At 42.0% G+C, this 243,099-nt stretch overlaps 3 protein-coding genes, 103 non-coding genes, 2 pseudogenes and 2 gene segments (V, D, J or C); 26 read left to right on the top strand and 84 right to left on the bottom strand.

The window, feature by feature from the left end:
• Positions 1–9,266: 9,266 nt before the first annotated feature.
• LOC133145645 (uncharacterized) lies at positions 9,267–22,014 on the top strand. Its single transcript, XM_061269290.1, has 12 exons — positions 9,267–9,429; positions 9,495–9,975; positions 10,599–10,654; positions 12,819–12,884; positions 13,317–13,367; positions 15,688–15,888; positions 15,966–16,007; positions 16,073–16,213; positions 18,324–18,542; positions 21,334–21,534; positions 21,612–21,653; positions 21,719–22,014. The coding sequence occupies exons 1-12, from the start codon at positions 9,312–9,314 to the stop codon at positions 21,832–21,834; spliced, it is 1,734 nt and encodes a 577-aa protein (XP_061125274.1). The 5' UTR covers positions 9,267–9,311; the 3' UTR covers positions 21,835–22,014.
• Positions 22,015–24,696: 2,682 nt separating this feature from the next.
• LOC133145572 (T cell receptor alpha variable 13-2-like) lies at positions 24,697–25,685 on the bottom strand. The segment is given in 2 exon segments: positions 24,697–25,498; positions 25,559–25,685. Coding segments are annotated over 2 exon segments (555 nt in total).
• Positions 25,686–28,832: 3,147 nt separating this feature from the next.
• LOC133145644 (T cell receptor alpha variable 13-1-like) lies at positions 28,833–29,317 on the bottom strand. The segment is given in 2 exon segments: positions 28,833–29,197; positions 29,264–29,317. Coding segments are annotated over 2 exon segments (411 nt in total).
• Positions 29,318–42,806: 13,489 nt separating this feature from the next.
• Positions 42,807–50,288, bottom strand: LOC133145642 (probable RNA-binding protein 46). Its single transcript, XM_061269289.1, has 9 exons — positions 50,276–50,288; positions 49,947–50,129; positions 49,693–49,873; positions 49,448–49,604; positions 48,872–49,001; positions 48,637–48,731; positions 45,934–46,285; positions 45,649–45,848; positions 42,807–45,574 (listed from the first exon to the last, which is right to left on the bottom strand). Exons 1-9 carry the CDS (start codon positions 50,286–50,288, stop codon positions 45,428–45,430), a joined length of 1,458 nt encoding a protein of 485 aa, XP_061125273.1. The 3' UTR covers positions 42,807–45,427.
• Positions 50,289–52,465: 2,177 nt separating this feature from the next.
• LOC133145739 (U2 spliceosomal RNA) lies at positions 52,466–52,657 on the bottom strand. Its single transcript, XR_009710989.1, has one exon. It is a non-coding gene; the product is annotated as a U2 spliceosomal RNA (small nuclear RNA).
• A 1,986-nt stretch (positions 52,658–54,643) lies between these two features.
• Positions 54,644–54,807, bottom strand: LOC133146045 (U1 spliceosomal RNA). Its single transcript, XR_009711276.1, has one exon. It is a non-coding gene; the product is annotated as a U1 spliceosomal RNA (small nuclear RNA).
• A 921-nt stretch (positions 54,808–55,728) lies between these two features.
• On the bottom strand, positions 55,729–55,919 carry LOC133145850 (U2 spliceosomal RNA). Its single transcript, XR_009711099.1, has one exon. It is a non-coding gene; the product is annotated as a U2 spliceosomal RNA (small nuclear RNA).
• Positions 55,920–57,025: 1,106 nt separating this feature from the next.
• LOC133145780 (U2 spliceosomal RNA) lies at positions 57,026–57,217 on the bottom strand. The gene has a single exon (XR_009711029.1). It is a non-coding gene; the product is annotated as a U2 spliceosomal RNA (small nuclear RNA).
• Positions 57,218–59,218: 2,001 nt separating this feature from the next.
• On the bottom strand, positions 59,219–59,382 carry LOC133145768 (U1 spliceosomal RNA). Its single transcript, XR_009711017.1, has one exon. It is a non-coding gene; the product is annotated as a U1 spliceosomal RNA (small nuclear RNA).
• Positions 59,383–60,303: 921 nt separating this feature from the next.
• LOC133145848 (U2 spliceosomal RNA) lies at positions 60,304–60,494 on the bottom strand. The gene has a single exon (XR_009711097.1). It is a non-coding gene; the product is annotated as a U2 spliceosomal RNA (small nuclear RNA).
• Positions 60,495–61,324: 830 nt separating this feature from the next.
• On the top strand, positions 61,325–61,438 carry LOC133146006 (U5 spliceosomal RNA). Its single transcript, XR_009711247.1, has one exon. It is a non-coding gene; the product is annotated as a U5 spliceosomal RNA (small nuclear RNA).
• A 698-nt stretch (positions 61,439–62,136) lies between these two features.
• LOC133145808 (U2 spliceosomal RNA) lies at positions 62,137–62,328 on the bottom strand. The gene has a single exon (XR_009711058.1). It is a non-coding gene; the product is annotated as a U2 spliceosomal RNA (small nuclear RNA).
• Positions 62,329–62,994: 666 nt separating this feature from the next.
• On the top strand, positions 62,995–70,696 carry LOC133145574 (uncharacterized). 2 transcript variants are annotated; one of them, XR_009710937.1, is made up of 2 exons: positions 62,995–70,543; positions 70,632–70,696. XR_009710937.1 is itself a non-coding variant. In XM_061269191.1 (2 exons), the coding sequence occupies exon 2, from the start codon at positions 64,026–64,028 to the stop codon at positions 70,191–70,193; it is 6,168 nt and encodes a 2,055-aa protein (XP_061125175.1). In that variant the 5' UTR covers positions 62,995–63,254; positions 63,343–64,025; the 3' UTR covers positions 70,194–70,696. The 2 variants fall into 2 exon arrangements, 1 of the variants encoding a protein (XP_061125175.1); XM_061269191.1 differs by having other exon boundaries at positions 62,995–63,254; positions 63,343–70,696.
• Positions 70,697–72,070: 1,374 nt separating this feature from the next.
• LOC133145895 (U1 spliceosomal RNA) lies at positions 72,071–72,234 on the bottom strand. The gene has a single exon (XR_009711141.1). It is a non-coding gene; the product is annotated as a U1 spliceosomal RNA (small nuclear RNA).
• A 921-nt stretch (positions 72,235–73,155) lies between these two features.
• Positions 73,156–73,346, bottom strand: LOC133145847 (U2 spliceosomal RNA). Its single transcript, XR_009711096.1, has one exon. It is a non-coding gene; the product is annotated as a U2 spliceosomal RNA (small nuclear RNA).
• Positions 73,347–74,176: 830 nt separating this feature from the next.
• LOC133145960 (U5 spliceosomal RNA) lies at positions 74,177–74,290 on the top strand. The gene has a single exon (XR_009711202.1). It is a non-coding gene; the product is annotated as a U5 spliceosomal RNA (small nuclear RNA).
• Positions 74,291–74,988: 698 nt separating this feature from the next.
• On the bottom strand, positions 74,989–75,180 carry LOC133145787 (U2 spliceosomal RNA). Its single transcript, XR_009711036.1, has one exon. It is a non-coding gene; the product is annotated as a U2 spliceosomal RNA (small nuclear RNA).
• Positions 75,181–77,181: 2,001 nt separating this feature from the next.
• LOC133145884 (U1 spliceosomal RNA) lies at positions 77,182–77,345 on the bottom strand. The gene has a single exon (XR_009711131.1). It is a non-coding gene; the product is annotated as a U1 spliceosomal RNA (small nuclear RNA).
• Positions 77,346–78,266: 921 nt separating this feature from the next.
• On the bottom strand, positions 78,267–78,457 carry LOC133145846 (U2 spliceosomal RNA). The gene has a single exon (XR_009711095.1). It is a non-coding gene; the product is annotated as a U2 spliceosomal RNA (small nuclear RNA).
• Positions 78,458–79,287: 830 nt separating this feature from the next.
• LOC133145959 (U5 spliceosomal RNA) lies at positions 79,288–79,401 on the top strand. Its single transcript, XR_009711201.1, has one exon. It is a non-coding gene; the product is annotated as a U5 spliceosomal RNA (small nuclear RNA).
• A 698-nt stretch (positions 79,402–80,099) lies between these two features.
• LOC133145786 (U2 spliceosomal RNA) lies at positions 80,100–80,291 on the bottom strand. The gene has a single exon (XR_009711035.1). It is a non-coding gene; the product is annotated as a U2 spliceosomal RNA (small nuclear RNA).
• A 2,001-nt stretch (positions 80,292–82,292) lies between these two features.
• On the bottom strand, positions 82,293–82,456 carry LOC133145978 (U1 spliceosomal RNA). The gene has a single exon (XR_009711219.1). It is a non-coding gene; the product is annotated as a U1 spliceosomal RNA (small nuclear RNA).
• Positions 82,457–83,377: 921 nt separating this feature from the next.
• On the bottom strand, positions 83,378–83,568 carry LOC133145845 (U2 spliceosomal RNA). Its single transcript, XR_009711094.1, has one exon. It is a non-coding gene; the product is annotated as a U2 spliceosomal RNA (small nuclear RNA).
• Positions 83,569–84,398: 830 nt separating this feature from the next.
• LOC133145958 (U5 spliceosomal RNA) lies at positions 84,399–84,512 on the top strand. Its single transcript, XR_009711200.1, has one exon. It is a non-coding gene; the product is annotated as a U5 spliceosomal RNA (small nuclear RNA).
• Positions 84,513–85,210: 698 nt separating this feature from the next.
• Positions 85,211–85,402, bottom strand: LOC133145794 (U2 spliceosomal RNA). The gene has a single exon (XR_009711043.1). It is a non-coding gene; the product is annotated as a U2 spliceosomal RNA (small nuclear RNA).
• Positions 85,403–87,400: 1,998 nt separating this feature from the next.
• On the bottom strand, positions 87,401–87,564 carry LOC133145728 (U1 spliceosomal RNA). The gene has a single exon (XR_009710979.1). It is a non-coding gene; the product is annotated as a U1 spliceosomal RNA (small nuclear RNA).
• A 921-nt stretch (positions 87,565–88,485) lies between these two features.
• On the bottom strand, positions 88,486–88,676 carry LOC133145843 (U2 spliceosomal RNA). The gene has a single exon (XR_009711093.1). It is a non-coding gene; the product is annotated as a U2 spliceosomal RNA (small nuclear RNA).
• A 6,882-nt stretch (positions 88,677–95,558) lies between these two features.
• On the top strand, positions 95,559–95,672 carry LOC133145957 (U5 spliceosomal RNA). The gene has a single exon (XR_009711199.1). It is a non-coding gene; the product is annotated as a U5 spliceosomal RNA (small nuclear RNA).
• Positions 95,673–96,370: 698 nt separating this feature from the next.
• On the bottom strand, positions 96,371–96,562 carry LOC133145776 (U2 spliceosomal RNA). Its single transcript, XR_009711025.1, has one exon. It is a non-coding gene; the product is annotated as a U2 spliceosomal RNA (small nuclear RNA).
• A 1,998-nt stretch (positions 96,563–98,560) lies between these two features.
• On the bottom strand, positions 98,561–98,724 carry LOC133146029 (U1 spliceosomal RNA). The gene has a single exon (XR_009711264.1). It is a non-coding gene; the product is annotated as a U1 spliceosomal RNA (small nuclear RNA).
• A 921-nt stretch (positions 98,725–99,645) lies between these two features.
• On the bottom strand, positions 99,646–99,836 carry LOC133145842 (U2 spliceosomal RNA). Its single transcript, XR_009711092.1, has one exon. It is a non-coding gene; the product is annotated as a U2 spliceosomal RNA (small nuclear RNA).
• Positions 99,837–100,666: 830 nt separating this feature from the next.
• On the top strand, positions 100,667–100,780 carry LOC133145987 (U5 spliceosomal RNA). The gene has a single exon (XR_009711228.1). It is a non-coding gene; the product is annotated as a U5 spliceosomal RNA (small nuclear RNA).
• Positions 100,781–102,096: 1,316 nt separating this feature from the next.
• LOC133145775 (U2 spliceosomal RNA) lies at positions 102,097–102,288 on the bottom strand. The gene has a single exon (XR_009711024.1). It is a non-coding gene; the product is annotated as a U2 spliceosomal RNA (small nuclear RNA).
• A 1,998-nt stretch (positions 102,289–104,286) lies between these two features.
• On the bottom strand, positions 104,287–104,450 carry LOC133145717 (U1 spliceosomal RNA). The gene has a single exon (XR_009710969.1). It is a non-coding gene; the product is annotated as a U1 spliceosomal RNA (small nuclear RNA).
• Positions 104,451–105,371: 921 nt separating this feature from the next.
• Positions 105,372–105,562, bottom strand: LOC133145841 (U2 spliceosomal RNA). Its single transcript, XR_009711091.1, has one exon. It is a non-coding gene; the product is annotated as a U2 spliceosomal RNA (small nuclear RNA).
• Positions 105,563–106,392: 830 nt separating this feature from the next.
• On the top strand, positions 106,393–106,506 carry LOC133145956 (U5 spliceosomal RNA). The gene has a single exon (XR_009711198.1). It is a non-coding gene; the product is annotated as a U5 spliceosomal RNA (small nuclear RNA).
• A 1,316-nt stretch (positions 106,507–107,822) lies between these two features.
• On the bottom strand, positions 107,823–108,014 carry LOC133145774 (U2 spliceosomal RNA). Its single transcript, XR_009711023.1, has one exon. It is a non-coding gene; the product is annotated as a U2 spliceosomal RNA (small nuclear RNA).
• A 1,998-nt stretch (positions 108,015–110,012) lies between these two features.
• Positions 110,013–110,176, bottom strand: LOC133145716 (U1 spliceosomal RNA). The gene has a single exon (XR_009710968.1). It is a non-coding gene; the product is annotated as a U1 spliceosomal RNA (small nuclear RNA).
• Positions 110,177–111,097: 921 nt separating this feature from the next.
• Positions 111,098–111,288, bottom strand: LOC133145840 (U2 spliceosomal RNA). Its single transcript, XR_009711090.1, has one exon. It is a non-coding gene; the product is annotated as a U2 spliceosomal RNA (small nuclear RNA).
• An 830-nt stretch (positions 111,289–112,118) lies between these two features.
• Positions 112,119–112,232, top strand: LOC133145986 (U5 spliceosomal RNA). The gene has a single exon (XR_009711227.1). It is a non-coding gene; the product is annotated as a U5 spliceosomal RNA (small nuclear RNA).
• A 698-nt stretch (positions 112,233–112,930) lies between these two features.
• LOC133145770 (U2 spliceosomal RNA) lies at positions 112,931–113,122 on the bottom strand. Its single transcript, XR_009711019.1, has one exon. It is a non-coding gene; the product is annotated as a U2 spliceosomal RNA (small nuclear RNA).
• Positions 113,123–115,120: 1,998 nt separating this feature from the next.
• Positions 115,121–115,284, bottom strand: LOC133146028 (U1 spliceosomal RNA). The gene has a single exon (XR_009711263.1). It is a non-coding gene; the product is annotated as a U1 spliceosomal RNA (small nuclear RNA).
• Positions 115,285–116,205: 921 nt separating this feature from the next.
• On the bottom strand, positions 116,206–116,396 carry LOC133145839 (U2 spliceosomal RNA). Its single transcript, XR_009711089.1, has one exon. It is a non-coding gene; the product is annotated as a U2 spliceosomal RNA (small nuclear RNA).
• An 830-nt stretch (positions 116,397–117,226) lies between these two features.
• On the top strand, positions 117,227–117,340 carry LOC133145985 (U5 spliceosomal RNA). Its single transcript, XR_009711226.1, has one exon. It is a non-coding gene; the product is annotated as a U5 spliceosomal RNA (small nuclear RNA).
• Positions 117,341–118,038: 698 nt separating this feature from the next.
• Positions 118,039–118,230, bottom strand: LOC133145769 (U2 spliceosomal RNA). The gene has a single exon (XR_009711018.1). It is a non-coding gene; the product is annotated as a U2 spliceosomal RNA (small nuclear RNA).
• Positions 118,231–120,228: 1,998 nt separating this feature from the next.
• On the bottom strand, positions 120,229–120,392 carry LOC133145727 (U1 spliceosomal RNA). The gene has a single exon (XR_009710978.1). It is a non-coding gene; the product is annotated as a U1 spliceosomal RNA (small nuclear RNA).
• Positions 120,393–121,313: 921 nt separating this feature from the next.
• Positions 121,314–121,504, bottom strand: LOC133145838 (U2 spliceosomal RNA). The gene has a single exon (XR_009711088.1). It is a non-coding gene; the product is annotated as a U2 spliceosomal RNA (small nuclear RNA).
• A 6,882-nt stretch (positions 121,505–128,386) lies between these two features.
• Positions 128,387–128,500, top strand: LOC133145954 (U5 spliceosomal RNA). The gene has a single exon (XR_009711196.1). It is a non-coding gene; the product is annotated as a U5 spliceosomal RNA (small nuclear RNA).
• Positions 128,501–129,816: 1,316 nt separating this feature from the next.
• On the bottom strand, positions 129,817–130,008 carry LOC133145773 (U2 spliceosomal RNA). The gene has a single exon (XR_009711022.1). It is a non-coding gene; the product is annotated as a U2 spliceosomal RNA (small nuclear RNA).
• Positions 130,009–132,006: 1,998 nt separating this feature from the next.
• LOC133146055 (U1 spliceosomal RNA) lies at positions 132,007–132,170 on the bottom strand. The gene has a single exon (XR_009711286.1). It is a non-coding gene; the product is annotated as a U1 spliceosomal RNA (small nuclear RNA).
• A 921-nt stretch (positions 132,171–133,091) lies between these two features.
• Positions 133,092–133,282, bottom strand: LOC133145836 (U2 spliceosomal RNA). The gene has a single exon (XR_009711086.1). It is a non-coding gene; the product is annotated as a U2 spliceosomal RNA (small nuclear RNA).
• Positions 133,283–134,112: 830 nt separating this feature from the next.
• On the top strand, positions 134,113–134,226 carry LOC133145984 (U5 spliceosomal RNA). The gene has a single exon (XR_009711225.1). It is a non-coding gene; the product is annotated as a U5 spliceosomal RNA (small nuclear RNA).
• A 698-nt stretch (positions 134,227–134,924) lies between these two features.
• On the bottom strand, positions 134,925–135,116 carry LOC133145767 (U2 spliceosomal RNA). Its single transcript, XR_009711016.1, has one exon. It is a non-coding gene; the product is annotated as a U2 spliceosomal RNA (small nuclear RNA).
• Positions 135,117–137,114: 1,998 nt separating this feature from the next.
• Positions 137,115–137,278, bottom strand: LOC133146027 (U1 spliceosomal RNA). The gene has a single exon (XR_009711262.1). It is a non-coding gene; the product is annotated as a U1 spliceosomal RNA (small nuclear RNA).
• Positions 137,279–138,199: 921 nt separating this feature from the next.
• LOC133145835 (U2 spliceosomal RNA) lies at positions 138,200–138,390 on the bottom strand. The gene has a single exon (XR_009711085.1). It is a non-coding gene; the product is annotated as a U2 spliceosomal RNA (small nuclear RNA).
• Positions 138,391–139,220: 830 nt separating this feature from the next.
• LOC133145983 (U5 spliceosomal RNA) lies at positions 139,221–139,334 on the top strand. The gene has a single exon (XR_009711224.1). It is a non-coding gene; the product is annotated as a U5 spliceosomal RNA (small nuclear RNA).
• A 698-nt stretch (positions 139,335–140,032) lies between these two features.
• On the bottom strand, positions 140,033–140,217 carry LOC133145810 (U2 spliceosomal RNA). Its single transcript, XR_009711060.1, has one exon. It is a non-coding gene; the product is annotated as a U2 spliceosomal RNA (small nuclear RNA).
• A 1,998-nt stretch (positions 140,218–142,215) lies between these two features.
• Positions 142,216–142,379, bottom strand: LOC133146022 (U1 spliceosomal RNA). The gene has a single exon (XR_009711258.1). It is a non-coding gene; the product is annotated as a U1 spliceosomal RNA (small nuclear RNA).
• Positions 142,380–143,300: 921 nt separating this feature from the next.
• On the bottom strand, positions 143,301–143,491 carry LOC133145834 (U2 spliceosomal RNA). The gene has a single exon (XR_009711084.1). It is a non-coding gene; the product is annotated as a U2 spliceosomal RNA (small nuclear RNA).
• Positions 143,492–144,321: 830 nt separating this feature from the next.
• Positions 144,322–144,435, top strand: LOC133145982 (U5 spliceosomal RNA). Its single transcript, XR_009711223.1, has one exon. It is a non-coding gene; the product is annotated as a U5 spliceosomal RNA (small nuclear RNA).
• A 698-nt stretch (positions 144,436–145,133) lies between these two features.
• Positions 145,134–145,325, bottom strand: LOC133145766 (U2 spliceosomal RNA). Its single transcript, XR_009711015.1, has one exon. It is a non-coding gene; the product is annotated as a U2 spliceosomal RNA (small nuclear RNA).
• Positions 145,326–147,323: 1,998 nt separating this feature from the next.
• On the bottom strand, positions 147,324–147,487 carry LOC133145726 (U1 spliceosomal RNA). The gene has a single exon (XR_009710977.1). It is a non-coding gene; the product is annotated as a U1 spliceosomal RNA (small nuclear RNA).
• A 921-nt stretch (positions 147,488–148,408) lies between these two features.
• On the bottom strand, positions 148,409–148,599 carry LOC133145833 (U2 spliceosomal RNA). Its single transcript, XR_009711083.1, has one exon. It is a non-coding gene; the product is annotated as a U2 spliceosomal RNA (small nuclear RNA).
• A 6,882-nt stretch (positions 148,600–155,481) lies between these two features.
• LOC133145953 (U5 spliceosomal RNA) lies at positions 155,482–155,595 on the top strand. The gene has a single exon (XR_009711195.1). It is a non-coding gene; the product is annotated as a U5 spliceosomal RNA (small nuclear RNA).
• Positions 155,596–156,293: 698 nt separating this feature from the next.
• Positions 156,294–156,485, bottom strand: LOC133145765 (U2 spliceosomal RNA). The gene has a single exon (XR_009711014.1). It is a non-coding gene; the product is annotated as a U2 spliceosomal RNA (small nuclear RNA).
• A 1,998-nt stretch (positions 156,486–158,483) lies between these two features.
• Positions 158,484–158,647, bottom strand: LOC133146032 (U1 spliceosomal RNA). Its single transcript, XR_009711267.1, has one exon. It is a non-coding gene; the product is annotated as a U1 spliceosomal RNA (small nuclear RNA).
• Positions 158,648–159,568: 921 nt separating this feature from the next.
• On the bottom strand, positions 159,569–159,759 carry LOC133145832 (U2 spliceosomal RNA). Its single transcript, XR_009711082.1, has one exon. It is a non-coding gene; the product is annotated as a U2 spliceosomal RNA (small nuclear RNA).
• An 830-nt stretch (positions 159,760–160,589) lies between these two features.
• LOC133145952 (U5 spliceosomal RNA) lies at positions 160,590–160,703 on the top strand. Its single transcript, XR_009711194.1, has one exon. It is a non-coding gene; the product is annotated as a U5 spliceosomal RNA (small nuclear RNA).
• A 1,316-nt stretch (positions 160,704–162,019) lies between these two features.
• On the bottom strand, positions 162,020–162,211 carry LOC133145772 (U2 spliceosomal RNA). Its single transcript, XR_009711021.1, has one exon. It is a non-coding gene; the product is annotated as a U2 spliceosomal RNA (small nuclear RNA).
• A 1,998-nt stretch (positions 162,212–164,209) lies between these two features.
• LOC133146054 (U1 spliceosomal RNA) lies at positions 164,210–164,373 on the bottom strand. Its single transcript, XR_009711285.1, has one exon. It is a non-coding gene; the product is annotated as a U1 spliceosomal RNA (small nuclear RNA).
• A 921-nt stretch (positions 164,374–165,294) lies between these two features.
• On the bottom strand, positions 165,295–165,485 carry LOC133145830 (U2 spliceosomal RNA). Its single transcript, XR_009711080.1, has one exon. It is a non-coding gene; the product is annotated as a U2 spliceosomal RNA (small nuclear RNA).
• Positions 165,486–166,315: 830 nt separating this feature from the next.
• On the top strand, positions 166,316–166,429 carry LOC133145981 (U5 spliceosomal RNA). The gene has a single exon (XR_009711222.1). It is a non-coding gene; the product is annotated as a U5 spliceosomal RNA (small nuclear RNA).
• Positions 166,430–167,127: 698 nt separating this feature from the next.
• Positions 167,128–167,319, bottom strand: LOC133145764 (U2 spliceosomal RNA). Its single transcript, XR_009711013.1, has one exon. It is a non-coding gene; the product is annotated as a U2 spliceosomal RNA (small nuclear RNA).
• A 1,998-nt stretch (positions 167,320–169,317) lies between these two features.
• Positions 169,318–169,481, bottom strand: LOC133145725 (U1 spliceosomal RNA). Its single transcript, XR_009710976.1, has one exon. It is a non-coding gene; the product is annotated as a U1 spliceosomal RNA (small nuclear RNA).
• A 921-nt stretch (positions 169,482–170,402) lies between these two features.
• Positions 170,403–170,593, bottom strand: LOC133145829 (U2 spliceosomal RNA). Its single transcript, XR_009711079.1, has one exon. It is a non-coding gene; the product is annotated as a U2 spliceosomal RNA (small nuclear RNA).
• An 830-nt stretch (positions 170,594–171,423) lies between these two features.
• On the top strand, positions 171,424–171,537 carry LOC133145980 (U5 spliceosomal RNA). The gene has a single exon (XR_009711221.1). It is a non-coding gene; the product is annotated as a U5 spliceosomal RNA (small nuclear RNA).
• A 698-nt stretch (positions 171,538–172,235) lies between these two features.
• On the bottom strand, positions 172,236–172,427 carry LOC133145763 (U2 spliceosomal RNA). Its single transcript, XR_009711012.1, has one exon. It is a non-coding gene; the product is annotated as a U2 spliceosomal RNA (small nuclear RNA).
• Positions 172,428–174,425: 1,998 nt separating this feature from the next.
• On the bottom strand, positions 174,426–174,589 carry LOC133145734 (U1 spliceosomal RNA). The gene has a single exon (XR_009710985.1). It is a non-coding gene; the product is annotated as a U1 spliceosomal RNA (small nuclear RNA).
• A 921-nt stretch (positions 174,590–175,510) lies between these two features.
• Positions 175,511–175,701, bottom strand: LOC133145828 (U2 spliceosomal RNA). The gene has a single exon (XR_009711078.1). It is a non-coding gene; the product is annotated as a U2 spliceosomal RNA (small nuclear RNA).
• Positions 175,702–182,583: 6,882 nt separating this feature from the next.
• LOC133145951 (U5 spliceosomal RNA) lies at positions 182,584–182,697 on the top strand. Its single transcript, XR_009711193.1, has one exon. It is a non-coding gene; the product is annotated as a U5 spliceosomal RNA (small nuclear RNA).
• Positions 182,698–183,395: 698 nt separating this feature from the next.
• LOC133145762 (U2 spliceosomal RNA) lies at positions 183,396–183,587 on the bottom strand. Its single transcript, XR_009711011.1, has one exon. It is a non-coding gene; the product is annotated as a U2 spliceosomal RNA (small nuclear RNA).
• Positions 183,588–185,588: 2,001 nt separating this feature from the next.
• LOC133146039 (U1 spliceosomal RNA) lies at positions 185,589–185,752 on the bottom strand. Its single transcript, XR_009711273.1, has one exon. It is a non-coding gene; the product is annotated as a U1 spliceosomal RNA (small nuclear RNA).
• A 921-nt stretch (positions 185,753–186,673) lies between these two features.
• Positions 186,674–186,864, bottom strand: LOC133145827 (U2 spliceosomal RNA). The gene has a single exon (XR_009711077.1). It is a non-coding gene; the product is annotated as a U2 spliceosomal RNA (small nuclear RNA).
• Positions 186,865–187,694: 830 nt separating this feature from the next.
• LOC133146007 (U5 spliceosomal RNA) lies at positions 187,695–187,808 on the top strand. The gene has a single exon (XR_009711248.1). It is a non-coding gene; the product is annotated as a U5 spliceosomal RNA (small nuclear RNA).
• Positions 187,809–188,505: 697 nt separating this feature from the next.
• On the bottom strand, positions 188,506–188,697 carry LOC133145785 (U2 spliceosomal RNA). The gene has a single exon (XR_009711034.1). It is a non-coding gene; the product is annotated as a U2 spliceosomal RNA (small nuclear RNA).
• A 2,001-nt stretch (positions 188,698–190,698) lies between these two features.
• LOC133145756 (U1 spliceosomal RNA) lies at positions 190,699–190,862 on the bottom strand. Its single transcript, XR_009711006.1, has one exon. It is a non-coding gene; the product is annotated as a U1 spliceosomal RNA (small nuclear RNA).
• Positions 190,863–191,783: 921 nt separating this feature from the next.
• Positions 191,784–191,974, bottom strand: LOC133145826 (U2 spliceosomal RNA). Its single transcript, XR_009711076.1, has one exon. It is a non-coding gene; the product is annotated as a U2 spliceosomal RNA (small nuclear RNA).
• Positions 191,975–192,804: 830 nt separating this feature from the next.
• Positions 192,805–192,918, top strand: LOC133145970 (U5 spliceosomal RNA). Its single transcript, XR_009711211.1, has one exon. It is a non-coding gene; the product is annotated as a U5 spliceosomal RNA (small nuclear RNA).
• Positions 192,919–193,289: 371 nt separating this feature from the next.
• Positions 193,290–193,507, bottom strand: LOC133145903 (small nucleolar RNA U3). The gene has a single exon (XR_009711148.1). It is a non-coding gene; the product is annotated as a small nucleolar RNA U3 (small nucleolar RNA).
• A 2,011-nt stretch (positions 193,508–195,518) lies between these two features.
• Positions 195,519–195,710, bottom strand: LOC133145750 (U2 spliceosomal RNA). Its single transcript, XR_009711000.1, has one exon. It is a non-coding gene; the product is annotated as a U2 spliceosomal RNA (small nuclear RNA).
• A 1,995-nt stretch (positions 195,711–197,705) lies between these two features.
• Positions 197,706–197,869, bottom strand: LOC133146051 (U1 spliceosomal RNA). Its single transcript, XR_009711282.1, has one exon. It is a non-coding gene; the product is annotated as a U1 spliceosomal RNA (small nuclear RNA).
• A 915-nt stretch (positions 197,870–198,784) lies between these two features.
• LOC133145824 (U2 spliceosomal RNA) lies at positions 198,785–198,975 on the bottom strand. The gene has a single exon (XR_009711074.1). It is a non-coding gene; the product is annotated as a U2 spliceosomal RNA (small nuclear RNA).
• An 830-nt stretch (positions 198,976–199,805) lies between these two features.
• Positions 199,806–199,919, top strand: LOC133145969 (U5 spliceosomal RNA). The gene has a single exon (XR_009711210.1). It is a non-coding gene; the product is annotated as a U5 spliceosomal RNA (small nuclear RNA).
• Positions 199,920–200,290: 371 nt separating this feature from the next.
• Positions 200,291–200,508, bottom strand: LOC133145901 (small nucleolar RNA U3). The gene has a single exon (XR_009711147.1). It is a non-coding gene; the product is annotated as a small nucleolar RNA U3 (small nucleolar RNA).
• Positions 200,509–202,487: 1,979 nt separating this feature from the next.
• On the bottom strand, positions 202,488–202,679 carry LOC133145789 (U2 spliceosomal RNA). Its single transcript, XR_009711038.1, has one exon. It is a non-coding gene; the product is annotated as a U2 spliceosomal RNA (small nuclear RNA).
• Positions 202,680–204,681: 2,002 nt separating this feature from the next.
• On the bottom strand, positions 204,682–204,850 carry LOC133145736 (U1 spliceosomal RNA). Its single transcript, XR_009710986.1, has one exon. It is a non-coding gene; the product is annotated as a U1 spliceosomal RNA (small nuclear RNA).
• A 915-nt stretch (positions 204,851–205,765) lies between these two features.
• Positions 205,766–205,956, bottom strand: LOC133145823 (U2 spliceosomal RNA). Its single transcript, XR_009711073.1, has one exon. It is a non-coding gene; the product is annotated as a U2 spliceosomal RNA (small nuclear RNA).
• An 839-nt stretch (positions 205,957–206,795) lies between these two features.
• Positions 206,796–206,888, top strand: LOC133146016 (U5 spliceosomal RNA; annotated as a pseudogene).
• A 371-nt stretch (positions 206,889–207,259) lies between these two features.
• Positions 207,260–207,477, bottom strand: LOC133145900 (small nucleolar RNA U3). The gene has a single exon (XR_009711146.1). It is a non-coding gene; the product is annotated as a small nucleolar RNA U3 (small nucleolar RNA).
• Positions 207,478–209,475: 1,998 nt separating this feature from the next.
• On the bottom strand, positions 209,476–209,667 carry LOC133145788 (U2 spliceosomal RNA). The gene has a single exon (XR_009711037.1). It is a non-coding gene; the product is annotated as a U2 spliceosomal RNA (small nuclear RNA).
• Positions 209,668–211,667: 2,000 nt separating this feature from the next.
• LOC133145967 (U1 spliceosomal RNA) lies at positions 211,668–211,831 on the bottom strand. The gene has a single exon (XR_009711208.1). It is a non-coding gene; the product is annotated as a U1 spliceosomal RNA (small nuclear RNA).
• Positions 211,832–217,525: 5,694 nt separating this feature from the next.
• LOC133145822 (U2 spliceosomal RNA) lies at positions 217,526–217,716 on the bottom strand. The gene has a single exon (XR_009711072.1). It is a non-coding gene; the product is annotated as a U2 spliceosomal RNA (small nuclear RNA).
• An 830-nt stretch (positions 217,717–218,546) lies between these two features.
• On the top strand, positions 218,547–218,649 carry LOC133146023 (U5 spliceosomal RNA; annotated as a pseudogene).
• A 354-nt stretch (positions 218,650–219,003) lies between these two features.
• On the bottom strand, positions 219,004–219,219 carry LOC133145940 (small nucleolar RNA U3). Its single transcript, XR_009711184.1, has one exon. It is a non-coding gene; the product is annotated as a small nucleolar RNA U3 (small nucleolar RNA).
• Positions 219,220–221,207: 1,988 nt separating this feature from the next.
• Positions 221,208–221,399, bottom strand: LOC133145749 (U2 spliceosomal RNA). The gene has a single exon (XR_009710999.1). It is a non-coding gene; the product is annotated as a U2 spliceosomal RNA (small nuclear RNA).
• Positions 221,400–232,513: 11,114 nt separating this feature from the next.
• LOC133145745 (U1 spliceosomal RNA) lies at positions 232,514–232,677 on the bottom strand. Its single transcript, XR_009710995.1, has one exon. It is a non-coding gene; the product is annotated as a U1 spliceosomal RNA (small nuclear RNA).
• Positions 232,678–233,592: 915 nt separating this feature from the next.
• On the bottom strand, positions 233,593–233,783 carry LOC133145821 (U2 spliceosomal RNA). The gene has a single exon (XR_009711071.1). It is a non-coding gene; the product is annotated as a U2 spliceosomal RNA (small nuclear RNA).
• Positions 233,784–234,613: 830 nt separating this feature from the next.
• Positions 234,614–234,727, top strand: LOC133146004 (U5 spliceosomal RNA). The gene has a single exon (XR_009711245.1). It is a non-coding gene; the product is annotated as a U5 spliceosomal RNA (small nuclear RNA).
• Positions 234,728–235,115: 388 nt separating this feature from the next.
• LOC133145923 (small nucleolar RNA U3) lies at positions 235,116–235,333 on the bottom strand. Its single transcript, XR_009711168.1, has one exon. It is a non-coding gene; the product is annotated as a small nucleolar RNA U3 (small nucleolar RNA).
• A 1,972-nt stretch (positions 235,334–237,305) lies between these two features.
• On the bottom strand, positions 237,306–237,497 carry LOC133145760 (U2 spliceosomal RNA). Its single transcript, XR_009711010.1, has one exon. It is a non-coding gene; the product is annotated as a U2 spliceosomal RNA (small nuclear RNA).
• Positions 237,498–243,099: the final 5,602 nt, after the last annotated feature.

Genomic DNA, 243,099 nt, shown 5'->3' with positions numbered 1-243,099 from the left:
CAATGTTTCCACTCTTCTTCTTCGAATGGAGGATGTGGTTCTTTGAAGGTGCAGCTGTTATATTTGGTGGCAAGTGTCAGACAGCCAGCTGACCAGAGCGTCATCTATGGAGGTCAGACCATTTGCCCCGCCAGGATGGCGGTAGATGGGGCAAGATGGTCTGCAGTCTGTTCCTCTGTGCCACACTCGCATGGCGCAGTAGGCGCAAAACCCCATTTGTGCATGGTTGAGCAGAAACGTTTTCCTGTTGGTGTTGTGCTTAATGGCCTGGCTATTAAACAAGTGTGAGAACTACAACACCAAGCAGGTATGCAGTACTCGGCGGCAGAATGGACCAAGGCTAGAGTGGCTGTTGGAGTGTCTTACCGTCAGCTCCCCAGGTTGAACCAGCCAATCTTTGCAGGTGTCTGACGCGTGTGGTGAGCTTTTTGCACAGTGACTCTAGGTGACGGCGGTACTTAATGAAATGTAAATGAAATGTCCTTCCTTAGTTTTAGCTTTACTTACCCTGACAGAATGTACATTAATAGAAATAAAGTGGCTTCCAAAATACAGTCATATAAAATTGTGATTCCGTACTGTATTATTAATTCAAAATCAGATATACAAATATTTTAACAAATAACTAGGCTTAACATCTCTGAGCAGTATTGAACACACATTACTCTTGTGTCAATAACAAACATAACGGTGGCGAGAACTTGTCAGTGTTTCATCACTCTATGTAACCTTTGCTATATTTCAGTGATAAGTCTTTGAAGAGGTCGTCTGTTTACCCTCACAGGGCGTCGCCTCCTGGCTTCAGGGTTAACGTCACCGGCTTGTCCATTAACACTGTCGTCATCACAGTTATCATGGTCTCCAGTTGTGAATGGGACTTCCGGTTTGTGTTTCAGGAGTTTGAAGCGTGATCTATGTCTTGTGAGTTTGTGTTCATGTCTCTGTGCAGTGACCATTGTTCCTTTCACTGTGATGACTTTGTAGGGGTTTGGGTTGAACGGTGTCACAAGTTTCCCTGTTTTCCTCTGTTGTATTAGGACAACATCACCCTCCTTGAGTACAGAGTGTGATGCGTTCCTCCTTTCGTCTGCATAATTCTTCATTTTGTCTTTCTTCAATCCATCTGTCCGACGGAGATCATCACTGGGAGGATGAGAGATGGATGGTAGTTTTATATTTATGGGGCGACCATCGAACACCTCAGCCGGAGGCTGGTTGGTGGTATGATGAGGTGTTGCACTGTAGTTCCTGAGGAACTTGTATAGCTCTTGTTTCCACGGCTTGCCTTCCAGCGTAGCCGTGTTTATCGCTTTGGTTAGAGTCCTGTTGAATCTTTCAACTGCAGCGTTGTCCTGTGGCCAGTAGGGGGTGATCTTTCTGTGGTGGAACTCAAGGTACTTTGCAAAGTCTGAAAAGTCCTTGCTTGAGAATGGGGGCCCATTATCTTTTTTCACCACTTTTGGAATTCCCACAGTTGAAAAGATTTTGTCCATGACAGGGATGAGTTTGCATGCCGATGTGGAAGGCATAATCTCCACAAAGGGAAATCTTGAATATTCATCTATGAGTCACCTGAAGGAAAGGGGCCACAGAAGTCCACTGCAACATCTTCTCAAGGCCCCTGTGGGAGTTCAGACATTTGCAGTGGTTGAAGCTCAGTCTGGTGTGAAAAGCATCAACAGTTTCACCTGGGTTTTGTTTCGATTGTCTAAATGTTATTCGAAAATGTTAAAATATTCTTTGAGTAGTTGTACTGCCTTATCGAAATCACAAACAGTCTCAAAGATATCCTGCACTTGTTCCCCAGTGTAGTACAGAAGCAGAGCCCTTTTTCTTGTTTTATCCGTTATGGCAGCCGCCGTGAGAAATGTCTCAAATCTCCTCATCCATTTCGTGCATTTACATCAAAGAGGGCTTGATGAGGGTCATCCATCCACCCCTGCCAATAGTTTTAGTTTGGCAGTGTTGTTGTTTTTTTTCTTCACAGGAATACTACCGTCCAGTTACGTCCATGTGTGTCTAGCCCAGACATGGGCAAACTACGGCCCGCGGGCCACATCCGGCCCAACAAACCCGAATAAATTGTATTAATTTTTTTGGGGTCATTTTCCCTGCAATTACTATGTTTCCCCAGTAGATGGGGAAGCGCCCGCCCGCGCATTTAGTCCCGGGAGCCGTGTCAAAAAGCTCGCTGCACACTCACAAGTGCGTTTGCGTACTCAGTAGTACGTAGTAATTTCATCTATCAGTGCCGAATTTCGAGTTTAGGCTGTGACTAGAGATGCACCGATCCGACTTTTTCAGTTTCGATACCAATACCGATGCCGTGACTTTGCGTATCGGTCGATACCCGATACCGATCCGATATTATGGTTGACTTAACAAGCTACATAACTCTACATGTGGAACAGAAAAGACCAAAGGCAATGGCATCAGGTAGACTACACAGTTCTTTGCTCTAAATTAGGGGTGTCCAAACTAACTGTCCAGTTTTTATTGGCCCGCAGCAAATTCTGAAAACATAATTGAATATGGCCCGCACAAGAAGCTTGAGCTCAGTTTCCACACTAGATGGAGCCCGGCACACAAAGCGTTTAACGTCCCATTAACACCCCCCCGGAAGAGAAGCGAACACGCAGCGTTTGACATCCGATTAGCCCCCCCCCCCCCCATTCGGAAGAGAAGCGAACGCGCAGGGTTTGACGTCCGCTTAGCAACCCGGGGAAGAGAAGCGAACGTTCGCTCCATGTTTGCGTTTGTTTAGAAAACTCTCGTGGCGTGCGGCACACGTGCTGCTGACGTATGACGTAGCCCGCGTCCTAATAGATTAAGGAAAATATCGGCTCGCAGATCGGCTGCATTTTCCGATACCCGATCCATCTATTTTGTTGATATCGGGGCCGATATCCGATCCAGATATCGGATCGGTGCATCTCTAGCTGTGACGTCAATATTCTCGTAATTCGCGCGCTGAGTTTTCAGATACAGTTTTAAGCCAATGCAACCCACAAACATTCCCCTGGAATCCTTCTATTAAAATGAGTGGCCCAATTCGCGCGCTGAGTTTTCAGATAGTTTTACACTAATGCCACCCACAAACCTTCCCCTGGAATCCTTCCATTAAAATGAGTGGCCCGAAGAAAAGAAAGGTGGACACTGAGAGCCGAATGTTAAGAAACAGTGGACAATTTGGCTCGACCTACGTGTGTGAGAAGACGTTCAGCCACATGAACGTCAACAAAGCCCGTCACAGATCTAGGTTAACGGACCGACACCTCGGCTCTATCCTAAGAATTACTGCAACAAATTTGACTCCAGACTATGATGCACTAGCAAAAAAGGGAAACCAACAATACTATTGATTTCTTTATTACTTTATTTAGATGTATTCTTTCACTGATTCTTCAAGATGATGTATTTGGTCAGAATGTTTGCCGTTGGATGTGATTTTGCCTCATTAGATAAACATATTTCATAAATCTGACCTGCAGGCGCTGAAGTGATGGAAAATGTTATTCATCATAACGGTTTCGTATTTAATAAGAATCACTGAAATATTTTTTTAATGCTGTTAATAAATGCATTTGTTTTCAAAAAGCTTTTTTTAACATCCATGCTTTAGTATCTACTAAAAGTAAAAACCTTTTATGCAATGACCTTTACATGTCATTTATATTACTTCACACAAACACTGCATCCATCTGCTCCTGGTTCGACCCCCCGGTCAAAATTTAGAACCCAATTCGGCCCGCAAGTCAAAAAGTTTGCCCACCCCTGGTATAGCCCCTTGTGAGAGCTTGATGTCATTGAAATACTCTAGTTGGTAAAGTATTTCCACTCAAACAACACAAATCAACAACAACAATCTTAAACAACAATAAAACCATAAGAACCAGACCTCCATATCCTCCCCACAACAAACATCCTGTCCCAGTACGCTTTTGAGACAGAAACCATAACTGCTGTCACAGATGCCATGGCAACCGCTTCCTGTGGAACAACATGCACGCAGCCCCCCCCCCCCAACTCACATTGAAAGTTTGTTAGTTTGATAGCGCAACACTATCATCAATACAACAATATAGCTGCAGTCTTTTCTACACATTCATTTGATTTATTTATTGTTGATTTTATGACACATTTTATAGCTTATGTAGAAAAGCAACACCTTCAAACGGGAGGAAGCTGGTGGCATGGCTACTCCAGCGCGCCAAAGCACAGGCGCAGTGTCATGACACCGTTGATGGCGAGCGTCTTGACGAAAACAAGGCGTAGGGCGAGGACAGCAATGGAGAGGAGATTCACCGTCTTGTCTGGAAACACAATGCACATTTTACTTGGGTCGACAGTCTACGCGTCTCGCATGTTCAATACCAACCTGGACCCAACGCATCCGGGCACCGCCCTGGTCCGCTGTCACCTGTGAGGGCAAAACGGAAAGTGACATGACGTGGTGACTCCATTACGTTTACAAGAGGCCTTATCCCAGTTCCTCACCTTCCTCGCACGTGTCGTTATGGGATAGCAGCGCCAACTGGTTATACAGCGAATCGTCTGATATTCGCACGGGATGAGACTCCTCGAACATGTGTCCTTTTCCCGCCTTTGCCATGGCGTTGTGTCGGCTGAAGCCGGTGGCAAGACATGCCCTCAGATTGCGCGCCTCCATTTTGTAGAAGGACGGCTTAAATTCCTTCCCTAAAACAAAACCGAGCACATTCTTTCATTCAGCAGTCATCAACTAAACACAACCATTGCTGCATACAAAGTGCAGTACATTGAGCAAACAAGCTAACACAATGCTCAAACAAGCTAATAGTTAGCAAACGTTCTTCTATTTCTTCTACAAATACCCGTTCTACCCGTTTTTGTAATTTCTGGGAGTCTAGATGTCTCGTCTCCTTGAACATGTCTCCTTTTCCCACCTTGTCGGTTGAAGCCGGCGGCGAGACATGCCGTCAGATTGCCCACCTCCATTTTGTAGAAGGGTAGCTCAAACACTTCCGCTAAAGCAACATTTTGTCATTAAACTTCTAGTCACCGTGGCTGGTGAGCAAAAAAGTTAATGTCAAGCACCTTTGCAATAATGTTATTAATGATCATTTGAGCTAATGTGTTATTTAAAAAATGTGCACTCAATGCAGTACCACAGACCGAAAATCAACAAATTCGTACTCAACGTGAGGATAAAAAGAATTATGGTCCGGCTAACTTTCTGTTTCCGCTTTTAATTAAACGATACAACAAAGTGTCTTCTTTAAAAAATGTTTTCTTCACTTACGGGTCTCCACAGTTACTCTGGTCCCACTTCCGAAAAGTAACTTATTGTAATTTCCTATCGCACATTAGTTGTTTCCTTACCAAAAAACTCTTGAGATGTTTGAAGAATCTTATAAGAACCTCTCACATGAATGATATCATTTTGTTCGCATAACTTTAGTCCAGTTTGTAATACATGCTCAGCAGTTTAAAAAAATGGACAGAGAAAATCTATTTTCTGTTTTTCATCCCATGTTTTTGACTTCGTACCACGGTTTGTTTTGCGGTGTTTATATTGTAGCAGAAAAACAGAACTTACGAGCCTGCACAGTCACTCTGGTTCCTCTTCCGAAAACTAATTTCCAGTTTCCTGCTACACATCAGTTGCCTCTTCAACAAAAACCTCAAGAGGAGCTGCAACCTGAAAAAAAACAAGAACTCTTATGGGACGAGACAACTCAGGTGGTAGAGCGATAGATTTTGAGGCCTAAGGTTGTGGGCTTGATCCTGAGCCCCCGTGCCCTTGGCTGAAGCGTCCTTGAACAAGACATTGAGCCTCCAGATGCTGATGACAAGTCAAGTGTTAATTCTCTTCGAGTGCCCCGAAGGTGGAAAAGCGCTATACAAAAAAATCCCTTTAATCTTCATGCACCCACACAAAAATAATAAAGTATCATCTGATCATCATTGTAGCAATCAGTTCCAGCTTCATTTTCCCAATTACCAGTTGCAAAACTCAATCTAGTTTCACATTAACTGTAGGCGTCATCACTGTGGCACCGTTACCCGTCCCGTTGACTTTATGTTGACTGGATGTCCTTCTCCTTGTCCATGTGATGGCCTATAAAAGCTACAAGCTCCATGATATAAGAAGATGCTATTGTTTTCCACCGTCACGCTTGTCCCACCCCCTGAGAAGATCTGGTCGGCCACAGGAGCACCCTTAGCAACGCACACTGTGACACAAACCTACAACCTCATTGGCCACGCCCACCTTCTGTGGCCCCATTGTTTGCTTCAACTGACGTTGGCTCAGGAAGGAACTTCAATCACAAGTGAGTTAACATCTTGAATGCAGAAGAGGGAGAGAGAAATTCATTCAGTATGTTGCTGTCTGCTTGGACGCTGCTTGTCATCACTGTGGCAGGTGAGTGCTGCTTGGCGAACTCAAGAGTCGCCCATCTTGTAAGTGAATGCTGAAATTTATTTTGGCTCATCCTTCAGGCACTAGCGGTGATGATCTGGTGGCGGTCACGAGTGAAGTGTTTGCAACAAAAGGCAGCCAAGTCACAGTGTCATACATCTACACCAGACAGTCATCTAGTGATTATTTATTCTGGTACAAACAACTTCCTGGACAAGCGCCACACTTCCTGCTTTCCCTCTTGGGAAACGGCAGGCCATTAAGTGCCATGCCAGGAATGTCGGTGAGCGTGGAAAGCGACAAAGAGCGAGTTCATCTGCACATCGAAGATGCATCACTTGAGCACTCTGCAGTGTACTACTGTGCCGTGAGGCCCACAGTGACACATGGGCCACATTCTCGTTACAAGAACATTTCCTGCTCCTGAACCCATCACACTTCCCTCTAGTCAAGACACAACTTACCGTTTGTTCCCGTGTATAATGCGCCCCCATGTATAATACGCACCCTAAAAATGGCATGTTGATACTGGAAACAAGCCTGTACCCATGTATAATACGCACCCAATTTTTTTTATTTATTTATTTCTAAGTCCCAATGATCGTCACACACGCAGGGAAGCAATGGGTCCCATTTTTATAGTCTTTGGTATGGTCTTAACTAGGCTGGATGTAATTTTTTTTGTTGGCGTTGATTTCTCCGACTGGCCATAAAGGCACCACCGCGATCAGTGCGGACATGTGAAAAAGGCGTGCGGACGTGAAAAAGGCGGCTCTGTATGGGAGAGAAGTTGAAGAGGAATGAAAACACCCTTGGAAACCAAAACTTGCCCCTCGTCGTGACTCGGAGCCGCAACAAATGTTTCGGATTTGTGTCGGGTACATTGTGGTACATCCAAAGACTATAAAAATGGGACCCATTGCCTCCCTGCGTGTGTGACGATCATTAGGACTTTAAAAAAAAAAAAAAAAAGAAATTCATAGAAATTGGGTGCGTATTATACATGGGTACAGGCTTTTTTCCAGCATCAGCATGCCATTTTTAGGGTGCGTATTATACATGGGGGCGCACTATACACGGTAGTTAAATTTCGCGCATTATACACGGAAAAAAACGGTATTCCTTTTCTGTGTAAACAAAGTCAACCAGATAGTATACTGTTTTGTCTCAACTTATTCTTAGTTTAGTTTTAGTACGTTTATTAGTGAATTTTGCGTTGACACATATTAGCCAATAATGTGGAGTCAACTTTTGATTTCAGGTAGATTTTTGCACATTTGATGTAAAAAAAAGAGTAATACAACCAAAATGCTGCTAAACATTGGCTTTAGTTGCCCCTGAATTTCCCCACCCCCGGGATCAATAAATGTTCAATCAATCAATGCAACAAACACTACCCCAAGCAACAATCTTTGTTAGCTTGTTCATTTAAGGTTAATTAATAAATTAAAAATAAATAAATAAATAAAGAACTTGTGCAAAATTAGATTCCACAGTAATTAAATTCTAAGTTAGTTCACATATTCAAGTTAATTTTTTTTCAATCATATCTTTACATTTATATTTATCTACCCCATTTGCAGCTGCCTAAACTCTGCTCGCTCGCGATTGGCTAGTTATGGTCAGCTGATGGGTGTATGAGGAAGTGTGCCTTGAGGGCACGTTTTGTCACCCAGAGTTGCAGCTTTGCTACAATGTGACCCATTTACTGTAACTTATGACATAAGCCAGGCGCAAGTGTTTTTGTACAAGCACGTAGTAATAGTTGTGTTTTACTTGCAGAAATAAACAAATCAAATCAATTTTCGATACCGACTGGCTCTCTAAGGTTCATACAAACACGTTGTGTGACGCAGGGTCTGATCTGATCTGATTGATTGATTGATTGATTGATTGAACATTTATTGAGCCCCAGGAGTGGGGAAATTCAGGCCCCAGCAGTATTCATACCACAGAGCGGGTATATAAAAGACACACAGATGGCACAGATGGCATGAGCGCAACTCAATAGGCTCTTACGTATAAGGCTGCCACACAACGGCGCCACAAAGTTAAAAGCCATCAAAGCAAAGCAACAAGATAAAGGAAAAAAAGTAACAGCAGCCAAGCAGACCCCCCCCCCCCAACAAAGAACACCCCAAAACACACAAAATAGCCTCCACGGGGTCCATAAACAGGTGTCAAGGGCAGCCAAGTTCAACGCCGCCCAATGGACCGTGGTCGTGAATCGCTAAAACATCACAAAAGAGGCAAACGTGTGAGCAGCGTCCTGGGCTCCCATTCGGGGCACATGGAGATGGTCATCATGGGGCTGGCACAGCGAAGGACGTTGGTTCCGACGAGCACAAGGGAGCGGACTCTCCACAGGGGTCGCGGCTGCGAGGCCAAGGCGAGGGACCCGGTCAGCACCGGCCAGTTGAGCAGGAAGCCGTCGTAGAGTCACGCCGGTCACGCCGGTCCCGACCGATGTGCGCAGCCATCCCGGACCCAGGGAAAAAAAATATCCGATCAAAGGCGATCTGCACACGCCGAGGTGCGGTAGAAGGCACCAGCGTCGCCAAATGGACAAATAGAAAGAAAGAAAAAGGAGAAAAGAAGGAAAAAAAGAAAAAAGAGAGAACACTGCTAGGGGGCTGCCACTCAGAGCGGCGCCATAACAAAAACAAAAAAATGCCCAGTGCTTTTTAACTTGTACATGCTCCTTCTTGATGATGTCATCAGTAATTTTGTCTCCAGTTCAACTTAGACAAAAATGAATTTTAGTACTTCCTCCTGAGAAAGTGAGAGAAACCTTGAGCCAAACTCCAACCAAATGATTGAGTTTGACTGTTTAAATAAGACCACAGTATGCTGCTGCGACTCAGGGGGTCATTCTTCTACTCACAGCAGAGCACGATTGACAAGGTGCATGTGTGATGTCACTGCAAGAGGAAATGAAAGCCCTTTCTCCTCAGTGCTCATGCAGACTTGGAGTGCAGACATGAGTCGTGCGCTTGTATGTGTGCTGATGGCCGCTTGGAGCCTCGGTAAGGTCAACATGTGAAGTCATTGCCACTTTCAACGGAGGTCTGACTTTATTGCGTTCTGACAGGAAGCAACGGCCAGACGGTGCACCAGCCGACACGGGACGTGCAAACAGTGGAGGGTGAAACTGTGACGCTGGAATGTAGGTATGACAGTTTGGCGAGCAACGACTACATCTTCTGGTACAAACAAGAAGCAAACGCAGCGCCCGAGTTCATCCTGAGCCAATTGAAGCTCGGTCAAGGCAAGACGGAGGAAAAGTACGCAAAGAGGTTTCACTGTAGAGTGAACGCCAGTACCTCACAAGCTCCTCTGCATATCGACAATGTGAAGCCCAGCGACTCTGGAGTTTTCTACTGCGCCCTACAGCCCACGCTGACACATCCACTGACGTGCCTGTACAAAAACACCTGCACCCGCCTTTTTTCACAAGTTACAGTAAATGGGTCACAGTGTAGCAGAGCTACAATTCAGCGTGATGACATACTAAAAACTCAGTGTGAGGATGATATTTTTGTTGTGAACCAACAGGCCTTACAATTTACTTTGTAACGAAGTGGGAGAAACAACAATGTGTATATTCTGTTAGGTTAGACAAACTCATACTTTTTCATGTTCATCCATCCATCCATCCATCCATCCATCCAGTTTTCGATCCCGCTTTTCCCCACGGGGGTCGCGGGTGTGCTGGTGCCTATCCCAGCATCCCAGCAGTCTTCGAGCAGTAGGCGGGGTACACCCTGAACTGGTTGCCCGCCGATCGCACAGAAAGGAACAACCATCCGCACTCACCTAGGGACAATTTGGAGTGCTCGATTGGCCTACCATAGAATGTGGGAAGAAACCGGAGTGCCCGGAGAAAACCCACGCGGGCACGGACATGCAAACTCCACACAGGGAGTCGAACCGGTGAGGCGGACGTGCTAACCAGTGCTCCACCGAGCTGCCCATTTTCATGTTCATATATGTGTATATCCTCTTTTTATTTTATACAAACACGACTGCTCAATCAAAAACATGGACACAACATGCACGCACGCAACCCCCCCCCCCCCCCCCCCCCCCCCCCCCCCCCACACACACACACACACACACAGGGTGGTGACTCTCCAATACACATATATGGAGATATCAAATGGTCAGGTGACACTTTCCCGTCTTTTCCGGACAGTATAGAACCTTCTGACCTGAAGAATGGGAGTTGTATCATCTGCTGCCGTGCCTCGTGTACTGGCCGCCATTAAATGACCCAAGATCTTGCCAATAAAGAACCAACTGTTACTCCACATCTTTGTTTTCTTTGCACAACAATGGACATCTCAAACAACACGCAACAGAAACTAGGAAGATTTTGCATTCGTCTTTCCATTCGGCACGGTAATGAGCTTCCTATCCGCGCCTCAGTTTATTATTATCTAATAGTAGTACAGTAATGTAGATTCCTTCAGATCTAGTCCTCAATTTCCTCCCCTTCTTTCTTACTCATCACTGGAGCAAGAGGATACAATCAATACCAGAAGATTTGAGACAAGTGCTACAAACCTCAGAAGTCAATAAGTGGACCAACGACAGGTGACACTGCCCATCTTCATGACCCACAGTCATACATCTTCATGACCCATGGTGACACAAGTGTCAGGCTTCGGAGTGTGGAAAATGGAGCAGGGCGACCAAGTGCAGCTTGGACCAGGGTTTATTGAAACAAACTAAAAAAGACTCGGCAAACTGACATAACTCACTAACAAAACCTAAAAACAAGACTGACCGAAAAAGACGTGAAACAAAAAGACATCATGACATTAACACAACAATAACTAGACTGACTGACCAGGACGTGAGACAAGAAAACAACAGGACCTGACGACAACAATGATCCGACAGGGAGTGACACACAAACAGGACTTAATATACAAGACAGGTAACAAGAGGCAGGTGAGAATGATCGCACTAATCATGGGCACACAGGAGGGGCGGGGCGAGCACACAGACAGACGGACAAAACAATGACAACATGGACGTGACCGGGGACGAGTCGTGACAGAACCCCTCCCACAAGGGACCCCTGTTCTAGTAGAACCTCTGACTTTCAACGTCCCAGGTTCATACAAATCGGAGTTCAAACTAAAAATTTGAAACTTTTGAACACCTGAAACCAAACAAAACACCGGACTCCGAGCAACTTTCCAAGCCGGGTTGAGGCTCGCTGACGGCATCTCCGCGACCCCAAGCATTCCTGAAGCAACGTTCGGTTCAGCTCGACAAGCTAAACCGCATCTCGAGAGCGTGAAGCTCAAGATGTCATCAACAATATCCCAGTGCCCTCTAGTGGCCGGAACAAACCTATAATAGATGCAGCAGCTCCATTTTCGTTGTTAAGAGCCAAATCGACTGCCTTTGACTCAAAAGCGGTTATCATATACGTTTCTTTTGTCCCCCACAATGAGGGGTTGTGTATAAAAGCTTCCTTTCTCCAGAAATGTACGTCTTGATGGAATTCTGTCTCTTGTTTGTGGCAATTGTGCGCCACACGGACATGCGCGCAACACACCACTCTTCTCCCCAGAGGATATAAGTATATTAGACATCACAAACATCACTAATTATTGCACAAAGGGTCCATTGTTGCTACGTCAGATCGAATTAATCAATTTTCCATTATTTCTTATAAGAAAAATTGAATCAGACTCCCACCAAATTGGTTTCCGATCAGTTTTCTGGAACGAATTATGGTCAAAATCAAAGGTTTTACTGTACACGTTTTAATATCTTTTTTTTGTTGTTGATTAGAATTCTATAGTGTAGTGAGTCTAGCAACAATTCATTCATTAGTGTCCCCTCCACTTCCAAACAAGTACTTCAAAAGTGAAAACGCATTTGTTATTGGAGTTGGGGTTTGGTCTTTTGAAGTAAGTTGTGCCTCTACTAGAGGGAATCATGAAGGGTTCGGGAGCAGGAAATGTTCTTGTAACGTCACTGTGGGCCTCACGGCACAATAGTGAAGGATGAGCCAAAATAAATTTCAGCATTCACTTACAAGATGGGTGACTCTTGAGTTCGCAAAGCAGCACTCACCTGCCACAGTGATGACAAGCAGCGTCTAAGCTGACAGTAACATACTGAATGAATTTCTCTCAACTCTGCTCTTCTTCTGCATTCAAGATGTTAACTCACTTGTGATTGAAGTTCTTTTCTGAGCCAACATCAGTTGAAGCAAACAATGGGGCCACAGAATGTGGGCGTAGCCAATGAGGTTGTAGGTTTGTGTCACAGTGTGTGTTGCTGCAAGGGGGCCGCTGTGGCCGACCAGATCTTCTCAGGGGGTGGGACAAGCATGACGGTGGAAAACAGTAGCATCTTCTTATATCATGTAGCTTGTAGTTTCCCTTTATAGGTCATCACATGGACAAGGAGAAGGACATCCAGTCAACATCCAGTCAACATAAAGTCAATGGGACGGGTATCGGTGCCCTGATGGATGCCACAGTGAAGGGGCCTACAGCTAATGTGAAACTAGATTGAGTTTCGCAACTGGTAATTGGGAAAATGGAGCTGGAACTAATTGCTAAAATGACGATCAGATGATATTTTATTATTTTTGTGTGGGGGCATGAAGATTAAAGGGATTTTTTCGTTTAGCGCTTTCCCACCTTCAAGGCACTCAAAGAGAATTAACACTTGACTTGTCATCAGCATCTGGAGGCTCTACTGAGTCAATGTCTTGTTCAAGGACGCTTCAGCCACGGGGGCTCAGGATCAACCCCACAAACTTCGGTCTCAAAATCTATCGCTCTACCACCTGAGTTGTCTCGTCCCATAAGAGTTCTTGTTTTTTTTCCAGGTTGATGCTCCTCTTGAGGTTTTTGTTGAAGAGGCAACTGATGTGTGACAGGAAACTTGAAATTAGTTTTCGGAAGAGGAACCAGAGTGACTGTGGAGGCTCGTAAGTTCTGTTTTTCGACTACAATATAAATACCGCTCAACAAACCGTGGTACGAAGTCAAAAACATGGGATGAAAAAGAGAAAATGGATTTTCTCTGTCCATTTTTTTATACTGCTCAGCATGTATTACAACCTGGATAAAGTTATGCGAACAAAATGATATCATTCATGTGAGAGGTTCTTAGCAGATTCTTGTTCAAACATCTCATGAGGTTTTTGTTAAGGAAATAACTAATGTGCGACAGGAAGTTACAATAAGTTACTCTTCGGAAATGGGACCAGAGTAACTGTGGAGACCCGTAAGTAAAGAAAACATTTTTTTAAAGAAGACACTTTGTTGTTTCGTTTAATTAAAAGCGGAAACAGAAGGTTAGCCAGGGAATAATTTTTTTATCCTCACATTGAGTACGAACTTGTTGATTTGTAATTTTTGGTCTGTGGTACTGGATTGAGTACACATTTTTTAAATAACACATTAGCTCAAATGATCATTAATAACATTATTGCAAAACTGCTTGACAAACTTTTTTGCTCACCAGCCAGGGTGACTAGAGGTTTAATGACAAAATGTTGCTTTAGAGGAAGTGCTTGAGCTGCCCTTCTACAAAATGGAGGCGGGCAGTCTGACGGCATGTCTCGTCACCGGTTTCAGCCAACAAGGTGGGAAAAGGACACCTGTTCATGGAGACGAGACATCTACAGGACTGTCTCAGAAAATTAGAATATTGTGATAAAGTTCTTTATTTTCTGTAATGCAGTTAAAAAAAAAAAGTCATACATTATTCATTACAACCCGACTGAAATATTGCATGCCTTTTATTATTTTAATATTGCTGATTATGGCATACAGCTTAAGAAAACTCAAATATTCTATCTCAAAATATTAGAATATCATGAAAAAGTATACTAGTAGGGTATTCAACTAATCGCTTGAATCATCTAATTAACTCCTGAGCCTTGAAAAACACTAAGCTTGGTTCAGTAAACTAAATCACAAGTATGGGGAAGACTGCTGATCTGACTGCTGCACAGAGGACCATCATTGACACCCTCCATCAGAAGGGTAAGACACAAAAAGAAATTTCTCAAAGAGCAAGCTGTTCACAGAGTGCAGTTTAAAAGCACAGTCTGTTGGAAGGGGGAAGTGTGGCAGGAAACGCCGCACAACCAAGAGAGATGACTGCAGTCTTAACAGCATTGTGAAGAAGAGTCGTTTCCAGAATTTGGGGGACAAAGACAGTGAACTGAAGCTGGAGTCTAGGTATCAAAAGCCACTGTTCACAGACGTGTCCAGGAAGTGGGCTACAATAGCCGTATTACCATGGTCAAGCCACTTCTGAAGCGTCTGACTTGGGCTATGGAAAAGAAGCACTAGACAGTTGCAGAGTGGTCCAAAGTCAGACAAAAGCAAGTTTTGTATTTCATTTGGAAGTCATGGCGTCAGAGTCTGGCGAAAGGCTGGAGAGGAGAAAAATCCAAGTTGCTTGAAATCCAGTGTGAAGTTCCCACAGTCAACTGTCTGCTGAAAAGCTCTATAGAGATGATGATTTCATTTTCCAGCATGATCTGGCACCTGCCCACAGTGTCAAAACCACCAGTAAATGGTGTACTGACCATGGCATTACTGTCCTTTATTGGCCTCCCAATTCCCCTGACCTAAACCTCACAGAGAATTTGTGGGGTATTGTGAAGAAGAAGCTGAAAGACACCAGACCCAACAATGCAAATGAGGTAAAGGCCGCTATTGAAGCATCCTGGGCATCCATAACACCTCAGCAATGCCACAGGCTGATTGCCTCCATGCCACACCGCATTGATGCAGTAATCCGTGCAAAAGGATTCCCAACCAAGTACTGAGTGCATTAATGGACATTTTAAAATGTTTGAGTTTGTTTTGCTGTTACAAATCTTTTTATTTACTTGGTCTGAGGAAATATTCTAATTTTTTGCGATAGGATTTTTGAGTTTTCTTAAGCTGTGAGCCATAATCAGCAATATTAGAATAATGAAAGGCTTGCAATATTTCAGTTGGTTTGTAATGAATCCAGAATGTATGACATTTTTGTTTTTTTTAATTGCATTACAGAAAATAAAGAACTTTATCACAATATTCTAATTTTCTGAGACAGTCCTGTAGACTCCCAGAATTTACAAAAACGGGTAGAACGGATATTTGTAGAACAGAAGAACGTTTGCTAACTGTTAGCTTGTTTGAGCATTGTGTTAGCTTGTTTGCTCAATGTACTTCTTTGTATGCAGCAATGGTTGTGTTTAGTTGATGACTCTGCTGAATGAAAGAATGTGCTCGGTTTTGTTTTAGGGAAGGAATTTAAGCCATCCTTCTACAAAATGGAGGCGCGCAATCTGAGTGCATGTCTTGCCACCGGCTTCAGCCAACACAAGGCCACAGCGAAGGCGGGAAAAGGATACATGTTCAAGGGGTCTCGTCCCGTGCGAATATCGGACGATTCGCTTTATAACCAGCTGGCGCTGCTATCCCATAACGACACGTGCGAGGAAGGTGAGGACGTGGGATATGGCCTCTTGTAAACGTAATGGAGTCACCATGTCATGTCACTTTCCGTTTTGCCCCCACAGGTGACAGCGGACCAGGGCGGTGCCCGGATGCGTTGGGTCCAGGTTGGTATTGAACATGCGAGAGGCGTAGACTGTCGAGCCAAGTAAAATGTGCATTGTATTGGCAGACAAAACAGTGAATTTCCTCTCCATTGCTGTCCTCGCCCTACGCCTCGTCTTCGCCAAGACACTCGCCATCAACGGTGTCATGACACTGCGCCTGTGCTTTGGCTCACTGGAGTCGCCATGCCATCGGCTTCCTCCTGTTTGAAGGTGTTGCTTTTCTACATAAGCTATAAAATGTGTCATAAAATCAACAATAAATCAATCAAATGAATGTGTAGAAAAGACTGCAGCTATGTTGTTGTATTGATGTCAAAAAGAGGGGCGGGGGGGTGCGTGTCGTTTCACAGGAAGCGGTCGCCATGGCACCTGCATCACAGATGACAGCAGCTATGGTTTCTGTCTCAAAAGCGTACTGGGACAGGATGTTTGTTGTGGGGAGGATATGGAGGTCTGGTTCTTATGGTTTTATTCTTGTTTAAGATTGTTGTTGTTGATTTGTGTTTGTTTGACATGAAATACTTTACCAACTGGAGTATTTCAATGACATCAAGCTCTCACAAGGGGCGATAGTATAAAAGAGAAAGATCAACTTACAATAAATATCTTTGTTGAAAACATTGTTTTTTAGTCTGTAACACAGGGGTGGGCAATGTTTTTGACTTGCGGGCCGAATTGGGTTCAGATTGTTGTTGTTGATTTGTGTTGTTTGAGTGGAAATACTTTACCAACTAGAGCAGTGGTCCCCAAACTTTTTTGCGCCACGGACCGGTTACATGTCAGAAATATTTTAGCGGACCGGTATTTACATAAATAAATAATACATTTATATAAATAAATAATACATTTATAAAAAATATATGAATACGATGAAATGAAATGATACGACTGACATAAAACCAAGTACAAATGACAAAAATAAAACTCACCATTACGTTGAATTAGCGGGAGCACTGAGTTTGTTTCTCAGAAACGAGCCGGTCCCATCTAGACGTAATCGGAGACAATGACACCCGAAGTGATTAAGGTTTGTTGTTTATTGCAGGATGCTTGGTCTCCATGTGTTGAAGCAGTTTTTAATGCTTCATTGCCTGGTTAGTTAGCCTGTCGCCACATATTAGCTTTGCGGGCTCAACTGGGGAAACGTGTCACGTGACCGGGACGAGTGTCTTGACCTGAATTAATTGATCGTCGATAAAAAGAAAATTCTGTGCGGCTTGGCGGCCCGGTACCAAGTGACCCAAGGACCGGTACCGGTCCGTGGCCCGGTGGTTGGGGACCACTGAACTAGAGTATTTCAATGACATCAAGCTCTCACAAGGGGCTATACCAGGGGTGGGCAAACTTTTTGACTTGCGGGCCCCGAATTGGGTTCTAAATTTTGACCGGGGGGCCGAACCAGGAGCAGATGGATGTAGTATTTGTGTGAAGTAATAGGAATGACGTGTAAAGGTCATTGCATAAAAGGTTTTTATTTTTAGTAGATACTAAAGCATGGATATTAAAAAAAGCTTTTTGAAAACAAATGCATTTATTAACAGCATTAAAAAAAGATTTCATATATCAGTGATTCTTATTAAATACGACACTGTTATGATGAATAACATTTTCCATCACTTCAGCGCCTACAGCTCAGATTTATGAAATATGTTTATCTAACGAGGCGAAATCACATCCAACGGCAAACATTCTGACCAAATACATCATCTTGAAGAATCAGTGAAAGAATACATCTAAATAAAGTAATAAAGAAATCAATAGTATTGTTGGTTTCCCTATTTTGCTAGTACAAGCATTTATTGACTTAGCATTTCAATATTGATGCGCAATATCCCCAGAAATTGCTTCTAAGTTCAATTTCTCTTCTACTTTTACCGTGTGAATTCTGAACGATATTTATTTCAAAAATTCAAAATAAAAGACAAAAACTTTATTGTAACTATTGTTTTTTTCCCCACCTATTTACACATAATTTAATCAAACAATCCCAACTTCAACGTAATTACGCAGTACTCCACAATATTCCATAGTGTTCTTTACCATTCAACGTAATCCCATGTGATTCCATATCATACATACAGTGTAGTTCCATAATCCCAAAGCATTCCACATGCTTCCATAATATGTCTTTCAACATTTCTCTAAAAATTGCTCCATTTCAATAGCACAATGTACACTTTTTTTTTTCCTTTTGCTGTTTTGTACAATGTACACTATAGACTATATATTTTGCTCAGAAAAGAAAGCTGGGGTCAATTGACAGACAGCTGGCCAAGAAAATGCCTGACTTTTTTACTGCAACCTGGTGAATCTAAGTGGATATTGCTTTTGAGTGGAACCTCCAACAAAGTTGTATAGAGCTGCGTGCTTTTGTGTATCTTCAAGTGCTATGCCACCTAAAAAAAATAAGGTCAGAGGCAGTGGGCGTTGCCAATGAGGTTGGAGGTTTGTGTCACAGCGTGTGTTGCTGTGCGGATGCTGCCGTGGGCTTCAAGGTTGTCTTCGGTGGCGGAACCAGAGTGATTGTGGAAAGGAGTAAGATCTTGAGAGCTTGTATTTTTCACTACTACATTACCAGCATCATTACATGTTTACTTTCTTTCTGTGCTTGATTCCTCTTCTTGGGTTGTTCTATTGCTTGTTTTTGTGGCGTTGCACATCTTTCTTGAGTTATGGCAACACGTCAAGTAAATTTAGTTGGTCTAACATTGATGAGGTCACGTCCAGTCGACTTGGGTCCAAGTGGATAATGTTTATCTTTATTTTCAAATTCATCATTTAATTTGAAGAACAAATGAGAGTCGTTTAAGAGTTTGGAGGTCTTGGGTGAGTGTGAAAATTAGGCCATACAATGTCATGACCTGATGAATTTTATATTTAGTGTGTGAGCCATTCTAGCTTTATTGGTATTTTCGTTTGAGGGATCATGTGTGAGAAAACAGGAAATTATTTTTCCAAAGCAGAATCGGTGACAGTAGAGGCTTGTAATCAATGCTTTGACACCGTTTGTGTGTTTAAAATATATATTTTTCTAAATTCAAACGATAACTTAAAAGAAAATACCACAAATCGGACAAAGTGTGTATGAACGCAGTGTAATGATGCCCATGTGAGGTTCTCATCAGGTTCTTGTCCAAGCTTCTCACAAGGTTCTTGTAGAGGAAATAACTAATGTGTGACAGGAGTCAGAAAGTTAGTTTTCGGAAGTGGGACCAAAATTACAGTGGAGGCCTGTAAGTGGAGAAAATTCTTTTTAAGACATTTTATTGTTTTGTTTGAATTAAAAGCAGAAACAAGAACTTTACAGTGGAGGCCTGTAAGTGGAAAAAACAATTTTTAAGACATTTTATTGTTTTGTTTGACTTAAAAGCAGAAACAGGAACTTTTCTTGTTTTTCGTGTTTGTGTAAACGCATATTTGTTAAAATTTGAAAGTCATTGTATGATCTGAAGATATTCGAAAGTCAATAGTGCATTTTTTTTAAGTGACTTAAACGATAGACGCGTATCCAGATTTTGTGGAAACCTGTAGCTAGAATCACAGGTCAACATATCTGTGATATTGTATGTATTGTACATGAATTTTATTTGTTGTGAGGACACAATAGTTCTGATCAGGTTCTTGTCAATGAAACAATTGCTGTGTGACAGGAAATTGGAGATTTAGTTTTTGGAATTGGAACTACTGTTAGAGTGGAGGCCTGTAAGTTATGGTTTCACGCTACAAAATAAACTCAATTGTGGCTCACAATTGTAAAAATAGTATTGTATAATAGAAGAAGGTCTGTGGGAGGCCATGAGACATCTAGACTGCCAGAAAAAATAAAATCGGGTAGAACGGATATTACCGTTTTTTTCCGTGTATAGTGCGCCCCCATGTATAGTACGCACCCCTAAAAATGGCATGCTGATGCTGGAAAAAAGCTTGTACCCATGTATAATACGCACCGAATTTTTATGATTTTTTTTTAAAAAAAATTTTAATTATTTTTTTTTTTTTTTTTTTTTTAAGTCCCAATGATCGTCACACACGCAGGGAGGCAATGGGTCCCATTTTTATAGTCTTTGGTATAGTCTTAACTAGGCTGGATGTAATTTTTTTTGTTGGCGTTGATTTCTCCGACTGCCCGTAAACGCACCACCGCGCTCCGTGCGCATGGAGCGTGTTTGAAGTGAACAGCAGAGAAGAAAGGAACAAGGCAAAGTGTTGTGAAATAAAATATTACCTGTAATACGGATTTAGGTAGAGAACTGAACTCTCGCTCTTTATATAGCTGACGTGTCTTGCTCATCCGTTCTGCGCATCTGTAATGGCGGCCTCCGTATGATATCCGGTTTGCGTGTGTGCGAGAGCGAGAGAGAGTGAGAGAGAGAGCGTGCGAGAGAACGCTCAACCGTAGCGCGCCGCCGACCGCCCAACTGCACCGGGCTGGCCGATTATTGTGACAGAGCCGTCGCTGAAATTTAGAAGATATTTTTAAAGTCCTGATGTACTTTCTAAAATTTAAGTGGACCTCAGTGCGCACTGCGCAGGGAGCTTAATTTGGTGCGGTCGCGCAACCGCAGCGCGCCGGGCGCTCACTGTCGCATTGCTTAAAGAGCGCCTTTGTGTTTTAGGATGAACAGCAGAAACCAAAGGAACAAGGCAAAGTGTTGTGAAATAAAATATTACCTGTAATACGCATTTTGTTATTTGCTGATTGAAACTGCTAATTAAACTGTGAATTGAAACTAATAGGAAGAAAACAACTCTCGCTCTTTATATAGCTGACGTGTCTTGCGCATCCGTTCTGTGCATTTGATTTCACAACACTTTGCCTTTCTTCTCTGCTGTTCACTTCAAACACGCTCCATGCGACCGCAATGCTCTCGTATCAGACGCTTGCTCGATCACCTGCTCGTTTGCTGTCCCGTGCGCGCACGAAGCGCGGTGGTGCGTTTAGGGGCAGTCGGAGAAATCAACGCCAACAAAAAAAATTACATCCAGCCTAGTTAAGACCATACCAAAGACTATAAAAATGGGACCCATTGCCTCCCTGCGTGTGTGACGATCATTGGGACTTAAAAAAAAAAAAAAAAAAAAAAAATTTAAAAAAAAAAAAATTTTTTTTTTTTTTTTTGGTACCCATGTATAATGCGCACCCCGGATTTTAGGACAATAAATTAGTAAAATTTTGCGCACTATACACGGAAAAAAACGGTAGTAGAAGAAACAGAAGAACGTTTGCTAACTGTTAGCTTGGTTGCTCAATGTACTGCACTTTGTATGCAGCGATGGTTGTGTTTAGTTGATGACTGATGAAAGAATGTGCTCGGCTTTGTTTTAGGGAAGGAATTTAAGCCCTCCTTCTACAAAATGGAGTCGCGCAATCTGAGTGCCTGTCTTGCCACCGGCTTCAGCCGGCACAACGCCATGGCAAAGGCGGGAAAAGGATACATGTTCGAGCAGTCTCGTCCCGTGCGAATATCGTACGATTCGCTTTATAACCAGGTAGCGCTGCTATCCCACAACGACACATGCGAGGAAGGTGAGGAGCTGGGATGAGGCCACTTATAAACATAATGGTGTCACCACATCATGTCACTTTCTGTTTTGCCGCCACAGGTGACACCGGACCAGGGCGGTGCCAGGATGCGTGGGGTCCCGGTTGGTATTGAACATGTGAGCTGCGCAGTCTGTCGAGCTAAGTTAAATGTGCATTTTGTTGGCAGACAAGACGGTGAACCTCCTCTCCCTCATCGTCCTCGCCCTGCGCCTCGTCTTTGCCAAGATGCTCGCCATCAACGGTGTCATGACGCTGCGCCTGTGCTTTAGCGCACCCAAGTAGCAAGTGTCAAAACGCTAACCATCTTCTTATCCTCAGATGCCTTTGTTTGTATGTATTTGCTTGTGGTTGAACTTGAATGCCTTATCATCTAAGTCATAAATCGATAAAGGCGTTCATGCGACAACAACTTCATATAAACGTCCTGTTTTTTATAGCAAACTGGGACAAAGTATGGATAGATATCAGCGTGTGCCTGTATGAGCATGTGTTACATCAGCTTTGCTTTCGCGGCTCTTTCCACAGGAAGTGGTCACTATATGACACCTGCGTCACAGATCACAGAGGTTATGGTTGGTTTCTGTCTGCAAAGTCTGCTGGCACAACATGCATGCAGGCAAAGAAATGAAGTGTGGGTAAAATAGGTCACAGCAACCACTGTCTATAAAGGCCTGGATATCCAATTATATAACCTCAATTTAAAGCTCTGTAAAGTGAAAATAAAAGTTCCAGAGAAAGCAAGTGAGAACAGAATCTGTCCACATGCTGTGGTAGTCATTGCAGAAATTGGCCATGTAAATTAAGCAACTCACATGGTTACTGTTTTAGCCTAGCCCTGAAAAACTGAAAAGGTGAACAACCGTTTAATGTGATCATTCCATCAACGATTACAACACAGTACTCAGTCTTTGACATTATTTCGGCAATTACCGTTTTTTTTTCATGTATAATGCGGCCCTATGTATAATACGCACCCTAAAAATGGCATGTCAATTCTGGAAAAAAGCCTGTACCCATACGCACCCAAAATTTTTTATTTATTTTTTTAAGTCCCAATGATTGTCACACACGCATCTGGGTGTGGTGAAATTTGTCCTCTGCATTTGACCCATCCCCGTGTGATTTTGATCCATCCCCTGGGGGAGCAGTGAGCAGCAGCGGCACCGCGCTCGGGAGTCATTTGGTGATCTAACCCCCCAATTCCAACCCTTAATGCTGAGTGCCAAGCAGGGAGGCAATGGGTCCCATTTTTATAGTCTTTGGTATGCTCTTAACTAGGCTGGATGTATTTTTTTTGGCGTTGATTTCTCCGACTGCCCATAAAGGCACCACCGCAATCAGTTCGTTTAAAATGAAAAGAGGAAAGTGACGTGCGGACATGTGAAAAAGGCGGCTCTGTATGGGAGAGAAGTTGAAGAGGAATAGAAACACCCTTGGAAACCAAAACTTGCCCCTCGTCGTGACTCAGAGCCGCAACAAATGTTTCAGATTTGTGTAGGGTACATTGTGACAGCAAACGAGCAGGTGATCGAGCAAGCGTCTGATACAAGAGCATTGCCTTCGTATGGAGCGTGTTTGAAGTGAACAGCAGAGACAAAAGGAACAAGGCAAAGTGTTGTGAAATAAAATAATACCTATAATACGCATTTTGTTATTTGCTGATTGTATTAAAGTATCACATTCATTGTCAGTCAAGAAGAGGACTATTCGCATCGGATCCATAGTGCGCATGCGCAGTGATACTGCCTCCGTATGACGTCCAGTCCGCAATGGAGATTAAAAAACAAACAATATTTGACAATAAAACAGGTTTCTGTTGCTGTCTTTGGTAATGTCACCCTGTCTTTTTGTTCCACGTCTTTGTCGGTCAGTCCTGTTGTTGGTTTTGTTAGAGAGTTATGTTAGTTTACCAAGTCTGTGTTTTGAGTTCCTCCAATGAACCCTGGTCCAAGCTGCACTTGGTCGCCCTGCTCCTTTCCACACTCAATCCGTGACAAGATTTTCTTCAAAAATTGTTGTACCATGATTTTCTTACAAAAAAAAATTAATATATTTTTTAAAAATTGTACCCATGTATAATGCGCACCCCAGATTTTAGGACAATAAATTAGTTACATTTTGCGCATTATACATGGAAAAAAACGGTATCTACAAACATATACGTATGTAATGTATTAAGAAACATTACACTTTACTGAGCATTTAAAATCGATCTTAATTTGCTTTGTTTTTTTGGATCTCATTTTGTCATGACTTCAAAAAGTCAGTTCAAAGAACTGGATCTTTTGCAACTGATAGAACACTGCGTGAAAAGAAGTAGATGAGAGGGTGGAGCAGCATAGTGGTTGTTTTGCGCATCCTCATGGCAGGAAGCGCATGATCACTTTGTGGTAAAACAAGGCAAAAACCAAGACTAATACACAGGTGCTTGTTCACCGCAGCATATGAGTTGACACATGTTTTTCTAATGCAGCATCTTTATTTAACTAAGCATGAGCCACTGATTTATGCACCTGACGTCTGTGCAATTTCTGCCATTTATTCCATGATTTAGACTTCCTTTTGTTGTTAGCTTCGTTCTGCTCCAGGTCCCTATAACCCTGAACAAAATAAACACGATAGAAGATGAATAAATGGATGGATGTTTTCAATAGGGATGGTCAGCCATCCCTACCTTCTGCCCATTGACCATGTTTATTTATTATTTATTATTACTCTTGTTGTTTGTTGTTTGTGCCTTCTTGTTTTTTATATTGCGTCGTTTGCTTGTGTGTCCATCGTGTGGTATGTCTTATCACCGTGGGATAGAGAAAACGTAGTTTCGATCTCTTTGTGTGTCTCGGCATCTGAAGAAGTTGACAATAAAGCAGACTTTGACTTTGATGAGACGGATTAGAGCTAACCAAAACCCATTATATTCATTATAGTCATCATGCAACATTGGGGTCTTAAACTAGTAGATCATATAAAATCATAATAGTTTGTTGGATAGATTGAAAAGTTGGGGAGGAGGATATGGAACAGCCCTAAACTGGTTCAGATCTTACTTCGAGGAAAGAAGGTTATTTTCTTTGACAACCATTGCTGCATACAAAGTGTAAGGAATAAAAATTAGACAAACAAAAATAAAGACGACTCGACCAATAAATTAATATCATGAAAACTTTAAACATTAAAGATAAAATCCCAATGATCGTCATTACACACACATCTGGGTGTGGTGAATTTGTCCTCTGCATTTAACCCATCCCCGTGTGATTTTGATCCATCCCCTCGGGGAGAGGGAGGAGTGAGCAGCAGTGGTGCCGCGCTTAGGAATCATTTGGTGATCTAACCCCCCAATTCCAACTCTTAATGCTGAGTGCCAAGCAGGGAGGCAATGGGTCCAATTTTTATAGTCTTTGGTATGACCCGGCTAGGATTTGAACCCACAACCTTCCAGCCTCAGGGTGGACACTCTACCATTCAGTCAATTTTAAGGCCTGTTGGTTCACAGCGAAAATATCATCCTCACGCTGAGTTTTTAGTATGTCATCACGCTGAATTGTAGCTCTGCTACACTGTGACCCATTTACTGTAACTTGTGAAAAAAGGCGGCTACAGGTGTTTTTGTACAGGCACGTCAGTGGATGTGTCAGTGTGGGCTGTAGGGCGCAGTAGAAGACTCCCGAGTCGCTGGGCTTCACATTGTCGATATGCAGAGGAGCTTGCGAGGTACTGGCGTTCACTCTACAGTGAAACCTCTTTGCGTACTTTTCCTCCGTCTTGCCTTGACCGAGCTTAAATCGGCTCAGGATGAACTCGGGCGCTGCGTTTGCTTCTTGTTTGTACCAGAAGATGTAGTCGTTGCTCGCTGATCTGTCGTAGCTACATTCCAGCGTCACTGTTTCACCCTCCACTGTTTGCACGTCCGGTGTCGGCTGGTGCACCGTCTGGCCGTTGCTTCCTGTTAGAAGGCAATAAAGTCAGACCTCTGTTGAAAGCGGCAATGACCTGTTAACCTTACCGAGGCTCCAAGCGGCCATCAGCACACATACAAGCGCACGATTCATCTCTGCACTCCAAGTCTGCATGAGCACTGACTTGTAGCTGAGGAGGCAGGGCCTTCACTTCCTCTTGCAGTGACATCACACATGCACCTTGTCAATCGTGCTCTGCTGTGAGTAGAAGAAGAGTGACCCCCTGAGTCGCAGCAGTGTACTGTGGTCCTATTTAAACGGTCAAACTTAATCATTTGGTTGGAGTTTGGCTCAAGGTTTCTCACACTGTGCCTCAGGGGAAAGTACTAAAATTCATTTTTTGTCCAAGTTGCACTGGAGACAAAATTTTTGCCATCCTTGTGTCACCATGGGTCATGAAGATGTACGTCTGTGTACCATCTGCATAACTGAAAGTTAACTCCATGTCTCTTGATGACATCATCAAAAAGGAGCATGTACAAGTTAAATACCACTGGGCATAAGATCGAACCCTGCGCCACACCACGTGTTCTTATGGATCTTAGAGAAGCAGCTAGTATCGAAAATTAATTTGATTAGATTTGTTTATTTCGGCAAGTACATGTTTTTTTGTTTTACATGACTTGTCGAAAAAGGTGAGGGGCCAGACAAAGTACGGCTCAGAAGACCTCTTATGATAAATAAAATATATGGACCTAGTTTTCCCTTGCCCAAACACGGGTCACCGGGGCCCCCCTCTGTAGCCAGGCCTGGAGGTGGGGCTCGAAGGCGAGCGTCTGGTGGCCGGGCCTTCGCCCATAGGGCCCGGCCGAGAACAGCCCAAAAAGAAAACGTGGGTCCCCCTTCCCATGGGCTCACCACCTGTAGGAGGGGCCAAAGGGGTCGGGTGCAAAGTGAGTTGGAGCTGTGGCCGTTAGGTGTGTCGGTGCCTGTCGTGGCGGCAATCCCCGAACCCGCTGGTGGACACCGGCGGTTACCATTTCGTTACATCACCTTCCTTTTTAATAACACTCAATAAACGTTTTGGAAGAGAGGAGACTAATTCTTTCATGTGGAATTCTTTCCCATTCTTGCTTGATGAACCGCTTCAGTTGTTGATTGGGGAAAGATTTTATTCAACCGATGTCAGAGAGAAGTGTCTCACGCCCTAGCCAAGATGTCAAGTCCCTTTGTCTACTCCCGTCCTAAACCTTATACTCTTGCGCTTCCCTCCACGCGGGAGCGCGCACATGGGGCTGTTGGCTGACCTATGACCGCGCAGCCTGCCTCCCTACCTCTACATGGTGGTATCTTAGCAGTTGTTAATGGCAGCCAGATGTGTCTGGCGCCAATGAGTCTACCTTCCTGGACCAAGCCCCAAACAATCTCACACGAACCTGACCCGAACATGACCCGGTCACACTTAGGCATACTAGTGAGATAAACATTGCATGATACCAGAATAAAAATTGACCACATTCCCCCCTGACGGGGCACAACAAGTGCCCCGGCAACAACTCGACATGAAATGACATCGGTACATCCAAAAACCTTCCCCCAACCATTTTATGGTTTTCGTCTACAATTTGGACCTATTTGTCTCATCCTAAATCATGCTCAAGGCATGCTACTTAAGGTTATGTTAACTAGGAAAGCTCAACCTAATTTAATACCACAGTACCCACCTGTTCCCAATTAACCTGATCACATGTGAGATGTTCCAAATCGGTGTTTGATGAGCTTTGCTCAGCTTTCTCAGTATTTTTTCCCACCTTTCCCAACTTCTACTGGACGTGTTGCAGCCATGAAATTCTAAGTTAATTATTATTTGGCAAAAAACAATTAAGTTTACCAGTTTGAACAATAAATATGCTGTCTTTATAGTGTATTCAATTGAATATGGGTTGAGAAGGATTTTCAAATTGTTGTATTTTGTTTTTATTTACATTTTACACAATTTCCCAACTTCAACCGAATCCGGTGTCACGAACCGGAGTGGAAATGGAGCTGGGCGACCAAGTGCAGCTTAGACCAGGGTTTATTGGCGGAACTCAAAATACAGACTCGTAAACTGTAGGGGTGTAAATCGCGGGTTTTGTCACGATACGATATAATATCGATATAAAGAACTACGATACGATATTTGCCGATATCTTAAAGCCTGCTGCGATTCATTCACGATATATCGCGATATAGTGCTCTACGATCGATTTTTTTTTTTTAATAAAAAATATAGAACAATATCCTGATTTATAACAATTCAAACGCAAAATCAACAAGGTACTGCAAACTCTTTATTTAGGAAATTACAAGAGTATTGTAGTATACAAATCGCTTACTTTAACACTGAACTTTGATGTCGTGTTTTTTCTTTAAATGTGCGGCGAGATTTGTGCTCCCTGAATATTTGATCACCGCATGGCAGGATTTACAAACTGAACGTGTCTTGTCCGTTGAGCCATCTTTTCTTTGGAATCCAAAGTGCTTCCAAACGAATGACTTGAAGCCTAAAGGGGAGCAAATTTCCTCGTCTTTTTGGACACTAGCCATAGCACCAGCCCAGGAGCCGCGTACTAGTTGTCGACTCCCCTTTCACGTGCAGCAACGCCGCGCACTGCTCCCTGCTCCCGGAAAGAGGAAGCAAGCAACAATGAACTGGATTTCAAAATAAAGTCGCGTCTAATGTCCGAGGTCAAACACGGCGATATAAATCGATGTTTACCTTTAGCATCGATGCCAATAAATCGTAGAGCATTATATCGATTAATCGATGTGTATCGATGTATCGTTACACCCCTAGTAAACTGACATAACTCACTAACAAAACCAACAACAGGACTGACCGAAAAAGACGTGAAACAAAAAGACAGGGTGACATTACCAAAGACAGGAACCACAAAGACATCATGACATTAACAATGATCCGACAGGGAGTGACACAAGACGGGTAACAAGAGGCAGGTGAGAATGATCACACTAATCATGGGCACACAGGAGGGGCGAGCACACAGACAGAAATTATGGACATGATCGGGAACAAGTCCTGACATCCGGTTTGTAAATAAATAAATAAATAAAAACTTATGCTAAATTAGGTTCCACAGTAAATTAAATTCCAAGTTAATTCCCATGTTCAAGTTAATGTTTTAAAACATATCTTTACATTTATGTTTGAATAATTATTTCCCTACACATCTACTTCAATTGCATCTGCCTAAACTTTGCTCGCTCCCGATTGGCTAGTTTTGGTCAGGTGGTGAGGTGTATGAGAAAGTGTGCTTGAGGGCACATTTTGTCACCCTGAGTTGCAGCTTTGCTATGATGTGACCCATTTACTGTAACTTATGATATAAGGCGGGCACAGATGTTTTTGTACAAGCACGCCATTGGATGTGTCAGCGTGGGCTTCAGGGCGCAGTAGAAGACTCCTGAGTCGTTGGGCTCCACATGATCGATATGGAGAGGAGCTTGGTCAATGTTGAGGTTTAAGCTGCAGTGATACCTGTCGGCGTACTTTTCTGCCGTCATGCCCTGACCGATCTCAAAAGCATTCAGAACAAACTCGGGTCCTGCGTTCCCTTCTTGTTTATACCAGAAGATGTGTTTTCTGCTCTCCAGTCTGTCATAGGTGCAGTCCAGCATCACTGTTTCACCCTCAACGGCGGAGACTTCTCGTGTCAGCTGAAACACCGGCTGGCCGTTGCTTCCTGTCAGAAGGCAACAAAGGTGCTCAGACCGTTGAAAGTGGCAGGGACCTCACATGTTGACCTTACCAAGGCTCCAAGCGGCCAGCAGCACACATACAAGCGCACGACTCATGTCTACACTCCAAGTCTGCATGAGAACTGACTTGTAGCTGAGGAGGTGGGGCCTTCACTTCCCGTTGCAGTGACATCACAAACTCACATAGTCATCATGTTACTCCAGCTCCTCCCAACTTTGACTTTTTTGTATGACTTTGATGCTTAGAAGTTCCATGAAAATGTATAACTTTATTTTCAACAGTCTGCATTTCAGTGTGTGTCTTGGTTGTCCACCAGGCATTGGTGTTTATAGAGATGCACCGATCCGATATCTGGATCGGATATCGGCCCCGATATCAACAAAATAGATGGATCGGGTATCGGAAAATGCAGCCGATCTGTGAGCCGATACTTTCCTTACTCTATTGGGACGCGGGCTACGTCATACGTCAGCAGCACGTGTGCCGCATGCCACGAGAGTTTTCTAAACAAACGCAAACATGGAGCGAACGTTCGCTTCTCTTCCCCGGGTTGCTAAGCGGACGTCAAACCCTGCGCGTTCGCTTCTCTTCGGGTTGCTAATGGGACGTCAAAGGCTGCGCGTTCGCTTCTCTCCCGAATGGGGGGGGGGGAGGCTAATCGGATGTCAAACGCTGCGTGTTCGCTTCTCTTCCGGGGGGGGGGTTAATGGGACGTCAAACGCTTTGTGTGGCGGGCTCCATCTAGTGTGGAAACTGAGAAGCTGAGCTCAAGCTTCTTGTGCGGGCCATATTCAATTATGTTTTCAGAATTTGCTGCGGGCCAATAAAAACTGGACCGTTAGTTTGGACACCCCTAATTTAGAGCAAAGAACTGTGTAGTCTTGCCTGATGCCATTGCCTTTGGTCTTTTCTGTTCCACATGTAGAGTTATGTAGCTTGTTAAGTCAACCATAATATCGGATCGGTATCGGGTATCGACCGATACGCAAAGCCACGGCATCGGTATCGAAACTGAAAAAGTCGGATCGGTGCATCTCTAGGTGTTTATGTTGGACTTTTTTTCATAGATGTGTACCATCAAGAATACTTTGTTGTCCCCTTGGAGCTATTTGTTTGCAACAACAGTTAAAAGAAAAATACAACACATGCCGGTTTTTTCCATGTATAATGCGCCCCCATGTATAATACGCACCCTAAAAATGGCATGTCGATGCGAAAGCCTGTAAAAAGCCTGTACCCATGTATAATACGCACCCAAATTTTGACTCCTACTTAAGTCCATGAACGTAAAATTATTTCAGAAAAAAGATCATCTTTGGGAACAACCGGATGTTATTCTGCCGGTCACTATTACTGCGCATGCGCTAGCATACTCAATAGCAAAGAAATGTTTCGGATTTGTGTAGGGTACATTGTGACAGCAAACGAGCAGGTGCTCTAGCAAGCGTCTGATACGAGAGCATTGTGTTCGTATGGAGCGTGTTTGAAGTGAACAGCAGAGAAGAAAGCGCATCTGTAACGGCGGCCTCCGTATCATATCCGGATTAAAAAAAAAAAAAAATCTTTTTTTTTTTTTTTTTTGGACCCATGTATAATGCGCACCCCAGATTTAGGACAATAAATTAGTTAAATTTTGCGCATTATACATGAAAAAAACGGTATTTTAAACATGCAAATGGTGTCAAAGCATTGATTACCGTATTTCCCGGACTATAAGACGCACTGGACTATAAGGCACACCTTCAATAAATGGCCCATTTTAAAACTTTGTCCATACTATATAAGGCGCACCGGACTATAAGGCGCACCATTAATGCATTAATTTTCTGAGACAGTCCTGTATAGGGGCCGACCATTCACACCGACATTCCACGAACCATTACCATTGTGAATGAACTTGTAAATATGTAACTATATCCTTTACTATATCCTTTGCAGATAGGTTGATATTGCAAATGAAAATCTGTTGTCAATTGCACTACCAGAAAAGTTAAAGATTAAAATAAAAACAAATTAACAATTTTATGAAAGTTGAATGATTTTTATATTAGATGTATTAAGTTTGTTTTATTGTTGTTATTGTTGTATGAATAAGAAGGGTGATATTGGTGTTTGTGACTGCAGTAAACAGGCCAGGTTGCATCATGTCAGATTTTTAATCCAAATCAAATCATTCTCCATTTTATCTTTTTTATTTCAACTTTAGACGGAACAAATTACTTATAATTACTTCAATGACTACCGCCCCGTGGCACTTACGCCCATCATCATGAAGTGCTTTGAGCGGCTTGTCATGGAGCACATCCGATCCGTTCTCCCCCCCACCATTGACCCCTTCCAGTTTGCGTACCGAGCCAAACGGTCCTCTGTGGATGCCATCTGCTCTGCCCTCCACTCGGCCCTCACCCACCTGGAGAGAAGGGACTCGTATGTGAGATTGCTGTTTGTGGACTTCAGTTCTGCCTTCAACACCATTGTGCCACAACGCCTCATCAGCAAACTTGACACGCTGGGCCTCAGTACCTACCTCTGCAACTGGCTACTGGACTTCCTCTGTCAGAGGCCACAGGTAGTACGTGTTGGCGACAAAATCTCCGCCAGCATCACGCTGAGCACGGGGGCCCCCCAAGGCTGCGTGCTCAGTCCGCTGCTCTTCACCCTCCTGACGCATGACTGCACTGCAACCTACAGCGACAACCGTATAGTGAAGTTTGCTGACGACACGACTCTGGTGGGTCTCATCACCAAGGGAGACGAGACTCAATACAGGCTGGAGGTTGACCTTCTGATCACGTGGTGCAGGGACAACAACCTCCTGCTGAACGTCGACAAGACAAAGGAGATTGTTGTGGACTTCCGGAAGGGTCACACCCAACACCTGCCGCTGACCATAGACGGTGCTGTGGTGGAGAGAGTGAGCAGCGCCAAGTTCCTGGGTGTGCACATCAGTGAGGATCTCTCCTGGTCCACCAACACCGCATCACTGGCAAAGAAAGCCCAGCGCCGCCTGTACTTCCTGCGGAAACTCAGGCGAGCGAGCGCTCCTCCGGCCGTCATGACTACATTTTACCGCGGCACCATTGAGAGCGTCCTCTCCAGCTGTATTGCTGTTTGGGGTGGCGGCTGCACTGACTACAACTTGAAGGCCCTGCAGCGCATAGTGAACACGGCTGGTAAGATTATTGGTGCTTCGCTCCCCTCCTTGAAGGACATTTACACCTCCCATCTCACCCGCAAGGCGACCACGATTGTGAGTGATGTGAGTCACCCCGCTCACTCTTTGTTCGAGCTTCTGCCCTCTGGGAAGAGGTACAGAAGCCTGCGCTCCCACACCACCAGACTCTCAAACAGCTTCATACTCCAGGCTGTTAGGATCCTGAACTCGCTTCCCCGTTCTGCGTAGCGTCCTGTACTTTTACTGTCTGTATGCACACTGGCTCTTATTTGTTGTGTTATCTGTTTATTTATTATTTATTATTACTCTTATTATTTATTGTTTGTGCCTTCTTGTTTTTTATATTGCGTCGTTTACTTGTATGTCTATCGTGTACTATGTCTTGTCACCGTGGGATAGAGAAAACGTAATTTCGATCTCTTTGTGTGTCTCGGCATGTGAAGAAGTTGACAATAAAGCAGACTTTGACTTTGACTTTGATAATCACAAAATAATGATCCATAGTCTTTTTGATTCATGATTCATAGTCTTCAGCGGGCCACTTATGATTGATTTTATGACACAATGCTTCAGGCCAGTTTAAATTTACACGCAGGCTGCATTTGGCCCGTGGGCCGGAATTTGGTACATATATAAGGCACACTGGACTATAAGGCGCACTGTCGGCTTTTGAGAAAATTTGAGGTTTTGGGTACGCCTTACAGTCCGGAAAATACGGTACAAGCCTCCACTGTCACCGGTTCTGCATTGGAAAAATAATGTCCTGCTTTCTCACACATGATCCCACAAACAAAACCACCAATAAAACTAGAATGGCTCACACACTAAATATGAAATTCATCAGGTCATGACATTGTATGGCCTAATTTTCACGCTCACCCAAGACCTCCAAACTCTTAAACGACTCTCATTTGTTCTTCAAATTAAGTGATGAATTTGAAAATAGAGATAAACAAACATTATCCACTTGCACCCAAGTTGACTGGACGTGACGTCATCAATGTTTGGACCAACTCAATTTACTTGACGTGTTGCCAACGCCACAAAAACAAGCAACAGAACGACCCAAGAAGAGGAATCAAGCGCAGAAAGAAAGTGTAGTGTATTATTAGTGTATTATTATTATGATATCATGCAATGTTCATCTCACTAGTAAGCCTAAGTATGACCAGGTCATGTTCGGGTCAGGTTCGTGCGGTATTGTTTAGGGCTTGGTCCAGGAAGGTAGACTCGTTGGCGCCAGACACATCTGGCTTCCATTAACAACTGCTAAGATACACACGATGTAGAGACGGGGGAGCAACGGCGGGGTCATAGGTCAGCCAACAGCCCCATCTGCGCGCTCCCGCGTGGAGGGAAGCGCAAGAGTATAAGGTTTAGGACGAGAGGAGACAAAGGGACTCGACATCTTGGCTAGGGCGCGAGACACTTCTCTCTGACATCGGTTGAATAAAATCTTTCCCCAATCAGCCATGTGTGACTGAAGTTTTCCTTCCCCAAGCCAGCCACTTTTTCACCATCTTGTTTGGAAGACCAGCTGACCATCGAAGAGAATTCACCACAATTTTGGCGTCACGAACTGTACTTTTGTCCTTCGGGGAGCCCTCGCCCGCCCGGGTGCGAGCATCGAGCGTCCGGCCGGCAGGCTGAGTTTGAGGTGAGAAGCTTCCACTTACAGTATCGCAATGTGCTCGTGCCTGGTGTGGGGGGGGATGGAGTGGCTCCTAAGCGGGACAGTTAACGGGCCTGGTGTGCCAGTGGCTGGCAAAAAAGGGGGGGGATTGGTCTCCCCTAGCTGGATGTCGACGAGATGTGGATTTTGAAAGGGGGGAGTAGCCCCAATAGAAAAATGAAAATGTTCAATAAAAATAGAAAAAAGAAAAAAGGCAAATAAAAATGGGAAAATAGCATAAAACTTAATGGGGAATGTGCACAACAGTGTGAGTGACATGTCTGGTGTGAATGATGAATGAGAAAGAAAATGCTCCGAGAGAGGGCACGTGAAACAGGACAGGATGTCTGGGACATCGCTGATCGGCTGTCACGAGAGAAGAAGAATAGAAAGTCCCATAAAACGTGGATTTTGTTTTGGCTACAGATCCGATGGAGGATGGAAATTTTAGCTGTGTGATTGAGGCGGAAACACAGGTACGATTGAACACTGTGTGCGACAAGAGACGGGCACCACCAAGCCACCGGAGGCACAATTCCCGGGGTCGTGCTGGGACGTTGAGATCACATTCAATGTAGTTGAGATCACACTCAATGTGGTTGAGATGTTCGGTGGGGGCATTTGTCTCTATATATAGGTCGCACGAAAAAGGGAGGCGTGCTGCAGACCGCAATTGGCAAAGCGGAGGAATGGGCAGCCTTGGCATCCGTAACCGTGTGAACGAATGTGGGAAAATTACCGGCTGGGTCTGGGACCAGGGTGCCGAGAAGGATGATGCGCGCAGACCACGTTATTTGAGCACTGATCAGATTAGGAGTTTGTGCGGGTTGCAAGGTTCCCCCGGCTGACAGCTGGTGCGTTAGCCGCTTAGAGAGATACTCTTCGGGCAACTTACCGGGGCGAACCGGTGCGCTGCGGTTGTACCCAAGTCGTCACGGTCCGATTCCGATTGGCGAGGCGCACTGTAATAGCACACACTCCTGTCAAAGTCTGATAAAATTTACGGCTTGCAGCAGACCGCAATTGGCAGAGCGGAGGAGTGGGCAGCCGATAGAAATTGGAAAACGTGGAAAAAAGAGGCCTCAGGGGGGTTAATTTTGGTATACCATGTAAAAAAGTAATTTGTGTGCACACTGAAGTTAAAAATCTGCAGTATAAGGGGAAATGCAAAGCGCTCTTAGGGGAAACAAAGACAAGAAGTGCAAAGGGCATGTTTGTACGTGCACCTGCGCACGGTAAGAAGACACGGAATGACCAAACCGCATGGAAGCGGTTAGTGAGAAGCTACATGAGAGATGGATTCGAATCCCTTTGTCTGTGTTCTATGTTGTGCGTAATGTCTGTAAAGTTTCTGTCAGTTGTCGTCGTTCGTCTAAGCGGTGTGTGCGCTTGGTGTATGGGGTGTGCGTGCGCGCGGATGGGTGTGTGCATGTGCGGTTGTGTGCGCGCTCGGTGTGTGTGCGTTTATGTGCACACGCATGGGAGACGGCAGTGAGAGAAGAGAGGAGGGGGCCCTGGGTGCTCCAAGGCGCGGAATGGTGCTCTGACGGCAAAGGTGGGGGCCGGCGAGACGCGCGGGCCTGGCCAGCCCGTGGAGTCAACATTGGTACGCTGACCCCCCCTTGTCCGAGGGCGCTGTGCCGAGGAGCCCGCAAAGGCGAGGCTGGGTCCCCCCGGTAGAGGTCAATGTCGATGAGAACTGAGACATGACGAGGGGAGATCTAATGTTGATGAGCAAAGGGTGCATGATTAACAGCGAACGGGCATGATTAAAACTGGAACACCACTGGCACTAATGTTGAACAGTTTGCAAATAGGCAAGAGAGAGACATGCTTGCAATACTCACTAAAATACTGATGTTTCTGTACCTGTGTGTCTTAAGAAAAGAGTTGGGCCGTGGCAGCAGTGATCTATGGCAGGACGCTACACATTCGGCCCAAGACCGATAGGTGGGGGGAGAAAGTGAAGAAAGGGGGGTTCGCTCGTAAATTAAGAGGGAGCCTGTTGAGGGCGGTTAGCGCCCCTAGCCCATCTGACAACTAATGAGAAAGTGAGTGATTACGTTGACTTGAACAAGATTGACCAAACAAATATGAGACGGTGGACGCGCACGTCTCCTCCCAGAGGACAAAGAGACACGGACAGAACTCCCAGGTCGTCTGAGGAAAAGCTTCGCGGAGCGCTGCCCCCAAATTCTTCACTAATTTACGTCAGGACGCCACAAATGCGGCCAGAGACAGATAGAAAGAGGGAGTGAGAGAAGAAAGGGGGGCTAACTCGTAAATATTGAGGAGATATTGGGAGTAATCTATTGGTCCTTTCTTTAACACCTTTTAAATCATTTCCTGGAGTAGATAGGTTAGCAACACGGGAGATTTAGAGGTTCAACAGAAAGACAGTTAAAAGAAAATAACATTTTTGATTTGAACAATTGCAGGCTAACAGGGGCATGAGAAAGGAGAGCTGAGAAGCGGGATCCACTTTGATCGGGGAGATTGGAAATTCACAGCACCATATTCTAAGTCGCATTTTTGAGCAAGCATGACACGCGTGAGAGATCAAGACATAGATCAGGGCTAGTTGTGGGACGCAGACCTCGGAGTTAATTTTGAATAGTGATACTGAAGACACAATGTACTGTCCCATTAAATTGGAACTATAGACAAAACGTAGCTCGACAATAGGATGAGTTGCAGGACTTACAATATAAAGACGACATTGCTGTTACTAGGAGAATTCGACTTTTGGTAAACAAACGTTACTAGTGAATGGAGGGCAGCAGCTACATTTGGAGATAGTCTTACAAGTTTGATGTCCCAGTCTGTCTCTCTCAGTGCCAGGATCCCTGAAAACTCGACCCCGAGACTCCGCCTGCAGCCGCGGACGACTACAAGACGGTGCCTGGCTTTGAGGCACCTTTGACCTTTGGCAAGGACAAAGTAAGACTGTTGTTGTGCTTGGAGGGGGCAAGTACACTCCGGAGGATAGACAACATCCTCGGAGACGAGAAAAGACAGTGAGAAGTGGAGGAACTCACAATGTTGAAGAAAAAATGGACATTTGAACAATGGACTCATTCGAGAGTGATGGATGTGTTGGCTCTGAAGCAACAACAAAAGGACACCATCTTGAGAGGGTGAGGTGCGGCAGAAGATATGGACTTGAATTGTCCGACGGCCAAATCGCACTCCTGGCGGTGCTAAGACCTCGTGGGGCTTGGGTTAGAGTGGACAGGAGCTTCATTGTGCACTGGGTTTGACAGAACTGAGGAGATTTGATAAAGGATTGAATAATGCGTAGAGCTACAGAGAGAAGCATCATGGTCAGAGATTGAACAGATTTGAATAAAACAAATGGGCTAAAACGGTGAGAAACAAGAGCGAGATCTGATGTTTTGGCTCACCAGACATGAGAAGTAGAAATCGAGTTAGATAAATTTTAGAATGGGACATCTAGACTAAAGTGGATCCAGTCAAGAGGAAGCTAGGACGCTCGATGTACCTACTCAATACTATAGAAGTTTGTTGCGCCATAGTGGAGTTTGGGTAGTCAGAAAGTTGGATCCGTTAAGTTTTTGTCTTTCACACATTCATGCATAGGAGTCGCACAAGGCCACAGGTAACAAGATAATGACTGAGATAGGGCTCAAATTCAACTGCACCCACACGGCAATGTAGAAGCAGGAGAGCGAAGTAAGGGATTATATGCTAAACAGTCCGCTGTAGGGTTACCAATAGGAGATTCTGTCAAAAGAACTACTAAGAGGTGGAGGCGAAGATAATAGGAGGACATAGATATTCGAAGGGTTGATAAGGGCAAACTCCATTGTCAAAGATGGGATTAGAGCAAGTTGGAATTTGCCATTTTAACAGGAATTGACAGCAGGAGAGGTTGAGGATAGAAGATCTGGACGGCAATGACGTAAGTTACATTAAAAACTGCTCATTCGAGGGAGAAGGCTCAGCGCTCCCTGTGTGGAGCTGCAGCTTTGCAGAAGGGGGGCAGACCGCGCGAGTGAGTGGATGAAAGGAGTGGTGATAGGCGACCACAAGGAAGTAGGGAGAGGTGTTGGATGGTGTGACAGGCAGGAGGTTTAGGAAGAAGTAGAAGAAAGAAAATAAAAAGGGGGGGGAGTGAGACTCGCCAAGAAGGGCAATAAAGAGAAGCAGACTGAGAAACAGTTTTGAGCAAGACAACGGGGAAAAAGGGGGAGAGCCAAATGATGACGTAAAAAGCCAGAGAGAATAGTCTGACCCATCTTTATTGAATTTAATTAACATAAGTAATAGAGATCGAGTTTGTAGGACCAATACGAGGGTATGGAGGCTCCCTCAAAATGCGGGTCCCACAGTTAGTCCCTCATATAGACATATATGACAATTTGCGATGAATCTGATGGGCGAGTTTATGGAAAATTGAATTGGAGATTTTATAATAGGTCATGTTGACGAATATGTCCGAATGTGAAGAGTCACTATTAGGAGTCAATATTTGCCTACACACTAAGATACTAACTCTGCTTGGTTTGGGGGGAGAGCTGAGTGATAGAGACGGATGAGTGTGTCTGTGAGTGTGTGGATGGGTGAGTGCGCATGTGATCATCTACGGCTGTGTGTGCGCAGTATGATTGGCCAGAGAGGTCTGAAGTTGGGGTGATGTGTTTGCCATTGAGGATAAAATTCCTTTCACCTGAAGGGGTGGTACAGATCGGAGGGACTGGAACTGGTAAGTGATGAGTTCTGACCGGAACCATGGTTCAATGATCAATCAGGGGCACCATCAACAACAAAACGGTTCGATGGAGAAGGCCCGTTTCAGTGATATGGTCAGACAAGACAGAACTAGTATTGAACATCAAGACTTTGGACGATTTGACGTGTGACGACTTTGAGCTCACCCAACGGGGTGACGGACTAGGTGGACAGTGACCAAATGGTTGTCGCTTGAGCTTGCTTGCGACATGAGCGAGCTCTGCTTTGTTTTTCTGTGTGACTTGATTTTTTTTGCAGCAGCAGCAACGGCCACCAGCCAAGGAGCGGATTGCGCTTGTTTGCGTAACTTTTTTTCGTTCTTGCAGGTTGTCGATTGCGTTCGTGGAACGTTTGTGTTGAATTTACAAGAATATGTTAACCCTTGCTTTTTTGGTTTTTATAATGAACTTGTTGATTACATGGTTTTCAGGACAGGATCCCCGAGCGCCAGGATTCATTTTATGACTGTTTTTGTTTTGATACTTGATGTCTGTTTTTGTGTGTACAAATGTCCGCTGTCAGCAGGGCTATAAGCTCACTGACAGGAGTGCGCTGATTTTTGTGTGTGTTGCCGAGTGTGTGGTGGACAGTCAAGTTTCAGAGACTTGGGGTGACGGTCCCGGGGCCCAGATGGAAGCTAGAGGTTCCGTGGGCCTGGCTACAATGAGTGTGGTGATGAGAGGGGACGCTTTGCAGGTTCCTTTTGGTACGTAATGACACATTGGGTGAATGTGTCAAAAGGGGGGAGTGGTAAAACAGAAAGGGGTGAGTAGGTTGCAATTTGTAATTGTGATATACAAAGTTTTTTTTTTCCAAATTCACTTGTTTTTAAGCTTTAACAGGACACGCCAGAATTCAACTAGCAGTGACGGAAGGAGCGGAAGAAGCATCTTGAAAGAAAGGGAGTTAACGGGGGACAACAGCCTGGAATGGATGCGAAGCGTGGTAACAATTTAGTGACAATAAGGTTTAAGGTTTTTCAATGACAAAGTACGAAGGACAAATCATACAATGATTAGGGAGTGGACAGTGGCACAGTACACGACAAAAGTTTGGAAGGTCATTGAATGTCAGAGGACGACGGGGCCAGAGACAAGGAAGGGGGAATTTCTGGACGCGTGACTGCATTAAAGCTGCTATTACAGGGCAAATGTTTAATTATACATTTTAGGACGAGTAGTTTGCATAACGAATACGGAGAGGATTTGAGTGGCTGTACCGTTTTGGAAAGATTACGTGAGCGTTGTTTCAGAATGATGACTGGTTTGAACAGTGAGGTGGCTCGAACGTAAGGCACGGATACATAAAGGTAGGAAACTACAGTATTGTGAGGGGTACCGGTTTGAGAATGCTACACATCTTTAGACGGAAGAAGGAATTTGGGGGTGACAAATAGTATTTGGACGGGAAAAAGAGCGGCTGAAGTGACATGACTGACGGGACTTCAGAAAGATGACAGTGTGATTGAGACAGGGACATCTGCGACAGGAAAGGCTACCAGGAACAGGTAGAATTTACATTGTGACTGGGGGGAGCTAGCAACGCTGTCGGCACGACGAGAAATGAGGGGAATGAGTCCTGGAGTGTTTGCTTGTTTGTTTGCTTGTTTGTTTGCTTGTTTGTTTGTTTGTTTGTTTGTTTGTTTGTTTGTTTGTTTGTTTCAGGGACCGCGTGGGCCTCTGGAAACGAGGGGTAGGTGTCGGGAGCCCTCGGGCGTTCTGATGAGATTTCGATGAGACGATTGACACAGCTTTTTCCTCGTTGCCCCATCACCGCCAAATAATTATTTGAGGGGGCTGGAAACACTGGAGCTATCGGGTTGTGTTGCCCTGCCAGCGGTGGCCGTCGGGGCCGGAAGGACGTCCGGCCTGGGCTGCTACCTTTGACATTATGACTCCACGTGTTCGCACTGTTAAAGTCACTTGATACAGACAGTAGCTTTAGCTTGTCATAGGTCGCCTGGCTGCTGACCGGGCCTTGCACGGGATTCAACGATCATAAGCAACAGGAGGACACTGAACGGACAGCCGGCCCGGGACGGTGCCGTCTACTACTAGTGCTATTTTCCACTGACGGCTCAGTGGACTGGATTTCATATCTGCACGCACTTGTGCATGCGAGGGGGGCAGCGCAACAACGGGTTTAATGTTCTTGCATGCTTTGACGATTCGTTTTTATATACCTCACTGTGTTACATCGTTGTTTTGTTGCCATGTTAGCTACTTTATTATGTGACCGCATTGGCTTGCCCCGTGGCATGTTTACGATACGACGTTGCATGTTGAGCGATCTGTATTTGAGGGTCATGGTTCTGCTTGTTGCTGTGTTTAAGGCTCATGCTACACTTTGTGAAATGTGGTGTGTGCCGGAGCTCCCTTCACCTGACTCTCGCCAGGTGTGAGGCGCCTCCGGGGGTGTAGAATGGGCCTCCCTCTTTTTCCTCGTCATTAGATTGGCGAGGTTTTTTCGACGGCGGTCCGGCAACTTTTTGGGGCTTCTAACGGGCCACAGCAAACTTTTCCTCTCCAAATTGGTGGCGCTGGTGGTATATTACCTAAGGGGGGTGTGCGGACGGCGTCAATCAGTTAATGGGGTTGGGGGATTCGATCTTGGTCAAATGTGGTTCCTGAGAGGCCTCAGATTGCTGTCAGGGAGGAATTTGCTATTAAATTAGGTTGAGCTTTCCTAGTTAATGTAACCTTAAGTAGCATGCCTTGAGCATGGTTTAGGATGAGACAAATAGGTCCAAATTGTAGACGAAAACCATAAAATGGTTGGGGGAAGGTTTTTGGATGTACCGATGTCTTTTCGTGTTGAGTTGTTGCCGGGGCACTTGTGGTACCCCGGCAGGGGGGAATATGTAGTGTATTATTAGTGTATTATTATTATGATATCATGCAATGTTCATCTCACTAGTAAGCCTAAGTATGACCAGGTCATGTTCGGGTCAGGTTCGTGCGGTATTGTTTAGGGCTTGGTCCAGGAAGGTAGACTCGTTGGCGCCAGACACATCTGGCTTCCATTAACAACTGCTAAGATACACACGATGTAGAGACGGGGGAGCAACGGCGGGGTCATAGGTCAGCCAACAGCCCCATCTGCGCGCTCCCGCGTGGAGGGAAGCGCAAGAGTATAAGGTTTAGGACGAGAGGAGACAAAGGGACTCGACATCTTGGCTAGGGCGCGAGACACTTCTCTCTGACATCGGTTGAATAAAATCTTTCCCCAATCAGCCATGTGTGACTGAAGTTTTCCTTCCCCAAGCCAGCCACTTTTTCACCATCTTGTTTGGAAGACCAGCTGACCATCGAAGAGAATTCACCACAAAAGTAAACATGTAATGATGCTGGTAATGTAGTAGTGAAAAATACAAGCTCTCAAGATCTTACTCCTTTCCACAATTACTCTGGTTCCACCCCCGAAGACAACCTTGAAGCCCACGGCAGAATCCGCACAGCAACACACGCTGTGACACAAACCTCCAACCTCATTGGCCGCGCCCATCACCTCTGACCTTATTAGGTATAGTACTTTAAGATACACAAACGCACGCAGCTGTACACAACTTTGTTGGAGATTCCAGTCAAAATTACTTAAATTTAATAGGTAGCAGTAAAAAAGTCAGGCATTTTCTTGGCTAGCTGTCAAGTAAATTGACCCTAGCCTTCTTTTCTGAGCAAAAGTAGAGTCTATAGTGCACAGTGTATAAAAGAGCAAAAGGAAAAAAAAGTGTACATTGTGCTATTGAGATGGAGCAATTTCTGGAGAAATGCAGAATGACACATTATGGAAGCATGTGGAATGCATTGGGATTATGGAAGTACACTGTATGATATGGAATTACATAGGATTACGTTGAATGGTAAATAACACTATGGAATATTGTGGAGTACTGCGTAATTAAGTTGAAGTTGGGATTGTTTGATTAAATTATGTGTAAATAGGAGGGGAAAAAACTATAAAGTTACAATAAAGTTTTTGTCTTTTATTTTGAATTTTTGAAATAAATATCGTTCAGAATTCATACAGTAAAAGTAGAAGACAAATTGCACTTACAAGCAATTTCTGGGGAAATTGCACATCAATACTGAAATGCTAAGTCAATAAATACTTGTATTGCGGAATGATAATCATCAAAAGGATCTAGCAATTTTTATACAGCACACACAACTGATGATGTCGCTCCGTGCTGGCTAACATTGACACATACCTAGACTTGTAATTAAATTGAAAATTCATTAAATTGATATCTTTTCATATTTCATTCAACATCAAAAGACACAACAAGATATGGAACAACAAGATATGGTACAATTTAGAATCAAATTATGTAGAAAAGAACAAAATGGTAAATGTTGTGCAATATAGTGCAATTACGTGGAATGATGTGCAGTTTGAAGTTGTTCAATTGTTTGATTTGAGCTTTTGAAAACACCAAAAAAACGTTTGGCTTTTATCTTGAATTTTTTAAATTATTTCTGTTCCGCATTCACACAGTAAAGGTATAATAACAGAATATGCACTGGACGTGCGACGAGATGAGTAGTTGCGCATCAATGCTAAATTTATACAATTGCTTGTTATGCAGAATGATAGTCATTTTGATTCAAAATGATCTATAAATTTGAACATCGTCCACCAAACTGATGGCAAATCAATCCCTGGTGGCTAACATTGACACATACCTTGACTTATAACCACATTGAAAATTAATTCAATACATTTCATGTAATATTTCATTCAACATCAAAACACGCAGCAACAAGAACATAGCCATAGCATAGCAAAACAAGAACTGCCGCTGAATTCATATTGTTCTCCTGGAGTGGCTGGGGTCGGATGCAAGTACAGGCTCGGTCAACACAGGAATTGAAGGTCCTAATGCGGCAGGGCAGGATGGGTAGCATCAAACTGTACAGCTGATGGGCAAATGGTCCAATCACTCATGAAAGCTGCATCTGGTGATGAAGAGAACATAAAGTGAAAGAATGAATGAATGAATGAGCGTTTGCTTTACTTCAATATCAATCAATCAATCAATCAATCAATCAATCAATCAACGTTTATAGGCCACTTTTCATACATGGTGTGTCACTCAAAGTACTTCACAGGTGTTAAAAAGAAACACCGAGTCACCCCACCCCAACGCCGGCTGTCCCACAAAAAACAAACAAATACGCGCAGATAAACACACACACATTCAATGCTGATTGGAGGAGTTGTCTTTTAACGAACGTTATCTGGAGGGTATTCCAGATTCAGGTTCAACATACTCTGAGTCTATCCCTGAACTCTGGTTTGACTTACTCTGAGATGGGAGACTCTGAGTATTCGGTTCCAGAAAAGCTGATCTGAGTTAGTTGAATAAACTCTGAGTATCTTAACCGTGAGTTACGCGCGTGCACAACCACTATAAGAAGCCATCATCAATTGAGTCCCGATACCATGATTCACCATGACAACTGAAGAAAAACAGATCACCTTATTTTACCACGATGGAGTTGGAGTCCTTATGCAAGCCTACGGCAAGTACGGTATTTTTCGCCGCAAATCTAATACGACTGCAGCAGCAAAGGAGAGAATGTCATGGGAGGAAATTGCCGCTTGATGCGCAAGTTTGAATCTACTATTTCATTGATGTAACATCTAATCATAAGATTGTAGCATAGCCTATAGTTATGAATTTAAGTAGGAATGAAATCTGGTTTTTAGATAGGTGCAATCCAACAGGAGCAAAAATAACTTGGAAGCAGCTCAAAATGAAACATAAAAACATTCATCAAAAAGGTAAGGCATGTTTTGCTAGGCTGTGATTGCACCTCACTTAGATTTTAATTTACTTATTTTAAATGGACTCACGCTATCAAACAAAGTCAGTGTTAATTTAAACTAAAATATTATTTCAGTGGCTACTTCAAATTATTTAAACCCCAAATGATTATGTTTTCCAAATACTTGACACAAATGCATTTATGTTTTACACCTATTGTAGTCATTTAAAATGGGACACTGTACCCTACACCAACACTCATTAAAATACCATTTTTTTAAAAATGAAAAAAAAAAATGCTCTGCATCCCCGATATTATAAAGAAAATGCCATTTGCAAAAAAACATAGTGCTATCCATGAAGTTTGTTCTGATATTAGTGCTCGTTCGGGGTGTGTGGGAATCAAACTCATAGTGCCTGCACACAAGACTGACGAGTGTACCACTACACCATCAGGCATCCCACGGTCAGAGAAGGTTGTTGAGATAAATTGTACTGTTCAAAGAAATTAGTTGCGTTCGAAAAGATATTCTTCTAGAAATGATAAAACATCTAATCTGGGTCGGAAGCTTCTCTCGCAACGTAAAGCGTTTCGAATTATTACGGCTTCCATGTCCATCGGATTTTGAATTAATGGCTATTCCATGATTTACTGCTTTCTTTTTGTATAGTAAACCTGCCAGGGAGCAGGTTATGTTCACAGAATAAGCTACCACAGTAACTGACCCAGAGTTTAAGTTACTTCTCTTTCTGAAACGGATAACTCAGAGTTTCCCTCATTTCAAGGTTAATTTAAGTTTTCACATAACCCGCTTTCTGGAATACCCCCCAGGCCTTTTAGGTGTCACTGTGAGTGTGTGTGTATGTGTGTGTGTATTGGTGTGTCACCAAGGTTCCACATTGTGTGTTGTGCAGCTAGCTCTTTAGCATCATCCAGCCGCACACATAACTTGTCAGGTACGAAGGCACTTTGCGTCAGCGGCATCACCACCTACACAGTAATTCAATTCAAGTCCAACTGATGCCATTCAAAGCATAGCAAGCAGATGCTTATGTCATCATAACCTTGTAAACCAGCAGCCGGGTCCCGTCCTGACCCAGCATGGAGAAAAGCTGGTAATGTGGGGGAGGCAAGTTCTGCCTACAGCAATACAAGTCCAGCAGGCTGACGGCCGATCTGATCTGATCGGGTTGGAGCAGCAGCACGTCGGTGCGGTACAGCGGCGTGCCAGGAAAGAGCGGGAACATGCTCTTGTCGGCTTTATCTGAACACGAAAGGAACAATACTGCTGCAGCATGACACGAGCCACTGACTAGGTTCGGAAAAGACGGAACTTGCTGATAATTTACCTGGCCCTACAGCGCATTGGAAATGAGGGGGCAGGTTCAAGGATTGCAGAGACGAGCGGTCTTTCACACTCTCCTTGGCTCCTCCTCCTGTCTTGCTTCCCTGGTATCCTTTGCCGCAAGATTTCTTACCCAGCCCTTCCCCGATGGGCTTAGCGAGGGACACTTCCACAATGTTTCCATCAATGGTGGCGCCATTCATGATGCTGGTGGCAGTGACAGCATCCTTGTGGCAGCCAAAGTGAAGGAAGGCGTGGTCGCTGAACTTCTTGACTCGCACCAGCGCACCTTCTTTGATGCGCTCGAACTCGCGCTTCAGTGTTTCCTCTGTGGTGCTCGGTGAGAGGTGACGTACCTGAAAAGGGACGTCAGACTTTCAGACCAAAAAAGAAATATTGCTGTACATGGATGCTACTGATGTTTCATTTTGATAAACTAGGTCTGATTTACAGCACAGAATTTGTGATCGACTACTTTAGTGTGTCACGATACCAAAATTCTGATGTTGATACCATACGTTGATGTCGCTAATGACAAGGTACCAGATTGAAAACTTCAAACATCAGTTAAAAGCTGTAGAATAACAGCTGACCAAATAACTGAAATGATTTATATTTTTAATGATTCAAAAAATTATTACAATACAAATTAGGAACCTCATGATTAATAGAATCTAAAATACATTTTGAACATGTTTGCACATTTTTTATAACACAAAGATTTGTTGTTTTAGCAACGCCATGACTATGTAGAAGACCAAGTTGAAACAAACTAAAAACTAACATGAAAAATCCAAAACAGTGTTTTAGTCAGGAACAAGCTTCTCACAAAATTATTTACACGTTGGGCACTGTAAACATGGATTTAAATGAGGGATGACATGATTCATCAAAGTGTCATGTTAATTCTGTCACGAAAGAGAGCAAAAGATGATGGAGATTCTTTAAATTTAGAAGTAGAAGAGATGATGTACCGTATTTTCCGCACTATTAGGCGCACTTAAAAATGTACATTTTACTCAAAAAACCACAGTGCGCTTTATAATACAGAGCGCCTTATTAATGGATCAATTGATGAATTTGTTGATCCATACTGGTTGTACACAGTGCTTTGCCAAAATGTTTTAGTACGTTTTAGTACGACTAGTAAATTACAAGATCGCATCGCTTCCCAACATTACGGTAACTGTAGTCAGGGGGCGTCACCGAATAGCTGTTGTACCCGCGAGGCTATTTCATTTCAATATAGGCTGCTCCGTTAATGTTTTGAGTAAATCTACGGATCGATATGGAAGGGAAACATAGGTAAGCAGTACCAATGTATTAGATCGAACTTTAGTCAGTTCCGATCATTTTATAGGAGATTGTTTGAGAAACACGATTGTTTACACTTTGCTGAGGCTCATGGGGGTCTGCGAGCTGAGGCTCATGGGAGTTTGCGGGTGGCTAATGCTATAATAATAGCTGCTTTACGCACAAGGCTATTTCATGTCAAAATAGGTTGCTTTGTTAATGTTTTGAGTACATTTACGGATCGATATGGAAGGGAAACATAGGTAAGCAGTACCAGTGTTAGATCGAACTTTAGTCAGTTCCGATCATTTTATAGGAGATTGTTTGAGAAACGCGGTTGTTCACGGAGGGCTCATTGGTTATTGGCTAGTGGATGCATACCACAACCCTAGTCAACCTCAGTTTGTTGCAGTATAGCTTCTATTTTATGCGCCTTTTATGCACCAGCTCAGTGGGCTAGTGGTAGAGTGTCCGCCCTGAGACTGGAAGGTTGTGGGTTCAAACCCCGGCCGGGTCATACCAAAGACTATAAAAATGGGACCCATTGCCTCCCTGCTTGGCACTCAGCATTAAGGGTTGGAATTGGGGGGTTAGATCACCAACTGATTCCCGAGCGCGGCACCGCTGCTGCTCACTGCTCCCCTCTTCCCCAGGGGATGGATTAAAATCACATGGGGATGGGTTAAATGCAGAGGACAAATTTCACCACACGCAGATGTGTGTGTGACGATCATTGGGACTTTAACTTTAACTTTTAACTTTTAATCCGGTGCGCCCTATATATGAAATAATTTCTAAAATAAAGAATTCAATGAGGGTGCGCCTTATAATCCAGTGCGCCTTTTGGTGCGAAAAATACGGTAATACAAATACAACCGCACACACACTATAAATACCATTATTACTGAATTGGGTACTTGTAAGAATTGTTAAATGTAATTTGTACCCTGGTAATATTTTCCAATATGTTATTTTCGCCATCAAAGGCACATTTTCATTGTTGCATTTGGCAATTTGGAGAAAAAAATGGATGGCATTCCTAGTCATTATTTTTTGTGTCTTTTGTCTTTCTACAAAAGGTTTATATTCTTCTGGGGGTTTTGGTCCAAAATAAGGGCAAAACCAAACTATATTGTGTTTCCTTTCGTACTAAAAATCAGAATAAGGTAAGAAAAAAAAAACTATTTGCATTTGGTAGTTTTGAAAGGTCAATCAGAATGCTTCAAATTGGCTGGCACTCTTTTTTTTTTAAATGGCTGGCATTAAAAGTACAGATACTCAAAAAGGATAGTACAGAACAATTTTTGCCGGTTAGGTATTGTAGTTCAGTTTTTGTACCAATACTTGGTGCAACCCGTTTTTTCTGACTCATAAAATTGTTTGTATGTGAATCGTTTGATTCATCAAGACTTACATGAACAGCTCTGACAAACTGCACGTTGGCTCCCTTCCCGTGTTTGTCCGGCTTGGCCCAGTTCACCCAGGGGACGTGACCCCACAGATTCCTTACTGTGTTGATAAGAAAATCCTCATGAGTATATATTGGCATAAAAATTGATGGCAATGCAGTCCATGATCATATTTTATCATTCTGATTTCATATAAAATTGTTGGATGGTGTTGCAATTGAAACTTAGTCAAAAACCTACTAGCAATTAAGTCCTTGCGGGCCAATGCCGCCGCCTTGTGTGTCTCATACTCCAAAAAGGCATAGCCTCGATTTTTGCTGCTGTCTGAGGTGCTCGAATACACCGTGACATCCCGAAGGCCCTCTGTCAACTGGGTCAATGTGAGGTTATTCAGGGATAATTCATTTAAAAAATATACATATATAATTTTTTCCCCCCCTCAATTATACAATTCTGATTTAGTATGTGATGAATGGTTTTAAGGTCCCATTTCTGAGTATATTTTAGAGAGAGGGCAAGAGAGAGAGAGAGAGAGAAAGAGAGAGAGAGAAAGAGAGAGAGAGAGAGAGAGAGAGAGAGAGAGAGAGAGAGAGAGAGAGAGAGAGAGAGAGAGCGAGCGAGCGAGAGCGAGAGCGATAGGCGGGTGGGCGGACGAACGGACGGACTAATGGAGGGCAAGAGAGATCAAATCTCTATAGAAATATGAGCAAATGAAGCGCAAATGAAGCCCAAATTATTATCTTTTTCCATTTTTGGTTAGAATTTGATGAATTTTAAACCCAAATTCACAAACACAGAACATCCTTGTGTGTGTACCTTCTTGATCTCCTCCATGATCTCCTCCCTACTCTTGTCTTTGGGAATGGAGCCAATGAAGAGGCGACAATTATTCAGAGATGGGCACACGCCAATGAACTTCCCTGGACGAACTTCATATTCGTTCAGCATCCGGATTGCTAATTGGGCCTGCTCCCTGAAACACAATCATAGTCATTATAATCAATGTCAATATTCCACTTCTCTACCGGCATCATGAGATCAGGATTGATATTCAAAGATACTTTTTGGTGTACATGACAAAGGCATAGCCACGGTTGTGGCCGCTAAACTCCATCATCAGCCTCAACTCATAGATGGTCCCTGCTGTGACGAAGAGAGGGACAAGCTCATGTTCATACATGTCTCTGGGAATGTTTCCCACAAACACCTCACAGTCAATGCGAGGCGCCGGACCCTTCCAGTCTGCAAGTGAAGTATGAATAAAAATTAAACATGCAATCAAGGAGCTCAGCACATCGTTATTGTTTCCACTTACTTGGTGGCGGTCCACCATATTTCCTTTGTCCATTCTCCTGCAGGATATCATATCCTGTCTTGTCCATGAGTGCCACCAGGGCCATCTGAATGGAGAATGACTTCTTGAACTCTTCCATGCCCTTGACAGGAACGACCTTCTCTGAGGATGCCGCCATGTGTTCTACAATCTCTTCGTCATAGTCTGAAAATAGAAGATGTGTAATAGAGAAGTACACAACACTTTTATGATAGGTAAATCATTAACTAGTAGGACATCAATCTATCGCCTTGACGTCTGTATTCCTTTTTTTTGGGGGGGGGGGGGGGGGATTATAGCCACTTTATTACATATGCTAATCATCTATTAAAACAATGCCTAACCTTGGTAAAATACGAGTAAAAGTACGGTATAAGTGTAGAAAACTAATTTAAGTAACAAAAAGGCTAATAACGAAAATGTCGGCCGATGACTACACAATGTATTAACAAGACAAGCGGCAGTTAAATTACGCTAGCCATCATGCTAACGGCTTTCTTTACATTATTGGTTTCTACACGGTTTTGTGAAAAATACCTTAATACTTACCACCTCATTCCGCCATTTAATCTGTAGTATTGTAGTATGTTCTGAACGGAATTTAAACTCGAGTCGGCCACAGTTTTAGGGGGTATTCCTTACGAAAGCGCTTATGGTTTAAAAGGATCGCGAAAAGACCACTTGTTATTATCGACCAATCAACTATCCCAAATCTTGATTGACACGAATGTGAGCTCTTCGCAGCCAATCAAGAATTCTGATGATGCGGGTACTGAAGGTCTTCAAGTTTACTATCAAAATTCAAAATTATGAATATTATCTTTAACACCAATACATGAGAAGAACACTCATAGATGAAGTTGATTTAATCAAAAGTCCAGTCAAATTCGTAAATGTCGCAACAAATCTCCTGTGGTTTCCTGTTTAAATCTACCCAGTAAAAAGCAGAGCCAGAACACACTGACCAATGTAAAACTTCACATTACATTTGGGTATTAAAGAAAGCAAAATTGTGTGCATCTAATGGTAGCGTGAGAAAAAAATCCCGTGTGTGTGTCTGTTCGTGGGGGGGGGGGGGGGCACACGTGTGACACACGGGATGGGCGGATCGATACAAAAGTATCGATATATCGATCCAGGCTGCTCATTTTTGAGTATCGATTACCCTAGCTAAAATATCGATACTTACAATTATTTAATTATATTTTTCCTCATTTTTTTCTGCTCCAATTTGACGACTTGCACTCATGCTAGCACTACTTTTCCTTCCGCCTGCTGCACCGACGTGTCCTGCTCTGCTTTGCTCCCGCCCCCTTTTCTCACAAGCCAAGCCCTCCTCCTCCGCCTCCCGTTCCAATCCAAACAAACACAAACAAGCATGGCCACGGCGGCGGCCCAGTCCGAACGCAAGAGAAGTCTGGTTTGGGGATATTATATTTTACTTAATAACAACGAGGCAAAATGTGAAATATGTCACAAAACAATTAAATATTGTGGCAACACCACAAACTTGACAAAACATTTAAGCAAAATTCACCCCACGGTTCATGAAGAGCTGCAGTTGAAACGTGCCGCAGACACTAAGGCAGCGACGGAAAACCCTGCAGCCACACCGAGGCTAAGGTATCAAAGTACCTTAGAAGCAGCGTTTCAGAAAGGCAAGACATATCCAGGTATCAGGTGCTAACCAAAAATTGTAAGCATTTGTGGTTGATGTGCTATTTGAAGCAATAATTACTACGCTTTAGTCAGTCATTTATAAATAAAGTTTTCCCCTTTTCAATTTGTGGTCGAACGCCATACGTTTTATTTGTAACTCCACTTCCTATAAACAACACTAAAGTATTACAATATTAAATGTAAGTATCCAGTGGCTTTACAAATTGATAGTTTTGCTGCTCATGACGATTAAGCCCTGCATCTCTGTTGGTACCATGTCTCTTTTTAGATTATACTAAAAGACAAAACTTTTTCCCAACAACAGAGAGAGAGAGAGAAAAGTAAAGAATAGCTCCTTTTTATTAAAGTTATACTATTAATATGCATATTCCACTAATGCACTAATGTCTAAAAAGGTTAATAATTCACGTGACGTAATACTTTTTTCTACAAAATTCAATAGATGACTCTCCAAGAGCAAGAATGCCACTGCATTTAAATTGTTTTTTGGGCGGGAAATTACACTTCCGGTATCGATATCGGATCGAATATCGGGTATTTTGGGTAGGAAATACTTGGTGTCGGATCGATTCCAAAATCATTGGTATCGCCCATCCCCACTGGACATCATAAACTGGTGGCCAGCCAATCGTAGGGCCGATATGTTTTCTATTTTGTTGTAAAGGATAGAATTCTTCTGCTATTCACATTTAGATAAAGGTCATGAACTTGATTGAATCAAACCCTTTCAAGACGTTATTGACTTTCTGCTTTATCCTGTGAGAATGAAGCGAACCGATTCTAATGGCTTCCTGACTTAATGATCCTTTATTTGACCAGCAGAGGGGTGCACCGTTCCTGGAAGTACTGCAATACCAGGTCGATGCGTGGAGTGGACGGAGCAAGCCCCTAATTCCATCTCCCAGTTCCAAAAATCAATTTAATATATGGTCCCCGGATAGGGGACGTATCAGATATTAAACTGATAAGAACAGATACTACACTTGATCTTAGCCAAAAGGCCGAGAAGCGATAACCTAAAGTTAGTCTGAGAAAACTACTTAAATAAAGAGACTACCAATTCAAGTTACGGTTTAAATATATTGAGTCATACTAATGCCACGTACCGACCACCGTAACAAACCTCAACTCTTAACAGTTTGGAATGATAATGCGTCACCGGGCTGTTTTCAACCTGTGCATCGGTTGCAGATTTTCGTGTGTTCGTGGAGGTTTAGTGTCACGTGGTTCACGTTGACCCAATAGAATAACGATGAACTGAGCTCCTGATGGGAATAGCTTTTAATGACCAACAAAACGAATTGGTCATTCGCCAAAAACAATCGGATCTTTGGATACATTTCGGGACCGAAGGCAAGATAGCTGTTTGACGAACATTTTGACGGGAAAAAAAACACGCGGCCCACTTCGCCAAACTACTTCCTGTTTCCTGCTGTGGCAATTTACATTAACCCTCGAACGCCACCATCGCAGTGGAGGTGAATCGCATTCCAATCCACGCCAGCATTTCTTAACACTCATTTGAGGAAATTACGATCGTCTTTTGTTTCCCGATTTGTGTTGAATAAAAATCTGAAATTACACATTTGAAAATAACACACGGAAATCGGATCATTTCCATTTCTCTCATACCAAAAGTACACGGACCAAGACATACAACTGTTTATACGTTCAAAACTCACACTCAAAATAGTTGCCCAATCGATAGGTGACGCTGTTTGAAATATCAGGTATCCATAATCCTGTGCGCCAACAATGTTTCAAGGAAAAAACACATTGATGAACACAAAATACTCGTTTAAACTGTCTATTTAGGTTGAGTCCTTCTAAATGTAGTAAATCTATGAACGTCTATTGTTTGTATTAGAAGGAATGGTTGCTGCAATTTCACCGATCGCCTTTTACTAAAGATTTCCGTGGGGAGGAACAATGAGAGTTCATCTCAATTTTTTGATGCTCTGCGAAAGCGGAGCCACCTATACTTGTCAATGGGAAATAGTTAATAGTCCTGCCTTGTAGTTATTAATTCTGCTAAAGTTTACAGACCAAATTGGTTAAGCTTTAGGGACAGCTTTTGGTGACATCCACCCATTCAAATATAAAACTATTGATTATGCATTGAGCAATAAATTAATATATTTTCCACAAATTATACTATATGTAAGGAACAATAATAGGAGCCATTTAGCTATTAAAGTATTAATATAAAAATACCCTCGTAAATACCCATAAACTGATGCTTTGCTTCTCTTTCTACTGCCTCCACGCCTTTGTTCACCTCCTTTTTCTTAGAGTTGCCATCTAGTGGTGGTGGCAGCATAAGAAATGAAGTAAAAACATACCCATCATGCATTGCCTCTTTTCACCTGAGAACCATATGAATTTGTATTTATAGAAAATCTCCAACAGTACCGCAGAAAGATATATATTTCTTTTTCTGAGCAAGTTTAGAAAATGACATTCTCTTAAAAATTTGAGAACAAGGATTGTACTAAAAATTTCTGGCACAATTTCTGATTTAAAGAAAGACATTTTGATCATATTTTTTCGTATATCCTTGCTGCCAGCCGCCATGAACTTGAATCAATGACGTCATTGACCCTCTGCTTTATCCTGTGAGAATGAAGCTAACGGACTGTGATGTAAACTACTCTTGATTTGACCAGTAGAGTAGGGGGTGCAAAAATCAGTTGTATGTCTGGGTCCACGTACCTGTTGGCCATTAGTTTTTCTTTATAGTGTAGGTAAATGGAGAACCGGAAATGATCCGTGGGGCTATTCCAGAAAGCAGGTTATATGAAAGTTATAACATATACGTTCGTATCAATAACGGGTCGGGAACGTAGTAATTACATTTTATTTTGCAATTACTAATTTGTTGAATGAAGTTCGGCAAGTAGGTGCACAGTTGCAGAGCACAGCTTGATGCACCATCGCTCAGTATGTGGCGACCATGAAATTTGGCTTCGTGTGAGGGATTTTGTATTGTACAGGAGAATCAGGGGAGAGCGCGAACGCAGTCCCCCACTACCAGAAATTGTGCAGTCGAGATTCCCACATTTGGGGAATTCGCAGGGGTCAGCACAACCGGAGTGCAATGGCTGAGCCTCACCCTGGGTGAACCACCTTCTTGATCATGGTATCTTCCCTGCCAGGTAAGTATGAGTTGTATACGTCGCCGGGGCCGACGTTTTCACCGCGCACACCATCTACAGTCAGAGGCTAATTTGGTACAAAAGTGTGAGCACACATATTCAGTGGATGAGACAGCATTCGTAGAACTGTTAACATAGTATATCGTATTAGAGAGAAGCTGTCTATTAGTATTAGTCATTCAAAACCAAAACATTTTAAATTAAGTAAAAAATAGATTCAGAAACATGACCATCATGCCTTGCTTCTTTTTCTACTGCCTCCACGTCTTTGTTCACCTCCGTTTTCCTAGAGTCGCCATCTAGTGGTGATGCCAGCAACTATAATAAACCGATAAATGAAGTCAAAACATGCCCATCATGCAGTGCCTCTTTTCTCCTGAGAACCCTAAAACGGTATGAATTTGTATTTATTGAAAATCTCCAACATTACCGCAGAAAAATATATATACTTCTTTTTCTGAACGAGTTTTGAAAATGACATTTTCTTAACATTTGGAGAACAAGAATTGTACTAAAAGATCCTGGAACAATGATAGGAAAATCTCAAGCAAAAAAAGACATTTTGACCATATTTTAGAACAGTTACGTAAATTCTTGCTGCCGCCTAAGATGAGCCGTCATGAACTGTCATGTACTGATATTGTACTGTGGGCCTACGTGATGACGTAGTGAAGGAGTGACGTTCAGGGAAATGAATATGCAGACAGAGCGGCAAGTTGATGGCCCTCTGTTTCATGAATAAAAGTGATTAAAGACATCGGTTCGGGTCCTGATTAAATTCAGAGTGCATTACCTAATAAAGATATAAGGTGAGCACACAACATGAACTTGAATCAAATCCGATCAAGACGTCGTTGACTTTCTGCTTCATCCTGTGAGAATGAAGCTAACGGATTGTGATGTAAACTACTTTTTATTTGACCAGTAGAGGGGGGCGCACCGCTCCTGGAGGTACTGCAATACCAGGTCGATGCATAGAGTGGACGGAGCAAGCCCCTATACCATCTCCCTGTTGCGAAAATCCAATTAATACATGGTCCCCGGATAGGGAACGTATCAGATATTAATCTGATAAGAACAGATTCTACACCTGGTCTTAGCCAAAAGGCCGAGAAGCGATGTACTGAAACTGGTCTGAGGAAACCACTTAAATAAAGAGACTGTGGTGTGCAAGGACTGGAGTCGGAGGCGGAGTGATAAATGACGGTGCCAACGGCAGTTGTTTTAATGACATTTATAATTAGCTTCTCTCAACCACGGGCCGACTCTTTTCCCTTCGAGATCCTAACACACACTCCTCAAACAGGAAACTCCCACACGTGTAAAACATCCCACCGGAACTCGGCAACGTGAACTTAGGTTCCGGGTGAATTATGTCAACCCACTACAAGACTACCAATTCAAGTTACGGTTTAAATATATCGACTCATACTAATGCTTCTTTTCCTGCGCATCACGTGATTCCCGTTTCTTTTTGTGGTCAGGTGCGGAAGTCAACGCTGCTGCCATCTAGCGGTGTAACGGCATATACGCTTTAACAAATAATAATCACTCGCAGGGCACACAGAGACGAAAAACCGTCCGCACTCGCACCTACGGGCAATTTGGAGCGCTCAATGGGCCTATCATGCATGTTTGGGGGAAATGGAAGGAAACCAGAGTGGAGAACGTGCACAATGCAAACAAACAGGTCAGGGAGTTGGAACCGAACGCAGCAGAGCAAGCATGGACTCACAACGACACGTTTAGAGTGTAAACGTTTCCATAGAATTGCCAAACACCAATTATGAACCTTCAGGTTCATAATTCACGTGACGTAATACTTTTTTCTACAAAATTCAATAGATGACTCTCCAAGAGCAAGAATGCCACTGCATTTAAATCGTTTTCTGGGCGGGAAATTACACTTCCGGTATCGATATCGGATCGAATATCGGGTATTTTGGGTAGGAAATACTTGGTATCGGATCGATTCCAAAATCATTGGTATCGCCCATCCCCACTGGACATCATAAACTGGTGGCCAGCCAATCGTAGGGCCGATATGTTTTCTATTTTGTTGTAAAGGATAGAATTCTTCTGCTATTCACATTTAGATAAAGGTCATGAACTTGACTGAATCAAATCCTTTCAACACGTTATTGACTTTCTGCTTTATCCTGTGAGAATGAAGCGAACCGATTCTAATGGCTTCCTGACTTAACTATCCTTTATTTGACCAGCAGAGGGGGGTGCACCGTTCCTGGAAGTACTGCAATACCAGGTCGATGCGTGGAGTGGACGGAGCAAGCCCCTGATTCCATCTCCCAGTTCCAAAAATCAATTTAATATATGGTCCCCGGATAAGGGACGTATCAGATATTAAACTGATAAGAACAGATACTACACTTGATCTTAGCCAAAAGGCCGAGAAGCGATAACCTAAAGTTGGTCTGAGAAAACTACTTAAATAAAGACACTACCAATTCAAGTTACGGTTTAAATATATTGAGTCATACTAATGCCACGTACCGACCACCGTAACAAACCTCAACTATTAACAGTTTGGAATGATAATGCGTCACCGGGCTGTTTTCAACCTGTGCATCGGTTGCAGATTTTCGTGTGTTCGTGGAGGTTTAGTGTCACGTGGTTCACGTTGACCCAATAGAACAACGATGAACTGAGCTCCTGATGGGAATAGCTTTTAATGACCAACAAAACGAATTGGTCATTCGCCAAAAACAATCGGATCTTTGGATACATTTCGGGACCGAAGGCAAGATAGCTGTTTGACGAACATTTTGACGGGAAAAAAAACACGCAGCAAAAAAACACGCGGCCCACTTCGCCAAACTACTTCCTGTTTCCTGCTGTGGCAATTTACATTAACCCTCGAACGCCACCATCGCAGTGGAGGTGAATCGCATTCCAATCCACGCCAGCATTTCTTAACACTCATTTGAGGAAATTACGATCGTCTTTTGTTTCCCGATTTGTGTTGAATAAAAATCTGAAATTACACATTTGAAAATAACACACGGAAATCGGATCATTTCCATTTCTCTCATACCAAAAGTACACGGACCAAGACATACAACTGTTTATACGTTCAAAACTCACACTCAAAATAGTTGCCCAATCGATAGGTGACGCTGTTTGAAATATCAGGTATCCATAATCCTGTGCGCCAACAATGTTTCAAGGAAAAAACACATTGATGAACACAAAATACTCGTTTAAACTGTCTATTTAGGTTGAGTCCTTCTAAATGTAGTAAATCTATGAACGTCTATTGTTTGTATTAGAAGGAATGGTTGCTGCAATTTCACCGATCGCCTTTTACTAAAGATTTCCGTGGGGAGGAACAATGAGAGTTCATCTCAATTTTTTGATGCTCTGCGAAAGCGGAGCCACCTATACTTGTCAATGGGAAATAGTTAATAGTCCTGCCTTGTAGTTATTAATTCTGCTAAAGTTTACAGACCAAATTGGTTAAGCTTTAGGGACAGCTTTTGGTGACATCCACCCATTCAAATATAAAACTATTGATTATGCATTGAGCAATAAATTAATATATTTTCCACAAATTATACTATATGTAAGGAACAATAATAGGAGCCATTTAGCTATTAAAGTATTAATATAAAAATACCCTCGTAAATACCCATAAACTGATGCTTTGCTTCTCTTTCTACTGCCTCCACGCCTTTGTTCACCTCCTTTTTCTTAGAGTTGCCATCTAGTGGTGGTGGCAGCATAAGAAATGAAGTAAAAACATACCCATCATGCATTGCCTCTTTTCACCTGAGAACCATATGAATTTGTATTTATAGAAAATCTCCAACAGTACCGCAGAAAGATATATATTTCTTTTTCTGAGCAAGTTTAGAAAATGACATTCTCTTAAAAATTTGAGAACAAGGATTGTACTAAAAATTTCTGGCACAATTTCTGATTTAAAGAAAGACATTTTGATCATATTTTTTCGTATATCCTTGCTGCCAGCCGCCATGAACTTGAATCAATGACGTCATTGACCCTCTGCTTTATCCTGTGAGAATGAAGCTAACGGACTGTGATGTAAACTACTCTTGATTTGACCAGTAGAGTAGGGGGTGCAAAAATCAGTTGTATGTCTGGGTCCACGTACCTTTTGGCCATTAGTTTTTCTTTATAGTGTAGGTAAATGGAGAACGGGAAATGATCCGTGGGGCTATTCCAGAAAGCAGGTTATATGAAAGTTATATCATATACGTTCGTATCAATAACGGGTCGGGAACGTAGTAATTACATTTTATTTTGCAATTACTAATTTGTTGAATGAAGTTCGGCAAGTAGGTGCACAGTTGCAGAGCACAGCTTGATGCACCATCGCTCAGTATGTGGCGACCATGAAATTTGGTTTCGTGTGAGGGATTTTGTATTGTACAGGAGAATCAGGGGAGAGCGCGAACGCAGTCCCCCACTACCAGAAATTATGCAGTCGAGATTCCCACATTTGGGGAATTCGCAGGGGTCAGCACAACCGGAGTGCAATGGCTGAGCCTCACCCTGGGTGAACCACCTTCTTGATCATGGTATCTCCCCTGCCAGGTAAGTATGAGTTGTATACGTCGCCGGGGCCGACGTTTTCACCGCGCACACCATTTACAGTCAGAGGCTAATTTGGTACAAAAGTGTGAGCACACATTTTCAGTGGATGAGACAGCATTCGTAGAACTGTTAACATAGTATATCGTATTAGAGAGAAGCTGTCTATTAGTATTAGTCATTCAAAACCAAAACATTTTAAATTAAGTAAAAAATAGATTCAGAAACATGACCATCATGCCTTGCTTCTTTTTCTACTGCCTCCACGTCTTTGTTCACCTCCTTTTTCCTAGAGTCGCCATCTAGTGGTGATGCCAGCAACTATAATAAACCGATAAATGAAGTCAAAACATGCCCATCATGCAGTGCCTCTTTTCTCCTGAGAACCCTAAAACGGTATGAATTTGTATTTATTGAAAATCTCCAACATTACCGCAGAAAAATATATATACTTCTTTTTCTGAACGAGTTTTGAAAATGACATTTTCTTAACATTTGGAGAACAAGAATTGTACTAAAAGATCCTGGAACAATGATAGGAAAATCTCAAGCAAAAAAAGACATTTTGACCATATTTTAGAACAGTTACGTAAATTCTTGCTGCCGCCTAAGATGAGCCGTCATGAACTGTCATGTACTGATATTGTACTGTGGGCCTACGTGATGACGTAGTGAAGGAGTGACGTTCAGGGAAATGAATATGCAGACAGAGCGGCAAGTTGATGGCCCTCTGTTTCATGAATAAAAGTGATTAAAGACATCGGTTCGGGTCCTGATTAAATTCAGAGTGCATTACCTAATAAAGATATAAGGTGAGCACACAACATGAACTTGAATCAAATCCGATCAAGACGTCGTTGACTTTCTGCTTCATCCTGTGAGAATGAAGCTAACGGATTGTGATGTAAACTACTTTTTATTTGACCAGTAGAGGGGGGCGCACCGCTCCTGGAGGTACTGCAATACCAGGTCGATGCATAGAGTGGACGGAGCAAGCCCCTATACCATCTCCCTGTTGCGAAAATCCAATTAATACATGGTCCCCGGATAGGGAACGTATCAGATATTAATCTGATAAGAACAGATTCTACACCTGGTCTTAGCCAAAAGGCCGAGAAGCGATGTACTGAAACTGGTCTGAGGAAACCACTTAAATAAAGAGACTGTGGTGTGCAAGGACTGGAGTCGGAGGCGGAGTGATAAATGACGGTGCCAACGGCAGTTGTTTTAATGACATTTATAATTAGCTTCTCTCAACCACGGGCCGACTCTTTTCCCTTCGAGATCCTAACACACACTCCTCAAACAGGAAACTCCCACACGTGTAAAACATCCCACCGGAACTCGGCAACGTGAACTTAGGTTCCGGGTGAATTATGTCAACCCACTACAAGACTACCAATTCAAGTTACGGTTTAAATATATCGACTCATACTAATGCTTCTTTTCCTGCGCATCACGTGATTCCCGTTTCTTTTTGTGGTCAGGTGCGGAAGTCAACGCTGCTGCCATCTAGCGGTGTAACGGCATATACGCTTTAACAAATAATAATCACTCGCAGGGCACACAGAGACGAAAAACCGTCCGCACTCGCACCTACGGGCAATTTGGAGCGCTCAATGGGCCTATCATGCATGTTTGGGGGAAATGGAAGGAAACCAGAGTGGAGAACGTGCACAATGCAAACAAACAGGTCAGGGAGTTGGAACCGAACGCAGCAGAGCAAGCATGGACTCACAACGACACGTTTAGAGTGTAAACGTTTCCATAGAATTGCCAAACACCAAATACTTGTTCGAACTATACATCTTAGTTGAGTGTTAAGGCCTCCTAAATTTAGCAAATATATGAAGATCTATTTTTATTAAAAGGAAATGGTTGCTAGTGTGACACCGCCTGTTACTTTGGTGAGACCAGCAATGGGGTGGCCCGTTTGGACAAGCCGAAATCAGTTCACTCTTGTTTCTCTTCAGATCGTATAAATCTTTCGCCTTTTACTAAAGATTTCCGTGGGGAGGAACAACAAGAGTATATCTCAATGTTTTGATGCTCTGTGAAAGCGGAGCTTCCTGTACTTGTCAATGGAAAGTAATCAAAATTCCTGCTTTGTTGCCATTAATTCTGCCATAGCTTACAGGTAACATCCACCCATTCAAATATAAAACTATCTAATATGAGCAATAAATAAATATATTTTCTACTAATTATACTATATGTAAGGAACAATAAACGGAGCCATTTAGCCATTAATATATTTATTATTAAAGTTAATTCAGATTTGTGTCGAAGTTGTAAAGATTTAAGCCGTGTAAATGAATACAGCCATAAGTACTTCAGGTTCATAATTCACGTGACGTAATACTTTTTTCTACAAAATTCAATAGATGACTCTCCAAGAGCAAGAATGCCACTGCATTTAAATCGTTTTTTGGGCGGGAAATTACACTTCCGGTATCGATATCGGATCGAATATCGGGTATTTTGGGTAGGAAATACTTGGTATCGGATCGATTCCAAAATCATTGGTATCGCCCATCCCCACTGGACATCATAAACTGGTGGCCAGCCAATCGTAGGGCCGATATGTTTTCTATTTTGTTGTAAAGGATAGAATTCTTCTGCTATTCACATTTAGATAAAGGTCATGAACTTGACTGAATCAAACCCTTTCAACACGTTATTGACTTTCTGCTTTATCCTGTGAGAATGAAGCGAACCGATTCTAATGGCTTCCTGACTTAACTATCCTTTATTTGACAAGCAGAGGGGGGTGCACCGTTCCTGGAAGTACTGCAATACCAGGTCGATGCGTGGAGTGGACGGAGCAAGCCCCTGATTCCATCTCCCAGTTCCAATAATCAATTTATTATATGGTCCCCGGATAGGGGACGTATCCGATATTAAACTGATAAGAACAGATACTACACTTGATCTTAGCCAAAAGGCTGAGAAGCGATAACCGAAAGTTGGTCTGAGAAAACTACTTAAATAAAGAGACTACCAATTCAAGTTACGGTTTAAATATATTGAGTCATACTAATGCCACGTACCGACCACCGTAACAAACCTCAACTATTAACAGTTTGGAATGATAATGCGTCACCGGGCTGTTTTCAACCTGTGCATCGGTTGCAGATTTTCGTGTGTTCGTGGAGGTTTAGTGTCACGTGGTTCACGTTGACCCAATAGAATAACGATGAACTGAGCTCCTGATGGGAATAGCTTTTAATGACCAACAAAACGAATTGGTCATTCGCCAAAAACAATCGGATCTTTGGATACATTTCGGGACCGAAGGCAAGATAGCTGTTTGACGAACATTTTGACGGGAAAAAAAACACGCAGCAAAAAAACACGCGGCCCACTTCGCCAAACTACTTCCTGTTTCCTGCTGTGGCAATTTACATTAACCCTCGAACGCCACCATCGCAGTGGAGGTGAATCGCATTCCAATCCACGCCAGTATTTCTTAACACTCATTTGAGGAAATTACGATCGTCTTTTGTTTCCCGATTTGTGTTGAATAAAAATCTGAAATTACACATTTGAAAATAACACACGGAAATCGGATCATTTCCATTTCTCTCATACCAAAAGTACACGGACCAAGACATACAACTTGTTACTGCTATATTTCGTTTCTTTTCATTTTCTGTGTATTTTCATTATTATTACCGTTGAGTGCCACCAGAGGGCGCTATAGTGTAAGTGAGCTTTGTAAGAAGAAGTAGAGGTTAGTTTCGCAGAAGAAGCGATCTCTCGAGAGATCGAAAGATGCGTGACTGAAGCGTGGTCACAAAGCTAACTTGTAAAGAAAGTTAAGAAACAATAAGAAGAAGAAGACGACTGAAACTAATTCCTCTCTCGGTACTCAGCCAACGAGGTATTGTTTGTATGTTGTATTTGTCAGAATCGTTTTATGTGTTAAATGTCTTTCTTTTGAGCTAATTGTTGTTTGTTTGTGCTTTTAGTTTTCACGGTGTGTTTATGAGTCTGAACAAGCTGGATTCAATAAATTCATCAGTTGGGAAAGCCACTTGTGTCTGTTGGTACCTGGAGGAGTTACAGTGAAAACTCGACTGATCTGCGCGAGTGGAGGCGAGGCGGCATGATCGGATGAGCAGCAGTCTTGCCACAGCGTGATCGGCACGTGCACGGAGCGGGCGCGCGCACGAGACCAAAGCGGGATTTGAAGACCAACACTTTAAGATAAGGCCATAAGAAATGCGGACATTCATAAGTTAAGAGTTTGTCTGAAAAAAGGAAAACAAAACGCAAGTTTAAGGTTGATTAATCAAACTGTGATTTAAAGCAACGTTTTGCTATTCCTAATTTTGTGTATTAAGCCACATTGTAAGGTCTAAAGCACTTAAGTTTAAGCATCAGTAGGCTACATTTGTTTTACACTGGCCTATTTGTGCCAAGAATGAGAAATGTGTTTAATGTGAACAGTTTAAATGTGAATAACTGTTATTTGAATACGTTTTTGGTATATTTAAGTTGAAAGGGTTAAGTTACTTTCACATTACTGTAAAGATTCAGTATTACATTTTTATTTTATTCTGCCTTTATATTTCAAATGCCGACTGTCTAGGGGTGACTGTTAGTTTACATAAACATTTTTGCTGTTTAGTGACAAGTGACAGACGTTAAAATGACTGATCCAAATACACCATTAATTAGTACAGAACCCCAAAGTCAGTCTGAAGAAACCCAAGGTACTGATCCTAGTGAGCAGCAAGAATCAGTACAACTTAGAAGAAGTCAGAGAGTGAAAACACTCACAGAAAAGGGAAGAGAAATGCAGGATGAGAAGATTAAAGGACTCCAGCAAAGATTTAACTACAACTACGAAAAGTGGAGAACACATGCAAAGGCATCCAAAGTACCCCTCTCTCAACCAGGACCCTCAAATAAAGACATTCTTGAAGATATAACTGGTGATGTTAGAGGTCTTTGTGCAGATGTCACAAAAGTTTTTGATGAGTTACGCAAGCTCACCCCACCGGATCAAGAGACACGTCGCAGAGTAGATCTGTGTGTGGAGATCTCAGGTTTCCTTGTGAATAAAGCAACTTGCCGATTGGAAGGAAGAGAGGAACAAGATTGGCCGGAAGCAGGCTCCCTCTTTCAAACTACGAGCAGTAAGTCAAGCTCCTTCAACATAACTAAGAACTCATCTGAGCATTCACATAGATCCTCTGTAAAACATCAAGAAGCTGCCGCAGAAGCAGCAGCGAGTCAAGCTGTTCTAAAAATATTAGAAGAACAACAAATGGAACAGCAAGAGATAGAAAGACTAGAAGTTGAAGTCAGGAAAAGAGCAGTGGAACAAGAAACACTAATTAGACAAAAGTGCTTAGAAAGAGAGGCTGAAGAAATTAGAAAGCGCTTAGAAAGAGAGGCTGAAGAAGTTAGAAAGCGCTTAGAAAGAGAGGCTGAAGAAATTAGCTTAAGAATGCAGAGAGAAGCAGATGAAGCAAAGTTTAAGGCTCAACAAGAAGAAGAGTATGCAGCTCTGCAGAGAACACTTGATGAAAAGAAAAGAAAGGTACAGCACCTGGAAAAGGTCAAAGATCTCAAGGCAGCACAAGCAAGGATGCAGGTTTATGACCAAATGAGTGTAGCAGAAGTGCAAAGGGTCGATGTAACAAAGATTAATACAGAAATTAGAGACGTTGAACATGTAAGCTTTCCATCTCTGCTTGAACAAGTCTCACCCCAAGCTGCAGGCACTCCTAAAGGTGATGGTACATCAGATTTAGTTAAAGTGCTAGCAAGTGCACTAAGTACTAGTCGTATCCCTGTTCCGGAACCTACTGTGTTTTCTGGGGATCCCTTAAGTTACAGTGACTGGAAACTGTCATTCCAAACACTGATAGACCAAAAGAATATCCCTAACAAGGAGAAAATATTCTACCTTCGAAGATATGTGAGTGGACCGGCTAAGAGAGCAATTGAAGGATACTTCCTGCTTGGAACTGAATCCGCACATGCTGCTGCATGGAAGATTCTGGATGAAAGATATGGAAATCCATTCACAATAGCAAAAGCTTTTAGAGACAAACTGCATGCATGGCCCAAAATGACCTCAAGAGACAGTTTCGAACTAAGGGACTTTGCAGATTTCTTGCGCAGTTGTGAAGCTGCAACAGCTCACATTAAGTCATTAGAGATCTTGAATGACTGCAATGAGAACCGAAAGATTCTTTCCAAACTTCCAGACTGGCTTGCTGCTAGTTGGAACCGCAAGGTTGTTGAAATTGAAGAACAAACAAATCAGTTTCCCACTTTCAGCCAGTTTGTTGAGTTTTTAACGAGAGAAGCCAAGATTGCTTGTAATCCTGTTACATCTTTACAGTCACTAAAACAATGTGAGTTTAACAAATCAGACAAACTGAAATTTACCAAACAGAAAGAAATTGGAGTTAAAACACTGATGACGACTTCACAAGAAAAAACACAACTGGTATGTGTGTTCTGCAAGAAACCCAAGCACAGTTTACACAAATGCAGAAGTTTTCTTGAAAAGGCTGTGTCAGACAGAATCAGCTTCATTAAGTCGGAAAGGCTATGTTTTGGTTGTCTCAAACCAGGCCATCTTTCAAAGAGCTGTACCAACCGCAATATTTGTGAAAGGTGCAGTAAAGGGCATCCTACCTGTCTTCATGAAGATAGAGTTAAGGACAAAGAAGAACAAAAGCAACCACTAGCTAAGCCAAATCCAAGTAAGGAAAGATCAAGTCAAAGCGACCGAGCTCAAGAACAAGTTACAGCCATGGCTACAACTAACCGAGTAGCGAGTCAAGAAAATAACACACTGACTGCTGCAATCATTCCTGTGTGGCTTTCATCTTCTACAAAACACAAAGAAGTTCTTGTATATGCCTTACTGGATTCGCAAAGCGATACAACCTTTGTTCTCAGTGAAGTTGCAAAGTTGCTAGATACAAACCAAGAACCGGTTAAACTAGAACTGTCTACCATGTCTTCCCAGACTACAGTTGTTCAGTCTAACAGACTGCAAGATCTTAAAGTTCGTGGTCTTAACTCAAGCAAAGAAATCACTTTACCTCCTACATACACACGAGAATTCATTCCAGCCAACAAAGCTCACATTCCAACTAATGAGACAGCTAAAGCTTGGCCACATTTAGAACACCTTCAACCAGAAATCGCACCTTTGCAAGATTGCGAGGTAGGATTGTTGATCGGATACAACTGCTCACAAGCTCTTCTTCCAAGAGAGATTGTGTCAGGCAAGGAAGGTGAGCCATACGCTCAGCGCACTGATCTTGGTTGGAGTATAGTTGGACAAACCAATCCCTGCTTGAACTATGGAGATGCGATTGGTATTAGTCATCGTATTATTGTCAAGAAGGTCATCCCAGAGCTTAAGCCCTCTCTAAAGCTTCAGAACAAGGTCCACTATGTCAATAGGACAACAGTAAAGGACGTCACCCCTTCGGACGTTATCAAAGCACTTGAAGGAGACTTCTCTGAAAGAGCCCTTGATGGCAACCCTGTGTCACAAGAAGATTTAAAGTTTCTCACAAAACTCAAAGAAAACATCACACAGAATGAGACCGGCCACTATGAGATGCCACTACCATTTCGTGACGAAAGACCCACATTACCAGACAACAGAATATGTGCAATGCATCGCCTAAGGTGTCTGGAAAGAAGATTAAAGAAAGACAAGTCATACTACAATGATTACACAAACTTCATGGATGATATCATCTCAAGAGGAGATGCTGAAAAAGTCCCTGACGAAGAGTTGAATAACACTCCTGCATGGTTTATCCCACATCATGGGGTCTATCACCCACACAAACCCGGCAGGATCAGAGTAGTATTTGATGCCTCGGCCAAATACCAAGACACTTCTCTCAACGACCATCTTTTATCCGGTCCTGACTTGACAAACGCATTGGTTGGTGTTCTTTGTCGTTTCCGCAGAAGTTCTGTCGCATTCATGTGTGATATAGAGCGGATGTTCCACCAGTTCCATGTCGCAAAAGAGGACCAGGATTATTTAAGGTTTCTTTGGTGGGAGAAGGGAGATTTGGAAGCATCACCATCAGTTTACCGTATGAAGGTCCATCTTTTTGGAGCAGCTTCTTCTCCAGGCTGTGCCAACTTTGGCCTAAAACACCTTGCGGCCCAAGGACAAGGTCAATTCCAAGAAGACACCATACATTTCATACAGAGAAACTTTTATGTTGATGACGGCTTGGCAAGCGTTCCAACTGAAAGTGAAGCCATTCAGCTCATCAAAGACTCAAGAGAGCTGTGTTTCAAAGGAAAGTTAAGACTCCACAAATTTGTGTCAAATAGTGAGAGAGTTATGTCCACTATTCCAGAAGAAGAGTGTGCCTCAGTGAAAGACCTTGACATGTCTCTAAGTTTACCACGTATTGAAAGAGCTCTCGGAGTGGAGTGGTGTGTCACTTCAGACACATTCAAATTCAGAGTTCAAGTTAAGTTGAACCCCCTTACAAGAAGAGGTGTGCTTTCTACGGTCGCCTCTATTTACGATCCCCTTGGGTTTATAGCACCATTCGTCCTCCTGGGAAAGCAGATTCTCCAGCAAATGTGCAAGGATAAGGTTGGGTGGGACCACAAGCTTCCAGGGCACTTAAAACCCCAGTGGGAATCTTGGATTAAAGACCTTCCCAGTTTAGCCAACATGCAGATTCAAAGATGTTTCATTCCTACAGATTTCGGTCAGGTTAAAAGCTACGAGCTTCATCACTTCGCAGACGCCAGTGTCAATGGATATGGTGCTTGTACTTACCTGCGAATCATTAACCATTCTGATCAAGTCCATTGTTGCTTGGTAATGGCCAAGTCAAGAGTCACGCCTACTAGTGTCACAACTATCCCTCGACTCGAACTCTCAGCAGCAGTTGTTGCAGTTAGAGTCAGTGATCTACTCAGGGCAGAGCTTGAAATCCCAGACATTGCAGAGTTTTTCTGGACGGACTCCACCGTTGTTCTCGGCTACATAAATAATGATGCCAAAAGGTTTCAAGTGTTTGTAGCGAATCGGATACAAAGGATCAAGTCAAGCACAAGGCCAGAACAATGGGCGTATGTCGCATCAGAGCAGAACCCAGCAGACTACGTTTCTCGAGGCTTAACTGCAGAGCAACTGAAGTCTTCAGAATGGTTTCAGGGGCCAGCATTTCTCTGGGAGAAGAACATGGCTGATAGAGATATCAAGGTGGGAGAGATCAGGGAAAATGATCCAGAACTTCGCAAAGCTTCTGTGCATACCATCAAGTCAAAGGAAGAACAAACTATTCTCAGCAGATTTGAGAAGTTCTCAGGATGGTCCAGTTTGATAAGAGCACTTGCAATCTTGAGAAGAAAGGCCAGAGAATACAAGGGTGACATACAAAGGACCAAAGAAAGTACAACTTTGGAAGAGAGAAAACAAACAGAACTGTTTGTCATTAAACTTGTTCAAGAGAAAGCTTTCGCAGAAGAGATAAAGAGTCTAAAATCAAAGAAAACAGTTTCCAAGACCACAGATCATAAACTGTACAAACTAAGTCCGTTTCTGGACGAAAAGGGAATCCTCAGAGTTGGGGGACGTTTGAGTCAAGCTGTGCTTCACCCACATGTAAAACATCCTGCCATACTTCCCAAGGACAGTCACATTTCAACTTTGTTAATCAGACATTTTCACTCGAAGGTTCAACATCAAGGTCGTGGAATGACGATGAATGAGTTGCGTGCAAACGGTTGGTGGATTCTTGGGAGCAGCTGTGCAGTCTCATCATACATCTTCAAATGTGTTAAATGTCGCAAATACAGAAGGAAAACAGAGAATCAAAGTATGGGAGATTTGCCAGTAGACCGAACAGAGCCTAATCCGCCTTTCACCTATGTCGGAATGGATTGCTTTGGGCCAATATACATAAAGGATGGACGAAAGGAGCTCAAGAGATATGGGCTCGTACTAACCTGTTTATGTTCACGAGCCATACATATTGAAGTAGTAGACGACCTGAGTACAGACGCATTCCTAAATGCTCTGCGAGCATTTATTGCAATAAGAGGAAATGTACGTCAGCTGAGATGTGACAGAGGAACCAATTTCATTGGTGCCCAGAGAGAACTCGCAGATCTCATGAAAGAAATGAATCAGGAGAAAGTGAAGGCACTTGGATGTGAATTTCTCATGAATCCCCCTTCAGCAAGCCATATGGGTGGAATATGGGAAAGACAGATCAGGACCATCCGTAGTGTTCTTTCAGCCATCCTTGACCAATCAGCAAAGAGACTCGACAGTACATCCTTGAGGACCTTGTTGTACGAGGTCATGGCAATTGTCAACAGTAGGCCGCTTTCCGTCGAGCACTTAAGTGATCCAACAGGGCCTGAGCCGTTAACGCCCAACCACATTCTCACTATGAAGTCAACCATTGTTCAACCTCCTCCAGGAGAGTTTATGAAAGAAGATTTGTATCTTCAAAAAAGATGGAGAAGAGTGCAATATTTGGCCAATGAGTTTTGGATCCGTTGGAGGAAAGAATATTTGCTCAACTTGCAACCAAGACAGAAGTGGACTGCACACAGGAGGAATCTGAAGGTGAATGATGTAGTGCTTCTAGGAGAGGACATGGCACCACGTAATGAATGGAAGCTAGCCAAAGTCACTGATATCTATCCAGGAACCGACGACAGAGTGAGAAAGGTTCGACTTTTGGTTACTGAAAGGACATATGACAAACGCAGTAAACTTGTGACTAAAACAGTCTCATTAGAACGACCTATTCATAAAGTTATTGTTTTGCTAGAAGCTGACTAAGGGCTTGTGTGTATTTTCATGTTCAGTTTGGCAGCCTGAATGTAATTCATAGGAATCCCACAGCAAGAGTTGTGAGATTGGTGGGAGTGTTACTGCTATATTTCGTTTCTTTTCATTTTCTGTGTATTTTCATTATTATTACCGTTGAGTGCCACCAGAGGGCGCTATAGTGTAAGTGAGCTTTGTAAGAAGAAGTAGAGGTTAGTTTCGCAGAAGAAGCGATCTCTCGAGAGATCGAAAGATGCGTGACTGAAGCGTGGTCACAAAGCTAACTTGTAAAGAAAGTTAAGAAACAATAAGAAGAAGAAGACGACTGAAACTAATTCCTCTCTCGGTACTCAGCCAACGAGGTATTGTTTGTATGTTGTATTTGTCAGAATCGTTTTATGTGTTAAATGTCTTTCTTTTGAGCTAATTGTTGTTTGTTTGTGCTTTTAGTTTTCACGGTGTGTTTATGAGTCTGAACAAGCTGGATTCAATAAATTCATCAGTTGGGAAAGCCACTTGTGTCTGTTGGTACCTGGAGGAGTTACACAACTGTTTATACGTTCAAAACTCACACTCAAAATAGTTGCCCAATCGATAGGTGACGCTGTTTGAAATATCAGGTATCCATAATCCTGTGCGCCAACAATGTTTCAAGGAAAAAACACATTGATGAACACAAAATACTCGTTTAAACTGTCTATTTAGGTTGAGTCCTTCTAAATGTAGTAAATCTATGAACGTCTATTGTTTGTATTAGAAGGAATGGTTGCTGCAATTTCACCGATCGCCTTTTACTAAAGATTTCCGTGGGGAGGAACAATGAGAGTTCATCTCAATTTTTTGATGCTCTGCGAAAGCGGAGCCACCTATACTTGTCAATGGGAAATAGTTAATAGTCCTGCCTTGTAGTTATTAATTCTGCTAAAGTTTACAGACCAAATTGGTTAAGCTTTAGGGACAGCTTTTGGTGACGTCCACCCATTCAAATATAAAACTATTGATTATGCATTGAGCAATAAATTAATATATTTTCCACAAATTATACTATATGTAAGTAACAATAATAGGAGCCATTTAGCTATTAAAGTATTAATATAAAAATACCCTCGTAAATACCCATAAACTGATGCTTTGCTTCTCTTTCTACTGCCTCCACGCCTTTGTTCACCTCCTTTTTCTTAGAGTTGCCATCTAGTGGTGGTGGCAGCATAAGAAATGAAGTAAAAACATACCCATCATGCATTGCCTCTTTTCACCTGAGAACCATATGAATTTGTATTTATAGAAAATCTCCAACAGTACCGCAGAAAGATATATATTTCTTTTTCTGAGCAAGTTTAGAAAATGACATTCTCTTAAAAATTTGAGAACAAGGATTGTACTAAAAATTTCTGGCACAATTTCTGATTTAAAGAAAGACATTTTGATCATATTTTTTCGTATATCCTTGCTGCCAGCCGCCATGAACTTGAATCAATGACGTCATTGACCCTCTGCTTTATCCTGTGAGAATGAAGCTAACGGACTGTGATGTAAACTACTCTTGATTTGACCAGTGGAGTAGGGGGTGCAAAAATCAGTTGTATGTCTGGGTCCACGTACCTGTTGGCCATTAGTTTTTCTTTATAGTGTAGGTAAATGGAGAACCGGAAATGATCCGTGGGGCTATTCCAGAAAGCAGGTTATATGAAAGTTATAACATATACGTTCGTATCAATAACGGGTCGGGAACGTAGTAATTACATTTTATTTTGCAATTACTAATTTGTTGAATGAAGTTCGGCAAGTAGGTGCACAGTTGCAGAGCACAGCTTGATGCACCATCGCTCAGTATGTGGCGACCATGAAATTTGGCTTCGTGTGAGGGATTTTGTATTGTACAGGAGAATCAGGGGAGAGCGCGAACGCAGTCCCCCACTACCAGAAATTGTGCAGTCGAGATTCCCACATTTGGGGAATTCGCAGGGGTCAGCACAACCGGAGTGCAATGGCTGAGCCTCACCCTGGGTGAACCACCTTCTTGATCATGGTATCTCCCCTGCCAGGTAAGTATGAGTTGTATACGTCGCCGGGGCCGACGTTTTCACCGCGCACACCATCTACAGTCAGAGGCTAATTTGGTACAAAAGTGTGAGCACACATATTCAGTGGATGAGACAGCATTCGTAGAACTGTTAACATAGTATATCGTATTAGAGAGAAGCTGTCTATTAGTATTAGTCATTCAAAACCAAAACATTTTAAATTAAGTAAAAAATAGATTCAGAAACATGACCATCATGCCTTGCTTCTTTTTCTACTGCCTCCACGTCTTTGTTCACCTCCTTTTTCCTAGAGTCGCCATCTAGTGGTGATGCCAGCAACTATAATAAACCGATAAATGAAGTCAAAACATGCCCATCATGCAGTGCCTCTTTTCTCCTGAGAACCCTAAAACGGTATGAATTTGTATTTATTGAAAATCTCCAACATTACCGCAGAAAAATATATATACTTCTTTTTCTGAACGAGTTTTGAAAATGACATTTTCTTAACATTTGGAGAACAAGAATTGTACTAAAAGATCCTGGAACAATGATAGGAAAATCTCAAGCAAAAAAAGACATTTTGACCATATTTTAGAACAGTTACGTAAATTCTTGCTGCCGCCTAAGATGAGCCGTCATGAACTGTCATGTACTGATATTGTACTGTGGGCCTACGTGATGACGTAGTGAAGGAGTGACGTTCAGGGAAATGAATATGCAGACAGAGCGGCAAGTTGATGGCCCTCTGTTTCATGAATAAAAGTGATTAAAGACATCGGTTCGGGTCCTGATTAAATTCAGAGTGCATTACCTAATAAAGATATAAGGTGAGCACACAACATGAACTTGAATCAAATCCGATCAAGACGTCGTTGACTTTCTGCTTCATCCTGTGAGAATGAAGCTAACGGATTGTGATGTAAACTACTTTTTATTTGACCAGTAGAGGGGGGCGCACCGCTCCTGGAGGTACTGCAATACCAGGTCGATGCATAGAGTGGACGGAGCAAGCCCCTATACCATCTCCCTGTTGCGAAAATCCAATTAATACATGGTCCCCGGATAGGGAACGTATCAGATATTAATCTGATAAGAACAGATTCTACACCTGGTCTTAGCCAAAAGGCCGAGAAGCGATGTACTGAAACTGGTCTGAGGAAACCACTTAAATAAAGAGACTGTGGTGTGCAAGGACTGGAGTCGGAGGCGGAGTGATAAATGACGGTGCCAACGGCAGTTGTTTTAATGACATTTATAATTAGCTTCTCTCAACCACGGGCCGACTCTTTTCCCTTCGAGATCCTAACACACACTCCTCAAACAGGAAACTCCCACACGTGTAAAACATCCCACCGGAACTCGGCAACGTGAACTTAGGTTCCGGGTGAATTATGTCAACCCACTACAAGACTACCAATTCAAGTTACGGTTTAAATATATCGACTCATACTAATGCTTCTTTTCCTGCGCATCACGTGATTCCCGTTTCTTTTTGTGGTCAGGTGCGGAAGTCAACGCTGCTGCCATCTAGCGGTGTAACGGCATATACGCTTTAACAAATAATAATCACTCGCAGGGCACACAGAGACGAAAAACCGTCCGCACTCGCACCTACGGGCAATTTGGAGCGCTCAATGGGCCTATCATGCATGTTTGGGGGAAATGGAAGGAAACCAGAGTGGAGAACGTGCACAATGCAAACAAACAGGTCAGGGAGTTGGAACCGAACGCAGCAGAGCAAGCATGGACTCACAACGACACGTTTAGAGTGTAAACGTTTCCATAGAATTGCCAAACACCAAATACTTGTTCGAACTATACATCTTAGTTGAGTGTTAAGGCCTCCTAAATTTAGCAAATATATGAAGATCTATTTTTATTAAAAGGAAATGGTTGCTAGTGTGACACCGCCTGTTACTTTGGTGAGACCAGCAATGGGGTGGCCCGTTTGGACAAGCCGAAATCAGTTCACTCTTGTTTCTCTTCAGATCGTATAAATCTTTCGCCTTTTACTAAAGATTTCCGTGGGGAGGAACAACAAGAGTATATCTCAATTTTTTGATGCTCTGTGAAAGCGGAGCTTCCTCTACTTGTCAATGGAAAGTAATCAAAATTCCTGCTTTGTTGCCATTAATTCTGCCATAGCTTACAGGTAACATCCACCCATTCAAATATAAAACTATCTAATATGAGCAATAAATAAATATATTTTCTACTAATTATACTATATGTAAGGAACAATAAACGGAGCCATTTAGCCATTAATATATTTATTATTAAAGTTAATTCAGATTTGTGTCGAAGTTGTAAAGATTTAAGCCGTGTAAATGAATACAGCCATAAGTACTTCAGGTTCATAATTCACGTGACGTAATACTTTTTTCTACAAAATTCAATAGATGACTCTCCAAGAGCAAGAATGCCACTGCATTTAAATCGTTTTTTGGGCGGGAAATTACACTTCCGGTATCAATATCGGATCGAATATCGGGTATTTTGGGTAGGAAATACTTGGTATCGGATCGATTCCAAAATCATTGGTATCGCCCATCCCCACTGGACATCATAAACTGGTGGCCAGCCAATCGTAGGGCCGATATGTTTTCTATTTTGTTGTAAAGGATAGAATTCTTCTGCTATTCACATTTAGATAAAGGTCATGAACTTGACTGAATCAAACCCTTTCATCACGTTATTGACTTTCTGCTTTATCCTGTGAGAATGAAGCGAACCGATTCTAATTGCTTCCTGACTTAACTATCCTTTATTTGACAAGCAGAGGGGGGTGCACCGTTCCTGGAAGTACTGCAATACCAGGTCGATGCGTAGAGTGGACGGAGCAAGCCCCTGATTCCATCTCCCAGTTCCAAAAATCAATTTAATATATGGTCCCCGGATAGGGGACGTATCAGATATTAAACTGATAAGAACAGATACTACACTTGATCTTAGCCAAAAGGCCGAGAAGCGATAACCGAAAGTTGGTCTGAGAAAACTACTTAAATAAAGAGACTACCAATTCAAGTTACGGTTTAAATATATTGAGTCATACTAATGCCACGTACCGACCACCGTAACAAACCTCAACTATTAACAGTTTGGAATGATAATGCGTCACCGGGCTGTTTTCAACCTGTGCATCGGTTGCAGATTTTCGTGTGTTCGTGGAGGTTTAGTGTCACGTGGTTCACGTTGACCCAATAGAATAACGATGAACTGAGCTCCTGATGGGAATAGCTTTTAATGACCAACAAAACGAATTGGTCATTCGCCAAAAACAATCGGATCTTTGGATACATTTCGGGACCGAAGGCAAGATAGCTGTTTGACGAACATTTTGACGGGAAAAAAAACACGCAGCAAAAAAACACGCGGCCCACTTCGCCAAACTACTTCCTGTTTCCTGCTGTGGCAATTTACATTAACCCTCGAACGCCACCATCGCAGTGGAGGTGAATCGCATTCCAATCCACGCCAGCATTTCTTAACACTCATTTGAGGAAATTACGATCGTCTTTTGTTTCCCGATTTGTGTTGAATAAAAATCTGAAATTACACATTTGAAAATAACACACGGAAATCGGATCATTTCCATTTCTCTCATACCAAAAGTACACGGACCAAGACATACAACTGTTTATACGTTCAAAACTCACACTCAAAATAGTTGCCCAATCGATAGGTGACGCTGTTTGAAATATCAGGTATCCATAATCCTGTGCGCCAACAATGTTTCAAGGAAAAAACACATTGATGAACACAAAATACTCGTTTAAACTGTCTATTTAGGTTGAGTCCTTCTAAATGTAGTAAATCTATGAACGTCTATTGTTTGTATTAGAAGGAATGGTTGCTGCAATTTCACCGATCGCCTTTTACTAAAGATTTCCGTGGGGAGGAACAATGAGAGTTCATCTCAATTTTTTGATGCTCTGCGAAAGCGGAGCCACCTATACTTGTCAATGGGAAATAGTTAATAGTCCTGCCTTGTAGTTATTAATTCTGCTAAAGTTTACAGACCAAATTGGTTAAGCTTTAGGGACAGCTTTTGGTGACGTCCACCCATTCAAATATAAAACTATTGATTATGCATTGAGCAATAAATTAATATATTTTCCACAAATTATACTATATGTAAGTAACAATAATAGGAGCCATTTAGCTATTAAAGTATTAATATAAAAATACCCTCGTAAATACCCATAAACTGATGCTTTGCTTCTCTTTCTACTGCCTCCACGCCTTTGTTCACCTCCTTTTTCTTAGAGTTGCCATCTAGTGGTGGTGGCAGCATAAGAAATGAAGTAAAAACATACCCATCATGCATTGCCTCTTTTCACCTGAGAACCATATGAATTTGTATTTATAGAAAATCTCCAACAGTACCGCAGAAAGATATATATTTCTTTTTCTGAGCAAGTTTAGAAAATGACATTCTCTTAAAAATTTGAGAACAAGGATTGTACTAAAAATTTCTGGCACAATTTCTGATTTAAAGAAAGACATTTTGATCATATTTTTTCGTATATCCTTGCTGCCAGCCGCCATGAACTTGAATCAATGACGTCATTGACCCTCTGCTTTATCCTGTGAGAATGAAGCTAACGGACTGTGATGTAAACTACTCTTGATTTGACCAGTGGAGTAGGGGGTGCAAAAATCAGTTGTATGTCTGGGTCCACGTACCTGTTGGCCATTAGTTTTTCTTTATAGTGTAGGTAAATGGAGAACCGGAAATGATCCGTGGGGCTATTCCAGAAAGCAGGTTATATGAAAGTTATAACATATACGTTCGTATCAATAACGGGTCGGGAACGTAGTAATTACATTTTATTTTGCAATTACTAATTTGTTGAATGAAGTTCGGCAAGTAGGTGCACAGTTGCAGAGCACAGCTTGATGCACCATCGCTCAGTATGTGGCGACCATGAAATTTGGCTTCGTGTGAGGGATTTTGTATTGTACAGGAGAATCAGGGGAGAGCGCGAACGCAGTCCCCCACTACCAGAAATTGTGCAGTCGAGATTCCCACATTTGGGGAATTCGCAGGGGTCAGCACAACCGGAGTGCAATGGCTGAGCCTCACCCTGGGTGAACCACCTTCTTGATCATGGTATCTCCCCTGCCAGGTAAGTATGAGTTGTATACGTCGCCGGGGCCGACGTTTTCACCGCGCACACCATTTACAGTCAGAGGCTAATTTGGTACAAAAGTGTGAGCACACATATTCAGTGGATGAGACAGCATTCGTAGAACTGTTAACATAGTATATCGTATTAGAGAGAAGCTGTCTATTAGTATTAGTCATTCAAAACCAAAACATTTTAAATTAAGTAAAAAATAGATTCAGAAACATGACCATCATGCCTTGCTTCTTTTTCTACTGCCTCCACGTCTTTGTTCACCTCCTTTTTCCTAGAGTCGCCATCTAGTGGTGATGCCAGCAACTATAATAAACCGATAAATGAAGTCAAAACATGCCCATCATGCAGTGCCTCTTTTCTCCTGAGAACCCTAAAACGGTATGAATTTGTATTTATTGAAAATCTCCAACATTACCGCAGAAAAATATATATACTTCTTTTTCTGAACGAGTTTTGAAAATGACATTTTCTTAACATTTGGAGAACAAGAATTGTACTAAAAGATCCTGGAACAATGATAGGAAAATCTCAAGCAAAAAAAGACATTTTGACCATATTTTAGAACAGTTACGTAAATTCTTGCTGCCGCCTAAGATGAGCCGTCATGAACTGTCATGTACTGATATTGTACTGTGGGCCTACGTGATGACGTAGTGAAGGAGTGACGTTCAGGGAAATGAATATGCAGACAGAGCGGCAAGTTGATGGCCCTCTGTTTCATGAATAAAAGTGATTAAAGACATCGGTTCGGGTCCTGATTAAATTCAGAGTGCATTACCTAATAAAGATATAAGGTGAGCACACAACATGAACTTGAATCAAATCCGATCAAGACGTCGTTGACTTTCTGCTTCATCCTGTGAGAATGAAGCTAACGGATTGTGATGTAAACTACTTTTTATTTGACCAGTAGAGGGGGGCGCACCGCTCCTGGAGGTACTGCAATACCAGGTCGATGCATAGAGTGGACGGAGCAAGCCCCTATACCATCTCCCTGTTGCGAAAATCCAATTAATACATGGTCCCCGGATAGGGAACGTATCAGATATTAATCTGATAAGAACAGATTCTACACCTGGTCTTAGCCAAAAGGCCGAGAAGCGATGTACTGAAACTGGTCTGAGGAAACCACTTAAATAAAGAGACTGTGGTGTGCAAGGACTGGAGTCGGAGGCGGAGTGATAAATGACGGTGCCAACGGCAGTTGTTTTAATGACATTTATAATTAGCTTCTCTCAACCACGGGCCGACTCTTTTCCCTTCGAGATCCTAACACACACTCCTCAAACAGGAAACTCCCACACGTGTAAAACATCCCACCGGAACTCGGCAACGTGAACTTAGGTTCCGGGTGAATTATGTCAACCCACTACAAGACTACCAATTCAAGTTACGGTTTAAATATATCGACTCATACTAATGCTTCTTTTCCTGCGCATCACGTGATTCCCGTTTCTTTTTGTGGTCAGGTGCGGAAGTCAACGCTGCTGCCATCTAGCGGTGTAACGGCATATACGCTTTAACAAATAATAATCACTCGCAGGGCACACAGAGACGAAAAACCGTCCGCACTCGCACCTACGGGCAATTTGGAGCGCTCAATGGGCCTATCATGCATGTTTGGGGGAAATGGAAGGAAACCAGAGTGGAGAACGTGCACAATGCAAACAAACAGGTCAGGGAGTTGGAACCGAACGCAGCAGAGCAAGCATGGACTCACAACGACACGTTTAGAGTGTAAACGTTTCCATAGAATTGCCAAACACCAAATACTTGTTCGAACTATACATCTTAGTTGAGTGTTAAGGCCTCCTAAATTTAGCAAATATATGAAGATCTATTTTTATTAAAAGGAAATGGTTGCTAGTGTGACACCGCCTGTTACTTTGGTGAGACCAGCAATGGGGTGGCCCGTTTGGACAAGCCGAAATCAGTTCACTCTTGTTTCTCTTCAGATCGTATAAATCTTTCGCCTTTTACTAAAGATTTCCGTGGGGAGGAACAACAAGAGTATATCTCAATTTTTTGATGCTCTGTGAAAGCGGAGCTTCCTCTACTTGTCAATGGAAAGTAATCAAAATTCCTGCTTTGTTGCCATTAATTCTGCCATAGCTTACAGGTAACATCCACCCATTCAAATATAAAACTATCTAATATGAGCAATAAATAAATATATTTTCTACTAATTATACTATATGTAAGGAACAATAAACGGAGCCATTTAGCCATTAATATATTTATTATTAAAGTTAATTCAGATTTGTGTCGAAGTTGTAAAGATTTAAGCCGTGTAAATGAATACAGCCATAAGTACTTCAGGTTCATAATTCACGTGACGTAATACTTTTTTCTACAAAATTCAATAGATGACTCTCCAAGAGCAAGAATGCCACTGCATTTAAATCGTTTTTTGGGCGGGAAATTACACTTCCGGTATCAATATCGGATCGAATATCGGGTATTTTGGGTAGGAAATACTTGGTATCGGATCGATTCCAAAATCATTGGTATCGCCCATCCCCACTGGACATCATAAACTGGTGGCCAGCCAATCGTAGGGCCGATATGTTTTCTATTTTGTTGTAAAGGATAGAATTCTTCTGCTATTCACATTTAGATAAAGGTCATGAACTTGACTGAATCAAACCCTTTCAACACGTTATTGACTTTCTGCTTTATCCTGTGAGAATGAAGCGAACCGATTCTAATTGCTTCCTGACTTAACTATCCTTTATTTGACAAGCAGAGGGGGGTGCACCGTTCCTGGAAGTACTGCAATACCAGGTCGATGCGTAGAGTGGACGGAGCAAGCCCCTGATTCCATCTCCCAGTTCCAAAAATCAATTTAATATATGGTCCCCGGATAGGGGACGTATCAGATATTAAACTGATAAGAACAGATACTACACTTGATCTTAGCCAAAAGGCCGAGAAGCGATAACCGAAAGTTGGTCTGAGAAAACTACTTAAATAAAGAGACTACCAATTCAAGTTACGGTTTAAATATATTGAGTCATACTAATGCCACGTACCGACCACCGTAACAAACCTCAACTATTAACAGTTTGGAATGATAATGCGTCACCGGGCTGTTTTCAACCTGTGCATCGGTTGCAGATTTTCGTGTGTTCGTGGAGGTTTAGTGTCACGTGGTTCACGTTGACCCAATAGAATAACGATGAACTGAGCTCCTGATGGGAATAGCTTTTAATGACCAACAAAACGAATTGGTCATTCGCCAAAAACAATCGGATCTTTGGATACATTTCGGGACCGAAGGCAAGATAGCTGTTTGACGAACATTTTGACGGGAAAAAAAACACGCAGCAAAAAAACACGCGGCCCACTTCGCCAAACTACTTCCTGTTTCCTGCTGTGGCAATTTACATTAACCCTCGAACGCCACCATCGCAGTGGAGGTGAATCGCATTCCAATCCACGCCAGCATTTCTTAACACTCATTTGAGGAAATTACGATCGTCTTTTGTTTCCCGATTTGTGTTGAATAAAAATCTGAAATTACACATTTGAAAATAACACACGGAAATCGGATCATTTCCATTTCTCTCATACCAAAAGTACACGGACCAAGACATACAACTGTTTATACGTTCAAAACTCACACTCAAAATAGTTGCCCAATCGATAGGTGACGCTGTTTGAAATATCAGGTATCCATAATCCTGTGCGCCAACAATGTTTCAAGGAAAAAACACATTGATGAACACAAAATACTCGTTTAAACTGTCTATTTAGGTTGAGTCCTTCTAAATGTAGTAAATCTATGAACGTCTATTGTTTGTATTAGAAGGAATGGTTGCTGCAATTTCACCGATCGCCTTTTACTAAAGATTTCCGTGGGGAGGAACAATGAGAGTTCATCTCAATTTTTTGATGCTCTGCGAAAGCGGAGCCACCTATACTTGTCAATGGGAAATAGTTAATAGTCCTGCCTTGTAGTTATTAATTCTGCTAAAGTTTACAGACCAAATTGGTTAAGCTTTAGGGACAGCTTTTGGTGACGTCCACCCATTCAAATATAAAACTATTGATTATGCATTGAGCAATAAATTAATATATTTTCCACAAATTATACTATATGTAAGTAACAATAATAGGAGCCATTTAGCTATTAAAGTATTAATATAAAAATACCCTCGTAAATACCCATAAACTGATGCTTTGCTTCTCTTTCTACTGCCTCCACGCCTTTGTTCACCTCCTTTTTCTTAGAGTTGCCATCTAGTGGTGGTGGCAGCATAAGAAATGAAGTAAAAACATACCCATCATGCATTGCCTCTTTTCACCTGAGAACCATATGAATTTGTATTTATAGAAAATCTCCAACAGTACCGCAGAAAGATATATATTTCTTTTTCTGAGCAAGTTTAGAAAATGACATTCTCTTAAAAATTTGAGAACAAGGATTGTACTAAAAATTTCTGGCACAATTTCTGATTTAAAGAAAGACATTTTGATCATATTTTTTCGTATATCCTTGCTGCCAGCCGCCATGAACTTGAATCAATGACGTCATTGACCCTCTGCTTTATCCTGTGAGAATGAAGCTAACGGACTGTGATGTAAACTACTCTTGATTTGACCAGTGGAGTAGGGGGTGCAAAAATCAGTTGTATGTCTGGGTCCACGTACCTGTTGGCCATTAGTTTTTCTTTATAGTGTAGGTAAATGGAGAACCGGAAATGATCCGTGGGGCTATTCCAGAAAGCAGGTTATATGAAAGTTATAACATATACGTTCGTATCAATAACGGGTCGGGAACGTAGTAATTACATTTTATTTTGCAATTACTAATTTGTTGAATGAAGTTCGGCAAGTAGGTGCACAGTTGCAGAGCACAGCTTGATGCACCATCGCTCAGTATGTGGCGACCATGAAATTTGGCTTCGTGTGAGGGATTTTGTATTGTACAGGAGAATCAGGGGAGAGCGCGAACGCAGTCCCCCACTACCAGAAATTATGCAGTCGAGATTCCCACATTTGGGGAATTCGCAGGGGTCAGCACGACCGGAGTGCAATGGCTGAGCCTCACCCTGGGTGAACCACCTTCTTGATCATGGTATCTCCCCTGCCAGGTAAGTATGAGTTGTATACGTCGCCGGGGCCGACGTTTTCACCGCGCACACCATCTACAGTCAGAGGCTAATTTGGTACAAAAGTGTGAGCACACATATTCAGTGGATGAGACAGCATTCGTAGAACTGTTAACATAGTATATCGTATTAGAGAGAAGCTGTCTATTAGTATTAGTCATTCAAAACCAAAACATTTTAAATTAAGTAAAAAATAGATTCAGAAACATGACCATCATGCCTTGCTTCTTTTTCTACTGCCTCCACGTCTTTGTTCACCTCCTTTTTCCTAGAGTCGCCATCTAGTGGTGATGCCAGCAACTATAATAAACCGATAAATGAAGTCAAAACATGCCCATCATGCAGTGCCTCTTTTCTCCTGAGAACCCTAAAACGGTATGAATTTGTATTTATTGAAAATCTCCAACATTACCGCAGAAAAATATATATACTTCTTTTTCTGAACGAGTTTTGAAAATGACATTTTCTTAACATTTGGAGAACAAGAATTGTACTAAAAGATCCTGGAACAATGATAGGAAAATCTCAAGCAAAAAAAGACATTTTGACCATATTTTAGAACAGTTACGTAAATTCTTGCTGCCGCCTAAGATGAGCCGTCATGAACTGTCATGTACTGATATTGTACTGTGGGCCTACGTGATGACGTAGTGAAGGAGTGACGTTCAGGGAAATGAATATGCAGACAGAGCGGCAAGTTGATGGCCCTCTGTTTCATGAATAAAAGTGATTAAAGACATCGGTTCGGGTCCTGATTAAATTCAGAGTGCATTACCTAATAAAGATATAAGGTGAGCACACAACATGAACTTGAATCAAATCCGATCAAGACGTCGTTGACTTTCTGCTTCATCCTGTGAGAATGAAGCTAACGGATTGTGATGTAAACTACTTTTTATTTGACCAGTAGAGGGGGGCGCACCGCTCCTGGAGGTACTGCAATACCAGGTCGATGCATAGAGTGGACGGAGCAAGCCCCTATACCATCTCCCTGTTGCGAAAATCCAATTAATACATGGTCCCCGGATAGGGAACGTATCAGATATTAATCTGATAAGAACAGATTCTACACCTGGTCTTAGCCAAAAGGCCGAGAAGCGATGTACTGAAACTGGTCTGAGGAAACCACTTAAATAAAGAGACTGTGGTGTGCAAGGACTGGAGTCGGAGGCGGAGTGATAAATGACGGTGCCAACGGCAGTTGTTTTAATGACATTTATAATTAGCTTCTCTCAACCACGGGCCGACTCTTTTCCCTTCGAGATCCTAACACACACTCCTCAAACAGGAAACTCCCACACGTGTAAAACATCCCACCGGAACTCGGCAACGTGAACTTAGGTTCCGGGTGAATTATGTCAACCCACTACAAGACTACCAATTCAAGTTACGGTTTAAATATATCGACTCATACTAATGCTTCTTTTCCTGCGCATCACGTGATTCCCGTTTCTTTTTGTGGTCAGGTGCGGAAGTCAACGCTGCTGCCATCTAGCGGTGTAACGGCATATACGCTTTAACAAATAATAATCACTCGCAGGGCACACAGAGACGAAAAACCGTCCGCACTCGCACCTACGGGCAATTTGGAGCGCTCAATGGGCCTATCATGCATGTTTGGGGGAAATGGAAGGAAACCAGAGTGGAGAACGTGCACAATGCAAACAAACAGGTCAGGGAGTTGGAACCGAACGCAGCAGAGCAAGCATGGACTCACAACGACACGTTTAGAGTGTAAACGTTTCCATAGAATTGCCAAACACCAAATACTTGTTCGAACTATACATCTTAGTTGAGTGTTAAGGCCTCCTAAATTTAGCAAATATATGAAGATCTATTTTTATTAAAAGGAAATGGTTGCTAGTGTGACACCGCCTGTTACTTTGGTGAGACCAGCAATGGGGTGGCCCGTTTGGACAAGCCGAAATCAGTTCACTCTTGTTTCTCTTCAGATCGTATAAATCTTTCGCCTTTTACTAAAGATTTCCGTGGGGAGGAACAACAAGAGTATATCTCAATTTTTTGATGCTCTGTGAAAGCGGAGCTTCCTCTACTTGTCAATGGAAAGTAATCAAAATTCCTGCTTTGTTGCCATTAATTCTGCCATAGCTTACAGGTAACATCCACCCATTCAAATATAAAACTATCTAATATGAGCAATAAATAAATATATTTTCTACTAATTATACTATATGTAAGGAACAATAAACGGAGCCATTTAGCCATTAATATATTTATTATTAAAGTTAATTCAGATTTGTGTCGAAGTTGTAAAGATTTAAGCCGTGTAAATGAATACAGCCATAAGTACTTCAGGTTCATAATTCACGTGACGTAATACTTTTTTCTACAAAATTCAATAGATGACTCTCCAAGAGCAAGAATGCCACTGCATTTAAATCGTTTTTTGGGCGGGAAATTACACTTCCGGTATCGATATCGGATCGAATATCGGGTATTTTGGGTAGGAAATACTTGGTATCGGATCGATTCCAAAATCATTGGTATCGCCCATCCCCACTGGACATCATAAACTGGTGGCCAGCCAATCGTAGGGCCAATATGTTTTCTATTTTGTTGTAAAGGATAGAATTCTTCTGCTATTCACATTTAGATAAAGGTCATGAACTTGACTGAATCAAACCCTTTCAACACGTTATTGACTTTCTGCTTTATCCTGTGAGAATTAAGCGAACCGATTCTAATTGCTTCCTGACTTAACTATCCTTTATTTGACAAGCAGAGGGGTGTGCACCGTTCCTGGAAGTACTGCAATACCAGGTCGATGCGTAGAGTGGACGGAGCAAGCCCCTGATTCCATCTCCCAGTTCCAAAAATCAATTTAATATATGGTCCCCGGATAGGGGACGTATCAGATATTAAACTGATAAGAACAGATACTACACTTGATCTTAGCCAAAAGGCCGAGAAGCGATAACCGAAAGTTGGTCTGAGAAAACTACTTAAATAAAGAGACTACCAATTCAAGTTACGGTTTAAATATATTGAGTCATACTAATGCCACGTACCGACCACCGTAACAAACCTCAACTATTAACAGTTTGGAATGATAATGCGTCACCGGGCTGTTTTCAACCTGTGCATCGGTTGCAGATTTTCGTGTGTTCGTGGAGGTTTAGTGTCACGTGGTTCACGTTGACCCAATAGAATAACGATGAACTGAGCTCCTGATGGGAATAGCTTTTAATGACCAACAAAACGAATTGGTCATTCGCCAAAAACAATCGGATCTTTGGATACATTTCGGGACCGAAGGCAAGATAGCTGTTTGACGAACATTTTGACGGGAAAAAAAACACGCAGCAAAAAAACACGCGGCCCACTTCGCCAAACTACTTCCTGTTTCCTGCTGTGGCAATTTACATTAACCCTCGAACGCCACCATCGCAGTGGAGGTGAATCGCATTCCAATCCACGCCAGCATTTCTTAACACTCATTTGAGGAAATTACGATCGTCTTTTGTTTCCCGATTTGTGTTGAATAAAAATCTGAAATTACACATTTGAAAATAACACACGGAAATCGGATCATTTCCATTTCTCTCATACCAAAAGTACACGGACCAAGACATACAACTGTTTATACGTTCAAAACTCACACTCAAAATAGTTGCCCAATCGATAGGTGACGCTGTTTGAAATATCAGGTATCCATAATCCTGTGCGCCAACAATGTTTCAAGGAAAAAACACATTGATGAACACAAAATACTCGTTTAAACTGTCTATTTAGGTTGAGTCCTTCTAAATGTAGTAAATCTATGAACGTCTATTGTTTGTATTAGAAGGAATGGTTGCTGCAATTTCACCGATCGCCTTTTACTAAAGATTTCCGTGGGGAGGAACAATGAGAGTTCATCTCAATTTTTTGATGCTCTGCGAAAGCGGAGCCACCTATACTTGTCAATGGGAAATAGTTAATAGTCCTGCCTTGTAGTTATTAATTCTGCTAAAGTTTACAGACCAAATTGGTTAAGCTTTAGGGACAGCTTTTGGTGACATCCACCCATTCAAATATAAAACTATTGATTATGCATTGAGCAATAAATTAATATATTTTCCACAAATTATACTATATGTAAGTAACAATAATAGGAGCCATTTAGCTATTAAAGTATTAATATAAAAATACCCTCGTAAATACCCATAAACTGATGCTTTGCTTCTCTTTCTACTGCCTCCACGCCTTTGTTCACCTCCTTTTTCTTAGAGTTGCCATCTAGTGGTGGTGGCAGCATAAGAAATGAAGTAAAAACATACCCATCATGCATTGCCTCTTTTCACCTGAGAACCATATGAATTTGTATTTATAGAAAATCTCCAACAGTACCGCAGAAAGATATATATTTCTTTTTCTGAGCAAGTTTAGAAAATGACATTCTCTTAAAAATTTGAGAACAAGGATTGTACTAAAAATTTCTGGCACAATTTCTGATTTAAAGAAAGACATTTTGATCATATTTTTTCGTATATCCTTGCTGCCAGCCGCCATGAACTTGAATCAATGACGTCATTGACCCTCTGCTTTATCCTGTGAGAATGAAGCTAACGGACTGTGATGTAAACTACTCTTGATTTGACCAGTAGAGTAGGGGGTGCAAAAATCAGTTGTATGTCTGGGTCCACGTACCTGTTGGCCAGTTTTTCTTTATAGTGTAGGTAAATGGAGAACCGGAAATGATCCGTGGGGCTATTCCAGAAAGCAGGTTATATGAAAGTTATAACATATACGTTCGTATCAATAACGGGTCGGGAACGTAGTAATTACATTTTATTTTGCAATTACTAATTTGTTGAATGAAGTTCGGCAAGTAGGTGCACAGTTGCAGAGCACAGCTTGATGCACCATCGCTCAGTATGTGGCGACCATGAAATTTGGCTTCGTGTGAGGGTTTTTGTATTGTACAGGAGAATCAGGGGAGAGCGCGAACGCAGTCCCCCACCACCAGAAATTGTGCAGTCGAGATTCCCACATTTGGGGAATTCGCAGGGGTCAGCACAACCGGAGTGCAATGGCTGAGTCTCACCCTGGGTGACCCACCTTCTTGATCATGGTATCTCCCCTGCCAGGTAAGTATGAGTTGTATACGTCGCCGGGGCCGACGTTTTCACCGCGCACACCATCTACAGTCAGAGGCTAATTTGGTACAAAAGTGTGAGCACACATATTCAGTGGATGAGACAGCATTCGTAGAACTGTTAACATAGTATATCGTATTAGAGAGAAGCTGTCTATTAGTATTAGTCATTCAAAACCAAAACATTTTAAATTAAGTAAAAAATAGATTCAGAAACATGACCATCATGCCTTGCTTCTTTTTCTACTGCCTCCACGTCTTTGTTCACCTCCTTTTTCCTAGAGTCGCCATCTAGTGGTGATGCCAGCAACTATAATAAACCGATAAATGAAGTCAAAACATGCCCATCATGCAGTGCCTCTTTTCTCCTGAGAACCCTAAAACGGTATGAATTTGTATTTATTGAAAATCTCCAACATTACCGCAGAAAAATATATATACTTCTTTTTCTGAACGAGTTTTGAAAATGACATTTTCTTAACATTTGGAGAACAAGAATTGTACTAAAAGATCCTGGAACAATGATAGGAAAATCTCAAGCAAAAAAAGACATTTTGACCATATTTTAGAACAGTTACGTAAATTCTTGCTGCCGCCTAAGATGAGCCGTCATGAACTGTCATGTACTGATATTGTACTGTGGGCCTACGTGATGACGTAGTGAAGGAGTGACGTTCAGGGAAATGAATATGCAGACAGAGCGGCAAGTTGATGGCCCTCTGTTTCATGAATAAAAGTGATTAAAGACATCGGTTCGGGTCCTGATTAAATTCAGAGTGCATTACCTAATAAAGATATAAGGTGAGCACACAACATGAACTTGAATCAAATCCGATCAAGACGTCGTTGACTTTCTGCTTCATCCTGTGAGAATGAAGCTAACGGATTGTGATGTAAACTACTTTTTATTTGACCAGTAGAGGGGGGCGCACCGCTCCTGGAGGTACTGCAATACCAGGTCGATGCATAGAGTGGACGGAGCAAGCCCCTATACCATCTCCCTGTTGCGAAAATCCAATTAATACATGGTCCCCGGATAGGGAACGTATCAGATATTAATCTGATAAGAACAGATTCTACACCTGGTCTTAGCCAAAAGGCCGAGAAGCGATGTACTGAAACTGGTCTGAGGAAACCACTTAAATAAAGAGACTGTGGTGTGCAAGGACTGGAGTCGGAGGCGGAGTGATAAATGACGGTGCCAACGGCAGTTGTTTTAATGACATTTATAATTAGCTTCTCTCAACCACGGGCCGACTCTTTTCCCTTCGAGATCCTAACACACACTCCTCAAACAGGAAACTCCCACACGTGTAAAACATCCCACCGGAACTCGGCAACGTGAACTTAGGTTCCGGGTGAATTATGTCAACCCACTACAAGACTACCAATTCAAGTTACGGTTTAAATATATCGACTCATACTAATGCTTCTTTTCCTGCGCATCACGTGATTCCCGTTTCTTTTTGTGGTCAGGTGCGGAAGTCAACGCTGCTGCCATCTAGCGGTGTAACGGCATATACGCTTTAACAAATAATAATCACTCGCAGGGCACACAGAGACGAAAAACCGTCCGCACTCGCACCTACGGGTGTTAGGGTTTGCAGAATATCTTCATCGTATGATTATGTTGGAATATAACCTGTAATAATTTAACTAGTTTGTCCTGTCTAGACAAAATTAGTTTACCAAAGTGCTAAGATCATTTCAACTTATTGACTAGCTGCAGAGGAAGCAATCAAAGTTGCTTTGTTTACAGAACGTCGTAAAAGGTCCCCTGCTATGCTTTGATCAGCAGGGACCGGCTGCTTCACCCCAACCTGTGTATTCCGAAACCCCCACTTGCAACCCCACTTTGTTTCTCTCAATAAATAAGCGCCTGACGAGGCCTGAGTCAGACTTCATTCGATCATCGCTGAGAGCACAGCGACGAGTGAACTCTCCGCCTGCAGGTGTCTAAAACGACTAACTTGTCTCCAGTGTGGTCCTTGCAAAATAAGTTAGAGTGAACACCACCCTAACATTTTTGGTGCCGAAACCCGGGACCCTCATACCCGCCATCTGGCTGACGGAGGAGGACGTGCTGCATTGTCGACAAGCCAGCGTCCTTTATGGGGACCTGGAGAAGAAAGTCCTGGGAAGAGAATTTCTTCGCTGGGCCAGCATCTTAGGTCTGCCTTCGTCTGTCAGAGGTGGTTTGACGGGGTCCCACATTACAGCGGACCAAGGGAGACAAGTAAGTCATAGAAAAAAGCGCAGATACGGCTTTGGTTTGTCCGAGCTATGAGATACGGCTTTGGTGTTTCCAAGCTATGAGATACGGCTTTGGTGTTTCCAAGCTATGAGATACGGCTTTGGTGTTTCCAAGCTATGAGATACGGCTTTGGTGTTTCCAAGCTATGAGATACGACTTTGGTGTTTCCAAGCTATGAAACAGCTGGGGTTTCAAGTCCCAGTGGAAGGAACGGGCTAAGAAAAAGAACAGAGCTTCTTTTTCTTAAGTGAAGAAGGGCGTGGATTCTTTTTTTTGTCCGTTGTTCCAAGCTGTTTGCATGAATGTTGTGTGGTTGAGAGTGTGCGACTGGTAGGATAAATTGACTGCAGAGAGAATTTGGTGGAAGGTCAATTTAAACCTGCATTAGAGACCAACAAGGCGGCAGGCCGCCATTCAATTCAAACTCCAGCTCAAATTTGGACTGTTGGAACTGTGGGAAACGGGGCCACTTGGCGAGAGCGTGTCGTCGTGCAAAACAATACCAATCAAAGGGTGGAGGAAGAGGCAGAGGAAAAGCCAAATTTTCAACATGTCAAGCTTCCCCCCCCCTTTTTTGACCGCTCATGCTAATACAGAGACATGGTATGCTACATTTAATAGAAATTATTGATTGGTTGTGTTGTAAGATTATACGATCTTCTATATGCAAGCTGAATCTGAGAGGTTGAGTTCTTTAAATTTGAAAACAAAGAAAAAACTTAATTTAATTAATTTGCCAGCCGTTTTTATTGTATTGAGGTTTTTTTGGGATTAGTGGATTGTTCTATCAGGAACCTTGAATTGAAAATGGTATGTGAATGTTGTGTGGAGTGCTTGGATGAATTGGGACCAATGTGATGGAATGTGTGTGAGATGCAAATGAGCATTGATGACTGAATGCCCGACTGAAGGGAAAATACAGGTTGAATGATTGAAGTTGTTTGAGACTGCTATGGGCAAGTAGTTGAGCGACTTTGAAGGAAGAATTATTTTGAGTAAGTTAGATGCTAGGAAGGGAAATAAAAAACCCGAGCAAATACAAACGAAAGAAAAATAAAGGTTGCTTTTGACAAGAGTTGCGAAGAACAGACGAAGAACAGTCCTTGACCCGGCATTTGCGTTTGGCGGTCGTTGATGTGGTTCCCAGACCTGTGTCTTGTGGTTTGTCATTTGTAACGTTTGGCTGTTGTGATCCTCCCAGACAGACATAAGTGATTTGCGCTTTTGTTGTATGTTGTAATTGGTTAGTGGGAGGACTGCTGGAGCTTGCTCCTTCGGTGTCTCACCTGTGCCTTCCTGCCTTCCATTGTCTCCACTTAGACTGGACTGTGGAGGGGGGAGTGTGGTATTGTGGTGTGAAAAGGGTGTAGGAGCCGGCTCCTGTGGTGATTGATATTGTAATTTGATTGTGGGGGAGACTGATGTAGGTGTGGGGCTCTGGACTCTGCGGGTAGCTGTTTGCTGGGTTGGCGCGAGTGGGGGTCAGCGGCATTGATTGTCCCAGTACTGGCCAGGCTGGGATAAATCAGTATGAAAATGCCGGGCCCCCCCTCTTGCTTCCCTTGCTGTGGCTGCGCGCGGAGTGGGTCGTACCCACTCCAGGGATGTGCTGAGTGCGTGGTGGCAAGTGATGTTGAAGCAGGGTGATGCCTAGGGAAGGTGTGACAATAGTTGCACGAAGACTAAAAGGCACTGAGGAAAGAAAAAAGAAAAAGAAAAAGTATAACCAACACGTCAAAATAGAGGATGACGTCTGCGCAGCGTTGTTTGTTGGTGTTGTTTGTGAGCTCTGTCTCTGCTGTTTTTGTGTTGTCTGTGTGTTGTGTTATGTGTTTCGCTAATATAGGTGCACTAAAGAATTTATTTATCTGTAGTCTATCTGATTTGCACCGCAAAACAAAACCGATTTTGTTAAGATAGGAAGGAAAAATAAAAAAATAAAAAATAAAAAGCGAGCAATTTGTTTATGGGCAGTAACTGGTCCACGCTCCTTTAGTGCCTAGCCTTGGTTAGACAAAATTTGAGAGATGGAAAGAACTTGCTTTCTGGAATTAGATGATGTACAATTATGAAATACCGACATTTCAAAGCTAAATTTAAAATTTCAGAATAAGAGAGCGATTGAGTTTGTTAAAGTTATGGAACTACAACAGTTAACTATTATATTATTTTATCAGCAGTTATTTTTTTTATTTTTTTTATTTTTTTGTTATTCGATTGGTGGATTGGGTTGTCACGTTGAGAAAGGAAAGGAAACGATACAAATGGGCAGCTGTATTGAGCCATGGTGTTGTCACGTGCCGTTGACACCTGGCTCAACAGGGGGGATGGAAGGGCAGTTCAGTCAGCTTTATACAACATATGAATTTGATTCATATTCAAAACGTTTATAATTTTTTTTTGTAGAGCTTGTTTAACATGTGCTTAACACGATCCACAGGGTTATAATGCCTGGTCATAATAGATGCATTCTAAAAATGGATTGAATTGGCTTCAAAATAAACACTGAAGGCCTTAACAGTGGCAAAAACGTTATGTAAAGAAATAATAGTTTGTCAACAACTGCTGTAGATGTTAAAGAATGGAATCAATATCTCGAAAATGAATGTGGATAGTTTGTTTACTGATTGTGAAAATGTTTGACAAAGTGTCCTATATAATATCCGTTGAATGGAAGAAAAAGAAAAGAAACCATTGCTTTTAGAGACTGTAGTCAACCAAAATTATATATGTACCGACATGCCAAGATCTGAGAAAAAGCTGGAAAAAACAAAAACATAATGTCTTTAAATTTGAGAGGCGACGATGATCTGACTAAAATTGATGCAATTAAAGTCCCCAGAGGAGTTCCTGATTAATAAGAATTAATTGACCAAATTGAAGCGGGATGGGAGTCCTCCATTTGCTGCTGGTGGACGATGAACAAGAACGTTGACAGGATAAATTACATCCATTGCAACATGCAGAAATTGGGCAAACGGACACAAGTGGGACTTGAGGCAGTGCACGAACAGCTAGCCATGCCTTCCCTAATGTCAATCCAGAACCGCAATGCTCTTGTTATGTTGTTGTCTGGGAAAGGAAGGGTCTGCGCAATGTTCAGGGAACAATGCTGCACCTTCATCCAGAAGGACACCGCCCCTGATGGGAGCCTGACGAAGATGATTGCAAACTTGCAATCCCTCAACACGAGGATGAAAGAGCACAACAAGTGGATGACTGCTTTTGGGAAGTATGAAGCCCTCGTGTCCTAAATAACTGCTATACTCACCTTGTGTGGAGGTTGTTGTATTCCATGTCTCCGTGCTCTGTTTAATCGTCTTATCACTACAGCAATCTCGCCCATGGACGACGAGATGGCCCGGGTATGCCTAATGTCTGAACGACAGCATGTTGATAACGATGATGGTGATGCAGTTTTTGCACTTGAGTTTGCAGACTTTTTCCCAGATCTGTGTGTTTCCGAATAATGATGTCGCAACATTTATCCTCTTTGGTGGAAATACTTGTGCGCATACTTGTGATCCGACAACTGAAAATCAAGTGAAGTGGTTGTTTTTGGTAATGTAAAAATTTAGCAAATGCGTGATAAGCAGGAGGGAAATGTTGGAATAATTTAAGTGAAGCCTTGGCCTGCCAGACCTGTAGGCCTTGTCTTTACGAGTTTATGGCTTTCCTTTTATCTACGTTCTTTCTCTTTAGTGACAGGGAAGTCTCTTTAGTTTCTTTTGATCCCTGTCAGCCATATGTGTCCTTCCTGTCCTTATGTTATCTGTGTGTTTTTGTTTCTGTAAGAAGCCTTCACTAACAATGAGCAGAGCTTATTTGCATAGGCAAAATGTTCTTATTTGGTTGAAAGAAACTTCATTCCTTTTAGTTAACTGTAGCTTTGGTTCATAGATGGTTAGAAGTTATCCCATATTTACTCAATGTTTGGACAAGTCACTCATTCTTATTGCGTGTTAATTTACTAAGTAGATAAAGTCTAGCCAAGGTTTAGTTGCATTGTTCCACAGGAAAGTGGCAATTGAAGTTATCTGATCTCACTCGCGGACGGCTCGGCCAACAACTGGAGGAGAACAGATGGACAAACTCTGCGGGGGTCACGGGCCGACAATGAAGTGCTAGTTCACACCACACTACATTCCTTAGCTAATCAACGTTGCTACAGACACAATCTTCCCTCCCTTTGGTGTAGCAACGCCTCTGTAACCAGGGCAACCAAAACAGTGATGAGAGGAGCAGAACATCTCAAATGACTAATGCAAAGGTTGCAGAAAAGGTGCTGTTTTTTGCTGTTTTCTGGACGTGCTGCTGTCCTTTCGGTGGCGGATCCAGGTCCAGATCACCCCAACGTTCCCAAGAAGGAGGGGGACGGAGCCTGCGTCGACTGGACCCTATAAATTGGTGGAGCGCATCTCACATGCCGTCCGGCTGGCCGGCAAAGGAGGATCGTGGTATCATCTGTCCCAGTGCACCCCAGTGAGGGGTTCCTGCAAGGAACCAGACCAGCCATCGACAGTCCCCGCCCCAGTTCATACAGAGGCAGAATAATCCTCTTCCCCCTTGGTGGCCAGGTAGTCCACCCTGAGCCACTGAAGACAACGACCACGCAGCAGACATTCCCGAGTTCTCCCCGGACGGAGCAGATCTGCAAAGGGGGTGAGAATCGAGCTCACCCTCCACCAGTGGGCGTGCCAAGCCCCCAACGGCTGAACAATCACGAGCAATTTTTATCTTGATTGATAACAGTCTGGTCGCCTAAGGCAGAGGGACCGTGTAACTCTTTTCCTGCACATAATCTGGCCGCAGGTTTTTTGAGTTACACATACTTTGGACTGGAGTATTGTGGGAGAACCTCACCTTCACTGGAAGTTATTGCTTTCATTGTATTTTCTTACTTGCGTTTGATTGATCGAGGTTGACATAATCATATGATAAAACAGGAGGGATATGTTAGGGTTTGCAGAATATCTTCATCGTATGATTATGTTGGAATATAACCTGTAATAATTTAACTAGTTTGTCCTGTCTAGACAAAATTAGTTTACCAAAGTGCTAAGATCATTTCAACTTATTGACTAGCTGCAGAGGAAGCAATCAAAGTTGCTTTGTTTACAGAACGTCGTAAAAGGTCCCCTGCTATGCTTTGATCAGCAAGGACCGGCTGCTTCACCCCAACCTGTGTATTCCGAAACCCCCACTTGCAACCCCACTTTGTTTCTCTCAATAAATAAGCGCCTGACGAGGCCTGAGTCAGACTTCATTCGATCATCGCTGAGAGCACAGCGACGAGTGAACTCTCCGCCTGCAGGTGTCTAAAACGACTATCTTGTCTCCAGTGTGGTCCTTGCAAAATAAGTTAGAGTGAACACCACCCTAACAACGGGCAATTTGGAGCGCTCAATGGGCCTATCATGCATGTTTGGGGGAAATGGAAGGAAACCAGAGTGGAGAACGTGCACAATGCAAACAAACAGGTCAGGGAGTTGGAACCGAACGCAGCAGAGCAAGCATGGACTCACAACGACACGTTTAGAGTGTAAACGTTTCCATAGAATTGCCAAACACCAAATACTTGTTCGAACTATACATCTTAGTTGAGTGTTAAGGCCTCCTAAATTTAGCAAATATATGAAGATCTATTTTTATTAAAAGGAAATGGTTGCTAGTGTGACACCGCCTGTTACTTTGGTGAGACCAGCAATGGGGTGGCCCGTTTGGACAAGCCGAAATCAGTTCACTCTTGTTTCTCTTCAGATCGTATAAATCTTTCGCCTTTTACTAAAGATTTCCGTGGGGAGGAACAACAAGAGTATATCTCAATTTTTTGATGCTCTGTGAAAGCGGAGCTTCCTGTACTTGTCAATGGAAAGTAATCAAAATTCCTGCTTTGTTGCCATTAATTCTGCCATAGCTTACAGGTAACATCCACCCATTCAAATATAAAACTATCTAATATGAGCAATAAATAAATATATTTTCTACTAATTATACTATATGTAAGGAACAATAAACGGAGCCATTTAGCCATTAATATATTTATTATTAAAGTTAATTCAGATTTGTGTCGAAGTTGTAAAGATTTAAGCCGTGTAAATGAATACAGCCATAAGTACTTCAGGTTCATAATTCACGTGACGTAATACTTTTTTCTACAAAATTCAATAGATGACTCTCCAAGAGCAAGAATGCCACTGCATTTAAATCGTTTTTTGGGCGGGAAATTACACTTCCGGTATCGATATCGGATCGAATATCGGGTATTTTGGGTAGGAAATACTTGGTATCGGATCGATTCCAAAATCATTGGTATCGCCCATCCCCACTGGACATCATAAACTGGTGGCCAGCCAATCGTAGGGCCGATATGTTTTCTATTTTGTTGTAAAGGATAGAATTCTTCTGCTATTCACATTTAGATAAAGGTCATGAACTTGACTGAATCAAACCCTTTCAACACGTTATTGACTTTCTGCTTTATCCTGTGAGAATGAAGCGAACCGATTCTAATGGCTTCCTGACTTAACTATCCTTTATTTGACAAGCAGAGGGGGGTGCACCGTTCCTGGAAGTACTGCAATACCAGGTCGATGCGTGGAGTGGACGGAGCAAGCCCCTGATTCCATCTCCCAGTTCTAAAAATCAATTTAATATATGGTCCCCGGATAGGGGACGTATCAGATATTAAACTGATAAGAACAGATACTACACTTGATCTTAGCCAAAAGGCCGAGAAGCGATAACCGAAAGTTGGTCTGAGAAAACTACTTAAATAAAGAGACTACCAATTCAAGTTACGGTTTAAATATATTGAGTCATACTAATGCCACGTACCGACCACCGTAACAAACCTCAACTATTAACAGTTTGGAATGATAATGCGTCACCGGGCTGTTTTCAACCTGTGCATCGGTTGCAGATTTTCGTGTGTTCGTGGAGGTTTAGTGTCACGTGGTTCACGTTGACCCAATAGAATAACGATGAACTGAGCTCCTGATGGGAATAGCTTTTAATGACCAACAAAACGAATTGGTCATTGGCCAAAAACAATCGGATCTTTGGATACATTTCGGGACCGAAGGCAAGATAGCTGTTTGACGAACATTTTGACGGGAAAAAAAACACGCAGCAAAAAAACACGCGGCCCACTTCGCCAAACTACTTCCTGTTTCCTGCTGTGGCAATTTACATTAACCCTCGAACGCCACCATCGCAGTGGAGGTGAATCGCATTCCAATCCACGCCAGCATTTCTTAACACTCATTTGAGGAAATTACGATCGTCTTTTGTTTCCCGATTTGTGTTGAATAAAAATCTGAAATTACACATTTGAAAATAACACACGGAAATCGGATCATTTCCATTTCTCTCATACCAAAAGTACACGGACCAAGACATACAACTGTTTATACGTTCAAAACTCACACTCAAAATAGTTGCCCAATCGATAGGTGACGCTGTTTGAAATATCAGGTATCCATAATCCTGTGCGCCAACAATGTTTCAAGGAAAAAACACATTGATGAACACAAAATACTCGTTTAAACTGTCTATTTAGGTTGAGTCCTTCTAAATGTAGTAAATCTATGAACGTCTATTGTTTGTATTAGAAGGAATGGTTGCTGCAATTTCACCGATCGCCTTTTACTAAAGATTTCCGTGGGGAGGAACAATGAGAGTTCATCTCAATTTTTTGATGCTCTGCGAAAGCGGAGCCACCTATACTTGTCAATGGGAAATAGTTAATAGTCCTGCCTTGTAGTTATTAATTCTGCTAAAGTTTACAGACCAAATTGGTTAAGCTTTAGGGACAGCTTTTGGTGACATCCACCCATTCAAATATAAAACTATTGATTATGCATTGAGCAATAAATTAATATATTTTCCACAAATTATACTATATGTAAGTAACAATAATAGGAGCCATTTAGCTATTAAAGTATTAATATAAAAATACCCTCGTAAATACCCATAAACTGATGCTTTGCTTCTCTTTCTACTGCCTCCACGCCTTTGTTCACCTCCTTTTTCTTAGAGTTGCCATCTAGTGGTGGTGGCAGCATAAGAAATGAAGTAAAAACATACCCATCATGCATTGCCTCTTTTCACCTGAGAACCATATGAATTTGTATTTATAGAAAATCTCCAACAGTACCGCAGAAAGATATATATTTCTTTTTCTGAGCAAGTTTAGAAAATGACATTCTCTTAAAAATTTGAGAACAAGGATTGTACTAAAAATTTCTGGCACAATTTCTGATTTAAAGAAAGACATTTTGATCATATTTTTTCGTATATCCTTGCTGCCAGCCGCCATGAACTTGAATCAATGACGTCATTGACCCTCTGCTTTATCCTGTGAGAATGAAGCTAACGGACTGTGATGTAAACTACTCTTGATTTGACCAGTAGAGTAGGGGGTGCAAAAATCAGTTGTATGTCTGGGTCCACGTACCTGTTGGCCAGTTTTTCTTTATAGTGTAGGTAAATGGAGAACCGGAAATGATCCGTGGGGCTATTCCAGAAAGCAGGTTATATGAAAGTTATAACATATACGTTCGTATCAATAACGGGTCGGGAACGTAGTAATTACATTTTATTTTGCAATTACTAATTTGTTGAATGAAGTTCGGCAAGTAGGTGCACAGTTGCAGAGCACAGCTTGATGCACCATCGCTCAGTATGTGGCGACCATGAAATTTGACTTCGTGTGAGGGTTTTTGTATTGTACAGGAGAATCAGGGGAGAGCGCGAACGCAGTCCCCCACCACCAGAAATTGTGCAGTCGAGATTCCCACATTTGGGGAATTCGCAGGGGTCAGCACAACCGGAGTGCAATGGCTGAGCCTCACCCTGGGTGAACCACCTTCTTGATCATGGTATCTCCCCTGCCAGGTAAGTATGAGTTGTATACGTCGCCGGGGCCGACGTTTTCACCGCGCACACCATCTACAGTCAGAGGCTAATTTGGTACAAAAGTGTGAGCACACATATTCAGTGGATGAGACAGCATTCGTAGAACTGTTAACATAGTATATCGTATTAGAGAGAAGCTGTCTATTAGTATTAGTCATTCAAAACCAAAACATTTTAAATTAAGTAAAAAATAGATTCAGAAACATGACCATCATGCCTTGCTTCTTTTTCTACTGCCTCCACGTCTTTGTTCACCTCCTTTTTCCTAGAGTCGCCATCTAGTGGTGATGCCAGCAACTATAATAAACCGATAAATGAAGTCAAAACATGCCCATCATGCAGTGCCTCTTTTCTCCTGAGAACCCTAAAACGGTATGAATTTGTATTTATTGAAAATCTCCAACATTACCGCAGAAAAATATATATACTTCTTTTTCTGAACGAGTTTTGAAAATGACATTTTCTTAACATTTGGAGAACAAGAATTGTACTAAAAGATCCTGGAACAATGATAGGAAAATCTCAAGCAAAAAAAGACATTTTGACCATATTTTAGAACAGTTACGTAAATTCTTGCTGCCGCCTAAGATGAGCCGTCATGAACTGTCATGTACTGATATTGTACTGTGGGCCTACGTGATGACGTAGTGAAGGAGTGACGTTCAGGGAAATGAATATGCAGACAGAGCGGCAAGTTGATGGCCCTCTGTTTCATGAATAAAAGTGATTAAAGACATCGGTTCGGGTCCTGATTAAATTCAGAGTGCATTACCTAATAAAGATATAAGGTGAGCACACAACATGAACTTGAATCAAATCCGATCAAGACGTCGTTGACTTTCTGCTTCATCCTGTGAGAATGAAGCTAACGGATTGTGATGTAAACTACTTTTTATTTGACCAGTAGAGGGGGGCGCACCGCTCCTGGAGGTACTGCAATACCAGGTCGATGCATAGAGTGGACGGAGCAAGCCCCTATACCATCTCCCTGTTGCGAAAATCCAATTAATACATGGTCCCCGGATAGGGAACGTATCAGATATTAATCTGATAAGAACAGATTCTACACCTGGTCTTAGCCAAAAGGCCGAGAAGCGATGTACTGAAACTGGTCTGAGGAAACCACTTAAATAAAGAGACTGTGGTGTGCAAGGACTGGAGTCGGAGGCGGAGTGATAAATGACGGTGCCAACGGCAGTTGTTTTAATGACATTTATAATTAGCTTCTCTCAACCACGGGCCGACTCTTTTCCCTTCGAGATCCTAACACACACTCCTCAAACAGGAAACTCCCACACGTGTAAAACATCCCACCGGAACTCGGCAACGTGAACTTAGGTTCCGGGTGAATTATGTCAACCCACTACAAGACTACCAATTCAAGTTACGGTTTAAATATATCGACTCATACTAATGCTTCTTTTCCTGCGCATCACGTGATTCCCGTTTCTTTTTGTGGTCAGGTGCGGAAGTCAACGCTGCTGCCATCTAGCGGTGTAACGGCATATACGCTTTAACAAATAATAATCACTCGCAGGGCACACAGAGACGAAAAACCGTCCGCACTCGCACCTACGGGCAATTTGGAGCGCTCAATGGGCCTATCATGCATGTTTGGGGGAAATGGAAGGAAACCAGAGTGGAGAACGTGCACAATGCAAACAAACAGGTCAGGGAGTTGGAACCGAACGCAGCAGAGCAAGCATGGACTCACAACGACACGTTTAGAGTGTAAACGTTTCCATAGAATTGCCAAACACCAAATACTTGTTCGAACTATACATCTTAGTTGAGTGTTAAGGCCTCCTAAATTTAGCAAATATATGAAGATCTATTTTTATTAAAAGGAAATGGTTGCTAGTGTGACACCGCCTGTTACTTTGGTGAGACCAGCAATGGGGTGGCCCGTTTGGACAAGCCGAAATCAGTTCACTCTTGTTTCTCTTCAGATCGTATAAATCTTTCGCCTTTTACTAAAGATTTCCGTGGGGAGGAACAACAAGAGTATATCTCAAATTTTTGATGCTCTGTGAAAGCGGAGCTTCCTGTTGTTAGATAAATTGTATATATATGTTATCATGCGTTCCCTAATGAGTACTTATTAATAAGTTATTGCGCAGAATGCTTGCTGTTTCGCCTTGCAGACGTCCACCAGTCCACAACAAGTCATACGATGCTGTCTGGGGCTTCCTGACCTTCTACACCTCTGGGAATCCAAGAAAGTTGCTGATAGCTCAATCTACTCTGTTGATGTCTGCACATGGCATTCTGTCCTTGCACTCCTTTCCCATGGCGTCCTGTCTGTAACTACTTGTTTCACATAGAATTTTGTCATGACGTCTTGTCTGTGACTACTTGTTTATGTCCTTGCGCTCCTTTATTTTCTCATGACGTCTTGTGAGCACTTGTTTTACATAGCATTTTGTCCTTGCGCTCTTTTTGTTTCTCATGAGACTAGGCCATGCTTTCCCCCCCCCACCTGTTAGGGGCTAGTCTCACATTGTAGGTAGGGCATCCCAAAATAAAAAGAGCGAGGGGTGTGACAGATCTTTAGTGTATTTTGGACTGCTGTAAGTCTGGTTGCACTCCTCGCGAGAAAAGACTCAACATTCTGCCTCACTGGTTTTGTCTGCTGATCCTTTTGCTGATTTTGAACCTGACACCTGTACTTGTCAATGGAAAGTAATCAAAATTCCTGCTTTGTTGCCATTAATTCTGCCATAGCTTACAGGTAACATCCACCCATTCAAATATAAAACTATCTAATATGAGCAATAAATAAATATATTTTCTACTAATTATACTATATGTAAGGAACAATAAACGGAGCCATTTAGCCATTAATATATTTATTATTAAAGTTAATTCAGATTTGTGTCGAAGTTGTAAAGATTTAAGCCGTGTAAATGAATACAGCCATAAGTACTTCAGGTTCATAATTCACGTGACGTAATACTTTTTTCTACAAAATTCAATAGATGACTCTCCAAGAGCAAGAATGCCACTGCATTTAAATCGTTTTTTGGGCGGGAAATTACACTTCCGGTATCGATATCGGATCGAATATCGGGTATTTTGGGTAGGAAATACTTGGTATCGGATCGATTCCAAAATCATTGGTATCGCCCATCCCCACTGGACATCATAAACTGGTGGCCAGCCAATCGTAGGGCCGATATGTTTTCTATTTTGTTGTAAAGGATAGAATTCTTCTGCTATTCACATTTAGATAAAGGTCATGAACTTGACTGAATCAAACCCTTTCAACACGTTATTGACTTTCTGCTTTATCCTGTGAGAATGAAGCGAACCGATTCTAATGGCTTCCTGACTTAACTATCCTTTATTTGACAAGCAGAGGGGGGTGCACCGTTCCTGGAAGTACTGCAATACCAGGTCGATGCGTGGAGTGGACGGAGCAAGCCCCTGATTCCATCTCCCAGTTCTAAAAATCAATTTAATATATGGTCCCCGGATAGGGGACGTATCAGATATTAAACTGATAAGAACAGATACTACACTTGATCTTAGCCAAAAGGCCGAGAAGCGATAACCGAAAGTTGGTCTGAGAAAACTACTTAAATAAAGAGACTACCAATTCAAGTTACGGTTTAAATATATTGAGTCATACTAATGCCACGTACCGACCACCGTAACAAACCTCAACTATTAACAGTTTGGAATGATAATGCGTCACCGGGCTGTTTTCAACCTGTGCATCGGTTGCAGATTTTCGTGTGTTCGTGGAGGTTTAGTGTCACGTGGTTCACGTTGACCCAATAGAATAACGATGAACTGAGCTCCTGATGGGAATAGCTTTTAATGACCAACAAAACGAATTGGTCATTGGCCAAAAACAATCGGATCTTTGGATACATTTCGGGACCGAAGGCAAGATAGCTGTTTGACGAACATTTTGACGGGAAAAAAAACACGCAGCAAAAAAACACGCGGCCCACTTCGCCAAACTACTTCCTGTTTCCTGCTGTGGCAATTTACATTAACCCTCGAACGCCACCATCGCAGTGGAGGTGAATCGCATTCCAATCCACGCCAGCATTTCTTAACACTCATTTGAGGAAATTACGATCGTCTTTTGTTTCCCGATTTGTGTTGAATAAAAATCTGAAATTACACATTTGAAAATAACACACGGAAATCGGATCATTTCCATTTCTCTCATACCAAAAGTACACGGACCAAGACATACAACTGTTTATACGTTCAAAACTCACACTCAAAATAGTTGCCCAATCGATAGGTGACGCTGTTTGAAATATCAGGTATCCATAATCCTGTGCGCCAACAATGTTTCAAGGAAAAAACACATTGATGAACACAAAATACTCGTTTAAACTGTCTATTTAGGTTGAGTCCTTCTAAATGTAGTAAATCTATGAACGTCTATTGTTTGTATTAGAAGGAATGGTTGCTGCAATTTCACCGATCGCCTTTTACTAAAGATTTCCGTGGGGAGGAACAATGAGAGTTCATCTCAATTTTTTGATGCTCTGCGAAAGCGGAGCCACCTATACTTGTCAATGGGAAATAGTTAATAGTCCTGCCTTGTAGTTATTAATTCTGCTAAAGTTTACAGACCAAATTGGTTAAGCTTTAGGGACAGCTTTTGGTGACATCCACCCATTCAAATATAAAACTATTGATTATGCATTGAGCAATAAATTAATATATTTTCCACAAATTATACTATATGTAAGTAACAATAATAGGAGCCATTTAGCTATTAAAGTATTAATATAAAAATACCCTCGTAAATACCCATAAACTGATGCTTTGCTTCTCTTTCTACTGCCTCCACGCCTTTGTTCACCTCCTTTTTCTTAGAGTTGCCATCTAGTGGTGGTGGCAGCATAAGAAATGAAGTAAAAACATACCCATCATGCATTGCCTCTTTTCACCTGAGAACCATATGAATTTGTATTTATAGAAAATCTCCAACAGTACCGCAGAAAGATATATATTTCTTTTTCTGAGCAAGTTTAGAAAATGACATTCTCTTAAAAATTTGAGAACAAGGATTGTACTAAAAATTTCTGGCACAATTTCTGATTTAAAGAAAGACATTTTGATCATATTTTTTCGTATATCCTTGCTGCCAGCCGCCATGAACTTGAATCAATGACGTCATTGACCCTCTGCTTTATCCTGTGAGAATGAAGCTAACGGACTGTGATGTAAACTACTCTTGATTTGACCAGTAGAGTAGGGGGTGCAAAAATCAGTTGTATGTCTGGGTCCACGTACCTGTTGGCCAGTTTTTCTTTAAAGTGTAGGTAAATGGAGAACCGGAAATGATCCGTGGGGCTATTCCAGAAAGCAGGTTATATGAAAGTTATAACATATACGTTCGTATCAATAACGGGTCGGGAACGTAGTAATTACATTTTATTTTGCAATTACTAATTTGTTGAATGAAGTTCGGCAAGTAGGTGCACAGTTGCAGAGCACAGCTTGATGCACCATCGCTCAGTATGTGGCGACCATGAAATTTGGCTTCGTGTGAGGGATTTTGTATTGTACAGGAGAATCAGGGGAGAGCGCGAACGCAGTCCCCCACTGCCAGAAATTGTGCGGTCGAGATTCCCACATTTGGGGAATTCGCAGGGGTCAGCACAACCGGAGTGCAATGGCTGAGCCTCACCCTGAGTGAACCACCTTCTTGATCATGGTATCTCCCCTGCCAGGTAAGTATGAGTTGTATACGTCGCCGGGGCCGACGTTTTCACCGCGCACACCATCTACAGTCAGAGGCTAATTTGGTACAAAAGTGTGAGCACACATATTCAGTGGATGAGACAGCATTCGTAGAACTGTTAACATAGTATATCGTATTAGAGAGAAGCTGTCTATTAGTATTAGTCATTCAAAACCAAAACATTTTAAATTAAGTAAAAAATAGATTCAGAAACATGACCATCATGCCTTGCTTCTTTTTCTACTGCCTCCACGTCTTTGTTCACCTCCTTTTTCCTAGAGTCGCCATCTAGTGGTGATGCCAGCAACTATAATAAACCGATAAATGAAGTCAAAACATGCCCATCATGCAGTGCCTCTTTTCTCCTGAGAACCCTAAAACGGTATGAATTTGTATTTATTGAAAATCTCCAACATTACCGCAGAAAAATATATATACTTCTTTTTCTGAACGAGTTTTGAAAATGACATTTTCTTAACATTTGGAGAACAAGAATTGTACTAAAAGATCCTGGAACAATGATAGGAAAATCTCAAGCAAAAAAAGACATTTTGACCATATTTTAGAACAGTTACGTAAATTCTTGCTGCCGCCTAAGATGAGCCGTCATGAACTGTCATGTACTGATATTGTACTGTGGGCCTACGTGATGACGTAGTGAAGGAGTGACGTTCAGGGAAATGAATATGCAGACAGAGCGGCAAGTTGATGGCCCTCTGTTTCATGAATAAAAGTGATTAAAGACATCGGTTCGGGTCCTGATTAAATTCAGAGTGCATTACCTAATAAAGATATAAGGTGAGCACACAACATGAACTTGAATCAAATCCGATCAAGACGTCGTTGACTTTCTGCTTCATCCTGTGAGAATGAAGCTAACGGATTGTGATGTAAACTACTTTTTATTTGACCAGTAGAGGGGGGCGCACCGCTCCTGGAGGTACTGCAATACCAGGTCGATGCATAGAGTGGACGGAGCAAGCCCCTATACCATCTCCCTGTTGCGAAAATCCAATTAATACATGGTCCCCGGATAGGGAACGTATCAGATATTAATCTGATAAGAACAGATTCTACACCTGGTCTTAGCCAAAAGGCCGAGAAGCGATGTACTGAAACTGGTCTGAGGAAACCACTTAAATAAAGAGACTGTGGTGTGCAAGGACTGGAGTCGGAGGCGGAGTGATAAATGACGGTGCCAACGGCAGTTGTTTTAATGACATTTATAATTAGCTTCTCTCAACCACGGGCCGACTCTTTTCCCTTCGAGATCCTAACACACACTCCTCAAACAGGAAACTCCCACACGTGTAAAACATCCCACCGGAACTCGGCAACGTGAACTTAGGTTCCGGGTGAATTATGTCAACCCACTACAAGACTACCAATTCAAGTTACGGTTTAAATATATCGACTCATACTAATGCTTCTTTTCCTGCGCATCACGTGATTCCCGTTTCTTTTTGTGGTCAGGTGCGGAAGTCAACGCTGCTGCCATCTAGCGGTGTAACGGCATATACGCTTTAACAAATAATAATCACTCGCAGGGCACACAGAGACGAAAAACCGTCCGCACTCGCACCTACGGGCAATTTGGAGCGCTCAATGGGCCTATCATGCATGTTTGGGGGAAATGGAAGGAAACCAGAGTGGAGAACGTGCACAATGCAAACAAACAGGTCAGGGAGTTGGAACCGAACGCAGCAGAGCAAGCATGGACTCACAACGACACGTTTAGAGTGTAAACGTTTCCATAGAATTGCCAAACACCAAATACTTGTTCGAACTATACATCTTAGTTGAGTGTTAAGGCCTCCTAAATTTAGCAAATATATGAAGATCTATTTTTATTAAAAGGAAATGGTTGCTAGTGTGACACCGCCTGTTACTTTGGTGAGACCAGCAATGGGGTGGCCCGTTTGGACAAGCCGAAATCAGTTCACTCTTGTTTCTCTTCAGATCGTATAAATCTTTCGCCTTTTACTAAAGATTTCCGTGGGGAGGAACAACAAGAGTATATCTCAATTTTTTGATGCTCTGTGAAAGCGGAGCTTCCTGTTGTTAGATAAATTGTATATATATGTTATCATGCGTTCCCTAATGAGTACTTATTAATAAGTTATTGCGCAGAATGCTTGCTGTTTCGCCTTGCAGACGTCCACCAGTCCACAACAAGTCATACGATGCTGTCTGGGGCTTCCTGACCTTCTACACCTCTGGGAATCCAAGAAAGTTGCTGATAGCTCAATCTACTCTGTTGATGTCTGCACATGGCATTCTGTCCTTGCACTCCTTTCCCATGGCGTCCTGTCTGTAACTACTTGTTTCACATAGAATTTTGTCATGACGTCTTGTCTGTGACTACTTGTTTATGTCCTTGCGCTCCTTTATTTTCTCATGACGTCTTGTGAGCACTTGTTTTACATAGCATTTTGTCCTTGCGCTCTTTTTGTTTCTCATGAGACTAGGCCATGCTTTCCCCCCCCCACCTGTTAGGGGCTAGTCTCACATTGTAGGTAGGGCATCCCAAAATAAAAAGAGCGAGGGGTGTGACAGATCTTTAGTGTATTTTGGACTGCTGTAAGTCTGGTTGCACTCCTCGCGAGAAAAGACTCAACATTCTGCCTCACTGGTTTTGTCTGCTGATCCTTTTGCTGATTTTGAACCTGACACCTGTACTTGTCAATGGAAAGTAATCAAAATTCCTGCTTTGTTGCCATTAATTCTGCCATAGCTTACAGGTAACATCCACCCATTCAAATATAAAACTATCTAATATGAGCAATAAATAAATATATTTTCTACTAATTATACTATATGTAAGGAACAATAAACGGAGCCATTTAGCCATTAATATATTTATTATTAAAGTTAATTCAGATTTGTGTCGAAGTTGTAAAGATTTAAGCCGTGTAAATGAATACAGCCATAAGTACTTCAGGTTCATAATTCACGTGACGTAATACTTTTTTCTACAAAATTCAATAGATGACTCTCCAAGAGCAAGAATGCCACTGCATTTAAATCGTTTTTTGGGCGGGAAATTACACTTCCGGTATCGATATCGGATCGAATATCGGGTATTTTGGGTAGGAAATACTTGGTATCGGATCGATTCCAAAATCATTGGTATCGCCCATCCCCACTGGACATCATAAACTGGTGGCCAGCCAATCGTAGGGCCGATATGTTTTCTATTTTGTTGTAAAGGATAGAATTCTTCTGCTATTCACATTTAGATAAAGGTCATGAACTTGACTGAATCAAACCCTTTCAACACGTTATTGACTTTCTGCTTTATCCTGTGAGAATGAAGCGAACCGATTCTAATGGCTTCCTGACTTAACTATCCTTTATTTGACAAGCAGAGGGGGGTGCACCGTTCCTGGAAGTACTGCAATACCAGGTCGATGCGTGGAGTGGACGGAGCAAGCCCCTGATTCCATCTCCCAGTTCTAAAAATCAATTTAATATATGGTCCCCGGATAGGGGACGTATCAGATATTAAACTGATAAGAACAGATACTACACTTGATCTTAGCCAAAAGGCCGAGAAGCGATAACCGAAAGTTGGTCTGAGAAAACTACTTAAATAAAGAGACTACCAATTCAAGTTACGGTTTAAATATATTGAGTCATACTAATGCCACGTACCGACCACCGTAACAAACCTCAACTATTAACAGTTTGGAATGATAATGCGTCACCGGGCTGTTTTCAACCTGTGCATCGGTTGCAGATTTTCGTGTGTTCGTGGAGGTTTAGTGTCACGTGGTTCACGTTGACCCAATAGAATAACGATGAACTGAGCTCCTGATGGGAATAGCTTTTAATGACCAACAAAACGAATTGGTCATTGGCCAAAAACAATCGGATCTTTGGATACATTTCGGGACCGAAGGCAAGATAGCTGTTTGACGAACATTTTGACGGGAAAAAAAACACGCAGCAAAAAAACACGCGGCCCACTTCGCCAAACTACTTCCTGTTTCCTGCTGTGGCAATTTACATTAACCCTCGAACGCCACCATCGCAGTGGAGGTGAATCGCATTCCAATCCACGCCAGCATTTCTTAACACTCATTTGAGGAAATTACGATCGTCTTTTGTTTCCCGATTTGTGTTGAATAAAAATCTGAAATTACACATTTGAAAATAACACACGGAAATCGGATCATTTCCATTTCTCTCATACCAAAAGTACACGGACCAAGACATACAACTGTTTATACGTTCAAAACTCACACTCAAAATAGTTGCCCAATCGATAGGTGACGCTGTTTGAAATATCAGGTATCCATAATCCTGTGCGCCAACAATGTTTCAAGGAAAAAACACATTGATGAACACAAAATACTCGTTTAAACTGTCTATTTAGGTTGAGTCCTTCTAAATGTAGTAAATCTATGAACGTCTATTGTTTGTATTAGAAGGAATGGTTGCTGCAATTTCACCGATCGCCTTTTACTAAAGATTTCCGTGGGGAGGAACAATGAGAGTTCATCTCAATTTTTTGATGCTCTGCGAAAGCGGAGCCACCTATACTTGTCAATGGGAAATAGTTAATAGTCCTGCCTTGTAGTTATTAATTCTGCTAAAGTTTACAGACCAAATTGGTTAAGCTTTAGGGACAGCTTTTGGTGACATCCACCCATTCAAATATAAAACTATTGATTATGCATTGAGCAATAAATTAATATATTTTCCACAAATTATACTATATGTAAGTAACAATAATAGGAGCCATTTAGCTATTAAAGTATTAATATAAAAATACCCTCGTAAATACCCATAAACTGATGCTTTGCTTCTCTTTCTACTGCCTCCACGCCTTTGTTCACCTCCTTTTTCTTAGAGTTGCCATCTAGTGGTGGTGGCAGCATAAGAAATGAAGTAAAAACATACCCATCATGCATTGCCTCTTTTCACCTGAGAACCATATGAATTTGTATTTATAGAAAATCTCCAACAGTACCGCAGAAAGATATATATTTCTTTTTCTGAGCAAGTTTAGAAAATGACATTCTCTTAAAAATTTGAGAACAAGGATTGTACTAAAAATTTCTGGCACAATTTCTGATTTAAAGAAAGACATTTTGATCATATTTTTTCGTATATCCTTGCTGCCAGCCGCCATGAACTTGAATCAATGACGTCATTGACCCTCTGCTTTATCCTGTGAGAATGAAGCTAACGGACTGTGATGTAAACTACTCTTGATTTGACCAGTAGAGTAGGGGGTGCAAAAATCAGTTGTATGTCTGGGTCCACGTACCTGTTGGCCAGTTTTTCTTTAAAGTGTAGGTAAATGGAGAACCGGAAATGATCCGTGGGGCTATTCCAGAAAGCAGGTTATATGAAAGTTATAACATATACGTTCGTATCAATAACGGGTCGGGAACGTAGTAATTACATTTTATTTTGCAATTACTAATTTGTTGAATGAAGTTCGGCAAGTAGGTGCACAGTTGCAGAGCACAGCTTGATGCACCATCGCTCAGTATGTGGCGACCATGAAATTTGGCTTCGTGTGAGGGATTTTGTATTGTACAGGAGAATCAGGGGAGAGCGCGAACGCAGTCCCCCACTGCCAGAAATTGTGCGGTCGAGATTCCCACATTTGGGGAATTCGCAGGGGTCAGCACAACCGGAGTGCAATGGCTGAGCCTCACCCTGAGTGAACCACCTTCTTGATCATGGTATCTCCCCTGCCAGGTAAGTATGAGTTGTATACGTCGCCGGGGCCGACGTTTTCACCGCGCACACCATCTACAGTCAGAGGCTAATTTGGTACAAAAGTGTGAGCACACATATTCAGTGGATGAGACAGCATTCGTAGAACTGTTAACATAGTATATCGTATTAGAGAGAAGCTGTCTATTAGTATTAGTCATTCAAAACCAAAACATTTTAAATTAAGTAAAAAATAGATTCAGAAACATGACCATCATGCCTTGCTTCTTTTTCTACTGCCTCCACGTCTTTGTTCACCTCCTTTTTCCTAGAGTCGCCATCTAGTGGTGATGCCAGCAACTATAATAAACCGATAAATGAAGTCAAAACATGCCCATCATGCAGTGCCTCTTTTCTCCTGAGAACCCTAAAACGGTATGAATTTGTATTTATTGAAAATCTCCAACATTACCGCAGAAAAATATATATACTTCTTTTTCTGAACGAGTTTTGAAAATGACATTTTCTTAACATTTGGAGAACAAGAATTGTACTAAAAGATCCTGGAACAATGATAGGAAAATCTCAAGCAAAAAAAGACATTTTGACCATATTTTAGAACAGTTACGTAAATTCTTGCTGCCGCCTAAGATGAGCCGTCATGAACTGTCATGTACTGATATTGTACTGTGGGCCTACGTGATGACGTAGTGAAGGAGTGACGTTCAGGGAAATGAATATGCAGACAGAGCGGCAAGTTGATGGCCCTCTGTTTCATGAATAAAAGTGATTAAAGACATCGGTTCGGGTCCTGATTAAATTCAGAGTGCATTACCTAATAAAGATATAAGGTGAGCACACAACATGAACTTGAATCAAATCCGATCAAGACGTCGTTGACTTTCTGCTTCATCCTGTGAGAATGAAGCTAACGGATTGTGATGTAAACTACTTTTTATTTGACCAGTAGAGGGGGGCGCACCGCTCCTGGAGGTACTGCAATACCAGGTCGATGCATAGAGTGGACGGAGCAAGCCCCTATACCATCTCCCTGTTGCGAAAATCCAATTAATACATGGTCCCCGGATAGGGAACGTATCAGATATTAATCTGATAAGAACAGATTCTACACCTGGTCTTAGCCAAAAGGCCGAGAAGCGATGTACTGAAACTGGTCTGAGGAAACCACTTAAATAAAGAGACTGTGGTGTGCAAGGACTGGAGTCGGAGGCGGAGTGATAAATGACGGTGCCAACGGCAGTTGTTTTAATGACATTTATAATTAGCTTCTCTCAACCACGGGCCGACTCTTTTCCCTTCGAGATCCTAACACACACTCCTCAAACAGGAAACTCCCACACGTGTAAAACATCCCACCGGAACTCGGCAACGTGAACTTAGGTTCCGGGTGAATTATGTCAACCCACTACAAGACTACCAATTCAAGTTACGGTTTAAATATATCGACTCATACTAATGCTTCTTTTCCTGCGCATCACGTGATTCCCGTTTCTTTTTGTGGTCAGGTGCGGAAGTCAACGCTGCTGCCATCTAGCGGTGTAACGGCATATACGCTTTAACAAATAATAATCACTCGCAGGGCACACAGAGACGAAAAACCGTCCGCACTCGCACCTACGGGCAATTTGGAGCGCTCAATGGGCCTATCATGCATGTTTGGGGGAAATGGAAGGAAACCAGAGTGGAGAACGTGCACAATGCAAACAAACAGGTCAGGGAGTTGGAACCGAACGCAGCAGAGCAAGCATGGACTCACAACGACACGTTTAGAGTGTAAACGTTTCCATAGAATTGCCAAACACCAAATACTTGTTCGAACTATACATCTTAGTTGAGTGTTAAGGCCTCCTAAATTTAGCAAATATATGAAGATCTATTTTTATTAAAAGGAAATGGTTGCTAGTGTGACACCGCCTGTTACTTTGGTGAGACCAGCAATGGGGTGGCCCGTTTGGACAAGCCGAAATCAGTTCACTCTTGTTTCTCTTCAGATCGTATAAATCTTTCGCCTTTTACTAAAGATTTCCGTGGGGAGGAACAACAAGAGTATATCTCAAATTTTTGATGCTCTGTGAAAGCGGAGCTTCCTGTACTTGTCAATGGAAAGTAATCAAAATTCCTGCTTTGTTGCCATTAATTCTGCCATAGCTTACAGGTAACATCCACCCATTCAAATATAAAACTATCTAATATGAGCAATAAATAAATATATTTTCTACTAATTATACTATATGTAAGGAACAATAAACGGAGCCATTTAGCCATTAATATATTTATTATTAAAGTTAATTCAGATTTGTGTCGAAGTTGTAAAGATTTAAGCCGTGTAAATGAATACAGCCATAAGTACTTCAGGTTCATAATTCACGTGACGTAATACTTTTTTCTACAAAATTCAATAGATGACTCTCCAAGAGCAAGAATGCCACTGCATTTAAATCGTTTTTTGGGCGGGAAATTACACTTCCGGTATCGATATCGGATCGAATATCGGGTATTTTGGGTAGGAAATACTTGGTATCGGATCGATTCCAAAATCATTGGTATCGCCCATCCCCACTGGACATCATAAACTGGTGGCCAGCCAATCGTAGGGCCGATATGTTTTCTATTTTGTTGTAAAGGATAGAATTCTTCTGCTATTCACATTTAGATAAAGGTCATGAACTTGACTGAATCAAACCCTTTCAACACGTTTTTGACTTTCTGCTTTATCCTGTGAGAATGAAGCGAACCGATTCTAATGGCTTCCTGACTTAACTATCCTTTATTTGACAAGCAGAGGGGGGTGCACCGTTCCTGGAAGTACTGCAATACCAGGTCGATGCGTGGAGTGGACGGAGCAAGCCCCTGATTCCATCTCCCAGTTCCAAAAATCAATTTAATATATGGTCCCCGGATAGGGGACGTATCAGATATTAAACTGATAAGAACAGATACTACACTTGATCTTAGCCAAAAGGCCGAGAAGCGATAACCGAAAGTTGGTCTGAGAAAACTACTTAAATAAAGAGACTACCAATTCAAGTTACGGTTTAAATATATTGAGTCATACTAATGCCACGTACCGACCACCGTAACAAACCTCAACTATTAACAGTTTGGAATGATAATGCGTCACCGGGCTGTTTTCAACCTGTGCATCGGTTGCAGATTTTCGTGTGTTCGTGGAGGTTTAGTGTCACGTGGTTCACGTTGACCCAATAGAATAACGATGAACTGAGCTCCTGATGGGAATAGCTTTTAATGACCAACAAAACGAATTGGTCATTCGCCAAAAACAATCGGATCTTTGGATACATTTCGGGACCGAAGGCAAGATAGCTGTTTGACGAACATTTTGACGGGAAAAAAAACACGCAGCAAAAAAACACGCGGCCCACTTCGCCAAACTACTTCCTGTTTCCTGCTGTGGCAATTTACATTAACCCTCGAACGCCACCATCGCAGTGGAGGTGAATCGCATTCCAATCCACGCCAGCATTTCTTAACACTCATTTGAGGAAATTACGATCGTCTTTTGTTTCCCGATTTGTGTTGAATAAAAATCTGAAATTACACATTTGAAAATAACACACGGAAATCGGATCATTTCCATTTCTCTCATACCAAAAGTACACGGACCAAGACATACAACTGTTTATACGTTCAAAACTCACACTCAAAATAGTTGCCCAATCGATAGGTGACGCTGTTTGAAATATCAGGTATCCATAATCCTGTGCGCCAACAATGTTTCAAGGAAAAAACACATTGATGAACACAAAATACTCGTTTAAACTGTCTATTTAGGTTGAGTCCTTCTAAATGTAGTAAATCTATGAACGTCTATTGTTTGTATTAGAAGGAATGGTTGCTGCAATTTCACCGATCGCCTTTTACTAAAGATTTCCGTGGGGAGGAACAATGAGAGTTCATCTCAATTTTTTGATGCTCTGCGAAAGCGGAGCCACCTATACTTGTCAATGGGAAATAGTTAATAGTCCTGCCTTGTAGTTATTAATTCTGCTAAAGTTTACAGACCAAATTGGTTAAGCTTTAGGGACAGCTTTTGGTGACATCCACCCATTCAAATATAAAACTATTGATTATGCATTGAGCAATAAATTAATATATTTTCCACAAATTATACTATATGTAAGTAACAATAATAGGAGCCATTTAGCTATTAAAGTATTAATATAAAAATACCCTCGTAAATACCCATAAACTGATGCTTTGCTTCTCTTTCTACTGCCTCCACGCCTTTGTTCACCTCCTTTTTCTTAGAGTTGCCATCTAGTGGTGGTGGCAGCATAAGAAATGAAGTAAAAACATACCCATCATGCATTGCCTCTTTTCACCTGAGAACCATATGAATTTGTATTTATAGAAAATCTCCAACAGTACCGCAGAAAGATATATATTTCTTTTTCTGAGCAAGTTTAGAAAATGACATTCTCTTAAAAATTTGAGAACAAGGATTGTACTAAAAATTTCTGGCACAATTTCTGATTTAAAGAAAGACATTTTGATCATATTTTTTCGTATATCCTTGCTGCCAGCCGCCATGAACTTGAATCAATGACGTCATTGACCCTCTGCTTTATCCTGTGAGAATGAAGCTAACGGACTGTGATGTAAACTACTCTTGATTTGACCAGTAGAGTAGGGGGTGCAAAAATCAGTTGTATGTCTGGGTCCACGTACCTGTTGGCCAGTTTTTCTTTATAGTGTAGGTAAATGGAGAACCGGAAATGATCCGTGGGGCTATTCCAGAAAGCAGCTTATATGAAAGTTATAACATATACGTTCGTATCAATAACGGGTCGGGAACGTAGTAATTACATTTTATTTTGCAATTACTAATTTGTTGAATGAAGTTCGGCAAGTAGGTGCACAGTTGCAGAGCACAGCTTGATGCACCATCGCTCAGTATGTGGCGACCATGAAATTTGACTTCGTGTGAGGGTTTTTGTATTGTACAGGAGAATCAGGGGAGAGCGCGAACGCAGTCCCCCACCACCAGAAATTGTGCAGTCGAGATTCCCACATTTGGGGAATTCGCAGGGGTCAGCACAACCGGAGTGCAATGGCTGAGCCTCACCCTGGGTGAACCACCTTCTTGATCATGGTATCTCCCCTGCCAGGTAAGTATGAGTTGTATACGTCGCCGGGGCCGACGTTTTCACCGCGCACACCATCTACAGTCAGAGGCTAATTTGGTACAAAAGTGTGAGCACACATATTCAGTGGATGAGACAGCATTCGTAGAACTGTTAACATAGTATATCGTATTAGAGAGAAGCTGTCTATTAGTATTAGTCATTCAAAACCAAAACATTTTAAATTAAGTAAAAAATAGATTCAGAAACATGACCATCATGCCTTGCTTCTTTTTCTACTGCCTCCACGTCTTTGTTCACCTCCTTTTTCCTAGAGTCGCCATCTAGTGGTGATGCCAGCAACTATAATAAACCGATAAATGAAGTCAAAACATGCCCATCATGCAGTGCCTCTTTTCTCCTGAGAACCCTAAAACGGTATGAATTTGTATTTATTGAAAATCTCCAACATTACCGCAGAAAAATATATATACTTCTTTTTCTGAACGAGTTTTGAAAATGACATTTTCTTAACATTTGGAGAACAAGAATTGTACTAAAAGATCCTGGAACAATGATAGGAAAATCTCAAGCAAAAAAAGACATTTTGACCATATTTTAGAACAGTTACGTAAATTCTTGCTGCCGCCTAAGATGAGCCGTCATGAACTGTCATGTACTGATATTGTACTGTGGGCCTACGTGATGACGTAGTGAAGGAGTGACGTTCAGGGAAATGAATATGCAGACAGAGCGGCAAGTTGATGGCCCTCTGTTTCATGAATAAAAGTGATTAAAGACATCGGTTCGGGTCCTGATTAAATTCAGAGTGCATTACCTAATAAAGATATAAGGTGAGCACACAACATGAACTTGAATCAAATCCGATCAAGACGTCGTTGACTTTCTGCTTCATCCTGTGAGAATGAAGCTAACGGATTGTGATGTAAACTACTTTTTATTTGACCAGTAGAGGGGGGCGCACCGCTCCTGGAGGTACTGCAATACCAGGTCGATGCATAGAGTGGACGGAGCAAGCCCCTATACCATCTCCCTGTTGCGAAAATCCAATTAATACATGGTCCCCGGATAGGGAACGTATCAGATATTAATCTGATAAGAACAGATTCTACACCTGGTCTTAGCCAAAAGGCCGAGAAGCGATGTACTGAAACTGGTCTGAGGAAACCACTTAAATAAAGAGACTGTGGTGTGCAAGGACTGGAGTCGGAGGCGGAGTGATAAATGACGGTGCCAACGGCAGTTGTTTTAATGACATTTATAATTAGCTTCTCTCAACCACGGGCCGACTCTTTTCCCTTCGAGATCCTAACACACACTCCTCAAACAGGAAACTCCCACACGTGTAAAACATCCCACCGGAACTCGGCAACGTGAACTTAGGTTCCGGGTGAATTATGTCAACCCACTACAAGACTACCAATTCAAGTTACGGTTTAAATATATCGACTCATACTAATGCTTCTTTTCCTGCGCATCACGTGATTCCCGTTTCTTTTTGTGGTCAGGTGCGGAAGTCAACGCTGCTGCCATCTAGCGGTGTAACGGCATATACGCTTTAACAAATAATAATCACTCGCAGGGCACACAGAGACGAAAAACCGTCCGCACTCGCACCTACGGGCAATTTGGAGCGCTCAATGGGCCTATCATGCATGTTTGGGGGAAATGGAAGGAAACCAGAGTGGAGAACGTGCACAATGCAAACAAACAGGTCAGGGAGTTGGAACCGAACGCAGCAGAGCAAGCATGGACTCACAACGACACGTTTAGAGTGTAAACGTTTCCATAGAATTGCCAAACACCAAATACTTGTTCGAACTATACATCTTAGTTGAGTGTTAAGGCCTCCTAAATTTAGCAAATATATGAAGATCTATTTTTATTAAAAGGAAATGGTTGCTAGTGTGACACCGCCTGTTACTTTGGTGAGACCAGCAATGGGGTGGCCCGTTTGGACAAGCCGAAATCAGTTCACTCTTGTTTCTCTTCAGATCGTATAAATCTTTCGCCTTTTACTAAAGATTTCCGTGGGGAGGAACAACAAGAGTATATCTCAAATTTTTGATGCTCTGTGAAAGCGGAGCTTCCTCTACTTGTCAATGGAAAGTAATCAAAATTCCTGCTTTGTTGCCATTAATTCTGCCATAGCTTACAGGTAACATCCACCCATTCAAATATAAAACTATCTAATATGAGCAATAAATAAATATATTTTCTACTAATTATACTATATGTAAGGAACAATAAACGGAGCCATTTAGCCATTAATATATTTATTATTAAAGTTAATTCAGATTTGTGTCGAAGTTGTAAAGATTTAAGCCGTGTAAATGAATACAGCCATAAGTACTTCAGGTTCATAATTCACGTGACGTAATACTTTTTTCTACAAAATTCAATAGATGACTCTCCAAGAGCAAGAATGCCACTGCATTTAAATCGTTTTTTGGGCGGGAAATTACACTTCCGGTATCGATATCGGATCGAATATCGGGTATTTTGGGTAGGAAATACTTGGTATCGGATCGATTCCAAAATCATTGGTATCGCCCATCCCCACTGGACATCATAAACTGGTGGCCAGCCAATCGTAGGGCCGATATGTTTTCTATTTTGTTGTAAAGGATAGAATTCTTCTGCTATTCACATTTAGATAAAGGTCATGAACTTGACTGAATCAAACCCTTTCAACACGTTTTTGACTTTCTGCTTTATCCTGTGAGAATGAAGCGAACCGATTCTAATGGCTTCCTGACTTAACTATCCTTTATTTGACAAGCAGAGGGGGGTGCACCGTTCCTGGAAGTACTGCAATACCAGGTCGATGCGTGGAGTGGACGGAGCAAGCCCCTGATTCCATCTCCCAGTTCCAAAAATCAATTTAATATATGGTCCCCGGATAGGGGACGTATCAGATATTAAACTGATAAGAACAGATACTACACTTGATCTTAGCCAAAAGGCCGAGAAGCGATAACCGAAAGTTGGTCTGAGAAAACTACTTAAATAAAGAGACTACCAATTCAAGTTACGGTTTAAATATATTGAGTCATACTAATGCCACGTACCGACCACCGTAACAAACCTCAACTATTAACAGTTTGGAATGATAATGCGTCACCGGGCTGTTTTCAACCTGTGCATCGGTTGCAGATTTTCGTGTGTTCGTGGAGGTTTAGTGTCACGTGGTTCACGTTGACCCAATAGAATAACGATGAACTGAGCTCCTGATGGGAATAGCTTTTAATGACCAACAAAACGAATTGGTCATTCGCCAAAAACAATCGGATCTTTGGATACATTTCGGGACCGAAGGCAAGATAGCTGTTTGACGAACATTTTGACGGGAAAAAAAACACGCAGCAAAAAAACACGCGGCCCACTTCGCCAAACTACTTCCTGTTTCCTGCTGTGGCAATTTACATTAACCCTCGAACGCCACCATCGCAGTGGAGGTGAATCGCATTCCAATCCACGCCAGCATTTCTTAACACTCATTTGAGGAAATTACGATCGTCTTTTGTTTCCCGATTTGTGTTGAATAAAAATCTGAAATTACACATTTGAAAATAACACACGGAAATCGGATCATTTCCATTTCTCTCATACCAAAAGTACACGGACCAAGACATACAACTGTTTATACGTTCAAAACTCACACTCAAAATAGTTGCCCAATCGATAGGTGACGCTGTTTGAAATATCAGGTATCCATAATCCTGTGCGCCAACAATGTTTCAAGGAAAAAACACATTGATGAACACAAAATACTCGTTTAAACTGTCTATTTAGGTTGAGTCCTTCTAAATGTAGTAAATCTATGAACGTCTATTGTTTGTATTAGAAGGAATGGTTGCTGCAATTTCACCGATCGCCTTTTACTAAAGATTTCCGTGGGGAGGAACAATGAGAGTTCATCTCAATTTTTTGATGCTCTGCGAAAGCGGAGCCACCTATACTTGTCAATGGGAAATAGTTAATAGTCCTGCCTTGTAGTTATTAATTCTGCTAAAGTTTACAGACCAAATTGGTTAAGCTTTAGGGACAGCTTTTGGTGACATCCACCCATTCAAATATAAAACTATTGATTATGCATTGAGCAATAAATTAATATATTTTCCACAAATTATACTATATGTAAGTAACAATAATAGGAGCCATTTAGCTATTAAAGTATTAATATAAAAATACCCTCGTAAATACCCATAAACTGATGCTTTGCTTCTCTTTCTACTGCCTCCACGCCTTTGTTCACCTCCTTTTTCTTAGAGTTGCCATCTAGTGGTGGTGGCAGCATAAGAAATGAAGTAAAAACATACCCATCATGCATTGCCTCTTTTCACCTGAGAACCATATGAATTTGTATTTATAGAAAATCTCCAACAGTACCGCAGAAAGATATATATTTCTTTTTCTGAGCAAGTTTAGAAAATGACATTCTCTTAAAAATTTGAGAACAAGGATTGTACTAAAAATTTCTGGCACAATTTCTGATTTAAAGAAAGACATTTTGATCATATTTTTTCGTATATCCTTGCTGCCAGCCGCCATGAACTTGAATCAATGACGTCATTGACCCTCTGCTTTATCCTGTGAGAATGAAGCTAACGGACTGTGATGTAAACTACTCTTGATTTGACCAGTAGAGTAGGGGGTGCAAAAATCAGTTGTATGTCTGGGTCCACGTACCTGTTGGCCAGTTTTTCTTTATAGTGTAGGTAAATGGAGAACCGGAAATGATCCGTGGGGCTATTCCAGAAAGCAGGTTATATGAAAGTTATAACATATACGTTCGTATCAATAACGGGTCGGGAACGTAGTAATTACATTTTATTTTGCAATTACTAATTTGTTGAATGAAGTTCGGCAAGTAGGTGCACAGTTGCAGAGCACAGCTTGATGCACCATCGCTCAGTATGTGGCGACCATGAAATTTGGCTTCGTGTGAGGGTTTTTGTATTGTACAGGAGAATCAGGGGAGAGCGCGAACGCAGTCCCCCACCACCAGAAATTGTGCAGTCGAGATTCCCACATTTGGGGAATTCGCAGGGGTCAGCACAACCGGAGTGCAATGGCTGAGTCTCACCCTGGGTGACCCACCTTCTTGATCATGGTATCTCCCCTGCCAGGTAAGTATGAGTTGTATACGTCGCCGGGGCCGACGTTTTCACCGCGCACACCATCTACAGTCAGAGGCTAATTTGGTACAAAAGTGTGAGCACACATATTCAGTGGATGAGACAGCATTCGTAGAACTGTTAACATAGTATATCGTATTAGAGAGAAGCTGTCTATTAGTATTAGTCATTCAAAACCAAAACATTTTAAATTAAGTAAAAAATAGATTCAGAAACATGACCATCATGCCTTGCTTCTTTTTCTACTGCCTCCACGTCTTTGTTCACCTCCTTTTTCCTAGAGTCGCCATCTAGTGGTGATGCCAGCAACTATAATAAACCGATAAATGAAGTCAAAACATGCCCATCATGCAGTGCCTCTTTTCTCCTGAGAACCCTAAAACGGTATGAATTTGTATTTATTGAAAATCTCCAACATTACCGCAGAAAAATATATATACTTCTTTTTCTGAACGAGTTTTGAAAATGACATTTTCTTAACATTTGGAGAACAAGAATTGTACTAAAAGATCCTGGAACAATGATAGGAAAATCTCAAGCAAAAAAAGACATTTTGACCATATTTTAGAACAGTTACGTAAATTCTTGCTGCCGCCTAAGATGAGCCGTCATGAACTGTCATGTACTGATATTGTACTGTGGGCCTACGTGATGACGTAGTGAAGGAGTGACGTTCAGGGAAATGAATATGCAGACAGAGCGGCAAGTTGATGGCCCTCTGTTTCATGAATAAAAGTGATTAAAGACATCGGTTCGGGTCCTGATTAAATTCAGAGTGCATTACCTAATAAAGATATAAGGTGAGCACACAACATGAACTTGAATCAAATCCGATCAAGACGTCGTTGACTTTCTGCTTCATCCTGTGAGAATGAAGCTAACGGATTGTGATGTAAACTACTTTTTATTTGACCAGTAGAGGGGGGCGCACCGCTCCTGGAGGTACTGCAATACCAGGTCGATGCATAGAGTGGACGGAGCAAGCCCCTATACCATCTCCCTGTTGCGAAAATCCAATTAATACATGGTCCCCGGATAGGGAACGTATCAGATATTAATCTGATAAGAACAGATTCTACACCTGGTCTTAGCCAAAAGGCCGAGAAGCGATGTACTGAAACTGGTCTGAGGAAACCACTTAAATAAAGAGACTGTGGTGTGCAAGGACTGGAGTCGGAGGCGGAGTGATAAATGACGGTGCCAACGGCAGTTGTTTTAATGACATTTATAATTAGCTTCTCTCAACCACGGGCCGACTCTTTTCCCTTCGAGATCCTAACACACACTCCTCAAACAGGAAACTCCCACACGTGTAAAACATCCCACCGGAACTCGGCAACGTGAACTTAGGTTCCGGGTGAATTATGTCAACCCACTACAAGACTACCAATTCAAGTTACGGTTTAAATATATCGACTCATACTAATGCTTCTTTTCCTGCGCATCACGTGATTCCCGTTTCTTTTTGTGGTCAGGTGCGGAAGTCAACGCTGCTGCCATCTAGCGGTGTAACGGCATATACGCTTTAACAAATAATAATCACTCGCAGGGCACACAGAGACGAAAAACCGTCCGCACTCGCACCTACGGGTGTTAGGGTTTGCAGAATATCTTCATCGTATGATTATGTTGGAATATAACCTGTAATAATTTAACTAGTTTGTCCTGTCTAGACAAAATTAGTTTACCAAAGTGCTAAGATCATTTCAACTTATTGACTAGCTGCAGAGGAAGCAATCAAAGTTGCTTTGTTTACAGAACGTCGTAAAAGGTCCCCTGCTATGCTTTGATCAGCAGGGACCGGCTGCTTCACCCCAACCTGTGTATTCCGAAACCCCCACTTGCAACCCCACTTTGTTTCTCTCAATAAATAAGCGCCTGACGAGGCCTGAGTCAGACTTCATTCGATCATCGCTGAGAGCACAGCGACGAGTGAACTCTCCGCCTGCAGGTGTCTAAAACGACTAACTTGTCTCCAGTGTGGTCCTTGCAAAATAAGTTAGAGTGAACACCACCCTAACATTTTTGGTGCCGAAACCCGGGACCCTCATACCCGCCATCTGGCTGACGGAGGAGGACGTGCTGCATTGTCGACAAGCCAGCGTCCTTTATGGGGACCTGGAGAAGAAAGTCCTGGGAAGAGAATTTCTTCGCTGGGCCAGCATCTTAGGTCTGCCTTCGTCTGTCAGAGGTGGTTTGACGGGGTCCCACATTACAGCGGACCAAGGGAGACAAGTAAGTCATAGAAAAAAGCGCAGATACGGCTTTGGTTTGTCCGAGCTATGAGATACGGCTTTGGTGTTTCCAAGCTATGAGATACGGCTTTGGTGTTTCCAAGCTATGAGATACGGCTTTGGTGTTTCCAAGCTATGAGATACGGCTTTGGTGTTTCCAAGCTATGAGATACGACTTTGGTGTTTCCAAGCTATGAAACAGCTGGGGTTTCAAGTCCCAGTGGAAGGAACGGGCTAAGAAAAAGAACAGAGCTTCTTTTTCTTAAGTGAAGAAGGGCGTGGATTCTTTTTTTTGTCCGTTGTTCCAAGCTGTTTGCATGAATGTTGTGTGGTTGAGAGTGTGCGACTGGTAGGATAAATTGACTGCAGAGAGAATTTGGTGGAAGGTCAATTTAAACCTGCATTAGAGACCAACAAGGCGGCAGGCCGCCATTCAATTCAAACTCCAGCTCAAATTTGGACTGTTGGAACTGTGGGAAACGGGGCCACTTGGCGAGAGCGTGTCGTCGTGCAAAACAATACCAATCAAAGGGTGGAGGAAGAGGCAGAGGAAAAGCCAAATTTTCAACATGTCAAGCTTCCCCCCCCCTTTTTTGACCGCTCATGCTAATACAGAGACATGGTATGCTACATTTAATAGAAATTATTGATTGGTTGTGTTGTAAGATTATACGATCTTCTATATGCAAGCTGAATCTGAGAGGTTGAGTTCTTTAAATTTGAAAACAAAGAAAAAACTTAATTTAATTAATTTGCCAGCCGTTTTTATTGTATTGAGGTTTTTTTGGGATTAGTGGATTGTTCTATCAGGAACCTTGAATTGAAAATGGTATGTGAATGTTGTGTGGAGTGCTTGGATGAATTGGGACCAATGTGATGGAATGTGTGTGAGATGCAAATGAGCATTGATGACTGAATGCCCGACTGAAGGGAAAATACAGGTTGAATGATTGAAGTTGTTTGAGACTGCTATGGGCAAGTAGTTGAGCGACTTTGAAGGAAGAATTATTTTGAGTAAGTTAGATGCTAGGAAGGGAAATAAAAAACCCGAGCAAATACAAACGAAAGAAAAATAAAGGTTGCTTTTGACAAGAGTTGCGAAGAACAGACGAAGAACAGTCCTTGACCCGGCATTTGCGTTTGGCGGTCGTTGATGTGGTTCCCAGACCTGTGTCTTGTGGTTTGTCATTTGTAACGTTTGGCTGTTGTGATCCTCCCAGACAGACATAAGTGATTTGCGCTTTTGTTGTATGTTGTAATTGGTTAGTGGGAGGACTGCTGGAGCTTGCTCCTTCGGTGTCTCACCTGTGCCTTCCTGCCTTCCATTGTCTCCACTTAGACTGGACTGTGGAGGGGGGAGTGTGGTATTGTGGTGTGAAAAGGGTGTAGGAGCCGGCTCCTGTGGTGATTGATATTGTAATTTGATTGTGGGGGAGACTGATGTAGGTGTGGGGCTCTGGACTCTGCGGGTAGCTGTTTGCTGGGTTGGCGCGAGTGGGGGTCAGCGGCATTGATTGTCCCAGTACTGGCCAGGCTGGGATAAATCAGTATGAAAATGCCGGGCCCCCCCTCTTGCTTCCCTTGCTGTGGCTGCGCGCGGAGTGGGTCGTACCCACTCCAGGGATGTGCTGAGTGCGTGGTGGCAAGTGATGTTGAAGCAGGGTGATGCCTAGGGAAGGTGTGACAATAGTTGCACGAAGACTAAAAGGCACTGAGGAAAGAAAAAAGAAAAAGAAAAAGTATAACCAACACGTCAAAATAGAGGATGACGTCTGCGCAGCGTTGTTTGTTGGTGTTGTTTGTGAGCTCTGTCTCTGCTGTTTTTGTGTTGTCTGTGTGTTGTGTTATGTGTTTCGCTAATATAGGTGCACTAAAGAATTTATTTATCTGTAGTCTATCTGATTTGCACCGCAAAACAAAACCGATTTTGTTAAGATAGGAAGGAAAAATAAAAAAATAAAAAATAAAAAGCGAGCAATTTGTTTATGGGCAGTAACTGGTCCACGCTCCTTTAGTGCCTAGCCTTGGTTAGACAAAATTTGAGAGATGGAAAGAACTTGCTTTCTGGAATTAGATGATGTACAATTATGAAATACCGACATTTCAAAGCTAAATTTAAAATTTCAGAATAAGAGAGCGATTGAGTTTGTTAAAGTTATGGAACTACAACAGTTAACTATTATATTATTTTATCAGCAGTTATTTTTTTTATTTTTTTTATTTTTTTGTTATTCGATTGGTGGATTGGGTTGTCACGTTGAGAAAGGAAAGGAAACGATACAAATGGGCAGCTGTATTGAGCCATGGTGTTGTCACGTGCCGTTGACACCTGGCTCAACAGGGGGGATGGAAGGGCAGTTCAGTCAGCTTTATACAACATATGAATTTGATTCATATTCAAAACGTTTATAATTTTTTTTTGTAGAGCTTGTTTAACATGTGCTTAACACGATCCACAGGGTTATAATGCCTGGTCATAATAGATGCATTCTAAAAATGGATTGAATTGGCTTCAAAATAAACACTGAAGGCCTTAACAGTGGCAAAAACGTTATGTAAAGAAATAATAGTTTGTCAACAACTGCTGTAGATGTTAAAGAATGGAATCAATATCTCGAAAATGAATGTGGATAGTTTGTTTACTGATTGTGAAAATGTTTGACAAAGTGTCCTATATAATATCCGTTGAATGGAAGAAAAAGAAAAGAAACCATTGCTTTTAGAGACTGTAGTCAACCAAAATTATATATGTACCGACATGCCAAGATCTGAGAAAAAGCTGGAAAAAACAAAAACATAATGTCTTTAAATTTGAGAGGCGACGATGATCTGACTAAAATTGATGCAATTAAAGTCCCCAGAGGAGTTCCTGATTAATAAGAATTAATTGACCAAATTGAAGCGGGATGGGAGTCCTCCATTTGCTGCTGGTGGACGATGAACAAGAACGTTGACAGGATAAATTACATCCATTGCAACATGCAGAAATTGGGCAAACGGACACAAGTGGGACTTGAGGCAGTGCACGAACAGCTAGCCATGCCTTCCCTAATGTCAATCCAGAACCGCAATGCTCTTGTTATGTTGTTGTCTGGGAAAGGAAGGGTCTGCGCAATGTTCAGGGAACAATGCTGCACCTTCATCCAGAAGGACACCGCCCCTGATGGGAGCCTGACGAAGATGATTGCAAACTTGCAATCCCTCAACACGAGGATGAAAGAGCACAACAAGTGGATGACTGCTTTTGGGAAGTATGAAGCCCTCGTGTCCTAAATAACTGCTATACTCACCTTGTGTGGAGGTTGTTGTATTCCATGTCTCCGTGCTCTGTTTAATCGTCTTATCACTACAGCAATCTCGCCCATGGACGACGAGATGGCCCGGGTATGCCTAATGTCTGAACGACAGCATGTTGATAACGATGATGGTGATGCAGTTTTTGCACTTGAGTTTGCAGACTTTTTCCCAGATCTGTGTGTTTCCGAATAATGATGTCGCAACATTTATCCTCTTTGGTGGAAATACTTGTGCGCATACTTGTGATCCGACAACTGAAAATCAAGTGAAGTGGTTGTTTTTGGTAATGTAAAAATTTAGCAAATGCGTGATAAGCAGGAGGGAAATGTTGGAATAATTTAAGTGAAGCCTTGGCCTGCCAGACCTGTAGGCCTTGTCTTTACGAGTTTATGGCTTTCCTTTTATCTACGTTCTTTCTCTTTAGTGACAGGGAAGTCTCTTTAGTTTCTTTTGATCCCTGTCAGCCATATGTGTCCTTCCTGTCCTTATGTTATCTGTGTGTTTTTGTTTCTGTAAGAAGCCTTCACTAACAATGAGCAGAGCTTATTTGCATAGGCAAAATGTTCTTATTTGGTTGAAAGAAACTTCATTCCTTTTAGTTAACTGTAGCTTTGGTTCATAGATGGTTAGAAGTTATCCCATATTTACTCAATGTTTGGACAAGTCACTCATTCTTATTGCGTGTTAATTTACTAAGTAGATAAAGTCTAGCCAAGGTTTAGTTGCATTGTTCCACAGGAAAGTGGCAATTGAAGTTATCTGATCTCACTCGCGGACGGCTCGGCCAACAACTGGAGGAGAACAGATGGACAAACTCTGCGGGGGTCACGGGCCGACAATGAAGTGCTAGTTCACACCACACTACATTCCTTAGCTAATCAACGTTGCTACAGACACAATCTTCCCTCCCTTTGGTGTAGCAACGCCTCTGTAACCAGGGCAACCAAAACAGTGATGAGAGGAGCAGAACATCTCAAATGACTAATGCAAAGGTTGCAGAAAAGGTGCTGTTTTTTGCTGTTTTCTGGACGTGCTGCTGTCCTTTCGGTGGCGGATCCAGGTCCAGATCACCCCAACGTTCCCAAGAAGGAGGGGGACGGAGCCTGCGTCGACTGGACCCTATAAATTGGTGGAGCGCATCTCACATGCCGTCCGGCTGGCCGGCAAAGGAGGATCGTGGTATCATCTGTCCCAGTGCACCCCAGTGAGGGGTTCCTGCAAGGAACCAGACCAGCCATCGACAGTCCCCGCCCCAGTTCATACAGAGGCAGAATAATCCTCTTCCCCCTTGGTGGCCAGGTAGTCCACCCTGAGCCACTGAAGACAACGACCACGCAGCAGACATTCCCGAGTTCTCCCCGGACGGAGCAGATCTGCAAAGGGGGTGAGAATCGAGCTCACCCTCCACCAGTGGGCGTGCCAAGCCCCCAACGGCTGAACAATCACGAGCAATTTTTATCTTGATTGATAACAGTCTGGTCGCCTAAGGCAGAGGGACCGTGTAACTCTTTTCCTGCACATAATCTGGCCGCAGGTTTTTTGAGTTACACATACTTTGGACTGGAGTATTGTGGGAGAACCTCACCTTCACTGGAAGTTATTGCTTTCATTGTATTTTCTTACTTGCGTTTGATTGATCGAGGTTGACATAATCATATGATAAAACAGGAGGGATATGTTAGGGTTTGCAGAATATCTTCATCGTATGATTATGTTGGAATATAACCTGTAATAATTTAACTAGTTTGTCCTGTCTAGACAAAATTAGTTTACCAAAGTGCTAAGATCATTTCAACTTATTGACTAGCTGCAGAGGAAGCAATCAAAGTTGCTTTGTTTACAGAACGTCGTAAAAGGTCCCCTGCTATGCTTTGATCAGCAAGGACCGGCTGCTTCACCCCAACCTGTGTATTCCGAAACCCCCACTTGCAACCCCACTTTGTTTCTCTCAATAAATAAGCGCCTGACGAGGCCTGAGTCAGACTTCATTCGATCATCGCTGAGAGCACAGCGACGAGTGAACTCTCCGCCTGCAGGTGTCTAAAACGACTATCTTGTCTCCAGTGTGGTCCTTGCAAAATAAGTTAGAGTGAACACCACCCTAACAACGGGCAATTTGGAGCGCTCAATGGGCCTATCATGCATGTTTGGGGGAAATGGAAGGAAACCAGAGTGGAGAACGTGCACAATGCAAACAAACAGGTCAGGGAGTTGGAACCGAACGCAGCAGAGCAAGCATGGACTCACAACGACACGTTTAGAGTGTAAACGTTTCCATAGAATTGCCAAACACCAAATACTTGTTCGAACTATACATCTTAGTTGAGTGTTAAGGCCTCCTAAATTTAGCAAATATATGAAGATCTATTTTTATTAAAAGGAAATGGTTGCTAGTGTGACACCGCCTGTTACTTTGGTGAGACCAGCAATGGGGTGGCCCGTTTGGACAAGCCGAAATCAGTTCACTCTTGTTTCTCTTCAGATCGTATAAATCTTTCGCCTTTTACTAAAGATTTCCGTGGGGAGGAACAACAAGAGTATATCTCAATTTTTTGATGCTCTGTGAAAGCGGAGCTTCCTGTTGTTAGATAAATTGTATATATATGTTATCATGCGTTCCCTAATGAGTACTTATTAATAAGTTATTGCGCAGAATGCTTGCTGTTTCGCCTTCCAGACGTCCACCAGTCCACAACAAGTCATACGATGCTGTCTGGGGCTTCCTGACCTTCTACACCTCTGGGAATCCAAGAAAGTTGCTGATAGCTCAATCTACTCTGTTGATGTCTGCACATGGCATTCTGTCCTTGCACTCCTTTCCCATGGCGTCCTGTCTGTAACTACTTGTTTCACATAGAATTTTGTCATGACGTCTTGTCTGTGACTACTTGTTTATGTCCTTGCGCTCCTTTATTTTCTCATGACGTCTTGTGAGCACTTGTTTTACATAGCATTTTGTCCTTGCGCTCTTTTTGTTTCTCATGAGACTAGGCCATGCTTTCCCCCCCCCACCTGTTAGGGGCTAGTCTCACATTGTAGGTAGGGCATCCCAAAATAAAAAGAGCGAGGGGTGTGACAGATCTTTAGTGTATTTTGGACTGCTGTAAGTCTGGTTGCACTCCTCGCGAGAAAAGACTCAACATTCTGCCTCACTGGTTTTGTCTGCTGATCCTTTTGCTGATTTTGAACCTGACACCTGTACTTGTCAATGGAAAGTAATCAAAATTCCTGCTTTGTTGCCATTAATTCTGCCATAGCTTACAGGTAACATCCACCCATTCAAATATAAAACTATCTAATATGAGCAATAAATAAATATATTTTCTACTAATTATACTATATGTAAGGAACAATAAACGGAGCCATTTAGCCATTAATATATTTATTATTAAAGTTAATTCAGATTTGTGTCGAAGTTGTAAAGATTTAAGCCGTGTAAATGAATACAGCCATAAGTACTTCAGGTTCATAATTCACGTGACGTAATACTTTTTTCTACAAAATTCAATAGATGACTCTCCAAGAGCAAGAATGCCACTGCATTTAAATCGTTTTTTGGGCGGGAAATTACACTTCCGGTATCGATATCGGATCGAATATCGGGTATTTTGGGTAGGAAATACTTGGTATCGGATCGATTCCAAAATCATTGGTATCGCCCATCCCCACTGGACATCATAAACTGGTGGCCAGCCAATCGTAGGGCCGATATGTTTTCTATTTTGTTGTAAAGGATAGAATTCTTCTGCTATTCACATTTAGATAAAGGTCATGAACTTGACTGAATCAAACCCTTTCAACACGTTATTGACTTTCTGCTTTATCCTGTGAGAATGAAGCGAACCGATTCTAATGGCTTCCTGACTTAACTATCCTTTATTTGACAAGCAGAGGGGGGTGCACCGTTCCTGGAAGTACTGCAATACCAGGTCGATGCGTGGAGTGGACGGAGCAAGCCCCTGATTCCATCTCCCAGTTCTAAAAATCAATTTAATATATGGTCCCCGGATAGGGGACGTATCAGATATTAAACTGATAAGAACAGATACTACACTTGATCTTAGCCAAAAGGCCGAGAAGCGATAACCGAAAGTTGGTCTGAGAAAACTACTTAAATAAAGAGACTACCAATTCAAGTTACGGTTTAAATATATTGAGTCATACTAATGCCACGTACCGACCACCGTAACAAACCTCAACTATTAACAGTTTGGAATGATAATGCGTCACCGGGCTGTTTTCAACCTGTGCATCGGTTGCAGATTTTCGTGTGTTCGTGGAGGTTTAGTGTCACGTGGTTCACGTTGACCCAATAGAATAACGATGAACTGAGCTCCTGATGGGAATAGCTTTTAATGACCAACAAAACGAATTGGTCATTGGCCAAAAACAATCGGATCTTTGGATACATTTCGGGACCGAAGGCAAGATAGCTGTTTGACGAACATTTTGACGGGAAAAAAAACACGCAGCAAAAAAACACGCGGCCCACTTCGCCAAACTACTTCCTGTTTCCTGCTGTGGCAATTTACATTAACCCTCGAACGCCACCATCGCAGTGGAGGTGAATCGCATTCCAATCCACGCCAGCATTTCTTAACACTCATTTGAGGAAATTACGATCGTCTTTTGTTTCCCGATTTGTGTTGAATAAAAATCTGAAATTACACATTTGAAAATAACACACGGAAATCGGATCATTTCCATTTCTCTCATACCAAAAGTACACGGACCAAGACATACAACTGTTTATACGTTCAAAACTCACACTCAAAATAGTTGCCCAATCGATAGGTGACGCTGTTTGAAATATCAGGTATCCATAATCCTGTGCGCCAACAATGTTTCAAGGAAAAAACACATTGATGAACACAAAATACTCGTTTAAACTGTCTATTTAGGTTGAGTCCTTCTAAATGTAGTAAATCTATGAACGTCTATTGTTTGTATTAGAAGGAATGGTTGCTGCAATTTCACCGATCGCCTTTTACTAAAGATTTCCGTGGGGAGGAACAATGAGAGTTCATCTCAATTTTTTGATGCTCTGCGAAAGCGGAGCCACCTATACTTGTCAATGGGAAATAGTTAATAGTCCTGCCTTGTAGTTATTAATTCTGCTAAAGTTTACAGACCAAATTGGTTAAGCTTTAGGGACAGCTTTTGGTGACATCCACCCATTCAAATATAAAACTATTGATTATGCATTGAGCAATAAATTAATATATTTTCCACAAATTATACTATATGTAAGTAACAATAATAGGAGCCATTTAGCTATTAAAGTATTAATATAAAAATACCCTCGTAAATACCCATAAACTGATGCTTTGCTTCTCTTTCTACTGCCTCCACGCCTTTGTTCACCTCCTTTTTCTTAGAGTTGCCATCTAGTGGTGGTGGCAGCATAAGAAATGAAGTAAAAACATACCCATCATGCATTGCCTCTTTTCACCTGAGAACCATATGAATTTGTATTTATAGAAAATCTCCAACAGTACCGCAGAAAGATATATATTTCTTTTTCTGAGCAAGTTTAGAAAATGACATTCTCTTAAAAATTTGAGAACAAGGATTGTACTAAAAATTTCTGGCACAATTTCTGATTTAAAGAAAGACATTTTGATCATATTTTTTCGTATATCCTTGCTGCCAGCCGCCATGAACTTGAATCAATGACGTCATTGACCCTCTGCTTTATCCTGTGAGAATGAAGCTAACGGACTGTGATGTAAACTACTCTTGATTTGACCAGTAGAGTAGGGGGTGCAAAAATCAGTTGTATGTCTGGGTCCACGTACCTGTTGGCCAGTTTTTCTTTAAAGTGTAGGTAAATGGAGAACCGGAAATGATCCGTGGGGCTATTCCAGAAAGCAGGTTATATGAAAGTTATAACATATACGTTCGTATCAATAACGGGTCGGGAACGTAGTAATTACATTTTATTTTGCAATTACTAATTTGTTGAATGAAGTTCGGCAAGTAGGTGCACAGTTGCAGAGCACAGCTTGATGCACCATCGCTCAGTATGTGGCGACCATGAAATTTGGCTTCGTGTGAGGGATTTTGTATTGTACAGGAGAATCAGGGGAGAGCGCGAACGCAGTCCCCCACTGCCAGAAATTGTGCGGTCGAGATTCCCACATTTGGGGAATTCGCAGGGGTCAGCACAACCGGAGTGCAATGGCTGAGCCTCACCCTGAGTGAACCACCTTCTTGATCATGGTATCTCCCCTGCCAGGTAAGTATGAGTTGTATACGTCGCCGGGGCCGACGTTTTCACCGCGCACACCATCTACAGTCAGAGGCTAATTTGGTACAAAAGTGTGAGCACACATATTCAGTGGATGAGACAGCATTCGTAGAACTGTTAACATAGTATATCGTATTAGAGAGAAGCTGTCTATTAGTATTAGTCATTCAAAACCAAAACATTTTAAATTAAGTAAAAAATAGATTCAGAAACATGACCATCATGCCTTGCTTCTTTTTCTACTGCCTCCACGTCTTTGTTCACCTCCTTTTTCCTAGAGTCGCCATCTAGTGGTGATGCCAGCAACTATAATAAACCGATAAATGAAGTCAAAACATGCCCATCATGCAGTGCCTCTTTTCTCCTGAGAACCCTAAAACGGTATGAATTTGTATTTATTGAAAATCTCCAACATTACCGCAGAAAAATATATATACTTCTTTTTCTGAACGAGTTTTGAAAATGACATTTTCTTAACATTTGGAGAACAAGAATTGTACTAAAAGATCCTGGAACAATGATAGGAAAATCTCAAGCAAAAAAAGACATTTTGACCATATTTTAGAACAGTTACGTAAATTCTTGCTGCCGCCTAAGATGAGCCGTCATGAACTGTCATGTACTGATATTGTACTGTGGGCCTACGTGATGACGTAGTGAAGGAGTGACGTTCAGGGAAATGAATATGCAGACAGAGCGGCAAGTTGATGGCCCTCTGTTTCATGAATAAAAGTGATTAAAGACATCGGTTCGGGTCCTGATTAAATTCAGAGTGCATTACCTAATAAAGATATAAGGTGAGCACACAACATGAACTTGAATCAAATCCGATCAAGACGTCGTTGACTTTCTGCTTCATCCTGTGAGAATGAAGCTAACGGATTGTGATGTAAACTACTTTTTATTTGACCAGTAGAGGGGGGCGCACCGCTCCTGGAGGTACTGCAATACCAGGTCGATGCATAGAGTGGACGGAGCAAGCCCCTATACCATCTCCCTGTTGCGAAAATCCAATTAATACATGGTCCCCGGATAGGGAACGTATCAGATATTAATCTGATAAGAACAGATTCTACACCTGGTCTTAGCCAAAAGGCCGAGAAGCGATGTACTGAAACTGGTCTGAGGAAACCACTTAAATAAAGAGACTGTGGTGTGCAAGGACTGGAGTCGGAGGCGGAGTGATAAATGACGGTGCCAACGGCAGTTGTTTTAATGACATTTATAATTAGCTTCTCTCAACCACGGGCCGACTCTTTTCCCTTCGAGATCCTAACACACACTCCTCAAACAGGAAACTCCCACACGTGTAAAACATCCCACCGGAACTCGGCAACGTGAACTTAGGTTCCGGGTGAATTATGTCAACCCACTACAAGACTACCAATTCAAGTTACGGTTTAAATATATCGACTCATACTAATGCTTCTTTTCCTGCGCATCACGTGATTCCCGTTTCTTTTTGTGGTCAGGTGCGGAAGTCAACGCTGCTGCCATCTAGCGGTGTAACGGCATATACGCTTTAACAAATAATAATCACTCGCAGGGCACACAGAGACGAAAAACCGTCCGCACTCGCACCTACGGGCAATTTGGAGCGCTCAATGGGCCTATCATGCATGTTTGGGGGAAATGGAAGGAAACCAGAGTGGAGAACGTGCACAATGCAAACAAACAGGTCAGGGAGTTGGAACCGAACGCAGCAGAGCAAGCATGGACTCACAACGACACGTTTAGAGTGTAAACGTTTCCATAGAATTGCCAAACACCAAATACTTGTTCGAACTATACATCTTAGTTGAGTGTTAAGGCCTCCTAAATTTAGCAAATATATGAAGATCTATTTTTATTAAAAGGAAATGGTTGCTAGTGTGACACCGCCTGTTACTTTGGTGAGACCAGCAATGGGGTGGCCCGTTTGGACAAGCCGAAATCAGTTCACTCTTGTTTCTCTTCAGATCGTATAAATCTTTCGCCTTTTACTAAAGATTTCCGTGGGGAGGAACAACAAGAGTATATCTCAAATTTTTGATGCTCTGTGAAAGCGGAGCTTCCTGTACTTGTCAATGGAAAGTAATCAAAATTCCTGCTTTGTTGCCATTAATTCTGCCATAGCTTACAGGTAACATCCACCCATTCAAATATAAAACTATCTAATATGAGCAATAAATAAATATATTTTCTACTAATTATACTATATGTAAGGAACAATAAACGGAGCCATTTAGCCATTAATATATTTATTATTAAAGTTAATTCAGATTTGTGTCGAAGTTGTAAAGATTTAAGCCGTGTAAATGAATACAGCCATAAGTACTTCAGGTTCATAATTCACGTGACGTAATACTTTTTTCTACAAAATTCAATAGATGACTCTCCAAGAGCAAGAATGCCACTGCATTTAAATCGTTTTTTGGGCGGGAAATTACACTTCCGGTATCGATATCGGATCGAATATCGGGTATTTTGGGTAGGAAATACTTGGTATCGGATCGATTCCAAAATCATTGGTATCGCCCATCCCCACTGGACATCATAAACTGGTGGCCAGCCAATCGTAGGGCCGATATGTTTTCTATTTTGTTGTAAAGGATAGAATTCTTCTGCTATTCACATTTAGATAAAGGTCATGAACTTGACTGAATCAAACCCTTTCAACACGTTTTTGACTTTCTGCTTTATCCTGTGAGAATGAAGCGAACCGATTCTAATGGCTTCCTGACTTAACTATCCTTTATTTGACAAGCAGAGGGGGGTGCACCGTTCCTGGAAGTACTGCAATACCAGGTCGATGCGTGGAGTGGACGGAGCAAGCCCCTGATTCCATCTCCCAGTTCCAAAAATCAATTTAATATATGGTCCCCGGATAGGGGACGTATCAGATATTAAACTGATAAGAACAGATACTACACTTGATCTTAGCCAAAAGGCCGAGAAGCGATAACCGAAAGTTGGTCTGAGAAAACTACTTAAATAAAGAGACTACCAATTCAAGTTACGGTTTAAATATATTGAGTCATACTAATGCCACGTACCGACCACCGTAACAAACCTCAACTATTAACAGTTTGGAATGATAATGCGTCACCGGGCTGTTTTCAACCTGTGCATCGGTTGCAGATTTTCGTGTGTTCGTGGAGGTTTAGTGTCACGTGGTTCACGTTGACCCAATAGAATAACGATGAACTGAGCTCCTGATGGGAATAGCTTTTAATGACCAACAAAACGAATTGGTCATTCGCCAAAAACAATCGGATCTTTGGATACATTTCGGGACCGAAGGCAAGATAGCTGTTTGACGAACATTTTGACGGGAAAAAAAACACGCAGCAAAAAAACACGCGGCCCACTTCGCCAAACTACTTCCTGTTTCCTGCTGTGGCAATTTACATTAACCCTCGAACGCCACCATCGCAGTGGAGGTGAATCGCATTCCAATCCACGCCAGCATTTCTTAACACTCATTTGAGGAAATTACGATCGTCTTTTGTTTCCCGATTTGTGTTGAATAAAAATCTGAAATTACACATTTGAAAATAACACACGGAAATCGGATCATTTCCATTTCTCTCATACCAAAAGTACACGGACCAAGACATACAACTGTTTATACGTTCAAAACTCACACTCAAAATAGTTGCCCAATCGATAGGTGACGCTGTTTGAAATATCAGGTATCCATAATCCTGTGCGCCAACAATGTTTCAAGGAAAAAACACATTGATGAACACAAAATACTCGTTTAAACTGTCTATTTAGGTTGAGTCCTTCTAAATGTAGTAAATCTATGAACGTCTATTGTTTGTATTAGAAGGAATGGTTGCTGCAATTTCACCGATCGCCTTTTACTAAAGATTTCCGTGGGGAGGAACAATGAGAGTTCATCTCAATTTTTTGATGCTCTGCGAAAGCGGAGCCACCTATACTTGTCAATGGGAAATAGTTAATAGTCCTGCCTTGTAGTTATTAATTCTGCTAAAGTTTACAGACCAAATTGGTTAAGCTTTAGGGACAGCTTTTGGTGACATCCACCCATTCAAATATAAAACTATTGATTATGCATTGAGCAATAAATTAATATATTTTCCACAAATTATACTATATGTAAGTAACAATAATAGGAGCCATTTAGCTATTAAAGTATTAATATAAAAATACCCTCGTAAATACCCATAAACTGATGCTTTGCTTCTCTTTCTACTGCCTCCACGCCTTTGTTCACCTCCTTTTTCTTAGAGTTGCCATCTAGTGGTGGTGGCAGCATAAGAAATGAAGTAAAAACATACCCATCATGCATTGCCTCTTTTCACCTGAGAACCATATGAATTTGTATTTATAGAAAATCTCCAACAGTACCGCAGAAAGATATATATTTCTTTTTCTGAGCAAGTTTAGAAAATGACATTCTCTTAAAAATTTGAGAACAAGGATTGTACTAAAAATTTCTGGCACAATTTCTGATTTAAAGAAAGACATTTTGATCATATTTTTTCGTATATCCTTGCTGCCAGCCGCCATGAACTTGAATCAATGACGTCATTGACCCTCTGCTTTATCCTGTGAGAATGAAGCTAACGGACTGTGATGTAAACTACTCTTGATTTGACCAGTAGAGTAGGGGGTGCAAAAATCAGTTGTATGTCTGGGTCCACGTACCTGTTGGCCAGTTTTTCTTTATAGTGTAGGTAAATGGAGAACCGGAAATGATCCGTGGGGCTATTCCAGAAAGCAGGTTATATGAAAGTTATAACATATACGTTCGTATCAATAACGGGTCGGGAACGTAGTAATTACATTTTATTTTGCAATTACTAATTTGTTGAATGAAGTTCGGCAAGTAGGTGCACAGTTGCAGAGCACAGCTTGATGCACCATCGCTCAGTATGTGGCGACCATGAAATTTGACTTCGTGTGAGGGTTTTTGTATTGTACAGGAGAATCAGGGGAGAGCGCGAACGCAGTCCCCCACCACCAGAAATTGTGCAGTCGAGATTCCCACATTTGGGGAATTCGCAGGGGTCAGCACAACCGGAGTGCAATGGCTGAGCCTCACCCTGGGTGAACCACCTTCTTGATCATGGTATCTCCCCTGCCAGGTAAGTATGAGTTGTATACGTCGCCGGGGCCGACGTTTTCACCGCGCACACCATCTACAGTCAGAGGCTAATTTGGTACAAAAGTGTGAGCACACATATTCAGTGGATGAGACAGCATTCGTAGAACTGTTAACATAGTATATCGTATTAGAGAGAAGCTGTCTATTAGTATTAGTCATTCAAAACCAAAACATTTTAAATTAAGTAAAAAATAGATTCAGAAACATGACCATCATGCCTTGCTTCTTTTTCTACTGCCTCCACGTCTTTGTTCACCTCCTTTTTCCTAGAGTCGCCATCTAGTGGTGATGCCAGCAACTATAATAAACCGATAAATGAAGTCAAAACATGCCCATCATGCAGTGCCTCTTTTCTCCTGAGAACCCTAAAACGGTATGAATTTGTATTTATTGAAAATCTCCAACATTACCGCAGAAAAATATATATACTTCTTTTTCTGAACGAGTTTTGAAAATGACATTTTCTTAACATTTGGAGAACAAGAATTGTACTAAAAGATCCTGGAACAATGATAGGAAAATCTCAAGCAAAAAAAGACATTTTGACCATATTTTAGAACAGTTACGTAAATTCTTGCTGCCGCCTAAGATGAGCCGTCATGAACTGTCATGTACTGATATTGTACTGTGGGCCTACGTGATGACGTAGTGAAGGAGTGACGTTCAGGGAAATGAATATGCAGACAGAGCGGCAAGTTGATGGCCCTCTGTTTCATGAATAAAAGTGATTAAAGACATCGGTTCGGGTCCTGATTAAATTCAGAGTGCATTACCTAATAAAGATATAAGGTGAGCACACAACATGAACTTGAATCAAATCCGATCAAGACGTCGTTGACTTTCTGCTTCATCCTGTGAGAATGAAGCTAACGGATTGTGATGTAAACTACTTTTTATTTGACCAGTAGAGGGGGGCGCACCGCTCCTGGAGGTACTGCAATACCAGGTCGATGCATAGAGTGGACGGAGCAAGCCCCTATACCATCTCCCTGTTGCGAAAATCCAATTAATACATGGTCCCCGGATAGGGAACGTATCAGATATTAATCTGATAAGAACAGATTCTACACCTGGTCTTAGCCAAAAGGCCGAGAAGCGATGTACTGAAACTGGTCTGAGGAAACCACTTAAATAAAGAGACTGTGGTGTGCAAGGACTGGAGTCGGAGGCGGAGTGATAAATGACGGTGCCAACGGCAGTTGTTTTAATGACATTTATAATTAGCTTCTCTCAACCACGGGCCGACTCTTTTCCCTTCGAGATCCTAACACACACTCCTCAAACAGGAAACTCCCACACGTGTAAAACATCCCACCGGAACTCGGCAACGTGAACTTAGGTTCCGGGTGAATTATGTCAACCCACTACAAGACTACCAATTCAAGTTACGGTTTAAATATATCGACTCATACTAATGCTTCTTTTCCTGCGCATCACGTGATTCCCGTTTCTTTTTGTGGTCAGGTGCGGAAGTCAACGCTGCTGCCATCTAGCGGTGTAACGGCATATACGCTTTAACAAATAATAATCACTCGCAGGGCACACAGAGACGAAAAACCGTCCGCACTCGCACCTACGGGCAATTTGGAGCGCTCAATGGGCCTATCATGCATGTTTGGGGGAAATGGAAGGAAACCAGAGTGGAGAACGTGCACAATGCAAACAAACAGGTCAGGGAGTTGGAACCGAACGCAGCAGAGCAAGCATGGACTCACAACGACACGTTTAGAGTGTAAACGTTTCCATAGAATTGCCAAACACCAAATACTTGTTCGAACTATACATCTTAGTTGAGTGTTAAGGCCTCCTAAATTTAGCAAATATATGAAGATCTATTTTTATTAAAAGGAAATGGTTGCTAGTGTGACACCGCCTGTTACTTTGGTGAGACCAGCAATGGGGTGGCCCGTTTGGACAAGCCGAAATCAGTTCACTCTTGTTTCTCTTCAGATCGTATAAATCTTTCGCCTTTTACTAAAGATTTCCGTGGGGAGGAACAACAAGAGTATATCTCAAATTTTTGATGCTCTGTGAAAGCGGAGCTTCCTGTACTTGTCAATGGAAAGTAATCAAAATTCCTGCTTTGTTGCCATTAATTCTGCCATAGCTTACAGGTAACATCCACCCATTCAAATATAAAACTATCTAATATGAGCAATAAATAAATATATTTTCTACTAATTATACTATATGTAAGGAACAATAAACGGAGCCATTTAGCCATTAATATATTTATTATTAAAGTTAATTCAGATTTGTGTCGAAGTTGTAAAGATTTAAGCCGTGTAAATGAATACAGCCATAAGTACTTCAGGTTCATAATTCACGTGACGTAATACTTTTTTCTACAAAATTCAATAGATGACTCTCCAAGAGCAAGAATGCCACTGCATTTAAATCGTTTTTTGGGCGGGAAATTACACTTCCGGTATCGATATCGGATCGAATATCGGGTATTTTGGGTAGGAAATACTTGGTATCGGATCGATTCCAAAATCATTGGTATCGCCCATCCCCACTGGACATCATAAACTGGTGGCCAGCCAATCGTAGGGCCGATATGTTTTCTATTTTGTTGTAAAGGATAGAATTCTTCTGCTATTCACATTTAGATAAAGGTCATGAACTTGACTGAATCAAACCCTTTCAACACGTTTTTGACTTTCTGCTTTATCCTGTGAGAATGAAGCGAACCGATTCTAATGGCTTCCTGACTTAACTATCCTTTATTTGACAAGCAGAGGGGGGTGCACCGTTCCTGGAAGTACTGCAATACCAGGTCGATGCGTGGAGTGGACGGAGCAAGCCCCTGATTCCATCTCCCAGTTCCAAAAATCAATTTAATATATGGTCCCTGGATGTATCAGATATTAAACTGATAAGAACAGATACTACACTTGATCTTAGCCAAAAGGCCGAGAAGCGATAACCGAAAGTTGGTCTGAGAAAACTACTTAAATAAAGAGACTACCAATTCAAGTTACGGTTTAAATATATTGAGTCATACTAATGCCACGTACCGACCACCGTAACAAACCTCAACTATTAACAGTTTGGAATGATAATGCGTCACCGGGCTGTTTTCAACCTGTGCATCGGTTGCAGATTTTCGTGTGTTCGTGGAGGTTTAGTGTCACGTGGTTCACGTTGACCCAATAGAATAACGATGAACTGAGCTCCTGATGGGAATAGCTTTTAATGACCAACAAAACGAATTGGTCATTCGCCAAAAACAATCGGATCTTTGGATACATTTCGGGACCGAAGGCAAGATAGCTGTTTGACGAACATTTTGACGGGAAAAAAAACACGCAGCAAAAAAACACGCGGCCCACTTCGCCAAACTACTTCCTGTTTCCTGCTGTGGCAATTTACATTAACCCTCGAACGCCACCATCGCAGTGGAGGTGAATCGCATTCCAATCCACGCCAGCATTTCTTAACACTCATTTGAGGAAATTACGATCGTCTTTTGTTTCCCGATTTGTGTTGAATAAAAATCTGAAATTACACATTTGAAAATAACACACGGAAATCGGATCATTTCCATTTCTCTCATACCAAAAGTACACGGACCAAGACATACAACTGTTTATACGTTCAAAACTCACACTCAAAATAGTTGCCCAATCGATAGGTGACGCTGTTTGAAATATCAGGTATCCATAATCCTGTGCGCCAACAATGTTTCAAGGAAAAAACACATTGATGAACACAAAATACTCGTTTAAACTGTCTATTTAGGTTGAGTCCTTCTAAATGTAGTAAATCTATGAACGTCTATTGTTTGTATTAGAAGGAATGGTTGCTGCAATTTCACCGATCGCCTTTTACTAAAGATTTCCGTGGGGAGGAACAATGAGAGTTCATCTCAATTTTTTGATGCTCTGCGAAAGCGGAGCCACCTATACTTGTCAATGGGAAATAGTTAATAGTCCTGCCTTGTAGTTATTAATTCTGCTAAAGTTTACAGACCAAATTGGTTAAGCTTTAGGGACAGCTTTTGGTGACATCCACCCATTCAAATATAAAACTATTGATTATGCATTGAGCAATAAATTAATATATTTTCCACAAATTATACTATATGTAAGTAACAATAATAGGAGCCATTTAGCTATTAAAGTATTAATATAAAAATACCCTCGTAAATACCCATAAACTGATGCTTTGCTTCTCTTTCTACTGCCTCCACGCCTTTGTTCACCTCCTTTTTCTTAGAGTTGCCATCTAGTGGTGGTGGCAGCATAAGAAATGAAGTAAAAACATACCCATCATGCATTGCCTCTTTTCACCTGAGAACCATATGAATTTGTATTTATAGAAAATCTCCAACAGTACCGCAGAAAGATATATATTTCTTTTTCTGAGCAAGTTTAGAAAATGACATTCTCTTAAAAATTTGAGAACAAGGATTGTACTAAAAATTTCTGGCACAATTTCTGATTTAAAGAAAGACATTTTGATCATATTTTTTCGTATATCCTTGCTGCCAGCCGCCATGAACTTGAATCAATGACGTCATTGACCCTCTGCTTTATCCTGTGAGAATGAAGCTAACGGACTGTGATGTAAACTACTCTTGATTTGACCAGTAGAGTAGGGGGTGCAAAAATCAGTTGTATGTCTGGGTCCACGTACCTGTTGGCCAGTTTTTCTTTATAGTGTAGGTAAATGGAGAACCGGAAATGATCCGTGGGGCTATTCCAGAAAGCAGGTTATATGAAAGTTATAACATATACGTTCGTATCAATAACGGGTCGGGAACGTAGTAATTACATTTTATTTTGCAATTACTAATTTGTTGAATGAAGTTCGGCAAGTAGGTGCACAGTTGCAGAGCACAGCTTGATGCACCATCGCTCAGTATGTGGCGACCATGAAATTTGACTTCGTGTGAGGGTTTTTGTATTGTACAGGAGAATCAGGGGAGAGCGCGAACGCAGTCCCCCACCACCAGAAATTGTGCAGTCGAGATTCCCACATTTGGGGAATTCGCAGGGGTCAGCACAACCGGAGTGCAATGGCTGAGCCTCACCCTGGGTGAACCACCTTCTTGATCATGGTATCTCCCCTGCCAGGTAAGTATGAGTTGTATACGTCGCCGGGGCCGACGTTTTCACCGCGCACACCATCTACAGTCAGAGGCTAATTTGGTACAAAAGTGTGAGCACACATATTCAGTGGATGAGACAGCATTCGTAGAACTGTTAACATAGTATATCGTATTAGAGAGAAGCTGTCTATTAGTATTAGTCATTCAAAACCAAAACATTTTAAATTAAGTAAAAAATAGATTCAGAAACATGACCATCATGCCTTGCTTCTTTTTCTACTGCCTCCACGTCTTTGTTCACCTCCTTTTTCCTAGAGTCGCCATCTAGTGGTGATGCCAGCAACTATAATAAACCGATAAATGAAGTCAAAACATGCCCATCATGCAGTGCCTCTTTTCTCCTGAGAACCCTAAAACGGTATGAATTTGTATTTATTGAAAATCTCCAACATTACCGCAGAAAAATATATATACTTCTTTTTCTGAACGAGTTTTGAAAATGACATTTTCTTAACATTTGGAGAACAAGAATTGTACTAAAAGATCCTGGAACAATGATAGGAAAATCTCAAGCAAAAAAAGACATTTTGACCATATTTTAGAACAGTTACGTAAATTCTTGCTGCCGCCTAAGATGAGCCGTCATGAACTGTCATGTACTGATATTGTACTGTGGGCCTACGTGATGACGTAGTGAAGGAGTGACGTTCAGGGAAATGAATATGCAGACAGAGCGGCAAGTTGATGGCCCTCTGTTTCATGAATAAAAGTGATTAAAGACATCGGTTCGGGTCCTGATTAAATTCAGAGTGCATTACCTAATAAAGATATAAGGTGAGCACACAACATGAACTTGAATCAAATCCGATCAAGACGTCGTTGACTTTCTGCTTCATCCTGTGAGAATGAAGCTAACGGATTGTGATGTAAACTACTTTTTATTTGACCAGTAGAGGGGGGCGCACCGCTCCTGGAGGTACTGCAATACCAGGTCGATGCATAGAGTGGACGGAGCAAGCCCCTATACCATCTCCCTGTTGCGAAAATCCAATTAATACATGGTCCCCGGATAGGGAACGTATCAGATATTAATCTGATAAGAACAGATTCTACACCTGGTCTTAGCCAAAAGGCCGAGAAGCGATGTACTGAAACTGGTCTGAGGAAACCACTTAAATAAAGAGACTGTGGTGTGCAAGGACTGGAGTCGGAGGCGGAGTGATAAATGACGGTGCCAACGGCAGTTGTTTTAATGACATTTATAATTAGCTTCTCTCAACCACGGGCCGACTCTTTTCCCTTCGAGATCCTAACACACACTCCTCAAACAGGAAACTCCCACACGTGTAAAACATCCCACCGGAACTCGGCAACGTGAACTTAGGTTCCGGGTGAATTATGTCAACCCACTACAAGACTACCAATTCAAGTTACGGTTTAAATATATCGACTCATACTAATGCTTCTTTTCCTGCGCATCACGTGATTCCCGTTTCTTTTTGTGGTCAGGTGCGGAAGTCAACGCTGCTGCCATCTAGCGGTGTAACGGCATATACGCTTTAACAAATAATAATCACTCGCAGGGCACACAGAGACGAAAAACCGTCCGCACTCGCACCTACGGGCAATTTGGAGCGCTCAATGGGCCTATCATGCATGTTTGGGGGAAATGGAAGGAAACCAGAGTGGAGAACGTGCACAATGCAAACAAACAGGTCAGGGAGTTGGAACCGAACGCAGCAGAGCAAGCATGGACTCACAACGACACGTTTAGAGTGTAAACGTTTCCATAGAATTGCCAAACACCAAATACTTGTTCGAACTATACATCTTAGTTGAGTGTTAAGGCCTCCTAAATTTAGCAAATATATGAAGATCTATTTTTATTAAAAGGAAATGGTTGCTAGTGTGACACCGCCTGTTACTTTGGTGAGACCAGCAATGGGGTGGCCCGTTTGGACAAGCCGAAATCAGTTCACTCTTGTTTCTCTTCAGATCGTATAAATCTTTCGCCTTTTACTAAAGATTTCCGTGGGGAGGAACAACAAGAGTATATCTCAAATTTTTGATGCTCTGTGAAAGCGGAGCTTCCTCTACTTGTCAATGGAAAGTAATCAAAATTCCTGCTTTGTTGCCATTAATTCTGCCATAGCTTACAGGTAACATCCACCCATTCAAATATAAAACTATCTAATATGAGCAATAAATAAATATATTTTCTACTAATTATACTATATGTAAGGAACAATAAACGGAGCCATTTAGCCATTAATATATTTATTATTAAAGTTAATTCAGATTTGTGTCGAAGTTGTAAAGATTTAAGCCGTGTAAATGAATACAGCCATAAGTACTTCAGGTTCATAATTCACGTGACGTAATACTTTTTTCTACAAAATTCAATAGATGACTCTCCAAGAGCAAGAATGCCACTGCATTTAAATCGTTTTTTGGGCGGGAAATTACACTTCCGGTATCGATATCGGATCGAATATCGGGTATTTTGGGTAGGAAATACTTGGTATCGGATCGATTCCAAAATCATTGGTATCGCCCATCCCCACTGGACATCATAAACTGGTGGCCAGCCAATCGTAGGGCCGATATGTTTTCTATTTTGTTGTAAAGGATAGAATTCTTCTGCTATTCACATTTAGATAAAGGTCATGAACTTGACTGAATCAAACCCTTTCAACACGTTTTTGACTTTCTGCTTTATCCTGTGAGAATGAAGCGAACCGATTCTAATGGCTTCCTGACTTAACTATCCTTTATTTGACAAGCAGAGGGGGGTGCACCGTTCCTGGAAGTACTGCAATACCAGGTCGATGCGTGGAGTGGACGGAGCAAGCCCCTGATTCCATCTCCCAGTTCCAAAAATCAATTTAATATATGGTCCCCGGATAGGGGACGTATCAGATATTAAACTGATAAGAACAGATACTACACTTGATCTTAGCCAAAAGGCCGAGAAGCGATAACCGAAAGTTGGTCTGAGAAAACTACTTAAATAAAGAGACTACCAATTCAAGTTACGGTTTAAATATATTGAGTCATACTAATGCCACGTACCGACCACCGTAACAAACCTCAACTATTAACAGTTTGGAATGATAATGCGTCACCGGGCTGTTTTCAACCTGTGCATCGGTTGCAGATTTTCGTGTGTTCGTGGAGGTTTAGTGTCACGTGGTTCACGTTGACCCAATAGAATAACGATGAACTGAGCTCCTGATGGGAATAGCTTTTAATGACCAACAAAACGAATTGGTCATTCGCCAAAAACAATCGGATCTTTGGATACATTTCGGGACCGAAGGCAAGATAGCTGTTTGACGAACATTTTGACGGGAAAAAAAACACGCAGCAAAAAAACACGCGGCCCACTTCGCCAAACTACTTCCTGTTTCCTGCTGTGGCAATTTACATTAACCCTCGAACGCCACCATCGCAGTGGAGGTGAATCGCATTCCAATCCACGCCAGCATTTCTTAACACTCATTTGAGGAAATTACGATCGTCTTTTGTTTCCCGATTTGTGTTGAATAAAAATCTGAAATTACACATTTGAAAATAACACACGGAAATCGGATCATTTCCATTTCTCTCATACCAAAAGTACACGGACCAAGACATACAACTGTTTATACGTTCAAAACTCACACTCAAAATAGTTGCCCAATCGATAGGTGACGCTGTTTGAAATATCAGGTATCCATAATCCTGTGCGCCAACAATGTTTCAAGGAAAAAACACATTGATGAACACAAAATACTCGTTTAAACTGTCTATTTAGGTTGAGTCCTTCTAAATGTAGTAAATCTATGAACGTCTATTGTTTGTATTAGAAGGAATGGTTGCTGCAATTTCACCGATCGCCTTTTACTAAAGATTTCCGTGGGGAGGAACAATGAGAGTTCATCTCAATTTTTTGATGCTCTGCGAAAGCGGAGCCACCTATACTTGTCAATGGGAAATAGTTAATAGTCCTGCCTTGTAGTTATTAATTCTGCTAAAGTTTACAGACCAAATTGGTTAAGCTTTAGGGACAGCTTTTGGTGACATCCACCCATTCAAATATAAAACTATTGATTATGCATTGAGCAATAAATTAATATATTTTCCACAAATTATACTATATGTAAGTAACAATAATAGGAGCCATTTAGCTATTAAAGTATTAATATAAAAATACCCTCGTAAATACCCATAAACTGATGCTTTGCTTCTCTTTCTACTGCCTCCACGCCTTTGTTCACCTCCTTTTTCTTAGAGTTGCCATCTAGTGGTGGTGGCAGCATAAGAAATGAAGTAAAAACATACCCATCATGCATTGCCTCTTTTCACCTGAGAACCATATGAATTTGTATTTATAGAAAATCTCCAACAGTACCGCAGAAAGATATATATTTCTTTTTCTGAGCAAGTTTAGAAAATGACATTCTCTTAAAAATTTGAGAACAAGGATTGTACTAAAAATTTCTGGCACAATTTCTGATTTAAAGAAAGACATTTTGATCATATTTTTTCGTATATCCTTGCTGCCAGCCGCCATGAACTTGAATCAATGACGTCATTGACCCTCTGCTTTATCCTGTGAGAATGAAGCTAACGGACTGTGATGTAAACTACTCTTGATTTGACCAGTAGAGTAGGGGGTGCAAAAATCAGTTGTATGTCTGGGTCCACGTACCTGTTGGCCAGTTTTTCTTTATAGTGTAGGTAAATGGAGAACCGGAAATGATCCGTGGGGCTATTCCAGAAAGCAGGTTATATGAAAGTTATAACATATACGTTCGTATCAATAACGGGTCGGGAACGTAGTAATTACATTTTATTTTGCAATTACTAATTTGTTGAATGAAGTTCGGCAAGTAGGTGCACAGTTGCAGAGCACAGCTTGATGCACCATCGCTCAGTATGTGGCGACCATGAAATTTGGCTTCGTGTGAGGGTTTTTGTATTGTACAGGAGAATCAGGGGAGAGCGCGAACGCAGTCCCCCACCACCAGAAATTGTGCAGTCGAGATTCCCACATTTGGGGAATTCGCAGGGGTCAGCACAACCGGAGTGCAATGGCTGAGTCTCACCCTGGGTGACCCACCTTCTTGATCATGGTATCTCCCCTGCCAGGTAAGTATGAGTTGTATACGTCGCCGGGGCCGACGTTTTCACCGCGCACACCATCTACAGTCAGAGGCTAATTTGGTACAAAAGTGTGAGCACACATATTCAGTGGATGAGACAGCATTCGTAGAACTGTTAACATAGTATATCGTATTAGAGAGAAGCTGTCTATTAGTATTAGTCATTCAAAACCAAAACATTTTAAATTAAGTAAAAAATAGATTCAGAAACATGACCATCATGCCTTGCTTCTTTTTCTACTGCCTCCACGTCTTTGTTCACCTCCTTTTTCCTAGAGTCGCCATCTAGTGGTGATGCCAGCAACTATAATAAACCGATAAATGAAGTCAAAACATGCCCATCATGCAGTGCCTCTTTTCTCCTGAGAACCCTAAAACGGTATGAATTTGTATTTATTGAAAATCTCCAACATTACCGCAGAAAAATATATATACTTCTTTTTCTGAACGAGTTTTGAAAATGACATTTTCTTAACATTTGGAGAACAAGAATTGTACTAAAAGATCCTGGAACAATGATAGGAAAATCTCAAGCAAAAAAAGACATTTTGACCATATTTTAGAACAGTTACGTAAATTCTTGCTGCCGCCTAAGATGAGCCGTCATGAACTGTCATGTACTGATATTGTACTGTGGGCCTACGTGATGACGTAGTGAAGGAGTGACGTTCAGGGAAATGAATATGCAGACAGAGCGGCAAGTTGATGGCCCTCTGTTTCATGAATAAAAGTGATTAAAGACATCGGTTCGGGTCCTGATTAAATTCAGAGTGCATTACCTAATAAAGATATAAGGTGAGCACACAACATGAACTTGAATCAAATCCGATCAAGACGTCGTTGACTTTCTGCTTCATCCTGTGAGAATGAAGCTAACGGATTGTGATGTAAACTACTTTTTATTTGACCAGTAGAGGGGGGCGCACCGCTCCTGGAGGTACTGCAATACCAGGTCGATGCATAGAGTGGACGGAGCAAGCCCCTATACCATCTCCCTGTTGCGAAAATCCAATTAATACATGGTCCCCGGATAGGGAACGTATCAGATATTAATCTGATAAGAACAGATTCTACACCTGGTCTTAGCCAAAAGGCCGAGAAGCGATGTACTGAAACTGGTCTGAGGAAACCACTTAAATAAAGAGACTGTGGTGTGCAAGGACTGGAGTCGGAGGCGGAGTGATAAATGACGGTGCCAACGGCAGTTGTTTTAATGACATTTATAATTAGCTTCTCTCAACCACGGGCCGACTCTTTTCCCTTCGAGATCCTAACACACACTCCTCAAACAGGAAACTCCCACACGTGTAAAACATCCCACCGGAACTCGGCAACGTGAACTTAGGTTCCGGGTGAATTATGTCAACCCACTACAAGACTACCAATTCAAGTTACGGTTTAAATATATCGACTCATACTAATGCTTCTTTTCCTGCGCATCACGTGATTCCCGTTTCTTTTTGTGGTCAGGTGCGGAAGTCAACGCTGCTGCCATCTAGCGGTGTAACGGCATATACGCTTTAACAAATAATAATCACTCGCAGGGCACACAGAGACGAAAAACCGTCCGCACTCGCACCTACGGGTGTTAGGGTTTGCAGAATATCTTCATCGTATGATTATGTTGGAATATAACCTGTAATAATTTAACTAGTTTGTCCTGTCTAGACAAAATTAGTTTACCAAAGTGCTAAGATCATTTCAACTTATTGACTAGCTGCAGAGGAAGCAATCAAAGTTGCTTTGTTTACAGAACGTCGTAAAAGGTCCCCTGCTATGCTTTGATCAGCAGGGACCGGCTGCTTCACCCCAACCTGTGTATTCCGAAACCCCCACTTGCAACCCCACTTTGTTTCTCTCAATAAATAAGCGCCTGACGAGGCCTGAGTCAGACTTCATTCGATCATCGCTGAGAGCACAGCGACGAGTGAACTCTCCGCCTGCAGGTGTCTAAAACGACTAACTTGTCTCCAGTGTGGTCCTTGCAAAATAAGTTAGAGTGAACACCACCCTAACATTTTTGGTGCCGAAACCCGGGACCCTCATACCCGCCATCTGGCTGACGGAGGAGGACGTGCTGCATTGTCGACAAGCCAGCGTCCTTTATGGGGACCTGGAGAAGAAAGTCCTGGGAAGAGAATTTCTTCGCTGGGCCAGCATCTTAGGTCTGCCTTCGTCTGTCAGAGGTGGTTTGACGGGGTCCCACATTACAGCGGACCAAGGGAGACAAGTAAGTCATAGAAAAAAGCGCAGATACGGCTTTGGTTTGTCCGAGCTATGAGATACGGCTTTGGTGTTTCCAAGCTATGAGATACGGCTTTGGTGTTTCCAAGCTATGAGATACGGCTTTGGTGTTTCCAAGCTATGAGATACGGCTTTGGTGTTTCCAAGCTATGAGATACGACTTTGGTGTTTCCAAGCTATGAAACAGCTGGGGTTTCAAGTCCCAGTGGAAGGAACGGGCTAAGAAAAAGAACAGAGCTTCTTTTTCTTAAGTGAAGAAGGGCGTGGATTCTTTTTTTTGTCCGTTGTTCCAAGCTGTTTGCATGAATGTTGTGTGGTTGAGAGTGTGCGACTGGTAGGATAAATTGACTGCAGAGAGAATTTGGTGGAAGGTCAATTTAAACCTGCATTAGAGACCAACAAGGCGGCAGGCCGCCATTCAATTCAAACTCCAGCTCAAATTTGGACTGTTGGAACTGTGGGAAACGGGGCCACTTGGCGAGAGCGTGTCGTCGTGCAAAACAATACCAATCAAAGGGTGGAGGAAGAGGCAGAGGAAAAGCCAAATTTTCAACATGTCAAGCTTCCCCCCCCCTTTTTTGACCGCTCATGCTAATACAGAGACATGGTATGCTACATTTAATAGAAATTATTGATTGGTTGTGTTGTAAGATTATACGATCTTCTATATGCAAGCTGAATCTGAGAGGTTGAGTTCTTTAAATTTGAAAACAAAGAAAAAACTTAATTTAATTAATTTGCCAGCCGTTTTTATTGTATTGAGGTTTTTTTGGGATTAGTGGATTGTTCTATCAGGAACCTTGAATTGAAAATGGTATGTGAATGTTGTGTGGAGTGCTTGGATGAATTGGGACCAATGTGATGGAATGTGTGTGAGATGCAAATGAGCATTGATGACTGAATGCCCGACTGAAGGGAAAATACAGGTTGAATGATTGAAGTTGTTTGAGACTGCTATGGGCAAGTAGTTGAGCGACTTTGAAGGAAGAATTATTTTGAGTAAGTTAGATGCTAGGAAGGGAAATAAAAAACCCGAGCAAATACAAACGAAAGAAAAATAAAGGTTGCTTTTGACAAGAGTTGCGAAGAACAGACGAAGAACAGTCCTTGACCCGGCATTTGCGTTTGGCGGTCGTTGATGTGGTTCCCAGACCTGTGTCTTGTGGTTTGTCATTTGTAACGTTTGGCTGTTGTGATCCTCCCAGACAGACATAAGTGATTTGCGCTTTTGTTGTATGTTGTAATTGGTTAGTGGGAGGACTGCTGGAGCTTGCTCCTTCGGTGTCTCACCTGTGCCTTCCTGCCTTCCATTGTCTCCACTTAGACTGGACTGTGGAGGGGGGAGTGTGGTATTGTGGTGTGAAAAGGGTGTAGGAGCCGGCTCCTGTGGTGATTGATATTGTAATTTGATTGTGGGGGAGACTGATGTAGGTGTGGGGCTCTGGACTCTGCGGGTAGCTGTTTGCTGGGTTGGCGCGAGTGGGGGTCAGCGGCATTGATTGTCCCAGTACTGGCCAGGCTGGGATAAATCAGTATGAAAATGCCGGGCCCCCCCTCTTGCTTCCCTTGCTGTGGCTGCGCGCGGAGTGGGTCGTACCCACTCCAGGGATGTGCTGAGTGCGTGGTGGCAAGTGATGTTGAAGCAGGGTGATGCCTAGGGAAGGTGTGACAATAGTTGCACGAAGACTAAAAGGCACTGAGGAAAGAAAAAAGAAAAAGAAAAAGTATAACCAACACGTCAAAATAGAGGATGACGTCTGCGCAGCGTTGTTTGTTGGTGTTGTTTGTGAGCTCTGTCTCTGCTGTTTTTGTGTTGTCTGTGTGTTGTGTTATGTGTTTCGCTAATATAGGTGCACTAAAGAATTTATTTATCTGTAGTCTATCTGATTTGCACCGCAAAACAAAACCGATTTTGTTAAGATAGGAAGGAAAAATAAAAAAATAAAAAATAAAAAGCGAGCAATTTGTTTATGGGCAGTAACTGGTCCACGCTCCTTTAGTGCCTAGCCTTGGTTAGACAAAATTTGAGAGATGGAAAGAACTTGCTTTCTGGAATTAGATGATGTACAATTATGAAATACCGACATTTCAAAGCTAAATTTAAAATTTCAGAATAAGAGAGCGATTGAGTTTGTTAAAGTTATGGAACTACAACAGTTAACTATTATATTATTTTATCAGCAGTTATTTTTTTTATTTTTTTTATTTTTTTGTTATTCGATTGGTGGATTGGGTTGTCACGTTGAGAAAGGAAAGGAAACGATACAAATGGGCAGCTGTATTGAGCCATGGTGTTGTCACGTGCCGTTGACACCTGGCTCAACAGGGGGGATGGAAGGGCAGTTCAGTCAGCTTTATACAACATATGAATTTGATTCATATTCAAAACGTTTATAATTTTTTTTTGTAGAGCTTGTTTAACATGTGCTTAACACGATCCACAGGGTTATAATGCCTGGTCATAATAGATGCATTCTAAAAATGGATTGAATTGGCTTCAAAATAAACACTGAAGGCCTTAACAGTGGCAAAAACGTTATGTAAAGAAATAATAGTTTGTCAACAACTGCTGTAGATGTTAAAGAATGGAATCAATATCTCGAAAATGAATGTGGATAGTTTGTTTACTGATTGTGAAAATGTTTGACAAAGTGTCCTATATAATATCCGTTGAATGGAAGAAAAAGAAAAGAAACCATTGCTTTTAGAGACTGTAGTCAACCAAAATTATATATGTACCGACATGCCAAGATCTGAGAAAAAGCTGGAAAAAACAAAAACATAATGTCTTTAAATTTGAGAGGCGACGATGATCTGACTAAAATTGATGCAATTAAAGTCCCCAGAGGAGTTCCTGATTAATAAGAATTAATTGACCAAATTGAAGCGGGATGGGAGTCCTCCATTTGCTGCTGGTGGACGATGAACAAGAACGTTGACAGGATAAATTACATCCATTGCAACATGCAGAAATTGGGCAAACGGACACAAGTGGGACTTGAGGCAGTGCACGAACAGCTAGCCATGCCTTCCCTAATGTCAATCCAGAACCGCAATGCTCTTGTTATGTTGTTGTCTGGGAAAGGAAGGGTCTGCGCAATGTTCAGGGAACAATGCTGCACCTTCATCCAGAAGGACACCGCCCCTGATGGGAGCCTGACGAAGATGATTGCAAACTTGCAATCCCTCAACACGAGGATGAAAGAGCACAACAAGTGGATGACTGCTTTTGGGAAGTATGAAGCCCTCGTGTCCTAAATAACTGCTATACTCACCTTGTGTGGAGGTTGTTGTATTCCATGTCTCCGTGCTCTGTTTAATCGTCTTATCACTACAGCAATCTCGCCCATGGACGACGAGATGGCCCGGGTATGCCTAATGTCTGAACGACAGCATGTTGATAACGATGATGGTGATGCAGTTTTTGCACTTGAGTTTGCAGACTTTTTCCCAGATCTGTGTGTTTCCGAATAATGATGTCGCAACATTTATCCTCTTTGGTGGAAATACTTGTGCGCATACTTGTGATCCGACAACTGAAAATCAAGTGAAGTGGTTGTTTTTGGTAATGTAAAAATTTAGCAAATGCGTGATAAGCAGGAGGGAAATGTTGGAATAATTTAAGTGAAGCCTTGGCCTGCCAGACCTGTAGGCCTTGTCTTTACGAGTTTATGGCTTTCCTTTTATCTACGTTCTTTCTCTTTAGTGACAGGGAAGTCTCTTTAGTTTCTTTTGATCCCTGTCAGCCATATGTGTCCTTCCTGTCCTTATGTTATCTGTGTGTTTTTGTTTCTGTAAGAAGCCTTCACTAACAATGAGCAGAGCTTATTTGCATAGGCAAAATGTTCTTATTTGGTTGAAAGAAACTTCATTCCTTTTAGTTAACTGTAGCTTTGGTTCATAGATGGTTAGAAGTTATCCCATATTTACTCAATGTTTGGACAAGTCACTCATTCTTATTGCGTGTTAATTTACTAAGTAGATAAAGTCTAGCCAAGGTTTAGTTGCATTGTTCCACAGGAAAGTGGCAATTGAAGTTATCTGATCTCACTCGCGGACGGCTCGGCCAACAACTGGAGGAGAACAGATGGACAAACTCTGCGGGGGTCACGGGCCGACAATGAAGTGCTAGTTCACACCACACTACATTCCTTAGCTAATCAACGTTGCTACAGACACAATCTTCCCTCCCTTTGGTGTAGCAACGCCTCTGTAACCAGGGCAACCAAAACAGTGATGAGAGGAGCAGAACATCTCAAATGACTAATGCAAAGGTTGCAGAAAAGGTGCTGTTTTTTGCTGTTTTCTGGACGTGCTGCTGTCCTTTCGGTGGCGGATCCAGGTCCAGATCACCCCAACGTTCCCAAGAAGGAGGGGGACGGAGCCTGCGTCGACTGGACCCTATAAATTGGTGGAGCGCATCTCACATGCCGTCCGGCTGGCCGGCAAAGGAGGATCGTGGTATCATCTGTCCCAGTGCACCCCAGTGAGGGGTTCCTGCAAGGAACCAGACCAGCCATCGACAGTCCCCGCCCCAGTTCATACAGAGGCAGAATAATCCTCTTCCCCCTTGGTGGCCAGGTAGTCCACCCTGAGCCACTGAAGACAACGACCACGCAGCAGACATTCCCGAGTTCTCCCCGGACGGAGCAGATCTGCAAAGGGGGTGAGAATCGAGCTCACCCTCCACCAGTGGGCGTGCCAAGCCCCCAACGGCTGAACAATCACGAGCAATTTTTATCTTGATTGATAACAGTCTGGTCGCCTAAGGCAGAGGGACCGTGTAACTCTTTTCCTGCACATAATCTGGCCGCAGGTTTTTTGAGTTACACATACTTTGGACTGGAGTATTGTGGGAGAACCTCACCTTCACTGGAAGTTATTGCTTTCATTGTATTTTCTTACTTGCGTTTGATTGATCGAGGTTGACATAATCATATGATAAAACAGGAGGGATATGTTAGGGTTTGCAGAATATCTTCATCGTATGATTATGTTGGAATATAACCTGTAATAATTTAACTAGTTTGTCCTGTCTAGACAAAATTAGTTTACCAAAGTGCTAAGATCATTTCAACTTATTGACTAGCTGCAGAGGAAGCAATCAAAGTTGCTTTGTTTACAGAACGTCGTAAAAGGTCCCCTGCTATGCTTTGATCAGCAAGGACCGGCTGCTTCACCCCAACCTGTGTATTCCGAAACCCCCACTTGCAACCCCACTTTGTTTCTCTCAATAAATAAGCGCCTGACGAGGCCTGAGTCAGACTTCATTCGATCATCGCTGAGAGCACAGCGACGAGTGAACTCTCCGCCTGCAGGTGTCTAAAACGACTATCTTGTCTCCAGTGTGGTCCTTGCAAAATAAGTTAGAGTGAACACCACCCTAACAACGGGCAATTTGGAGCGCTCAATGGGCCTATCATGCATGTTTGGGGGAAATGGAAGGAAACCAGAGTGGAGAACGTGCACAATGCAAACAAACAGGTCAGGGAGTTGGAACCGAACGCAGCAGAGCAAGCATGGACTCACAACGACACGTTTAGAGTGTAAACGTTTCCATAGAATTGCCAAACACCAAATACTTGTTCGAACTATACATCTTAGTTGAGTGTTAAGGCCTCCTAAATTTAGCAAATATATGAAGATCTATTTTTATTAAAAGGAAATGGTTGCTAGTGTGACACCGCCTGTTACTTTGGTGAGACCAGCAATGGGGTGGCCCGTTTGGACAAGCCGAAATCAGTTCACTCTTGTTTCTCTTCAGATCGTATAAATCTTTCGCCTTTTACTAAAGATTTCCGTGGGGAGGAACAACAAGAGTATATCTCAATTTTTTGATGCTCTGTGAAAGCGGAGCTTCCTGTACTTGTCAATGGAAAGTAATCAAAATTCCTGCTTTGTTGCCATTAATTCTGCCATAGCTTACAGGTAACATCCACCCATTCAAATATAAAACTATCTAATATGAGCAATAAATAAATATATTTTCTACTAATTATACTATATGTAAGGAACAATAAACGGAGCCATTTAGCCATTAATATATTTATTATTAAAGTTAATTCAGATTTGTGTCGAAGTTGTAAAGATTTAAGCCGTGTAAATGAATACAGCCATAAGTACTTCAGGTTCATAATTCACGTGACGTAATACTTTTTTCTACAAAATTCAATAGATGACTCTCCAAGAGCAAGAATGCCACTGCATTTAAATCGTTTTTTGGGCGGGAAATTACACTTCCGGTATCGATATCGGATCGAATATCGGGTATTTTGGGTAGGAAATACTTGGTATCGGATCGATTCCAAAATCATTGGTATCGCCCATCCCCACTGGACATCATAAACTGGTGGCCAGCCAATCGTAGGGCCGATATGTTTTCTATTTTGTTGTAAAGGATAGAATTCTTCTGCTATTCACATTTAGATAAAGGTCATGAACTTGACTGAATCAAACCCTTTCAACACGTTATTGACTTTCTGCTTTATCCTGTGAGAATGAAGCGAACCGATTCTAATGGCTTCCTGACTTAACTATCCTTTATTTGACAAGCAGAGGGGGGTGCACCGTTCCTGGAAGTACTGCAATACCAGGTCGATGCGTGGAGTGGACGGAGCAAGCCCCTGATTCCATCTCCCAGTTCCAAAAATCAATTTAATATATGGTCCCCGGATAGGGGACGTATCAGATATTAAACTGATAAGAACAGATACTACACTTGATCTTAGCCAAAAGGCCGAGAAGCGATAACCGAAAGTTGGTCTGAGAAAACTACTTAAATAAAGAGACTACCAATTCAAGTTACGGTTTAAATATATTGAGTCATACTAATGCCACGTACCGACCACCGTAACAAACCTCAACTATTAACAGTTTGGAATGATAATGCGTCACCGGGCTGTTTTCAACCTGTGCATCGGTTGCAGATTTTCGTGTGTTCGTGGAGGTTTAGTGTCACGTGGTTCACGTTGACCCAATAGAATAACGATGAACTGAGCTCCTGATGGGAATAGCTTTTAATGACCAACAAAACGAATTGGTCATTGGCCAAAAACAATCGGATCTTTGGATACATTTCGGGACCGAAGGCAAGATAGCTGTTTGACGAACATTTTGACGGGAAAAAAAACACGCAGCAAAAAAACACGCGGCCCACTTCGCCAAACTACTTCCTGTTTCCTGCTGTGGCAATTTACATTAACCCTCGAACGCCACCATCGCAGTGGAGGTGAATCGCATTCCAATCCACGCCAGCATTTCTTAACACTCATTTGAGGAAATTACGATCGTCTTTTGTTTCCCGATTTGTGTTGAATAAAAATCTGAAATTACACATTTGAAAATAACACACGGAAATCGGATCATTTCCATTTCTCTCATACCAAAAGTACACGGACCAAGACATACAACTGTTTATACGTTCAAAACTCACACTCAAAATAGTTGCCCAATCGATAGGTGACGCTGTTTGAAATATCAGGTATCCATAATCCTGTGCGCCAACAATGTTTCAAGGAAAAAACACATTGATGAACACAAAATACTCGTTTAAACTGTCTATTTAGGTTGAGTCCTTCTAAATGTAGTAAATCTATGAACGTCTATTGTTTGTATTAGAAGGAATGGTTGCTGCAATTTCACCGATCGCCTTTTACTAAAGATTTCCGTGGGGAGGAACAATGAGAGTTCATCTCAATTTTTTGATGCTCTGCGAAAGCGGAGCCACCTATACTTGTCAATGGGAAATAGTTAATAGTCCTGCCTTGTAGTTATTAATTCTGCTAAAGTTTACAGACCAAATTGGTTAAGCTTTAGGGACAGCTTTTGGTGACATCCACCCATTCAAATATAAAACTATTGATTATGCATTGAGCAATAAATTAATATATTTTCCACAAATTATACTATATGTAAGTAACAATAATAGGAGCCATTTAGCTATTAAAGTATTAATATAAAAATACCCTCGTAAATACCCATAAACTGATGCTTTGCTTCTCTTTCTACTGCCTCCACGCCTTTGTTCACCTCCTTTTTCTTAGAGTTGCCATCTAGTGGTGGTGGCAGCATAAGAAATGAAGTAAAAACATACCCATCATGCATTGCCTCTTTTCACCTGAGAACCATATGAATTTGTATTTATAGAAAATCTCCAACAGTACCGCAGAAAGATATATATTTCTTTTTCTGAGCAAGTTTAGAAAATGACATTCTCTTAAAAATTTGAGAACAAGGATTGTACTAAAAATTTCTGGCACAATTTCTGATTTAAAGAAAGACATTTTGATCATATTTTTTCGTATATCCTTGCTGCCAGCCGCCATGAACTTGAATCAATGACGTCATTGACCCTCTGCTTTATCCTGTGAGAATGAAGCTAACGGACTGTGATGTAAACTACTCTTGATTTGACCAGTAGAGTAGGGGGTGCAAAAATCAGTTGTATGTCTGGGTCCACGTACCTGTTTGCCAGTTTTTCTTTAAAGTGTAGGTAAATGGAGAACCGGAAATGATCCGTGGGGCTATTCCAGAAAGCAGGTTATATGAAAGTTATAACATATACGTTCGTATCAATAACGGGTCGGGAACGTAGTAATTACATTTTATTTTGCAATTACTAATTTGTTGAATGAAGTTCGGCAAGTAGGTGCACAGTTGCAGAGCACAGCTTGATGCACCATCGCTCAGTATGTGGCGACCATGAAATTTGGCTTCGTGTGAGGGATTTTGTATTGTACAGGAGAATCAGGGGAGAGCGCGAACGCAGTCCCCCACTACCAGAAATTGTGCAGTCGAGATTCCCACATTTGGGGAATTCGCAGGGGTCAGCACAACCGGAGTGCAATGGCTGAGCCTCACCCTGGGTGACCCACCTTCTTGATCATGGTATCTCCCCTGCCAGGTAAGTATGAGTTGTATACGTCGCCGGGGCCGACGTTTTCACCGCGCACACCATCTACAGTCAGAGGCTAATTTGGTACAAAAGTGTGAGCACACATATTCAGTGGATGAGACAGCATTCGTAGAACTGTTAACATAGTATATCGTATTAGAGAGAAGCTGTCTATTAGTATTAGTCATTCAAAACCAAAACATTTTAAATTAAGTAAAAAATAGATTCAGAAACATGACCATCATGCCTTGCTTCTTTTTCTACTGCCTCCACGTCTTTGTTCACCTCCTTTTTCCTAGAGTCGCCATCTAGTGGTGATGCCAGCAACTATAATAAACCGATAAATGAAGTCAAAACATGCCCATCATGCAGTGCCTCTTTTCTCCTGAGAACCCTAAAACGGTATGAATTTGTATTTATTGAAAATCTCCAACATTACCGCAGAAAAATATATATACTTCTTTTTCTGAACGAGTTTTGAAAATGACATTTTCTTAACATTTGGAGAACAAGAATTGTACTAAAAGATCCTGGAACAATGATAGGAAAATCTCAAGCAAAAAAAGACATTTTGACCATATTTTAGAACAGTTACGTAAATTCTTGCTGCCGCCTAAGATGAGCCGTCATGAACTGTCATGTACTGATATTGTACTGTGGGCCTACGTGATGACGTAGTGAAGGAGTGACGTTCAGGGAAATGAATATGCAGACAGAGCGGCAAGTTGATGGCCCTCTGTTTCATGAATAAAAGTGATTAAAGACATCGGTTCGGGTCCTGATTAAATTCAGAGTGCATTACCTAATAAAGATATAAGGTGAGCACACAACATGAACTTGAATCAAATCCGATCAAGACGTCGTTGACTTTCTGCTTCATCCTGTGAGAATGAAGCTAACGGATTGTGATGTAAACTACTTTTTATTTGACCAGTAGAGGGGGGCGCACCGCTCCTGGAGGTACTGCAATACCAGGTCGATGCATAGAGTGGACGGAGCAAGCCCCTATACCATCTCCCTGTTGCGAAAATCCAATTAATACATGGTCCCCGGATAGGGAACGTATCAGATATTAATCTGATAAGAACAGATTCTACACCTGGTCTTAGCCAAAAGGCCGAGAAGCGATGTACTGAAACTGGTCTGAGGAAACCACTTAAATAAAGAGACTGTGGTGTGCAAGGACTGGAGTCGGAGGCGGAGTGATAAATGACGGTGCCAACGGCAGTTGTTTTAATGACATTTATAATTAGCTTCTCTCAACCACGGGCCGACTCTTTTCCCTTCGAGATCCTAACACACACTCCTCAAACAGGAAACTCCCACACGTGTAAAACATCCCACCGGAACTCGGCAACGTGAACTTAGGTTCCGGGTGAATTATGTCAACCCACTACAAGACTACCAATTCAAGTTACGGTTTAAATATATCGACTCATACTAATGCTTCTTTTCCTGCGCATCACGTGATTCCCGTTTCTTTTTGTGGTCAGGTGCGGAAGTCAACGCTGCTGCCATCTAGCGGTGTAACGGCATATACGCTTTAACAAATAATAATCACTCGCAGGGCACACAGAGACGAAAAACCGTCCGCACTCGCACCTACGGGCAATTTGGAGCGCTCAATGGGCCTATCATGCATGTTTGGGGGAAATGGAAGGAAACCAGAGTGGAGAACGTGCACAATGCAAACAAACAGGTCAGGGAGTTGGAACCGAACGCAGCAGAGCAAGCATGGACTCACAACGACACGTTTAGAGTGTAAACGTTTCCATAGAATTGCCAAACACCAAATACTTGTTCGAACTATACATCTTAGTTGAGTGTTAAGGCCTCCTAAATTTAGCAAATATATGAAGATCTATTTTTATTAAAAGGAAATGGTTGCTAGTGTGACACCGCCTGTTACTTTGGTGAGACCAGCAATGGGGTGGCCCGTTTGGACAAGCCGAAATCAGTTCACTCTTGTTTCTCTTCAGATCGTATAAATCTTTCGCCTTTTACTAAAGATTTCCGTGGGGAGGAACAACAAGAGTATATCTCAATTTTTTGATGCTCTGTGAAAGCGGAGCTTCCTGTTGTTAGATAAATTGTATATATATGTTATCATGCGTTCCCTAATGAGTACTTATTAATAAGTTATTGCGCAGAATGCTTGCTGTTTCGCCTTCCAGACGTCCACCAGTCCACAACAAGTCATACGATGCTGTCTGGGGCTTCCTGACCTTCTACACCTCTGGGAATCCAAGAAAGTTGCTGATAGCTCAATCTACTCTGTTGATGTCTGCACATGGCATTCTGTCCTTGCACTCCTTTCCCATGGCGTCCTGTCTGTAACTACTTGTTTCACATAGAATTTTGTCATGACGTCTTGTCTGTGACTACTTGTTTATGTCCTTGCGCTCCTTTATTTTCTCATGACGTCTTGTGAGCACTTGTTTTACATAGCATTTTGTCCTTGCGCTCTTTTTGTTTCTCATGAGACTAGGCCATGCTTTCCCCCCCCCACCTGTTAGGGGCTAGTCTCACATTGTAGGTAGGGCATCCCAAAATAAAAAGAGCGAGGGGTGTGACAGATCTTTAGTGTATTTTGGACTGCTGTAAGTCTGGTTGCACTCCTCGCGAGAAAAGACTCAACATTCTGCCTCACTGGTTTTGTCTGCTGATCCTTTTGCTGATTTTGAACCTGACACCTGTACTTGTCAATGGAAAGTAATCAAAATTCCTGCTTTGTTGCCATTAATTCTGCCATAGCTTACAGGTAACATCCACCCATTCAAATATAAAACTATCTAATATGAGCAATAAATAAATATATTTTCTACTAATTATACTATATGTAAGGAACAATAAACGGAGCCATTTAGCCATTAATATATTTATTATTAAAGTTAATTCAGATTTGTGTCGAAGTTGTAAAGATTTAAGCCGTGTAAATGAATACAGCCATAAGTACTTCAGGTTCATAATTCACGTGACGTAATACTTTTTTCTACAAAATTCAATAGATGACTCTCCAAGAGCAAGAATGCCACTGCATTTAAATCGTTTTTTGGGCGGGAAATTACACTTCCGGTATCGATATCGGATCGAATATCGGGTATTTTGGGTAGGAAATACTTGGTATCGGATCGATTCCAAAATCATTGGTATCGCCCATCCCCACTGGACATCATAAACTGGTGGCCAGCCAATCGTAGGGCCGATATGTTTTCTATTTTGTTGTAAAGGATAGAATTCTTCTGCTATTCACATTTAGATAAAGGTCATGAACTTGACTGAATCAAACCCTTTCAACACGTTATTGACTTTCTGCTTTATCCTGTGAGAATGAAGCGAACCGATTCTAATGGCTTCCTGACTTAACTATCCTTTATTTGACAAGCAGAGGGGGGTGCACCGTTCCTGGAAGTACTGCAATACCAGGTCGATGCGTGGAGTGGACGGAGCAAGCCCCTGATTCCATCTCCCAGTTCTAAAAATCAATTTAATATATGGTCCCCGGATAGGGGACGTATCAGATATTAAACTGATAAGAACAGATACTACACTTGATCTTAGCCAAAAGGCCGAGAAGCGATAACCGAAAGTTGGTCTGAGAAAACTACTTAAATAAAGAGACTACCAATTCAAGTTACGGTTTAAATATATTGAGTCATACTAATGCCACGTACCGACCACCGTAACAAACCTCAACTATTAACAGTTTGGAATGATAATGCGTCACCGGGCTGTTTTCAACCTGTGCATCGGTTGCAGATTTTCGTGTGTTCGTGGAGGTTTAGTGTCACGTGGTTCACGTTGACCCAATAGAATAACGATGAACTGAGCTCCTGATGGGAATAGCTTTTAATGACCAACAAAACGAATTGGTCATTGGCCAAAAACAATCGGATCTTTGGATACATTTCGGGACCGAAGGCAAGATAGCTGTTTGACGAACATTTTGACGGGAAAAAAAACACGCAGCAAAAAAACACGCGGCCCACTTCGCCAAACTACTTCCTGTTTCCTGCTGTGGCAATTTACATTAACCCTCGAACGCCACCATCGCAGTGGAGGTGAATCGCATTCCAATCCACGCCAGCATTTCTTAACACTCATTTGAGGAAATTACGATCGTCTTTTGTTTCCCGATTTGTGTTGAATAAAAATCTGAAATTACACATTTGAAAATAACACACGGAAATCGGATCATTTCCATTTCTCTCATACCAAAAGTACACGGACCAAGACATACAACTGTTTATACGTTCAAAACTCACACTCAAAATAGTTGCCCAATCGATAGGTGACGCTGTTTGAAATATCAGGTATCCATAATCCTGTGCGCCAACAATGTTTCAAGGAAAAAACACATTGATGAACACAAAATACTCGTTTAAACTGTCTATTTAGGTTGAGTCCTTCTAAATGTAGTAAATCTATGAACGTCTATTGTTTGTATTAGAAGGAATGGTTGCTGCAATTTCACCGATCGCCTTTTACTAAAGATTTCCGTGGGGAGGAACAATGAGAGTTCATCTCAATTTTTTGATGCTCTGCGAAAGCGGAGCCACCTATACTTGTCAATGGGAAATAGTTAATAGTCCTGCCTTGTAGTTATTAATTCTGCTAAAGTTTACAGACCAAATTGGTTAAGCTTTAGGGACAGCTTTTGGTGACATCCACCCATTCAAATATAAAACTATTGATTATGCATTGAGCAATAAATTAATATATTTTCCACAAATTATACTATATGTAAGTAACAATAATAGGAGCCATTTAGCTATTAAAGTATTAATATAAAAATACCCTCGTAAATACCCATAAACTGATGCTTTGCTTCTCTTTCTACTGCCTCCACGCCTTTGTTCACCTCCTTTTTCTTAGAGTTGCCATCTAGTGGTGGTGGCAGCATAAGAAATGAAGTAAAAACATACCCATCATGCATTGCCTCTTTTCACCTGAGAACCATATGAATTTGTATTTATAGAAAATCTCCAACAGTACCGCAGAAAGATATATATTTCTTTTTCTGAGCAAGTTTAGAAAATGACATTCTCTTAAAAATTTGAGAACAAGGATTGTACTAAAAATTTCTGGCACAATTTCTGATTTAAAGAAAGACATTTTGATCATATTTTTTCGTATATCCTTGCTGCCAGCCGCCATGAACTTGAATCAATGACGTCATTGACCCTCTGCTTTATCCTGTGAGAATGAAGCTAACGGACTGTGATGTAAACTACTCTTGATTTGACCAGTAGAGTAGGGGGTGCAAAAATCAGTTGTATGTCTGGGTCCACGTACCTGTTGGCCAGTTTTTCTTTAAAGTGTAGGTAAATGGAGAACCGGAAATGATCCGTGGGGCTATTCCAGAAAGCAGGTTATATGAAAGTTATAACATATACGTTCGTATCAATAACGGGTCGGGAACGTAGTAATTACATTTTATTTTGCAATTACTAATTTGTTGAATGAAGTTCGGCAAGTAGGTGCACAGTTGCAGAGCACAGCTTGATGCACCATCGCTCAGTATGTGGCGACCATGAAATTTGGCTTCGTGTGAGGGATTTTGTATTGTACAGGAGAATCAGGGGAGAGCGCGAACGCAGTCCCCCACTGCCAGAAATTGTGCGGTCGAGATTCCCACATTTGGGGAATTCGCAGGGGTCAGCACAACCGGAGTGCAATGGCTGAGCCTCACCCTGAGTGAACCACCTTCTTGATCATGGTATCTCCCCTGCCAGGTAAGTATGAGTTGTATACGTCGCCGGGGCCGACGTTTTCACCGCGCACACCATCTACAGTCAGAGGCTAATTTGGTACAAAAGTGTGAGCACACATATTCAGTGGATGAGACAGCATTCGTAGAACTGTTAACATAGTATATCGTATTAGAGAGAAGCTGTCTATTAGTATTAGTCATTCAAAACCAAAACATTTTAAATTAAGTAAAAAATAGATTCAGAAACATGACCATCATGCCTTGCTTCTTTTTCTACTGCCTCCACGTCTTTGTTCACCTCCTTTTTCCTAGAGTCGCCATCTAGTGGTGATGCCAGCAACTATAATAAACCGATAAATGAAGTCAAAACATGCCCATCATGCAGTGCCTCTTTTCTCCTGAGAACCCTAAAACGGTATGAATTTGTATTTATTGAAAATCTCCAACATTACCGCAGAAAAATATATATACTTCTTTTTCTGAACGAGTTTTGAAAATGACATTTTCTTAACATTTGGAGAACAAGAATTGTACTAAAAGATCCTGGAACAATGATAGGAAAATCTCAAGCAAAAAAAGACATTTTGACCATATTTTAGAACAGTTACGTAAATTCTTGCTGCCGCCTAAGATGAGCCGTCATGAACTGTCATGTACTGATATTGTACTGTGGGCCTACGTGATGACGTAGTGAAGGAGTGACGTTCAGGGAAATGAATATGCAGACAGAGCGGCAAGTTGATGGCCCTCTGTTTCATGAATAAAAGTGATTAAAGACATCGGTTCGGGTCCTGATTAAATTCAGAGTGCATTACCTAATAAAGATATAAGGTGAGCACACAACATGAACTTGAATCAAATCCGATCAAGACGTCGTTGACTTTCTGCTTCATCCTGTGAGAATGAAGCTAACGGATTGTGATGTAAACTACTTTTTATTTGACCAGTAGAGGGGGGCGCACCGCTCCTGGAGGTACTGCAATACCAGGTCGATGCATAGAGTGGACGGAGCAAGCCCCTATACCATCTCCCTGTTGCGAAAATCCAATTAATACATGGTCCCCGGATAGGGAACGTATCAGATATTAATCTGATAAGAACAGATTCTACACCTGGTCTTAGCCAAAAGGCCGAGAAGCGATGTACTGAAACTGGTCTGAGGAAACCACTTAAATAAAGAGACTGTGGTGTGCAAGGACTGGAGTCGGAGGCGGAGTGATAAATGACGGTGCCAACGGCAGTTGTTTTAATGACATTTATAATTAGCTTCTCTCAACCACGGGCCGACTCTTTTCCCTTCGAGATCCTAACACACACTCCTCAAACAGGAAACTCCCACACGTGTAAAACATCCCACCGGAACTCGGCAACGTGAACTTAGGTTCCGGGTGAATTATGTCAACCCACTACAAGACTACCAATTCAAGTTACGGTTTAAATATATCGACTCATACTAATGCTTCTTTTCCTGCGCATCACGTGATTCCCGTTTCTTTTTGTGGTCAGGTGCGGAAGTCAACGCTGCTGCCATCTAGCGGTGTAACGGCATATACGCTTTAACAAATAATAATCACTCGCAGGGCACACAGAGACGAAAAACCGTCCGCACTCGCACCTACGGGCAATTTGGAGCGCTCAATGGGCCTATCATGCATGTTTGGGGGAAATGGAAGGAAACCAGAGTGGAGAACGTGCACAATGCAAACAAACAGGTCAGGGAGTTGGAACCGAACGCAGCAGAGCAAGCATGGACTCACAACGACACGTTTAGAGTGTAAACGTTTCCATAGAATTGCCAAACACCAAATACTTGTTCGAACTATACATCTTAGTTGAGTGTTAAGGCCTCCTAAATTTAGCAAATATATGAAGATCTATTTTTATTAAAAGGAAATGGTTGCTAGTGTGACACCGCCTGTTACTTTGGTGAGACCAGCAATGGGGTGGCCCGTTTGGACAAGCCGAAATCAGTTCACTCTTGTTTCTCTTCAGATCGTATAAATCTTTCGCCTTTTACTAAAGATTTCCGTGGGGAGGAACAACAAGAGTATATCTCAAATTTTTGATGCTCTGTGAAAGCGGAGCTTCCTGTACTTGTCAATGGAAAGTAATCAAAATTCCTGCTTTGTTGCCATTAATTCTGCCATAGCTTACAGGTAACATCCACCCATTCAAATATAAAACTATCTAATATGAGCAATAAATAAATATATTTTCTACTAATTATACTATATGTAAGGAACAATAAACGGAGCCATTTAGCCATTAATATATTTATTATTAAAGTTAATTCAGATTTGTGTCGAAGTTGTAAAGATTTAAGCCGTGTAAATGAATACAGCCATAAGTACTTCAGGTTCATAATTCACGTGACGTAATACTTTTTTCTACAAAATTCAATAGATGACTCTCCAAGAGCAAGAATGCCACTGCATTTAAATCGTTTTTTGGGCGGGAAATTACACTTCCGGTATCGATATCGGATCGAATATCGGGTATTTTGGGTAGGAAATACTTGGTATCGGATCGATTCCAAAATCATTGGTATCGCCCATCCCCACTGGACATCATAAACTGGTGGCCAGCCAATCGTAGGGCCGATATGTTTTCTATTTTGTTGTAAAGGATAGAATTCTTCTGCTATTCACATTTAGATAAAGGTCATGAACTTGACTGAATCAAACCCTTTCAACACGTTTTTGACTTTCTGCTTTATCCTGTGAGAATGAAGCGAACCGATTCTAATGGCTTCCTGACTTAACTATCCTTTATTTGACAAGCAGAGGGGGGTGCACCGTTCCTGGAAGTACTGCAATACCAGGTCGATGCGTGGAGTGGACGGAGCAAGCCCCTGATTCCATCTCCCAGTTCCAAAAATCAATTTAATATATGGTCCCCGGATAGGGGACGTATCAGATATTAAACTGATAAGAACAGATACTACACTTGATCTTAGCCAAAAGGCCGAGAAGCGATAACCGAAAGTTGGTCTGAGAAAACTACTTAAATAAAGAGACTACCAATTCAAGTTACGGTTTAAATATATTGAGTCATACTAATGCCACGTACCGACCACCGTAACAAACCTCAACTATTAACAGTTTGGAATGATAATGCGTCACCGGGCTGTTTTCAACCTGTGCATCGGTTGCAGATTTTCGTGTGTTCGTGGAGGTTTAGTGTCACGTGGTTCACGTTGACCCAATAGAATAACGATGAACTGAGCTCCTGATGGGAATAGCTTTTAATGACCAACAAAACGAATTGGTCATTCGCCAAAAACAATCGGATCTTTGGATACATTTCGGGACCGAAGGCAAGATAGCTGTTTGACGAACATTTTGACGGGAAAAAAAACACGCAGCAAAAAAACACGCGGCCCACTTCGCCAAACTACTTCCTGTTTCCTGCTGTGGCAATTTACATTAACCCTCGAACGCCACCATCGCAGTGGAGGTGAATCGCATTCCAATCCACGCCAGCATTTCTTAACACTCATTTGAGGAAATTACGATCGTCTTTTGTTTCCCGATTTGTGTTGAATAAAAATCTGAAATTACACATTTGAAAATAACACACGGAAATCGGATCATTTCCATTTCTCTCATACCAAAAGTACACGGACCAAGACATACAACTGTTTATACGTTCAAAACTCACACTCAAAATAGTTGCCCAATCGATAGGTGACGCTGTTTGAAATATCAGGTATCCATAATCCTGTGCGCCAACAATGTTTCAAGGAAAAAACACATTGATGAACACAAAATACTCGTTTAAACTGTCTATTTAGGTTGAGTCCTTCTAAATGTAGTAAATCTATGAACGTCTATTGTTTGTATTAGAAGGAATGGTTGCTGCAATTTCACCGATCGCCTTTTACTAAAGATTTCCGTGGGGAGGAACAATGAGAGTTCATCTCAATTTTTTGATGCTCTGCGAAAGCGGAGCCACCTATACTTGTCAATGGGAAATAGTTAATAGTCCTGCCTTGTAGTTATTAATTCTGCTAAAGTTTACAGACCAAATTGGTTAAGCTTTAGGGACAGCTTTTGGTGACATCCACCCATTCAAATATAAAACTATTGATTATGCATTGAGCAATAAATTAATATATTTTCCACAAATTATACTATATGTAAGTAACAATAATAGGAGCCATTTAGCTATTAAAGTATTAATATAAAAATACCCTCGTAAATACCCATAAACTGATGCTTTGCTTCTCTTTCTACTGCCTCCACGCCTTTGTTCACCTCCTTTTTCTTAGAGTTGCCATCTAGTGGTGGTGGCAGCATAAGAAATGAAGTAAAAACATACCCATCATGCATTGCCTCTTTTCACCTGAGAACCATATGAATTTGTATTTATAGAAAATCTCCAACAGTACCGCAGAAAGATATATATTTCTTTTTCTGAGCAAGTTTAGAAAATGACATTCTCTTAAAAATTTGAGAACAAGGATTGTACTAAAAATTTCTGGCACAATTTCTGATTTAAAGAAAGACATTTTGATCATATTTTTTCGTATATCCTTGCTGCCAGCCGCCATGAACTTGAATCAATGACGTCATTGACCCTCTGCTTTATCCTGTGAGAATGAAGCTAACGGACTGTGATGTAAACTACTCTTGATTTGACCAGTAGAGTAGGGGGTGCAAAAATCAGTTGTATGTCTGGGTCCACGTACCTGTTGGCCAGTTTTTCTTTATAGTGTAGGTAAATGGAGAACCGGAAATGATCCGTGGGGCTATTCCAGAAAGCAGGTTATATGAAAGTTATAACATATACGTTCGTATCAATAACGGGTCGGGAACGTAGTAATTACATTTTATTTTGCAATTACTAATTTGTTGAATGAAGTTCGGCAAGTAGGTGCACAGTTGCAGAGCACAGCTTGATGCACCATCGCTCAGTATGTGGCGACCATGAAATTTGGCTTCGTGTGAGGGTTTTTGTATTGTACAGGAGAATCAGGGGAGAGCGCGAACGCAGTCCCCCACCACCAGAAATTGTGCAGTCGAGATTCCCACATTTGGGGAATTCGCAGGGGTCAGCACAACCGGAGTGCAATGGCTGAGTCTCACCCTGGGTGACCCACCTTCTTGATCATGGTATCTCCCCTGCCAGGTAAGTATGAGTTGTATACGTCGCCGGGGCCGACGTTTTCACCGCGCACACCATCTACAGTCAGAGGCTAATTTGGTACAAAAGTGTGAGCACACATATTCAGTGGATGAGACAGCATTCGTAGAACTGTTAACATAGTATATCGTATTAGAGAGAAGCTGTCTATTAGTATTAGTCATTCAAAACCAAAACATTTTAAATTAAGTAAAAAATAGATTCAGAAACATGACCATCATGCCTTGCTTCTTTTTCTACTGCCTCCACGTCTTTGTTCACCTCCTTTTTCCTAGAGTCGCCATCTAGTGGTGATGCCAGCAACTATAATAAACCGATAAATGAAGTCAAAACATGCCCATCATGCAGTGCCTCTTTTCTCCTGAGAACCCTAAAACGGTATGAATTTGTATTTATTGAAAATCTCCAACATTACCGCAGAAAAATATATATACTTCTTTTTCTGAACGAGTTTTGAAAATGACATTTTCTTAACATTTGGAGAACAAGAATTGTACTAAAAGATCCTGGAACAATGATAGGAAAATCTCAAGCAAAAAAAGACATTTTGACCATATTTTAGAACAGTTACGTAAATTCTTGCTGCCGCCTAAGATGAGCCGTCATGAACTGTCATGTACTGATATTGTACTGTGGGCCTACGTGATGACGTAGTGAAGGAGTGACGTTCAGGGAAATGAATATGCAGACAGAGCGGCAAGTTGATGGCCCTCTGTTTCATGAATAAAAGTGATTAAAGACATCGGTTCGGGTCCTGATTAAATTCAGAGTGCATTACCTAATAAAGATATAAGGTGAGCACACAACATGAACTTGAATCAAATCCGATCAAGACGTCGTTGACTTTCTGCTTCATCCTGTGAGAATGAAGCTAACGGATTGTGATGTAAACTACTTTTTATTTGACCAGTAGAGGGGGGCGCACCGCTCCTGGAGGTACTGCAATACCAGGTCGATGCATAGAGTGGACGGAGCAAGCCCCTATACCATCTCCCTGTTGCGAAAATCCAATTAATACATGGTCCCCGGATAGGGAACGTATCAGATATTAATCTGATAAGAACAGATTCTACACCTGGTCTTAGCCAAAAGGCCGAGAAGCGATGTACTGAAACTGGTCTGAGGAAACCACTTAAATAAAGAGACTGTGGTGTGCAAGGACTGGAGTCGGAGGCGGAGTGATAAATGACGGTGCCAACGGCAGTTGTTTTAATGACATTTATAATTAGCTTCTCTCAACCACGGGCCGACTCTTTTCCCTTCGAGATCCTAACACACACTCCTCAAACAGGAAACTCCCACACGTGTAAAACATCCCACCGGAACTCGGCAACGTGAACTTAGGTTCCGGGTGAATTATGTCAACCCACTACAAGACTACCAATTCAAGTTACGGTTTAAATATATCGACTCATACTAATGCTTCTTTTCCTGCGCATCACGTGATTCCCGTTTCTTTTTGTGGTCAGGTGCGGAAGTCAACGCTGCTGCCATCTAGCGGTGTAACGGCATATACGCTTTAACAAATAATAATCACTCGCAGGGCACACAGAGACGAAAAACCGTCCGCACTCGCACCTACGGGCAATTTGGAGCGCTCAATGGGCCTATCATGCATGTTTGGGGGAAATGGAAGGAAACCAGAGTGGAGAACGTGCACAATGCAAACAAACAGGTCAGGGAGTTGGAACCGAACGCAGCAGAGCAAGCATGGACTCACAACGACACGTTTAGAGTGTAAACGTTTCCATAGAATTGCCAAACACCAAATACTTGTTCGAACTATACATCTTAGTTGAGTGTTAAGGCCTCCTAAATTTAGCAAATATATGAAGATCTATTTTTATTAAAAGGAAATGGTTGCTAGTGTGACACCGCCTGTTACTTTGGTGAGACCAGCAATGGGGTGGCCCGTTTGGACAAGCCGAAATCAGTTCACTCTTGTTTCTCTTCAGATCGTATAAATCTTTCGCCTTTTACTAAAGATTTCCGTGGGGAGGAACAACAAGAGTATATCTCAAATTTTTGATGCTCTGTGAAAGCGGAGCTTCCTCTACTTGTCAATGGAAAGTAATCAAAATTCCTGCTTTGTTGCCATTAATTCTGCCATAGCTTACAGGTAACATCCACCCATTCAAATATAAAACTATCTAATATGAGCAATAAATAAATATATTTTCTACTAATTATACTATATGTAAGGAACAATAAACGGAGCCATTTAGCCATTAATATATTTATTATTAAAGTTAATTCAGATTTGTGTCGAAGTTGTAAAGATTTAAGCCGTGTAAATGAATACAGCCATAAGTACTTCAGGTTCATAATTCACGTGACGTAATACTTTTTTCTACAAAATTCAATAGATGACTCTCCAAGAGCAAGAATGCCACTGCATTTAAATCGTTTTTTGGGCGGGAAATTACACTTCCGGTATCGATATCGGATCGAATATCGGGTATTTTGGGTAGGAAATACTTGGTATCGGATCGATTCCAAAATCATTGGTATCGCCCATCCCCACTGGACATCATAAACTGGTGGCCAGCCAATCGTAGGGCCGATATGTTTTCTATTTTGTTGTAAAGGATAGAATTCTTCTGCTATTCACATTTAGATAAAGGTCATGAACTTGACTGAATCAAACCCTTTCAACACGTTTTTGACTTTCTGCTTTATCCTGTGAGAATGAAGCGAACCGATTCTAATGGCTTCCTGACTTAACTATCCTTTATTTGACAAGCAGAGGGGGGTGCACCGTTCCTGGAAGTACTGCAATACCAGGTCGATGCGTGGAGTGGACGGAGCAAGCCCCTGATTCCATCTCCCAGTTCCAAAAATCAATTTAATATATGGTCCCCGGATAGGGGACGTATCAGATATTAAACTGATAAGAACAGATACTACACTTGATCTTAGCCAAAAGGCCGAGAAGCGATAACCGAAAGTTGGTCTGAGAAAACTACTTAAATAAAGAGACTACCAATTCAAGTTACGGTTTAAATATATTGAGTCATACTAATGCCACGTACCGACCACCGTAACAAACCTCAACTATTAACAGTTTGGAATGATAATGCGTCACCGGGCTGTTTTCAACCTGTGCATCGGTTGCAGATTTTCGTGTGTTCGTGGAGGTTTAGTGTCACGTGGTTCACGTTGACCCAATAGAATAACGATGAACTGAGCTCCTGATGGGAATAGCTTTTAATGACCAACAAAACGAATTGGTCATTCGCCAAAAACAATCGGATCTTTGGATACATTTCGGGACCGAAGGCAAGATAGCTGTTTGACGAACATTTTGACGGGAAAAAAAACACGCAGCAAAAAAACACGCGGCCCACTTCGCCAAACTACTTCCTGTTTCCTGCTGTGGCAATTTACATTAACCCTCGAACGCCACCATCGCAGTGGAGGTGAATCGCATTCCAATCCACGCCAGCATTTCTTAACACTCATTTGAGGAAATTACGATCGTCTTTTGTTTCCCGATTTGTGTTGAATAAAAATCTGAAATTACACATTTGAAAATAACACACGGAAATCGGATCATTTCCATTTCTCTCATACCAAAAGTACACGGACCAAGACATACAACTGTTTATACGTTCAAAACTCACACTCAAAATAGTTGCCCAATCGATAGGTGACGCTGTTTGAAATATCAGGTATCCATAATCCTGTGCGCCAACAATGTTTCAAGGAAAAAACACATTGATGAACACAAAATACTCGTTTAAACTGTCTATTTAGGTTGAGTCCTTCTAAATGTAGTAAATCTATGAACGTCTATTGTTTGTATTAGAAGGAATGGTTGCTGCAATTTCACCGATCGCCTTTTACTAAAGATTTCCGTGGGGAGGAACAATGAGAGTTCATCTCAATTTTTTGATGCTCTGCGAAAGCGGAGCCACCTATACTTGTCAATGGGAAATAGTTAATAGTCCTGCCTTGTAGTTATTAATTCTGCTAAAGTTTACAGACCAAATTGGTTAAGCTTTAGGGACAGCTTTTGGTGACATCCACCCATTCAAATATAAAACTATTGATTATGCATTGAGCAATAAATTAATATATTTTCCACAAATTATACTATATGTAAGTAACAATAATAGGAGCCATTTAGCTATTAAAGTATTAATATAAAAATACCCTCGTAAATACCCATAAACTGATGCTTTGCTTCTCTTTCTACTGCCTCCACGCCTTTGTTCACCTCCTTTTTCTTAGAGTTGCCATCTAGTGGTGGTGGCAGCATAAGAAATGAAGTAAAAACATACCCATCATGCATTGCCTCTTTTCACCTGAGAACCATATGAATTTGTATTTATAGAAAATCTCCAACAGTACCGCAGAAAGATATATATTTCTTTTTCTGAGCAAGTTTAGAAAATGACATTCTCTTAAAAATTTGAGAACAAGGATTGTACTAAAAATTTCTGGCACAATTTCTGATTTAAAGAAAGACATTTTGATCATATTTTTTCGTATATCCTTGCTGCCAGCCGCCATGAACTTGAATCAATGACGTCATTGACCCTCTGCTTTATCCTGTGAGAATGAAGCTAACGGACTGTGATGTAAACTACTCTTGATTTGACCAGTAGAGTAGGGGGTGCAAAAATCAGTTGTATGTCTGGGTCCACGTACCTGTTGGCCAGTTTTTCTTTATAGTGTAGGTAAATGGAGAACCGGAAATGATCCGTGGGGCTATTCCAGAAAGCAGGTTATATGAAAGTTATAACATATACGTTCGTATCAATAACGGGTCGGGAACGTAGTAATTACATTTTATTTTGCAATTACTAATTTGTTGAATGAAGTTCGGCAAGTAGGTGCACAGTTGCAGAGCACAGCTTGATGCACCATCGCTCAGTATGTGGCGACCATGAAATTTGGCTTCGTGTGAGGGTTTTTGTATTGTACAGGAGAATCAGGGGAGAGCGCGAACGCAGTCCCCCACCACCAGAAATTGTGCAGTCGAGATTCCCACATTTGGGGAATTCGCAGGGGTCAGCACAACCGGAGTGCAATGGCTGAGTCTCACGCTGGGTGACCCACCTTCTTGATCATGGTATCTCCCCTGCCAGGTAAGTATGAGTTGTATACGTCGCCGGGGCCGACGTTTTCACCGCGCACACCATCTACAGTCAGAGGCTAATTTGGTACAAAAGTGTGAGCACACATATTCAGTGGATGAGACAGCATTCGTAGAACTGTTAACATAGTATATCGTATTAGAGAGAAGCTGTCTATTAGTATTAGTCATTCAAAACCAAAACATTTTAAATTAAGTAAAAAATAGATTCAGAAACATGACCATCATGCCTTGCTTCTTTTTCTACTGCCTCCACGTCTTTGTTCACCTCCTTTTTCCTAGAGTCGCCATCTAGTGGTGATGCCAGCAACTATAATAAACCGATAAATGAAGTCAAAACATGCCCATCATGCAGTGCCTCTTTTCTCCTGAGAACCCTAAAACGGTATGAATTTGTATTTATTGAAAATCTCCAACATTACCGCAGAAAAATATATATACTTCTTTTTCTGAACGAGTTTTGAAAATGACATTTTCTTAACATTTGGAGAACAAGAATTGTACTAAAAGATCCTGGAACAATGATAGGAAAATCTCAAGCAAAAAAAGACATTTTGACCATATTTTAGAACAGTTACGTAAATTCTTGCTGCCGCCTAAGATGAGCCGTCATGAACTGTCATGTACTGATATTGTACTGTGGGCCTACGTGATGACGTAGTGAAGGAGTGACGTTCAGGGAAATGAATATGCAGACAGAGCGGCAAGTTGATGGCCCTCTGTTTCATGAATAAAAGTGATTAAAGACATCGGTTCGGGTCCTGATTAAATTCAGAGTGCATTACCTAATAAAGATATAAGGTGAGCACACAACATGAACTTGAATCAAATCCGATCAAGACGTCGTTGACTTTCTGCTTCATCCTGTGAGAATGAAGCTAACGGATTGTGATGTAAACTACTTTTTATTTGACCAGTAGAGGGGGGCGCACCGCTCCTGGAGGTACTGCAATACCAGGTCGATGCATAGAGTGGACGGAGCAAGCCCCTATACCATCTCCCTGTTGCGAAAATCCAATTAATACATGGTCCCCGGATAGGGAACGTATCAGATATTAATCTGATAAGAACAGATTCTACACCTGGTCTTAGCCAAAAGGCCGAGAAGCGATGTACTGAAACTGGTCTGAGGAAACCACTTAAATAAAGAGACTGTGGTGTGCAAGGACTGGAGTCGGAGGCGGAGTGATAAATGACGGTGCCAACGGCAGTTGTTTTAATGACATTTATAATTAGCTTCTCTCAACCACGGGCCGACTCTTTTCCCTTCGAGATCCTAACACACACTCCTCAAACAGGAAACTCCCACACGTGTAAAACATCCCACCGGAACTCGGCAACGTGAACTTAGGTTCCGGGTGAATTATGTCAACCCACTACAAGACTACCAATTCAAGTTACGGTTTAAATATATCGACTCATACTAATGCTTCTTTTCCTGCGCATCACGTGATTCCCGTTTCTTTTTGTGGTCAGGTGCGGAAGTCAACGCTGCTGCCATCTAGCGGTGTAACGGCATATACGCTTTAACAAATAATAATCACTCGCAGGGCACACAGAGACGAAAAACCGTCCGCACTCGCACCTACGGGTGTTAGGGTTTGCAGAATATCTTCATCGTATGATTATGTTGGAATATAACCTGTAATAATTTAACTAGTTTGTCCTGTCTAGACAAAATTAGTTTACCAAAGTGCTAAGATCATTTCAACTTATTGACTAGCTGCAGAGGAAGCAATCAAAGTTGCTTTGTTTACAGAACGTCGTAAAAGGTCCCCTGCTATGCTTTGATCAGCAGGGACCGGCTGCTTCACCCCAACCTGTGTATTCCGAAACCCCCACTTGCAACCCCACTTTGTTTCTCTCAATAAATAAGCGCCTGACGAGGCCTGAGTCAGACTTCATTCGATCATCGCTGAGAGCACAGCGACGAGTGAACTCTCCGCCTGCAGGTGTCTAAAACGACTAACTTGTCTCCAGTGTGGTCCTTGCAAAATAAGTTAGAGTGAACACCACCCTAACATTTTTGGTGCCGAAACCCGGGACCCTCATACCCGCCATCTGGCTGACGGAGGAGGACGTGCTGCATTGTCGACAAGCCAGCGTCCTTTATGGGGACCTGGAGAAGAAAGTCCTGGGAAGAGAATTTCTTCGCTGGGCCAGCATCTTAGGTCTGCCTTCGTCTGTCAGAGGTGGTTTGACGGGGTCCCACATTACAGCGGACCAAGGGAGACAAGTAAGTCATAGAAAAAAGCGCAGATACGGCTTTGGTTTGTCCGAGCTATGAGATACGGCTTTGGTGTTTCCAAGCTATGAGATACGGCTTTGGTGTTTCCAAGCTATGAGATACGGCTTTGGTGTTTCCAAGCTATGAGATACGGCTTTGGTGTTTCCAAGCTATGAGATACGACTTTGGTGTTTCCAAGCTATGAAACAGCTGGGGTTTCAAGTCCCAGTGGAAGGAACGGGCTAAGAAAAAGAACAGAGCTTCTTTTTCTTAAGTGAAGAAGGGCGTGGATTCTTTTTTTTGTCCGTTGTTCCAAGCTGTTTGCATGAATGTTGTGTGGTTGAGAGTGTGCGACTGGTAGGATAAATTGACTGCAGAGAGAATTTGGTGGAAGGTCAATTTAAACCTGCATTAGAGACCAACAAGGCGGCAGGCCGCCATTCAATTCAAACTCCAGCTCAAATTTGGACTGTTGGAACTGTGGGAAACGGGGCCACTTGGCGAGAGCGTGTCGTCGTGCAAAACAATACCAATCAAAGGGTGGAGGAAGAGGCAGAGGAAAAGCCAAATTTTCAACATGTCAAGCTTCCCCCCCCCTTTTTTGACCGCTCATGCTAATACAGAGACATGGTATGCTACATTTAATAGAAATTATTGATTGGTTGTGTTGTAAGATTATACGATCTTCTATATGCAAGCTGAATCTGAGAGGTTGAGTTCTTTAAATTTGAAAACAAAGAAAAAACTTAATTTAATTAATTTGCCAGCCGTTTTTATTGTATTGAGGTTTTTTTGGGATTAGTGGATTGTTCTATCAGGAACCTTGAATTGAAAATGGTATGTGAATGTTGTGTGGAGTGCTTGGATGAATTGGGACCAATGTGATGGAATGTGTGTGAGATGCAAATGAGCATTGATGACTGAATGCCCGACTGAAGGGAAAATACAGGTTGAATGATTGAAGTTGTTTGAGACTGCTATGGGCAAGTAGTTGAGCGACTTTGAAGGAAGAATTATTTTGAGTAAGTTAGATGCTAGGAAGGGAAATAAAAAACCCGAGCAAATACAAACGAAAGAAAAATAAAGGTTGCTTTTGACAAGAGTTGCGAAGAACAGACGAAGAACAGTCCTTGACCCGGCATTTGCGTTTGGCGGTCGTTGATGTGGTTCCCAGACCTGTGTCTTGTGGTTTGTCATTTGTAACGTTTGGCTGTTGTGATCCTCCCAGACAGACATAAGTGATTTGCGCTTTTGTTGTATGTTGTAATTGGTTAGTGGGAGGACTGCTGGAGCTTGCTCCTTCGGTGTCTCACCTGTGCCTTCCTGCCTTCCATTGTCTCCACTTAGACTGGACTGTGGAGGGGGGAGTGTGGTATTGTGGTGTGAAAAGGGTGTAGGAGCCGGCTCCTGTGGTGATTGATATTGTAATTTGATTGTGGGGGAGACTGATGTAGGTGTGGGGCTCTGGACTCTGCGGGTAGCTGTTTGCTGGGTTGGCGCGAGTGGGGGTCAGCGGCATTGATTGTCCCAGTACTGGCCAGGCTGGGATAAATCAGTATGAAAATGCCGGGCCCCCCCTCTTGCTTCCCTTGCTGTGGCTGCGCGCGGAGTGGGTCGTACCCACTCCAGGGATGTGCTGAGTGCGTGGTGGCAAGTGATGTTGAAGCAGGGTGATGCCTAGGGAAGGTGTGACAATAGTTGCACGAAGACTAAAAGGCACTGAGGAAAGAAAAAAGAAAAAGAAAAAGTATAACCAACACGTCAAAATAGAGGATGACGTCTGCGCAGCGTTGTTTGTTGGTGTTGTTTGTGAGCTCTGTCTCTGCTGTTTTTGTGTTGTCTGTGTGTTGTGTTATGTGTTTCGCTAATATAGGTGCACTAAAGAATTTATTTATCTGTAGTCTATCTGATTTGCACCGCAAAACAAAACCGATTTTGTTAAGATAGGAAGGAAAAATAAAAAAATAAAAAATAAAAAGCGAGCAATTTGTTTATGGGCAGTAACTGGTCCACGCTCCTTTAGTGCCTAGCCTTGGTTAGACAAAATTTGAGAGATGGAAAGAACTTGCTTTCTGGAATTAGATGATGTACAATTATGAAATACCGACATTTCAAAGCTAAATTTAAAATTTCAGAATAAGAGAGCGATTGAGTTTGTTAAAGTTATGGAACTACAACAGTTAACTATTATATTATTTTATCAGCAGTTATTTTTTTTATTTTTTTTATTTTTTTGTTATTCGATTGGTGGATTGGGTTGTCACGTTGAGAAAGGAAAGGAAACGATACAAATGGGCAGCTGTATTGAGCCATGGTGTTGTCACGTGCCGTTGACACCTGGCTCAACAGGGGGGATGGAAGGGCAGTTCAGTCAGCTTTATACAACATATGAATTTGATTCATATTCAAAACGTTTATAATTTTTTTTTGTAGAGCTTGTTTAACATGTGCTTAACACGATCCACAGGGTTATAATGCCTGGTCATAATAGATGCATTCTAAAAATGGATTGAATTGGCTTCAAAATAAACACTGAAGGCCTTAACAGTGGCAAAAACGTTATGTAAAGAAATAATAGTTTGTCAACAACTGCTGTAGATGTTAAAGAATGGAATCAATATCTCGAAAATGAATGTGGATAGTTTGTTTACTGATTGTGAAAATGTTTGACAAAGTGTCCTATATAATATCCGTTGAATGGAAGAAAAAGAAAAGAAACCATTGCTTTTAGAGACTGTAGTCAACCAAAATTATATATGTACCGACATGCCAAGATCTGAGAAAAAGCTGGAAAAAACAAAAACATAATGTCTTTAAATTTGAGAGGCGACGATGATCTGACTAAAATTGATGCAATTAAAGTCCCCAGAGGAGTTCCTGATTAATAAGAATTAATTGACCAAATTGAAGCGGGATGGGAGTCCTCCATTTGCTGCTGGTGGACGATGAACAAGAACGTTGACAGGATAAATTACATCCATTGCAACATGCAGAAATTGGGCAAACGGACACAAGTGGGACTTGAGGCAGTGCACGAACAGCTAGCCATGCCTTCCCTAATGTCAATCCAGAACCGCAATGCTCTTGTTATGTTGTTGTCTGGGAAAGGAAGGGTCTGCGCAATGTTCAGGGAACAATGCTGCACCTTCATCCAGAAGGACACCGCCCCTGATGGGAGCCTGACGAAGATGATTGCAAACTTGCAATCCCTCAACACGAGGATGAAAGAGCACAACAAGTGGATGACTGCTTTTGGGAAGTATGAAGCCCTCGTGTCCTAAATAACTGCTATACTCACCTTGTGTGGAGGTTGTTGTATTCCATGTCTCCGTGCTCTGTTTAATCGTCTTATCACTACAGCAATCTCGCCCATGGACGACGAGATGGCCCGGGTATGCCTAATGTCTGAACGACAGCATGTTGATAACGATGATGGTGATGCAGTTTTTGCACTTGAGTTTGCAGACTTTTTCCCAGATCTGTGTGTTTCCGAATAATGATGTCGCAACATTTATCCTCTTTGGTGGAAATACTTGTGCGCATACTTGTGATCCGACAACTGAAAATCAAGTGAAGTGGTTGTTTTTGGTAATGTAAAAATTTAGCAAATGCGTGATAAGCAGGAGGGAAATGTTGGAATAATTTAAGTGAAGCCTTGGCCTGCCAGACCTGTAGGCCTTGTCTTTACGAGTTTATGGCTTTCCTTTTATCTACGTTCTTTCTCTTTAGTGACAGGGAAGTCTCTTTAGTTTCTTTTGATCCCTGTCAGCCATATGTGTCCTTCCTGTCCTTATGTTATCTGTGTGTTTTTGTTTCTGTAAGAAGCCTTCACTAACAATGAGCAGAGCTTATTTGCATAGGCAAAATGTTCTTATTTGGTTGAAAGAAACTTCATTCCTTTTAGTTAACTGTAGCTTTGGTTCATAGATGGTTAGAAGTTATCCCATATTTACTCAATGTTTGGACAAGTCACTCATTCTTATTGCGTGTTAATTTACTAAGTAGATAAAGTCTAGCCAAGGTTTAGTTGCATTGTTCCACAGGAAAGTGGCAATTGAAGTTATCTGATCTCACTCGCGGACGGCTCGGCCAACAACTGGAGGAGAACAGATGGACAAACTCTGCGGGGGTCACGGGCCGACAATGAAGTGCTAGTTCACACCACACTACATTCCTTAGCTAATCAACGTTGCTACAGACACAATCTTCCCTCCCTTTGGTGTAGCAACGCCTCTGTAACCAGGGCAACCAAAACAGTGATGAGAGGAGCAGAACATCTCAAATGACTAATGCAAAGGTTGCAGAAAAGGTGCTGTTTTTTGCTGTTTTCTGGACGTGCTGCTGTCCTTTCGGTGGCGGATCCAGGTCCAGATCACCCCAACGTTCCCAAGAAGGAGGGGGACGGAGCCTGCGTCGACTGGACCCTATAAATTGGTGGAGCGCATCTCACATGCCGTCCGGCTGGCCGGCAAAGGAGGATCGTGGTATCATCTGTCCCAGTGCACCCCAGTGAGGGGTTCCTGCAAGGAACCAGACCAGCCATCGACAGTCCCCGCCCCAGTTCATACAGAGGCAGAATAATCCTCTTCCCCCTTGGTGGCCAGGTAGTCCACCCTGAGCCACTGAAGACAACGACCACGCAGCAGACATTCCCGAGTTCTCCCCGGACGGAGCAGATCTGCAAAGGGGGTGAGAATCGAGCTCACCCTCCACCAGTGGGCGTGCCAAGCCCCCAACGGCTGAACAATCACGAGCAATTTTTATCTTGATTGATAACAGTCTGGTCGCCTAAGGCAGAGGGACCGTGTAACTCTTTTCCTGCACATAATCTGGCCGCAGGTTTTTTGAGTTACACATACTTTGGACTGGAGTATTGTGGGAGAACCTCACCTTCACTGGAAGTTATTGCTTTCATTGTATTTTCTTACTTGCGTTTGATTGATCGAGGTTGACATAATCATATGATAAAACAGGAGGGATATGTTAGGGTTTGCAGAATATCTTCATCGTATGATTATGTTGGAATATAACCTGTAATAATTTAACTAGTTTGTCCTGTCTAGACAAAATTAGTTTACCAAAGTGCTAAGATCATTTCAACTTATTGACTAGCTGCAGAGGAAGCAATCAAAGTTGCTTTGTTTACAGAACGTCGTAAAAGGTCCCCTGCTATGCTTTGATCAGCAAGGACCGGCTGCTTCACCCCAACCTGTGTATTCCGAAACCCCCACTTGCAACCCCACTTTGTTTCTCTCAATAAATAAGCGCCTGACGAGGCCTGAGTCAGACTTCATTCGATCATCGCTGAGAGCACAGCGACGAGTGAACTCTCCGCCTGCAGGTGTCTAAAACGACTATCTTGTCTCCAGTGTGGTCCTTGCAAAATAAGTTAGAGTGAACACCACCCTAACAACGGGCAATTTGGAGCGCTCAATGGGCCTATCATGCATGTTTGGGGGAAATGGAAGGAAACCAGAGTGGAGAACGTGCACAATGCAAACAAACAGGTCAGGGAGTTGGAACCGAACGCAGCAGAGCAAGCATGGACTCACAACGACACGTTTAGAGTGTAAACGTTTCCATAGAATTGCCAAACACCAAATACTTGTTCGAACTATACATCTTAGTTGAGTGTTAAGGCCTCCTAAATTTAGCAAATATATGAAGATCTATTTTTATTAAAAGGAAATGGTTGCTAGTGTGACACCGCCTGTTACTTTGGTGAGACCAGCAATGGGGTGGCCCGTTTGGACAAGCCGAAATCAGTTCACTCTTGTTTCTCTTCAGATCGTATAAATCTTTCGCCTTTTACTAAAGATTTCCGTGGGGAGGAACAACAAGAGTATATCTCAATTTTTTGATGCTCTGTGAAAGCGGAGCTTCCTGTACTTGTCAATGGAAAGTAATCAAAATTCCTGCTTTGTTGCCATTAATTCTGCCATAGCTTACAGGTAACATCCACCCATTCAAATATAAAACTATCTAATATGAGCAATAAATAAATATATTTTCTACTAATTATACTATATGTAAGGAACAATAAACGGAGCCATTTAGCCATTAATATATTTATTATTAAAGTTAATTCAGATTTGTGTCGAAGTTGTAAAGATTTAAGCCGTGTAAATGAATACAGCCATAAGTACTTCAGGTTCATAATTCACGTGACGTAATACTTTTTTCTACAAAATTCAATAGATGACTCTCCAAGAGCAAGAATGCCACTGCATTTAAATCGTTTTTTGGGCGGGAAATTACACTTCCGGTATCGATATCGGATCGAATATCGGGTATTTTGGGTAGGAAATACTTGGTATCGGATCGATTCCAAAATCATTGGTATCGCCCATCCCCACTGGACATCATAAACTGGTGGCCAGCCAATCGTAGGGCCGATATGTTTTCTATTTTGTTGTAAAGGATAGAATTCTTCTGCTATTCACATTTAGATAAAGGTCATGAACTTGACTGAATCAAACCCTTTCAACACGTTATTGACTTTCTGCTTTATCCTGTGAGAATGAAGCGAACCGATTCTAATGGCTTCCTGACTTAACTATCCTTTATTTGACAAGCAGAGGGGGGTGCACCGTTCCTGGAAGTACTGCAATACCAGGTCGATGCGTGGAGTGGACGGAGCAAGCCCCTGATTCCATCTCCCAGTTCCAAAAATCAATTTAATATATGGTCCCCGGATAGGGGACGTATCAGATATTAAACTGATAAGAACAGATACTACACTTGATCTTAGCCAAAAGGCCGAGAAGCGATAACCGAAAGTTGGTCTGAGAAAACTACTTAAATAAAGAGACTACCAATTCAAGTTACGGTTTAAATATATTGAGTCATACTAATGCCACGTACCGACCACCGTAACAAACCTCAACTATTAACAGTTTGGAATGATAATGCGTCACCGGGCTGTTTTCAACCTGTGCATCGGTTGCAGATTTTCGTGTGTTCGTGGAGGTTTAGTGTCACGTGGTTCACGTTGACCCAATAGAATAACGATGAACTGAGCTCCTGATGGGAATAGCTTTTAATGACCAACAAAACGAATTGGTCATTGGCCAAAAACAATCGGATCTTTGGATACATTTCGGGACCGAAGGCAAGATAGCTGTTTGACGAACATTTTGACGGGAAAAAAAACACGCAGCAAAAAAACACGCGGCCCACTTCGCCAAACTACTTCCTGTTTCCTGCTGTGGCAATTTACATTAACCCTCGAACGCCACCATCGCAGTGGAGGTGAATCGCATTCCAATCCACGCCAGCATTTCTTAACACTCATTTGAGGAAATTACGATCGTCTTTTGTTTCCCGATTTGTGTTGAATAAAAATCTGAAATTACACATTTGAAAATAACACACGGAAATCGGATCATTTCCATTTCTCTCATACCAAAAGTACACGGACCAAGACATACAACTGTTTATACGTTCAAAACTCACACTCAAAATAGTTGCCCAATCGATAGGTGACGCTGTTTGAAATATCAGGTATCCATAATCCTGTGCGCCAACAATGTTTCAAGGAAAAAACACATTGATGAACACAAAATACTCGTTTAAACTGTCTATTTAGGTTGAGTCCTTCTAAATGTAGTAAATCTATGAACGTCTATTGTTTGTATTAGAAGGAATGGTTGCTGCAATTTCACCGATCGCCTTTTACTAAAGATTTCCGTGGGGAGGAACAATGAGAGTTCATCTCAATTTTTTGATGCTCTGCGAAAGCGGAGCCACCTATACTTGTCAATGGGAAATAGTTAATAGTCCTGCCTTGTAGTTATTAATTCTGCTAAAGTTTACAGACCAAATTGGTTAAGCTTTAGGGACAGCTTTTGGTGACATCCACCCATTCAAATATAAAACTATTGATTATGCATTGAGCAATAAATTAATATATTTTCCACAAATTATACTATATGTAAGTAACAATAATAGGAGCCATTTAGCTATTAAAGTATTAATATAAAAATACCCTCGTAAATACCCATAAACTGATGCTTTGCTTCTCTTTCTACTGCCTCCACGCCTTTGTTCACCTCCTTTTTCTTAGAGTTGCCATCTAGTGGTGGTGGCAGCATAAGAAATGAAGTAAAAACATACCCATCATGCATTGCCTCTTTTCACCTGAGAACCATATGAATTTGTATTTATAGAAAATCTCCAACAGTACCGCAGAAAGATATATATTTCTTTTTCTGAGCAAGTTTAGAAAATGACATTCTCTTAAAAATTTGAGAACAAGGATTGTACTAAAAATTTCTGGCACAATTTCTGATTTAAAGAAAGACATTTTGATCATATTATTTCGTATATCCTTGCTGCCAGCCGCCATGAACTTGAATCAATGACGTCATTGACCCTCTGCTTTATCCTGTGAGAATGAAGCTAACGGACTGTGATGTAAACTACTCTTGATTTGACCAGTAGAGTAGGGGGTGCTAAAATCAGTTGTATGTCTGGGTCCACGTACCTGTTGGCCATTAGTTTTTCTTTATAGTGTAGGTAAATGGAGAACCGGAAATGATCCGTGGGGCTATTCCAGAAAGCAGGTTATATGAAAGTTATAACATATACGTTCGTATCAATAACGGGTCGGGAACGTAGTAATTACATTTTATTTTGCAATTACTAATTTGTTGAATGAAGTTCGGCAAGTAGGTGCACAGTTGCAGAGCACAGCTTGATGCACCATCGCTCAGTATGCGGCGACCATGAAATTTGGCTTCGTGTGAGGGATTTTGTATTGTACAGGAGAATCAGGGGAGAGCGCGAACGCAGTCCCCCACTACCAGAAATTATGCAGTCGAGATTCCCACATTTGGGGAATTCGCAGGGGTCAGCACAACCGGAGTGCAATGGCTGAGCCTCACCCTGGGTGAACCACCTTCTTGATCATGGTATCTACCCTGCCAGGTAAGTATGAGTTGTATACGTCGCCGGGGCCGAGGTTTTCACCGCGCACACCATCTACAGTCAGAGGCTAATTTGGTACAAAAGTGTGAGCACACATATTCAGTGGATGAGACAGCATTCGTAGAACTGTTAACATAGTATATCGTATTAGAGAGAAGCTGTCTATTAGTATTAGTCATTCAAAACCAAAACATTTTAAATTAAGTAAAAAATAGATTCAGAAACATGACCATCATGCCTTGCTTCTTTTTCTACTGCCTCCACGTCTTTGTTCACCTCCTTTTTCCTAGAGTCGCCATCTAGTGGTGATGCCAGCAACTATAATAAACCGATAAATGAAGTCAAAACATGCCCATCATGCAGTGCCTCTTTTCTCCTGAGAACCCTAAAACGGTATGAATTTGTATTTATTGAAAATCTCCAACATTACCGCAGAAAAATATATATACTTCTTTTTCTGAACGAGTTTTGAAAATGACATTTTCTTAACATTTGGAGAACAAGAATTGTACTAAAAGATCCTGGAACAATGATAGGAAAATCTCAAGCAAAAAAAGACATTTTGACCATATTTTAGAACAGTTACGTAAATTCTTGCTGCCGCCTAAGATGAGCCGTCATGAACTGTCATGTACTGATATTGTACTGTGGGCCTACGTGATGACGTAGTGAAGGAGTGACGTTCAGGGAAATGAATATGCAGACAGAGCGGCAAGTTGATGGCCCTCTGTTTCATGAATAAAAGTGATTAAAGACATCGGTTCGGGTCCTGATTAAATTCAGAGTGCATTACCTAATAAAGATATAAGGTGAGCACACAACATGAACTTGAATCAAATCCGATCAAGACGTCGTTGACTTTCTGCTTTATCCTGTGAGAATGAAGCTAACGGATTGTGATGTAAACTACTTTTTATTTGACCAGTAGAGGGGGGCGCACCGCTCCTGGAGGTACTGCAATACCAGGTCGATGCATAGAGTGGACGGAGCAAGCCCCTATACCATCTCCCTGTTGCGAAAATCCAATTAATACATGGTCCCCGGATAGGGAACGTATCAGATATTAATCTGATAAGAACAGATTCTACACCTGGTCTTAGCCAAAAGGCCGAGAAGCGATGTACTGAAACTGGTCTGAGGAAACCACTTAAATAAAGAGACTGTGGTGTGCAAGGACTGGAGTCGGAGGCGGAGTGATAAATGACGGTGCCAACGGCAGTTGTTTTAATGACATTTATAATTAGCTTCTCTCAACCACGGGCCGACTCTTTTCCCTTCGAGATCCTAACACACACTCCTCAAACAGGAAACTCCCACACGTGTAAAACATCCCACCGGAACTCGGCAACGTGAACTTAGGTTCCGGGTGAATTATGTCAACCCACTACAAGACTACCAATTCAAGTTACGGTTTAAATATATCGACTCATACTAATGCTTCTTTTCCTGCGCATCACGTGATTCCCGTTTCTTTTTGTGGTCAGGTGCGGAAGTCAACGCTGCTGCCATCTAGCGGTGTAACGGCATATACGCTTTAACAAATAATAATCACTCGCAGGGCACACAGAGACGAAAAACCGTCCGCACTCGCACCTACGGGCAATTTGGAGCGCTCAATGGGCCTATCATGCATGTTTGGGGGAAATGGAAGGAAACCAGAGTGGAGAACGTGCACAATGCAAACAAACAGGTCAGGGAGTTGGAACCGAACGCAGCAGAGCAAGCATGGACTCACAACGACACGTTTAGAGTGTAAACGTTTCCATAGAATTGCCAAACACCAAATACTTGTTCGAACTATACATCTTAGTTGAGTGTTAAGGCCTCCTAAATTTAGCAAATATATGAAGATCTATTTTTATTAAAAGGAAATGGTTGCTAGTGTGACACCGCCTGTTACTTTGGTGAGACCAGCAATGGGGTGGCCCGTTTGGACAAGCCGAAATCAGTTCACTCTTGTTTCTCTTCAGATCGTATAAATCTTTCGCCTTTTACTAAAGATTTCCGTGGGGAGGAACAACAAGAGTATATCTCAATTGTTTGATGCTCTGTGAAAGCGGAGCTTCCTGTACTTGTCAATGGAAAGTAATCAAAATTCCTGCTTTGTTGCCATTAATTCTGCCATAGCTTACAGGTAACATCCACCCATTCAAATATAAAACTATCTAATATGAGCAATAAATAAATATATTTTCTACTAATTATACTATATGTAAGGAACAATAAACGGAGCCATTTAGCCATTAATATATTTATTATTAAAGTTAATTCAGATTTGTGTCGAAGTTGTAAAGATTTAAGCCGTGTAAATGAATACAGCCATAAGTACTTCAGGTTCATAATTCACGTGACGTAATACTTTTTTCTACAAAATTCAATAGATGACTCTCCAAGAGCAAGAATGCCACTGCATTTAAATCGTTTTTTGGGCGGGAAATTACACTTCCGGTATCGATATCGGATCGAATATCGGGTATTTTGGGTAGGAAATACTTGGTATCGGATGATTCCAAAATCATTGGTATCGCCCATCCCCACTGGACATCATAAACTGGTGGCCAGCCAATCGTAGGGCCGATATGTTTTCTATTTTGTTGTAAAGGATAGAATTCTTCTGCTATTCACATTTAGATAAAGGTCATGAACTTGACTGAATCAAACCCTTTCAACACGTTATTGACTTTCTGCTTTATCCTGTGAGAATGAAGCGAACCGATTCTAATGGCTTCCTGACTTAACTATCCTTTATTTGACAAGCAGAGGGGGGTGCACCGTTCCTGGAAGTACTGCAATACCAGGTCGATGCGTAGAGTGGACGGAGCAAGCCCCTGATTCCATCTCCCAGTTCCAAAAATCAATTTAATATATGGTCCCCGGATAGGGGACGTATCAGATATTAAACTGATAAGAACAGATACTACACTTGATCTTAGCCAAAAGGCCGAGAAGCGATAACCGAAAGTTGGTCTGAGAAAACTACTTAAATAAAGAGACTACCAATTCAAGTTACGGTTTAAATATATTGAGTCATACTAATGCCACGTACCGACCACCGTAACAAACCTCAACTATTAACAGTTTGGAATGATAATGCGTCACCGGGCTGTTTTCAACCTGTGCATCGGTTGCAGATTTTCGTGTGTTCGTGGAGGTTTAGTGTCACGTGGTTCACGTTGACCCAATAGAATAACGATGAACTGAGCTCCTGATGGGAATAGCTTTTAATGACCAACAAAACGAATTGGTCATTCGCCAAAAACAATCGGATCTTTGGATACATTTCGGGACCGAAGGCAAGATAGCTGTTTGACGAACATTTTGACGGGAAAAAAAACACGCAGCAAAAAAACACGCGGCCCACTTCGCCAAACTACTTCCTGTTTCCTGCTGTGGCAATTTACATTAACCCTCGAACGCCACCATCGCAGTGGAGGTGAATCGCATTCCAATCCACGCCAGCATTTCTTAACACTCATTTGAGGAAATTACGATCGTCTTTTGTTTCCCGATTTGTGTTGAATAAAAATCTGAAATTACACATTTGAAAATAACACACGGAAATCGGATCATTTCCATTTCTCTCATACCAAAAGTACACGGACCAAGACATACAACTGTTTATACGTTCAAAACTCACACTCAAAATAGTTGCCCAATCGATAGGTGACGCTGTTTGAAATATCAGGTATCCATAATCCTGTGCGCCAACAATGTTTCAAGGAAAAAACACATTGATGAACACAAAATACTCGTTTAAACTGTCTATTTAGGTTGAGTCCTTCTAAATGTAGTAAATCTATGAACGTCTATTGTTTGTATTAGAAGGAATGGTTGCTGCAATTTCACCGATCGCCTTTTACTAAAGATTTCCGTGGGGAGGAACAATGAGAGTTCATCTCAATTTTTTGATGCTCTGCGAAAGCGGAGCCACCTATACTTGTCAATGGGAAATAGTTAATAGTCCTGCCTTGTAGTTATTAATTCTGCTAAAGTTTACAGACCAAATTGGTTAAGCTTTAGGGACAGCTTTTGGTGACGTCCACCCATTCAAATATAAAACTATTGATTATGCATTGAGCAATAAATTAATATATTTTCCACAAATTATACTATATGTAAGTAACAATAATAGGAGCCATTTAGCTATTAAAGTATTAATATAAAAATACCCTCGTAAATACCCATAAACTGATGCTTTGCTTCTCTTTCTACTGCCTCCACGCCTTTGTTCACCTCCTTTTTCTTAGAGTTGCCATCTAGTGGTGGTGGCAGCATAAGAAATGAAGTAAAAACATACCCATCATGCATTGCCTCTTTTCACCTGAGAACCATATGAATTTGTATTTATAGAAAATCTCCAACAGTACCGCAGAAAGATATATATTTCTTTTTCTGAGCAAGTTTAGAAAATGACATTCTCTTAAAAATTTGAGAACAAGGATTGTACTAAAAATTTCTGGCACAATTTCTGATTTAAAGAAAGACATTTTGATCATATTTTTTCGTATATCCTTGCTGCCAGCCGCCATGAACTTGAATCAATGACGTCATTGACCCTCTGCTTTATCCTGTGAGAATGAAGCTAACGGACTGTGATGTAAACTACTCTTGATTTGACCAGTAGAGTAGGGGGTGCAAAAATCAGTTGTATGTCTGGGTCCACGTACCTTTTGGCCATTAGTTTTTCTTTATAGTGTAGGTAAATGGAGAACGGGAAATGATCCGTGGGGCTATTCCAGAAAGCAGGTTATATGAAAGTTATATCATATACGTTCGTATCAATAACGGGTCGGGAACGTAGTAATTTCATTTTATTTTGCAATTACTAATTTGTTGAATGAAGTTCGGCAAGTAGGTGCACAGTTGCAGAGCACAGCTTGATGCACCATCGCTCAGTATGTGGCGACCATGAAATTTGGCTTCGTGTGAGGGATTTTGTATTGTACAGGAGAATCAGGGGAGAGCGCGAACGCAGTCCCCCACTACCAGAAATTATGCAGTCGAGATTCCCACATTTGGGGAATTCGCAGGGGTCAGCACAACCGGAGTGCAATGGCTGAGCCTCACCCTGGGTGAACCACCTTCTTGATCATGGTATCTCCCCTGCCAGGTAAGTATGAGTTGTATACGTCGCCGGGGCCGACGTTTTCACCGCGCACACCATCTACAGTCAGAGGCTAATTTGGTACAAAAGTGTGAGCACACATATTCAGTGGATGAGACAGCATTCGTAGAACTGTTAACATAGTATATCGTATTAGAGAGAAGCTGTCTATTAGTATTAGTCATTCAAAACCAAAACATTTTAAATTAAGTAAAAAATAGATTCAGAAACATGACCATCATGCCTTGCTTCTTTTTCTACTGCCTCCACGTCTTTGTTCACCTCCTTTTTCCTAGAGTCGCCATCTAGTGGTGATGCCAGCAACTATAATAAACCGATAAATGAAGTCAAAACATGCCCATCATGCAGTGCCTCTTTTCTCCTGAGAACCCTAAAACGGTATGAATTTGTATTTATTGAAAATCTCCAACATTACCGCAGAAAAATATATATACTTCTTTTTCTGAACGAGTTTTGAAAATGACATTTTCTTAACATTTGGAGAACAAGAATTGTACTAAAAGATCCTGGAACAATGATAGGAAAATCTCAAGCAAAAAAAGACATTTTGACCATATTTTAGAACAGTTACGTAAATTCTTGCTGCCGCCTAAGATGAGCCGTCATGAACTGTCATGTACTGATATTGTACTGTGGGCCTACGTGATGACGTAGTGAAGGAGTGACGTTCAGGGAAATGAATATGCAGACAGAGCGGCAAGTTGATGGCCCTCTGTTTCATGAATAAAAGTGATTAAAGACATCGGTTCGGGTCCTGATTAAATTCAGAGTGCATTACCTAATAAAGATATAAGGTGAGCACACAACATGAACTTGAATCAAATCCGATCAAGACGTCGTTGACTTTCTGCTTCATCCTGTGAGAATGAAGCTAACGGATTGTGATGTAAACTACTTTTTATTTGACCAGTAGAGGGGGGCGCACCGCTCCTGGAGGTACTGCAATACCAGGTCGATGCATAGAGTGGACGGAGCAAGCCCCTATACCATCTCCCTGTTGCGAAAATCCAATTAATACATGGTCCCCGGATAGGGAACGTATCAGATATTAATCTGATAAGAACAGATTCTACACCTGGTCTTAGCCAAAAGGCCGAGAAGCGATGTACTGAAACTGGTCTGAGGAAACCACTTAAATAAAGAGACTGTGGTGTGCAAGGACTGGAGTCGGAGGCGGAGTGATAAATGACGGTGCCAACGGCAGTTGTTTTAATGACATTTATAATTAGCTTCTCTCAACCACGGGCCGACTCTTTTCCCTTCGAGATCCTAACACACACTCCTCAAACAGGAAACTCCCACACGTGTAAAACATCCCACCGGAACTCGGCAACGTGAACTTAGGTTCCGGGTGAATTATGTCAACCCACTACAAGACTACCAATTCAAGTTACGGTCTAAATATATCGACTCATACTAATGCTTCTTTTCCGGCGCATCACGTGATTCCCGTTTCTTTTTGTGGTCAGGTGCGGAAGTCAACGCTGCTGCCATCTAGCGGTGTAACGGCATATACGCTTTAACAAATAATAATCACTCGCAGGGCACACAGAGACGAAAAACCGTCCGCACTCGCACCTACGGGCAATTTGGAGCGCTCAATGGGCCTATCATGCATGTTTGGGGGAAATGGAAGGAAACCAGAGTGGAGAACGTGCACAATGCAAACAAACAGGTCAGGGAGTTGGAACCGAACGCAGCAGAGCAAGCATGGACTCACAACGACACGTTTAGAGTGTAAACGTTTCCATAGAATTGCCAAACACCAAATACTTGTTCGAACTATACATCTTAGTTGAGTGTTAAGGCCTCCTAAATTTAGCAAATATATGAAGATCTATTTTTATTAAAAGGAAATGGTTGCTAGTGTGACACCGCCTGTTACTTTGGTGAGACCAGCAATGGGGTGGCCCGTTTGGACAAGCCGAAATCAGTTCACTCTTGTTTCTCTTCAGATCGTATAAATCTTTCGCCTTTTACTAAAGATTTCCGTGGGGAGGAACTACAAGAGTATATCTCAATTTTTTGATGCTCTGTGAAAGCGGAGCTTCCTGTACTTGTCAATGGAAAGTAATCTTAATTCCTGCTTTGTTGCCATTAATTCTGCCATAGCTTATCTAATATGAGCAATAAATAAATATATTTTCTACTAATTATACTATATGTAAGGAACAATAAACGGAGGCATTTAGCCATTAATATATTTATTATTAAAGTTAATTCAGATTTGTGTCGAAGTTGTAAAGATTTAAGCCGTGTAAATGAATACAGCCATAAGTACTTCAGTACAAAAGTACTTCAGAAATACATAACACGCTTTTGTTAGTTGAACTAATACGACGATACTGTTAATCGACTGAGTTGAATATCAGGAGTACGTCACTACATTAGCTTAATTTTTATTTAACCAATTTCAAAGAACTACTCTGATCATGTCCCTCCCCTCAATGCTCCACTAGGAAGCATAGAACGCTCATCAAAAGTGGAGAATCTATGATATAAACATCATTATTCTCCGCTAGCTTCACGCTCAGGAAGGAACATCAATTCTCATCATCGTAGTTGGCGAGACCGTTCACTTTAGAAACACATATCTCAAGTTAATAACTATAGAAATGATCCCAGAAAGTATAGTCTTAATTCATCAACGAGGGGCGGCGGGAAGTCATCTGCGAGTGTACCATTTTTACCCAGAGGGCAACCACGACTAGTAAAGGACTATGTTTAGATTGTATTAGAAAGAGTGCCGACGTCATTAGGGTATTTGGCAACACAGCCATCATTGGCTGAGCGCTCGATCACGTACCCACGATCCTTTGCGTCAATGTTTAGAACAAGCAATTTTTTTAACACTTGTTGTGTTACAAGTATACTTGTTTAAATTGTCTAAATTGTAAGGCTTTAAAACTGGCTGTGTATACTAGGCTTTTGTTTTAAACATGAAGGCTTTTATTTAAAAACGACCATGTAAAGTAAAGGTTTTAAAATTAACATAGAGGCTTTTAAAAATGCCTATGGTAGCCAAACAATCAACTTTACATTGCAGACACGTTTCAGAATCCACCCGCCGTGAGTACTGATAACGCTTGCAGACACCAGAGAGAATATTTTATATTGCCCATCCATCCAATTTCTGTACTGATTCTCCCCACGGGGTTAGTAGGCGTGCTGGAGCCTATCACATAGGGATGGGCGGATCGATACAAAAGTATCGATATATCGATCCAGGCTGCTCATTTTTGAGTATCGATCTCCCTAGCTAAAATATCGATACTTACAATTATTTAATTATATTTTTCCTCATTTTTTTCTGCTCCAATTTGACGACTTGCACTCATGCTAGCACTACTTTTCCTTCCGCCTGCTGCACCGGCGTGTCCTGCTCTGCTTTGCTCCCGCCCCCTTTTCTCACAAGCCCTCCTCCTCCGCCTCCCGTTCCAATCCAAACAAACACAAACAAGCATGGCCACGGCGGCGGCCCAGTCCGAACGCAAGAGAAGTCTAGTTTGGGGATATTATATTTTACTTAATAACAACGAGGCAAAATGTGAAATATGTCACAAAACAATTAAATATTGTGGCAACACCACAAACTTGACAAAACATTTAAGCAAAATTCACCCCACGGTTCATGAAGAGCTGCAGTTGAAACGTGCCGCAGACACTAAGGCAGCGACGGAAAACCCTGCAGCCACACCGAGGCTAAGGTATCAAAGTACCTTAGAAGCAGCGTTTCAGAAAGGCAAGACATATCCAGGTATCAGGTGCTAACCAAAAATTGTAAGCATTTGTGGTTGATGTGCTATTTGAAGCAATAATTACTACGCTTTAGTCAGTCATTTATAAATAAAGTTTTCCCCTTTTCAATTTGTGGTCGAACGCCATACGTTTTATTTGTAACTCCACTTCCTATAAACAACACTAAAGTATTACAATATTAAATGTAAGTATCCAGTGGCTTTACAAATTGATAGTTTTGCTGCTCATGACGATTAAGCCCTGCATCTCTGTTGGTACCATGTCTCTTTTTAGATTATACTAAAAGACAAAACTTTTTCCCAACAACAGAGAGAGAGAGAGAGAGAGAGAGAGAGAGAGAGAGAGAGAGAGAGAGAGAGAGAGAGAGAGAGAGAGAGAGAGAGAAAAGTAAAGAATAGCTCCTTTTTATTAAAGTTATACTATTAATATGCATATTCCACTAATGCACTAATGTCTAAAAAGGTTAATAATTCACGTGACGTAATACTTTTTTCTACAAAAATCAATAGATGACTCTCCAAGAGCAAGAATGCCACTGCATTTAAATCGTTTTTTGGGCGGGAAATTACACTTCCGGTATCGATATCGGATCGAATATCGGGTATTTTGGGTAGGAATTACTTGGTATCGGATCGATTCCAAAATCATTGGTATCGCCCATCCCCACTGGACATCATAAACTGGTGGCCAGCCAATCGTAGGGCCGATATGTTTTCTATTTTGTTGTAAAGGATAGAATTCTTCTGCTATTCACATTTAGATAAAGGTCATGAACTTGACTGAATCAAACCCTTTCAAGACGTTATTGACTTTCTGCTTTATCCTGTGAGAATGAAGCAAACCGACTCTAATGGCTTCCTGACTTAACTATCCTTTATTTGACCAGCAGAGGGGGGTGCACCGTTCCTGGAAGTACTGCAATACCAGGTCGATGCGTGGAGTGGACGGAGCAAGCCCCTAATTCCATCTCCCAGTTCCAAAAATCAATTTAATATATGGTCCCCGGATAGGGGACGTATCAGATATTAAACTGATAAGAACAGATACTACACTTGATCTTAGCCAAAAGGCCGAGAAGCGATAACCGAAAGTTGGTCTGAGAAAACTACTTAAATAAAGAGACTACCAATTCAAGTTACGGTTTAAATATATTGAGTCATACTAATGCCACGTACCGACCACCGTAACAAACCTCAACTATTAACAGTTTGGAATGATAATGCGTCACCGGGCTGTTTTCAACCTGTGCATCGGTTGCAGATTTTCGTGTGTTCGTGGAGGTTTAGTGTCACGTGGTTCACGTTGACCCAATAGAATAACGATGAACTGAGCTCCTGATGGGAATAGCTTTTAATGACCAACAAAACGAATTGGTCATTCGCCAAAAACAATCGGATCTTTGGATACATTTCGGGACCGAAGGCAAGATAGCTGTTTGACGAACATTTTGACGGGAAAAAAAAACACGCAGCAAAAAAACACGCGGCCCACTTCGCCAAACTACTTCCTGTTTCCTGCTGTGGCAATTTACATTAACCCTCGAACGCCACCATCGCAGTGGAGGTGAATCGCATTCCAATCCACGCCAGCATTTCTTAACACTCATTTGAGGAAATTACGATCGTCTTTTGTTTCCCGATTTGTGTTGAATAAAAATCTGAAATTACACATTTGAAAATAACACACGGAAATCGGATCATTTCCATTTCTCTCATACCAAAAGTACACGGACCAAGACATACAACTGTTTATACGTTCAAAACTCACACTCAAAATAGTTGCCCAATCGATAGGTGACGCTGTTTGAAATATCAGGTATCCATAATCCTGTGCGCCAACAATGTTTCAAGGAAAAAACACATTGATGAACACAAAATACTCGTTTAAACTGTCTATTTAGGTTGAGTCCTTCTAAATGTAGTAAATCTATGAACGTCTATTGTTTGTATTAGAAGGAATGGTTGCTGCAATTTCACCGATCGCCTTTTACTAAAGATTTCCGTGGGGAGGAACAATGAGAGTTCATCTCAATTTTTTGATGCTCTGCGAAAGCGGAGCCACCTATACTTGTCAATGGGAAATAGTTAATAGTCCTGCCTTGTAGTTATTAATTCTGCTAAAGTTTACAGACCAAATTGGTTAAGCTTTAGGGACAGCTTTTGGTGACATCCACCCATTCAAATATAAAACTATTGATTATGCATTGAGCAATAAATTAATATATTTTCCACAAATTATACTATATGTAAGGAACAATAATAGGAGCCATTTAGCTATTAAAGTATTAATATAAAAATACCCTCGTAAATACCCATAAACTGATGCTTTGCTTCTCTTTCTACTGCCTCCACGCCTTTGTTCACCTCCTTTTTCTTAGAGTTGCCATCTAGTGGTGGTGGCAGCATAAGAAATGAAGTAAAAACATACCCATCATGCATTGCCTCTTTTCACCTGAGAACCATATGAATTTGTATTTATAGAAAATCTCCAACAGTACCGCAGAAAGATATATATTTCTTTTTCTGAGCAAGTTTAGAAAATGACATTCTCTTAAAAATTTGAGAACAAGGATTGTACTAAAAATTTCTGGCACAATTTCTGATTTAAAGAAAGACATTTTGATCATATTTTTTCGTATATCCTTGCTGCCAGCCGCCATGAACTTGAATCAATGACGTCATTGACCCTCTGCTTTATCCTGTGAGAATGAAGCTAACGGACTGTGATGTAAACTACTCTTGATTTGACCAGTAGAGTAGGGGGTGCAAAAATCAGTTGTATGTCTGGGTCCACGTACCTTTTGGCCATTAGTTTTTCTTTATAGTGTAGGTAAATGGAGAACGGGAAATGATCCGTGGGGCTATTCCAGAAAGCAGGTTATATGAAAGTTATATCATATACGTTCGTATCAATAACGGGTCGGGAACGTAGTAATTACATTTTATTTTGCAATTTGTTGAATGAAGTTCGGCAAGTAGGTGCACAGTTGCAGAGCACAGCTTGATGCACCATCGCTCAGTATGTGGCGACCATGAAATTTGGCTTCGTGTGAGGGATTTTGTATTGTACAGGAGAATCAGGGGAGAGCGCGAACGCAGTCCCCCACTACCAGAAATTATGCAGTCGAGATTCCCACATTTGGGGAATTCGCAGGGGTCAGCACAACCGGAGTGCAATGGCTGGGCCTCACCCTGGATGAACCACCTTCTTGATCATGGTATCTCTCCTGCCAGGTAAGTATGAGTTGTATACGTCGCCGGGGCCGACCTTTTCACCGCGCACACCATCTACAGTCAGAGGCTAATTTGGTACAAAAGTGTGAGCACACATATTCAGTGGATGAGACAGCATTCGTAGAACTGTTAACATAGTATATCGTATTAGAGAGAAGCTGTCTATTAGTCATTCAAAACCAAAACATTTTAAATTAAGTAAAAAATAGATTCAGAAACATGACCATCATGCCTTGCTTCTTTTTCTACTGCCTCCACGTCTTTGTTCACCTCCTTTTTCCTAGAGTCGCCATCTAGTGGTGATGCCAGCAACTATAATAAACCGATAAATGAAGTCAAAACATGCCCATCATGCAGTGCCTCTTTTCTCCTGAGAACCCTAAAACGGTATGAATTTGTATTTATTGAAAATCTCCAACATTACCGCAGAAAAATATATATACTTCTTTTTCTGAACGAGTTTTGAAAATGACATTTTCTTAACATTTGGAGAACAAGAATTGTACTAAAAGATCCTGGAACAATGATAGGAAAATCTCAAGCAAAAAAAGACATTTTGACCATATTTTAGAACAGTTACGTAAATTCTTGCTGCCGCCTAAGATGAGCCGTCATGAACTGTCATGTACTGATATTGTACTGTGGGCCTACGTGATGACGTAGTGAAGGAGTGACGTTCAGGGAAATGAATATGCAGACAGAGCGGCAAGTTGATGGCCCTCTGTTTCATGAATAAAAGTGATTAAAGACATCGGTTCGGGTCCTGATTAAATTCAGAGTGCATTACCTAATAAAGATATAAGGTGAGCACACAACATGAACTTGAATCAAATCCGATCAAGACGTCGTTGACTTTCTGCTTCATCCTGTGAGAATGAAGCTAACGGATTGTGATGTAAACTACTTTTTATTTGACCAGTAGAGGGGGGCGCACCGCTCCTGGAGGTACTGCAATACCAGGTCGATGCATAGAGTGGACGGAGCAAGCCCCTATACCATCTCCCTGTTGCGAAAATCCAATTAATACATGGTCCCCGGATAGGGAACGTATCAGATATTAATCTGATAAGAACAGATTCTACACCTGGTCTTAGCCAAAAGGCCGAGAAGCGATGTACTGAAACTGGTCTGAGGAAACCACTTAAATAAAGAGACTGTGGTGTGCAAGGACTGGAGTCGGAGGCGGAGTGATAAATGACGGTGCCAACGGCAGTTGTTTTAATGACATTTATAATTAGCTTATCTCAACCACGGGCCGACTCTTTTCCCTTCGAGATCCTAACACACACTCCTCAAACAGGAAACTCCCACACGTGTAAAACATCCCACCGGAACTCGGCAACGTGAACTTAGGTTCCGGGTGAATTATGTCAACCCACTACAAGACTACCAATTCAAGTTACGGTCTAAATATATCGACTCATACTAATGCTTCTTTTCCGGCGCATCACGTGATTCCCGTTTCTTTTTGTGGTCAGGTGCGGAAGTCAACGCTGCTGCCATCTAGCGGTGTAACGGCATATACGCTTTAACAAATAATAATCACTCGCAGGGCACACAGAGACGAAAAACCGTCCGCACTCGCACCTACGGGCAATTTGGAGCGCTCAATGGGCCTATCATGCATGTTTGGGGGAAATGGAAGGAAACCAGAGTGGAGAACGTGCACAATGCAAACAAACAGGTCAGGGAGTTGGAACCGAACGCAGCAGAGCAAGCATGGACTCACAACGACACGTTTAGAGTGTAAACGTTTCCATAGAATTGCCAAACACCAAATACTTGTTCGAACTATACATCTTAGTTGAGTGTTAAGGCCTCCTAAATTTAGCAAATATATGAAGATCTATTTTTATTAAAAGGAAATGGTTGCTAGTGTGACACCGCCTGTTACTTTGGTGAGACCAGCAATGGGGTGGCCCGTTTGGACAAGCCGAAATCAGTTCACTCTTGTTTCTCTTCAGATCGTATAAATCTTTCGCCTTTTACTAAAGATTTCCGTGGGGAGGAACTACAAGAGTATATCTCAATTTTTTGATGCTCTGTGAAAGCGGAGCTTCCTGTACTTGTCAATGGAAAGTAATCTTAATTCCTGCTTTGTTGCCATTAATTCTGCCATAGCTTATCTAATATGAGCAATAAATAAATATATTTTCTACTAATTATACTATATGTAAGGAACAATAAACGGAGGCATTTAGCCATTAATATATTTATTATTAAAGTTAATTCAGATTTGTGTCGAAGTTGTAAAGATTTAAGCCGTGTAAATGAATACAGCCATAAGTACTTCAGTACAAAAGTACTTCAGAAATACATAACACGCTTTTGTTAGTTGAACTAATACGACGATACTGTTAATCGACTGAGTTGAATATCAGGAGTACGTCACTACATTAGCTTAATTTTTATTTAACCAATTTCAAAGAACTACTCTGATCATGTCCCTCCCCTCAATGCTCCACTAGGAAGCATAGAACGCTCATCAAAAGTGGAGAATCTATGATATAAACATCATTATTCTCCGCTAGCTTCACGCTCAGGAAGGAACATCAATTCTCATCATCGTAGTTGGCGAGACCGTTCACTTTAGAAACACATATCTCAAGTTAATAACTATAGAAATGATCCCAGAAAGTATAGTCTTAATTCATCAACGAGGGGCGGCGGGAAGTCATCTGCGAGTGTACCATTTTTACCCAGAGGGCAACCACGACTAGTAAAGGACTATGTTTAGATTGTATTAGAAAGAGTGCCGACGTCATTAGGGTATTTGGCAACACAGCCATCATTGGCTGAGCGCTCGATCACGTACCCACGATCCTTTGCGTCAATGTTTAGAACAAGCAATTTTTTTAACACTTGTTGTGTTACAAGTATACTTGTTTAAATTGTCTAAATTGTAAGGCTTTAAAACTGGCTGTGTATACTAGGCTTTTGTTTTAAACATGAAGGCTTTTATTTAAAAACGACCATGTAAAGTAAAGGTTTTAAAATTAACATAGAGGCTTTTAAAAATGCCTATGGTAGCCAAACAATCAACTTTACATTGCAGACACGTTTCAGAATCCACCCGCCGTGAGTACTGATAACGCTTGCAGACACCAGAGAGAATATTTTATATTGCCCATCCATCCAATTTCTGTACTGATTCTCCCCACGGGGTTAGTAGGCGTGCTGGAGCCTATCACATAGGGATGGGCGGATCGATACAAAAGTATCGATATATCGATCCAGGCTGCTCATTTTTGAGTATCGATCTCCCTAGCTAAAATATCGATACTTACAATTATTTAATTATATTTTTCCTCATTTTTTTCTGCTCCAATTTGACGACTTGCACTCATGCTAGCACTACTTTTCCTTCCGCCTGCTGCACCGGCGTGTCCTGCTCTGCTTTGCTCCCGCCCCCTTTTCTCACAAGCCCTCCTCCTCCGCCTCCCGTTCCAATCCAAACAAACACAAACAAGCATGGCCACGGCGGCGGCCCAGTCCGAACGCAAGAGAAGTCTAGTTTGGGGATATTATATTTTACTTAATAACAACGAGGCAAAATGTGAAATATGTCACAAAACAATTAAATATTGTGGCAACACCACAAACTTGACAAAACATTTAAGCAAAATTCACCCCACGGTTCATGAAGAGCTGCAGTTGAAACGTGCCGCAGACACTAAGGCAGCGACGGAAAACCCTGCAGCCACACCGAGGCTAAGGTATCAAAGTACCTTAGAAGCAGCGTTTCAGAAAGGCAAGACATATCCAGGTATCAGGTGCTAACCAAAAATTGTAAGCATTTGTGGTTGATGTGCTATTTGAAGCAATAATTACTACGCTTTAGTCAGTCATTTATAAATAAAGTTTTCCCCTTTTCAATTTGTGGTCGAACGCCATACGTTTTATTTGTAACTCCACTTCCTATAAACAACACTAAAGTATTACAATATTAAATGTAAGTATCCAGTGGCTTTACAAATTGATAGTTTTGCTGCTCATGACGATTAAGCCCTGCATCTCTGTTGGTACCATGTCTCTTTTTAGATTATACTAAAAGACAAAACTTTTTCCCAACAACAGAGAGAGAGAGAGAGAGAGAGAGAGAGAGAGAGAGAGAGAGAGAAAAGTAAAGAATAGCTCCTTTTTATTAAAGTTATACTATTAATATGCATATTCCACTAATGCACTAATGTCTAAAAAGGTTAATAATTCACGTGACGTAATACTTTTTTCTACAAAAATCAATAGATGACTCTCCAAGAGCAAGAATGCCACTGCATTTAAATCGTTTTTTGGGCGGGAAATTACACTTCCGGTATCGATATCGGATCGAATATCGGGTATTTTGGGTAGGAATTACTTGGTATCGGATCGATTCCAAAATCATTGGTATCGCCCATCCCCACTGGACATCATAAACTGGTGGCCAGCCAATCGTAGGGCCGATATGTTTTCTATTTTGTTGTAAAGGATAGAATTCTTCTGCTATTCACATTTAGATAAAGGTCATGAACTTGACTGAATCAAACCCTTTCAAGACGTTATTGACTTTCTGCTTTATCCTGTGAGAATGAAGCAAACCGACTCTAATGGCTTCCTGACTTAACTATCCTTTATTTGACCAGCAGAGGGGGGTGCACCGTTCCTGGAAGTACTGCAATACCAGGTCGATGCGTGGAGTGGACGGAGCAAGCCCCTAATTCCATCTCCCAGTTCCAAACATCAATTTAATATATGGTCCCCGGATAGGGGACGTATCAGATATTAAACTGATAAGAACAGATACTACACTTGATCTTAGCCAAAAGGCCGAGAAGCGATAACCGAAAGTTGGTCTGAGAAAACTACTTAAATAAAGAGACTACCAATTCAAGTTACGGTTTAAATATATTGAGTCATACTAATGCCACGTACCGACCACCGTAACAAACCTCAACTATTAACAGTTTGGAATGATAATGCGTCACCGGGCTGTTTTCAACCTGTGCATCGGTTGCAGATTTTCGTGTGTTCGTGGAGGTTTAGTGTCACGTGGTTCACGTTGACCCAATAGAATAACGATGAACTGAGCTCCTGATGGGAATAGCTTTTAATGACCAACAAAACGAATTGGTCATTCGCCAAAAACAATCGGATCTTTGGATACATTTCGGGACCGAAGGCAAGATAGCTGTTTGACGAACATTTTGACGGGAAAAAAAAACACGCAGCAAAAAAACACGCGGCCCACTTCGCCAAACTACTTCCTGTTTCCTGCTGTGGCAATTTACATTAACCCTCGAACGCCACCATCGCAGTGGAGGTGAATCGCATTCCAATCCACGCCAGCATTTCTTAACACTCATTTGAGGAAATTACGATCGTCTTTTGTTTCCCGATTTGTGTTGAATAAAAATCTGAAATTACACATTTGAAAATAACACACGGAAATCGGATCATTTCCATTTCTCTCATACCAAAAGTACACGGACCAAGACATACAACTGTTTATACGTTCAAAACTCACACTCAAAATAGTTGCCCAATCGATAGGTGACGCTGTTTGAAATATCAGGTATCCATAATCCTGTGCGCCAACAATGTTTCAAGGAAAAAACACATTGATGAACACAAAATACTCGTTTAAACTGTCTATTTAGGTTGAGTCCTTCTAAATGTAGTAAATCTATGAACGTCTATTGTTTGTATTAGAAGGAATGGTTGCTGCAATTTCACCGATCGCCTTTTACTAAAGATTTCCGTGGGGAGGAACAATGAGAGTTCATCTCAATTTTTTGATGCTCTGCGAAAGCGGAGCCACCTATACTTGTCAATGGGAAATAGTTAATAGTCCTGCCTTGTAGTTATTAATTCTGCTAAAGTTTACAGACCAAATTGGTTAAGCTTTAGGGACAGCTTTTGGTGACATCCACCCATTCAAATATAAAACTATTGATTATGCATTGAGCAATAAATTAATATATTTTCCACAAATTATACTATATGTAAGGAACAATAATAGGAGCCATTTAGCTATTAAAGTATTAATATAAAAATACCCTCGTAAATACCCATAAACTGATGCTTTGCTTCTCTTTCTACTGCCTCCACGCCTTTGTTCACCTCCTTTTTCTTAGAGTTGCCATCTAGTGGTGGTGGCAGCATAAGAAATGAAGTAAAAACATACCCATCATGCATTGCCTCTTTTCACCTGAGAACCATATGAATTTGTATTTATAGAAAATCTCCAACAGTACCGCAGAAAGATATATATTTCTTTTTCTGAGCAAGTTTAGAAAATGACATTCTCTTAAAAATTTGAGAACAAGGATTGTACTAAAAATTTCTGGCACAATTTCTGATTTAAAGAAAGACATTTTGATCATATTTTTTCGTATATCCTTGCTGCCAGCCGCCATGAACTTGAATCAATGACGTCATTGACCCTCTGCTTTATCCTGTGAGAATGAAGCTAACGGACTGTGATGTAAACTACTCTTGATTTGACCAGTAGAGTAGGGGGTGCAAAAATCAGTTGTATGTCTGGGTCCACGTACCTTTTGGCCATTAGTTTTTCTTTATAGTGTAGGTAAATGGAGAACGGGAAATGATCCGTGGGGCTATTCCAGAAAGCAGGTTATATGAAAGTTATATCATATACGTTCGTATCAATAACGGGTCGGGAACGTAGTAATTACATTTTATTTTGCAATTACTAATTTGTTGAATGAAGTTCGGCAAGTAGGTGCACAGTTGCAGAGCACAGCTTGATGCACCATCGCTCAGTATGTGGCGACCATGAAATTTGGCTTCGTGTGAGGGATTTTGTATTGTACAGGAGAATCAGGGGACGCAGTCCCCCACTACCAGTCCCCCACTACCAGAAATTATGCAGTCGAGATTCCCACATTTGGGGAATTCGCAGGGGTCAGCACAACCGGAGTGCAATGGCTGGGCCTCACCCTGGATGAACCACCTTCTTGATCATGGTATCGCCCCTGCCAGGTAAGTATAAGTTGTATACGTCGCCGGGGCCGACCTTTTCACCGCGCACACCATCTACAGTCAGAGGCTAATTTGGTACAAAAGTGTGAGCACACATATTCAGTGGATGAGACAGCATTCGTAGAACTGTTAACATAGTATATCGTATTAGAGAGAAGCTGTCTATTAGTCATTCAAAACCAAAACATTTTAAATTAAGTAAAAAATAGATTCAGAAACATGACCATCATGCCTTGCTTCTTTTTCTACTGCCTCCACGTCTTTGTTCACCTCCTTTTTCCTAGAGTCGCCATCTAGTGGTGATGCCAGCAACTATAATAAACCGATAAATGAAGTCAAAACATGCCCATCATGCAGTGCCTCTTTTCTCCTGAGAACCCTAAAACGGTATGAATTTGTATTTATTGAAAATCTCCAACATTACCGCAGAAAAATATATATACTTCTTTTTCTGAACGAGTTTTGAAAATGACATTTTCTTAACATTTGGAGAACAAGAATTGTACTAAAAGATCCTGGAACAATGATAGGAAAATCTCAAGCAAAAAAAGACATTTTGACCATATTTTAGAACAGTTACGTAAATTCTTGCTGCCGCCTAAGATGAGCCGTCATGAACTGTCATGTACTGATATTGTACTGTGGGCCTACGTGATGACGTAGTGAAGGAGTGACGTTCAGGGAAATGAATATGCAGACAGAGCGGCAAGTTGATGGCCCTCTGTTTCATGAATAAAAGTGATTAAAGACATCGGTTCGGGTCCTGATTAAATTCAGAGTGCATTACCTAATAAAGATATAAGGTGAGCACACAACATGAACTTGAATCAAATCCGATCAAGACGTCGTTGACTTTCTGCTTCATCCTGTGAGAATGAAGCTAACGGATTGTGATGTAAACTACTTTTTATTTGACCAGTAGAGGGGGGCGCACCGCTCCTGGAGGTACTGCAATACCAGGTCGATGCATAGAGTGGACGGAGCAAGCCCCTATACCATCTCCCTGTTGCGAAAATCCAATTAATACATGGTCCCCGGATAGGGAACGTATCAGATATTAATCTGATAAGAACAGATTCTACACCTGGTCTTAGCCAAAAGGCCGAGAAGCGATGTACTGAAACTGGTCTGAGGAAACCACTTAAATAAAGAGACTGTGGTGTGCAAGGACTGGAGTCGGAGGCGGAGTGATAAATGACGGTGCCAACGGCAGTTGTTTTAATGACATTTATAATTAGCTTATCTCAACCACGGGCCGACTCTTTTCCCTTCGAGATCCTAACACACACTCCTCAAACAGGAAACTCCCACACGTGTAAAACATCCCACCGGAACTCGGCAACGTGAACTTAGGTTCCGGGTGAATTATGTCAACCCACTACAAGACTACCAATTCAAGTTACGGTCTAAATATATCGACTCATACTAATGCTTCTTTTCCGGCGCATCACGTGATTCCCGTTTCTTTTTGTGGTCAGGTGCGGAAGTCAACGCTGCTGCCATCTAGCGGTGTAACGGCATATACGCTTTAACAAATAATAATCACTCGCAGGGCACACAGAGACGAAAAACCGTCCGCACTCGCACCTACGGGCAATTTGGAGCGCTCAATGGGCCTATCATGCATGTTTGGGGGAAATGGAAGGAAACCAGAGTGGAGAACGTGCACAATGCAAACAAACAGGTCAGGGAGTTGGAACCGAACGCAGCAGAGCAAGCATGGACTCACAACGACACGTTTAGAGTGTAAACGTTTCCATAGAATTGCCAAACACCAAATACTTGTTCGAACTATACATCTTAGTTGAGTGTTAAGGCCTCCTAAATTTAGCAAATATATGAAGATCTATTTTTATTAAAAGGAAATGGTTGCTAGTGTGACACCGCCTGTTACTTTGGTGAGACCAGCAATGGGGTGGCCCGTTTGGACAAGCCGAAATCAGTTCACTCTTGTTTCTCTTCAGATCGTATAAATCTTTCGCCTTTTACTAAAGATTTCCGTGGGGAGATTTTTTCAATTTTTTGATGCTCTGTGAAAGCGGAGCTTCCTGTACTTGTCAATGGAAAGTAATCTTAATTCCTGCTTTGTTGCCATTAATTCTGCCATAGCTTATCTAATATGAGCAATAAATAAATTTATTTTCTACTAATTATACTATATGTAAGGAACAATAAACGGAGGCATTTAGCCATTAATATATTTATTATTAAAGTTAATTCAGATTTGTGTCGAAGTTGTAAAGATTTAAGCCGTGTAAATGAATACAGCCATAAGTACTTCAGTACAAAAGTACTTCAGAAATACATAACACGCTTTTGTTAGTTGAACTAATACGACGATACTGTTAATCGACTGAGTTGAATATCAGGAGTACGTCACTACATTAGCTTAATTTTTATTTAACCAATTTCAAAGAACTACTCTGATCATGTCCCTCCCCTCAATGCTCCACTAGGAAGCATAGAACGCTCATCAAAAGTGGAGAATCTATGATATAAACATCATTATTCTCCGCTAGCTTCACGCTCAGGAAGGAACATCAATTCTCATCATCGTAGTTGGCGAGACCGTTTACTTTAGAAACACATATCTCAAGTTAATAACTATAGAAATGATCCCAGAAAGTATAGTCTTAATTCATCAACGAGGGGCGGCGGGAAGTCATCTGCGAGTGTACCATTTTTACCCAGAGGGCAACCACGACTAGTAAAGGACTATGTTTAGATTGTATTAGAAAGAGTGCCGACGTCATTAGGGTATTTGGCAACACAGCCATCATTGGCTGAGCGCTCGATCACGTACCCACGATCCTTTGCGTCAATGTTTAGAACAAGCAATTTTTTTAACACTTGTTGTGTTACAAGTATACTTGTTTAAATTGTCTAAATTGTAAGGCTTTAAAACTGGCTGTGTATACTAGGCTTTTGTTTTAAACATGAAGGCTTTTATTTAAAAACGACCATGTAAAGTAAAGGTTTTAAAATTAACATAGAGGCTTTTAAAAATGCCTATGGTAGCCAAACAATCAACTTTACATTGCAGACACGTTTCAGAATCCACCCGCCGTGAGTACTGATAACGCTTGCAGACACCAGAGAGAATATTTTATATTGCCCATCCATCCAATTTCTGTACTGATTCTCCCCACGGGGTTAGTAGGCGTGCTGGAGCCTATCACATAGGGATGGGCGGATCGATACAAAAGTATCGATATATCGATCCAGGCTGCTCATTTTTGAGTATCGATCTCCCTAGCTAAAATATCGATACTTACAATTATTTAATTATATTTTTCCTCATTTTTTTCTGCTCCAATTTGACGACTTGCACTCATGCTAGCACTACTTTTCCTTCCGCCTGCTGCACCGGCGTGTCCTGCTCTGCTTTGCTCCCGCCCCCTTTTCTCACAAGCCCTCCTCCTCCGCCTCCCGTTCCAATCCAAACAAACACAAACAAGCATGGCCACGGCGGCGGCCCAGTCCGAACGCAAGAGAAGTCTAGTTTGGGGATATTATATTTTACTTAATAACAACGAGGCAAAATGTGAAATATGTCACAAAACAATTAAATATTGTGGCAACACCACAAACTTGACAAAACATTTAAGCAAAATTCACCCCACGGTTCATGAAGAGCTGCAGTTGAAACGTGCCGCAGACACTAAGGCAGCGACGGAAAACCCTGCAGCCACACCGAGGCTAAGGTATCAAAGTACCTTAGAAGCAGCGTTTCAGAAAGGCAAGACATATCCAGGTATCAGGTGCTAACCAAAAATTGTAAGCATTTGTGGTTTATGTGCTATTTGAAGCAATAATTACTACGCTTTAGTCAGTCATTTATAAATAAAGTTTTCCCCTTTTCAATTTGTGGTCGAACGCCATACGTTTTATTTGTAACTCCACTTCCTATAAACAACACTAAAGTATTACAATATTAAATGTAAGTATCCAGTGGCTTTACAAATTGATAGTTTTGCTGCTCATGACGATTAAGCCCTGCATCTCTGTTGGTACCATGTCTCTTTTTAGATTATACTAAAAGACAAAACTTTTTCCCAACAACAGAGAGAGAGAGAGAGAGAGAGAGAGAGAGAGAGAGAGAGAGAGAGAGAGAGAGAGAGAGAGAGAAAAGTAAAGAATAGCTCCTTTTTATTAAAGTTATACTATTAATATGCATATTCCACTAATGCACTAATGTCTAAAAAGGTTAATAATTCACGTGACGTAATACTTTTTTCTACAAAAATCAATAGATGACTCTCCAAGAGCAAGAATGCCACTGCATTTAAATCGTTTTTTGGGCGGGAAATTACACTTCCGGTATCGATATCGGATCGAATATCGGGTATTTTGGGTAGGAAATACTTGGTATCGGATCGATTCCAAAATCATTGGTATCGCCCATCCCCACTGGACATCATAAACTGGTGGCCAGCCAATCGTAGGGCCGATATGTTTTCTATTTTGTTGTAAAGGATAGAATTCTTCTGCTATTCACATTTAGATAAAGGTCATGAACTTGACTGAATCAAACCCTTTCAAGACGTTTTGACTTTCTGCTTTATCCTGTGAGAATGAAGCAAACCGACTCTAATGGCTTCCTGACTTAACTATCCTTTATTTGACCAGCAGAGGGGGGTGCACCGTTCTTGGAAGTACTGCAATACCAGGTCGATGCGTGGAGTGGACGGAGCAAGCCCCTAATTCCATCTCCCAGTTCCAAAAATCAATTTAATATATGGTCCCCGGATAGGGGACGTATCAGATATTAAACTGATAAGAACAGATACTACACTTGATCTTAGCCAAAAGGCCGAGAAGCGATAACCGAAAGTTGGTCTGAGAAAACTACTTAAATAAAGAGACTACCAATTCAAGTTACGGTTTAAATATATTGAGTCATACTAATGCCACGTACCGACCACCGTAACAAACCTCAACTATTAACAGTTTGGAATGATAATGCGTCACCGGGCTGTTTTCAACCTGTGCATCGGTTGCAGATTTTCGTGTGTTCGTGGAGGTTTAGTGTCACGTGGTTCACGTTGACCCAATAGAATAACGATGAACTGAGCTCCTGATGGGAATAGCTTTTAATGACCAACAAAACGAATTGGTCATTCGCCAAAAACAATCGGATCTTTGGATACATTTCGGGACCGAAGGCAAGATAGCTGTTTGACGAACATTTTGACGGGAAAAAAAACACGCAGCAAAAAAACACGCGGCCCACTTCGCCAAACTACTTCCTGTTTCCTGCTGTGGCAATTTACATTAACCCTCGAACGCCACCATCGCAGTGGAGGTGAATCGCATTCCAATCCACGCCAGCATTTCTTAACACTCATTTGAGGAAATTACGATCGTCTTTTGTTTCCCGATTTGTGTTGAATAAAAATCTGAAATTACACATTTGAAAATAACACACGGAAATCGGATCATTTCCATTTCTCTCATACCAAAAGTACACGGACCAAGACATACAACTGTTTATACGTTCAAAACTCACACTCAAAATAGTTGCCCAATCGATAGGTGACGCTGTTTGAAATATCAGGTATCCATAATCCTGTGCGCCAACAATGTTTCAAGGAAAAAACACATTGATGAACACAAAATACTCGTTTAAACTGTCTATTTAGGTTGAGTCCTTCTAAATGTAGTAAATCTATGAACGTCTATTGTTTGTATTAGAAGGAATGGTTGCTGCAATTTCACCGATCGCCTTTTACTAAAGATTTCCGTGGGGAGGAACAATGAGAGTTCATCTCAATTTTTTGATGCTCTGCGAAAGCGGAGCCACCTATACTTGTCAATGGGAAATAGTTAATAGTCCTGCCTTGTAGTTATTAATTCTGCTAAAGTTTACAGACCAAATTGGTTAAGCTTTAGGGACAGCTTTTGGTGACATCCACCCATTCAAATATAAAACTATTGATTATGCATTGAGCAATAAATTAATATATTTTCCACAAATTATACTATATGTAAGGAACAATAATAGGAGCCATTTAGCTATTAAAGTATTAATATAAAAATACCCTCGTAAATACCCATAAACTGATGCTTTGCTTCTCTTTCTACTGCCTCCACGCCTTTGTTCACCTCCTTTTTCTTAGAGTTGCCATCTAGTGGTGGTGGCAGCATAAGAAATGAAGTAAAAACATACCCATCATGCATTGCCTCTTTTCACCTGAGAACCATATGAATTTGTATTTATAGAAAATCTCCAACAGTACCGCAGAAAGATATATATTTCTTTTTCTGAGCAAGTTTAGAAAATGACATTCTCTTAAAAATTTGAGAACAAGGATTGTACTAAAAATTTCTGGCACAATTTCTGATTTAAAGAAAGACATTTTGATCATATTTTTTCGTATATCCTTGCTGCCAGCCGCCATGAACTTGAATCAATGACGTCATTGACCCTCTGCTTTATCCTGTGAGAATGAAGCTAACGGACTGTGATGTAAACTACTCTTGATTTGACCAGTAGAGTAGGGGGTGCAAAAATCAGTTGTATGTCTGGGTCCACGTACCTTTTGGCCATTAGTTTTTCTTTATAGTGTAGGTAAATGGAGAACGGGAAATGATCCGTGGGGCTATTCCAGAAAGCAGGTTATATGAAAGTTATATCATATACGTTCGTATCAATAACGGGTCGGGAACGTAGTAATTTCATTTTATTTTGCAATTACTAATTTGTTGAATGAAGTTCGGCAAGTAGGTGCACAGTTGCAGAGCACAGCTTGATGCACCATCGCTCAGTATGTGGCGACCATGAAATTTGGCTTCGTGTGAGGGATTTTGTATTGTACAGGAGAATCAGGGAAAGCGCGAACGCAGTCCCCCACTACCAGAAATTATGCAGTCGAGATTCCCACATTTGGGGAATTCGCAGGGGTCAGCACAACCGGAGTGCAATGGCTGAGCCTCACCCTGGGTGAACCACCTTCTTGATCATGGTATCTCCCCTGCCAGGTAAGTATGAGTTGTATACGTCGCCGGGGCCGACCTTTTCACCGCGCACACCATCTACAGTCAGAGGCTAATTTGGTACAAAAGTGTGAGCACACATATTCAGTGGATGAGACAGCATTCGTAGAACTGTTAACATAGTATATCGTATTAGAGAGAAGCTGTCTATTAGTCATTCAAAACCAAAACATTTTAAATTAAGTAAAAAATAGATTCAGAAACATGACCATCATGCCTTGCTTCTTTTTCTACTGCCTCCACGTCTTTGTTCACCTCCTTTTTCCTAGAGTCGCCATCTAGTGGTGATGCCAGCAACTATAATAAACCGATAAATGAAGTCAAAACATGCCCATCATGCAGTGCCTCTTTTCTCCTGAGAACCCTAAAACGGTATGAATTTGTATTTATTGAAAATCTCCAACATTACCGCAGAAAAATATATATACTTCTTTTTCTGAACGAGTTTTGAAAATGACATTTTCTTAACATTTGGAGAACAAGAATTGTACTAAAAGATCCTGGAACAATGATAGGAAAATCTCAAGCAAAAAAAGACATTTTGACCATATTTTAGAACAGTTACGTAAATTCTTGCTGCCGCCTAAGATGAGCCGTCATGAATGTTAGGGATGTCAGGTTGTGTTGTGTGACGTCATGAGGGGAGGCGCGGCAGTTCAATACAGAAAGTGACTGAAACAACAGCTGTCGTCTTGGGTCTGATTCATATCAATACATATATCACGCACAAACATGGTGTCAGAAGTGGCTGGACGGCGCTGTGCTTCGCTGCGGGGCCAGTGAAAGACGGTGTGGAGAGACAGACGGACAGAAGGCAAAGACGAGCGAAACGGCGGTTAGCGGCCTGCTAGGCTAACGACACCACCCGCCATGGCAACGAATATACCACCGCCGGAGGAGATGAAGATGAGCGGCGACCTGGCGAGCAATTGGGACAATTTCAGAGGGGAATTTGAAGACTATCTACTGGCAACGGGATTATCAGAGAAAGAGCAACCAGTGCAAGCAGCAACCCTACGGAGAGTAATGGGTAATGAATGTCGTCACATTTACAAGCATAACTTGGGTCTCACGGTGGACCAAGGGAAGGATGTTAAAGTTATTCTTGATGCTTTAGAGGAGTACTTCAAACCAGCTAGAAACGTCATATTTGAGAGATTTGTTTTTGGAACCTGCAAGCAAGATGAAGGGGAGCCCATTGATGTGTTTGTGACGAAACTGAGGGAGAAAGCTGCTTCGTGCGAGTATGGACAACTCAAAGAGGACTTGATCAGAGACAGACTGGTGCTGGGTGTGATTGATGAAAGTGTGCGCCGCCGGCTGCTCAGACAAAGAGATCTCACACTGGCATCGGCCATAGACATATGCAGAACGGCGGAGATGACAGACACGAGGATACAAGCAATCACGCAGGACAGGCCTCCGGAGACAGTGCACAAAATGGATGGCCCGCGGCCACGTCCCCCGCCCAGGCAGGAGCGTCCGGACGGAATCCGGAATCAGGCACCTAACACATATGACAGCGCTATGTGCAGATTCTGCGGCATCACGCACAGGCGTGGGCGTGATTTTTGCCCAGCCTTTGGAAAGAACTGTAGGAGCTGTGGGACCGCAAATCATTTTGCCAAGGTTTGCATGAAGAGGGGCCAAGCCACAAGACAGCTTCACGCGGCAGACGGTGAAGTTCCCGAGGACATGGACAGGTCTGACATGGGAGCACACATTTACACAATGGAGAGCATAGGGGCAGTTCAGGGGCGAGGGAAGAAATGGTTTGTCAACTTGAAAATGCATGGTGGGTTTCAGAGGTGCCAGATAGATTCGGGGGCCACATGTGATGTCATGAGCATAAAAGACATGAGAAGACTTGACCCTGGGGCAAAGCTACTACCTAGCCAGACCAGGCTAGTATTGTATTCAGGCCAATCCATGCAATCCGCGGGCATATTCCACACAAAGTGCGTAGTGAGGGGTAGGGTACACAGACTGCGGTTCGAAATAGTGAGAAGTGGGCAGAGACCTCTGTTGTCAGGCGAAACGAGTGTGCGGCTAGGATTGGTGCACTTCACCATCCCAGAAGAACTTCTTATGGTGAGACACAGCAGCTCAGGGCCATTGACCAGACAGCAGCTTGTACTGACGTACGCAGATGTTTTCAACGATCCAGTTGAGTCACTCCCAGGGGATGTTCATTTTGTGCTAGATAGTAATGTACCCCCGGTGCAGGCTTCCCCACGCAACGTCCCGGTGGCCTTCAGGGAGGCAGTCAAGGCCCAGTTAGATAGGTATGAGGCTGATGGCCACCTGACGTCAGTGTCTGAGCCTACTGAGTGGATTAGCAACATGGTGATTGTCAGGCAGGCAGAAAAGTTGAGAATTTGCATAGATCCCAAGTCATTAAATCAGGCTCTAAAGAGGTCCCACTACATTATGCCGACGCTTGAAGATGTGTTGCACAAGCTGCCCAGGGCCCGCATCTTTACACTAGTAGATGCAAGAGATGCCTTCCTACAGTGCAGGTTAGACGAGGAGAGCAGTTATACCACCACGTTCTGGACGCCGTGGGGCAGGAAGCGGTGGTTAAAGCTGCCGTTTGGAGTGTCTGTGGCCCCTGAGATTTACCAGCGGAAGCAGCATGAGCTACTGGCAGGGTTAGATGGGGTGGAACCTATAGCGGACGACATTTTGATTGTGGGGTGTGGGGGGACAGATGAGATAGCCACACGGGACCATGATGCAAAGCTGTTAGCGCTCATGCAAAGATGCAGGGAGGTAAAGCTGAGACTGAGTTTAAAGAAACTAGTGTTCAGGGTCAGAGAGGTCAACTTTCACGGACACATCCTATCAGCGGAGGGCCTTAGAGCAGACCCGGAGAAAATCAGAGCGGTCCGGGACATGCCACACCCCGTGGACGCCAAGGCCGTGCAGCGATTCATTGGGTTTGTGACCTACCTCGCAAGGTTCATGCCACGCCTGTCTGAGGTGTGTGAGCCACTACGGAGATTGTTGGACAAAGATGTCCCATGGCATTGGCTGCCAAAACACGACGCAGCGGTCGAGGAGATTAAGCGACTCGTCACGTCGGCCCCGATCCTGCGATACTACGATGTGACCAAGCCAGTCACCATACAGAGTGACGCGAGTCAGAAGGGACTTGGCTGTTGCCTGCTGCAGGAGAATCAGCCGGTAAGCTTTGCTTCGCGGGCACTTACTCAGACGGAGCAGAACTATGCACAAATCGAAAAGGAATGTCTGAGCATAGTGTTCGCGTGTCAGCGATTTCATTACTATTTGTATGGGCGGGGGGAGATCACAGCTGAAACCGACCACAAGCCACTCATCTCCATTTTCACCAAGCCACTCCTCTCAGCGCCCAAACGACTCCAGAGCATGCTGCTCACACTACAGGGATACAATCTGAAGGTGGTGTACAAGCCAGGGCCCGACATGCACCTCAGTGACACCTTGAGTAGGGCCACGGCTTCGCCGCAGGGGCCTGGCTCGAGATATTCGAAACAGACTGTTTGCTGCATGCAGGAAGCACAAGTGGACGCTGAACAGGTAAATCAGGCTGAGCATCTGAACGTCACCAGCCAACGGCTGAGGCAGATAAAATTGCACACAGTGAGTGATGGGAGTCTTCAGCTGTTGCAGGAGGTGGTGCTCCGTGGTTGGCCAGATCGCCGGGAGGACACTCCACTGGCAATCAGAGAGTACTGGTCCATCAGGGACGAGATCAGCGCACAGGATGGAGTGCTTTTCAAGAGTCAGCGAGTTATAGTGCCCAAATCATTGCGTGCTGAAATGTTGAAACGCATCCATGCCAGCCATGTGGGAGGAGATGCCTGTTACAGACAGGCCAGAGACACGCTATACTGGCCCAACATGCACGGTGAGATCGTGGACTATGTGAGCCAGTGCTCAGCCTGCAACGAATACGCACACGGACAGCAGCGGGAGACGATGATGTCCCATGCACTCCCTACTCGACCATGGCAGATCCTCAGCATGGATCTGTTCACGCAGGCTGGCAAAGACTTTCTGATCATGGTTGATCATTATTCGGATTTCTGGGAGGTAGAGTTGCTCCCAGATCTTTCGGCTGAGACCACGGTGCTGAGGTGCAAGGCCCAGTTTGCACGGCACGGTCAGCCTGATCGCGTAATTACGGACTGTGGTGCCCAGTTCGACTGCGAGGCGTTCAGGAGGTTTGCGAGAGACTGGGACTTTGACCATGTCAAATCCTCTCCCAGGTACCCAAGGTCGAATGGGAAGGCTGAGTCAGCCGTGAAGATTGTCAAGAGCCTGTGCAGGAGGGCAGCAAGGGCGGGGACCGACCCTTGGCTGGCCATCTTGCAGTGGAGGAACACGCCTACGGAAGGCATGCTGAGCAGCCCCGCGCAGAGGTTGATGTCTCGCAGACTGAGGACGCCACTCCCGGTTGCCGACACACTTTTGGAGCCGAGTGTGGTGGGGGGGGTCCCAGACCGGCTGCGAGTGAAACACCAGACAGCCAAACTCTGGTATGACAAATCGGCCAGAGATCTGCCCGAGTTGTGTATCGGACAGGACATAAGGATGAAGCCCCTGCCTGGGGACAGGACGGGCAGGTGGCGAAGAGGAGTATGCTTACGGCTGGTGGGCCCCAGGTCATACCTGGTGGACGTCGAGGGGACACTGTACCGCCGTAACAGGGTGGATCTGCGACCTGCGGAGAGCAGCGCCGCAATGCCGGGGCAGCACGGGGTGCAGCACATCAGCCCACCAGCTGACAAACCCGGGGATCCACCTGGCACCGCGATCGACACTACGGGCGACACTGACACAGTCGCCCAGGAGGTCGCACTGCAGGAGCAGAGTGACGTCCGCCAGCCTCAGAATGGATCGCCTCCACATACACCTGTGCCAGGGCGCAGGACGGCCAGTGGCAGGATTATAAGAGCGCCGAAGAGACTGGACTTGTGAGCTGTGTGGGTACTGAGGGGCCTCGCGGTCAATTGGGTTGTTGTTGAATGTGGAAACAAGAAAAAACGAAGAAACAAGAAAAAAAAAAAACAAAAAAAAAAAAAACAGAAAAGGGTTATATGTTGTACACTGCTCTTTGAAATGTGAGTTACATGTACACTGTTCTTTGACATGTGAGTTAGGAGGTGTTTAAGTGTTCGCTGATACGTAAAGTCAAGTGGGGGGAAATGTGGGAATTTATCTTCGATCTGCATGTATAGTTGCCATCTATGGAAGGTGAGATGTTAGGGATGTCAGGTTGTGTTGTGTGACGTCATGAGGGGAGGCGCGGCAGTTCAATACAGAAAGTGACTGAAACAACAGCTGTCGTCTTGGGTCTGATTCATATCAATACATATATCACGCACAAACAATGAACTGTCATGTACTGATATTGTACTGTGGGCCTACGTGATGACGTAGTGAAGGAGTGACGTTCAGGGAAATGAATATGCAGACAGAGCGGCAAGTTGATGGCCCTCTGTTTCATGAATAAAAGTGATTAAAGACATCGGTTCGGGTCCTGATTAAATTCAGAGTGCATTACCTAATAAAGATATAAGGTGAGCACACAACATGAACTTGAATCAAATCCGATCAAGACGTCGTTGACTTTCTGCTTCATCCTGTGAGAATGAAGCTAACGGATTGTGATGTAAACTACTTTTTATTTGACCAGTAGAGGGGGGCGCACCGCTCCTGGAGGTACTGCAATACCAGGTCGATGCATAGAGTGGACGGAGCAAGCCCCTATACCATCTCCCTGTTGCGAAAATCCAATTAATACATGGTCCCCGGATAGGGAACGTATCAGATATTAATCTGATAAGAACAGATTCTACACCTGGTCTTAGCCAAAAGGCCGAGAAGCGATGTACTGAAACTGGTCTGAGGAAACCACTTAAATAAAGAGACTGTGGTGTGCAAGGACTGGAGTCGGAGGCGGAGTGATAAATGACGGTGCCAACGGCAGTTGTTTTAATGACATTTATAATTAGCTTATCTCAACCACGGGCCGACTCTTTTCCCTTCGAGATCCTAACACACACTCCTCAAACAGGAAACTCCCACACGTGTAAAACATCCCACCGGAACTCGGCAACGTGAACTTAGGTTCCGGGTGAATTATGTCAACCCACTACAAGACTACCAATTCAAGTTACGGTCTAAATATATCGACTCATACTAATGCTTCTTTTCCGGCGCATCACGTGATTCCCGTTTCTTTTTGTGGTCAGGTGCGGAAGTCAACGCTGCTGCCATCTAGCGGTGTAACGGCATATACGCTTTAACAAATAATAATCACTCGCAGGGCACACAGAGACGAAAAACCGTCCGCACTCGCACCTACGGGCAATTTGGAGCGCTCAATGGGCCTATCATGCATGTTTGGGGGAAATGGAAGGAAACCAGAGTGGAGAACGTGCACAATGCAAACAAACAGGTCAGGGAGTTGGAACCGAACGCAGCAGAGCAAGCATGGACTCACAACGACACGTTTAGAGTGTAAACGTTTCCATAGAATTGCCAAACACCAAATACTTGTTCGAACTATACATCTTAGTTGAGTGTTAAGGCCTCCTAAATTTAGCAAATATATGAAGATCTATTTTTATTAAAAGGAAATGGTTGCTAGTGTGACACCGCCTGTTACTTTGGTGAGACCAGCAATGGGGTGGCCCGTTTGGACAAGCCGAAATCAGTTCACTCTTGTTTCTCTTCAGATCGTATATTTTACTAAAGATTTCCGTGGGGAGGAACTACAAGAGTATATCTCAATTTTTTGATGCTCTGTGAAAGCGGAGCTTCCTGTACTTGTCAATGGAAAGTAATCTTAATTCCTGCTTTGTTGCCATATCTAATATGAGCAATAAATAAATATATTTTCTACTAATTATACTATATGTAAGGAACAATAAACGGAGGCATTTAGCCATTAATATATTTATTATTAAAGTTAATTCAGATTTGTGTCGAAGTTGTAAAGATTTAAGCCGTGTAAATGAATACAGCCATAAGTACTTCAGTACAAAAGTACTTCAGAAATACATAACACGCTTTTGTTAGTTGAACTAATACGACGATACTGTTAATCGACTGAGTTGAATATCAGGAGTACGTCGCTACATTAGCTTAATTTTTATTTAACCAATTTCAAAGAACTACTCTGATCATGTCCCTCCCCTCAATGCTCCACTAGGAAGCATAGAACGCTCATCAAAAGTATATAAAAAAATATAAACATCATTATTCTCCGCTAGCTTCACGCTCAGGAAGGAACATCAATTCTCATCATCGTAGTTGGCGAGACCGTTCACTTTAGAAACACATATCTCAAGTTAATAACTATAGAAATGATCCCAGAAAGTATAGTCTTAATTCATCAACGAGGGGCGGCGGGAAGTCATCTGCGAGTGTACCATTTTTACCCAGAGGGCAACCACGACTAGTAAAGGACTATGTTTAGATTGTATTAGAAAGAGTGCCGACGTCATTAGGGTATTTGGCAACACAGCCATCATTGGCTGAGCGCTCGATCACGTACCCACGATCCTTTGCGTCAATGTTTAGAACAAGCAATTTTTTTAACACTTGTTGTGTTACAAGTATACTTGTTTAAATTGTCTAAATTGTAAGGCTTTAAAACTGGCTGTGTATACTAGGCTTTTGTTTTAAACATGAAGGCTTTTATTTAAAAACGACCATGTAAAGTAAAGGTTTTAAAATTAACATAGAGGCTTTTAAAAATGCCTATGGTAGCCAAACAATCAACTTTACATTGCAGACACGTTTCAGAATCCACCCGCCGTGAGTACTGATAACGCTTGCAGACACCAGAGAGAATATTTTATATTGCCCATCCATCCAATTTCTGTACTGATTCTCCCCACGGGGTTAGTAGGCGTGCTGGAGCCTATCACATAGGGATGGGCGGATCGATACAAAAGTATCGATATATCGATCCAGGCTGCTCATTTTTGAGTATCGATCTCCCTAGCTAAAATATCGATACTTACAATTATTTAATTATATTTTTCCTCATTTTTTTCTGCTCCAATTTGACGACTTGCACTCATGCTAGCACTACTTTTCCTTCCGCCTGCTGCACCGGCGTGTCCTGCTCTGCTTTGCTCCCGCCCCCTTTTCTCACAAGCCAAGCCCTCCTCCTCCGCCTCCCGTTCCAATCCAAACAAACACAAACAAGCATGGCCACGGCGGCGGCCCAGTCCGAACGCAAGAGAAGTCTAGTTTGGGGATATTATATTTTACTTAATAACAACGAGGCAAAATGTGAAATATGTCACAAAACAATTAAATATTGTGGCAACACCACAAACTTGACAAAACATTTAAGCAAAATTCACCCCACGGTTCATGAAGAGCTGCAGTTGAAACGTGCCGCAGACACTAAGGCAGCGACGGAAAACCCTGCAGCCACACCGAGGCTAAGGTATCAAAGTACCTTAGAAGCAGCGTTTCAGAAAGGCAAGACATATCCAGGTATCAGGTGCTAACCAAAAATTGTAAGCATTTGTGGTTGATGTGCTATTTGAAGCAATAATTACTACGCTTTAGTCAGTCATTTATAAATAAAGTTTTCCCCTTTTCAATTTGTGGTCGAACGCCATACGTTTTATTTGTAACTCCACTTCCTATAAACAACACTAAAGTATTACAATATTAAATGTAAGTATCCAGTGGCTTTACAAATTGATAGTTTTGCTGCTCATGACGATTAAGCCCTGCATCTCTGTTGGTACCATGTCTCTTTTTAGATTATACTAAAAGACAAAACTTTTTCCCAACAACAGAGAGAGAGAGAGAGAGAGAGAGAGAGAGAGAGAGAGAGAGAGAGAGAAAAGTAAAGAATAGCTCCTTTTTATTAAAGTTATACTATTAATATGCATATTCCACTAATGCACTAATGTCTAAAAAGGTTAATAATTCACGTGACGTAATACTTTTTTCTACAAAAATCAATAGATGACTCTCCAAGAGCAAGAATGCCACTGCATTTAAATCGTTTTTTGGGCGGGAAATTACACTTCCGGTATCGATATCGGATCGAATATCGGGTATTTTGGGTAGGAAATACTTGGTATCGGATCGATTCCAAAATCATTGGTATCGCCCATCCCCACTGGACATCATAAACTGGTGGCCAGCCAATCGTAGGGCCGATATGTTTTCTATTTTGTTGTAAAGGATAGAATTCTTCTGCTATTCACATTTAGATAAAGGTCATGAACTTGACTGAATCAAACCCTTTCAAGACGTTATTGACTTTCTGCTTTATCCTGTGAGAATGAAGCGAACCGATTCTAATGGCTTCCTGACTTAACTATCCTTTATTTGACCAGCAGAGGGGGGTGCACCGTTCCTGGAAGTACTGCAATACCAGGTCGATGCGTGGAGTGGACGGAGCAAGCCCCTAATTCCATCTCCCAGTTCCAAAAATCAATTTAATATATGGTCCCCGGATAGGGGACGTATCAGATATTAAACTGATAAGAACAGATACTACACTTGATCTTAGCCAAAAGGCCGAGAAGCGATAACCGAAAGTTGGTCTGAGAAAACTACTTAAATAAAGAGACTACCAATTCAAGTTACGGTTTAAATATATTGAGTCATACTAATGCCACGTACCGACCACCGTAACAAACCTCAACTATTAACAGTTTGGAATGATAATGCGTCACCGGGCTGTTTTCAACCTGTGCATCGGTTGCAGATTTTCGTGTGTTCGTGGAGGTTTAGTGTCACGTGGTTCACGTTGACCCAATAGAATAACGATGAACTGAGCTCCTGATGGGAATAGCTTTTAATGACCAACAAAACGAATTGGTCATTCGCCAAAAACAATCGGATCTTTGGATACATTTCGGGACCGAAGGCAAGATAGCTGTTTGACGAACATTTGACGGGAAAAAAAACACGCAGCAAAAAAACACGCGGCCCACTTCGCCAAACTACTTCCTGTTTCCTGCTGTGGCAATTTACATTAACCCTCGAACGCCACCATCGCAGTGGAGGTGAATCGCATTCCAATCCACGCCAGCATTTCTTAACACTCATTTGAGGAAATTACGATCGTCTTTTGTTTCCCGATTTGTGTTGAATAAAAATCTGAAATTACACATTTGAAAATAACACACGGAAATCGGATCATTTCCATTTCTCTCATACCAAAAGTACACGGACCAAGACATACAACTGTTTATACGTTCAAAACTCACACTCAAAATAGTTGCCCAATCGATAGGTGACGCTGTTTGAAATATCAGGTATCCATAATCCTGTGCGCCAACAATGTTTCAAGGAAAAAACACATTGATGAACACAAAATACTCGTTTAAACTGTCTATTTAGGTTGAGTCCTTCTAAATGTAGTAAATATGTTAGGGTTTGCAGAATATCTTCATCGTATGATTATGTTGGAATGTAACCTGTAATAAGTTAATTAGTTTGTCCTGTCTAGACAAATTAGTTTACCACTGATTGACTAAACTCAGAGGAAGCAATCAAAGGTGCTTTGTTTACAGAAAGTCGTAAAAGGCCCCCTGCTATGCCTTGATCAGCAGGGGGGCGTCTCCAGCCCAACCTGTGTATTCCCAAACCCCCACTTGAAACCCCACTTTGGTTCTCCCAATAAATAAGTGCCTGACGAGGCCTGAGTGAGATTTCATTCGACTATCGCTGAGAGCACAGCGACGAGTGAACTCTCCGCCTGCAGGTGTCTAAAACGACTAACTTGTCTCCAGTGTGGTCCTTGCAAAATAAGTTAGAGTGAACACCACCCTAACATTTTTGGTGCCGAAACCCGGGACCCTCATACCCGCCATCTGGCTGACGGAGGAGGACGTGCTGCATTGTCGACAAGCCAGCGTCCATTGGAGGACCTGGTAACGAAAGACCTGGGAAGGAAGTTCTTCGCTGGGCCAGCATCTTAGGTCTGCCTTCGTCTGTCAGAAGTGGATTGACGGGAACCCGGCAGCGCAGCGGACCAAGGGAGACAAGTAAGTCATAGAAAAAAGCGCAGATACGGCTTTGGTTTGTCCGAGCTATGAGATACGGCTTTGGTTTGTCCGAGCTATGAGATACAGCTTTGGTTTGTCCGAGCTATGAGATACAGCTTTGGTTTGTCCGAGCTATGAGATACAGCTCTGGTTTGTCCGAGCTATGAGATACATCTTTGGTTTGTCCGAGTTATGATATACGGCTCTGGTTTGTCCGAGCTATGAGATACATCTTCGGGTTGTCCGAGTTATGAGATACGGCTTTGGTGTTTCCAAGCTATGAAACAGCTGGGATTCTAGTCCCAGTGGAAGGAACGGGCTAAGAAAAAGGAGTTTCTTTTTCTTAATTGAAGAAGGACGTAGATTCTCATTTTTTTTGTCTGTCTTTCCAAGCTGTTTGCATGAAAGTTGTGTGGTTGAGTGTGCGACTGGTAGGATAAATTGACTGCAGAGAGAATTTGGTCAGAGGTCAATTTAAACCTGCATTGAGGATCCTCAAAGTAAAGAAAAAAAAAAAGAAATAAAAAATTGTTAAAACCTAGAAAACCGAAGTAAGATGGGAAATAAGAACGGTAGATCCCTAGCTCTTGAAGGAGATGAGAAGTACATGGCGAGTAGATTTCTTAATTGTATGCAATACATGCCAAAGTGGAAGAAAAAGTTTGGAGTAGAAGCAAAGTTGAAAGTGGAAGTCTGGAAGGTAGTGGTGGATGTATTGGAGGAGAGCGTGAAGAGGAAGTCAAAGGGACTGAAAAAGAGTAGTAAAGAGAAGGAATTGATTTGTGCTAGAATGTGGTTGAGTGCTTCACAAGAGAGAAGAGAACAAATCCAAAAGACAAAAGATAGAAAGTTGAGAAGTGACGAGGCTGCATCTATGTTTGTCAGGCCGGAAGACAACGAGGCCACAGTGCGCAGGCGCACTGTCCCGGCCACGGCTCCGGCCGCAGCTGGAAATGCAGCTCAAGCGGAGCAAGAGAGATCTTCCGCTCGTATGCAAAACTTGTATCCAGGTTTAGCAGACCTGCACCCTCCCCCATATAACAGAAAGAAAAGTCAGTGTCACATTGCTAGAAGTCCTGTACAAACAAGAAGTTTGACCACTGCTGCTAGGTTTTCCCAAAATTTGGACAATGTTGATGTGTGCCCAATGATACAGGTGCCAAACCCTATTGTAGGGGAAGGACAACCTCCGCATACGTATGTTTTTCGGCCATGGACTTTGGAAGAGGCAAGAAAAGCAGTTGAAGGGGTTACCCCTGTTGCTGAAGACCCAGATACATGGGCAGAAGACATGGCTGGGATCATACATTCTTATAGACTGAATGGACATGAGGCAGGAGAAGCTGCAATGTCTTCTTTGGGAAAAGACTGGGCAAAGGTTAGAGGTCATTATACAGGTAGAAATAATCAAGGGCCTTTTCCCTATCCCGGTGGGGGAAATCAATTGGTAGGGGAGTATGCAGCACAATGGAATGATCTTGTGCAAAGAGTGAGAACTATATTTCGAAGACGAGCGAATTATGGTCATTTGGCAGGAATTAAACAGAAGCCTGGGGAAGATACTGATGATTTTCGCTTAAGATTTGAAAAAGAGTTCAGGGTGCATAGTGGCATCCCATTCAATGATGCAGCTGAGAGTGCTTATCAGCAACAGCTTAAAAATGCGCTCCTTACTAATTTCCGCCCTGAAATCGGCAACTGGGTGAGGAAACATTTGGTGGAAGTAGATGTTGCAAGTGTGACAACAACTATGCAATGGGCCAGACATGCTGAAAAAGTGATCAAAAGAGGCAAAAGTTCTGATGTATTTCATCTAGGCGATGATGATGATGTTGACCTAGATGAAGATACAACAGTCTTCTTTCATGGGTCCCAGCAGGCAAGAGGAAGAGGTAGAGGCCAACAAGGTCGCAGGCCTCCATATAATTCAAGACCCCCACCAGATTCAGAGACCTGTTGGAACTGTGGTAGACGAGGACACTTGGCAAGATCGTGTCGTTTTGCAAAACAATACCAATCAAAGGGTGGAGGACATGGCAGAGGAAATGGCAGAGGAAGAGCCAAATTCTCAGCATGACTAGATTGCCCCCCTGTGATCTCTTGTCCTCCTACAGAGGAAGAGATAGTAGATGTCCATGCGGCATGGGACATTTTGAATGCATTGAAAGAAAAACCGTATGTCACCTTAAACATCGGAGGAAGTGAAGTAGAATTTTTGTGTGATACCGGAGCGTGTAAGACCGTAATAAAAACTAAAGTCCCAAATCTAAAGGCCTCCCAAAATACTATTTGGGTAAAATCAGCTGATGGGCAGGTACACAAGGAGAGTATCTCCAATCCAGTTGTAGTGAGAGATGATGAAACGGGAGTCATAGCTTCAGTCTCGATCGTGCTATCCCCAAAATGTCCCATAAACCTTCTGGGACGAGATCTGATGACTAGATTGGGAATTGCAATAATTCCAGTAAAAGATGGCATGCGAGCATGTAGAGTGAGAGATGTGGACTCATATGCTGCACAAGCAGGTGAGCGGATTTTCTGTTCCTATGACGTCTCCGCTGAACAGAATCCCAAGCTACCAGGCAATTTGCTGAGTGAAGCCCGAAAACAATTGACACGACCTGAATCGGAAATGACTTGTGATGACTTACATGTCACCATGAACATCCTCACTGACCCACATGATGACTATATTGAAAGTTTTCTCAGTGACACAGAAGTAACTTTAACAATCACTGCTCTCTACACTGATCGCAGGTCATTTGCAGCTGCTGCTGTGCTTCTGCCCGCTCCTCAGGATGACAAATACAAGTTGACGGCTGTACCCCACATTCCATTGTTTAAACCTCACAGTATAACATGGGCAGATGTGGGTTGCCGGATTAAACTTGCTGATTCTGTCACTGATTATGAGGATAAAGGTGATGGGTGGAGCTACAGTACCAGTTGTGACATGTGGAAGCGAACTGTGTGTGAAGTAGGTGTTGGTAGGGCAGGCGCTTATGCGCGTCCCTGACTAGTTAACATTTGTTTGAATGAGAAGGAGGAGGGGGAATTGGCTGGGTTTCCTGACAAGCTGTGGACAAAGGGGCCATCTGATGTAGGACAGTTAACATCCATTCCGCCAGTGCAGATCAAACCAAGATCAGAGTGGCGTCCGAGAGTTAAACAATATCCTTTAAAACAGGAGGCAATAAACGGGATTGCCCCTGTTATAAATGATCTTTTGTCAGGGGGAATCATTAGGAAGTGCTCGGATTCTCCTTGCAACACCCCTATTTTTCCAGTTCGAAAGGCCAATAAAATTGATTGGCGAATGATACAAGATTTACGAGCAGTGAATGATGCAGTACAGACAAGAGCACCTAATGTGCCTGACCCACACACACTTCTGAACACTTTGAAACCTACCCAGAAGTTTTTCACGGTAATTGATCTTAGCAATGCGTTTTTCTCGGTGCCAATTCACCCAGACTCACAGTTCTGGTTTGCGTTCACCTTTAAAGGGCAAAGTTATACGTACACCAGATTGCCACAGGGATTTGCTGATAGTCCAACTATTTTTATGCAAGCTATCATGGCCTGTTTGGCTGATGTTCAGATGTCAAACAAAAGCCAACTTCTAGTTTATGTAGATGATCTCCTGGTGGCCTCTGAAACTGAAGCTGCTTGCAGGGAAGACTCCGTAGCATTGTTACGCTATCTCTGCAAAACAGGGAATAAAGTGAACAAGAACAAACTCCAATGGGTCAGACAGGAAGTGAACTATTTAGGTCACACGTTGACAGCTTCTGGAAGACAGATACAGAAAACCAGGAAGCAAATCATTGCAGATGCACCAAAACCGGAGACGAAAAAACAAATTATGTCATTTTTGGGGCTCTGCAATTACTGCAGAGCATGGATCCCACATTATGCGGAAAAGACGCAACCGCTGTTAGATATTGCGCATGGAGTCCCCATGGCAATGACAGAAAAATTAATGTGGACTCCAGAAGCAGACGATGCTTTTGTAGTGCTGAAACAGGCTCTGATGGAAACCACATCTCTTATCTTGCCGGACTACAGTAAAACCTTTGTACAAACCGCAGACTGCAGGAATGGTTTTATGACCTCAGTGTTGCTGCAGAGACATGGCAGCAAACTACGACCAATTGCATTTTATTCGAAAAAATTGGATCCAGTGGCTCAATCCTTGCCAGACTGTGTCCAAGCAGTATGCGCGGCAGCGCTTGCAGTGAGACAATCTGCAGATGTGGTGCTCTTTCACAAAATGGAGCTGCTAGTTCCACATGCTGTAGATGTGTTGCTACTGCAAAGCAAGATGAACTTTTTGTCACCTGCCAGACACCTATCCTACACTGCTACGCTTCTGTCACAACCACACATTGTGATAAAGAGGTGCACAGTCCTTAACCCAGCAACGTTGATTCCGTTGCCGGGGGATGGTTCACCACATAACTGTTTGGATACTACAGAACATCTACAGCTGCCCAGACAAGATTTAATTGACACACCACTTGACAAAGGGGAAAAGTGGTTTGTGGATGGGTCATGTTCAAAGGATCCTAGAGGGAACAATCAAAGTGGGTATGCAATTGTGAGATTGCCAGACCAAATTGTTGAAGCAGAGAAGCTTCCATACAACAGGTCAGCGCAGGCGGCTGAGCTAATTGCACTAACAAGAGCTTGTGAATTGGCGGAAGATAAGGAAGTCACTGTATACACAGACAGTCAGTATGCGTTTTCTACTCTGTTCTATTTTGCAAAACAATGGGAGCGCAGGGGGATGACAACATCAACTGGTAAGCCGGTTACCCATGCCTCCTTGTTAAAAGACTTGTTACAGGCCATTCAGTTACCTGCTAAACTAGCTGTGTGTAAATGTGCTGCTCACACCACAGGCACAGATGAAGCCTCGAATGGAAACAGGTTAGCAGACAGGATTGCTAAGGAAGCAGCGGCAGGGAAACATGGCCATGAATTTTTTTTAATAGATTCAGAGGACACGCAACTCATAGATAAGACTATACTGACAGATATGCAGGGCAATGCTCCAATGGTGGAAAAACGAATGTGGACAACAAAAGGTGCAATAGCGGATACAGATAATATCCTCCGCATTAATGACAAACCTGTTTTACCTAAATCACTTTTTAAGGCAGCAGCGATTGCGACACATGGGCCATGCCATGTGTCGACAGGGGGGATGAGGTCCATCATACATCAACAATTCACTACCTTTGGTTTGGATGTTTACTTAAAAAATTTTTGTAAAGCATGTCCCGTTTGTGTGAAACATAATCCACAAGGAAACATGAGACCTAAGAGAGGCTCATTTCCAAAACCGTCGTACCCATTTCAAATCATGCACATGGATTTTATTGAGCTCACACAAAGTGGACCTCACAAATACTGCCTAGTGATGATTGATGCATTTTCCAAATGGGTGGAAATAGTTCCATCTAAACATGCCGATGCCTTAACAGTGGCAAAAGCCATTTGCAAAGCCATCATACCGACTCATGGCATTCCCCAAACCATTTACAGTGATAATGGTCCACATTTTGTGAACCAAGTGGTACAGAACATGGCTGTACACCATGGGATAACGTTAAAAAACCACTGCGCTTATCACCCAGCCAGCGCTGGCCTGGTTGAACGAGCAAACTATACTATCAAAAGCAGGTTGAAGAAATGCATGGAAACAACAGGCAGACCTTGGCCGGAGTGCCTAGACTTAGTAAAGCTCTATATGAGAATTACTCCCACTTCAGAAGGGCTAACACCTTTTGAAATCATCCACGGGAGGCCATATAGACTACCTGTGTTCCATGCAGATTTACAAAAGGCAGAGGAAGAACAGTCTTTGGCAGATTTCATGGTCAGAACGCTCAGACTGACAGAGGTGTCAAATGCAAATTTACTGCCGCCTGCTCTGTCATCCTCACAGGTCGACAACACCATCAAGCCAGGAGACTGGGTCTACATCAAAGTCATCAAAAGAAAGAACTGGGCCAGCCCACGGTGGGAGGGACCATTTCAAGCCTTGCTGACTACCCCCACTGCAGTAAAGATCGCTGAACGGCCCAGCTGGATTCACCTCAGCCACTGCAAGCTACAAGGAGTGCTGGACCCCTAATTCGGAGTGGTTGGGAAGCCTGGTTTCAAACTAGCCTCATCGTCTAGGGTTAGACGTCTCAATGTTGGTGAAGAGAACAACCACACCCACTCCGCTAGGCGAGAGTATGCCTCGGAGTCCCTGTCATCCAAGTAGCAGCGGGGCTCCGTATGCCAGGTGGATCCTCTGCTGCGTTGTGGTTGGAGCGTGCTATGGTCTATGGACTCAACTGGACAGACCAAGTGACAATGTTGACCGTGGAAGACGATGGTCACACGATGAGAACTTTGAGGACTGGTCATGGGACCCCAGAAACCCATACGAAACCAACACCTGGTACCGCTACGTCATATTCACTGTGAGGTCGCACACACAGGAGGGTTGCTATGTGTGTTCCAAACTTCCTCCTTCCTCTACACAAGTTCACTTGGAGGCCAGAGCAATGAATGTCACCGAAGCGAAATGCATGGCATCCATGGGAGGAGTTGGATATCAACACCATGCTGTCACAGTCAGTGATGCCGACCCTTCCCGCCCTGGACTTGCGGAAGGTACCTGTGATCAGCTTTTCTGGACAAATCTCAATGTGACTGTTAAAGGACGGACATTGCCGCAGGTGGCCTACACAGAGCGGCCACCTGGAGTGAACTATACGTGTTACATCCAAGGAAGCGAGACCCACAAATGCATTGACAGTGACTGCTCTCCAGGAGGGAACTGGATGGGAGCTTTGGACATCGCCACTGAGTGTCAGGATAAGAGAGCCATTTCAGGTGGTGAGGGCTCTCCGACCAACATGGCTGCACCATCGAACGGAACATACTTCATACGGAATGGCTGGTGGCTTTGTGGTCACAAGGTTTATCCGATGCTGCCCGCCAACTGGACAGGAGTGTGTGCACCAGTGTGGGTGACAGACCACACCTACAGGATACAACATCGTCAGCTGACGACGGCACACAACACTACTGGACGTCGACGCAGGGCAATTACAACCTTTGACCCCCATGACCCTGTCTGGGGTGCGAATGTTCCGGACGACCATAAAATATGGCCTGTCGGAAACAAAGTTGTTCATGCGCTTTTTCCTTGGATCGGAGTTGGAAAACAATCTCTCTTCATCGAGACACTGAACTATCGTTTTCAGTCCTTTGTGAACCTCTCACTGCAAGTCGATGATGGACAGAATAGAGAGATCCAGGCTAAGACTAATGGTCTTGCAAAACAGGATGGTTCTGGACTTGTTAACGGCAGCACAAGGTGGTGTGTGCCACATCATCAGGACTTCCTGTTGCACATACATTCCAGGAGATAACGACACGCACATCAAGGAAGCCATGAACTCATTGAGGAATTTACAGCAGGCCATGTCGGAGGACAAAATCCCACGTCAATGGGATTTCTTTTCATGGCTGTTCTCTGGCGCCTGGTGGCAGTTGCTGTTGAAACTTTTGGCTCCTGTGCTTGCTGTGCTGGTATTGTTGTGCTTGTTTACGACCTGTGTTATCCCGTGTTTGAAGTCTGCTGTGACACGGTTTGTGTCTTCTACCGTGGCACAAGTACATATACAGCTTCTTAGAGATGACGGATGTGATAACTATGATGTGGTGCAAAACGTGGATTGCGTAGATGCTGTTTGACTCGGCATTGCTTTACGGAAACTTGATGATTTGACCATCGAAAATGCCTTGCAAGTGATGGATTCAATGATGTACCGTTTCTGTGTTTTTCTTTTTCCTTTTTTATTGATAACAGTCTGGTCACCTAAGGCAGAGGGACCGTGTAACTCTTTTCCTGCACTTAATCTGGCCGCAGGTTTTTTGAGTTGCGCATACTTTGGACTGGAGTATTGAGGGAAAAACCTCACTGGAAGTTATTGTTTTCATTTCATTGATTTCATTTTCTTCCTTATGTTTGATTGTTCGGGTTTGACATAATCATATGATAAAACAGGAGGGATATGTTAGGGTTTGCAGAATATCTTCATCGTATGATTATGTTGGAATGTAACCTGTAATAAGTTAATTAGTTTGTCCTGTCTAGACAAATTAGTTTACCACTGATTGACTAAACTCAGAGGAAGCAATCAAAGGTGCTTTGTTTACAGAAAGTCGTAAAAGGCCCCCTGCTATGCCTTGATCAGCAGGGGGGCGTCTCCAGCCCAACCTGTGTATTCCCAAACCCCCACTTGAAACCCCACTTTGGTTCTCCCAATAAATAAGTGCCTGACGAGGCCTGAGTGAGATTTCATTCGACTATCGCTGAGAGCACAGCGACGAGTGAACTCTCCGCCTGCAGGTGTCTAAAACGACTAACTTGTCTCCAGTGTGGTCCTTGCAAAATAAGTTAGAGTGAACACCACCCTAACAAAATCTATGAACGTCTATTGTTTGTATTAGAAGGAATGGTTGCTGCAATTTCACCGATCGCCTTTTACTAAAGATTTCCGTGGGGAGGAACAATGAGAGTTCATCTCAATTTTTTGATGCTCTGCGAAAGCGGAGCCACCTATACTTGTCAATGGGAAATAGTTAATAGTCCTGCCTTGTAGTTATTAATTCTGCTAAAGTTTACAGACCAAATTGGTTAAGCTTTAGGGACAGCTTTTGGTGACATCCACCCATTCAAATATAAAACTATTGATTATGCATTGAGCAATAAATTAATATATTTTCCACAAATTATACTATATGTAAGGAACAATAATAGGAGCCATTTAGCTATTAAAGTATTAATATAAAAATACCCTCGTAAATACCCATAAACTGATGCTTTGCTTCTCTTTCTACTGCCTCCACGCCTTTGTTCACCTCCTTTTTCTTAGAGTTGCCATCTAGTGGTGGTGGCAGCATAAGAAATGAAGTAAAAACATACCCATCATGCATTGCCTCTTTTCACCTGAGAACCATATGAATTTGTATTTATAGAAAATCTCCAACAGTACCGCAGAAAGATATATATTTCTTTTTCTGAGCAAGTTTAGAAAATGACATTCTCTTAAAAATTTGAGAACAAGGATTGTACTAAAAATTTCTGGCACAATTTCTGATTTAAAGAAAGACATTTTGATCATATTTTTTCGTATATCCTTGCTGCCAGCCGCCATGAACTTGAATCAATGACGTCATTGACCCTCTGCTTTATCCTGTGAGAATGAAGCTAACGGACTGTGATGTAAACTACTCTTGATTTGACCAGTAGAGTAGGGGGTGCAAAAATCAGTTGTACGCTGGGTCCACGTACCTTTTGGCCATTAGTTTTTCTTTATAGTGTAGGTAAATGGAGAACGGGAAATGATCCGTGGGGCTATTCCAGAAAGCAGGTTATATGAAAGTTATATCATATACGTTCGTATCAATAACGGGTCGGGAACGTAGTAATTTCATTTTATTTTGCAATTACTAATTTGTTGAATGAAGTTCGGCAAGTAGGTGCACAGTTGCAGAGCACAGCTTGATGCACCATCGCTCAGTATGTGGCGACCATGAAATTTGGCTTCGTGTGAGGGATTTTGTATTGTACAGGAGAATCAGGGGAGAGCGCGAACGCAGTCCCCCACTACCAGAAATTATGCAGTCGAGATTCCCACATTTGGGGAATTCGCAGGGGTCAGCACAACCGGAGTGCAATGGCTGAGCCTCACCCTGGGTGAACCACCTTCTTGATCATGGTATCTCCCCTGCCAGGTAAGTATGAGTTGTATACGTCGCCGGGGCCGACCTTTTCACCGCGCACACCATCTACAGTCAGAGGCTAATTTGGTACAAAAGTGTGAGCACACATATTCAGTGGATGAGACAGCATTCGTAGAACTGTTAACATAGTATATCGTATTAGAGAGAAGCTGTCTATTAGTCATTCAAAACCAAAACATTTTAAATTAAGTAAAAAATAGATTCAGAAACATGACCATCATGCCTTGCTTCTTTTTCTACTGCCTCCACGTCTTTGTTCACCTCCTTTTTCCTAGAGTCGCCATCTAGTGGTGATGCCAGCAACTATAATAAACCGATAAATGAAGTCAAAACATGCCCATCATGCAGTGCCTCTTTTCTCCTGAGAACCCTAAAACGGTATGAATTTGTATTTATTGAAAATCTCCAACATTACCGCAGAAAAATATATATACTTCTTTTTCTGAACGAGTTTTGAAAATGACATTTTCTTAACATTTGGAGAACAAGAATTGTACTAAAAGATCCTGGAACAATGATAGGAAAATCTCAAGCAAAAAAAGACATTTTGACCATATTTTAGAACAGTTACGTAAATTCTTGCTGCCGCCTAAGATGAGCCGTCATGAACTGTCATGTACTGATATTGTACTGTGGGCCTACGTGATGACGTAGTGAAGGAGTGACGTTCAGGGAAATGAATATGCAGACAGAGCGGCAAGTTGATGGCCCTCTGTTTCATGAATAAAAGTGATTAAAGACATCGGTTCGGGTCCTGATTAAATTCAGAGTGCATTACCTAATAAAGATATAAGGTGAGCACACAACATGAACTTGAATCAAATCCGATCAAGACGTCGTTGACTTTCTGCTTCATCCTGTGAGAATGAAGCTAACGGATTGTGATGTAAACTACTTTTTATTTGACCAGTAGAGGGGGGCGCACCGCTCCTGGAGGTACTGCAATACCAGGTCGATGCATAGAGTGGACGGAGCAAGCCCCTATACCATCTCCCTGTTGCGAAAATCCAATTAATACATGGTCCCCGGATAGGGAACGTATCAGATATTAATCTGATAAGAACAGATTCTACACCTGGTCTTAGCCAAAAGGCCGAGAAGCGATGTACTGAAACTGGTCTGAGGAAACCACTTAAATAAAGAGACTGTGGTGTGCAAGGACTGGAGTCGGAGGCGGAGTGATAAATGACGGTGCCAACGGCAGTTGTTTTAATGACATTTATAATTAGCTTATCTCAACCACGGGCCGACTCTTTTCCCTTCGAGATCCTAACACACACTCCTCAAACAGGAAACTCCCACACGTGTAAAACATCCCACCGGAACTCGGCAACGTGAACTTAGGTTCCGGGTGAATTATGTCAACCCACTACAAGACTACCAATTCAAGTTACGGTCTAAATATATCGACTCATACTAATGCTTCTTTTCCGGCGCATCACGTGATTCCCGTTTCTTTTTGTGGTCAGGTGCGGAAGTCAACGCTGCTGCCATCTAGCGGTGTAACGGCATATACGCTTTAACAAATAATAATCACTCGCAGGGCACACAGAGACGAAAAACCGTCCGCACTCGCACCTACGGGCAATTTGGAGCGCTCAATGGGCCTATCATGCATGTTTGGGGGAAATGGAAGGAAACCAGAGTGGAGAACGTGCACAATGCAAACAAACAGGTCAGGGAGTTGGAACCGAACGCAGCAGAGCAAGCATGGACTCACAACGACACGTTTAGAGTGTAAACGTTTCCATAGAATTGCCAAACACCAAATACTTGTTCGAACTATACATCTTAGTTGAGTGTTAAGGCCTCCTAAATTTAGCAAATATATGAAGATCTATTTTTATTAAAAGGAAATGGTTGCTAGTGTGACACCGCCTGTTACTTTGGTGAGACCAGCAATGGGGTGGCCCGTTTGGACAAGCCGAAATCAGTTCACTCTTGTTTCTCTTCAGATCGTATAAATCTTTCGCCTTTTACTAAAGATTTCCGTGGGGAGGAACTACAAGAGTATATCTCAATATTTTGATGCTCTGTGAAAGCGGAGCTTCCAGTACTTGTCAATGGAAAGTAATCTTAATTCCTGCTTTGTTGCCATTAATTCTGCCATCCACCCATTCAAATATAAAACTATCTAATATGAGCAATAAATAAATATATTTTCTACTAATTATACTATATGTAAGGAACAATAAACGGAGGCATTTAGCCATTAATATATTTATTATTAAAGTTAATTCAGATTTGTGTCGAAGTTGTAAAGATTTAAGCCGTGTAAATGAATACAGCCATAAGTACTTCAGTACAAAAGTACTTCAGAAATACATAACACGCTTTTGTTAGTTGAACTAATACGACGATACTGTTAATCGACTGAGTTGAATATCAGGAGTACGTCACTACATTAGCTTAATTTTTATTTAACCAATTTCAAAGAACTACTCTGATCATGTCCCTCCCCTCAATGCTCCACTAGGAAGCATAGAACGCTCATCAAAAGTGGAGAATCTATGATATAAACATCATTATTCTCCGCTAGCTTCACGCTCAGGAAGGAACATCAATTCTCATCATCGTAGTTGGCGAGACCGTTCACTTTAGAAACACATATCTCAAGTTAATAACTATAGAAATGATCCCAGAAAGTATAGCCTTAATTCATCAACGAGGGGCGGCGGGAAGTCATCTGCGAGTGTACCATTTTTACCCAGAGGGCAACCACGACTAGTAAAGGACTATGTTTAGATTGTATTAGAAAGAGTGCCGACGTCATTAGGGTATTTGGCAACACAGCCATCATTGGCTGAGCGCTCGATCACGTACCCACGATCCTTTGCGTCAATGTTTAGAACAAGCAATTTTTTTAACACTTGTTGTGTTACAAGTATACTTGTTTAAATTGTCTAAATTGTAAGGCTTTAAAACTGGCTGTGTATACTAGGCTTTTGTTTTAAACATGAAGGCTTTTATTTAAAAACGACCATGTAAAGTAAAGGTTTTAAAATTAACATAGAGGCTTTTAAAAATGCCTATGGTAGCCAAACAATCAACTTTACATTGCAGACACGTTTCAGAATCCACCCGCCGTGAGTACTGATAACGCTTGCAGACACCAGAGAGAATATTTTATATTGCCCATCCATCCAATTTCTGTACTGATTCTCCCCACGGGGTTAGTAGGCGTGCTGGAGCCTATCACATAGGGATGGGCGGATCGATACAAAAGTATCGATATATCGATCCAGGCTGCTCATTTTTGAGTATCGATCTCCCTAGCTAAAATATCGATACTTACAATTATTTAATTATATTTTTCCTCATTTTTTTCTGCTCCAATTTGACGACTTGCACTCATGCTAGCACTACTTTTCCTTCCGCCTGCTGCACCGGCGTGTCCTGCTCTGCTTTGCTCCCGCCCCCTTTTCTCACAAGCCAAGCCCTCCTCCTCCGCCTCCCGTTCCAATCCAAACAAACACAAACAAGCATGGCCACGGCGGCGGCCCAGTCCGAACGCAAGAGAAGTCTAGTTTGGGGATATTATATTTTACTTAATAACAACGAGGCAAAATGTGAAATATGTCACAAAACAATTAAATATTGTGGCAACACCACAAACTTGACAAAACATTTAAGCAAAATTCACCCCACGGTTCATGAAGAGCTGCAGTTGAAACGTGCCGCAGACACTAAGGCAGCGACGGAAAACCCTGCAGCCACACCGAGGCTAAGGTATCAAAGTACCTTAGAAGCAGCGTTTCAGAAAGGCAAGACATATCCAGGTATCAGGTGCTAACCAAAAATTGTAAGCATTTGTGGTTGATGTGCTATTTGAAGCAATAATTACTACGCTTTAGTCAGTCATTTATAAATAAAGTTTTCCCCTTTTCAATTTGTGGTCGAACGCCATACGTTTTATTTGTAACTCCACTTCCTATAAACAACACTAAAGTATTACAATATTAAATGTAAGTATCCAGTGGCTTTACAAATTGATAGTTTTGCTGCTCATGACGATTAAGCCCTGCATCTCTGTTGGTACCATGTCTCTTTTTAGATTATACTAAAAGACAAAACTTTTTCCCAACAACAGAGAGAGAGAGAGAGAGAGAGAGAGAGAGAGAAAAGTAAAGAATAGCTCCTTTTTATTAAAGTTATACTATTAATATGCATATTCCACTAATGCACTAATGTCTAAAAAGGTTAATAATTCACGTGACGTAATACTTTTTTCTACAAAAATCAATAGATGACTCTCCAAGAGCAAGAATGCCACTGCATTTAAATCGTTTTCTGGGCGGGAAATTACACTTCCGGTATCGATATCGGATCGAATATCGGGTATTTTGGGTAGGAAATACTTGGTATCGGATCGATTCCAAAATCATTGGTATCGCCCATCCCCACTGGACATCATAAACTGGTGGCCAGCCAATCGTAGGGCCGATATGTTTTCTATTTTGTTGTAAAGGATAGAATTCTTCTGCTATTCACATTTAGATAAAGGTCATGAACTTGACTGAATCAAACCCTTTCAAGACGTTATTGACTTTCTGCTTTATCCTGTGAGAATGAAGCGAACCGATTCTAATGGCTTCCTGACTTAACTATCCTTTATTTGACCAGCAGAGGGGGGTGCACCGTTCCTGGAAGTACTGCAATACCAGGTCGATGCGTGGAGTGGACGGAGCAAGCCCCTAATTCCATCTCCCAGTTCCAAAAATCAATTTAATATATGGTCCCCGGATAGGGGACGTATCAGATATTAAACTGATAAGAACAGATACTACACTTGATCTTAGCCAAAAGGCCAAGAAGCGATAACCGAAAGTTGGTCTGAGAAAACTACTTAAATAAAGAGACTACCAATTCAAGTTACGGTTGAAATATATTGAGTCATACTAATGCCACGTACCGACCACCGTAACAAACCTCAACTATTAACAGTTTGGAATGATAATGCGTCACCGGGCTGTTTTCAACCTGTGCATCGGTTGCAGATTTTCGTGTGTTCGTGGAGGTTTAGTGTCACGTGGTTCACGTTGACCCAATAGAATAACGATGAACTGAGCTCCTGATGGGAATAGCTTTTAATGACCAACAAAACGAATTGGTCATTCGCCAAAAACAATCGGATCTTTGGATACATTTCGGGACCGAAGGCAAGATAGCTGTTTGACGAACATTTTGACGGGAAAAAAAACACGCAGCAAAAAAACACGCGGCCCACTTCGCCAAACTACTTCCTGTTTCCTCTTCAGATCGTATAAATCTTTCGCCTTTTTTTTTTTTTTTTTTTTTTTTTTTAATTTCAAAATGTTTTTATTAGTTTTCACACAGAAATGACAACAGCATATGTTCTGGAACAATTCGCATGGGAACAGACCTTGCATTGCATACAGCCTACTAAACAAACATTTCACCCATACAAAACACCTCATTGTTACCTAATTAATAAAATAAAAAATAAAAAAAAAAATAATAATAATAATAAAAATAATAATAATAAACAAAATTAAATTTGAAAAAAAAAAAAAAAAAAAAAAAAACAAGAAAAGGGAAGGGCAAGGGGAGGGGGGGTGAGAGTGGGCTATTACTCCAATAAATTTGCATCAAACTCATCCTCATAATAATCCAGGAAAGGTTGCCATACAGTTCTAAAATTCTCCTTCTGAATTGTGGTTCTAACTTTTTCCAACTGGAGGAAGGACATGGTCTCACTCACCCAGCGAGAGTGCCTAGGGGGCAATGGAGATTTCCAACACATAAGAACCAAACGTCGAGCGAGTAATGAGGAAAACGCCATCATCTGAGACTGAGCCTTCGAGACTCCTTTTGTCTGTACAACCCCAAATACTGCCGTGACTGGATCTGGGTCAATTCTTCTCTTACATATGTAGGAGAATGTGTCAAAAATTCTAGACCAAAATGTATGTAATTTTGGGCATGTCCAGAACATATGCCCTAAGGTTGCCTCAGCTTGCTTACAGCGGGTACAAGTAGGGTCCACGCTTGGAATCATTTTAGCCAATTTGGTCCGTGAATAATGTAATCGATTAAATACTTTAAACTGTATTAGCCTATGTCTGACACAAATGGATGTACTGTATATCTTACTGATAGCCTTTCGCCAAATTTCATCAGAAATGTTCAAACTCAAATCTCCTTCCCACTGGGTCTTCAAATGGTGAAGTGGCGGGCAGTTAATATTACAAATCATTCTATACAGTCGGGACACACCACCCGATTGTTGCAAATTTAGTGTCAAACAGTCATCCAGGGGACTGGAATCCGGTTGTAGGGGGAATGATGAAAACTGAACTCGAACAAAATCTCGAACTTGGAGATATCGAAAAAATTGAGTACGAGATAAATTAAATTTCGTAATTAATTGTTCCCAGGTTGCAAAACTACCCCCTACATACAAATTTCCCACGCATTTCACCCCATGTCTGGCCCAGGACAAAAAAGCAGTGTCAATCAGTGATGGTTTAAAAGCAACGTTTTTAATCAAAGGCATAGATAGCAAGGGTTGTGTATATCGAAAGTGCTTACGAAACTGGGTCCAAATGCGAAGGCCCGATCTGATGATTAAATTGGTTGAATGCTCACCCACTGGTAGCGGGAGAGGGGCACACAGTAGCGATGCCAGAGATACTGGAGAACAATCATGCTGTTCCATTAATAACCAAGATGGCCCATCTTCATCCGGATTCAAATTATACCAAAAAGCCATTTTAAAAATATTAGCAGCCCAGTAGTAGTACAAAAAATTAGGTAGCCCCAGTCCACCGTCTTCTTTACGTCTCTCAAGGACTGATTTCCGAACACGAGGTATCGATTTATTCCAAATAAAGCGGCTGATGTATCCATCGAGCTCCTTAAAAAATGATTTTGGCAGAAAAATGGGAATTGTTTGGAACAAGTACAAGATCCTCGGCAGAATCACCATTTTAACCGAATTAATACGGCCTGCCAAATTTATAGGAAGCGAAGACCAGCGCAACAAATCCTCCTTGATTTGATACAAAAGCTTTTTGAAATTAGCTCCGAATAAACCTGTATGACTACTAGTGACTTTCACCCCCAAATATGTCATAGATCCTACTGCGGTCGTGAAGGGGTAAGAGTCATAGACATGATTTTTCGCTATATTATTAATAGGAAATAAAATACTTTTAGTAGGGTTGATCCGATACCCCGATGACATACCAAAATGTTCCATTATGTCTAAACATTTCGGGATTGAGGTATCCGGATCTGACACAAACAACAACAAATCATCCGCATACAACGAAACCTTATGAACTAAGCCTCCTCTCAAGATTCCCCGTACATCCGCACAATGTCTCAGGGCAATAGCAAGTGGTTCTATGGCCAGATCAAAAAGGAGGGGGGATAGAGGGCACCCCTGTCTTGTCCCCCGTTGAAGGGTAAAGTAAGACGAGATAAAATTATTTGTCCTCACCCTTGCTTGAGGTGAAGCATACAATATCTCTATCCAAGAAACAAAGGTTGGACCAAATCCAAATTTGGTCAAAGTTTTAAAGAGATGTTTATGTTCAATTGAATCGAATGCTTTGTGCGCATCTAATGATATAACTATTTCTGGGGAGTTTCCAGTAGACGTGGAGTAGATTACGTTAAAAAGCCGCCTAATGTTGTGAAATGGTTGACGGCCCTTCAGAAACCCCGTTTGGTCCGGATGTATGATCTTTGGCACTATGGACTCCAACCTTGATGACATAATTTTAGCAAGGATCTTATAATCACTTGTAAGCAAACTTATTGGACGATAAGAATCACATTTTGTTGGGTCCTTGCCCTTTTTAAGAAGAACTGAAATGGTGGCCTGGGTCATGGAAGTTGGAAGCTTTTTCTGTTTTAGGACTTCGCTATAGACTATACATAATAAAGGAGTTAATTTATTAGCAAAAGCCTTATAGAATTCAATTGGGTAACCATCCGGGCCGGGTGCCTTCGAATTCTTCATGGATTTGATAGCTTCCCCTATCTCGGCTTCAGATATGGGCAGTTCCAAAAAATCCCTGTCCTCTTCAGCCACCGTGGGAAAAGCTATATTATCCAGAAAGCTGTTAGAACGAGAATAGTCTGCTGTATAGAGAGACGAATAAAAGTATTTGAACTGGTCGTTGATGTCTTTGGGATTAGATTTAATTTCTCCGTCTAGTGCCTGGATTCCCTCAATAAAATTAGTTGCCGAGCGCTGGCGCAGTTGGTGAGACAGAAGCCTGCCAGCCCGTTCTCCATGTTCATAACAATTTTGCCTGGACTTCAAGAATTTTTCACTGGCCTCCTTAGAGGTCAGAAGATCAAATTCTGTTTGTAACGCTATTCTTTGTTTACGTAAATCGGCTGTTGGTGAAGAAGAATGCTGCAGATCTACATTTCTTATTAATTTGATCAACTTCTCAAATCTTTCCCTACGGGTTTTATTGAGACGGGCATTGTATTCAATTATCTGGCCCCTAATGTAAACCTTAAAGGTCTCCCATAATATAAAAACATTCGTGCCCGGTAAATTATTCGTCTCCAAAAAGAAATCAACCTGTGATGAAATAAATTCCACAAAATTCTCATCCGACAATAAATATGTGTTAAATCGCCAATCATACTGTAAGGGCAGTCTACTTTGAAGGCAAAGTTCTAAGGTTACTGGGGCGTGGTCCGAGATTACAATACTATCATAATCAATTGATTTAATTAGTGGGAGTAATTTTTGATCTATTAAAAAAAGGTCAATTCTTGAATACGTCTGGTGGACTGCAGAAAAAAATGAAAACGTTCTGGAGGTTGGATTTTTAAATCTCCATGGATCGACAGCTCCCAGAGATTGGCAAAAGGTCTTAATAGTAGATGCAGATTTAGAAGGGGGGCCACTTGAAACCCTAGATCGGTCAAGTGAGGGCTCAAGAACCGTATTTAGATCCCCGCCCAGTACAAGATGGTGTGTCCCAAGATCCGGAATGCGCCCAAACAAATCTTTAAAGAATTTAGTGTCATCCCAATTGGGGGCATAAACACTAATAAGCACTACTGGAATACCACAAAGCTTACCCTGCACAATAACAAACCTCCCTTCTTTATCATCTATAGCCCTATAGAGAGTAAATTGCACATTTTTACCAATTAAAATGGCTGTACCGCGTAATTTGGAATTTAAGCCAGAATGATAAACCTGAGATATCGGACCCCTCTTCAATTTATGGATATCGTTAATACGAAGGTGTGTTTCCTGTAGAAAAATTACCTCCGCTTTTAATTTATTCAGATGAGAAAACACCTTACTCCTCTTCACTGGGTGGTTGAGACCCCTCACATTCCAGGTTACAAATTTTGTTAATCGTCCTTTCACATCACCGGAAGAACTCAACATAAATTGAAGAAAAAATAATGGAGGATGGATGTAAAAAAAGGTTGCTCCACATCTCTAGCCCTTGGATAGGAAAAGGAAAGAAAGGGGAAAAGCAAAAAAAACAACAAAAAGAAAACAGAGAAAAGAGAGGAAAAAAAAAAAAAAAGAAAAACCACAAAAAACAACAACACCAACACCCAAAAGGGTTTCACACCCAACACAAAACCTTTGTTGCCGGTCCCTCCCCAAATGAGAGACTGCACCCAGCCCACCTCCCACGCCACTATGAAGCATCTGAATTGTTAAGGCTACTCCAGACACTTGTCACAAGTGGCTGCGACCCCACATGAACCTAACATTACACATTTAACCAAATATCTATACTATGAAACACCAACAAGACCCACCTACATACATATTCCCTCGTTAAGCCCATGGAAAACAAACATATTGAAGTATAATAACTCAGCAAAACAACAGATCGAGAAATACCAACGATGGTACCGTAAACAAGCAGGTAAATGTAAACAAAAATGATTCAAGGCGAGAAATGAATTGAGACATGTGTGTGTGAAATATAAACAAGTAAGCAAAATTGCTTGCATGGAAAAAAATATATATACATATATATATATATATATATATATACACATACACACACACGTACACATACATACATACATACATACATACATACATATATATACACACATATATATACACACACACATATATACATATAAATAATCGACATAACTCAATAATAATAACCCCTAAATAAGTAAGCCTTAACATTAACCACAGTAATTAAGTTTACACATAGACAATAGAACTGGCATCAGTCAGTATAAATCACGAGTTATGAGAGAGATGTAGTAAGAACCCACTTACCAACCCAAATAGCTGTCCATGAAAACGTCTCATCCCAAATATGTAATTTTTAATGTCTCAAGAGTCCCCAAGTCATGCCGACATCAGACCTTTGGCAAACGCAATTGCCCTCACTGGGTCGGAGAACACTAGCTGCACGCCATCCGTGGTCGTTACC

This window comes from Syngnathus typhle, linkage group LG21 (genome assembly GCF_033458585.1).
Source record: "Syngnathus typhle isolate RoL2023-S1 ecotype Sweden linkage group LG21, RoL_Styp_1.0, whole genome shotgun sequence".
NCBI classification, from domain to species: Eukaryota; Metazoa; Chordata; class Actinopteri; order Syngnathiformes; family Syngnathidae; genus Syngnathus; species Syngnathus typhle.
The sequence above is the reverse complement of the archived record's forward strand: the minus strand, read 5'-3'. Positions and strand labels throughout refer to the sequence as shown.

Coding starts and splice junctions, on each gene's coding strand:
- LOC133145645 (XM_061269290.1), top strand. CDS start 9,312: ATGTGTGATGTCACTGCAAGAGGAAATGAAAGCCCTTTCTCCTCAGTG. Junction 9,976..10,598: donor CAGGCCTTACAATTTACTTT/GTAACGAAGTGG, acceptor TTTTCCGGACAG/TATAGAACCTTCTGACCTGA. Junction 18,543..21,333: donor CAGAGTGATTGTGGAAAGGA/GTAAGATCTTGA, acceptor GCTTTGTTTTAG/GGAAGGAATTTAAGCCCTCC.
- LOC133145642 (XM_061269289.1), bottom strand. Junction 46,286..48,636: donor AGTTTGTCAGAGCTGTTCAT/GTAAGTCTTGAT, acceptor GTCCCTTTTCAG/GTACGTCACCTCTCACCGAG. Junction 45,849..45,933: donor CCAATGCGCTGTAGGGCCAG/GTAAATTATCAG, acceptor TTTCGTGTTCAG/ATAAAGCCGACAAGAGCATG.
- LOC133145574 (XM_061269191.1), top strand. CDS start 64,026: ATGACTGATCCAAATACACCATTAATTAGTACAGAACCCCAAAGTCAG.